This window comes from Typopeltis vanoorti, chromosome 3 (assembly GCF_054136105.1).
Source record: "Typopeltis vanoorti isolate ZY-2024b chromosome 3, IOZ_Tvanoo_1.0, whole genome shotgun sequence".
NCBI classification, from domain to species: domain Eukaryota; kingdom Metazoa; phylum Arthropoda; class Arachnida; order Uropygi; family Thelyphonidae; genus Typopeltis; species Typopeltis vanoorti.
The window spans coordinates 54,043,906-54,332,263 of record NC_143551.1 but is presented as its reverse complement, the minus strand read 5'-3'; the positions used below and the strand labels follow the sequence as shown (position 1 = coordinate 54,332,263).

The 288,358-nt window shown below is 35.1% G+C and overlaps 2 protein-coding genes across 2 annotated transcripts; both read left to right on the top strand.

Annotated features, from left to right (window-relative positions):
• Positions 1-43,995: 43,995 nt before the first annotated feature.
• LOC150108160 (uncharacterized) lies at positions 43,996-100,793 on the top strand. Its single transcript, XM_090415621.1, has 4 exons — positions 43,996-44,299; positions 50,004-50,125; positions 64,804-65,839; positions 100,068-100,793. The coding sequence occupies exons 1-4, from the start codon at positions 44,206-44,208 to the stop codon at positions 100,235-100,237; spliced, it is 1,422 nt and encodes a 473-aa protein (XP_090271747.1). The 5' UTR covers positions 43,996-44,205; the 3' UTR covers positions 100,238-100,793.
• Positions 100,794-139,503: 38,710 nt separating this feature from the next.
• Positions 139,504-270,503, top strand: LTV1 (LTV1 ribosome biogenesis factor). Its single transcript, XM_090415620.1, has 11 exons — positions 139,504-139,668; positions 169,354-169,488; positions 177,964-178,128; positions 192,637-192,724; positions 204,156-204,303; positions 207,541-207,745; positions 210,668-210,795; positions 222,246-222,430; positions 254,327-254,376; positions 266,565-266,822; positions 270,316-270,503. The coding sequence occupies exons 1-11, from the start codon at positions 139,666-139,668 to the stop codon at positions 270,427-270,429; spliced, it is 1,479 nt and encodes a 492-aa protein (XP_090271746.1). The 5' UTR covers positions 139,504-139,665; the 3' UTR covers positions 270,430-270,503.
• Positions 270,504-288,358: the final 17,855 nt, after the last annotated feature.

Here is a 288,358-nt window from a genome sequence, read left to right as displayed (position 1 = left end):
ATTTTCATAGAGATCCAAAGATCGTAACAATAACACTGTTTATTTATTCTGCTTCTATCACTCAGATTCATTCTAAATATATGGATGGAGTTTAATTTTTCCCTTATTAGGAATAACCTTCACGTGAGTCTGAAGAACTATAACACAGCAGTGCTGTGTGTAGGCAAGTGATTATTAGATAGAGGAAAAGAATCGTTTGAAGTGTTTCTTGGCGAGTTGGAGGTTGCATTCTTTGGGAAAAACAGTTCCAGAAGACGAAGGACGATACGAAGCTAGTTCAATGACTTTGCAGCTGAATGGTATATGAGTATTGACCAGTAGCTGCACGTATTTATCAACGTTTAATGTCAGTGTGTTTATTTTCAAGAAATTTCTGCTTCCTTTGAATTTATTATTATTATTATTATTATTATTATTATTATTATTATTATTATTATTATTATTCGTGACACCTCCAAGGAGTCCGAAGACTCATCGCGGAAGGACACCTACAACTGTCTCAACCACTACACCGAACCTCTACTACGAATCATCTCCATCAACGCCATCTACCGCCCACCTCCACCACTACCACAACTAGTATTTTTTGCCTGTAAATTTGTCTGTATGCGGGATGAAAAACCCGAGTTTCCGGGAGAAAAACCCGAGTTTCCGGGAGAAAAAAAACCCCTACTACCTCCGTATGAGATCGGCTAACTCACCTTCGATTGAAATCGTCCAGATAAAGATTCCTCCCGTCGCGACGAGAATCGAACTTAGGCCTATTTGATGCACTCTTTATCAGAATCGCTGCATGATTAGTAACCAGCAGCATAATTTTTTCGGGTACAAGTCTCTTTCGACTGTAATAACGTAAATTATGAAAAGAATACATAAGGGTTACACAATTATATTGTGGTCAAGAGAGTGAGAGAGAGACAGAGAGAGAGAGAGAGAGAGAGAGAGAGAGAGAGAGAGAGAGAGAGAGAGAGAGAGAATCTGTTGCGATTTAGAGAAAGGCAATCAAAGAAACTAATATGGCTCCAGCTGTCCAGATTACTAATCTCCGATTTGTGTAAATTGTTCTCATAATGCAAACCAAATATTGAAAACAGGCGGAAGCTGTAGCGTTAAGCTGTCCTTGTGGTGGTAGGGTGGAAAGGGGTGGGGGAAGGAATTCATTCAAATTTATCCTAATGGTCTCACTTCGAGTGAAATGAGGAAATAATAGGTACAACAGTGTGACTTCGTATGGCAAGCAAAGATGTCAGCCTTTATGTATAACATAGTTGATGAGCTGTGTCAGAGGTTGGGGAGCAAGAAGCAACAGTTAAATCCGAGAATGCCACCTCCTGTGCTTCTGTCAAATACTTAGCAAGGAAAATAACAGGCATAAATAATTAAAATACACGCATCACTTTAATTCTGTTACTCTGACAAACAGTGTATAATATATAATACTCTGTCAAAAGTCATAGACAGCCGTCCCACTTGTAGGAATGTAGATGAGCAACGTGCGAATATTGGGCCTATAAAAGAGAATAGCGGATCGCTCAGACGTCATTCCGATCTTGTATGCCGACCGACGATCAGTATACGGAAAGAGTTAAAGTATTGTCGAGGGAATGCTAGTCGGGTGTCATTTGGCAAAAATGTATGCACCTTCTACACATACGGGCCTCCGAATTAGAAACGTTTATGTAGATGTGCGTGAACGTCACTGCAGTGTTTATGCAAAATACTTGGTCACGTGAGTCACCACGTGCTCCAGGTAACTATTTAGGAATGCTGCTGGTCAGTAGTCGTCAATAATGGTGATCACAATGGAAAAAACACGAAGGATCTTTCAGAGTTCATTCAAGGTTTATTGAGTACGGAATGAATACGGTAGATTCCGAACATGAGAAGAAAGAACATGTGATAGTCCTATTGCACAAGGGTGGCGCTGATGTTTCCAACTATCGACCTATCAGTATCTCTGGAGTGGTGGCGAAGATTTTAGACTAGTTGGAAAAGCTCGCAACCAAGAAATGGATTGACAGAAATCTCTACTTTTGGAATGAATAGCACGGATTTACTAAAGGAAGGTCATGTTTGAGCAACTTGCTCACATTCTATAATAATGTCACCTCCTTTGGGTTAGGCAAGAGGAATCAATGACCATGATGCTTTTAGTCTTCGGTAAGAAGGATTCAGAATGGAAGACTGATGCATAATTGGAAAATATACAACTACATTATAAAACATCAGTGTGGATAAGAGGATGGATGACTAAAAGATATCAAAAAGTGATACGAGATTTGCGGTGAACCACAGTGTGTCAGTCCTTTACCCATTGTTATTCAATCTGTACATTAATGATAATGGGAAGGATTTGACATGCGACGTACAGCTATTTGCTTTGCTTGCAGAATGATTTGAATAGGCTGGAATTGTGGAGATATGAAAATGCCTATGAGTTCAATGTTAGTAAATGTAAAGTCCTGCACTTTGGTGTGATTAGATATTCAATGTCATATTATATTGGTAGGATTACGCCAGAAGAAAGTGATCAGGCTAGATATTTTAGAATTTTAGTAGATAGGAAGATGAAATTGATAGATAAATTTAGCTATTGAATTTCATCTTCCTATCTACTAAAATTCTAAAATATCTAGCCTGATCACTTTCTTCTGGCGTAATCCTACCAATATAATATGACATTGAATATCTAATCACACCAAAGTGCAGGACTTTACATTTACTAACATTGAACTCATAGGCATTTTCATATCTCCACAATTCCAGCCTATTCAAATATTGAATAGGCTGGGAAAAAAACAAAGATTGCACCTACAACTCAGAGGATAATTGCAATGCTGAAACGAATCCTAACATACAAGGAAAAAGAAGTCCTTTTGCCTCATTATAAAGCTATAATAAGCTGGTCTTCTGGATCCCGTGGTGATGCTGATACAGCGTAAAGAAGAGTGTTGATCATATTGTGGTTGTAGAATGCGGATTGAGAATTTGTGGACTGCAGACACTAACAAACAGAAGAAAGAGGAATGATTTAATTGAGACTTTCAAGCTTCTGGAAGGTCACATAGGATACAAGTAGACAGAATTTTTAATTTTATAAAAGGTGGGGAGAGGATGATAGGGCATCATCGGAAGCGAGAATGAATGCCATCAAGAAGGGCGTGAGAGCTAAATGTTTTCTTCCATAGTGTGATGTGTGATTGGAATGACACCATTGGCTGTGGTGTATGCAAGTAGTGTGAATGAATTCAAGAAAATGTGTGGTATGTGCGGTCTCCCTCAATGAGTCCCTGACTCCCTGGAGGGCTCTGTAATAATAATAATAATAATAATAATAATAATAATAACCTTTGGAGAAAGATTAGACTCATCCTATGCAAATGCAAACAAAGTATTCTGGCAGACCATCCGCCGCCTTCGAGGGAGGAAATCGTGCACATCAAGGGCAATTAAGGCCTCTGATAGTGCATGTTTAACAACAGAGAAGGATATCCTCCACAGATGGAGGGAATACCTTAACCCGGGTGGCCCAGCAGTTGTGGACATCCAAGAGGTGTAGATCGGGGCAATGACTAATCTCACAGCAGAAGAGGTCCATTTAGCAATAAAATCGCTAAAATCGGGCAAGGCTGCTGGCGATGATGAAATTCGGCCCAAAATGCTAAAAGCGTTAAATCGAGACGGTGTTCTCTGGCTGACTCGAGTGTGTCAGGCTGCTTGGATATCTGGGCGAGCACCAAAGCAATGACAGACTGGCATGATAATACTAGTCTTCAAGAAGAGAGACCAGAAGGATTGCAGTAACTATCGTGGCATCTCTCTCTCTCTCTCTCTCTGCTCTGCCTGTCTGGGAAAGTGTATGCTAAGTGCTTGGAAAGACGGTGCAGGAGCATAGTTGAGTCAAAGTTCCAGGAAGAACAATGTGGCTTTCGTCCTAGTAGAAGCACAACTGACCAAATCTTCACTTTAAGATAAGTCTTTGAGAAATCTTGGAAATATGCCAAGAATGTCTACATATGTTTTGTGCACTTGGAAAAGGCATATGACGGTTCCTCGGGATAAGCTTTGGCAAGTAATACAGCAGTATGGAGTGGATGGCCACCTATTAGCTGCCATCAAGTCCCTGTATGAATGCCCAGAGTTTTGTGTCAGGGTAAACAGCACAAAGTCTGAACCTTTTACAGTCTCCGTTGGCCACCGCTAAGGGTGTGTTCTGTCGCCCCTCCTTTTCATAATATTTATGGACTGGATTGATAGGCACAGCCGAAGCAGTGAGTGTGTCAGAATTGGAAGATGTCTGCTTTTTGCAGATGACCTAGTTCTGCTTAGCTCTTCCACAGATGACCTCCAGCAGACCCTGGATAGGTTTGTAGCTGTTTGTGCAGACGCCGGAATGAAAATCAGTGTGGCCAAAACTGAAACATTTGTGGTCTCAAGACAACCATCTCAGTGCACTCTACATGTAAGTGGAGTTCTAATGAGGCAGGTGGAGAAGTTTAAATACCTTGGGTTCATATTCACGAATGATGGAAAATGGAACGTAGAGCTAGATACTCGAATTGTCTTAGCAAGCTCAATATTGAGGGAGCTTGGCCGTTCGGTAGCATTGAAGCAGGTGTTAAGCCAGAAGGCAAAGCTGGCTGTCTTCAATACAGTCTATGACCCCATCCTCACCTATGGTCACGAGAGTCGGGTAATGACCGAAAGAATGCGGACACGAATCCAAGTGGCTGAAATGAGGTTCCTTCGAGGGAACTCAAAGGAACCTCATATCAGGCCCTCTTTGCCAAGCCAGAGGGTGGGAGGCCACGTGGAAGGCCAAGGACTCGCTGGATAGATTATATCCAAAATCTTGGGTGGACACGTTTGGGAATCCCACCAGAACACCTGAGCTTGGTGGCAGAGGATCGTGATCATTGGAAGTTCCTCTTGCAGCTGCTGCCCCCACAACCCAATTAGGAAAGGTGAGCCTTGAAGATATATATATGTATGTATAATAATAATAATAATAATAACAGCACCGTAACCTGTTGTAAAAACCTTAAAAATCATTAAAATACTCAGAAATTGAAATTATATGTAATTATTGAAGTTATATATATATATGTGGCGATCAGCTTTTACTCGGTTGTTATACATTTCAAAAAATAGATTTAATGACTCCAAGACCGAGATAACATATAAAGATTTTAATGATAAATACTACTAGTTTCGGCATATAGCAGCCTTCTTCAGGTATTTATAAAGGAAAGTAATACTAATAAACATTGAATTATTTAAACAAACTGGAAATTACAGGTACAAATTGCCTCACATAATCGATACATAAAAACGTTGTATTTTTCAAGTTGTTCCAACTGGCGTGCCATTGTTTGTTGCAATTGTGCGTGCAAGTTCACGTGAACGCCAATATTGAATAACTGCAGCATGGCTATCTGGGATGTTATAACTTAAATTATTATTTAAGTGGACCGGGTTCAGTAGGATTTCTCTTGATTCTACGATTTTCCTTTCAAACTCATCTTCACAGCGAAAAATATTTTCTGATCTATTCCAGCATACAGAGTGGCTTTGTTGGTCATCATTAGGATTATTTGAAAAAAGAACATGACTGGATAACGCAGTTGCATGAGATCTTTTGTATGAGATGTCTCTCTTATGCTCTTCTATACGATGTTCAATAGATTTGTTAGTTTGACCAAAGTATGGGATATCGCAATCACACCACAATTTATATACTCCAGGGTACTTAAGGTTGTGATGAGTAGGTTTTGGATGGCTGATTAGAGAGCGGAATTTTGGAATATATATATATATTAGTTATTAAAAAATATTTAAAAAAAATATTCAAATTGGCAAACAGGCTGTAACACAAAATACATTAAAAAGTTCAGTGCTGTTGAGGAAGGAAAAAAATTGTTTTGAAGAAATCCATCTAGCTTAGAACTCGTTCTTTTCCCCTTTTATTTCTTAAAATATAACTTAGACGAATATTTTACTTGAATAACAATGATAAATTGAAGAATTTTATACTGTTCCTATTCGAAATTTATGTATATATTCATATGAAGGCTAACAAGTGAGAATTTCTTAGAAAATTCTACATCCATTTTAAGAATTGCATATAATTTTAACTTACCCATCTCCACTCGATAAAATTAAATTATTGTTTTTATGCATCGTAAAAACAAGAAATTTCTTTTTGACATCACAATAACCGCTAAAACGTGGCTACAAATACAAGCGAAAATTCAATTTTTTTTTCATCTTTTGGTTCTGCGGTTTACTGAATATTAGCAATCAAGCTTATACATTGGCTTTGTCATTCATAATTGTACTAATTAGTAAACAGTCCTTTTTTATTTCTCGAAAATGAAAATAAATTTTTACAGACTGCCGTGTTGCCGTGTTTCACAAAAATATTTTTTAAAAAAATGCGTCATTGCTTTGATATATTTGAGAATCCCACGTTATAATAAAACTTTTGTGGTCTTAAATTCACCAAGAGAATAATGTAATTGATTAAGTGATATTGCGTCAAATAAAACAAAAGTATTTAATCTAAATACTGCGAATAAAACACATGTATTTAATTCAAACACAACTGTTACAGATAATGCAATTTAATTTATAAATTGTTAAATATCGATCAATATTTGGGCTCGTTTGTCTAATGAAAACGTTAATTAATTAAAAAATAGATTTACATAAATGTTGAAATCTTGTATCGTACTCTGCAAACGATTGTACTTCTGCTGCCATCTACAGTAAACGTGCGGAACTGTTAAAATTAATTTCAAGCATGCGCAACACATTTTTTTCCCGTCTACAACTGCTAATTTTTTGAAATAAACACAAAGTATTATTCATTAGTTGAATTTAAAAAAAAAAACGTTCACTCATAATATGTGGATATGAAATATCGGCATGTTTAAAATTTCAGATTTTACGTAATATAGCGCCTCTATGTTTTTTTTTTAATATATTCGCTATGGAAAAATATTAAAATATAAATCAAATCATTTTTGCTTGCGTAACCGAATTATATATTTATTCCTTTGATCTGAATATACACCAACGACTATTCTGTAAGGCTTTTTTTTTTTTTTATCAAAAGTAGATAACACTAAAGAAATGTGGGTTTGTGTAATCCTGTTAGGTCTCATATTTTATGTATATAAAGGAAGCTGCAATAGACTCGCCAGTGAATAAAGAAACTGCATACAATAAAGTAATCATTTTGTAAATCCTTCTGTATATCACATTTTATTTGCTGAAAATATGAAATGTTTGTTTGGTTTCCATAGTAACTGAAGATCGTATGTAGAAAAAAGAAAAAGAAAAAACCCTTCGGACTGCGATATAGCTTTTATGCAGTGAAATGGCTATTTTTCTTCGATTCTGAAATGTTTTTTTTTTTTTTTTTTCCAAAAAGGTTTATTTTAGTTTTTATAGGCAATAATATGCATTTCAGTTCAATTTTGTTTATTAGTACTTGATCGAATTTACTATCAGCTTCGAAGCGTGGATTTGATGCAGTTTTATACGAAATTAAAACAACAAACGTTCGGATACAAACCTTAAGAAATTCTTCGACGGAACATGTCTTTGTAATAATACCCTTTTCTTATGGTTATTTTCAATAAGTGGGCTCAAACTTCTAAAAGAAATTTGTCACAAATAAATTCTCTTTCGTTATACACATGAATTCATCTCAGGTAACAATTAGTTAAGAGAACGTTCCAATTAAATTAAGAAAGCCATAATGATCCACCACCTTGAACAAGACTTGATTAGCTAAAATTGTTCAGTGCAAACGTAGCCACACACACACACACGCACACGCACTGGCAGTATACATGGCTGAGTACGCTTCTAGATTATCTTCTTAATGAGAACATGCGTTTCTCTTCCAGGTTTCTACAAGAGAAACGTTGATTAAAATGACCTGTCGCGCGCCAGAACGCAAATGGTCGCTTTAATCTTGGGAACTAACATACCCTCCATTCCCTAGCCCCCCCCCCCCCCTCCCACCACAGTCGAAGTAGAGGAGAAAGAAGCTGCTGTGTGAAGAAGTGATTAAGATTTTCGAAGTTATACTAATGACTACAATACGTGAATTTAAAAAAATCTCAACGCTTACAAGTATCCAAAGAGAGAGAGAGAGAGAGAGAGAGAGAGAGAGAGAAATGCATGGTTTAATAAGATGTTTCAACCTTTTTTTATTTTATTTATTTTTTATTTTCTCTTCTTTATTTCGTCGAAATAGTAATCGGACTTGCATCTTTTGTTATGATACTAATTCCTTCTTCTTCTTCTTCTTTTTTTTTTTTTTTTTTTTTTTTTTTTTTGTAATACAAATATTAGTTCTGACTACGATGGCCATGACACCTAGCAGTGTGTTTGCCCTCCTTTTGCAGAGATAATCCTGCAGAACACCTCAAGATATCATAGAAGGCATCCTGCACCAACTAACCAAAATATCTTCCCAGTGACCGAGAAAGGCACCGGTGTTGATCGGCAGATATTGAATTCCACAGGATCTAATATGTTCAATTGGATTCAAACCAGAAGAATTAGGCTGCAAGGTGAACACAGGGAATGCTTAAATTTATTCCTCGACAGAAGAATATATCTATTCTCTGTGACAAAGGGAGTTGTCTTCCTAGGTAGTCCAGATCCATCGGGCCACGTTGTTATCATGGAAGGTAATATCTGGTTAGAAACAATCTCCATGTCGGTTATGTTGAATGGAGATGATCCAGTGATATCCATGAAGACAATCCCTACCAGAATACTACTACCACGGGCCTGTTTCCGGCCAACCGTGCAGTGTGATTGGCCAGAAGGCTGGTGATGGCCACTTTTTTAAAATTAAGGTATAGGATAAGGAGACAGTTTTGGAAATCTCTTGATCACTTCTATTGATGTAAATTATCAACCCTTGAGTTGCGATTCATTTTCAGGAACTTGTGCAAGTCGCAAAGGGAAGAATCTAAACAATGAAAAGTTACAAAGGTGCAATATTGTACTTAGACCAGTACGATAACTCCCCATAATCGTGATGCAACAGTAGTCTGACGCTGATGGAGTTGATGGCATGAACAATCTCATGTTTTAATACACAGCTGTACATTTCCCAGTCATGGTAATCTATTCTTAAACTGGTGATGGAACATTTTTAATTGAGAAATCAGTGTTATCATTTCGATACCGTCCCATGTGTGGAATCCATTCAATAATAATAATTATTATTATTGGATTATCTATCGTTTTTAATATTTTGAAACATTCGATGTGGAATTTCCTCAGTTAACACGAAACTTTACATTTTTGTCATTCTCACTGATTGCATTGCGAAGCACTTCTTCTTCTTCTGCAGCTTCTCCCATTAAGTGGGAGAAGCTTATGCATTGCGAAGCACTGCATAAGGAAAAGTGTCAAATCATAAGTGATCTATCTATCACTTATATGTATAATTCTTCTTCAATTCTTACTTGTGTCGACTAATATTCACTTAAAATTCCCAAGAAATACTCAGAAAAAAAATATATAATTTTTCAATCTTCAAATATTCGTCACACAAATCCCAAGATTTTACTATTCGAGTAAATACTTGTTTTCACCACCTCCCACTCCCAATTGTTATCCGTAAACTGCGTACGAATCCGAGATATAATGAAGCAACTTTTCCCTTACGATGTCTCGAGTGTTTCCGTAATGATCTTGTATTATTGCTCGTTATTGGAAGCATTCTGAAGAAACATCGTTAGGAATGGCAGCCTCCTGAAAAAAAAAAAAAGTAAGATCGAGCAAAAGTTCGTCTAATGACACGATCGAATTCCTACTGCCAAAATATTGTTGCTTTAACAAACAAAGGTGCCACAGTTCAGGGACCCCTAAGAGGGCTTCGTCACAGGACCCCTAACACCCATTTCTTTGAAGAAAGAATAACGTATTAGTTTAAACAATAAATATATTTCATTTATAATTATTGTATTTTAATAATTATAATTATAATGATTGCATTTTAAAATATAGATTCACTCTGATTGTAAAGGTCATGAAATTATGAACCCAACTAAACTGATGGGTTTCATACTTGGCTGAAAGATAAATTGAAGTTGTTTCCAATCTTTTTGTGAATTTCGTATATTTTAGTGTTAGGAACATTCAGAATTACAAATGAAATAAATCTTTAATTATGTTTATCATATTTTTACCAGTAAGGATGGGATACAGCGTTGCAAACATGGTGTATCCCTTATCCGATCCAGAGGAAGAACGAAGTATTAATTGTTCTTTCTTGAATGTCGTACGAAGTGACATATTGGCAGCTTATGAACATTAACACTCCTTATGAACATTACACAAGGAGTGTGATGAAGAACTCGTATCCCTAGTGGTGGAATTATATATTAATTTTTTTATCAAAATTAATATATAATTATAAACTAATATACTTATATTAATATGTAATTACATTTTAGACAAGAAACGTAAAATAAAAAATCTTCAAAAAATCTCTGGGTGCCCTAAATGCTGTAAATGGTAAAACAGTAATTGAAATACGTATTAATGCAAATGATATTGATTGTTCTTCATCGTGTATATATATATATATATATATATATATATATATATATATATATATATATATATATATATATATATATATATATATATTGCGATATATACTAAATAATGCTGCTATTTAGTTAGAAAGATAAGGTTTGAATCCCGTCTAGATGAAAGTAACCTTTATAAAGGCTTTTTTTTCTGTTTTTTGCGGATTTTTATCGTGTTACAAGTATGGAATTTACATCTTTTGTCATCTAAAGATTGGAAGCTGACTTAAATATTTTGCGAGGAAACTTTAAGAGATACCAAAACGAGTTCAGGATATAAAGAATAATCGTCCACGTCTGGGAATGGCGACTCAGATTCAGACGAAAAATCCTAGAAAAATTTGATCACATCGTTGATTAAGTTCGAATCCAACTGCGTAATGGCCACGTTTTAGTTTATGGATTTGATTTTAGTCAATGGAGATTTGTTTTAGTCTTTTCTGATACTGAACAAGGTAAGTTTTACACGGTGAAAAAACAATGTTTCTTGTAACATAATCTTCCTCCAAAGGAATTCTTTGACCTACCCGAGGAATGCTAATATGCACTGCTGATCTTTTCAACTTTTCCTGGGTAGAATTTATACTTTAAAAAATAAATAGCAATTAAATCAAATTTCTGCATATTCACCCATTAACGACAATGACTCAAAGTCAATACACAGCATCCAATGGGCATAAAAATATCAGTGTTGGAAATATGCTTGTTTCTTTTATTCTCCATTCAACTTCCTATTCTAAAACAATTCCCATTCCTCCAGCCCTGTAGGGTTTCCTCTCGTTAGAAGTTTGAGAGTAGTTTGGTAGAGAGGAATGTTTCAATCCAAACAGTAACATCGATACTCATTCTTAATGCTCGGCATTCTTTGATGTCCTTGGGCCTGTTTTTTCCAGCGGGATTCTTTCTTTGAAAACTTCAATACATACTGATGCTGTAGAATACGAATAAGGCCATCTAACTGCGCTGTGCATTTCTCACTGCCGATATGGTTTGGTTGAACAGAGAGCGAGAGAAAGAGATAGGGCCCATTTGAATATTAATATTCAAAGGTATTCATATTGGCTTTAAAGCTACAGCGTCTAGAATAGTTGAAATAATTTCCACTGTTTCCGTTGATGTGAAGAACGAAAACTTTATGCGAAACATATTGTTTTACTTTCGCCTCGAATTGAGGCTCTCTCTCTCTCTCTCTCTCTCTCTCTCTCTCTCTCTCTCTCTCTCTCTCTCTCTCTCTCTCTCTATCTCTATCTCTCTCTTCTTGACGTGAAAATTTATAAGAAATGTTTGAATAAAGATGAGCTGGCCGATGTCATAGCGAAAAAGCATAGAAAGTAGCAGCATACGAAATATACGAATGTACACAGATCTTTGAGCTTTTCTGTCGATTCAAAACAAAAGAATCTCAGAGGAATAAGCTGCAACTTTGGACGAAAAGCAGTATAGAGAAAAAAAAAAAAAAAGAAGAAGAAGGATGCACAATACGAGTACATCGAACTCATGTGATTTAATGTTTTCTCCGTGTGACTTTTTTTTTTTTTTTTGTTCGCGAAGCTCAAAAATATTTCCCAAAGCTACACATTGTTGATGAAGACATCAAATGAAATTTTGACAAAGATGAATTTGGATATTTTGTAAACGGATTTCGATTAAAAGATTTTAACAGTTTCAGAAACGATGGACACCGTATTTTTGCAGAAGGGAATTTGTTTTGAAGTAGATCGAATTCAAACTACTCTATACATTTACATCGACACTAATACTTTTTGAACAGAATTCCTGACTGAAATTGGAGAAAAATAGGGTAGCCGTTGAAACAAAGATAATCAAGAAGATTGTAAAAGATGGGACATTATGGTGTTGTCATCCCCCCCTTTTTCCTGCAACTCCTGTCACTAAATCTTATGATCCAAAGAGAGAAGACTTTCCATCGATTGCAAAAGATACTGCACAGGATCGAATCTAGCTACACGTTGCACAGCTAATCGATGCACGTGAATATGACATTAAATGAGCAGTTTTTCGAAAAGACTACATTTTGATTGCAGTGAAATTCGGTGCATTAGAGGTTATAGCGGAGGCTTTGTGGGTTAGCCTAGGTTTATTAACAACAAAATTCCTTGTAGTCCATATCGTTAGTTTCAGAATAATAATTTGGAGATCCTGTCTTCATCGTTCAAAAACTTCTATTCTGATAATACTGAACGAAACCGGAATGTCATTCATCTGTGAACAAAATTCCCATAGAGACAAACTATGCTCTGCAAATAAAGTAGTTAACTTGAGGAAGAAGTGCAGAAAATACTGAATCTATATACGAGTACGTAAAATCTTATAAGTTTGAAGGTTTATTAAAGACTCTGACGGTTATTTTCAGTTTTAAATTTTGTATTTTTCTAGATATGGTCTTCCGTATCTTGAATCAGTCAGTTCTGGGACTTATTTTTTCTCCGGAAAATTTGGGTTTTAACCCCTCGCATGTACACACAATTCATAGAACTCATACTATTTCAGACGCTAATACCAGTTATGGATTAGGATCGTAAGATGGCGGCAGCTATTTGTACTCTAGCCGCAATGTCTTCATAATCATCAGCAGCCATGAACTCAAATATCAGTGATGACTAAAGGTGGAGGCCGGTCGCTTATTTCTGAAAGTTAGAGCTAAAAGAGTTCTTCACAATCCCTTTAGGAAATAAAATGGCAGTCTGTGTATTTATTTTATTTTGTTTTCGTAGACTGGAAAATTTAATAGGAACTATAAAATCTGGTTTAAAATATCTCCAATTAATTCCCATTACTCGAGTAGTGTTCTACATCGAAAGACTGCCAATCTGTAGTTGGAGAAGCACTAGAAGTTCTTTGATGTTTACATTACAAGCGCAAGAGAGAGAGAGAGAGAGAGAGAGAGAGAGAGAGAGAGAGAGAGAGAGAGAGTAAAAGAATATTCTTTTCAAGTGCTATGTGCAGCTACCACATTTAGACATCGCTTGGCAACAACAATATTCGATGAAGATGATGGAAAAGGTATACTTAATGCATTGAGCAATTCTCTACAACACTTAATTTGATTCTTGACGCTCTTGTATCTTGTACGCCTCCTTCCTCATTAAGGTTTAATTGACGCAGTATTTTTACTCTTTAATGAGATCGCCATTTCTTTTACTTTCATCAAATTAACTTGATGAAAATAATTTCCTAACCTGTAATGAGACCTACGGTAACCTCTTCTCCTTTGCCGTGATCTCTTCAAAATTGCCCTTTTGTAGTTTTCGCAATCTTGTGTGTAGCGGATATTTCTCTGGGAGTAAACACAGGCAGTCTTAACTAAATGAAAAGAATTTGCTTGTAATATAAAAGACTGTCGGGGAGGAATTAAGTAATGCTCGACTGTGAATCCACTTGACGCATTTCGTAACAAGATAAATGCCAGTTTCATTAGTTATGATAGATAATTGGGAAAGTGCGAAATAATAGAAAATTGTAGGTGAAAGAGGACAATTATTTACAGGATTAAGACAACAATAAATTTAATACCAAAAGAATATAATATTAAAAAAAAAAGATCACAATTAAAGAACACATTTCTTCACTCAACCTCCTTGGTATGTCTATTGTTTAAAAATAACTGTATATATTAAAAAACTTATGCACGAAACAGACAAACTAACTGTGGAACACACCTAGCTGTCAAGGCTTTAACTCCTTATGTGTGTTCAGAATAAGAATAGGTTTGCATGTTCCCCAAATGTCTGCAGATATTTGCAGACCTGCTTGGCCGAGTGATAAGCGTAGCGTATCCACTCTCCAGCCATTGGCTTGGGATCCGAAAAAGTGCTAAATTTATTATCGTCTGTAGGGTAAAGATGGATTTGATCGCCTGGTGTGAAAGAGCCACCCTGTTTATTGAAGGTCTGGAGTACCAACTTTCATAGGTTGTGAGTTACATTAATAAAGATCAACTTCGTTCAAATAATTTTAATGAGCTTTAGTTTTCTTTATTTTGTCCTTTGTCAAGAAAGATGCCTGCTACAATTAAAGAAAGAACTTCTGTGGATTCAAGAAATTCCAAGGAAAAAATATCTCCCTTCTAATAACATTTGAGATCTGTACAGAGATTTCAAATCGGCAAGAACGATTTGCTTGCGTTGTACATTACTATTAGGACTGCAGGTTATGGGTAAGATAATCTGAAAGTCCTTCTCTGGAGATGGAATGTGAAACTTTTTTTTTCAGCCGCTTCAGGCCTTCCATAATCGGAGCGGTGGCCTCAGATTGCGATGAAATTCATCTCCCACTTGAAGACGACACAAACATTCATACCCGAGGCGGGATTAGAACCGCATCTTGTTGGTTACACAGCGGGTACGTTAACCACTCTGCCAACCTGGCAGGTAAAGGGCACTCCAAGCAGAATAATTCATCAGCGAAGGACAGTAACATTCGCAAGCGTGCAACCAATCTCGTTCGAAAGCTGCTTTTCCACAATTAATTGTGAAATCAGAAATTTCATCCAATGAAATTCCTCACCCAATAATGACTGACAGTACTATCGTTTTATAAAGGTCATCGACGAAAGACGTCTTCGTAGGATTTTAAAACCATACAAAAAATAAATCTAGAAAAAAAATTCAGTCTGCCTGAAGAGAAGAAAAAAAATAAATGTAGAAAATATCGCCCTTAAATGCGTGACACTTTTGGTCGAATAAATGACACCTCGACAGGAAGAGAATGGATGTATCTGAAACAATATTACTCACGTTATAAAAAACATCGAAATTGTCTTAGAATTTATTTTCCAACCATAAAATGATACGTTATCTTATTTAAAAAAAAGGCTTAACTAAATTTTAAAAAAGATTTAAATGTATATTATTATTATATTTATTATTATTTAAAAATACTATTAACTTGCAAGTATGTTATTCACAATTGTAATGTATTATAATTATTACTGTATATACAGGGTGTTCGGGATAAATTTGACAGTTTCGTAAGGAAAAAGAAAATCTTCTTTGTATCTATTAAATTTAATGAATTGACAAAAAAACATTACAGGCAGAGTTAATTACAATACTATCAACAAGATTTACTCAAAATAACCACCATTAGCATCGATCACAGCTTCAATTCTGCTTCGGAACCTCGAACAAGCTGATGCTACAGTCTCCCTGGGAAGGGCCGCAAAAACTGTTTTAATTTTATCCATTAACTGGGCTTTTGTATTACTGGAAGTGCGATTGGTGTCTTTTTCAACTGCGCCCCATACAAAATAATCCATGGGGTTAAGGTCTGCGGAGTTCGGAGGCCAAACATTTGGACTGGTGAAGTCGTAGAAATTTTCAGACAACCATTTTTGACTTTTCCCAGAGGTATGGCAAGGGGCCGAATCCTGCTGCCATACATACGGCCTACCATTGGCTACCCTTGTTATCCAGGGCTTGACTACAGTTAGCAACTCCACGAACAAAGCCCGAATTCCAATGCCAGGGTTCTTCAACACCTGTTCCTGCAGATGTGCGAGGAATTCTGCTGTACGAACGCAATCAGATCGTCTGCTAGGGATCTTTCTTCTTGCTACATCCTCGTAGTCACCATTGCAAGTCTCTAGTTCATGCCTGATTGTTTTTACTGTATTCAGGGAGCATTGGGCAGCAGTCGTAATATCCTTATTTTGATGGCGGGCACGAATCATCATGATACAAGTTATTCTCTTCCATGATTCAGGTGGGTTCCAGCTATCCATCCTTTCTGACATCTTGTATATGAATGAAGAAGGGTCCAAACTTTTAAATGAAGAGAAGTGTGTGTTAATACATGTAACTTACGGAAAAATATAATTAATTATAAATATGTCAAATTTATCCCGAACACCCTGTATGTATGTAATTTATCTGAGACATAATAAAATGTTTAAATGTGAAAAAATTTATTATTATTATTATTATTGGTACACTGTCAAAACAAGGCATCATTCAAACAGCAACAATTCAGATTCTACCCAAGAATTTAAGAATAGTCCGTCAGGTAGCGCCGTAAAATATGGACTGTTCCAAGTACTGCTGTTTATTGTAGGTCATATGGGGTCACTTCGTTGATGTTTAATTGTTGTAAATAGTTGGATAGCTTCTTTGAAGTTGCACCAAGTGCACCGATAACTATTGGGATGACTTTGGTGTGTTTAAGCCACAGCCGGCCAACTTCGATTGTCAGATCTCGATATTTAGTATTTTTTTTCTTCAATTCTTTCTTGTTGATGTTGTTATCGATGGGTACCACGATAACGATAATCGAAACCTGTCGATGTTCGATAATTGTGATGTCAGGTCTATTGTGTTCCAAATGCCGATCAGTTAATATTCGAAAGTCCAGAGAATTTTTGCTGTTTCGTTTTCCAATACTGTCTCTATTTTATTATTATTATTATTATTATTATTATTATTATTATTATTATTATTATTATTATTATTATTATTATTATTATTATTATTATAGAGAGAGGGCGCTGTGTAGGCATACGAACGGGAGTACGGTGATATCGTTGCCCCCGTTTTTTATAGTTTAAAAGTGGTTCCAACCGGTGGCGCACTCAGGATTTAATCTTGGAGGGGGCCGAGCGCTCAGGAGGGGGGGGGAGAGTTGAGTAGACGATTTGCGAATATACACTACGCATCGCATACGACCTATGACTGAGCATCTGCAATGATCGCTAATTCATAATTAGTATAGAAATAGAAGACATAACACAACATAAATAAAAAAAATGAATTTTAATTAGGAAAAGATTTTTGGAAAATTTTCTAGTGTTTTTCCCTTTTCTTTGTGGGTGCCCGGGCCCCTTGGCTCCCCCTCTGAGTGCGCCACTGGTTCCAACTCCTGTTTTTAATTTGAAAGTGTTCCCAAGTAACTCTATCAGTCACGCCGAAGACAGTGATATAAAATTCACCGAAATCGGCTAAGAAGAAACCAAATTTTGAAGCGTTGAAAAGTAAACAGAGAGGACCGCGGTCAACAACGGGCGGAGAAAAAAGGACGTCGCCATCTTTACAATCACGCCGCTATTGCTCAAGGGAAGAAAGGTGAGTCATGAAGTGTATCAAATGCCTGGAGGATTTATCGTCCGAACAAAATCAAATAACTTGTACGAAATGCAGTAGGATTCTACACTTAAAATGTGCCGGCTTTTCAGAAACAACCGGGCAACATAAATATAAATCCGATGTAACACGCGAGGAATGGAAGTGCGTACTCTGCAGGAAGAACAAAGAAACGCACCTAAAGCAGCCAACTACGACGCGGCCGATTATACTGGAGTCAAAATCAGACGACGAACTGAACAGACAAAAAAATGCAGGTGAGTCCTATAATTTCAACTCTTTAAATATATACTAATAGGAAATGCTAGAGACTATAAAAGCCAGCTTAGTAGACCTTGTGCAAGAACTCTTTAAGAAACAAAACGAACAAATAACAAAAAAATCTAGCGAATATGAAGATTTGGTAAAACATAATAATTTAGCAGTGATAGAAGTGTTGGAAAACGGTAAAAGACATTAAAATGAGTATTAACACACTAAATGACAGGCAACACAATTTGATGAAAGAAACATCCGAACTCCGTCAAGAACTTCATTCTCTAAAACGATAATACGAACGTTTTCAATCAGCAACAACATAAACAAGATCTTATCATAAACGTTCTTCCTGAAACTGCACCTGCAGAAAACCTCAGAGACATAGTTTTAAAATTAGGCCATGCAATTGACATCCCCCTACAGCTTAACGACATTCAGACCGTAAATCGGATTCCTAGGAAGAGCAAAAAGCAAGGCTTGCCACGACCTGCACCAGTCATAATTAGTCTTCCGAGCAAGTCCACAAGAGACAATCCAATAAAAGCTAGCTGGCAGAAAAAATCAGTTGCCAAGGGCTTGAGCGTACAGCCAGAAAATACACCAATGTTCCTATCCGAATAATTAACACTATTCAACCAGAATCTGTTGTACCAAGCAAGAAAAGCAAAAACAAACAAATTACCAATTTTTGTGGATCAGAGATGTCAAGATATTCTTGAGGAAGTCACAAACTTCAAAGCCCATACAAATTAAAAGATCAGAATATATAGAAAGGCTGCCACAGTGGAAAAAAAGTTCCCTAATTAGTTCAAAAAGAAGACCACAATAAAAATGAATGTGAACGACCAAGATAGATGCAATAACACCAGAACATACCGGCAATTTCACTTCGATCGGACCTTTCAGATCATTCATTTTACCTCTCAAACATCAGCCTACTTCCAACAAAAGCAATCAAATGAATAAAAAAAAAAATATCTAACCGGTGTCATCCTCAGATAAGCTCATTAAAAAGCTTCGAGGATGCAAGCTGAGATTACATCTCAACTGAGATCAACAAAAAGGAAAAAAAGAATTATTCATTACATTGAAGTGCTGTAGTTACAGCGATTAAAAGCATTAAAAAGCAAAAATTGTAAAATATATATAACCTACTGTTATACTATAAATGCTGTGGAAAAATTTAGTCTTATCCAATTGCAAACTATAAATTACAATCCACAGTAACTATTCTTAACGCATTTTAGAATACAAAAAACGGAAAATTTGTATGAAATTCATTGTAAAAAATATGTAATATGTAAATATATGTGTATATGTAAATTCTCTGTAAGATGATAAATAAAATGTTAAATGATGTTTAAAAAAATTACGTGACACCTCCAAAGAGTCCAACGAGTCATCGAGAGAGGCTATAAATCACCCAAATCAGCTGTCATGCCTTCCCTTAAAATCATTCACACTAGATGTACTCACTACCCCTAAAGGCAAATTATTCTACTCACTCACTGCTCTTACCCCTTTCTTGACTGCGAACAAACTTATCCATGGATGCCTCCCGTATTCTCTTCCCACCTTCCATATAACGAAAAATTTCCTCAGACCATATCTTATGAAACCATTCAAAAGTTTATAGACCACTATCATATCACCCTCTTTCTCCTGTTAACCAGTCAGCAATCCACATACTGGCAATCTGTCCTCATAATCTAAATCCCATAATCCGGATATAATCTTTGTAACTCTTCTTTGCACCCTTTCCACAACTTCTTTATCCCCTTGGAAACCGGGAGACTAAATCTGCGCACAGTAATCCAGGTGAGGTCTTATCAAGGCCTTATAAAGAAGTAGGATGACTTCCTTATCCTTACACGTCAAGGTTCCCTTCAATATCGCAATTATCCTCTGAGTTGTATATGCAACTTTTGCTATGTGACCTTTGAACTTTAAATTACTATCCACCATTACGCCGAGATTCCTAGCCTCATCAGTTTCTTGTATCATAACCCCGCTAATACAGTATGGCGCAAAAAAGTACTATATCAAAATAACTACAACGATATATGTTATGAAATAAACGGGTTTATTAATATGGAAATATATGTTTATACATGATGAATATGTGCATCCACAACTATCGGTGGAATCTTGGTCGTAAAGCATTAACTACGGTAGATAACGTGCTCAAAAAGGGCGCCTTGTCTTTCAAGACAGATTTCGTAGGGAATACGAAGATTCTCTGTCATCCTGGAGGACAAGGGTTGGGACGTCTGCTGGATATATCGTGTAATATTATCCCTTAGTTTGAAGTTTAAAGAAGGGTCATGGTGGAATACCTATTCCTTCAAGATATCCCAATCGAAGGCATGAAGGTTACGGGAATTCTGTGAACATCGGCGTGCTCTGATAAATAGGCTCTATAACCACGTGATATGTGACAGGTGGTTCTGTCCTGCCTGTTGGAATACCTTTGCACGAAATGAAATGTTTTTTGCACGACACATCTCCTGTGCAAATCCTGAGTGAACGGAATCAAAATATTCTCGATGTAGCGTTCGCTATTCAAGGTCACGGTTACACTACCATCCTCTTCAATGAATAGGATCAAATTACGCTACGACCGGAAACTGCACACAACGCGGTGACCTCGCTGTGAAAAGGTTTCTCTTGGACAAATTCAGGTCTATAAAAACCAAGAAATACGCTTCGTCTGAGAACCAGACATCATGAAAGAAGGACGGATCTTCATAGACAATGGCTAGTACTTGTGAGCAGTATTTCCGCACTTCATCATTTTGTAATTGCAGAGTAATTAAACTTTTCTATTAAACAAATACTGACCCACCTGAATGACGTACGAAAAGCCACCCAGCCTTAAGGATTCACTGAAATGACCACCTCGGTATCCCAAGTTTTACCACTATCGGCGTTAGTAGTAGGGGTGTCGATTTGAACAAGATCAAGATCAAGATAAGATAAGGACTCGTGACGTGTTTGGTTGACGTCATTGTGGGCGTGGCTTCATGGGTTTGGAATGTTAGGAATTTCCCTGTGGGCAAATGTGTCAATGGCTTCAGTTGTTGTGTTTTGGTTCGCGTATGGAATTGTGGGTGTTTTTTTTTGTTCGCGAATGGAATTATGGGTAATGGTAGCGATAAGGAATGGTGTCGTGATTGGTGGGACACTTTAAACAAGATCTAGATCAAGATAAGATACGGAATCGTGACGTAAATGTTTGTTGTTATGAGATGTAGATAAGTGACGTCATTTGTTATTTGTAAATAAGTGACGTTATTGTTTTGAATGGAAAAGGGAGATATATTAGAGATAAGGAATCGTGTCGTGATTGGTGGGACACTTTAAACAAGATCAAGATCAAGATAAGATAAGGAATCGTGACGTGTATGTTTGTCGTTATAGAGTTTTGAATTTCGCTGGGGCCCTCGTCTGTCAGGGATATCAGTGATGTTTTTGGTTCGTTTTTTGCCTTGTGGGTGATATTTAGAGATAGGAATCGTGACGTTATGTGTTTGGAAATTCACAGTTTCGAGGGTTTTCTGAATAATTTAATTATATGCTATGTCACTCAAACACACGGTTTTTTTTTCTATAGATGAGTGTACTAATTTCCAATATATTATGGGGTATTTCTTTCCTGTTAAAGGGTGGGAATTCTTAGAGTAAGTCGTGATGGCGGCAGTGTTTCGAGCTTTTCTGAATAATTAATTATATACTGGTGTCACTCAAACACACACACACTTTTTTTTTCCATCGCTCATCTGTATTTTCTTCTATATTCATATTCTAATCAAGTTCATATTTTATTCATAATTCATCCGAATATTTTGATTTGTCTAAATTAAGATCTTAAAGTTCCATAAATAAATAAATAAACAAATCGCGTGTGTATTCACGGTTATTTCAAAAGTGTTCTTACTTAAACATACATAACACATCAAAGACACTGTTTGTTCTTTTAAGTTCACATATTTATTTCACAGATATTATTTACAATGCAATATGCAGAAATAGGAATTTACAGATATCACCAATGCAAATTGTGTTTTTCTTGGCGTAACATTTCTTTGATGAGGCATGTTTGATTCCCTGATTTTGATTCTGCTTCCCAGATGATTATGGCAATTTCAGCGGTCACTAATATTACCAGTACTGCTATAAAAGCAAGTATCTGGCACTTTTGCGATGGTTCTTGATTTTCACCTGCAAAGAAAAAAATCATTGATAGTAATGGAAAAGTTAGCAGATTACTATAATCCTAATGCAGTAGTTAGCTTTGGAAGTATCAAAGCTTTACAGAAACACAAATTTGCCACATGAAACCGTGAAACGTTGGTTAGCAACACAACCTACTTATGTGAGACATAATCCGATGAGAAGAAAGTTTAAACGCAATCAAATCAAAGTCCCGACACTTTTACACACTTTTCAATGTGATTTGGCAGATATGTCATCCCATGCAAAAGAGAATGGGGGTGAGTGTTTCCTTGTTGTATGCATTGATTGTTTTTCCCGAATTGCGTGGGTTCGAACACTGAAGAAGAAATCAGCAGGCGATGTTTTAAATGCTTTCGAGTCTATTTTTAAAGAGGAAGTGTCATGTTACATAAACACTGATCAATACCTGAGCAATAGTGAACAATTCTCGTGTCCAGTTACCCCAATACCCTTTTCTAAATTTGTGGGTACCATCACTTAAAACCACACTATCACCTACTTGAAATTTTGGTTTCGTAGCCTCCTCTTGGGTTCCGTACAAATATTTCCAAACACGATCCTCGTTGTGAAGGTTAACTTACGAAGGAGCCATACCGATAGTGCGGTGTGGTGTGAGATTATAAGTTTGTACAAGGGTCGGCAAAACTTTCGTATAACTTTTACTTTTAGTATACGTCATCCATTTGTAGATCTTTGTTTTCAATGTTCTGATAAATCTTTCTGCAATAGGTGCTTTCATTTCCCTCCTAGTCGTGTAGAAATGAATATTATGGTTTTTAAACATTGTACGAACTTTCTTGTTGCAAAACTCTTTTCCTTGATCGGTGTTTATGTAACATGGCACTTCTTTAAAAATAGACTCGAAAGCATTTAAAACATCGCTTGCTGATTTCTTCTTCAGTGTTCGAACCCACGCAATTCGGGAAAAACAATCAATGCATACAACAAGGAAACACACACCCCCATTCTCTTTTGCATGGGATGACATATCTGCCAAATCACATTGAAAAGTGTGTAAAAGTGTCGGGACTTTGATTTGATTGCGTTTAAACTTTCTTCTCATCGGATTATGTCTCACATAAGTAGGTTGTGTTGCTAACCAACTTTTCACAGTTTCATGTGGCAAATTTGTGTTTCTGTAAAGCTTTGATACTTCCAAAACTAACTACTGCATTAGGATTATAGTAATCTGCTAACTTTTCCATTACTATCAATGATTTTTTTCTTTGCAGGTGAAAATCAAGAACCATCGCAAAAGTGCCAGATACTTGCTTTTATAGCAGTACTGGTAATATTAGTGACCGCTGAAATTGCCATAATCATCTGGGAAGCAGAATCAAAATCAGGCAATCAAACATGCCTCATCAAAAAAATGTTACGCCAAGAAAAACACCATTTGCATTGGTGATATCTGTAAATTCCTATTTCTGCATATTGCATTGTAAATAATATCTGTGAAATAAATATGTAAACTTAAAAGAACAAACAGTGTCTTTGATGTGTTATGTATGTTTAAGTAAGAACACTTTTGAAATAACCGTGAATACACACGCGATTTGTTTATTTATTTATTTATGGAACTTTAAGATCTTAATTTAGACAAATCAAAATATTCGGATGAATTATGAATAAAATATGAACTTGATTAGAATATGAATATAGAAGAAAATACAGATGAGCGATGGAAAAAAAAAGTGTGTGTGTGTTTGAGTGACACCAGTATATAATTAATTATTCAGAAAAGCTCGAAACACTGCCGCCATCAAGACTTACTCCAAGAATTAGTAAGAATTAGTTTCCCTTTAACAGGAAAGAAATGCCTTAAAATGTACAGGAAAATTAGTACAACCACATATAGAAGAAGAAGAAAAAAAGTGTGTTTGAGTGACACCAGTATATAATTAATTATTCAGAAAAGCTCGAAACACTGTCGCCATCACGACTTACTCTGAGAATTCCCACCCTTTAACAGGAAAGAAATACCCCATAATATATTGGAAATTAGTACGCCCATCTATAGAAAAAAAAACATCTGTATGTTTGAGTGACATTAGTATATAATTAATTATTCAGAAAAGCTCGAAACACTGTCGCCATCACGACTTACTCTAAGAATTCCCACCCTTTAACAGGAAAGAAATACCCCATAATATATTGGAAATTAGTACACCCATCTATAGAAAAAAAAACTGTATGTTTGAGTGACATAGCATATAATTAAATTATTCAGAAAACCTCGAAACTGTGAATTTCCAAACACATAACGTCACGATTCTTATCTCTAAATATCACCCACAAGGCAAAAAACGAACCAAAAACATCATTAATGTACCTGACAGACGAGGGCCCCAGCGAAATTTCAAACTCTATAACGACAAACATACACGTCACGATTCCTTATCTTATCTTGATCTTGATCTTGTTTAAAGTGTCCCACTAATCACGACATGATTCCTTATCTCTAATATATCTCCCTTTTCCATTCAAAACAATAACGTCACTTATTTACAAATAACAAAGACGTCACTTATCTACATCACATAACAACAAACACGTCACGATTCCTTATCTTATCTTGATCTAGATCTTGTTTAAAGTGTCCCACCAATCACGACACCATTCCTTATCGCTACCATCACCCATAATTCCATACGCGAACCAAAACACAACTGAAGCGATTGACACATTTGCCCACAGGGAAACTCCTAACATTCCAAACCCATGAAGCCACGCCTACAATGACGTCAACCAAACACGTCACGATTCCTTATCTTATCTTGATCTTGATCTGCTCAGAAGTGACTACACCACTTCTACTGGCGTTGATTACATTTCAGAGACTGTAACACTTGCTCCAGCACACGCCCGTCATTCTCATATGCGTTAACAGTTCTTGATCTCCCCGAATGCCGTTTGTATTGTTGCAGAACATTCCCCATACGTCGGAACCTCTCCATTAAGACAATGGTGACACTATTGCTTGGGGCACTCTTACCGAAACGACGAACTAACCGCTCACAAACATGTTGTAGACCATGCTCAACAACAATAACGTCTTTTCTTCCAATATCAACACAATCGCTACAGCTGAATGTAATGGCATAGACTCTACACGTGCTTTTCTATTAATGTGCATGCAGTCGAACGGTGTATCTCATAGCGCGTGTACTAAAGAGGGGGGGGGGAGTATCAAAGTTCAGTACTTTTTTTTTGCGCCATATGGTATAATACACATCAGTATATGAATTAAAACAAAACCATTATCGATTTATCTCATGATTTCAAAATATGCTACTTCAGGTATTATTATACATAATTTTTCTTCTTCGTCTTCTTCAGCCTCTTTTCATCTACTGCTGGATGTAGACTCCTCATTATCTTAGCATTTTTGTCTGTCATTAGCCAACCTAACCATCTCATGTTAAATCATTGTAGATAATTTTCCTCATCTTGTTCTTTTGCGATCTTTCCTTCTCTTGTTATCAAATCTGTGCTTAATTTTGTCCACCTTTCCTCTGGCAATCTATTAATCTGGCGAGCTCATTTCCATTTACATGCTTTGCAATACTACAATATCCTCAACTTCAATCATCTCTCTACTTCTATGATTCCAAATCTATTCCTTCTTGTTAGCATTCTTCTCTCAGGAGGAAAGGTTGCGCGTGGGCTCCACGCAACCTTTCTTCCTGTTTTTAGTCGTTGACAATAATTACTGAAGTACAAAAAAATAATATAAGTAACTGGAAGTTTTAAAGTGCAAAAATTCCCTTTGAAATTTTAACATGCTTTGTATATTGTGCTTGGTTTGTCTTTGCTGAAATTAGTTTTTGAAAATGATTTTATTTCACTCTTAGTAACTTTGTCATATATGATTAGGAAAATCATAAATGACCAGTCTTGTTTGTTTGTTTTTGCAACCGTACTTAATTTTCGAAGGTCTAGTTAGTTTTACATCTGTGCCAAAAATGAATATAGAAATCCTATAACGCGTTTTCATTGCCTAAAGAAGTCGAACGGATTATATTAACTCGTATAGTTTGAAGATCAGTCATCTTTCACATGTAATTTATTTTAAAATAAATCATACACGCTAAGAGATCACCCTCTGTCCATCAAAGAAACTGACCTTTTCGAAAATAGAAGAACATAGTGGCGCCACCTGTTGTATCTTTTTGCTGTCGAAAGCGGCAACCTTCATTAGTGTTGTGTCAACTGTTTATGACATTTGTTTCATTAGAAGCCGAGTTATAGTGCCAAGAGTGACAGTGTGTTTTGACGAACGGTCGGTCGTCACGATATTCATGCAGTACGCGACATTTCTCGCTATCAATCGCTTCAAAACTTCAAGATAAAATTCACCATTGACGCTTTAGCCAGGCGGAATGAATTCTTTGTGGATAATTCCCTTGGAATCGTAGAAACAAATCAGCATTGTCTTACTTCTAACTTCTTCAAGCGACTTTTTTTCGGATGCCCCTCTTCTGGTGGTCTCCACTCAGCACTCTGTCTCGGGCTCATACTCAAAACACCACCTTTCGTCACCAGTAACGATCGTTTCAACGAAGTTTGAGTCTTACGAGTGGTCTTAATGAGGTCCTTGTGGTGTTCAATTCGATACATTTTTTGGTCGTCGGCCAATTCGTGGGGAACAAATCGCGAATTCAATTTACGAAGGCCCAAACTCTCGGTCAAAATGTTGTGCACGGTTGATTTTGGAATCCCCAATTCGTCTTCAATCAATCTCACGGACGATTTTGGGTTTTCTTTCATGAAATCACGGACTTTTTGGATGTTAATTTCGCTCAGTTCAGTTTTTGGGCGCACCGGCTTTACGTCGTCCTCAAGCGTCTCACGACCACTTTGAAATCGCGTAAAGCACTCGAAAACTTGAGTACGGGATAAGCATTCATCACCGTATGCTTTTTGAAGCATTTGATGCATTTCGGTAAAACTTTTACCAAGTTTCACACAAAAGTCAATCGCAGCTCTCTTTTTGAAACTCATTTTCCGACCTTTCGTCAAAACACACTGTCACTCTTGGCACTATAACTCGGCTTCTAATGTAACAAATGTCATTACCAGTTGAAATAATACTGATAAAGGTTGCTGCTTTCGACAACAAAAAAGATACAGCAGGTGACGCCACTAGTTTCTTCTATTTTCGAAAAGTTCGGTTTCTTTTTGGACAAAGGGTGTATAATTAAATTTCAGAAAGGATGTATTTAATGGCTCCTGATAAACAATGGGAAAAGAGGAAAATAAAACAAACTATGGAAATTCGGATTATCAAAGGATGCTATCACAAAAGTGTATAAAAGATCCTATAGGCGACCAGAGACCATTTAAAGGAAAAATCGAAGTTAAATCCTCGTCTCATACTATCCAACAATTCGCCGATATTTATAGCAAAAAAACAAAGCATATCCATCCATATGTATATACCAAACTAAACCGAAGTTTTCCCATGAAACTGTATTCGTGAGATGCTTTGTTGTTGTTTTTTATATTGAAAACATTTGGCTTCACTACGAACTGCCTTACACTGTCTACTACAATACAAATACATTTCTTTTTCTTGGTGAACGGAAAACAATACATCCTCTACAGGGCGAGTATTTGTGATTATGGTGGATACTTAAGGTAACTGTTATCCTCTGTTCGTGTTTGTTATAGATTTGGTGAAAGTACGGATCAATCTCAATCAGAAACGTCCAGGTGATGACTGACCAGGGAACGACACGAAAAGTGAAACATTAAATATAACCGCGAAGGACAATTTTGTTCTTAGTTCAAACTGATAAAAAGAAGAAGAGATAAAGGAATGGATAGAGTCAAGGATGAAATAGTGTCAAAGGAGTTGTTAAAAAAGAAAAATATGTAGAAAGATATTTTGCGAAAGAAAAAAAAAGTGCGTTGGTGAAAATCTAAGTTCGTGGTAGAGTATGGAAGTTGTAGCAGTTTCGTATTCAATAAAAGCTTCTTAATCTCGCAGTGAATAATTGGATGAACTCTTGTGCTTTACAATACTGATTCAGTCAGTAAAAATGATACCCTTTGACACAAGAACTGGATTCGAGTTCCTCATAGACGCGAAAAAACACTTTATAAGGACTTTCAACTGAAGGTGAGTTACCCAGTCTTGTACGGTGGGAGTTAGGTTTTTTTCTCCGGAAAACTGTGTAAAATAAATAAGCGGCAAGAGCTTAGAACATGTGCAATTAACTGACAAAAATACATCATAGCCTTAGTTGCTCCGGCTGGTGGCCAAGCCAAAAATCAAAGATATTTGAGGAAGCGGATATTTTAATTACAAGAGTTTTGTGTGTTTCTAAAAAGAAGTTGCAAACCTATTTTCCACAAGTACAGTGTGCGGGATAAGGGTTAGATAAAAAGAAACTCGACTCCAGAGACTTTTTCAAGTCATTTCAGGTTCATTAACCACGGTGGGATGAATAAGAATCATCTACTACCTAAAATATATGAGATCTTAAGATCTCTCAAAATTAGAAAATATAACTGCAAGCAGAAACTGTGCTTCGACATGAATTCTACATAACTCCGATGCACCCGCGATGCGATTTTCCTTTATTTCTTTACTATTTGAAGATTAAATGCAAATATGTTTTGATATATTTGACAGCGACACCTCTACGGAACCGGTATATGCAGCATTTTTCCTCTTAGCAATCCAAAACTTGGCATGTTATGAATTTATTTTCGTTTTCGTTTTATGGATATTTTACTGTTCTTTGTATAAATATAAAGATATGTTTCCTCGAGATATGAACTGTCATGAATATTTTCTTTATATTACGTAACCTCTTCCACCAGGGATTGTGTGTGTGTGTGTGTGTGTGTGTGTGTGTGTGTGTGTGTGTGTGTGTGTGTGTGTGTGTGTGTGTGTGTGTGTGTGTGAGAGAGAGAGAGAGAGAGAGAGAGAGAGAGAGAGAATTTTGAATAGTTATATTCTGCTATAGATACATCTTGTTATATGACTGGTCATCACGTTGTTACGTGTCTGAATAATAATAATAATAATAATAATAATAATAATAATAATAATAATAATAATCAATAATAGTGATTAAAACATTATTATGCGACTGAAAGTATAGAAAATATTCTACAATGTTCAATCAATATTCTTCAATGTTAAAACGGGTCAAAATAATATTCAGTACTCTTAGAATAATGGAAATATATAAATTCACCTGTTTGATACATATATAGAACTTCTCTCTCTCGAAATCTCTCTTCAGCGAATGATAATAATAATTATTATTATTATTTGTCACCTCCAGGGAGTCCAAAGACTCATTGAGGGAGGGCATCTGCTCTACAACTCTGCTTCTACCACTCACAATCCACCAACTGACCGCAACTACACCAACGCCATCTACCGCCGACCACCACCACTAGTATTTCCGCAAATAATCACAAACATAATTCTTGTTTTAAAGTTAAAATCAAATAATACATAAGAATGGAAAAGCTTGAGTATCTTTTTATATAAGGAACTTATTTTATAAATCAGTTATGAATTACAGTTTAACCACCTTACCGGTCATTATGGGTCAAATACTCATCCTCATGCACTTCGTATCCATCATATATTTCAATGTAATATCAAGGGTATTGCAATTTTAATATGCACTTCACATCCATGATAACCTTGAGGTCCATAGACGTCTCGGCCGGTAGCGTGGTTAATTCGCCATTATAAAAGGAGCGAAGAGTGGAAAAGAAACAATGAAAATGTGAGACATGTTTTTGTTTGTTTTTGGAACATAATTAGAGTCAACATGAAGAATAATAATAATAAAAAAATCAGCTAACGCTTATTTGTTCCCGTATAGGGAGTGGGCGAGGCCGTTTACCCTATCTAACGTTTGGAGACTGAGTGGGAAGTTCAATCTCCACTGGTAGCCAATCAGAGAGATAGCTGGCCCAATGCTATCACTGATTCATTGGTACACAGTGAAGAAGGCGGCAAGCTAGTGCCGCCATCTCCTGGTCCCTAACCCTAACACAATATTTTTAATGTCTGAAAATAGTGTGGGTTCGATGGTCGATTTTCTTGAGTTTACGGGACGAAAAACTCGAGTTTCCGGGAGAAAAAACCCGCTAGCCCGTGCCAGAGATCGACTAACTCGGGAACCGGTCGAAAAAAGGCTTAAATCCTTTCTTCGTGCGGTCAAGCGCCATAGAGGGCAGACGCCACTTCTATTGAGCTACACAGGCTCCCGAATAATAATATGACACTTAAAATAATAAATTACTAATAAATAGGTCTGTGTAGCAACGGTTTTTGGTTTATACCTCTAAAAGAAAGATATTCAAACTTCTATCCTCGCTGTGAACTAGAAAATAAAAAAATTACGTCTTTCGATCATCGAATTCCAGTTAGTCGGTTTTGGACATAACCGAAAAGGTTATTTCCCTCATGTAAAACTCGGATTTTTAATCCAGAATATCAAGAAAATCGACTATAAAAAGCCCACTATTTCGGACAATAATACGAGATTTTATTATGGTTTAGGATCACAAAATGGCTGCATATTCTTGCACTTTGATGCATTTGAAAATCGTCAACGTCATGAACGTTACTACGAGTTACGTAGCCTCCTATTTTCCGATGTGAAGTTTATTAATAAGACACATAAATCAAGTTCAGTACACGGTGCGTTTTCCACACAGTCGCCATGTTCATGCATTTATCTCACAGTAGCAGGAAGGCATCTCTTCCAGTTTAAACGAAATCACAATCAGGTTGGCTTTAACCAAGAAAAATGAATAATATGTGGCATGTAGAAAGACAAAATCGAAACCTGTTTCGTGACATCATGTTTATTCAGTGCCCTTCTGCCACCTGGTGACGAATTTCTGTTGGTGAGATACCCTTGACATGCAGAAATCAGATGAGATGTGATTTTTGAAATAAAACTTATTTTTTGAAACATCATCGTGATATTTATGAATCCAGACCTTCAATCAGAACTGAAATGTGCGATATTAGTTTGCCTTTATCGCTTTCTCACAGCCTCAGACTACACAAGTGAAAGAGATTCATTGATGACGTCATCTAGTAAAATCATCAAAAATTAATATAGATATAAAAAAGGCAGTAGCCTGTGTAGCTTAGTGGATGTGGCGTTTGCCAACCACGGCGCTTGGCCGCACGAAGGAAGGCTTGGTTTCGAGTCTAGTCGGCGACTAGAGGAAATTTTTCTAAGCCTTTTTTCGACCGGTTCCCGAGTTAGTCGATCTCTGGCACGAGCAAGCAGGTTTTTCCTCCCGGAAACTCGGGTTTTTCGTCCTGTAAACTCAAGAAAATCGACCGTAGAACCCACATTATTTCAGACATTAAATATATTGTGTTAGGGTTAGGCACCACGAGATGGCGGCACATTTGAGCCGTCTCTCTTCACTGAGTACCGTTTAATTAGTGATAGCCTTGGGCCATCTATCTCTGATTGGTACCAGTGGAGATTGAACTGCCCACTCAGTCTCCAAAAGTTAGATAGGGCTAAATGGCCTCGCCTACTCCCCGTATACGGGAATAGAAAGGCGTAGCTGATTTTTTTTTTTTTTTTATAAAAAAGGCAACCAATAAAGTTAATTTCTGTGTGATAAACACGTTCGTTATGTGCAGATATAAAAATAAAACCCTAACGACATTGAAATAGACTTTGCAAATTATTTGGATTATCATCTGATAATATTTTCTTTTAGAAAACATATACTAAATCGCAAATATTTATTAGTGTTGTTTTTCAATATTTTGTATGGAAAGTAAAATTTGGTTTAGAACACTGCCGTTGGTAAACATATCTTAGCAATTCATTTATTACTGTGTTTGTTAATTTAGTAATGCGTGTTATTAAAATCCTAGAAATTTACTCATTTTATTTATTTATCTGCTTTAAAATTTCTATAACCTCCTTTAATTTCCCAAAGGAATTACATAAATGCCGCACTTCTTATTAATTATTATTATTAAGAGCGACCTCCTGGGAGTCGAGACTCATCGAGGTAGGCTACATTCTACGCACACCAGCTATCATACTTATTCTTGAATTCATTCACACTGCTTGCACTCACAACATCCAATGGCAATCCATTCCAATCACCACCACCACCCTCTGAGAGAAAAATCTAGCCCTCACACCCTTCATTCTCAGCTTCCAAGGATGCCTTCTTGTCCGTTCCCCACTCTCCATCAATTGCAAAATTCCATCAATTGAAACCCTGTACGACCTTTTCAGAAGTTTGTATGTCTCAATCATATCATCCTTCTTTCTTCTGTTTGCTAGTATCTGCAGGCTACAAATTCTCAGTCTGTCTTCATAATCGGTATTCCACAATCGTGATATCTTTTTTAACACTCTCTCCAATATATCAGAATCACAACGGAAACCAGACCTGCACACAATAGTCCAAGTGAGGTCTTATCAAGGCCTTGTAATGAGGCAAAAGAACATCCTTATCTTTACATGTGAACGTTCGTTTCAGCATTGCAATTATCTTTTGAGTTATATTTGCAATCTTTGCCACATGGCACCTACACTTCATATCTACTAACACTCCAAGATCTCAGCCTCATCAGCTTCTTCTAGCCTAATCCCACCAATATAATACGACATTGGATAGGTAATCATGCCGAAGTGAATGACTTTACATTTACTGACATTGAACTGACACCCATTTTCCCATACCTACAATTCCAGCTTATTCAAATCATTTTGAAAAGACTGCATATCATCAGCATTCCTGATTACTCTACTTATCTTTGCATCATCAGCAAATAACTGTATGTCGCTTGTCAAATCCTTCCCAATATCATTAATGAACAAATTAAATAACAGCGGACCAAGCACTGATCCTTGTGGTACACCACTTGTTACCTTGCAGACTCAGATCCCCCGTATACCGCTTTTTGATATCTGTCAGTCAGCCATCCTCTTATCCACGCTAATGTTGTATAACCCAAACCCATATTCTCCAATTTATGCAACAGTCTATACCATTCTGTATTCTGTCAAAAGCCTGAGCAAAATCCAAAAGTATCATGGCGTATCCATTCCCCTTGTCTAGTGCAATGGTAACATTCTCATAGAATATCAGCAAGTTGCTGAAACATGACCTTTCCTTAGTAAACCCATGTTGCTCATTGCAAAGTAGAGATTCACTGTCACCCATTTATGAATGCGGGCCGTGACCAATTTTTCTAAATCTTCACCACCAATTCTGAAATACTAATTACTCCATAGTTGGATACATCGGTCTTTGCACCACCCTTGTGCAATGGAATTACCATACATTCCTTCCATTTCTGTGAAATCTTCCCTGTTCTGAGACTCATATTAAACATTCTGGTCAAAAGAATGGCCAGTTCAGTTGAACACTCTTTTAGCACACGTGCTGATATTCCATCAGTCCCTATTGCTGAATTCTTATTCAGTTTATGCAGCAGCTCTAATACCTCAGTCTTACACACACCTGAGTTTCTTCATCCAGTGAAGAGGTAACAATGAGCTCAATATTGCGTTCACCAGGTTCATAGCTTTTAACGAAATGGGGCCATTAACTGAACAACCTCTTATGCATCTATAATCTTCGCGCCTTATGGATTTATAAGAATTATTCTTTCATATTCATTCTTTCTTTTACTTGCAGCATATCAATAGAAATCTTGTGGGTTGTCTTTAGCACGTAAAACCAGTTTCTTTTCATAACCAGACTTTGCTTTCGGTACAACAGTTGTGACTATTCTAGCCTGATGCTTATAACGTTCATAACGGACGTCATCCTTATGCAAACGGAATTCCTTCCACATCGTCCTTTTCTTACGAATCTCTTGCTTAATAAAATAACACATACATTTGACATACATTTCGAAGAATACTCTATGTATTCTTCGAAACTCTTGGAACACATTCTGATATCGCATCATTTAAATATTGTTTAAATGCTTCCCATGCACCGTCGATATTCTTTCCATCCAGCAACCGATCCCATTCCACTGAACTCAGTATACTCCTCCGTTGGTCATAATTTCCTGTTTTGTAGTTCAGCATGTAACCTTTTCTTAATGGAACATTCATAAACTTAGTCATTTCCCAAGTGAATACCGCGTGATCACTGTCACCACCTGGAGGCATAATAGTTACGTGTTTAACTGAAACGCCCTCTGTCACTGTAATCAAATCTAACACTCATTGACCTCAGTTCCTTCTGTCACATGCTGCTTGAGGAAGTTGTCCCTCAACAGCTCAATAAATGCATTTTCATTCTTCTCATGATATTCTACTGCTTCCCAATCAATATTTGGATAATTAAAGTCTCCCATTATGATTACTCTTTTCGCGCTCACCTTTTCTATTTGGTGATGCATTTCTTCATCACCAGCTACCAATCCGCCAGGTCTGTAACAACACCCCACTATGTAATTTGTCTTGTTAGATTCCCTCTCACACCAGATGGCTTTAAACTCACTGCTACACGAAATATTGTTAGTAGCATTACTACATTCATAGGTCTGAACTCTAACAGGATTTAAGTCATCTAATATCATTAGCAACATGCCCTCTTCTATTCTCTCTATCCTTCCTAAAAATACTATACCCATGACATTCGACACCAGTTAATAGGTCTGATTCTGATAGCCAGGTCTCACTAATTCCTACAATCTGAGGTCGCAACATATTGACTAAGGCAACAAATTCTACACCTTTGCTTCTGATACTCCTAGCATTCGTGTACAGACATAATAATCTACCTGCATGTTCTTTTGTATACCCTTGTTTGCAGTCTGCCTGACTCACTAATTGGACAACTTACAGAGCTCTATTATTCTCTAATGCTTTACACATGTAGACATCTTTACACACATATGATAGGTCCGAACCGGACGAACACAAACTCGAAATCGTTCTCGCCTCGTCAACATTTCAATGACAAAGCCCATTCCCGTCATCAGCACAGTCATATACCATTGTCGCTCTTACACTCGCATTATTCCTCCCTTTGTAATTTAGTTTCCCTGACTCTCTGTGTTAGGTCTCATACCAGTTATTAGTTTTTACAGACTCCTGATACCAAACGAATTCAGTTGTAGGCCATCCCTCTTATATAAATCCAATCTTCCCTCAAACTCACTCCACACATCCGAAAACTCCCATACGTTCCTTCTACATAGCCTAAGCATCGAATCGTTTGCCATCATAACCTTCTTTATTCATTTTTATCATAGCGAGGTAAAATACCAACGGTTTTCACTTCTCACTCTTCACTCTCGCCTCTTCCAGCAACCCTTGCATGTCCTCTCTCATACTGAACTTATCACCAGTTAAATCGTTCGTACCTACTACAACTACCATTTCATTTACTTTTCTTTTCTGTTTTCAATTACTTGAGTTATATTTTTAATTTTCGCTCCAGGAAAACTCGAAGTTATAACTCTCTCATCTATAGCATGTTTTGTTATAGAGTCATCATACCAAATAACTTCTTTTTTTCTACTAACAACGTCACCTATCTGATTTCCGTTATTTCCTGTTTCCTTGCTTTGTTGTTTCTTATTTCCTGTTCATTTTTCTTTTTCTCCCAGTGCTCACTTAAACGTCTCTCAACTTTTTGCAATTCCCGCGTTCTCTCTGATGATCTGATTCAACTTCACTATTTTGGCAGTTAATTCATTTTCGTTAACCTCCTCCATGTGCACAATAACCTCGTTGGCAGGGCTAACCTTCTTGTTCTTGCCTGCAGCGCTTTTTTTTAGCATTACCTTTCTTGCCATTTTAAACCTATACTAAATATTAAAATATCTTAATAAAAACATATGATAAAATTCTAAATACACTAAAATATACACTAGTATACTACAAAACACTAATTTTCTAAGGGAAAACGCAATAAAAACAGACAAATATCACCAACTTTACAGGAGTACTAAATTTGCCGACCAACCACTATGTGTCCTCGAACCAAAAATCTTTTAGGGCTAACTTTTTTTAAAAAATCGGTAGGCAGCCGCGTGTCTTCACCAGGAGGTGCAAGTATTTTATTTTTATTATTTCATTTCACTGGCTATATGGCAGAAGAAAGGCAGCTTCCGTAATTTACAAAACTCAGCTCACATTTATTGAGATCAGAAAATTCAGTAAAAAAACTATAGATTTATCCATAGGACTTAAGAGAATCATTAATTCGATTGTATACTAAAATATATAATAAATGAAGGCAATTTTGATCATAATAATTTATTTAAGTATAATAGTGCACAGCGACTCAACTCGTTCTGAAGGTGAAAGAAATTTTAAAGAAATGGCATATTATCTATTTAGATATTGACTTGAAGCAACGAACACCTTTTTCTTAGGTATATATTTATTATAGTGATATAGGATATAGGAAAAATATTTATTATAGTGATTATAGTGATATAGGAAACTTAACAGAAAACAATCATAATATTTTGTGTTCAATTTTAATTATTTATACTTTTATTTCTTCAATTTTAAATCTCATTGTTCGTGACCCTTAAATTGGACCTAATTTTTCGGGCCCCCAGCTAAAGCCTCGTGCGTAAGTACGACCCTGACTTCAAGTCGACAACTTAGTTTGAGAAAATACTGTTCAAACAAGCAGCTCCTATTGTTGTTGTTGGGCGGTTGGTGCTGCCATCTATTGTATAGATAAAGACTTATTTGCAATTTATGTTTATTATTTTTTCAAAATACAAATGAAAAGATAGTCTTAGTTCAATAAAAAATAAAATAAATAATAAAATAGCAGATACGGTCTTACGTATTTACGCTACAATATATCCACAATATCCTCTTGTTAATAGCACTAATATCTGAACAGCTAAAATATAATTGAATGACTATCTTAAATATAAATACACAAATATTTTAAATCACTCTTATCGTAAATCATAATGATCGAATAATTCTTTAGCAAATCAGCGCCCTCTGTGGATCGCTACAATTTCTTGGTAAACACAGACGAAATACTTTAATTATTTGTAAAATTAAATCTAGAAAGTTGCACTCAATTAACAGAATTTTGAAAGTATGTCAGTTCCTGGTACTGCATAATTTTCATTATTTATCTTCTAAATGATTTTCATTTCAACACGCACACGCATACATTGATGATTGAATCGTTCTCAGCAAAGTAGCGCCCTCTGTCGCTACAATTTCTTAGTAAACACAGACGAAGTGCTTTAATTATTTGTGAAATGTAGTCTGGGAAGTTAATATTAATTCAGTTAATAGAGTTCTGAAATTATAGTACATGGGTTATAGTGCTACATATAGTAATCATTCGTCCTTTATTTCAACACACACACAAACTTTGCAACAATTCCATATCAATGCAACTACAATCTACAATGACGTTTCTACCTTTATAGTCAGCCAAAGAAATCTGATATAAAACCACAAAGGTCGTACATAGCGTACATAATGTATACCAAATTAATTAAATCCACAAACTCGTGAAATTTTTCTTTAAAGAACTACTTATGAAATAATAAGCGTTCTCACTGCCTGGAAGAAATGAATAATTTCCGATTTTTTTTTTTTTTTTTTTTTTGCATTCCATAAATAATTGTCATTTGAGTGGCACTTTCGCGTTAGTTGTGTTCCCGATGAGTGGCAGAATGCCAACAATTGAAAAAAAAAAAATGCAAGTATTTCGCCTAGTTCTTAGTTACATCGATGGGCTGTTTTAAAGAGAAATTCCAATTAAATTATAACTGACAAGAAATTATATTCTTATTTTAATTCATTGCTTGCAAACATGTTTGCTCACCCTTGGATATAGCGTGAAAGCAGAAAGATATCCTTATCAAGTAAAATACGTTGTGATCATTCTAAAAATCTAACTATAACTCTCACTTTTACCGAGTATTTCGATAATATATTGGTATACATTTTGTCATCTGTATATTAAAAATATGACTTCTGCACTGATTTTGTATCCAGTATTTCTACGTGTTTATCTCCTATTGATGAAAGCTAAATCAACCTTGATCTGAGCAGAAAGCCCCTTCACGCTGCCTGGAAATGTATACATCCAAAACGGGTACTCTGTTGGATTTGAGGCAATTTGATATGAAGTCAACAGCCTCATATACAGGTAGCCAAGGTGAAGATAATTTACGCTCAAACTAATTTCCTCAGGTTCGCAAACAAGTAAAGATTAATATAAGAATATGGTTTCTCGTCAAGTGTTGTTTATTTTCTGACCAAATCTTTGGGGAGTGGTACTTGTTATAAAGAGTAATTCCGATGTGTTTTGACACAAACTAATAAGACAATTCATTTTTTTCAAACTGAAATGATTTTGAAAAAAAAAAAAAATCATTTTAGATTAGAACTGTTGGGTAGTACTAATAACAAACCCTACATAATGATAATTATTGTTGCAGAAAGTGCTTGATATAATTTCCAAGAGATATTTTGTTAATAATGTAATGGTATAAAAACTTGTATTCTTTACATGAATCACAATCCTGAAAGAATTTTGTGTGTGTGCGTGCGTGCGCTTTGGATTGTTTGGAATTATGAGCGAAGATACCAAGGCACAATAAATCCAGTGTTTCGTGTCAGTTAACTACGTTGTTCTTCTGACTGGTTTGCCTTTTTTTTTTGCGAGATATAAAAATCGAGTTTCTGACTGAAGAAATCCTCTACTTCTGCATGAGACCGACTAACTCACCTTTAATTGAAAACCCTTTATAAATATATTTTGCATCTTACACAGGATTTGAAACCTAAGTATTTCCACCCGAAGGACATTGTCGCTATAGCCTTAGCTATTGATACACCATCCCGAAAGGAATTAACTATATTAGACGTACATAATTTTCAATTACACTGAGGATATGGAAAATTTGACTAAGTGTTTTCCTCAGTAATGAGTTTCAGTCGGGAGATTCATTCTTCTAAACCGTATACTCTTTGTTCTTATGTAGGAATTAGCAATAGATGCCAACCCCCTTAACACTCATTGTTTTGCTTTTTCTTATATTTCTTCCTTACCAGGACTAATACTTCTTCCATAGCTAGAATGGGTTTCCAATAACAATGGTGTACCATTCTACCCTGCACGAGATTAATATTATGTAACCAGGCTGTTGCCTGGTTACATAAAATCCATCTCGTGCATAAAACCCAAGTGTGAAGTAATTTGCATTTCTAAACCTATTTTTGCCTAATAAAATAAAATTAAAATAATAATTTTAATTTTATTTTATGACGAGGTATTTCATTTAAGGAAATATTTAATTATGGCCGTTTTTTGTTAATTCCAATAACTGCTATAAAAATCAAGAATTATTAACAATTATTAATTCGGGGGAAAAATAATTTTTATTTAATTACATGCCAAGAAAATTTTACCTTTGTCATTTCAACTTTTCACATTTTGCATGTGACCGGAATAATTAAAATCTGTTTCGGATTCAACTTCATTGATCCTAAGTAATTCATCCCCATCGGATATACAATTAACATAATCACTTTTTTTAAAAAAAATTCACCTCTGCAAAACCAAACAAACCCTCTCTGCCTCAAAGCAATACATACAAGACCACACAACTGCTTACAGAAATACACCTTTCAACAAAATGTACAACCGTCCTCAGAGAAGACATTTCTGACAGAATAAACAAGGCTCTTCATAAAGAAACAACTCGCTATCTTTATTTTCCTTAACATATTTAAAACTTCTGACACACCTGAACTTGAAATACTAATGACTCAATTAAACTGTTTAGTAAAAAGTCGTCCCATGAGTAAGGACAACCCTATGGGCAAGGTGCATCGTGTCATGTAACGAGTCACGTGTTTGTAGCCGATATAAATTGGTGGAATATGATGCTCCCAAGTCAGTGCAACTGTTCTGGGTGAAATGGCTGCGAGAAGGGAACTGACGGACTTTGAAATGGGCGTTGTGATAGGGTGCCGGCCTATTGCAGGCCGACACTCTTTCACATTTTGCATGTTGCAGACCTATTTGTTCTGTAAATTGTTAAAACATTTGGCCATCCCACATCAACAATCAGTGATACCATACTGAGATGGAAGCGCAGGGAGTCAACTGCAAGTACTACCCACAGTGGACGACCCACTTCACTCACCGAACATGACCGTAAGGCGCTACGAAGGATAATATGTAAACGCCACCATTCTTCGGCCAACACGTCTAATGCGGAGTTCCGAGCATCGACTCGAACACAAATCTGCACGAAACCATTCAGAACCGAGTCTCACATCATGGATTTCCATGGCTGTAATAGGCAAGCCCTCACATTACTCGAAACAACATGCAGCGGCGTCTTGAGGGGTGCACTGTGTGATGTGGAAACTGAGAAAGTTGTGTTATCCAGCTACGAATCATGCTACATAGTCTACCGAGCAGATGGATTGATATAAATGTGACGGATGGCTAGTGAACGTCTCTTACCAGAGTGGGTAACCCCAACTATGAAATTCGTAGGTGGGGTGGATAGTCCTATGTTTGCTTGTTTGTCCTCAGACCGCTGTTTGTGGTTCCACGAACATTGAACTCCGAGAGGTGGCTAAACATTCTGGACAATGCAATGCTTCTTACTTTGTGGCGTTTCTATGTAACTGACCATTGTCTCTTTCAACAAGACAACGCACCGTGTCATAAGGTTGCTGCCGTAATTACTGATCTGTGGACATCAACGTCGTCACACTTGAATGGCCTGCACAGGCTCTCAACCCTACTGAACATCTGTGGGATGAACCGTTGCGTGGGATGAGGTCAAGGATGCTTACAAGAAGAATGGTCCAAATTTCTCATTGATCGCTATCGCACGCTTGTGGAAAGTATATCCCCTAAGATTGCTGCAGTCATCTCAGCGGAAGTAGGTCCTTCTTCTTATTAAGTTGAGCACTATGGCTGTTTGTTCCTCACACTTTGGTGTTCGTCCCTTCTTTCTAAGCAGTGTATACTTCAATGGAAAAATAGGCACCAGTGCATAGCTGATTCAAGAATTATCTGTCACACTGAACCCAAATAACAAAATAGCCACAGATCACGGTTCGTGTATACAGATATGATGCGAAGTATCTCATCGCATAGTACTACTACACTGTATTGCGTACTCTGTTCAACATATACTGACCACATACAAAATCGAATATATATCAATATGCAGATGATACTGCACTACTAACACTCCCATACAAAGAGACATCCACTATTCTCGCCAACGTAAAAGTTCCTAAAGGAACAAACCCTATGTCTACAATAATTAAGTTATGATAAACAACATTAAAATCCAAATGCTAATTATATTAAATTCGAAAATTATGCATAGCCTACACTTCTGATATCATGCATAGTCTACACGTTTACATACTAGAGCTTTAACAACCGCAGTGGTCATTTTCTTGAAAGCGCACTGATACTAAATACCCTCCAGCCCCCACCCTAAGCCATCAAAGATAGCTGGCCAGTGCTATCAGTGATTTCAATATGCATTCAGGAAGAAGAGTACAACAGATAATTGCATTTCTTGTGCCTAATGCTATTTATTATTGTCGGAGATAGTGAGAGTTCTGGGGTAGATTTTCTTGAATTACTGGATTAAAGCTCTAATTTCTCGAAGGTAAATCTTACTTACTTATCAGATCAGCTAACTCAAGAACCAGAATTCTAAGCCATTCTAACTCAGAATGGCTTAGAAAAGTTCCTCTAACTGTAAAATGTAAATACAAAATTAAAAAAATCGTCTAACGCCTTTATTCTGAAAAGAGAGTAGACGTAGCTGATTTGGCTCTCATTAGCGTTTTGAAGACTAGCTAGTTCCCACAGGAAGTCTGAACTCTCAATAAATCAAAACATTTCTTCCGAGAAAGTACTGCAGACAGCCGCCGCCATCCGTAGACCTAAATCCTAACACTCATATTATTATCTATAATAGTGGGAGTTTCTGGTCGATTTTACTGAGATCTGAGGTAAAAACCCGTGCCTCCAGGATGAAAATCCTATTTGCTCAAGTAACTATAGTTTTAAATTTACTTTTACAATTACTGTTAAGGTTAAGTTGTACTTCAAACTATTGCAAATGGTCTGACTGTACAATCAAAAAAAAAAAAGAAAGAATGAAAGAAAGAAATCAACTAACGCCTTTCATTCCCGTATAAGGAGTAGGCGAGCCCATTTTAGCACTATCTCACTTTTGGAGACTGAATGGGCAGTTCAATCTCCACTGGTAGCCAATCAGAGATAGCTGGCACAAGACTATCACTAATTTAAGCAGCAGCCCACAGCGGAGAGACGGCTCAACAAGTGCCGCCATCTCGTAGTACCTAATCATAACACAATGTTCTTAATGTCTGAAATAGTGTAGATTCTACGGTCGATTTTCTTGAGTTTATGGGACGAAAAACTGGGTTTCCGGGAGGGAAAAAAACCCACTTTCCGCTGCCAGAGATTGACTAACTCGGGAGCCGGTCGAAAAAAGTTTAGAAAAGGTTCCTCTAGTTGGCGACTAGAATTGAACTTAAGTCTATCTTCGGGCAGTTTAGCGCTGAAAAAGGCAAACCGTACAATTACAACTATAAATTATTATCTTCAATCAGTGGCACACTCAGGATTTAATCTTGGGGGGGAGGGCCGAGTTGAGTAGACGATTTGAGAATACTCACTACACTTCGCATACGACCTATGACTGAGCATCTGCAATAATCGCTAATTCATAAGTAGTAGAAATAGAAGACATGACCCAACATAAATAAAAAAAAATTAATTAAGAAAAGATTTTTGGAAAATTTTCTAATGTTTTTCCTTTTGCTTTTGGGGACCCCCTGGAACAGGGCCCCCCTGCTCCCCCTCTGGATGTGCCACTGCCTGCAATAACAACATGCAGTATTCTTTATTACATTTTTCAAAGTATGAATGTAATTCATTGGAAAGATAATAAAAGGGAAAAAAATAACTTACTACCTTTGTGAAATCCTAGGTGGATTGTGAAATACTCGTTGATGGAGGCCACTCCAAACATAATAAAGAATTAATTTCGAAATATAATGATTAATTTATTCTAGAATTGCATTTAATAATTACAGGTCAGTAGTTTTAAAAAAGAAGAAACTTGCACTGCTAATGAAAATCCTCTATTTAAATTATCTAATTTATATTTCCACTCATTCCATGTAGATCTTATATAAAAAATATAAAAAACTGTGGTCGCATTACTTCACCAGGAGAGGGCGCTCAGAATGCAAATGGTCTAGTCGTCTGTCTGCTTTGCAAGCTACTGCATTCTCGAAAAACGCTTATCGAATAGTAAAAAAGAAAAGAAATGTTTAAATAATTATCTTAAACATATAATTTTACTGCGTCACATTACAACATATTACATATATTTTTAAATGCATATGCAAAACTGACCTCCTCAATTTCTTGGTATTCTTGATGTATATGTAATTGATTCATATATAAAACCATTCGCATGTGTTTGGCTGTCTGCCTCTTGTTTTGAAGATTTATTTTGATTCGGTATTACATGATTATTACAAATATTAATGCCTTCATTAATTACATACATATATATGTTTCAAATATTCAGAATATTATCAGGGTCGTTAACCTGATGGAGCATGTTTTTTCTCGTGTCTGCCGCACAGCAAATTTTCTCCTTCTCTGTTGTATTGACAATCCATGGTTGTTTTACGTTTTGAATGTAGATGGCAGTAGTATCACTTCGCTTAAAATGCGTTACAAACAAACATTACCGGCTCAATTGTCCTTAAACGAAAGCCCTTTAATTTATTAATTCTTGGATAAGTTTTATATGCTTAAACAAGAATACTGATCTTTAAAATACAGCGAAAGTTGGAATGTTTGTTGAAATATTTTTTAGACACCATCTTTGCCGTTTCTTCTGAAAATCATCATGATGTGAAAAGAGTAGGCAGATTTTAGCTACTAAAAACAAGAAAATGGCGGTGACTGATAAAATAGAAGAAAACTTGGATTGGAACTGTGATATGGAAGTACAGTTATTTCATGCTATGAGAGGTCATAAGCCCGTAGGTAAGTTCTTAAGCAATCACCATGTCTTGCTTGGTTACAGGATTAAGATATCCATAATCTACGCGGTAAGGAAGTAGGGAAAGCAAAGAAAGTGCAAGTCTTTGTGTAATCCATGCATTTTAGTTACAAAAATATATTATGTTACCTTATTGTTTGAATGTGTCGTCATTCGAAAATACATAGATGGTTCTTAATATAAAATTAATATGAAATTATATACTTGGAAGATAATTTTTGTTGGTAAAAAAAAGCTATATATCATTATAAAAAACTTGGGCAAGTTGCTTAAATTTCAGGTATACCAGATTATAAAGTGTACAGCTTTGTTTCTTTATTTTTTCTTTTGTTTTCTGTGATTAGCACTTAACAATGTAACAAGGAGAATATTAAATAATTCTGTTCAAAATCTACTGCAATTAATATTTTTATTATAGTTTCATATGCTGTATACAATTGTATATATACAGTATACACATTCACACCATTTTACTTGAACAGTGCAGAGCTGCACTGTATTCGATGACAAAAAAGAAGAGGTGAAATGTTTTATGTTATCTGTGCAATGTTTCTACTGTAATAGCTATTATGAAAATCTTTGACAAGTTACAATGTGATGCAACTGCAAATTGTTTTCTTCATTAGTTGCAGAAAAGAAAAGTGTCATAACGTTTTTGAGGAAATACTTTCTTGATGGCATTCTCCCCCCCCCCCCCTGCATAAATCATTTCATATTTACTAACCTAGAGTTCTTTGAGTTATGGGATTATCATTCATGACTCTAAGATTATTATAAAGTGAACTGCCATTTTTCACAGGGTGCAGACAGGGATATTTTGCTGCTCCTTCCCCCTGAAAAACTCTTAAAAGCTAAAAAACTGACATCTTAAAAGCCGTGATGTCAAGCTAGGCTTCACATGTCTGATTGTAAATTCTAAATAATAGCATTAGCTAATGAAAATTCATAAGTAAAGAAAAATGATCATAAACGATATTTTTTACAGAAAGAGAGAGACAATTAACAGTGGAATTTTGTTCTGAAAATATGCACCTACATGGGTAATTAAAATCAAGTGAAGATGAGTGTACCTGTCAAACGTAGACTCTACTGACCGTGCAACACTACACGTGTTGCACAGTCAGTAGAGCCTGCCCTGGGTGCAGAGGATCTTTATGCCTGATATTCTACACAACTTGTGGGAGATTTGACTGCTTTTGTTAGATAATGTTCTTCACAATTCAAAATGGGATATTTTAAATTTCTGAAATAAGTAGATCGTTTTTTCTAAAACTGTTTACATAAGCTTCATAAATGGTCCAGGTTGCAATTCCACTCATGGATAGCCCCTCAGCTACATTAAAATAAAGATTGGTCATAATATAGAAGGGGCTTTGTTTTAGTTTCACTCTTCCTCTTCTCACCCTGATACTTCCCTGTTCATAATAAGTATTGTTAAATGATTGTCTATAAAAATATAAATAGATAAAAAATTCACTGGGAGAAAATGTAACCTGTATTATCAGACTGTATCAGCTTTACATCTAAATATACTAAATGAATGTCAGTTATTTATTTTGTCATTTTTTGCATGATTATTTTAGGAGTGGTTATAGATGGAGCATATAATATTTGATGTAATGCATTGTAAACATTATCTGAAAACTTATAATTCTGTTGTGATCCTCATCATTGCTGCTCCTACAAGGATTGCAAAGAATGGAAATTTTATACTTAAAGTTTGGTAATATGCCTATATCCACATTGATTTTTGCTGATTCTTCTGTGGTTCAAGTTACTTTGTGTGTGATTTGGCTGTTTAATTAAGTATATGTTTTAGTTTGGATGAAATTTTTTCCCTCTTGCATACTTAGGTCTTTCAATCTCCATTTTTCACACAGGCAGCTGGTTTTTCTGTTTGAATGTTTGTAATATAATGGACATAGACTAGTAAAAAAATTTTAAGCATCAAAGTCAAATGTTTTCACACTTAACTAAACCTGTGGAGTTTCTATAATCATGAAACTGCATGTTTATCACAGTAGAAAATTATTTATTGTACAAATATTTTGCCTTGTATATCATAAGATATCATTATCAGTGTAAAAAAAGGACTAGGAAGGAATTTGAACAAGATAAATAGTGGAGTACATGTGTTAAATTGGAATCCCTGTATACATGCAGTTGTATGTTAAGTTAAAATCTATTGGACTGAAATGCTGAGAATAACAATTTATTCTCAGCATTTCAGAGGGGTTGATAAGGCAGGCATTATGATTAAAGTTAGGACAGTGAAGTAGTTTTTTTTTTTCAAATTCAGAGAAATTATTCAAAAAAATGCTTAAGCATTTCTTTGAATAAATGTCCATATTTGTACATAGATCTGTATAAGTTTGGTGTGTTATCCCATTGGATCCTGTGGCTTGCATTTTCAATGGTATCCAATGTGGAAACTCCAAACTATTATATTGATTTGTATATAAATTTGAACATTTATTCAAGAAAAAAAAAGTGCTGAAGCCTTACTTTACTGATATAACCTTAATTGTAATGACTTTCTCACCATCTCCCTAACGTTTGGAAAATTGTCGTTCTGAACTGTATTAAACAGATTGTATTTTAATTATCAAATTTTCTTCTCTAGTTTTTAACTTAGCCAACATACAACTGCACATGTATAGAAGGAATTGTAATTCAATGCATGCACTCTTGTTTAAATTCCTTACCATTATTCTTTGCCTCACACTGATGATGATGATGATATCTTAAGCGCCTCTGTAGCACAATTGGAAGAATGACTGTACATTGCACCTTTTGATTGGATAAAGGCATGAGTTAAATTCTTGTCATGATGAGAAGAATCTTTCTGGGTTTTTTTTTTCAATTGAAGATGAATTAGTCAAAGGTAGCAGGGTTTTTTCTTCCTAGAAATTGAGTTTTTCATCCTTAGCATATAGGGCAAATTGGCTATTAGTTGTGAAGTAGGATAATTAAGTTCATAGGAAAAACATTCAGATATGCATAGTGGGGTGGAATGCCCTCTAGCAGTGAGCCTCTGGGACTCCTTGGAAGTGTCACATAATAAGAAAAATATGCAAGATAAAATATTTTTACAATAAATAATTTTCTACTGTGGTAGATGTGTAATTTTATAATTGTGTTATTGATTTGGTATTATCACTTGACTACTTTTCCAGAATGATCCTTTTTGGGGAACAGGGCTAATAACAATTGAAAATCAGGGAAACTTTACATAGTCATCGGGGGGGAGTGATGTAGTAGAAAATGGAAATGAATACCGCATGGAATAAACAGTATACTTTATTATGCCATTGTGAACTTAGCTGATAATTCCTATGATGGTTATGAATGAGGGCTAACCTAATTCTGTTGATATGAACAGCATCATTGCAGTTAAGATCTGGAAATTTATAAGAGAACCTATAAAGTGTCTCTTAGCTTTAAATTTTTGTTGTAAGCTAACAGCTCTTTTATGAGTTTCTGCATTTGAAAATTGCAACACATTCTACAACTCCAGAGCTCTTGTTTTAAAGGTTAAAATGAAGATACCTTAGATTTCTATAACAAGAATCTGCAATTTGTTCAGCATTGCATAGTTTTTGATTTTAAATCATTTGTAAAAAGATAACTGATATTCAAGTGGCAAAATATAAATGTTAAAGATTTTTTTGCTGAATCTTTTATGAACTTTCCAAATCATCACAAAATCATTTCATAGATTATCACATAATAAATTGATGTACAAGCTGCAGAGGATTGGAAAATAGATAGTATAACTGGTTAGATAGATTGGCTCTCTGAACGATACCAGCAAGTTGTTTATGATAGCACAGTCTCAAAAAAGGAGGGTAACCAGTGCTGTGTCCCAGGATTGTGTTCTTCGACCTTGCTGTTTAACTTGTTTGTAAATGATATATCATGTGAACTGACAGGGATCTTCAGTTGTTTGTTGTTGATGCAAAGTTGAGGAGAATTATAAGTAGCACTACTGATGTTAATTCTTTTAGGAAGATTTGAATAGCCTTTTGACTTGGACAAAGGAGTGGGGTTGTAGTTTTAATATTAATAAGTTCAAGGCATTGCATTTTGGAGTGTAGAAATATAAAGCTCTGTACTATATTTACAGTGATGTAGTGCAGGAAGTGGATGAGATTCGAGATTGATGGTTGACAGTAGATTGAAATTTAGAGGGCATATTGCAAGTGCTGCAAAAAAGACTGCACATCATAGTGCTGTTATGATAAGAAGTACTCTAACATCTAGGGATAAGGTGGTTGTGCCAGTGTATAAAGCACTGATCACCACACTTGGACTATTGTGCTCAGATTTGGTCAACTGATTTTCAATATGATGTGGAAACATTGGAGAGCATCCAGAGATGAGTGACTAAGATATGACGACTTCGGAATGCTGGCAATGGAAGCAATTTGCTCTCTCCCTAAACATTTCAGTGTTTGCCTTCCTCATTGTCATTTTCTGTTTATAGATCCCAACATGCACTAGTAGATATGCATTCACCTCATTACTCAACCCAATAGTATAGTATAGTATCCTAAAACATTGTGACACAGGGTTAAGGCTATATGATGTGATAGTGCAGAATCGAATTATCTGTGATGACTTGTGTCATCACAGATAATTTGAGCATAGAGCATAGTAAATTTATTCTTATATCATTTGTCTAGGATTCTCTAAATGAGATAGCCAATGCACTATATAATGTTCATAGTTTTGAACTAGATCAAATTATCAGTCCTTAGTCATTCACATGACTTTAGTGTGTATAAAGCACTTTGTGCTTACTTTGAATAAGCAGGAAGCATTATTAATATCTAATGTGCTACTTCTAACTTGCCTGGTATAATAGAAGAGAAACATATGCTACTCCCATTATGGCAGTGAAGAGATGTCTAAGCTATGCCTTGGACATCTCTTCACATAGTCATAGGAAAGACAAACAGTCAAAAATAACCTTTTGTTTCCACCCTAGAATCATGTTTGTATTGTGACAAGCTTAATGTTTATTCAGTACTGACTTATTGTCAAAATTTTTACCACAGTAGTTGAGATATTTTGACAGCAGCTATTTTGTTGCACATGTAATCAATGTAATTGTATTTCATTTTATATACACCAAAAATAATTTCATCATATGTAGAGACTAAAAGATGATTCATGGTGACTTTAATAAATTATTGCTAATTCATTCCTTTATAAATATAGCACTCATTTCTAGAAAAATGGTACAGAAATAATAAAATGATCTTCTCAGCAGGTATGATGGATTTGTAACAAAAAAAAAAAAAAATTCTCACTTGTTTCCTTGGTAAGTATATATATTAATGTTGGCTAGTGTGCACCATTTGTGGCACATGATCTTAACTGCTTGAAATTTTGAATTTACAATAACATGCATCTTGTCATTTGTTCAGATTATCAATTTCTATGTTAACTTTTTTTTTTTAATCTGATTCTTTGGCCTGTCTTATGTATAATAAAGAATGTGACATAGCAAGTCAGAATATAGTTAGAGTATAGGAGATTCACAAATGTAACTAAACAAAATCTTATTTCAGAATTGTGCACTCGCTGTTATATCTCTCAATGTTTTTTTAAGTGAATGACACTGATTATTATGAAAAGATGCTAATGTGAACTCTGATGGTAATTTTCTGTTTGCATTTCTAGGTGTAAATCGCTACTTTCAGATGGCTTGTATTCATGAAAAATTCAGTAATTCAATAAATAAAGAAATTTATTCCAAACAGATATGGACTCATTTGGACACTATGTATGATATGGCTGCTTTGGTAAGTGAATTAAATATATGTAATCACATTTCTAAACTGCCACACTTTATTTACAGATATACTAAAGTTACAACTTTTGTTTGCTCATTACAAAGGCAATTATTACATCCAGATTTTAATATGGAAATTTGGAAGCCTTGTAATATAGTAGTTTCATAATTTCTCTACAGTAGTTCAAATTCGAAAATTAAGCATATAATCTGTACAAAAGAGAAAGTGAAGCCAACAAACTTATGTATGAAATTGATACTGTTTGAAAAATTGAGTGATTTTTAAGTTGAGGTAAGTCTTCTTTTATTAATTCATTTTGATTATTTGTAACCTGATACTCCTGTGCAAATTAATACAAAACATGGGTAATGGACAAAAACAATGGAAATACTGAGCTATCGTGTCACATTATTGGTAGTTTCAATGCAGTGCCTATGATGCATCAAACACAGATGCATTTGATATGAAAATGTACTTGCGACATTCCTAGGGACGGAGGCCTGCTGCCATTTATCGCATGTTAGAATGGAATCCAAAGAGGACTTCAGTGACTTTGAAAGGGGCATGATTGTTGGAGCTAGGTTCATCTGTGACCAGAACAGCTGAAATTGCATGTTAGCCGAAGAACAGTCTCTAAGGTTATATCAGCATGGTTGTCGACAGGACAAACATCAGTGAAATGCAATAGCAGATGAAAGCACTTACTGCATTAGAGGGACTTTTAAGCATTAGTGCACTATACCATGAAAAATAGATGGGCTACTGCTGAGCAATTGAAAAATTCAACATCAGTCATGAGAAATTTCAACAAAAACTCTGCACCGCAAACTACACAGAGTTTGATATCGCAGTTGGGTTGCCTTGCATGAACCTTTGATCACTCCATCAAAACATGTCATTGCTTCCATAGTACAAAGATCACAGATAGTGGACTACACAATAGTGGAGGGATGTGATATTGTCTGATGAATCCACAATCCACATTCATACTATTTTCTGCAAATGGATGAATATTTGTCTGGCATCAGCTGAAGGAAATTTACCAGCCAGAGTGCTTGCTTCCAGCTGTGAAAGGTTTGATGGTTCTGTAATGGTCTGGGATGCATTCTCATGACATGGTTTGGGTCCACTTGTTGTATTGGGAGACAAAGTGAATGCTGCACGTTATCTTTTAGTCATAAGTGATCATCTTAGAGGTGATATGATTGAGGCTTACAAACTTCTGAAAGGATTGTACAGGATTTCAGTTGATGGAATTTTTCAATTTATGAAGGGGGGGGGGACAAGAGGGCATCCTTGGAAGCTGAGAACGAATGCCACTAAGAAGGGGTTGAGGGCTAGATTTTTCTCTCATAGGGTGGTGCATGATCGGAATGGATTGCCATTGGATGTTGCAAGTGCATGCAGTGTGAATGAATTCAAAAATAAGTATGATAGCTGGTGCATGTATGTGCCTCCCTCAATGAGCCCCTGATTCCCTGGAGGTCTCTCTTAATAATCATCTTCATGCCATATTGACACTTTTATGCAGCCAGCCATGTTTCAACAGGATAATGCTCCCATTGACCAAATATATCACCCAGTGATTTGCAGAACATGATGGTGAGGTGTCCTGTCTGCCATGCCCATCCCAATTGCCAGACTTCAATCCTACTGAACATTTTGGAGCAAGCTCTCGGGCAACATTTCCCACCCCCAAAGAACAAAAGCTAATTGATCCAGTTTCTATCAGACAAATAGTGTAAATTTCTTCCTGTTAGGTTCCAAACATTGACAGTCTCTCTTTCAAAGAATTCAGGCTGTACTAGATGCCCACGGCAAATTTATGCCATATTAATTGAAATGTGTCTCTGTTTCCATTTTTTTTGTCCATTCTGTATTTGTTCCTATGAACAGAAGATTCTCTTAAAGAAGAAGTGGAGAAATTTTTGAAGTCATTAGAGCAGGCAGCTGACATAAAGAAAATGGAAAAAGTGATCTTTGTTGGAATTCTAAATAGTAGAGTAGAGTAGTCTCATCAGACAGAATGTTTTTGGAAAATTTGTAGAAAAAGGCAAGAATAATAATGGTAACTGCTGGATACAGACTAGTCATTAAATACCATGTTTCAACAGAAAGATGTGCACAAGTTCATGTGGAGAGAAGAAACAAGAAATAAAAGCCTCATTGACTATGTTATTGTTGATAGTGATATCGTCATCTGAGTTCAGGATACAAGAGGATACAGAGATTTGAAATTGGAATTGATTATCACTTAGTTTTATGTAGGATAAAAATGTCACATTGAAAAGAATCATGTATAAAAAAAGTTTTTTTTTAAAAAAAAAAAGATATAAACTATAGACTCAGCTGTACAAACATTATTCAAGAACAAATGAAATGGTTTGAAAACAAGATCCAAATATTTTAATCTCATTATCAAACTCTGAAAAAATCATCAAGGTAGGCATGTAGTGAAGAATTCTGCAAGGATAGAAAAATAAGAACACCATTCTGGACACGAATTAAAGAATTAGTCCTGGAAAGGAAGAAAGGATACCGAAAGTTCCCAGCAAATAAGTCATAAATAAAATGGAATAAAGGCTATTGAAAAGCTTTGAAAGAGAAGAAAGAATACTGTAAAATGAATCAAAGATAACATGCTGACACAAAAAATGAATATAAGGATATTCTAGATGCCTGGAGTAATTACTTTGAAACACTGTTTAAACACAAGCAGTAACAGAACAATAGTAGAAAACATTCAAGGGGAATGCAATGAAATATCAATACTTCAGGTAGGAAAAAAACTGTCATAAACCTGAAATGTAGAAAGGTAACTTGAGTAGATGATATTCAACCAGAAATACTTATATAATGTTTATAAATATGGAATTATAAACATTTTGCAGTGACTACACTGCATAATTCATAGGACCTGGTTAGAAGGCTGAATTCCAGATGACCAGAGTAGAGCTCTCATAGTTCACATTTATAAAAGGAGGAATAATGCTTAACGTGGGAATTTCAGGGGAAATTCTCTCATATCTTCGAGGTAAGATTTATGCAAACTTACTTGAGAAGAGGCCAAGAAAAATTATGGAAAAGAAACTTGGAGAAGAAGTTGACTTCAAGTCAGATAGAGGCTGTTAAAATCAGATTTTCACTTGACAACAAATAGTTTAGCGATATATAACATAGAAATATAACAAGGATGTGTGTACTTAAATTTTTATAGATCTGGAAAAGGCATACAACAAGGTGCCTTGAGAAAAGACTTTTTAAAATGCCACAGTTATAATAGCTGTAATAAATTTTGGCATGAAAATCAACACCAAAAAGACCAAAATTATGAAAATAAAAAACATCATAGAAAAATTCAGCTGCATTCTCATTGGAGAACCTGTAGAACAAGTAAAATATTTCAGCTATATTGTTACTGTTGTTAGTGAAAATGAATAACAGAATAAACAAAGCTTGTATAAACAAGTAGCTATAGTGTGATTTTCTTTTATTGACTACTTGTATAATAAACTATAACACTTTTTATGAATGTTAGTCAAGTGAGTTTTAATTTTTTGTCCTACTAGTTTCACTGATTTTTGCTATCGGCATCTTCAGGGATACAATTGGTAAGCGATATGAAGGTAACAGACTAGGTTTTAACTGACAGTTCTAATTCTTACAAAATTAGTATTGTGCGAGACAATGCGCGTGTCTCGGGAACATGATATATTTGTTACGAGAAATAATGTAATTGGCGTGAAAGTTCATTTCTTTGATGTTTAGTGATCTAATTAAAGTTTTCCAAATTTCCGGTAGGATTAGGCCTTGATTCTTATTTAGGTTTCCTGTTGAACAGGCTACAATAGCAGCCTCCTTGAAGGTTCTGGAATAGTAGTTCTCTTCTGTAGAAGAGAACTACTCACTACCATTCCAGAACCTTCAAGGAGGCTGCTATGGTCGCCTGTTGAACAGGAACAGTTCTTTCCTAATATCCTTGTTTTCAATATGATATTGTCATTGATGCCATCTGTTCATGCCTCTAATCTTTCTCAGAACTCTCATATCTGCAGTCTCTAGTTTTTGGTCAAGTGTTTTAATTCTGACCCAGCTTCAGACCCAGAAGTTAAAATTGGTTTGAACACTGTCTTGTATACAGCTAATTTAGTGTTCTGACTAATTTCTCTCTTATTCCATATACATTTATTCAGTTGACTTACTACCATACTAGCTTTGTTGATTCTGTTGTCTATTTCCATATTTAATTAACCATTTTCACTAAAAATCGTTCCTAAGTAGCTGAAATGGATCACTTGTTCTATAGGTTCTCCATTCACAATGCAGTTGATATTTTCAATTCTTCTGCCTATTTTCATTGTCTTTGTATTGTTATTGCTGACTTTCATACCATATCTATTATAACAGTTATTCAGTTTAGTCAGAGAATCTTGCAGACTTGTATCGGATTTATTTAGAAGTATAACATCGTCTGCATAAAGCAAAGAGCTGAGATTAACATCTGCAATTTTGAGATCAGGTTTAATACCACTTTCCTTTATAATGTGATCCATATAAATGAATAACAGAGGGGATAATGTACATCATTGTCTTACACCAGATTTAACTTTAAACCACCTTCCTGTACTTCTTTCAATTGTAACCGCTGACTTAAAACTTAAATAAAGACTAAGTATTGCTAGATATAATGCCTCATTGACATCATATAACTGTAGCATATTGAATAGCTTCTCTCTTGGCACCTTGTGATGTGCCTTTTCCAAATTTGCAAAACTTAAATACAGATCTTGTTATATTCCCATGATTTCTCAACTATTTGTCTTAAAGTGAAGATCTGATCTTGACAACCTCTATTTGGCCTGAATCCAGCTTGTTCTTCACCAAGCTTTTCTTCCACAATCCTCCTTAACCGTTTCTCAAGTATACTTGTGTAAATCTTACCTGGAACACTCAGTAGAGAAATAGTTTGTTTTCGGTTCAGTTTTATTTCCCTTTTTATATATGGGTACTGTGAGAGCTCTACTGCAATCATCCGGAATTCATCCCTCTGCCAACCTTCTGAACTATGCAGTGCAGCCACTGTAAGACTTTTATACCTCCATACTTGAGTGCTTCTGGTCGAATATCATCTACTCCTGCTGCTTTTCCACATTTCAGGCCTTTGGCTTTTTCTGCTTCAAGTATAGATATGTATTCCTGACTGCATATGTGTTGAGTGTTTTTTTACCACTGAGCTATCACTGCTCGTTTCATTTAGTAATTTTTTGAAGTAATTACCCCATACTTCAAGGATATCTTTTTCTCCAGTTTTTATGTCACCTTTATCATCTCTAATTTCTTTTACAGCACTCTTTCCTCCATGTCTGAGCTTCAACAACCTCCAGAATATCTTTTCTATGTTTTTACTAAAGTCTTCCCATGATTTTGTTTACCTAGCTAAACACATATTCTCTAAAAGCACAAGCTGACTTATTTGCCAGGAACTTCTGATATGCTTTCTTCTTTTCCTTCACTGCCTCTTTTTGATTTTTGAATCAGAAAGAGAAAAAATTAGAATTGAAAAACCAATTCTGATTTTTCTATCCTTGGAGATAGAACTTCACCACATGCCTCTCTGGTTGAATCAATCAGTGTTTTCTTCAGGGCTTGCCACTGAATCTCCAAGGTTTGGTTCCTGTTCTCAAACTATTTCATTTGCTACTGTATATGGTGTAATGGGACATTATATTGAGCAATACATGCTCTATTTGAGCTGAAAATCAGCAACCAGAATTGAAGGAGGTAAAGGAACAGATGTTAAATTAGGTGCAGTGGTAATAATGCTAAAGGATATGCATTATTAACACTGTTATTAATTATTTATATTGATCACGTTATGATGGAAAGTAGTGTTAAATCTGATATTAAAAAGATTCCTTTACTAAATTGAATAACTGTTGTAATAAATTTGGTATGAAAATCAGCAATAAAAAGACAAAGGCAATGAAAGTGGGCAGAAACATTCAAAACATCAATTATATCCTGAATGGCAAACCTACAGAACTAGTAGGACATTTCATCTATTTAGGTACAATTTTTAGTGAAGATGGTAATTTAAATATGGAGATAGATAACAGAATTAGTAAAGCTGGAATGGCAGGTCAGCTGAATAAATTTATATGGAATAAGAGAACTTAGCCAAAACACCAAACTAGCAGTATACTAGATGGTTTCAAACCAATTTTAAGTTATGGATCTGTAAGTTGTGTTCAAAATTAAGCACTTGATCAAAGACTAGAGACCACATATGAGAGCTATGAGAAAAATTAGAGGAGTGAACAGATGGCATCAGTGGCAGAATTATATTAAAAATGAAGATATTAGAAATGAATGCAACATTGTTAGTATTCAAGAATGTGTAAGCAAAGCTAATCTAAGGTTTTATGGCCACTTAAATAGGATGGGTGAGGAAAGGTTAGCAAAACAGGTGTTTGCCAAGATGACATGGAAGAGGCCCAGAGGAGGACCAAGTCTAGTTAAGTTTACATTATTAATAATGTAAACTTAATCATGTAGTGCTGTGCCTGAACACCCATTGAGGATGCATATCTTGAAATTGACAATGATGAAGTAGTAAAATTACACGTCGCTGTATTGAAATCTCCTTTGCATTATGAGATACTGAGGCAATTGATGTGAAGTCAATGCTTTTCATATACAAGTAGACTTATGTTTGGATAAAGGATTAAAACAAGAATATAATTTTTTTGTTTTGTAGCCAAGCAGAAAAAACTTTCTTTGACTATCTATAAGCTGTTAAGTTACCTTTTTTTTTTTTTTTTCTCAGCAAGATTTTTATTCATTAAATTTGTGATAATGTTACCAGAACTTGTAAGCTTTAGAACTAGAATCATATTTTGTTTAATACTACTTGCTCCATCTGATGACTCAAAAATTTCCTTTACTCCTTTACTCTTATGAACTTTTGTGGGACACAACCAAATACATCATTGTTCCATTTAAAATTTGCTGACTTATCATCATCACATTCCTAATATATACTATCAAGGACTATACAGAATACTACATTATTACTATCAACAATTTTCCTCCAGATTAGTCTGTCATTTATCAGCATTCTAATACGTTGCCGGGTATTATATTTTGGTTGGAGCTCTTCTGACTGCATCACTCTACCAAGTTATTGGTCTTCCTTTGAGATTTTTTTTTTTTTTTTGCTGTCTTGGCATTAAATGCCTCCTTTGCTAACTTTTCCTCTCTCTTTCTCTATCTCACACATTCTGTTTAAGTGACTATGCTACCTTAGATTAGTTCTGCTCACATATTCTTGAATGCTAACAGTGTCAAGTTCCTCCCTAAAATCTTTATTTTTAATTATTCTTCTATTAATACCATTTGTTTACTGCATTATTTTGATGATAAGGCTGATATATTGGTTATCCATAATGGTATTAAGGAAATTAACAACATATGCTATATAATTGTTCGAAAAATTTTTAATTAATATTTCCAATATTTGAACAAAATCACATTGTCGTCACCAGGGAATAATGAACCAGTTGATATGTGCTTGTAGGCAAACTACATACAGTAACAATACAAAATAAATAACGGAAAAAACTCACGTAGAAAGATTATTTAATAGTATAATTTTTGCCTGTGTGTCACAGGCATGTTCAGTATACATTAAGCTCAAAATTAAACACTAACTGATAATTCCAAAAAGCGCCACCTAAGTAGCTGGTGTAAGATAACTAAAAAGGTCAATAACTTTCCTAAAAAAAAAAAAAAAAAAAAAAAAATTAAAAAATTAATACAATAAAAAGTTAGTACTTTACAAATCAGCTAATCTTTCCTATCTCCCATAAAGGGGATAGACGTAAGCAGCCAGATCTGTTTAAGTTAGGAGAATGAAGTAGAGTTTCACATGTTTCTTTATAAAGGCGTTCCATGAGAAACTGACTTTTTAGTTATCTTACACCAGCTACTTAGGTGGCGCTTTTTGGAATTGTCAGTTAGTGTTTAATTTTGAGCTTAATGTACTGAAGAAAATTATACTATTAAATAATCTTTCTACGTGAGTTTTTTCCGTTATTTATTTTGTATCGATATGTCTACTCACGGTATACCTCTTTTAAAACTTACATACAGTAAGTAAAGGTATGTTTAAAGTCCTAAAATAGTGCTCCCTAGTAGACTGGGATAAGTGTTCTTGGCTGTTCAAGTTCAAGGGGAAACAATGATTAGGTTTTGTAATTCAGATATACAATTACATAACTCTTTTGTTATTGCAAAAAAAAAAAAAAAAATCATGATTACTTCTCAAGATTTTGAGATAGGTATGTAATCACAACAATTGAGATTCAACCAGTTTCATAAGTTTCAAATCAGATTTAAATTGATTTGGGTGCAGAATCTTCCTATCCTGTCAACAAGCAAGATGACATAATCAGATTCCAGGAATTTGATGTGGTCCTGATGTTCTTTGATTCTAATCTCAGCAGAACAACCTGTAATGTCTAAAGTAACAATCACCACAAAGTATTTGATAAATGCTAGGCAAGGAGAGAGAATAATTTATCCTTGGTAGATGGTAGAAAATAAGACATTTTCCAAAATGAAGGTGGCGCATAGATTATATTGAAAATTTGTTCTACGTTCCTTGAAAGTAAGGTATGGGAACATCTAGTTGCAGTGGGGGGATGATATTTATTGATAATTTTCTTGATTGCAGTTTGGTTATACCCGTCAGTAGTTTTTATTTAATTCTTCCAACAGAAGGCAATCAGTAAAACAGAATGAAGTGAGCTCAGTATATAAGTTTTGATAATACCTGTCATCTTCTGTGATGAATGATGGTGTGAGGATGGGTGGATGTATCTACCAGTAAAAGGTCTTCAATAAAGCAGAAAATTAACTACTGCCTATAGAAGTGCAGACTACTGAAGTAATCTGATAAGAGTACATGGAGTTTATTTTATCCAATCAACAGACTGAATTCAAATCCCATTGTAGACATGGATGTTTGTGATTTTCTTTAGGTGGGAGATAAATTTCATCGTCCAGTGTCCCACCACTCCACTTATTGGAGGCCTGAAATGGCTTGAAAAGTTCCTATAGTTTTCTCTCCAGAGCAGGTTTCTGGATGACTAAATAAAAAAAAATAAATAAAAATAAAAAAAATATAAAATAAATCAAAAAAGGAAAAAAAAAATCCTTAGCCCACTCATGATACAAATGTACTATAGGTTTATTTACAGATAAACCTTTTAGGGGTGCTTAAGGGTCAAAGCTGTATAACTGAGAGGAGACCTCCACATAGCCTTTAAAGGAATGAGGAGAACCAACCAGGACTTCTCACCTAATGTCTAATCCTCACCTTCTCGTCGTGCACCCTGTTGGGTATCTACCTGGATACTGAACGAACGAGAATGGGCTGGCAATTTGGGATTTAGCCGACCAAATTGTAATTCTTATTGGCTTAAACCAAATTATAAAATAATGGTACAATATGACAAAATTTCATGCTGGCTGGGACGTCGCCTGGTTAAACAAGGTCCCCGTTGTTTTCACCAGGGAACCAGGGTGAACAGTGAAAAGTCAGCTACTGGAACAAATCTGAAAAAACACCCCAACTCAATATCACCAGAGTTAAAGATCGGTACTATCAACATAAGAAGCCTGAATGGCAAAGAAATGGAGCTAGCTGAGGAATTAGATAAGTACCAGATCGACATAATAGGGGTGACTGAAACAAAAATGACAAAAACTGGTGAGATCTTTCTGAGCAATAAATACAAAATGTTATATTCAGGCAATGACAATCAAGGAAAAGAAGAAGTAGCCATTGTATTCAACACTAAATATGAGGCTAATCTTCTTGAATAACAAGCAGTCTCAAGTAGAGTGATGTGGGCAAATATCAGAATGGGGAACTGGACAAGGAGACTTATTTGTGCCCATGGTCCCACAGAAGGTTCTACTAATGTGGAGGAATTTTTTGAGGCTCTAGAGAAAGCTACTGACACAATGAAAAAGGAAAAGTTGGTCCTTGTTGGGGATCTAAATAGCAGAGTAGGAAATGATTGTCACACATACAAAAATATTTTGGGAAAATTTGGAGAAAAGAGCAAAGCTAATAATAATGGCAAATCTTTGTTGGATTTCTGCTCAGGACACGGACTGGTTATTACTAACACCATGTTCCAACCTAAAAATGTGCACAAATTCACATGGAGAGAAGAGGCAAGAAATAAGAAAAGTCTCATTGACTATGTTATTGTTGATAGTGATGTTTTCTCCCTGGTGCAGGACACCAGAGTGTACAGAGGATTTGAAATTGGAAGTGATCACTATTTAGTCTTGAGCAGGATAAAATTAAATTTCATATTGAAAAGAATAACATGTAAGAAAGTTTTAAAGCGAATAAAAGTTGAGCAACTCTCAGATGTGAACTGTAGACTAAATTACGCAAAGATTATTGAAGAAAAAATGAAGGAGTTTGAGAACAGGAACCAAACTTCAGAGATTCAGTGGCAAGCCTTGAAGAAAACCTTGATTGATTCAGCCGGAGAGACATGTGGTGAGGTTGTTTGCAAGGATAGAAAAATTCAGAACTCCATGGTGGACACAGGAAGTTAAAGAGGCAGTGAAGGAAAAGAAGAAAGCATATTAAAAGTTCCTGGGAAATAAGTCAGCTTGTGCCCTTAGAGAATACAGAGACAAATGTAAGAAAGCTAAACACTGTGTAAAACTAGCTAAACAAAAGTCATGTAAGTACTTTGGCAAGAACATAGAAAATAAATATCAAGAAGGTGGCAAAATATTTTGGAGGTTATTGGAGAAGCTTAGAAATGGAGGAAACAGTGCTGTAAAAGAAGTTAGAGATGATAAAGGTGACATGAAAATGGGAGAAAAAGATATCCTTGAAGTATGGAGTAATTACTTCGAGAAATTGCTAAATGAAACAAGCAGTGATAGCACAGTGGTAAAAAACACTCAACAGGCATACAGTCAGGAATACATATCCATACTTGAAGTAGAAAAAGCCATCAAAGGGTTAAAATGTGGAAAGGCAGCAGGAGTAAATGATATTCGACCAGAAATACTGAAGTATGGTGGTATAAAAGTCTTGCAGTGGCTGCACTGCATAGTTCAGAAGGCCTGGACAGAGGGACGAATTCCCGATGATTGGAGTAGAGCTCTAATAGTACTCATATATAATAAGGGAAATAAAACTGAATGTGATAATTGCAGAGGTATTTCCCTACTGAGTGTTCCTGGTAAGATATATGCAAGTATACTTGAGAAACGGTTAAGAAGAATTGTAGAAGAAAAGCTTGGTGAAGAACAAGCTGGATTCAGGCCAAATAGAGGCTGTCAGGATCAGATCTTCACTTTACGACAAATAGTGGAGAAATCATGGGAATATAACAAAGATCTCTATTTGAGTTTTGTAGATCTGGAAAAGGCATATGATAAAGTTCCAAGAGAGAAGCTATGCAATACGCTGCAGTTATATGGTGTCAATGGGACATTATATCAAGCAATACTTAGTCTTTATTTAAGTTGTAAGTCAGCAGTTAGAATTGAAGGAAGTACAGGAAGATGGTTTAATGTTAAATCTGGTGTGAGACAAGGATGTACATTATCCCCTCTGTTATTCATTATCTATATGGATCACATTATGAAGGAAAGTGGTATTAAACATGATATCAAAATTGGAGATGTTAATGTCAGCTCTTTGCTTTATGCGGACGATGTTATACTTATCAATAAATCCACTACGAGTCTGCATGATTCCTTGACTAAATTGAATAACTGTTGTAATAGATATGGTATGAAAGTCAGCAATAAAAAGACAAAGACAATGAAAATAGGTAGAATCGTTGAAAATATCAACTGTGTTCTGAACAGAGAACCTGTGGAACAAGTAAAACATTTCAGCTACTTAGGCACGATTTTTAGTGAAGATGGTAAATTAAATTTGGAAATAGACAATAGAATCAACAAAGTTGGTATGGTAGGAAGTCAATTGAATAAATTTATATGGAATAATAGAAAAATTAGTCGGAACACTAAATTAGCTGTATAGAAGACTGTGTTCAAACCAGTTTTAACTTATGGATCTGAGAGCTGGTTCAGAAGTAAAACACTTGACCAAACCGCAGATATGATAGTCTTGAGAAAGATTAGAGGTGTATACAGATGGCATCAATGGCAATATCACATTAAAAATGAGGATATTAGGAAAGAACTTGACATTGTCAGCATCCAGGAATGCATTAGCATAGTTAATCTCAGGTGGTATGGTCATTTAAACAGAATGGGCGAGGAAAGATTGGCAAAACAAGTGTTCTCTGCCAGGTTGGCAGGAAAACGACCCAGAGGAAGACCAAGATATAGGTGGTTTGATAGGGTACAAAGTGCCTTAGACGACAGAAATATAAGATCTGATAATATTGGAGTCTTGACAAGTAACAGACTGATCTGGAGGAAAATTGTAGATAGGAAGTTAGTAATGATGTAAATTTTTCATATAGCACTATCATATCCTGTACACCCCTTGAGGGTACCTGACAGGAATTTGATGATGATGGTTGTCTGCAATTTTTGGTGTTTTGCATGGAAACTCATGCTGACTGTTATATCAATGCAGTGTCGCATCATCCTAGACAAAAAGTTGGGACTATGAAGGCCTTAGTACATTGTGTTCATGCCTTATGCTTTACAGAAGACTTATTCAATGATCAAATTTCATGAATCACCTTTTTTTTTTTTTTTTTTGTTTAAAAAAAAAAAAGATGATTTTTAGTTAAGTCTTATTATCCAAAGGTTTCAACAGTTTTAGGCCTCCTGCTTTTTTGACTTTAAAGAGAAATCTTTTGTATTCCTTTTTCCTTATGTTAAAGGTTTGGAGAAACTCGCATGGTCAGCCTTGATATTTCTAGAGCATTTATGTATGGGAGGAAAAGATTGGTCTGCATCTGGCTGAGAGACTTGCTTAGTGAACGTCCATCGGGTGGTGTTCCACCTTGTTCAGTAGGGTGGAACACCACACAATTTGGTGTTCTTCTCCTTATGTTTCACCATCAATGCTTGAAATACCTGAAGGTTTTGTACTTTGACCTGCTCTCTTCATTCCATATATAAATGTTCTTTCACTGTCCTCAAATTCTATCCATAGATTTGCTGAAGACAAACCTTGTGTTGCATAATTATTAGTAGCATCAAGATCTTCCATATCAAGTGCCTTAAACTCTGATCTCCTTTGCTGTTTGTCAGTAGTGTAGTACAGGGATAACTTTCTGAATTTCAGTGCTACCAAGAAATGGGCTTGTCTTATTTCTTACAAGAAAGATCTCACTTCACTTTACCTCACTTTTGATTTTTGACAATACCCAGACCTCCAAACGTGATTTCTTTTTTTTTTCTTGATACAAACTTGCTTAGGCTAGCTACTTAGGTATGCTCTTCCACTCAAGACATTTCTCACCTATACAGCTGCTGACACTGTACAAATTCTAAATTGTTCTTAGTGCATAAAAAAACTTCTATAAGAATGCTTGATTCTATTGTGAAGAGTGCAGTATAATTAACTGATAACCTTCCCTCACAGATTCACTTGAATCACTTTCTCTCATGCACACACTCTCACATAGACTTTTGTTTTCTGCTTTGTCTCTATGTGAGTATTTCTATGAATAGCATACTGTGAACATGGGCAACTGCTTATCAACATCCATTTACTGTCTATACAAACTTCTTTTCTTCCTTTCTTCTCCATTTGACTTTGTCCTTTGGAAAAGTCTCCTTTTTCCTCTTGCCCATGGAAGTTAAAGCATTTCCTTAACCTCTGACAAGAGGTTCAGAAAATATTTTAATCCCCTGTCCCATATGGAGTACTAATGTGCTATAGATTTGATATTTAAAAAAAAAAATAAGCCATTGTTTTGAATGTAATCAATTTCTTTTTGCATTGCACATATGCTGGTAATTTTTCCATGAAATCTTCTGATTCATTTATAAATGCAGAATAATTATTGCACCTGTGAAAGTTAGAAAGCAGCATCAAATGAGTATTTTTATTTTACTTTATATTTATTGGGGGAGGGGGGGGGGGAGGATTAGCAACAAATGAAATAAAAAATCTGTTTATTTTTATTATAGACCCAGTGTAGGGATATGTGAAAATTAAGCAGTTTTTGATATCTTAAGTAGTATTCAAACATCAAAATTTAGATTGCTATAATTTATAATTGCAGCATTAAAAAAAAAAGTTATTATTGCCACAGAATGAGAATTCTCAGTGATTTTAATAACAAATAAAGAAAACATTTGACAACATTTTGGATAGTTGGTACAAATATATTTTTTTTGGCTACTTTAAAGAAAATGCCAAGAAATTCTTCAATTTATAAGCTTGACATATAGCAGTTGTTCTCATTTAAAAATATATTTGGTATATTTCATGTATTTAAAGTCATTTAATTAGCCTTGCATCTGAATATTGCAAGTATAATTATGAATATATATAATTCTTTTATTTTTGGAAAGGAAATTTTTTTTTATATATCTTTACCTTTGTTTACTTAAAATAATAAAAAAAAACTATTGTTTTTGTAAATGCAAAAAGCATAATTATTTCTGTGAAATTTGTAATTCGTCTGATTCCCTTTTCATTTTAGCATGAATCGGAAATTTTACCTTTTCCCAACGGAGAGGTGGATTTTAGTCTCCCAGATCTGGATTTTGGAGATATGCTTACAAAGCGAGATGAAGGAACTGCACCATCTAATACACCTTCAAAAAGTGCCAAAGGTGATATAACTCCTGTTAAATCATCAACCCCTGGCCATCAGGTTTCCTCTAAAACTGCTAAAGATAGTACACCTGCAAAAACAGGAACTTCTCACATATCTGCATCAGGTAAAACCTCAAAAGGTGATACCCCTTCAATAAAGGGAGATGGATCATTGCCGTTCTCTGGTGTGAAAGGTATCAAATCTGAGGGTGGCAAAGGAAAGACACGAGATGGTGTATCTTCTTCAAAATCTACCAAAAATGATGTCACTGGAAATACTCCTAAAAGCATTAAAGCAGATGGTGGAACAAAAATTAAAGTGGAAGTAAACAGTGAAGGAAGCAACAAAAAGTCACCTAAAACTGATGTTGCAAATAATGAAACACCCCTGAAAAAATCTAATAAAGGAGAGAGTACCACTCCTGAAGGTGGTAATAAAAAAGCAAATAAATCTGAAAATTCAATAGATGTGAATAAAAAGTCAAACAAAAGTGAAAGCAATGGGGAAAATCCTGCTAAGAAAACTAATAAAGAGAGCTCAGCTGAAGGAACTGGTAAAAAGGCATATAAATCAGATGGTATAGATGGAATTCCTAAAAAAGTTCATAAAATGGAAAGCGGTAGTGAAGGGACAAATAAAAAAGTGAGCAAAGCTGAAAGTAGTGAAAGAATTGGTAAAAAAGCTCAAAAAACAGAGGAGACTATAGCTAAGAAACATAGTAAAAGTGAAATTTCAGAAGGAAAAAAGGCACAAAAAGTGGATGGTGAGACGGGGAACAAGAAGATAAAAGCAGAAGGTGGTAGTATTAGTTCAAAGACTCATAAGAGTGAAGGAGGGAAAATAATTTCACCTGGAGGTAGTGGTGGCAGAGGGGGAAAATCTGAAGTGCCATCAGATGATAGTTCTTCCTTACCATTAGGTAGTGTATTTAAATTTACTGTTTCTGATATAGCAATATTTCTAGCCTGATTTTTTGGTCACTTTTATAGGTTGTGAATTTTTCTTTGTTTAGTCAGTTTGTACTTGAACAGCATATTAAGGTCTTAAGGCTTATATATATACTTTTTTTTTTGAAGTCTGCCTTTAAATTCTAATAAGCAGAATGATATATAAAATCATTTTATGTTTCAGTGCATTAGTGATTTATTTATTTTATTTTATTTTTTCTGTTGAGAATGAGTGGCCAATATTCTAATTAGAGAAACTTACTTTGAGTTGGAACTTAACATTCTTCTTCACAAGCAGTTTGCTTGTGAAGAAGAATAATGCTCTATTTGACTGAGGTAAAAAAAAAAAAAAAAAAGTTTGTCAGTGATATCATATAACACTAATCTCATTTTGCACATCAATTCTCATTCCATCATTATACACCATGCTAGGTCATCTAGCAGGTGTATAAGGTAGTTAATCTAGCTACAAGCACTTGCAAGCTATAAACTCAACTCAGTGCTCCAGTGAACATTATGCAGGGTCAAACAACACTTTTTGTCTTGATAAACAATCAGTTTGAGAACAAGTTTCAGCATTTGGAATTTCAACAATCAACGTAGTTCAAGTTAAGCTGGTCGAAGAAGAGTATACCATCAATTTTGACCTCTATTCCCAACAATACAATCAGAGAGAGTAGACACTGTTTGCACTGCATAGTACTCTACCAAATTGCATACAGCAGTTTAAATATAAGGAAAAAAATGAGCCAGAGATAGAGCTTCTCCCTTGCCCAGCAAAACATCTGATTTGATGGCTCACTTTCAGTGTAGATGAATAGCATTTTGCAAGTACTGAGGAAGTTAAGATAGGATGTAAATTTTTTTTGCTTCTGAAGCCCAGTCCTAGCCAGTGAAGAGGAATAGAACAATTTGTACAGAGAGAGCTGAATCATGACCATAGAACATAATGGCTTATATTTGGTTGAATAATGTGTTTTGGTCATAATTATGTAGGTTTGTATATGTGAGTGAAAATATATATCAACTTCAAAAATTCAAATTTGTGGAGTTGATATATATTTTCATAACATGAGTTCCACATGGGAAGACATGCAAGCGACTAAAAAGAAATATGCAATCTGTTATGTTTTTTTATTGAACAACTGGAGATCATAATTTTTGGAGATAACAATGTAAGGAAGGCTATTCCAAAGAAGAGAGGGGAAAGTTCATAAGAACATTTCTTTCTTTAAGCCAGTAAGTTGAAAGTTAAACTGTGTATGGATGTTGACTAGCAGTTGTTTGGATGTTTGTATGCTTAGAAAAAAGTAGAATGAATGAATATGGCCAGTTCAATGAAGCAGTGTACATAAAAATAATCAAAGAAAGGGCTTAAAGCAGAAACTGAACATTTGTGAGAAAGTGATCGGAGTGAATCTCTCAGAGAGAGAGGAGTGGTAGGTCATCATCATATCTAACATTCCATATCAACACATGCCAAACCTAGAATCCCCTCTTATGTCATCTGTTCTGATTCAGAAATCTTCTTGCCACACTGTTGATTTCTTTTGCTGTTTCTATCTTCTTCTAAATTCTGATAACTGCTCTGACCTATTTATTTATCTCTATAGTAAACTTTCTATAGTCTAATTACCCAAACAGTGAGATCATCTTCCTTGAGAATTTATATGATGTTCATGACTTGTACTTACTTCCTTTTTCCATTTACACCGATCATAGTAGAAGACATATTGAATTGTTTGCTGTTAGGAATGATAGCAGAACTATTATAGAAATCAAAAGTGAAACTTTTTTCAAGCCTCCAGTAAGCTGGATTGGAGAATTATATTGGGCCATGAATTTATGTATAGTTTAAAGACATTCATTGAAAAACTCACAGATTTACACTCATAAGTTATTGGCTGGAAAGTAGAGATGCTGTCCACTCAGATAACCAATTTCCAAAAAAAAAAAAAAAAAAAAAAAAAAAAGAAAAAGTTGACCTGCACAGTTTATTTTTTAAAGGAAATTGGTTCAAAAGAGATCATGAATGTTGGTAAGGTAGAGTATGCCTATATTGTGATGTCAGATGAACGATTTATGAAAGATCATTAAATTCTGGATATGTACCTCCTCCCCAAGGGATGTATAGGATAGTACTACATGAAAAGTTTACATTACTGTCTACTGACAATCTTCTTGCAGGTTATTCTGTTATTGGTTAGATATTATATTTGTCTTGTAAGGCATTTCTAACTGCCTTATCAATGCACCTTGATCTTCTATGAGGTCTTTTTCCTAGCATCCTGGCTTCAAACACCTGTTTTGCTAACTTTTCCTTTCCCCCATTCTACTTAACTGTAACTTGCTGTACTACCTGAGATTAGCTCTACTCACACATTCGTGAAGCTAACCATGTCAAGTTCCTTCTTAATATTATTCTTTTCAATATGATTCTGCCACTGAACTCCATCTATTACTCCTCTAATTTTTCTTAGAACTCTATAGTTTCTAGTCTTTGAACTGTTTTATTTCTAATCCTGCTTTCTCAGATCATAAGTTAAACTTATTTGAATATTGTATTGTATAGAGCTAATTTACTTGAATTAAAGTTGCCAAGAAATTATATTGTTTAATCCTTTACCAAATGTAAGCAAACAAAGTTTGAGACCTCACTAAAGGTTGAAATGAAATTTGAAATTGGAAGTGATCACCATTTAGTATTGAGCAGGATAAAATTGATTTTCATATTGAAAAGAAAGATGTGTAAGACAGTATTGAACCAAATTAGAGGTGAACTGTAGACTCACATACACATATTATTCAGGAAAAAATGAAAGGGTTTGAAAACAAGAACCAAACCCTGAAGAAAATGATCCTTCGGCCAGTGAGGCATATGGTCATGTAATCTGCAAGGATAGAAAAATCAGAACTCCATGGCAGATTAAGGAAGCTAAAGAGGCATTCAAAGAAAAGAAGAAAGCACATGTTGAAAGTTCCTGGTAAGTAAGCTTGTGCCCTTAGAGATTACTAAGAAAAATGTAAGAAAGCAAAGCACTGTGTAAAACTAACTAAACAAAAGTCATGAAAAGATTGGTAAGAGCATAGAAAATAGATATCAGAAAGATGGTAAAATATTCTGGGGGATCCTGAAAAAGAAATCTAAAAATGGAGAGAAGAGTACTTTAAGAGAAATTAAAATGACATGAAAACTGATGATAAATATATGATAGATATCTGGAGTAATTACTTTGAAAGTTTGCTAAATGAAACAAGAAGTGACAACATGGTGGTAGAAAACACTCAACAGGATTGCAATCAGGAATATACTGCATATCTATACTTGATTTAAAAAAAGCTTCAAAAAATTGAAATGTGGAAAGGCTGCTGGAGTAGATAATGTTCAACCAGAAATGCTCAAATATGGAGGTATAAAAGTGTAACAGTGGCTACACTGTTGAGAGTTTATTTTTCACTTGGTTAGACTATAATAAGTTTAGTTTAATCCTTTATCCAAGTGTAAGCAAACAAAGTTTGCACCTGAAAATATCTTCAGGACTGGGGTAATACCCCAGCCCTGAAGATGGGTAAAGATATTACCCATACCGGTTTCGACCTTTATTGAGGTCTCGTCAGTGGGAGCCAGGCCCAGTAGTGGAGACACCAAGGCACTGGGGTATTACCCCAGTCCTGAAGATACTTTCAGGTGCAAACTTTATTTGCTCACACTTGGATAAAGGATTAAACTAAACTTATTATAGTCTAACCAAGTGAAAAATAAACTCAACATCTTTCTCTGAATCCAGAGTAATTTAATAATAAGGCTGTACACCCTTTGGCAACTCCTATAGGTTGGGATGACCTCTCACTGCTTCTGCCTTGGTGTCTCCACTACTGTGCCTCGCTCCCACTGACGAGACCTCAATAAAGGTCGAAACCAGTTTGGGTTATGGGAGATACTGAGATAGGAGTGATGAGATCTTTCTCCACCTTTGCAATGAGTTGCCCGGTGTTGTACCACCTTACCCCAGTCCTGAAGATACTTTCAGGTGCAAACTTTGTTTGCTCACACTTAGATAAAGGATTAAACTAAACTTATTATAGTGGCTACACTGCATAATTCAGAACTTCAGAGGAGCGAATTCCAGATGATTGGAGCAGAGCTCTAATAGTTCTCATTTATAAAAAAGGGAATAAAGCTGAATCTGAGAATTACAGAGGAATTTCACTCTAAGTGTTCCAAGTAAAATTTATGCAAACCATAAATCATTGAGAAACAGCTAAGAAAAATTGTGGAGAAGCTTGGGGTAGAACAAGCTGGGTTCAGGCCAAACAGAAGTTGACAAGGATCTGTACTTAAGTTTAATACATCTGGAAAAGTCATTTGACAAGGTGTGCCAAGAGAAAAGCTTTTCAATGCACTACAATTATATAGTGTAAATGGAACATTATATAGAGCAATACATAATCTATATTTAACTTGTAGGTCAGAATTCAAAGAAATGCAGGAAGATGGTTTCATGTGAAATCAGGGATAAGATAAGGATACACATTATCTAAACTTTATTCACCATCTATATGGATCACATTATTAAGGAAAGTGGTGTATTAAACCTGATATCAAAATTAGAGATGTTAATCTGGCAATGTTATACTTCAAAATAAATCCAGTAGAAGTAGGATTTATTTAATAAATCCTACAGAACTTCTTTAATAAATTTGGTATGAAAATCAGCATTAAAAAGGCAAACAGTTAAAATAGGCAGAAACATTGAAAACATTAGCTGCATCCTGAATGAAGAGCCTGTAGAACAAGTAAAACATTTCAGCTTATTTAGGCATAATTCTTATTAAAGAGGGCATATTAAATTTGGAAATAAACAGCAGAATTAGCAAAGCTGGTATGGTAGGAAGTTATCTGAATAAACTTACATGGAATAAGCGAGAAGTTAGTCGAAACACTAAACTAGCTTTATACAAGACAGCGTTCAAACCATCCAGGTTTAACTTATGGATGTGATGAGAGCTGGGTTAGAAATAAAAGTCTTGATCAAAGACTGGAGACCACTGATTTGAGAGTCCTGAGAAAGATTGGCCAAGTGAACAGATGTCATCATTAACAGTATCATATTAAAAATGAGGATATTACAAAAGAACTTGACATTTTTATCATTTAGGAATATCTTAGCAGAGCTAATCTCAGGTGGGATGGCCACTTAAACTGAATGCATGAGAAAAGATTAGCAAAACAAGTGTTCTTTGCCAGGAAAAATGCTCAGAGGAAGCCCAAGATCTGATGGACTGATATAGTAAAAAGTGCCTTAGAAGACAGAAATGTAAGATATGATATCAGAATGTTGAGAGATATGTTAGCTAGTTATTCATATGTGACATCATTTTGACACCATATGGTGACTCCTGTACCTCATTGGGTTTTGGAAGTGTAGCCTTCTATTAGAAGAAGCAGTAGGGTCGACATAGACTTGGTTGAAAGTGCAGAACAAGAGGTTGATTCAGTATGTTTGGCATGTGAATTATTATTTTCAATTATTTAGTGAGTTTATTACTTCTGGTTAGCAACTTGGCAGCAAATTACCTGGCAGACCATACTTGACAACCACAGAGCTTAGAAACAAATTACTAAAAGTATGATTTCCTTTATACACAGTCCTCAAACAACAATATAATTGTGATCATTAGGAAAAAAAAATAATAACTGCATGGTATATTATTATTTCCCCCTTCCTTAGCTTAGTATATTAGTTTTAGCCTCTAATTTCAACATTTTTCATTTAGATAAGAGCACTCAAAAAATTCTCTTCCTTGTAGAACGGATTTAATACAACACCAGCGAATATGGAATGACCAGATTTCTTAGCATACCACAGACAATAACATGATTTGAAGTAATTTCTATTACATAAAAGACTGCTGGATATCAGATTGTTGTAATAACTTCACTGAAGATTATTACTGCTGTTGTTGGTATTGTTTGTGTATTGCCAAACTAATTTTTGCATTGTGTTAGACCTGATGTCATTCAAAAGGAGCCAATTAGTGGCTGATTTGTCCTAACAATTTTGTTGAAGGTGATAGAACAGTTCCAGTGGAATTGATAAAATCTGTTATACAGTAAGGTGAAATTGCATTAAGTGGAGTCTCAGGTATGTGAAATAAGAATACAATAATCACATACCAGATCAGCAGGCAAGCAGAATACACCCTTTCTCTGATGTTGATAAAAAAATAAAAAATAAAAATGTTTGTGAAATAATTTCATACTAGTTATTATATGTGCATTCTTGTAAAGATGGACAGTTAAATTTCTTATTGGACTATCCTTTTCAAATGGACTTTGGCATCCAGATTTTTAAAAAAAAAACAAATGGACAGACAAAATCGTATTCACATCTGTAGTCCAGTCACAAAGACATTGACATTTGCTTTAGATTGGGCATATCTGATTACAAATCTCATATAGGGGGCAAAGAACTTCATAAGGGATTTTCAGTTGAAAGTGAGATAGTCTCTTATGAAAGTTGCAGTGGGGTCCTCTCCTAGAAACTTGCATTTTTCATCCAGCAGAACAAGCAAATTATCTGGAAAATTCTTTTGCCAAAATTTCAACCAATTTATACAGTATGAGCAAGAGAATATCCAAAACTGTGTGATAGAGATGGAAACCAATATTCCACCTCTGTAGAACACTTTCTAAATAGCAATAAAATGATTGTATAGTGGAGTTTCACTGACCATTTTGTTATCAGCATAAATTTCACTAAAGGCATATTTAATAACAGAACATATGCCAAGAGAGAGTTTTATGCAATGTCTTTTGAATCACATGTAGGAAAATTTGTTAATGAAATTTTATTAACAAATCTAAGATTTGTTAATAAAAGCTTTGCAGCAGTAAAATAATTGAAAGGAAATAATTTATGCTTTTCTCTGATGCTTATTATATACAGTGATGCATTTCCAGCTGTTATATATCAGTATACTTGTTGGCAAGCAGAGTACTAGCAGACATGTTGAAAGTCATGCATCAGCAAGTATATGTTTTGACTTTGTGTATTACTGTGAAGCCAGCAGGAAGGTGTGTTCTGGCATTCATTTTCTTTCAGCAGTTATGAACACAAATCAGTTAAAGTTCAGTGATTGAACTCATACTGAATTGTTTTATGTTGTACTTTGTTTAAATAGGTTTTTTTGTATTTCACTTATTATTGTGTTGATATCAATAATGAGCCTTAAAATAATACTTTCTCAACTCCTAAAAGTGAAAAAATTGCATATCTACTGAATTGGTGCACTTGAGAATTAGCAAAGATATTTTTATTTAAAAAAAAATGGAAAATTGGGTTGAGAAACTGGAATACAATTATGCCTTTCTATAAGAGGAAGTGTGGGTAATGAAAGATTTGGATTTTAGCCTTGGGTCTTTTCAAAATTCTTTACTGTTTTTTATATTGAAATATAAAAAGAATGTATAATTAAATAATTATATTTAAATGGAAATTATTTGTTTTCCTGTGCTATGGATCTATATGATTTTATCTCTGATAATTTTGACTGAATAACAGTATTACTGATAATGCTTCCCAAATTCTTGTTTCATGTAGAGCGAAATTAATTCATTGTTTCTGAAAATTATAAACTGAAAAATTATTCAGCATACATATATATACACAAAAATTTTATTCAGTGAATAAAATTTTTTCACTGAACGATTATTTTGTTTTTAGGAATAGATTGTAAATTGGTTTGGAATTTATTCCAAAATTCCAAACCAATTTACAGACCTTAACAAAAATCCTGTCTGATTTTTGTTAAGGTCTAGGACTCAACATAAATCAGAGCTCAGTAATCATGAGTTTTCCTGTGCTTTGTAGTAAATAATATATTAAATGTCAAGAGAACTTTTGATTAATATGAATTTTACTATTACCAGCTTGCTTCTAGAAGATCACGGATCATATGGCTCACCAAAATTGGCTACAAAAATTAACATTACTAAAGAAATTATCTGCATGTGCATTACAAAGTGAAAAATTCATTGTTCTCCATAGTTTACTGCAATCTGTTAGTTTCCCCCCCCCCCTCCCATACTAACTGCATTCAGTTTACTTTGAATATGTTAGACTGAACCTTTGTAGACATTCTCTTTATGTGACTCCTTAAAGTTGGGTTTTGGTTTAAACCTATTTTTGAAACATTTCAAAATGTTTCTTAGCTATCACCATATCAAATATAATATTGATAATAATTTGAAAGAGCTTAAGGATATATTAATAAGCTAAAAAAAAAAGTAGCATACAAAATGAGTTTTTATGTGAATACAACCTTGTGAACCTATTGCATGTTTCATCACTTTGGTTGGGTTAGATAATCCAGATCCCTGCTCTAGAGACCAAACATGAAACTTGTCAAGCTATTTTAGACTTCCAGTAAGTAGGTTGGTAGTTTCACACCATATAACAAATGTTGCTATCATCTCAAGACTTTCAGAAACATTTCTGCTGCCATGGGATTCCAACCCATAGCCTGTTGGTTAGAGAATGAGTATATTATCCACATGGCCAACCAGATCAGTAGATTTGGTAACCCCCCCCCCCAAAAAAAAAGTATTTATTAAAAATTTGAATAATACTAGAGTTCTTGTTGTGAAATGACAACAGAAATATTATAAATTTGGGACAGCAGAGCTGTCCCAAATTTATAATATTATTTAACTTTTCTGTTTTCTAGCATTAAATGAATATTAACTTTATCATATTTTTTATTCAGAGTACTTCTCAATAAACAACAAAGATAGTGAATTTTTTTTCCCCTCCTGTATTTTGAAATGTCACTTTCGGCCCATTTTTTATTATATAATCAATTTGGTCTTTCTTCAGTTCAGTTTGATGCTCTTGTCATTTCTTTCTCTTGCCAGATGTAATGTTCCTTCCAGCTAGTGGTATAACCCTTTGTTAAATTTTTCTCAAATTTGTGAGACCCTTATTCTTCTTGTTTACTTTTTTATTTTTTCAAAAAAAAATTTTTTTTGAAACATTAAGCAACAACCTCATACGGTAACTTAACAAAAATTAGTCTATTTGGCAGTGTATAGATTATTTGGAATTGTTGTTTCAACTCCTCTATAACAAATGTGCCCAAGTTTGAAAATAAAATAAGCACATGTGCCCTTTACCCTTTCTGCCTTCTGGTAGCCAATCAAATGTTTTATAAAAGATTTATATTTTGATAGTTAAAAAATGTTTTTCTTATGTAAGATAAATTAAAATTAACACAGTTGATTGTGTGCAAATATTTCATGTTTAGATCATGAAATATTTGTTTAAAAGTGATAGCTTTTACGGGTTGATTGTCCTCTCACACTTTTTTGATTGGAATTTGTACATGAGCTGTATTAATAAAAAAAAGTTTTGTGTGAAATACGGCTTTTTTTTTTTTTTTTTTTTTGGCTTGACAATGTGAGCCCTTTGTTAAAATTTCCATAGCTCACCACTGGGTATAACCACTATGCCACAAAACCTTAGAATGCTAGGTAAGGGAAGCTAAGAGATGTTAGCTTGATGAGACCATGTTAAGCCCTAAGAAGTTCACTGAAAGCATGTTGCACTGGGAGTGGAGGGGGAGGGGTATTTAGTAGATTCATGATGGCCAGCTAGCAATCACCTCAGAGTAATAATGAAAGCTAGAAGAAACTTATGAGATTGATGCACATGCTTGTTCCATTAATAAAGATTTTTTTTAATTATAACAAATAACTTTACATTCTTTTGCTATATTCTTGAAAAAACTTCATTGGGAAATAAACTGTTTTTTTTTTTTAATGATGCCATTCAAAGGACTTATTGGCTAATGCTGCATAGCTACCTTAATGTGAGAAGCCTTGGAAATGAAATGAATCACATCATCTTTTTCACTTCTGATTTTCAAAACAATAGCAGGGCTTCATGAAGAACAAGCTTTTTTTTTTTTTTTTTTTCCATACAAATAGGGGTTAGTGGAATCGGGTCTTTACTTGAAAAGCACCAGAGTATAACAAGGTTTTCTATTTTTTTTGGTAGTTTTCAAAAGCCATATGATTTAAAGTGCCAAGCTGCACACACAAGAAATAAAAAAAACCTATTCACATCAAAACTCAGTAGTTAAATAGAACACTATTAAAACAATATATTTATTATATTTGTGCTGGTAATCAGCATTGTTGAAAAATGCAGGGTGGCTTGATTTAAAATCATACATAAAACAACGTGCTATCTCTATTTCATATGTATTTTATATCAGTATCAATTCCACACTGAGAGGTTGCAAAAGGCATATCAGCACCAGGTGTAGTCAAGAAGAAAGAAAGAATGTGTTGATGTTTTTTGAACTAATGGAGCTTGTAATCCTGAGGAAAACTGTATGGGGAAGACTATTTCAAAGTACAGAGGTGGAATGAAATGAAACAAGAGAATGTGAAATTGATTGGTATGTTTGGAAGCTGGACAGTGAATGAGTGTTGGCCAGCAACTGCTCATGTTTTTGGACATGAGGGAAATGGTATCAGTAAAACAGTACCCATAAAAATATGTAGAAGAGGCACAAAGGTAGAAATGGTACATTCATGAGATAGTGACTGATGGATAGATGGGGTTATAGGCAATAAATCCAGCAGTCTAAGCTCAATTTGGGCTAGAGACATAAGAAGACTGGCATGAGGGAAGTAAGAAATGTTACTATTTAACTGGATTGCCCACTTCTGCCAGCACTGAGCATTTATAGAGGTGGTTGGTGGGAATATGTGAGAACGCTACATGATATTTTGGGATCTGTGATAATGTGGATCATATTATTAATAAAAGATGAAATCTCATGTCAGAATAGATAGATTAAGCTTGGTTCATTATTTTATGTAGATGAATTTATCCTTTAAATTTTTTACAAATTTTTAATACTCTTTAAGTAAATTAAATAACAAATTTTATATATATATATATATATATATATATATAGACAGGATAAAGAAGATTCTTCTCGTCATGATGAGAGGAATCTGATATATATGGGCTTTTTTCAATTGAAAGTGAGTTAGCAGAGTTTTTCATCCTGCATACAGGCAAATTGGCCAGGAGAATACATGCAATTTACAGACAAAAAAATACTGTTGTTGGTGTTGATGGGAATAGTGTTGTGTGTATTTGAAAATTTAAGTAATAGGAGAGTGGTGAGATGTGTGTAGATGATCAGAGTGGGGTGCCCTCCTGATGAGTTCTTGGAGATGTCACGTGACAATAATAATAGAAATGACCAACATCAAAATTTTATTGAAAATGGAATATTAAACATGAAAATATGCTGTAGAATAACTAAGACTATGGCTGGGTGAAGACATTTTTAAGAAATTTATACTGAACAACAAAGATATCAGCCAAACTACCAGCTTATAATATATAAGATGGCATGAAAGTTGTATTACGGATAAAAGCAGTTGATTTAAGTGTGGAAATCGGTACAGTAAGACCCAGCTTATGATGCTTCACTTTATTACAATCCACCACTTATCAGTTTTGACCAATATCCATTTATATGATGCTCCCATGAATCAGCCGATGTGCTGTTTTCATGAACCATTCGTTTACAATGTCGTTGCTCACTACATCTCTCTCTGTGTTTTGGTATTTTGCTGTGAATTATAAACTGTTCATAACCATTACTTTATTTTATTGTTAATAATGGTAGAAAAATTCAAAGTAATAATGCTATTGCTTCCAGTGAAAAGGAGACACATAAACCTATTGCCAGCCTGGTTGGCTGAGTGGTCAGCATATCCACTCTCCAGCCAAAAGACTGTGGGTTTGAGTCCTGCCATGGGCATGGATGTTTGTGATTGTCTGTGAAAATGTTGGTGGTGGTAGTGAGCAGTAGATGGCATTGTTGTAGATGATGATGATAGTTGCGGTTTGTTGTAGTTGGTGGATTGAGTGGTGGAGACAGAGAGTTGTAGAGTAGGTGTCCTCCCTTGATGAGTCTTTGGACTCCCTGGAGGTGTCACATAATAATTATATTAAGATTAAAATGATTAAATTTAGTGACGATGATGTATTGAACACCGAGATAGGCTAGGCTAAACTTACCTGTTACTACTATTATTACAGTTGTTAAAAACAAAGATTAAGTGAAAAGTGCTACACTAGCTTATATACTATAGCTATTTATAAACATGATAAGCATATTGCCAAAATAAAAATTAAAACTTTTAATGGTGCTGATTGATAACCAGAGTGGTTTGTGGTTTTAAACTTTTTTATTTGCAAAAATCATTCTAAATTTTTTATTTGCATATCTGACATAAATAAATTTTTTATTTACATCATTTATTACACATATATGAATTCTTGAAAATTTATTAATTGTGGGCGCATGTAAAAGATTACGTACACCCACAAGTGGGGATGGTGGGGAAAGAGGCAGTGATTTGCTATATGATAGCGGCCCAGAACCTAACATGTATGACTGGAGTTTGAGGAGGATTAAGGGAGTGAAACAAACAGCAGCATTTAGACAGAATTGTGTTAAAAATTATGATAAAAGCTCTTGATATTAAAGAAGGTATTTGCATAGTTGATCACTTAAAGATGGATGAGAAAAATGTTTTCACAAATTGATTGGGGGGGGGGGCAAACAAATAAAACATTAATACCAAGACATTAGGTGTGTCGATGCAGTTAGGACTGCTTTGGTCTTAGAAGAAAGAAAAGTTGATCGCAATATATATGTTTCAATAATTGCCTTCCAATTTGGAAGGCAATTATTGAAACAAAATAGTAAATTATTTTGTAGGAGTGCCAGAATCTTTCAAGGTCTGCATGGATGAAGTGATTTAAAAGGACATAGGAAAGGTTTAAAATTTCTGAGTAAATGTAAATTTGCTATTTCCATCAACTTACATTGTTCTTTTTCATTATGAAATAAGTAAGAAATTATTCTGCAAAGTTATTAAAATCACTTATCAAACAACTTAATTCATAGAAGAATAGAAAATGTTCTCAATTTGCGAACTACTGTAGTATCCTCTTATGCAAGTTATTGTGGTGTGAGTGATTATTGATAATTATTGTACCAATATAACAGGCTTCCTGTTACAATACTAGAACTTTTAATAATTTATCTGATGATAAAATTGGATCTTTAGAGCAGTTATTAAACCTTCAATTTTTTTTGGTATGTCTGTAACAATGTATAAGTCATTATACCCAACATCTTGGCTCTGGCTTGCCTTGATATCTGAGATCTTTAGCTTTTTGAGCTATTGGTTTAAAAAATCTAATTTTGTATATTATGCATGATGATGTGACTATATGCTGCAGCATTATACCAAACCTCAGAAAAACATTCATCATGCAATTTGAATGGAAAATTGTATATGTAATTTCATTGAATGTATCGAAATTAGATTTCTTTGAAACCTCAGAAAGGAGGTTTCAAAGAAATGCATAAAGAAAATTTTTTTTTTTTTTTTGTTGGTGACTGAAACAACAGAATATGAATAGGCAGCATTGATGTTTCTGAATGTCTTTGCCATATGTGTGTGTGTGACTACCAACCTGTTTATTGGAGTCATTTGAAAAAATACAGTATTTAGTTTCTAAAGTATTGGGAGTGTTGGTGGATAGGGAGTTGAAGTTTAGGGGGCACATCGCAAAAGTGGCTAAATCAGCTCATCAAATCACTTGGATGCTGAAGAATACTCTGACATGCAGAGATAAGCAAGTTATTGTTCCTCTGTATCGAGCCTTGATAAGACCCCATCTTGATTACTGTGCCCAGATCTGGTCACCTAGGTTTTTTCTTGATGGGAAGGAGGTTGAGAGGATCCAGAGGCGAGTGACTAAGATGATAGCTGGTCTATAGAATGAACCTTATGAAAACAGGTTGAAGATTTGTGGGTTGCAGAAATTGGTTGATAGGCGGAAAAGGGGAGATATGATTTGAGACAGTCAAATTGCTGAAGGGTTTCTATAGGATTAATTCAGAGGATATTTCTGAGAACAGGACTGGTGATGGGAGGACTAGGGGACATCCATGGAAGCGAGGCAAGAGTGTGGTTAGTAAGGGTGTTAGAGCTGGGTTTTTTACTTTTAGAGTGGTGAATGAATGGAATAAGCTGCCAGAGTCTATTGTTGGTGCTATGTGACAGTGAATGAATTCAAGGCAAAGTATGATAGACACTGTGTGAATGTCAAATAGTTGTGATGGACATGATGTTTAGGACCTTCCTCGATGAGTCTAAGGCCTCCTTGGAGTTGCCCATAATAATAATAATAATAAAGTAAGTTTTTCCAAATTACCAAACTCTTAATATGGATGTGGTTGTCTTTGGGGGGTGGAAACATGGATGCTAGTAATTACTAGTACAGGATTTCAGCATAAATTTTCATGAAAACAAGAACAGTGTCATTGATTGCATTATTGTTGATAGTAATATTGTCAAACTGATTACAGAATACAACTGGGTTGAAAGGAAAAACAAATACACACCATCTGAAACTCAGCATTATAAAAATTAGTATCAACAACACAGAAAGAAAAGAAAGTTTAAGAATAAGCATTGTAAACTTATTTAAATGTCACCTACTGATTCAGGCTGTTACTATGATAAATAGTGGATTTCTTTCCTGGGAAGGAAAAAATTATTAAATGTGCATTTTGACAAAACCTGTAATTATGTTAATTTTATCTTAATTTTATCTAGTAAATAGACTTGAAGTAATTTGCATTGTTCATTACACTTACATTACAAATCATACTGTAGCATAGATATTTGTGAACGTTAGGTAATTTTCAGGTAATCCTGGTGTAAAAGTACCACCAAGTTTAATGGAGGCCTGAAGAGTCTTGAAAAAAGTATCACATTGAATCTGTGGAGCAGGATTTCCAGATTATCTTAATCCACAGTACTAATGTGCTATAGGTTTTTTCACTGTGGTATTTATTTATGTTTTACTTTAGAAAGTAAATTATACAACAAATTATATTCTTCTTTTAATCGTTTATCCAAATGTTAGCAAGCAAAAGTTTGTGAAGTATCTTCACAACTAAGTTACTTATGCATAGAGACTTGTAACTTCATATCATATTGCTTCATTATCCCATAATGCACAGCACACCCATTCAGAGGTGTATATTGCCATGCATTATTGAGAAGGAGTACTACCCTAGAACCAGCTTTATTGTGGTCTCATAAACAGGAACTAAACGTATGGAGATACTGAGGACTGAATTATTGCAGAAGTCAAGTATGTTTTGTCCAGTATAATTTACTTTCTAGCCATGTGAGAAAAATTTGCTACAACTATCTCTTATGAGTGCTTTAATAATATAGTGGCAGATCATTTTGCTACTTGTATTTGGAAAATATGACTTCTGTATTGATTTAACTTTAGGTTTCCCCATAGGTCTAGCTCCCACTGATGAGACCTCAGTAAAAGTTGAAGCCAATCTAAGTATTGACCTTTTCCATAATACATAACAAGATGTATATCTGAAAGTGGTATGCTTTATATTATAGGATACTGAGGCAATTGGACATGAAGTCAACAGCCTCTCTACAAGCAGCCTAGTTGCAAAAATACTCCATGCACAAATGTTTGTTTATTCAATGTGTGGTTAGAGGATTAAAACAAGAATATAATTTCTTGTCAAGTATAGTTTTACAATTTTCCAATGGTGAGATTGTCATTAAAAAAAAAAAAAAAGTGGGGGGGGTTGTCCTCATCTATTGTAATGGCTGCTCATTCATCTAAGAATATGTTTAGATAGAATTAAGTATTCTGCCTTTTTATGTCGTTTTTTTTTTAAATAATTTTATCATTGTCAAAATATTCTTGATACTTTATTTTTTGTTGTTGTTGTTGGGCTCTGTGCATATTTTATGCTCTAAATCTCAAAAGTTGGTCAAGGTAAACAAGAATAAATTAATTCTATTTGTGATATCTGTGATCTAGAGAGAACATAGAGTCACATTTTAGAAGAGTTGTTTTATGACTAAAATAAATTAAGATTATGCAGGATTTTTTTATTAGTCTTTGCAATTTAAATACTTGTACCAACTAGTTTTGCTCACACCCAACTGGTGGCTTTTATGAAAGAAAATACATAAAGAGAGAAAAAACTCTGTAGTTACCTACTTTTATGTGCTTTTTATAAACCCTGAAGAAACTACAGGTTGGGTGTGAGCAAAACTGGTTGGTACAAGTTTTTAAATTGCAGTGATGAATAAAAAAATCCTTTATAATCCTCATAGGATCACATGGTCAATTGTACTTTTATTTAACTAAACATAAGGTGGCAAAGAAAAGATAACCAAATATCAAAACCTGTTTTTATGAAATCCGAGTGGTGAACTTCCTGTTTAAACATTGTCAACTGATCACTAAATGATGATGAAAGTGAACAAATCAGATTCAGATTTTGAACTTCAAAGATAGTTAACTTGTATTTAATCCAGTTACTATATCAGATAATCTTGTTTAAGATTTATAAACATCATGCAGAACTTATTCATATCCCATTGTTCATATTATTAACATCACAATTGGCATACATGTTCTGCACCAAGGGTCTTAGTTATTTTTCTTATTGCTCTGCATTAAGAAATAAGTAACTCTTTCTGGCCTTAACTCCATTAATAACTGCAAATTGATGAAACATCAGCATTACATTTCATTTTTAGTTTCTTTTGATTATTATTAAATAATTACAAACCATATTTAGAACTGTTTAAATTGTAATTAAGCATTGATTAATAAAAAAAAATTATAATTCTTTAATAATTTCTTCAAAATATGAATCTGAATTTGTACTAGATATTTTTGAAACACGTTTTGAATATGTTTATCAGTTAGCCGAGATCAAAACAGTTTTTTTAATGAAGTTCGTTTTCATAAATGTTGATTTAAAATATTATACATAATTGATTACTTGTTATTATATGGGGAAACTTTATCACTTCCACACATATAGCACTGATTTGTTTGCATAACAAATCAGTGCTATATGTGTGTGTGTGTGTGTGTGTGTGTGTGTGTGGATTGGGATAAAGAGAAAAGTAATATGTTAATAATTATTTTTTGAAGAGCTGGAGGTCATACATAGGAAATATTACATGGGGAAGGTTTCACAGAACTGAGGTAGATGAAATGAAAGATGAATGGGAGTAGAAGGTTGATGAGTCAGAAACTCTACATGATTGAGCATCTGTTATCCCTGTTACTGTTGGTAACATTAAGGGGGTGGCATGGAGAAGTCATCAATTAGCTGAGCTGTCCTCTTTTGAACAGCCTCAAGAATTTTTAAATTGGCTTCTGGGCTGCCACCAAAAATGTCAGCATATTCCAAAGCTGGGTGGATTTCATCAGAGATAGTAGCTGGAAATTAAAAATGTATCAAGCAAAAAAAAATAAATAAATAAATAAATAAAATAAAAAAAAGGCCAGGTTAGGTAATGTACACAAGATCTGTCATGTATCTTAGCTGATAGATTCTATATTTGACAACTAATATTTCTAGGGTTTAGCAAATGTTGATTTGACTTCTGGTATGGAGACCATGTGTTTGTTAATGAGAATTAGATTTTATTAAACTAACAAAAAAAAACTTGAACAAATTTTATGAATCATTGGACTCACATCATCAGGGGTTCAAGATTTGTATGAAACAACTAGAAAGAATAATTACGCATAAGATTTTTCCTGAATTTCAAGAGTATAATATGTACAACAAAGTCCCAAAAAACTGTTGAATTAAATAATGTGAAAGCATTTGAACAAAGCTAGTTGTTACTGTCATGTTCTGTGGCATAATGCTTGTCATATCCCAGATCTGTAGTTGTTGGATTTTTGATAAATGCAACCAAGCTTGCTATAGGATTAAACCTTGGTTTTTGTTATGCTCTGTTAGGGAGATAATGGAGTATTTCTGAGGCTTATTTAAATTTTCTTATAAAACATTTATGATCAGTATATGGCAATTCTGTTTTTATGTCATAATACTTGGTGGCCTGTATTTGTTGTGTGAATGGCTAATCCTGATCTATGCTTCTTTTTCTTTTACATGTTCTGACATGTAGATCTCTCTGGATTGTCCTCTCTGGCCTACATAACAGGATATACCCCGAAGAGCAATGAATTTTGCAAATTCTTGGTTTCTTTATTGAAAAATGTGAAGGTTTCACTGGATGTAATGTACATCTTGTAAGTTGGGATAGAAGCCACTTTAATGTTGAAATTAGGAAGCATCACTTACCCCACATTTTTATGTAGGGTAAAAAGCAGTTCTGAAATCTTTTTGTTTATTAGAAAAAATTGTCAAAAATGTGTTTAAAATCTTTTCAGAGAGTATGCATAAAGAAAGTTCTTCATCCCTTTATTTCCGTCAACCCTTGCTGTAAGCTCTTTCCCATAATAGAAAATTTAAAGAAGCCCCAGAAATGCTACCCCCCCCCCCACAGTGTAACGAGGCTTAATAATCGTAAAACAAGTTTGTGACAAATTTCTGATGAGTACTTTTTTTGCACATAAATCTTGTATCCCTGATGATGTAAGTCCAACTTATGAAACTTGTCAGTTTTGCATGTGTTAGCAGAACTAATCTCAGGCAGTATGGTCACTTAAACAGAATGGGAGAGGAAAGATTAATAAAACAAGTGTTCTGGGTCTTTTTCCTGCCAAGTTCTTGGAAGACCAAGATATAGGTGGATTGATATGATAAAAAGTGCCTTAGAAGATAGAAATATAAGATCTGACAATGCTATCTGTTATCTTGACAGGTAACAGATTGATTTAGAGGAAAATTGTAGATAGGAAGTTAGTAATGATGTAAATTTTTCATGTATTACTATCATATCTTGTAGACCCCTGGAGGGTAGATGTCAGGAATTTTATGATTGATACGATAAAAAGTGCCTTAGAAGATAGAAATATAAGATCTGTATAAGATATACATTTTTATATTTAATGATTTCAGTTACATAAATTCCATTCATTGTAAATTTTAAAATATACAATGTATACAATGTACGCTCGCAGATGCAAGACCCTTCAACACTTCTGTGCATGTCAGGAGGAGGATAATCCATTCCGATAATATTGTAATCAATCTGTCTTGTGGGATGAGTTGTTTATTATTACGCGTTGGAAAATTAACTTTTCTTTTATGAACATTTGTATTTTTGAAAGTGATAACTATTTTGCTTGTATGATAGTTGGAAAATTTTACGTATAGAGCACGTGATTTCGTGTGTTGATGACCAATTCGTACATCCTTTATTTCTTTCTCCCCTTCAGCGTGAATTGACTATTCTTGGCAATCTGCTAGCTCGGGTTCTATGAATGTGGACGTACAATATATAGTTTTATGAGTTTATTATAAATAAAGATGAATTAGAAGTCTCAGTGCAAATAATAGGCAATTTTAATTTTAATGATTTAGTTATTAAGGGGATTTTCAACCAATAACATATTAATTTAAAATACTAAAACTAATGAAATTATTTTTTTAGTTTTTTTTATTTAATAATGTTAGGACAATTGGGGGGGGGTCTCTTAGGAAGCAAAGTTGAATAACTCAGAGATGACCTCTACATAGCTTTTAATAAGTCACGTGGAGAACCAACCAAAGCTTCTGACCTAATGTCCAGTCCTTGTCATCTCATGATGCACCCTATTCGTAGGTCAGAATAACCTATATACAGAATAAATGATGATGTGACAATTTTGGATTTAGCTGACCAAATTATCTTCTTATTGGCTTAACCAAAATAAAATTATGATTTTATTTTGGTTATATTTATATATATATATAAAATTTTATATTTATATATAAATATAAAATTTATGCTCCACCTTAACATCAACAAAGTTAGTTCAAGTTAGCACCTTCATCATATACTGAAATATAGGATCTGACAATATTGGAGGCTAATAAGACTAATTTTCAGGCAAAATTGTTGATAAGAAGTTAGTAATGTTAACTTTTCCTGTGGTACTCTCATAGTATCCTATTCTGCCTTTGAGGGTACATATCAGGAATTTGATAATTTCAGTATTTTCTAGCTATGGCTGAGTTTCAGTAATGTGATATTATTAAAAATAATTTAATCTGTTGTAATTATAATTTATTTGATTATTCACTAATTATTTACAACTCATTATTAACAGGTATAATTTATTGTAACTAATTTATAAATTTAGTTATTCTTAATATTCTTTCTGTCTTGGTTATCGAAATTATTAGTAAGGCTTGACACTATAAAAGAACCCACTTTTACAAGAATTCATAACAGTATAACTCATAGAGGTGTTATCCCTCTTTGAATATTATAATATTAAATATTCCACTAAGCACTATTCATTGCACAATGCTTATTGTTATTATTCTAGACATCCACAGATCACGAGGTTCATTTTTGGAAGGTCCAACTTAAATGATGGAGTCTATTTCACTACACTACTCCTTAAACTCATTCACCATTTGTACTCCCACTATCCTCTCTGGCAATACATTCCATGCTTCTACTATTCTCCATGCTAAAAAAAACTTCTTATCTTCTTGCTACTTCCTTTGCAACCAACTGCCAGAGATTATCCCTTGACTTGTTTCATCTCTCCACTGTCAGTTTGGTAAATACCTCTCAGCAGCTAGATGTCTGTCATATCCCTCTCCCTATCTTCTATTCACTAAACTTTGTATTTTACATGCCCTCAATCTGTCCTCATAGCCTGTTGGTTATACATTGTATACTCTTGATATCATTTTCATTATCTACTTCTGCACACTCCCAAGATTACTTTGTTGTCTTTAAATCTAATAGGGCTTTACAATGGAACAACGACCATCTTTTATATCTGCTGGTCAGTGTCCTGTCCTCAGTATTGTAATAGCCTTGGAATTGTCTTCACAACTTTTGTAATGGCATCCAAACTTCAATTTTCTGTAACAATCACCTCAACATCCCTTGCTCCCTCCACTACTTCTGATTTAACTCCACCAAATAAGTACGAAGCATCCCCATTTGTGCATCAAAAATTCCAAACCTCACATTTAGCTGTCTTGAACTGATATCTGCATTCATTTTCTCACCTTTCCAACTTATTCAAATCTTCTTGAACAGCCAAAACATCGACACTACTACTAATACCCAAGCTTCGCATCATCTGCATAATTTTCAATTTCAGTGACGGGTATTATTGATAGACCAACTTCATGTGGCGCTCTCTCAAGTACCTTTTTGCAAAATCCAGAAAAATAGTGTTTGCCTTACCCACATCCACTGTTCTGGTTACTCTATTATAGAAGGCAACCAGATGACTGAAACAAGATCACCTTTATAAATCCATGCTGGCCTTTGTAAATAATACATTCCTATTTAAGTTAAGGGATATACATCCCATATTGTTTCATAGCTGAATAAGAAACTCAGAGTTTCATGCCGAATATAGAAACTATATAAAGTTCGGCGAGTCCAAGCATAAGCAAATACCTGGATAGTGCAACACATAACCCATTTGGTAGTGCAACACTGAGGCAACACATAGCAAGGGTGGAGCAAGCTCCGATCACTGTTCTTGTTATTTACTCATAATGTGAAACCCAGCTCCTAGCGAACAGAACTTACATGCCCTACTATAAGAATTGCCAAGAAGCCTTTGGCTCTTCATGTAATTAGTAATATATCCCTCTTTTTGATAGACCAACTTCATGTGGTGCTCTCTCAAGTACCTTTTGCAAAATCCAGAAAAATAGTGTTTGTCTTACCCACATCCACTGTTCTTGTTATAGAAGGCAACCAGATGACTGGAACAAGATCACCTTTATAAATCCATGCTAGCCTTTGTAAATAATATATCCCTCTTTTGCTCATTTCTTTATACGAGTTCACTTCAATTTTTCCAATATCTTGACAACCACAAAAGAAATACAAACTGCTACAGTTTAATACCTCCATTTTAACCCACCACCCTTATGCAATGGCACTATCTTACTTTCCTTCCATTCCTCAGGAACTTCCCATTGCAAGAGTTTCATTAAACAGCCAGGTTAATAGTATGGTCAGTTTCTTGGCACATTCCCTTAAAATACAGAGTAAAACCTCATCTAGTCTCATTTCCTGACAGATCTAGAGTGCCCAGTATTCAGAATACATCATCTTCGTTCACTTCCAATCCTTCATCTTCTCCTTATCCCTCTAGGAATAAAGCTTGCTTTACCAGGATGGAACCACTAATAAAATGATCATTAAATAGCTCTACTATGTTTATCTGCCTTGGTCACTCAACTGCCATCTCCATTCAGCTAGGTCAGCTGTCTATAACCATTTTATTGACCATATTATTAGTCTTTTATATTCCAACTTCTGAAATAAACAGCCAAAAGGCTTCACTTCGGCGATGCAAAATTATTAAAATTAAGTGGATAGTGAATCCAACCTTATTTCACTTAGTCACCTTTCCTAGCCTGAGCCTTATATTCCTCATACAACTGTTCTCCATTTCTTTATGTGCATTTCTTAACCTCTTTTTCATCTGCAGATCCTGTTTGTGATTTTCCTAGTCATCCATTTTTCTTGAAATCATTTTCTTTCATTCATGCAATCTGCCATTGCTATTAAAATATTTTTCTTCAGTTAGCAACCATGCATTGCAAACCTCTCTTTCTTCAAATTCTTTCATCCACTGTGCTGCTCCAAACTGGTTTCTAAGTCTATTATAGTTGCATGCTTTATTATTCCACTTAAATTCTTTCTTCCTTGATACTTCTACAGGCCTATTCATCCTCCAAGTCAGGATTGCATGGTCACTCTCATCAACTTGGTGGGAAAGTGTGACTGAGATGTCAAAATCTGATGCTATGGCCAAGTCCTAATGCTTTATCCTCGTGTTCTCTCCATCACATGTTGCCTAAGACATTTAGCCCTCAGGAAGTCCAGTAATTCAGTTCTCTTATCTTTTACTGTTTCCTCTACCCAATTTGCATCGCTATAGTAAAAGCCTCCCATAATGATCACCATTTGTATTTTCTTGTCTGTAGCAGCATCCCATAAATAGCCTGTTCTATCCACTTCGACCTTACACCATGTACTTGCAAAGCCATTAGTGTCATTTTCTCTCTCTGATTCTCAACTGTGAGAGGGCACAATTCATCTTACCATAAATAAAACCCTACCAACACATTTACCCATACTATCCTGCTGAAATATGCTAAATTTCTATGTGAGGACATCTTCCTCTGTCAAAGAAGCTGTTTCACTGATACCAACAATCTTCAGAGAGATTAAGTAAGTGCTACAATCAACCATGCATGTCTTTGAATTGATTCACCAAGAAGACACTTAAAACTGACTGTCCACTAATTCACCACTCTCCAAGCAAAAAATAATAATAAAATAAAATAGTCCTCATGCCCTTGCTAGCCATGCTCTTATTCAGCTTCCAGGGATGAACCCTTTTCCCAATTTATGCAGAAAAATTTCCTGTGTGAGAATCATATAAAACCATTTGATTAACTTTTCTCTATCATGTTTCAACCTGTCTATGCATTTCTTCTATAATCCATTCATTTGATAAAATTATGGAGACTGTTACTGTGCTAAGAATAACAACTTTAATTTCCCAATGTTTCATATTAACGTCATCTGAAGCATTCATGCACACACACAAGTTACGTTACAATTCAAACAGTATGCTAAAGTAACGCTAATTTAGTCAACTGTTATTATACTGGTCTGTCCTCTAGTGTGGAAAAAAAAAATATATATATATATATATATATCAAAGCTACATTCTCTTTCATGTGGCCAGAGAACAAATGCATGATACCTTTAATGATACAGCAATAGTGTTAACCAAATTAGTATTTAAAATGAGTGTTGTGATTTGTTATTTGCGTATTATGGCTAAAATCCTAGTATACTACAGTCCTACTTATTATATGAGGTATGCTCAAATATGTACCATCCATATTCTTGAGATTTTTAGGCTGTTGTTATTGTTGCAATTAGGGTGGTTGATTAGAATTTCAAAGGTTTGGTTGTAATGTATGAAACAGGTGCCTTTTTGGTCAGTTCTATGTAGAGCATCCAGGACATGATCAGAGAGGCCAGATGTTCCAATATTATTAAAGGATAACCATCCCATATACAGGAAAATTGGCCATGAGAACACACACACAAAATAAAAACTTGGTGATAGTGGGTGGTAGTAGTGTAGTTGGAGGATTAAGTAGGAGGTGGTGGGGTGGTGTGCTCTCACAGTGAGTTTTTGGACTCCTTGGAGGTGTCACGTAATAATAACTAGGGTAAATTTGGCCTTTCTGATCATGTCCTGGATACTCTATATAGGATTGACTGGAAAGCCACCTGTTCCTTACATCACACTAAAACCTGGTATAAGCAAAAATTTAAGAAGCCCGTGAAATTCCAATACCACCCTAATCTCAGCAATTAACAGTGGTCCAAAAATCTCAAGAATATGGCATATATTTGATCCACATAATCTTTTGTTCTAACAGGTCATGATAATTAGGATTGTATTACTCCATGATCTTAGTCATGATAATTAGGATTGTATTACTCCGTGATCTTAGCCATAAATATGATAATAACAAATCGTACCACTTATTTAAAGTACTGATTAGGCCACCACTATTGCTGTAACATTAAAGGTTAATATGAGTTTGATCTCTGACCATATAAATCAAAATATAGCTGTGATGTAGGTTTTATTTTTTTTTCCACACTAGAGTAAAAAAGTAACACTAATTTGGTCGGCAACAGTTGACCAAATTAGTGTTATTTTGGCATACTGTTTGAACTGTAATGTAACTTGTTTTGTTGTGTGTACACTCAATTGATGATGTTGATATGAAGGTTTGAAACTTTGGGGAAATTAAAGTTATTATTCTAAAGTAGTTTTTATTTATTTAGCATATAGGGAAAAATACAAGAAATGAATGGTAGTAGTGTATAATTTTATCAAAGTAAATGCTGGTCACCATACTGTATAACATTAAAAGAAAGGATTCTGTAATCCATATATTTTCACTCTCATAAAGAGCATTCACAGACCTCACCATTTTGGTCATAGCTTCTAGATTTCCTCTACCTCTTTATCATCTCCCCAGAAATCTGTGTGACTAGATCTGTGCACAGTAATTTAGATGTAGCCATGTCAAAACCTTATAAAGAGATACAATCTCCTTATCTGTTTTTTTTCTGTGTTTTTCAATAATCAGGTAATCCTGTGAGCCATTGCACCTCTGCAATATGCCTCCTGCACCTTAACTCCATATCTACCAGCAGCCCCCAAATCTCTATCCTGATTAATTTTTTGCAGTTCAGTTTCATCAGTACATTAAGTACGATTGGTCTTGTTTTCATCCCGAACTGCTAAACCTTACACTTTCCACTTTAAACAGACAGCTATTCTCCTTTGACCATACTGTCAATCTATTATCCTGCAAGATCTCTACATAACCTTTATTTTAAGTATTGCTTTATCCAGTTTGACATCATCAGCAAACAACTGAATATTTCCCCTTCAGATCATTTCCTATATCATTAAAATACAAATTAAATAGCAACAGCCTGAGTGAAGAGTCCTGTGGCACACTATTAGAAGACTATGAGAGGAAATCAGATGAGAGGGCTGAAGGAAATCTTAAAGTACTTTACTATGTACTAAATAAAAAGGACAATTATGGAAAAATAATTGAATGCGCTGTTAGGAAGATATTAGCAGCAGAAGAGTAGATTGAATTATTAGGCAGTCACTTTACAACTTTTGTCAACTAGGTGCAGAGAATCCAATGACTGATGTGGTAGAAACCAATCCGAAAATAAAGGTAAATTAACTAATGATGATGCTCTGTTAAAAGAAAATGAGAGAAAATTGTTTGTTCCTATGACCAAGTTGTTTATAAGTCTCATTACTGTTAATATTTCAAAAGAGCAAACAGAAGATTTGGTAATTCCATTAGATAATTCCATGAAGGCACCTAACAAATTATAGCTCAGTTAATGTCTTGTGAGTGGTTTTTAAGGTATTGAAAAAGTTGGTTAAGGCCTGAATTCAAGATACAGGAGGTTAGCAATATGATACTCTGGGGATGGGGAACAATTTTGTGGAGAGTCCTGTCTTCATAATTTACTTACCGTTACTTTCTGTGGTAAGGTAACGTTTGAGTTGGAAGAGGGAAATGGCTGCAATCATGATATTGTTGACTTTGTGAAGGCATTTGACAGGATGCTGTGTATAAATTATGTAGATTTAAGTAAAAGGGGATAGATATGAAGCCGATGATATGGATAAGAGGATAGCTGATTGATAAATATCAAACAATTACCTTCTTATGAGAACAGAATCTTGAAAAAGGCAGGTTATAAGTGGTATGTTACAGGGCTCTGTGCTTAAGTATGGTGTGAAGGGGAATATCTGATTAATCATATCATACCTAGTCAATTAGAAGGGGAATATTTAGTTATCTTGCTAATGATGCTAAACTGGGAAGGACAATAGCAAATGAAGCTGATTTAAAGATCCTATAGGAGGATTTGAATGGACTGTGACATTGTTTGGTAGAAGATAATAGTTGCTAGTTCACTGCTGCAAAAGGTAAAATTAAGCCTTTTGAACTGAAGAGATTACAAGTTGTGTATTGCATTGTTTGGAGTGGAAGTTCAGATAAAGTATTATAGAAGCGAAGATAAGCAAGTCCTGAAGAGGATTGGAAAGTTGGTGACGAAGATTGTGACAGGACTGTGGAATGCTTGGATGAAAATAGATTGAAGGTTTGTGGGTTATGTACTTTGGTTAATATGTGAGAAAAGAGGGGAAAGAGGTTAATATGTGAGTGAAAAAAAAAACAAGTCAATAAGTTAATATGTGAGTGAAAAAAAAAACAAGTCAATTCGTCAAATATAGGTAGATGTAGAAAAGTTTTTCATTATATAGCAGAAGGGTAAAGAATAAGGGGATTACTCTTGGAAATTGAATAAGAGTATGATTAACAAGCAGTGAGGACTAGATTTTTTTGCTCAAAGAGTAGTGAACAAGTGTAGTTTTCTAGGCGTATAATAAGCATTATGTGAATAACAGTAAATATATGTGTCGAATGAGAGTCCTAAGAATCCATACAGTTGCTGAGATGATAATCATCACTTTATTCTATAGTAAAACATGTTCTTACCATATTAATCATCAAACAGTACATCAGAAAGTTTAGGCCTGCTTTTTTATGAAGGCTATATAGGGATATTCTGTCTCACATACAGATGGCAGAGTTTTAGGCAAACTGGCCAGGAGAACACATGCTATTTACAGGCACAGGACTAACTACCTTACCCTAGAATTATGATTATGAAATCCAAGGACACTTGGATGGTCATGGGCAACTTAAATACCTGTTAGAATCACTGATTGATGATACATAGGAGTAGTTGTTATTTTAAATAAGTTTCATATTGGTTAATAATATAGATTTTAAAGTTCATGTTGTAATTGAAAATGTAGGGAAATAAAGCTTTAAAAATATGTTTTGAATAAAGTTTCTGTATGACAGGAAAAAAAAAGTATAAAAGTTCATTTTTTATAAACAAAAATGAATGTTCATTGGCAAATTTAACTAGAATAAAAAAATAAAGGCTATCAATGAATCAGTTACATCCAGTGTTTCTATTTTTTGTAGTTATCACTTTTACAGAAGTTTAATTGGGGGGGGGGGATCAGAAAACCCATCCCCACCACATGCAATTTTATGCAATTTTTTTCCTTTTCCAGCTTATAAGATCTGTTATTCTCCTTTATCCTTTTCATAGGTGATTATATATCCTCCCATTAATATTAACTCAGTGATGGATTAGGCTTTTGCCTATTGCATCATATATTCCATTGTCTCCTTTGTAGCTAGTATAATTTCTTAAGCATGATAAGTCCATCAACCTATCTTCCTTACCCATGCTTGTAATTGCTGTAGTAACTCCCTTAAAATTAAGAGTGTGTTAACATACAGCCATGATTCAGCTATCTTCATTCAAGTCCAGTTGGCAGTTCTTCAAAGGTAATTTAGTTTAAAGCTTCTTTTTTTTTATCACATGTTAAATATATGAAATTTCCTTGTATAACTGATATTTTTTAATAATTAGGTTTTGTTTAGTTGCTGAAATGCATTCACTTTCTAAGTTATAATTCCTTTCATAATTCACTGTTATTGTATAATTCAGATGTTTTCAACAACTTTCTTGTCTCCAAGATGGTGACAATTTATATATAACATTAACAATTATAAATAACAATTTATAATTGTTAATGTTTTTTCATGCTGCTCTTACATACATATTAACAATAGTTATCATGAAATAAGTGATAAACTTGCAAATAATTTTTGCAAGTTTATCAGGTGGTATTTAGGAGGTCTGAAAAGTTCTCAGCTTCGACCATAGATGGCAAGAGATTTTTTTTTTTCTAAGTTGGTACATCTGTCATAAGCATCCATGTGAAATTGCCAGTCATTCTCTCAAGTAGTTTGTTTTATACAGCTGTCTGAAGCAAAAATATTGTCTGTATTCCTTGAAATGGTTAAAATTGAGTATCATGTGGTTATAAAATTCTTTGTGAAAGAAGGTTTAACGGCAAAAGAAATTCATTCGAAGTTCATAAATATAGGCACTACTCTTCTTCGTTTTCGACAATTAACAAATGGACTGCCGAGTTTAAATGTGACCATACCAGCCTTGAAGATGATCCATGTGAAGGACGTCCAAAAAGTGTAACAACACCTGAAATCATTGATCAAGTGCACGATATGGTATTGGACAACCGGCGAGTCAAAGTGCATGAAATTGCTGAGACTATAAGCATTTCAAAAGAATGTGTAGGATATATTTTACTTGAAGAATTGCATATGAAAAAAGCTTTGCACAAGATGAGTGCCGTGCTTGCTCACAGCAGATCAAAAATGCACTCACATGAAAATTTCTGAATAGTGCTTGAAGCATTTAAAAAAAAAATAAAACTGATTTTGTGTGTCGATTTATTACTATGGATGAGACTTGGATTCACCATTACACACCAGAATCCAAACAGCAGTCAAAACAGTGGACAGAAGCCGGTTGTTCAGTGCCAAACAAGACAAAGTCGATTCCATCAGCAGGAAAGGTCATAGCATCGGTGTTTTGGGATGCTAAAGCCATTTTGTTTATTAATTATCTTGAAGAGGACAAAACAATAACTGGGGAATATTATTCCGATCTTTTATCCAGACTAGATGAAAAAATTCATGAGAAAAGACCCAGTTTGCAGAAGGAAAAAAACCGTCTTTCATCAAGACAGTGCACCTGCCCACAAAGGTGTTTTGGCAATGGGAAAATTAAGGGATCTGCACTATGAATTCTTGGAACATCTGCCCTATTCCCCAGACTTGGCTCTCTCTGACTTCTATCTCTTCCTAAAACTCTTCCTCGCTGGTAATGTTTTCTTCAAATCAAGAGGTGATTGCAGCTGTAGATGGGTATTTTGCAGATCTTGCTGAGAACCACTACAGGGACGCGATAATGGCACTAGAGCATCGATTGCTGGAATAAATGTATTAGTCTTAAGGGATATTATGTTGAAAAATAAAAATAATTTTCAAATTATAAATTCCTGTTTTCATTGTTAGACTGAGAACTTTTCAGACCACCCTCGTATAGCAAATTAGTGGATTGGCGAGTCAATTTTCTATACTTCAGTATATTTCAGGAAAACCTATATATTTCAATACAAAGTTTATTATTCTCATCACACACACATAATATTTATAAATATCCAATTCAAGTATTAATATCATATTTTCTGGTAGTTTTACATTTATGTTTGGCTGATTGTTTTGGTATAGACAAAAATATTTTCCTTATATATACAAATAGTGTAAAATATATTATCAGATAGTTTTTGTAGTTTATAAAAATTTTTAAAATAAGTTAGTTTTTACAATTTTTTTTTTATATGTGTAACCATATTCATGCTGGTTACTGGAAAATTAAATTTGCTTGATACAGTCACTGCAAAATCCAGTGACTGTATTTATGAGGGCTCACAGAACATGGTATATACTTGTTAATGTATTAAAATCATAATTGGACATAATAGATAGCTGCAGACTAAACAAAATGGAATATTTCTTATTTAATTAAAAACAAAACTAACTTTCTAAACAATACATTTTTAAGAAAATACAAATGCAGCACCATTAATCACTTGATAGTATTGTTGACTTATTAGGATATATTATTAAAAAAAAAAAAAATTAAATTTGCTGGGGAATTCTTGGACAAGTGCATCTTTTGCATGACGAGTGGGTTTTGCATAATTTGTCAAGACCATATCTAGGATATGCTAAGCACAGGGCTCCAGAAATCCACTTGCCCACTCGCCATAGGGGAGTTATCAAAGACAAGTGGTGAGTGAATTTTCAGCCTGGTTCTAAATGCATTCAAAGTTATTTTCTTCACATTTTTTTTTTACATTGTAAAACATCTCATTCACTGTCAAGTTATTTTATCATGGACAGTTGTTAACAAATTTAATTAAGGAAGTTTTATTTCCAACTATGATAGCATCTTATGTAATTACGAAGGATTTAATTTATTAAATTAATTTAGGCAGCACCAAAATGACACGTCAGTTATTAAACAAGAATTAGTTGAGGAAATCAAAGACTCCAATAGAGTGAAGCTTCTACAGATATTTCAAATGAGGAGGAACTTGTCCATAATATGAGATAAGTTGATAAAAATCAGAAACTGAAAGAAGCATTTGCAAAAAGCATGGTTCATACATTAGAGAGTGAAACATATAGGTTATTCCTCTCATAAAAGAACTTTGTAATTGGTTAGAGGCATTGGAATAGATGGAGCAGATAACATGCTGGAGAAAAAATAACAGGCTAGTGGCAAAATTAAAAGAGATGTGCCAGATCTTAAATCAACACATTGTATTGCATATAATTTGAAGCTGTTTTAAACTTTATTAAAGAAGTTCCATTTTTCACCGAAATTGAAACAGTAGTAAAAAAAAAAAAAAAGAAAATTACATACCTTTTTACCAGAATTCATCAAAAAGACTGAAAGAATTGGGGAAAAAAAATAGCATCCATGTTACAAACAGAAATTCTAAAGTTCAAGTACCTGCATTCAGTAAGGTTGGTATCTAATAAAGTGGTGCAGTGGCTGCACTTGTTAACTACTACTCTGCAGTGTAGTGCATTTCGAGGAAATAGCATAACATTTGTTGCTGCTGCAGCCAAGAAGTCTTGTTTAAGAAAATGAAGACATACAGTGGTATTTAGATAAATCACGCAGAAAACTATTTTGAATGTTGAACAAAAAAAAAAATAAGGAATGATCTAAAGAAAGATCGGGAAGATTTGAGGAAAGAAGAAATCAAGATTTTCGGTAAATATTTTAGTAAACGTTTTGATAATTTAGAAACAATTTCAGCAAATTTGGGAAATGATTATAATGAGTTCAGAATTGTTAGGAAATATTTAAACATGAGACCTTTTTTTGAAAGAACAATGAATAATAAAAACAGGTTTCCATTTCTCTCAAAATGCTTGAAATTGTAGCTAATATACCTATTTCCTCGAAATGCAGAGTAGTTGTTAATAAGTGCAGTCAAATCTAATAAAATGGAACTTGATGTCATCAATGAATCCCCTCCACCTTGAATGATTTATTGATTTTATATATATATATATATATATATATATATATATATATATATATGAATGATCCCCCTTTCTGCAGGACTTTATTAAAGAAAAGAGCTGGACATATGAAATATGTCCTCCAGTGACATGCTGGAGGACATATGAAACCTCTTATATGAATGAACAGTGAGTGGCAGTGGTGTACATCTTAAACCTACATTGAAAAGAAAAAGGATAAAAGAAATGTGCATGTAATGAAATATATCCATGTAATGTATAGTAAGAATTAAATAACTTATTACTTTGTCAACATAGCATTTAGCTTTCTTAAACATCACTTATAACAATATTTATATAAAGTAGACCGATATCTTGGGCAAGTAAATTTTTTTGTGTGTGTAGTAGATTTAAAAGAAAAAGAGAGAGATAAGCCAAAAAATGTAAATCACATTGTGATGAAAAAACATACATGACCACAAAAGTTCTCCTTTGTTAAGTTGGACAATAACTTTTCCGAGATTAAATTCAAGATGGACAAAAAATCTAGCTATGTTCTTCCCTTTTTTGACACTTCAGGCTGCCAAGAACCAGAGATTTTTGTTTCTCAGCATAGTAGAAACCTGAAGTCACTAGATGCTGCATTCATAAAGACTCTCTTCACCACCCTTTTTAAAAATATAGGATCATCCAAATCTTCATGTGACATTCTGTTCAATTGTTGCATCTCTTCAAAATAAATTGCACTTCATAAAAGACATAAAAGACACTGTGATAAATAATAGATTCAATTCTAGTAGCAAGGCTTATACGTTGGTCAGACATAACTGGTAATTAGTTTACGGAATTAACAATGCATATAAAGTATATTAATTAAAGGTAACTTTAATGAATAACTTCTATATTTCGGCAACGTCACATTGCCATCTTCAGGAACATAAAGATATGGTATATGCACGCAGGCACTAACACAAAGCAAATGAGCGCGTTTGCTTTGTGTTAGTGCCTGCGTGCATATACCATATCTTTATGTTCCTGAAGATGGCAATGTGACGTTGCCGAAATATAGAAGTTATTCATTAAAGTTACCTTTAATTAATGTACTTTATATGCGTTGTTAATTCCGTAAACTAATTACCAATAGATTCAATCCTGAAGTACAGAAGGAGAAAGTATAACACTGTTGACAGCTTTTCTCCTTCTGTCAAATCATTTTCGGAAGTAACACAAGTATCCATTCCTTCTATACGATGTTCCTGTAATCAGGTTACCAGGATCCTCAGGAAATTTGACTTTAAAACTGTCTTCAAGCTAGTAAAAAAAAAAAAAAAAAAAAAAACTCTATTGTTTCATTCGGGTGTTTATTTACCAGTTTGATTCTGTATTCATGTGGATATTATGCATAATTGTTTCTACGGCCCAACAAATAAATCTCATCTTGTCTCCATAAGTCATTATACTAAAACAAAGGGATTCTCTGTAGAGAATCTTGATTAAGCCTGAAAAAGCCTCTTCAACAAAAGTTTTGAAGTACTCAGAAACTATTCCAACCTTAATCAGAATCACTCCTTTAAAAAAAATAATCTCATCTGCTATTTAATTCCTGTTTGCTTTTTTCATTGCATTATTCCTTTGTATTCTAATAGTTATTCATATGACATCAAGTACAGCCAGAATAATTAACTTTTTATCTTGTATGCTTCATTCCATCTGTTTCACATGCAACTAACTAGTTTTTCACTTGTGGAAAAACTAGTTGGCTACATGTGCAGCAGCTGGGGAAGGTGCACTGGGATATCTGAATGAAGTACAGTATACTCATATATTAAGTATTAAACTTAAATTTTAAAATTGTACATATTTATTTCTTCATATTGCATAAGCTATATTTAAAATTTTTTATCAAGCAAATATCTTATATAGATAATTTTTAGAATGTTTTAATTGCCCAAACATGCTTTGGTTGCAGTAATCAATAGAGTATCTGGCTGTTCAATAAACATTTGGTATTTAGCATTCACGTTACAAATGAGTCAGTTGTAGTTGGTCGCATAGTCCATCACTGTGATCAGCTAATTTCATAGTTCACTTGAACAGTTTATAGTTCACTAAATGGGCTATTAAAGTCATATTGTTACAATTCATACAAATTTTTCAGTGTTTGTGCAGTTCTCATTAAGAATTATGATAATTATTATTTGTTTATATTTTTTTCGCAAATATTTTCTGTTCACTGTTTGCGGGTAAATGGATATGGTTATAGCATAAATCCCTAGTTGTGCTGTTTTCGTAGACATTTAAAAGGGTGTGACTTCTAATTTCATGATAAGCTAAGTTATTTACCTTTTTCTTATTATATAGTGTAATTTACATTTTATATTCAATATATAAAATATTTTCAGTGTACATTTATTTGTCCAGAGTATATGTATTCAGTGAATTTTTTATTTTACAATCAGTTATACTGAATTTTTTTTCCCTTCTCAGCATCTACGCCAAAATCTTCTAAGAATCAATCCAAAGAAGAAACATCTGAAAACTTTTTGAAAAGAAAAAGACAAGGAAGAGGATCTGATGATGGTAGTAGTAGCGGTAGTAGTAAAAAGCTTCCTAATGTGGCAACAGGTTCACAGCCAGCCAAAAGAAGAAGAACATGATAAAGCATACTCCTTGTTTCCTCCTCCTCCTACATGATGCTAAAGCAAACGTTTTGTTAATGGAGGCTAATCCTGATTTTAGAAAGGTGAAAACGACTATGACAGTATCCGCTCTTAAAGTAGCATTGTTCTGTCGCTCATTACCATTTCTTCGTGACTGCATTCATTTGGGTTAATACCTAACAAACTGTTTCATTGTCCATGCGAAAACAAGTTTCATTTTATCTGTTATAAATTTTTTTATGCAAATCTCAAATATGATTGTTGCATAGACTTCTTGTTATACCTCCCATTTTCCCACCTGTTCATTCATTAGATCATTGTCACAAATCATTTGATGCAATTGTGCCACAGTATTATGAGAGGGCAATAAAGATGATCATCTATAAAAATGTGTCATCTGTTTTTCTTATTTCATTTGTTTTCTTATTATTCCTATTTTAAAAGGGATATACTGTAATATCACGACATAAGATGGTACTGAATGACTGTTGTTTTGAATGTCTCTTCTTAATCATCATGGCATTCAACTTTGTATTATTCAGAATAGTCTAATATATAAATATCTTTCATGAAATAAAATATTTAAGGATTATATCAACATTTCTATTTTTGACAGTATTTTACTTAATTATAGTATATTTGAGTTTTTTGAATTTTTCTGTTTATATTAATTAGTATTCTTTGTTTTGAAATATTTAAAAATGCATTTGTTTAAAAGTTTTGTAACTAGTTTTTTTATTTATTTATTTATTTTTGTATTTTTTTTTTTTATTAATACTGAAATGCAATTTTTTTGTGAACTTTTATCCTAGAATATAGTAAAAACCATTTTTTTAGGTATTTTACAGACCTGATGTCTGAACATTAAAAAAACCTCAACCTGTAATTAAATTTTTTTTTTTAATGATTGCACTAAGACAAGTGATTTCTGTTATACTCAATATCCAGTGAATCATTCTCTTGTAACAAACCCAAGTAATGTGTAAACTTTTATTCTTAAGTATTTATACAAATTCTCTCTTCCCCCTTTCTTAAGAACTCCAGTGTAAAAGGAGTGACAAAGTAACTTTGTTATGCTCCTTAACGCATCAGTACTATTAGAAAATGTATTTTTTGGCAATAATGTATCCAGGTTGCAGTGGTCTGATTAACAGTTCCATCAGGCATTTTGATTTCCATTGTTTAGCTTGACTAAGAAATTATCTTTTCAAAAAGAGTATCCACATTCCTTTTTAATCCTATCCTTTTAAGAATAGGAATTCTCAAACAGTAGACCACAGTCTGGAACTTTCATTCTTTCCTTCACTTATTCAGTTTCTTTTTTCAAATGCATTTTCTGATTTTGTATAATATCCACACATATTACCAACTATAAACCATATGAATCATTTTACATTTTCATGATCATCAGTGTTCCTCTACTCTGAGGGCTAATGAGAGTAGTTGTCATGTATGAATATAAGATGATTATCAATAAGATTCTTCTAAGGAAGAAGTGGACGAGTTTTTTGAGTCATTAAAATAGGCAACTGACATAAATGGAAAAAGTAGTCCTTGTTGGAGACCTGAACTGCAGAGTAGGAAATGAATTTCACCAGGCATATAGGAACATTTGGGGAAAATTTGGAGAAAAGGGAAAAACTAATAATGATGATAGGTATTTGCTGGACTTCTGCTCAGGACACGGACTAATCATTACTAACACCATGTTTCAACACAAAGATGTGCACAAGTTCATAGGAGAGAAGACACCTGAAATAAGAAAGGCCTCATTGACTACATCATCATTGATAGTGATATCATAAAGCTGGTTCAGGTTACAAGAGTGTACAGAGGATTCGAAATTGGAACTGACCATTACTTAGTACTAAGCAGGATAAAAATGGATATCACATTGAAAAGCATGGTATATATCATCAGGGCCCCTCCAGGCCAAGATTTTTGGTACCCCCCCCCCCCACACACACACACACCTGTCGCTCAGGTTAAGGACAGCACATTGCTCTACAGGGTTTAGGATCAGTTAGTTTAAATTATAACACAAAAACTTAGCCAAATCATTTTTGATGCACAAAATTGCTAGGGGATTATATCGTTCCTAGCTATATCTAATGTACCTAAGAAATTCCCATTATGAACATCTCCAATCTTCGTGTTCTATCCTTGAAATGCTAAACCTCTGGATGATAAAAATAATGTTACATCTACAATCCATTGCAGAAGTGCTCTCTCCACTTATTTGTTTCATATTGAATTTGTAGTTATAAGTCTTTATTGATTCCATGTCCTTTCATGGAATCAATAAAGTCAGAAAAGATGGATAATGGGTTGGAAACGATTGCAAAAAGCTAGTTGTCCTTCTCAGCACATATTCATTCTTATTTTATAAAGTTTCTTTTTGTCTTTTGTTAGTCTCACTTAACTGGCCAACCCAACAAGACCACCAGGCTAGAGCCCTGTCAGCCCTACCCTTGTGGGGGACCATGGTGTATATATATATTATATATAAGAAAGTTTTAAAAAGAATTCAAGTTCAGTAGCTTTTACCAGTAAACTGTAGACTCAATTGTATAAACATTATTGAATTAAAAATGAAACAGTTTGTAAGCAAGAACCAAAGCGGAGTCTCAGTGGCGAACTCTGACAAAAACATTGATCATTCAGCTATGGAAGCATGTGGTGAAGTTGTCTGCAAGGATAGAAAAATAACACCATTGTGAACAAGAAGATAAAGAAGCAGTCTGGGAAAAGAAAGCATACCAAGTGTTTCTAGCAAATAAGTCAACAGATGGCCTAAAAGAATACAGAGAAAAATATAGGCGAGCTAAGCTATGTGTAAAAGTAGCTAAACAAAAGTCATGGGAAGACTTGGTAAGAGTATGGAAAATAAATATCAGAAAGGTGGCAAAATGTTCTGGAGGCTATTGAACAAACTTAGAAATGAAGAAAGAGTACTATAAAAGAAATTAAAGATGACATGAAAACTGAAGATAAGGATCTGGGGGTAATTACTTTGAAAGACTGGTTAAACGAACCATGCAGTGACAGAACTGTACTACAAAATTTTCAAGAGAAATGCAAAGAGGAGTGCATATCAGTATTTGAGGTAGAAAAAACTGTCAAAAACTTGAAATATGGAAAGGCAGCTGGAATAGATATTTGACCAGAAATGCTTAAGTATTGAGATATGAAAGCTTTGCAGTGGCTACACTTCAGAGGGCCTGGACAGAAGGTCACATTCCTAATGATTGAAGTAGAGCTCTCATAGTACCAATCTATAAAAAATAATTTCTTTTTTAAAATGGAATAAAGCTGAATGTGAGAATTACAGAGGAATTTCTCTACTGAGTGTTTCAGGTAAGTATGCAAGCATACTGGAAAAGAGGTTGAGAAAGATTGTGGAAGGTTCAGGCCAAATAGAGGTTTTCGAGATCAGATTTTCACCTTTAAGACAAATAGTTGAGAAATCATGGGAATATAAGGATTTGTAATTAAGTTTTATTGATCTGGAAAAGGCATATAAAGTGCCCAGAGAAAAGCTTTTCGAAACACTACAATTATATGGGGTGAATGGAACATTATACAGAGCAATCCATAGTCTATATTTAAGTTGTCAGTCAGCAGTTAGAATTGAAATAAATACAGGAAGATGGTTTGATATAAAATCACAGGTAAGACAAGGATGCACATTATCTCCACTCTTATTCATCATCTATATAGATGATCACACTATGAAAGAAAGTGGTGGCATTAGACCTGATATTAAAATCGGAGATGTCAAACTTAGCTCTTTGCTTTATGCAAGTGATGTACCCCTAAACACATCTAGTGAAGTCTCCAGGATTCTCTAAATTGAATAACAGATTTCACATTAAAATCAGCAACAAAAAAATCGAAACTATGAAAATAGGTAGGAACATAGGAAACTTCAGTTGCATTCTGAATGGTGATCCTATAGAACAAGTAAAATATTTCAGCTACTTAGCACAGTTTTTAGTAAAGATAATAGGTTAAATCTGAAAATAGACAACAGAATAAGAAAAGCTGGTATGGTGCATAGCCAGCTTTGAAATAAGAGAGAAATTAGCCAAAACTCCAAACTAGCAGTATACAAGATCTTGTTTAAACCAGTTTTAAGTTAGGGGTCAGAGAGTTAGGTTAGAAATAAAGTACTTGATCAGAAACTAGAGACCACAGATATGAGGGTTCTGAGAAAAATTAGTGGAGCGAATCGATGGCATCAATGACAGAATCATATTAAAAATGAAGATATTAGAAAGGAAGGTGACATTCAAGAATGCTAATCTAAGGTGGTTTGGCCACTTAAATTGAATGTGTGAGGAAATGTTACAAAACACATGTTTGATGCGAAGATTGCAGGAAAGAGATTCAAAGGAAGACCAAGGTCTAGGTGGATCGATTCACTAAGAACTGCCTTAGAATAACGAAATGTTAGATATGACAATATAGGAGCGCTTACAATTAATAGACTAATTTGGAGGAAAATTGTGGATAAGAGATTAATAATAATGTAAACTTAATCATGTAGTGCTGTCTTAGTAACCTTAAAGATATATATATATCAGGAAACTGATGATGAGATAGTTACAGTACAAATAGTGACGTGATATCCTGGCATTTCAACAATAATGCTGATACTATAGAACAACTTGATACTGCCAGTGACCTTGCCAACTTTGCACTAAATCCTGATCTTAAATGAAAGGGGATCCTTGACTTGTGACTTCAATCATTTAGTACTTATGATAGCCATTCCATTAAAAAAAACAGTTGCTGAATATCACCTCACTCCTGCAACCCGTGGACTAGGTTCATTGCTTAAACTGCTGAAGGTGAGAGAAAACCCTCTGACTTTGGAAATAATATATCTTGCAGATGCAGCATGGAGTGAGGTTGCAGCAAAGTGTATGAATGGTGTTCGGAAGAAGCTGTTGAAAATATGAGTTCATACTTGCGCAGGATTTGAAAAAAACAAATATTTACCACTGGTTGGTGGCAAGATAGTGCTGCTAGTTAGAGTTGGAAGTTAACAATGAAGATGTGGAACATTTGTTGAAAGCTGTGAAATAAGAGCTTTAAAACTAAAACAGTTCAGCCTTTTGAGAAAATGGATCCGCATGGAGAGATTCAGCAAAGTAGAAGAATCATGCAAGCTGCAGTTGGTTCTTACAGAGAGATTTCTGTGGATAAAGGAAGGGCAAACTGAAGACTAAATTGTAACATACAAATTTTTTTAAGAAGCCCTTCTCCTGCTTGCACCTTATTCCTTGAAGATGAGCCTAGATCTTCCACAAGAACCAGCAGAATGCTTTATTGCAATTCTGGAATTTGAAGAATTGTTGTTGATTACCTAGCTTACCCTGCTCCTTTTGATGACTTGTCTAATTAATAAAACAACAGCTTTGAAAAATTACTCTTGCTCCAGTTTCCCATTTGTTTATTTTACTGGGTAAGTTACACAGAAGAACTGTACAATTAATGTTTCATTATTTGTTCTAGTACAGTACTGTATACAGAATTTTTTTATAATTTGTACATTTTACTTATAAACAAAGAATAAAATCAGTTAAAATATAACAAAACAGATTACACATTTTAGCATTAAGGCTTGTTAGCTGTTAACATATCCTTGCGGTTCATATAGCGATTTCTGACTTAAGACCTTTTATGGGATCATTGGAATGGAATGTCATGAGTCAAGGGCTAAATGCATATAGGAAATTATGTCTACGAAAGGCTGCAAATCCATAGCAATCCTCTAAATCTGACTATTCACAGTACTAAACTGAGATCCATGTATGGAAGCCAATAATTCCTCAGAGTCCTGAGGAAGACTACAACCCTGTAAGCAGGACTGTGGTCTTAAACTAGTCGATAAAAATCATCTAAAGATATTCACACCAATAAGATAAAGATAGACCTATTAAAGTAAGTTTCACGGCTTACACATGTGACAAAAATTATATAGAATTTATTCAAAAACTCCAATATATTTTATCCGGTGTTATGTGAACATCATCAGGGAGATAGACTGTTAACTACAATCAAAAGATGAATCAAAATAATGAGTCATAAATCATGCATATATTAGCTTGTGTCTCAGTCATAGCTTAAGTATATGATATTACGCTATTAAAGTTCAAAGGAACAATCACAGTAAGTTGCGTAGATTTAAAAAAAAAAAAGAAAAGGAATTATGAACAGTTAATAGTAATCACTTCCCAAAGCTTGGATAGTGGTATGCAGTCTGATAAGTTTAGGTTCGAATCATTTCTTAACGTTTCAAGGTAGAGACAATCGAACTTGAACTTGCTGGAGTGAAGAAGTTTTGTCTGGTTCCAAAGAACTGTACCTAGTATCAGTAGCATGACAAGACTATATTACATTACATGTAATATAGTCTTGATGTTCTTCAGTTCTGATCAATCTAAAATGGCCAGTATGTCCAAAATAGGAAAGATGACATGAACAGGGTACTTGATAGACAACTGGTAAGACTACAATCCAATGTGGAAAGAATTTTAATATGCTACCTTGAAGGAACCTCAGAACAAATAGCAAGGATTCTTCATAAATTCAATCTATATGCTTCCTTCAAATCAGCTTGGTTCTTTACCAGGTGTCTATCAAGTACCCTACTGATGTCATCTTTCCCATTTTGAATATAGACTGGCCATTCTGCCTTGATTAGAATTGAAGAACATCAAGACTATATTTTACATTTTTGAAATCTGACAAATCTATCAAGGATAGATTTGTCAGATTTCAAAAATGTAATATTAGAGTATTTTTTTTTTAACTTCAAGTTCAAATTTGATCATCTCTTCCTTGAAACGTGTGAAACATTAAGAAATCGCCTGAACCTGTATCAATCAGACTGTGTGCTAATATCCAAGTTTTGAAAAGTGATCACTATTTGTTGTTCATAAGTTTTTTTAATTATTTTATTTTATTATTTTTTTAAATTTACACAACTTACAATTGTTTCTTTAAATTCTAATATTGTAAAATCATACTTTAGCTGCAACTAAGATATGAGGTAATATATGCATGATTTATGATTCCTCTTTCAATGTAGTTAACGGTGTATCTCCCTGATGATGTCCACGTAATAACATTGGATGAAATATATTGGAGTTTTTGAATAAATTCCATATAATTTTTATTATAGGTGTAAGTCAGGAAATTGGAAGTAAGAATTTTTTTTCTCTCTACTAGATGAGGCCAGATTTTAATTCTGCATGTCAGTAAAATTGAATCAGAGAACACACACATATTGTGCATTTACAAATATATAGTTAGGATTTTTTTTTTTTAATCAACGAAGGGTAGGCAAGAATTAGGAAGGAGGGAACATGTTCTCAAAAGCAACCAAAGAAAGATTAGAGATAAAATGTAAGAGGAAAAGCAGGTTTGATGCATTTGCACTTGGACCATAAAAGAATGTTAAATAGCTGCTGCTTGTGTTTTAACAGGCACAATGGGAAGTTAAGAGATGATGGATGCCAATTTGGTGGAACAGCATCAATGCAAGTACATGTAGTGGTTTAGGTGTGTTCAATTAGAGAGAGAACATGTCAGTTGAATCACTCTTCTGGACATGAAGAATTTTTAAGGAGGTTTTTGTACAGTGCACTACCCTAAATGTGAACAGTATCCTAAGGATGGGTGGATTTGGGATTTACAGAGAGTAGATGGATGGGTGAAAATTAGCGTCTTGAGTAGAAAAGGATGCCTAGATTTTTAGTGGATGCTATTAACTTATCGGTAGAAGTTTCATAACATTACATAAATAGTTCTTTTAATAGAATTTGATTTATACTCACAATTTTTTCTAGGTTTGATTTGTTTCAGTAGGGTTCGAGTAAAGAATACAAGATTTTCAATTCTATAATATTTCAGGCTGAACTTATTATATTATATATAATCAAGTAGTTATTTAACATTTTAAGGTATTTATTATCACCAGAAACTACCAGGGTCAGGGACTCAATTAAGGCACATACCAGCAGCAGTCATACCTTTTCTTGAATTTATTCACACTGCTTGCTTTTGTAACCTTCAAGGGCAATCCTCTCCAGTCATGCACCATTGTATGAGAGAAAAATCAAGCTCTCACCTCCCACCCTTTCTTGAATGCATTCATTCTCAATTTCCATAAATACCATCTTGTCCTCTATCCCCTCTCTATAAAATTAAAAATTCCATCCCTTAGTGTATCATATGATCCTTTTAAAAGTAGCACGTAGAAGAAACAGGGGTAATATGTTAGAAACTGGTCTACAAATTCTCAATCTACATTCCACATTCTCAATATTGTTTTCAAAACTTTTACACTCTCTCCACTGTATCACCTCTGAGACCAGATTTATGCATGCCTATAGGAGTGGAGATACCAGGCCGAAGCATTAGCAAGGTCATCTCTACCTATAGGAGTTGCCAAACGCATACCGTTTGTTAACTCCTATAGGTAGAGATGACCTTGCTAATGCTTCTGCCTGGTATCTCCACTTGGGCCTGGCTCCCATTGAAGAGACCTCAATAAAGGTCGAAACTAGTCTGGGTAGTGGCCCTTCCCTTAATGCATAACATTAGGCATATCCGCAAGGAGATGTGTTTTGCATTATGGAAGATACTGAGATAGGAGTGATGTCAGCTTGCTCCACCTTTGCAACAAGTTGCCCGGTGTTGTACTACCTTATCCCAGTCCTGGAGATGCTTTCAGGCGCAAACTGTGTTTGCTCACACTTGGATAAAGGATTAAACTAAATTTATTATAGTCTAACCAAGTGAAAAATAAACTTTCAAAAGTATTATTAACAATCACTGCACAGCTGTATTTATGTATTTTGATTCTATTTCATTAATTGGTTTACTCAACTAATTATCTCATTATGATCGTTTGGTCTCAGTAAATGTTAACTTGATGTCAAGGTCATCTCCTGGCCAACAATGGAATCGGAAATAAATGCAAGATAGGTGTTCTACAATTGTCACGTTGTCTGATATTAACACTGACAGTTCGATAAAAAATGCAACATGATACTACATTATTTTAAATGATTATGATTTTTTAAAAATATACAGTACAATGAAGTTTTATTATGTAAAAGTTTAACTAACGACATCCTGAAGTCTGGTTTCAACAAAGAAGGAATAAATGCCTTTTGTATGATTTATTTTTTTGTATAGTTTAGGCTAATTTTGCCTCCCCAAAAACCTTGTCGCCCCATGCAAATGCATGTGTTGCACCCTCGGTAGAGTCGGCCCTGGATATGTTAGAGACTAATGGAGGTGGAGAATTGTTGAGTAGTGTGTCAACATGTAATGTGATAATAATAAATGCAGCCCATGCTCTGCCAGTATCCTTCCCATCCAGCAACTGATACCATGGAACCCAACCCAGCATACTCCTCATTTGGTTATAGTTTCTTGCTTTGTAGTTCAGCATGCAACCTTTTCTAAATGGAACATCTCATACTTAGCCACTTCCCATGTCAGTACAGTATGATCACTATTACCAACTGGAGGAATATTTGTCAGCTTTCTATAATTATTTTCATAATTACGATACTATGAAATAGTGCAATGAAGGTGAATAAGTAGCATTCTGGTTTCCTGCATAAAATCATAGTTATGTGATGAGTTTATTTTCTGGTCCCCAACGTCTCAGGTCAGGTAAATCTGTAGCTGGCTGGAAGTAACATGTACAACTATAGATGCAGCCTGAAGAGCCAATTTTAGATTTAATTCTAGTTGCCGACTAGGGAAACTTTTTTCCTAAGCCTTACTTTGTTGGTTGGTTAGTTGATCTGCATGCGCAATTAGGACTATTTTTTCTCAGAAACTAAGGTTTATAACATCGCATACCCAAAATTCGGCTGTAGAACTCATGGAAAATAACAAGAGTTGTGATTTAGGGCAGTGTTTCTCAAACTTCAGATATTTGCGTACCCCTTAACATACAAAGACGTCTTTTGTTCATTGCACCAAAATTGATTTTGAATTTTGGTTTCACATATAAATAAACCAAATATAGATGCTAGACAATCTTGTGCCAACTTCCTTTCAGCCGAGAAAAGTTGCCAACGGCTCTTTCATTTGCGGTTGCACAAATTCATCATTATTTTTCAAATAATGATGCATTTGATCCAGCAAATCACACTCGCCCATAAAATTGGCAGAAAAACGACCAAGTACCCCTAATTAATTAAAATAATTAAAATAACTTCATTAATTAATTTAAAAATGATTAAATTAATTTAATTATTAATTAAAATTAAATATCTATTTTATTTGAATTTATATGTTCATGTAAGCAAAAAATATGATTTATTTTTAATTTTGGTTCTCTAGAGATGTCAGACAACACACTCATCAATTTCATTTGATTCAGATGCAATATCAATGTTTTCTTGTTGCTTACAGCTACTTATATTTGCTATATTGCTCTCTTTTGAGGGTTTTATAAATCCAATCTTTAACCAATGATCCATACCTAAGAATTTGAAAGCTAAAAAAAAATACTGTATTTACTCGAATATAACTCTTAACTTTTTTTCCCAAAATTAAAGCTAAAAAATCGTGTTGCGAGATACGTGCGGGAATTTTCGAAAACTAAAGTTTTCAGAAAAAAACTGAAAATGATGCGACTTACCAAGAAGCTCCTACTCGCTATCACTGCTTTTAGCATCGTCAAAGTCATCAATAAAAAATAGCGTCATCATCTTTCCCATTATTTCAAGCAAAAATTACCAGTAATTTATAAGACTTGAGATATGTAGTGCAGCGAAGAACTGCATATGATTGGTGCCGTATTAACAAAAGATCGCGCGAACCAAAGACAAATTAGCATTTCAACAGTTGAATTGAAATGCTAATTCCCTTCCACCGAATTCCATAATATCAGAAACACATGCACTATATATTTCTTAGTTTTAACACGTCAACGACGCGGGTGGTGTCAAGCAAAACCATATGTTCCACCGGCAACATATGGTTTTGCTTGGTCTATACAACCGTTTCTGTTGGAGAGAGGGGATGTGATTCATTAGTTAGTGCCGTTTTATCCCGGTTGTTTCTAATTGTACTGTTTGTTGAAAAATATAATGACTCCTTTAATATGCATAGCCGAAAATTGCCACGTACCCCCTAATGACCTTTCGCGTACCACACTTTGAGAAACACTGATTTAGGGCACGAGATGTTGGGAGTGATGTCTGTCAACTCCCCTCTCCCTCCAAAAACCTTGGTTCATTGATAGCTTGACTTACTTTCAATAAAGGCTTAAAGGATGGATATTGACTGTTAACCTTACTTCAAAAGTTAGTTGGGAATAATGAGGCTTTGTCTACTCCGTTTGGAGATTAAAATGCGTTGTAAAATATTTTAGGCATTCTGGAGATTATAGGGTCTTGTTGGCAAGAAGAATCAATTCATGTTGAAGGGGAATTCATCACCATCAGGCTACATCAGTAACTGGATTCTTTCCAAAGCTGTTTACAACCAATTTTTGACTGTCATTTTTTACACAGATATTCGATGCTGATAACAGCTAATAAAAATATTGAAAAGTAATAATATTGTTTATTATTATTATTATTCTTGACACCTCCAAGGAGTCCAAAGGCTCATCGCGGAAGGATACCTACAACTGTCTCAACCACTACATCGAACTTCTATTACGAATGAATGCCATCTATCGCCCACCACAACTTATTATTCTTCCATATTATTATTAATATGGAAGAAATTGTTTCTTTAACATAAATTGTTTCTTTCATGAAGTAAGAGGATGTGTTGATGGTAGTATTGCGTTTGAAGAGCTCTGAAAGATAAGTTATTTAGTTGTTGTTTTTTTTAAATTGCGTTATTAGTTTAAAAATTGTGCTAAAATTAGAATATATTGTGGAGTTAATTAGTTTAGCTTAAAAGGGTTGTTTTAAATAAAGTTAATTTAGTATTTTGATAAGATACACAGCGTAGCACATGTCACCAAAGCGAAGAAAGGCAATGGCGTCCAAATCGACGTATCTGATTGAAGAATTTAATCAAATGGAATTCATCCAGTGTAAGGTCTGTGGAATGTATGCTTTGCCGAGAGCGGCTGGAGTTTGGTTTGAGAGCGATAGTAGTGGGAAAGTGTCATGAAAGCGATGATCTGAAATGTGTCTCGGGTCGCGAGATTGACGTATTGGATGAAAGTCACAATGCGATAGAAAATTGTGATATAGCTAGATAGCATGAAGAGTGAGTTTAAAAGTGATACAGTTGATGGTGAAAGTAAAAGTACAGAGTGACAGAATGGTTTGACTGATAAAAAAAACATGAAGTTAGCTGTAATGGGGGAGATAGCTCGATCGCGTGGAGTGATACATAGGGCGAAGTGGCAGATGGAGCGATTACAAAAATTATTCAAATTAAGTGGATATTGAATCCAACATTATTTCAAAGCCGAATAGAGATACTACAAGAGTTTCAGAGAAACTGCAAGAGTTTCATGCCGAATATAGATAGAAACTATAAAAGGTTCGGTGGATCCAAGCATAAGCAAACCTTTCATGACAGGGGCAACTCGTAGTAAAGGTGGGTTAAAGCTTATCACTATCCTTAGCATTTTCCCATAATGTAAAACACATCTCCTAGGAGGTGTATGATGTTTACATAATGGGGGGGGGTCACTACCCAGACCGGTTTCGACCTTTGTTGAGGTCTCATCAGTGGGTAGGAAGATCTAAAATTGTAAATACTGAGGTTGTAGTGATGCAGAGGTTATACTTTACCATACGAATTGCCAAGAGGGGTCACATTACAAAAGACAAAATGTCTACCGAGTGGATCAGCTAACAAAAAGAAGCAAGTGCGTCATCAGATAAATGAGAACATGATCGGGAGTGAAAGAAAAATTAAGGAACGAATGTTATATGGTGATTCAGTAGTAAAAGGTGTAATAGATGAGAGTTTGACAAAATCGTGCTTTCCGGGAGCGAAAATTAATAATGTAAGTGAGGCTATTAGAGTACAGAAGCATAAAGTGAAAGAAATGATAGTTGTGGCCGGAACGAATGATTTAAAGGTGAAAAATTTGCTATGAGAGAGGACTCGAAAGAATTACTAGCGGTAGCAAAAGAAAAGAGTGAGATAGTTAAGTAAGTTAGTCTGTTGCCGAGGTATGAAAAAGTAGAGTTGAGAAGGAGGGCCATATTTGCGAATGACACTATGCGTAGGTTATGCAGGAGAAGTGGTGTGAGTTTGACGGGCGAGAGGACTTATACAAGAAAGATAGTTTGCATCTGAATGGATTTGGTGTTTGGAGACTGGAAAAATTGTTGCTGAATGAAGTGAAAGTGGATGTGCAGAATCAAAGAAACTAGAGCTTTTAGGGAGGGTGGGGATTCTGTTAAATGGACACGCAGACATCAGTGAGACAGTTGAGTGTAAGAATGTGTATGATATTTCTGAGTAAGGACGAAGGATAACAAACCAAAATGGGACAGTTAGTATAAGGCGTCAAAATAGAGGTGGGACTAGGGGACGTCTGCACTTTATGTACTAATGCCAGGAGTATTCAGAATAAGGAGGAATTTTTGGCTTTGGTTATTTCTTCCTGGCCACAGGTTATTGGCATTAGTGAGACACGGCCAACAGAAGATGACGTAGTTAATGGGATAGAATGTGATGGGTATAGTGTGTTCAGGAAAGACAGAGAGAAAAGAATGGGGGAAGAAGTGTTATCGATGACAGCTGATGAACTGCAGCCAAAGAGAATAGAAGTTCAATTTCAGGATAGTGAAAATGGCAAATTTGAGGCTATCTGCTGTGATGTTGAGGTCAGCAGAACAAAATTTACAGTTTGGTGCTGCTATAAATCAAGCGATGGAATAGATGATGGAGACAATATGCATAGGAAAATAGACTCAATGAGTGGAGGACAGGTAATTATTATGGAGGATTTCCACTATGGTAACACTGATTGGAGAGAGGAGAGGACAAATGCGAGAAAGGAAATGAATTTTATGCGGTTACTAAGGGATAACTACCTGAGACAGCATGTAATGGACTATACTAGGGATTCGAGAGTGCTTGACCTAGTAATTGCATCTGAGAAATTTAATTATGAATATACCTGGGAAGCGGCTAAATGTGTGGAATTTTCAATTAAGACAGGGTATATGTACCAGGCCAAGCAAGCTTAGGAGATTGCTTGGATCAGTGCCATGACATGTTAATCTGCAAGGGCTGGATGTTGATAGTGCATGGGAAGTAGTTAACGAGCGTTTGAGGGAGGATATAGCTGACTGCATACCTACAGTCCAGAGAGTAAATCAAGTGGGAGTGAAATGGATGAATAACACCATTAAGCTTGAGTTGCAAAAAAATAAACAATTGTGGATGAAATTTAAAGAGAAAGGTGACTTTCAGGCACACGATCAGTACAAAGCACAGTCCAGAAGGATAACTAGTGTGGTAAGAAAAGCTAAAGCAGATTATGAAAGTAAATTAGCAATGCAAGCTAAAGTGAATCCTAAACAGTTCTTTCGATATGCTGCAAGTAAAAGAAAAAATGTACATGGCGAAATGATTCTAAGGAATGCCGATGGTGGGAAGGTAACTTAATCAGATGAAATAGTAGAATTGCTAAGCGAACATTTTGTAAGAGTCTATCATTTAGGCTGTAATATAGCTAGAATGAGAGAACGAATGGCTGATGCAGGAATTGAAGTGGATGAAATGGAGGCGAATAATATATTCCAGAACCTTAATGTGGCATCTGTGGGATTAGATGGTATACCAGCTCGAGTCTTACGTGAAGCGGCAAAGGAATTGCCAGTTCCCTTGACCATATTATTTAATTTAAGTTTCACATGTGGGTTATTCACAAGGGGTGGAGAGAGGGGAAAATAATTCCATTGCATAAAAAAGACTGATGATGTAAATTACCGACCGATCAGCATATCAGGAATCGTTGTCAATGTTTTGGAGATATTAATCAAGAGCAAAATACAGGAATGGATGAATGAAAATGGGATACTGTATGGAGGACAGCATGAATTTTGTGAAGGGTACATCATGCCTCAGTAACTTGATCACGTTTTATAATACAGTGACGGCTGAACTGGATAAGGGTAATAGATTTACAGTGTTACTGCTCGACTTTTCATTTGACAGGATACCACGTGGAATTCTAATCAGTAAACTGTGGCACATGGGGATGGATATATGGTTGGTGAGATGCATAGGAGGGTGGTTGATGGAGAGATATCAGAGAGTAGTTTATTCAGGAGTGGAGTCCAAAAGAAGGCCTGTTACTAGTGGTGTGCTGCAGGGTTCTGTTCTTGGACCACTGCTATTTAATTTTTCATTAATGATATGGGAAAGGATCTGAGAGGAACTGTTCATTTATTTGCTGATGATGCAAAGTTGGGTAGAGCAATAGTGAATGCACATGATATCAAAATTTTGCAGGATGATTTGGATAGATTGGCAGTCTGGGCTAATGAGAATGGGTGTCAATTTAATGTAGCAATGTGTAAGGTTATGCATTTTGAGGTGAAAAAATTAGCAGCAGTATATCACATTGATGGAACTGTACTCCAGGATGTTGACGAAGCCAGAGATTTTGAGTGTTGGTGGATAGGGAGTTGAAGTTTAGAGAGCACATAACAAAAGTGCTAAATCAACTCATCAGATCACTTGGTTACTGAAGAATACTTTCACGAGGCAGAGATAAGCATGTTATTGTTTCTGTTTATCGAGCCTTGATAAGACCCCATCTTGACTACTGTGCCCAGATCTGGGACCCTGGATTTCTTCTTGATGGGGAGAAAGTAGAGAGGATCCAGCGAGTGACCAAGATGATAGCTGGTCTATGGAATAAACCTTATGAGAACAGGTTGGAGATCTGTGGGTTACAGAAATTGGTTGATAGGCGGAAAAGGGGTGATATGATTGAGACATTCAAATTACTGAAGAGTTTTTACGAGATTAATTCAGAGGAAATTTTTCAGAACAGGTCTGGTGATGGGAGGACTAGGAGCCATCCATGGAAACTGAGCAAGAGTGTAGTTAGCAAGGGGGGTTAGAACCAAGTTTTTTACTCGGAGAGTGGTGAATGAGTGGAATAAACTGTCAGTTTGTTGTGGGTGCCATGACTGTAAATCAGTTCAAAGCAAAGTATGATAGCTACTGTGCGAATTCCGAATAGTTGTTCTTGATATGATGTTTAGGGCCTCCCTCGATGAGTCTAAGGACTCCTTGGAGTTGCCCGTATTAATAGTAATAATATTAAATTTTTTTATTGTTCTTTCAAATATTTACTTATTTACAATGATCATCTATTCAGTATATTATTTTACGAGGTTCAGCACTTTGTGCTACATATAATGAGATTTAAATAGTAATGATGATAACAGTTTTTTATATATATATAACCATCATAATAATAATTTACAATTATATTGTTCAGAGTTACATAAGTTGTATAATATTACATGTTGTGGTTTACTATTTTTTTTTCAAGTTTGAAAAGGTGTGATTATACAACAGTATTTACACATATGCAATCTAAATATTATGTTTCCTTATTCTCACAAACAATTGTGTAAACTCATGATTTACTTTTAAAGAATTTTTTTTACATTGCATACATTTGTTACAGTTATTATATACATTACATACATTTGTTACAATTATTATATAGATTACATACATTTGTTTATATATGATACATTACTTACATTTGTTTACATGTGATATTTACATTACGTACATTGGTTTACATATAATACATACATTACATACATTGGTTTTCATGTGATACGTACATTACTTGCATTTGGTTACATATGATACATCTTGGATGAGAACTAATTTCTTTGTTTTCATCATCCTCAAAGCTTATATGTAAGCTTATCTGAGGATGACACTAGTTGGTTATTATGTATTGATTTTTTTTTGCTGTGTTGAGAAGCTACGAAATCTATGATTGAGAAATTCGCGCGCACGCACGCACTCACACACGCACACACACAATAACTTGGAATGTATTGATGCGTCGCTGAACTAGAAGCCTGAGCAAATACATTGTATTTTATTAAGCTGTATGGTATTTTGGGTGCGTGTTTCTTGTTCGTAGTATGATGTCCTTAGAGCTCTTTTCAGGCTACGGTAGTTTGTAAGGTTTCTGTATTCAAAAGGTAATTTGTTTATCATGTCTGGGATGTAGAAGTTTCGCGTTGCCTTTCCGTAGTGATTATTGTATTTATATGTGATATAATTAGTAGTCTCTGAGGTCTTGTTATACGGTATGTATTTCTAACTGTCCTGTAGTTGGCATCGAAATAATGTTTTAGCATGGCTCCATAGTGATATAAATGTTTTGCTGTCAGTATTTTGTGTTCTGACATTGCAATGTTTATAAGGTCGTGATTTTCTCTTTGTTCCCAAAAGATCAGTTTTGTCATTTTGTACTGTAGCGACATTAATCTATTTAATTTGTAGGGTGCGCAGAAAGCATACGTTGTTATAGCGTATCTTAGTATATTTTGGCATAGTGCTTTGTATATTAGTGTTTTTAGGCGTATGGGAACTATGTCTTTTAACTTGTAGAGTTTGCCACTTATTGTTCGGAGTTTGTTGTGTAGATGGTTTATGTGGCTATTCCAGTTCATATCTGCATCGAAGTAAATTCCAAGGTATCGTATTATTTCAACCTGAGTGATTGTAGTGGTTTTGCTGTTTTGTGTGTTTTTTATGTTGGAAAGTGGATGTTGGATGGTTATATATTTGTTATCAACTGGTCGAGTCAGTGGATTTCTGAATATCATTAATTTTGTCTTTTCTGAGTTTAGGTGTATGGAGGTTTTTCGTGAGCCAGTCTATGATCAGATTTATATCATGTTGCATATTTGTATGGGCTATGCTTTCGTTATTATGGATGGATATTATTGCTGTATCGTCTGCGTATTGGAATATCTTACCTTTGAGTGGTAACTGATTAATATCATGCGTGTAAATGTTGAATAGAGTTGGGGAGAGTACAGCTCTCTGTGGCACTCCACAGGTTACTGGAGCTCTCTGCTTCGGTTTGATCCGATACGCGTGATACGCTTTCTATTTTGGAGGTAGTTTGTAAACGACCTGTGAAGAGGCCTGTCTATTCCAACATGCCTCAGCTTTTCTAACAAGGTTTGATGTGTAAATGTATCGAATGCTTTAGTTAGATCTATAAAGACTACCATGGCAATTTTGTTTTTGTCTAAGGCGGTATTAATTACGTCTGTAAAGTCTTCCAAGAGAGATGTTGTTCCCTTATTTTTCTGAAAACCATATTGCGTTTTGGGGATAATATGAAAGATCTCAGTGTATGCTGTGAGTTTCTTCAGTATGATCCACTCCATAATTTGATGATAATTGGTAATGTTGCTATGGGTCCGTAATTGCTGATTAAATTTCTTTTTCCTTGTTTGTATATGGGTGTGATTATGGCGGTTTTTAGCATACTTGATATCTGTCCTGTTTTAAATATTTTATTTATTAGTTTTAGTAGGATAGGACTTAAACCAGTTGCATGTTGCTTTATATCTTTAGGTCTGATACCATCTATTCCTGGGCCTTTGTTTGGTTTAATTTGATGTATTGCTGACAGAAGTTCTGCTTCTTTTATGGTTGGGAACCATAATGTCTGTTTTGATTGCGGTCCAAGTGGAGGGTCTGGTTTTGTGATTGGGGGAATATTTCTGTGCAGTTCTTGAATGGGGTCTGCAAAGTATTGGTTAAAGTCATTTGCTAGTTGTTGTTTTGCGTCTTTCATGAAGCTGTGTTTTATGGTTTCGGAGGTGGTGGTGTTGGGAATAAAATCTAGCATCTCATTAATCAGATGCCAGGTAATAATAATAATAATAATTTTTTTTTTTTTTTTTTTTTAATCTCTCAAATAATTACATGAATATACTAACATTTGGCAACAATGCATCTTTTTCTTGCAAAATGGTTCAATAAGAATTATAATTACTCTTAATATCATTATCATTTGCAGAATTTCTCATTGACACAAGAGTAAAAAGTGTGTATTATTACATTAATAATAATCATAGTAATCGTGTTTATTGTTAATGACTCACAAGTTAAACAATATTACTTATGTTGCAGTTTATATAATAATAATTTTTTTTTAAATTTAAATTGTAAATTAAATATATAATTTTAAACTTAAATATGTAACTGAAGTATTACTATCACATTTTCTGTTTACTACTAGAATTCATTACAGAATGTTAAGTGAATAATGTTAGATAAATACTACTACTGGGATGTAACTCAACTGCACCCTCGAAGCTTTGTAATTAGCTTATCTGAGGGTGATACTGTTTATATATACGTATATTTGTTATTGATTTGGTTGCTGTGTTGGAAGTAGGCAGATCTTTGGGAGGTCAAATGAATGATCTGAAAGGTCGGATCAAAGTGAAATTGCCGATATATCCGGTGTTATTGCATCTGTCTTGATGGTTCACGTTCCTTTTTTTATTGTGGGCTTCTTTTTGAACTATTTAGGAGGCTTTTTTCTTCACAGTGGCAGCCTTTCTATGTCTTCTGTGCTTTTAATTTGTATCGGCTTTGAAGTTTGTGACTTCCTTATGAATATCTTGGCATCTCTGGTCCACAAAAATTGGTAATTTTTTTCCATTTTTGCTTTTCTTGCTTGGTACAACAGATTCTGGTTAAATGGTGTTAAATATTCGGATAGGAAGATTGGTGTATTGTCTTGCTGTGCGTTCAAGTCCTTGGCAACTGGTTTTTTCTGCCTGCTGGCTTTTATGAGATTGTCTCTTGTGGACTTGCTTTTAAGACGAATTATGACTGGTGCAGGTCGTGGGAAGCCTTGGTTTTTGCTCTTCCTAGGAATCCGATTTACGGTCTGAATGTCGTTAAGCTGTAGGGGTATATCAATTACATGGCCTAATTTTAAAACCACGTCTCTGAGGTTTTCTGTAGGTGCAGTTTCAGGAAGACCGTTTATGACAAGATCTTTTTTATGTTGTTGCTGATTTAAACGTTCGTATTGTAGTTTTATAGAATGAAGTTCTTGACGGAGTTCGGATGTCTCTTTCATCAAATTGTGTTGCCTGTCTTTTAGTGCGTTAATGCTCATTTTAATGTCTTTTACCGTTTGCAACACTTCTATAACTGCTAAATTATTATGTTTTACCAAATCTTCATATTCGCTAGATTTTTTTGTTATTTGTTCGTTCTGTTTCTTATAGAGTTCTTGCACAAGATCTACTAAGCTGGCTTTTATAGCCACTAGACCGTTTTCTATTAGTACACTTAAAGAGTTTAAATTATAGGACTCACCTGCGTTTTTTTGTCTGTTCAGTTCGTCATCTGATTTTGCCTCCGGTATAATCAGCTGCATCGTAGGTGGCTGCCTTACGTGCGTTTCTTTGTTCCTCAAGCAGATTACACACTTCCATTCCTCACGTGTTACATCGGGTTCATATTTATGTTGCCTGGTTGTTTCTGAAAAGCCGGCACATTTTAAGTGTAGAATCCTACTGCATTTCGTACAAGTTATATTATTTCCGTTGGACGATAACTCCTCCAGGCATTTGATACACTTCATGACTCACCTTTCTTCCCTTTGGCAGTGAGGCGTGATTATAAAGATGGCGACGTCCTTTGTTCTTCGCTGGTTGTTGACCACGGTCCTCTCTGTTCCCTTTTCAACACTTCAAAACTTGGTTTCTTCTTAGCCGATCTCGTTGAATTTTACATCACTGTCGTCGGCGTCATAAGAAGGGTTACTTCGGAGCACTATCAACTTAAAACAGGAGTTGAAACCACTTTAAAACTATAAAAAACTGGAGTAGCGATATCACCGTGCGACCGTTCGTATGCCTACACAGCGCCCTCTAGTTTTATGGTTTCGGAGGTGGTGGTGTTGGGAACAAAATCTAGCATCTCATTAATCAGATGCCAGGTAATAATAATAATAATAATAATAATAATAATTTTTTTTTATTACCATTATTATAATATTATTATAATATTATAATATAATATTATAATATATATAATATATAATATAATATAATATAATATTATAATATTATATATTAAAATATTATAATAATAATAATAATTTTTTTTTTTTTTTTTGTGTATTATTACCATTAATAATAATCATGGTAATTGTGTTTATTATTAATGACTCACAAGTTAAACAATATTACTTATGTTGCAGTTAACATAATAATAATTTTTTTAAATTTAAATTGTAAGTTAAATATATAATTTTAAACTTAAATATATAACTGAAGTATTACTATCACATTTTCTGTTTACTACTAGAATTCATTACAGAATGTTAAGTGAATAATGTTAGATAAATACTACTACTGGGATGTAACTCAACTGCACCCTCGAAAAAAAAAAAAAAAAAAATCAGCTAACGCCTTTTGTATTCCCGTATACGGGAGTAGGCGAGGCCATTTAGCCCTATCTAACTTTTGGAGACTGAGTGGGCAGTTCAATCTCCACTGGTACCCAATCAGAGACAGATGGCCCAAGGCTATCACTAATTAAGCGGTACGCAGTGAAGAGAGACGGCTCAAATGTGCCGCCATCTCGTGGTCCCTAACCCTACCACAATATTTTTTTAATGTCTGAAATAATGTGGGTTCTACGGTCGATTTTCTTGAGTTTACAGGACGAAAAACCCGAGTTTCCGGGAGGAAAAACCTGCTTGCCCGTGCCAGAGATCGACTAACTCGGGAACCGGTCGTAAAAAGGCTTAGAAAAATTTCCTCTAGTCGCCGACTAGACTCGAAACCAAGCCTTCCTTCGTGCGGCCAAGCGCGGTGGTGTGCAAACGCCACATCCACTGAGCTACACAGGCTAGCTTTGTAATTAACTTATCTGAGGGTGATACTGGTTATATATACATATATTTGTTATTGATTTGGTTGCTGTGTTGGAAGTAGGCAGATCTTTGGGAGGTCAAATGAATGATCTGAAAGGTCGGATCAAAGTGAAATTGCCGATATATCCTGTGTTATTGCATCAGTCTTGATGGTTCACGTTCCTTTTTTATTGCGGGCTTCTTTTTGAACTATTTAGGAGGCTTTTTTCTTCACAGTGGCAGCCTTACTATGTCTTCTGCGCTTTTAATTTGTATCGGCTTTGAAGTTTGTGATTTCCTTATGAATATTTTGGCATCTCTGGTCCACAAAAATTGGTAATTTTTTTCCATTTTTGCTTTTCGTGTTTGGTACAACAGATTCTGGTTGAATGGTGTTAAATATTCGGATAGGAAGATTGGTGTATTGTCTTGCTGTGCGTTCAAGTCCTTGGCAACTGGTTTTTTCTGCCTGCTGGCTTTTATGAGATTGTCTCTTGTGGACTTGCTTTTAAGACGAATTATGACTGGTGCAGGTCGTGGGAAGCCTTGGTTTTTGCTCTTCCTAGGAATCCGATTTACGGTCTGAATGTCGTTAAGCTGTAGGGGGATATCAATTACATGGCCTAATTTTAAAATCACGTTTCTGAGGTTTTCTGTAGGTGCAGTTTCAGGAAGACCGTTTATGACAAGATCTTTTTTATGTTGTTGCTGATTTAAACGTTCGTATTGTAGTTTTAGAGAATGAAGTTCTTGACGGAGTTCGGATGTCTCTTTCATCAAATTGTGTTGCCTGTCTTTTAGTGCGTTAATGCTCATTTTAATGTCTTTTACCGTTTGCAACACTTCTATAACTGCTAAATTATTATGTTTTACCAAATCTTCATATTCGCTAGATTTTTTTGTTATTTGTTCGTTCTGTTTCTTAAAGAGTTCTTGCACAAGATCTACTAAGCTGGCTTTTATAGTCACTAGACCGTTTTCTATTAGTATACTTAAAGAGTTTAAATTATAGGACTCACCTGCGTTTTTTTGTCTGTTCAGTTCGTCATCTGATTTCGCCTCCGGTATAATCGGCTGCATCGTAGGTGGTTGCCTTACGTGCGTTTCTTTGTTCCTCTTGCAGATTACACACTTCCATTCTTCACGTGTTACATCGGGTTCATATTTATGTTGCCCGGTTGTTTCTGAAAAGCCGGCACATTTTAAGTGTAGAATCCTACTGCATTTCGTACAAGTTATATTATTTCCGTTGGACGATAGCTCCTCCAGGCATTTGATACACTTCATGACTCACCTTTCTTCCCTTAGACGGTGAGGCGTGATTATAAAGATGGCGACGTCCTTTGTTCTTCGCTGGTTGTTGACCACGGTCCTCTCTGTTCCCTTTTCAACACTTCAAAATTTGGTTTCTTCTTTGACGATCTCGTTGAATTTTATGTCACTGTCTTCGGCGTGATGAGTAGGGTTACTTGGGAGCACTTTCAACTTAAAACAGGAGTTGGAACCACTTTAAAACTATAAAAAACTGGAGCAGCGATATCACCGTGCGACCGTTCGTATGCCTACACAGCGCCCTCTCTATAATAATAATAATAATAATAATAATAATAATAATAATAATAATAATAATAATAATATCCCAACAGCCTCGCCATGTAGTCCTGTTGTATGCTCTTCTAGAGGCTTCAACTCTCTGACGGTCTGCCTCTTCTTCTTTTTCCAGGAACTTTATCTTCTATTTCTGTTCTGAGAAGTCCTCCTTCCATCCTTTCAATGTGTCCAAAATATTTTAACTTTCTTCTGTCAATATCCTTAAGGAGCCTTAAAGTTCTATTCATTTGTACATTGTACACCTTTCAGGCGACGATATTCTGAACAGCCTTCTCTAACACCACATATCAAAAGCAGCTATCCTTTTCTTATCTGACTTCTTTAGGTTTTAAGTCTCACATCCATAAGTCGCTGTAGGAAAAACAACTGCATCCAAAATCCTCAACTTTGTTCCCATGGAGATAGATTCATTCTTCCAGATTTTAAACATGCCTAGTCTTCTTCTGACGTTTCTCAACAACAATTCTTCACATTAATAATGGATCCCAGGTATTCAAGCTTGCTGATTTCCTCAATGTTTTCTCCATTATGATACATTTGTTTCTCAAGAGCTTCCTTGTTTGTGTTTCCCTTGAGAACCATATTCTTTGTCTTGCTAGGATCTAGTTGTAATCCTCTGTTATTACTGATCTTGGTAACTTTATCAGAATTTGTCTTAGTTCTTCCTTTTCATTACAGAGAAGTACCAGTGGCCCACCCAGAGAGGGGGCCAATGGGCCTTGGCGCCTCTCAAAGAAAAAGGAAAAAACACTAGAAAATTTTCCAAAAACCTTTCCCTAATTAAAATTCATATTTTTTATTTATGTTGTGTCCTGTCTTCTATTTCTACACTACTTATGAATTAGCGATCATTGCAGATGCTCAGTCATAGGTCGTATGCGATGCGTAGTGTGTATTCTCAAATCATCTACTCAAATCGGGCACCCCCGAAGATTAAATCCTGAGTGCGCTACTGAGAAGTACAGTATCATCAGTATACCTGAGATTACTGATCAATCTACCACCTATCCTAATTCCTGTCTTGAGCTTATCCAATGCTTCACGAATGGTGTCCTCTGCATATATACTAAATAACTGAGGCAAACATAAACATTCTTGCCTAACTCTTTTTCGAACCTGAAGCCAATCAGTCAGTCCAAAACCTGTTCTTACTCTGGCTTCTTGCTCCCTGTATAAGTTGGCTATCAACCTGATTGTGTGTTCAGGAAAACACATTTTTTGTATCACTTCCCAAAGTTTCACATGCTGAACACAATGAAAAGCTTTAGAGAAGTCTAAGAAACACATTACGAGAGGGAGTCTAAATTCTTTATATTTTTCTATAATCTATCTAAGTCAAGATATCTATCTCTGGTGCCCTTACCTTTCCTAAAACCTTCTTGTTCCTCTGCCATCTCTGCCTCAACTTCGGCCTCAATCCTATTTAGCATGATATTCAATAAAATTTTGCTTGCATGAGATATTAAATTAATAGTTCTCTAGTTCTTGCAAGCCTTCATATCTCCCTTCTTATATAGTGGTGTGAAAACTGACTTCTTCCAGCATCTAGGCCACAATCCTCTCTCCCATATTCTTGTAATCAACCTATGAAACACTTATCCTTTCATTCCCTACGGCCTTAATTAACTCTGCTGGGATTCCATCTGCACCTGGGACCTCATTCCTGTTAAGCTGCTTAACTGCTCGTTCGACCTCATGCCTAAGTGGAGGAGGTTCCAAATCGGAATTTTCCTGGTGATAGGACTCCTCTAAATTTTCTTTATTCATTCCATTGTACAATTCCTCACAGTATTCTTTCCATCTGTTTCTGATTTCAAATTCTTCTGTTAGTAATGTTCCATTCTCATCTTTGATAACATTCAACTTGGGCTTAAACTTGTGCTTTAGGTCATGAATTAAATAAAACATCCTTTTATAATTGTGCCTCCACATCTGGAACTATATCTTTTCACATTTATTAGTATCAAACTTTTCATTGTCCTGTTTGATGGCTCTTTTGACTTCTATATGCAATCCCTTATATTCTTCAGTCCCTGTGTCTCTTTGTTTTTACAACCACCTTCTTTTGATTAATTCCATGTTGAATCTGATAACCATGGAGCCCTTGCATTTTTGGGCAGAGATACATCTTGGTTGTATCCTGTATTATCACTTTGACTCCTTTTTAAATCATCCAACTGAGTTCATGTTTCTTCTGTGATTACACCAGGAATTATTCTAACATCCAGTCTAGTGAGATGTGCCTGACTTGGAAGTTTTCGGAGTCTTAGCTCTTACTAGCCGATGGTCAGTACCACAATATGCTCCATGACAAGTATGCACCTCAGAGATGATATTGACCCAAAACTATCACTAATTTTAAATGGCATCTAGTGAAGAGAGGACAGGGGGGCCTGGCTATATGTGCAATGTGTGCAACGCACACAGGCGCCAGGACAGTGAAGGCGCCAAATAGGAGGAAATACTTAAAAAAATGTTTTTTTAAAGTGATTTTTTTATTGGGGGATAGGGACGCCAACTAAAGTTTTGCACACAGGTGCCAGACACTACTGGTGTGCCCTGAGAGAGGAGGAAAAATCTCCCATCTTATGGTTTCAAAAAAAAAAGGGGGGGGGGGAGCCTAATTATATGGTCGATTTTGTTGAGTTTACTGTTTAAAATCTCGAATTTCCAGGAGAGAGAGAAAATCCGTTTGCCCCTGCCAGAGAGTGAATAAATAACCAGTCGATGAAAGGCTTAGTAGGCCGTTAGAATCAAACATAGAACAATCTTTCTTCAGGTGGAGTAGCACTATGGATGCAAACGCTATTTTCACAGAGCTTCACATGACTCACAACATTATGAGTATCTACAAAATGTTTAGAAATTTTCTGTACTCTGAACTCTATCTAATTTATAATATCCCACCTCAGAAGATGTGCTTCGAACAGTGTGGTATAAAATTGAAACTAACAGAAGAAATGGATGTACAGGAAAACCTGAGGTACCAGAATAAAGAACTATGAAATGAAGAAAACCTTAACTCTCAAAGACAACATGTATCACCAAAAATGGGAAAAGAAAAAAATGCAAATAGCTGACATACCGAAGAAACGGACAAAAGATCTAAATATATTTGACTTACACAATCACGGTAGTGTCACTCATCAATCAATTACTGACATTACATCTATTAATCGAGCATCAACCACAACGAAATGTAGTAAGACCAGTAACAATCATCGCACATTTCACCAAAAATCTTGAAATCCAATATTTTAGGCCAAGCCGGAAAGTGAAGTAAATTTAACTTTGACAGCAGTCGGTAGAAAGCTGTACTTCAAAAATATCTACTGCGCATGCGAAGAAGAAACAAAAGACAAAAAAATTAAGCTATATTTTAAGGACTCATAATTTTTATAAGAAAGGATAATAATAAAAGCATCAATACAATTTAGTGTGAAGCTCATTTTATAATATTCTCGCTATAGTTCTTTTGATAATTTGATAACAATGATAATTTCTAAATAATTTGAAATAAACAAAATATAACAAAAGAAGTTGTTTTCCCTTTCAAAAACATATTAATTAATATTTTATCTTTAATACCTAAATAATTTTAAATTAATTTTTAAAATCATTATTTAGAAAATGTTTGTAATCTTTTATTTTCTAGCATTTACTGCTATTCCATTCCAATTGTTGGATTCTGATCATGTAGAGATTAGAGTAATTATTATTTGTTTCAGAATCCAACATGATCTTTCATCACAAAGGCTAGACTTGTAAATATTATTTAATGTAAACAACTCATTTTACAATTTAATATTCATATAACTACTTTAATTTTATCTAATATTTAATTAATTAATGAAAGATATATGTATTAATAATGAAAAGACTATTAAATATTATTAAGCTATTTTATTTATTACTATATTAATATTATAAGAACTTGTATTTGATAATTTAACTGCGCATTAATTGAAATGTAAATATTCTCTATTTATTCCTGCTTGTAGAAGTTTAACATTATGCAATAGCGCAATTTTATTATGCTTTGTTTTGTTGTCATGGAGACGTATGTAAGTAAGCGAGCGAGAGTTTGGAACAGTGAGTGAGGAGAGTGTTAAAGGTTTATTGAAAAGAGTTTTAGTTAAAGAGACACGAGAATAATTTAGGCAGGAAGAACGGATATATAAGCGAGAAACGCTGAAAATATTTTAAAAAGAAGGTAAAAGGGAAGGTGAGAGAGAAGGAGATAGATAGGAAACATAGAGAGAGAGAGAATTGGCATTCGGTTGGAATCGGAGTATTCAGCATTCGTGCAATCAGAGTGCAATATTAGAGAGTCGGCAAGTCACTCAAGCAGCTAATTTAAGTCTACTAGTCGAGAATCAGTTATCTAATAAGTTGTAGAATAACAATTATAGTTACGGAAAACAGCTGAGAGACTATTAAATAGACTAGTGATACTTGAGTTGAGATTTAATCTCAGCACCGACCTTTCAAGGACATACGGAACCTTGAAGCAAAGCACGAAGTTACTAGAGAATAGTAGAGGCTGTGAAGTTGAAGTTTACCGTTAGCTGTAGAATTATAGTGTCTAAAGAATTAATTGAATGCAAGAAGAATGAACAACTGTGCATATAAAACCTCAAGTTAAGAATAATTGTGTGTTGCCTTAATTCATGCGTGATCAGTAGTACTTCATGCAAGAACGTTTGTTTATGTGTATAGTGACCGATGATTAATTCAGTTATTGCTTAGAAAATTTATTTAATGAGTGCCATATACTGTTTAAGTGTTTACAGTTATAAAAAGTGTTTACGTATAAGTAGATGAAGAAAAAAGATTATCGGTAAGATTGTTCCAACCTTTAATATTTCTATACAGAGAAGTGTGTGAGTTTCATCCTAGAATTTCCTTATACTAACAGTAACTATTGTGGAGAATTAGCTGAAGTGTAAAATTAAAAGTGTTTGTTTGTGAAGAGGTGTTACTGCAATTTTTAGTGTATTTGGAACTTAAGGAACTGTGAGAAGACTGTATTATAGAGATAACAGATTTACCATTGTCTGTTTTATATGATTGTACTTATCAGAGAAGCTAAAATGTTTGTGATATCTTAATTACTGATTTGAAGTTAAGTGTAAAATTTGTGATTTTAAAATTAAATGTTTGTTTTTGTTAATCAAAAGTTGTATTTTGCCTGAATCTCTTTTACTGCACCATTCATAAAATATTCAAACCAAAGCGGGTAAATTAAGTAAGTTAAATATACTCGGTCAGTATATATAATGACAACATGTAAAGAAAAGGTAGTTGAGAGTTGGTTTATCTTCAATTCTTGAACCAATTCAGATATAAAGTGGTGCAGTCTTTAAATATAAATTTTCTTTATATTTGAATTAGAAATCAACTTACAACTTATCAATTAGTTAAGAACATCGTAATAGTAATCATGTCGGATCCAAAGTATAGATTGAGAAGAAATGGGATCCAACACAACCATACAATGAAGTGAACATTTGTAAGCGGATACCAGAAAAGAAAAAGAAAGCAGCAGCTTGAAGACGAATTCAAAAAAGCAACAAAACTTGATATATATTTCACTGCAGCAACGAAAGATGATCCACAGACACCCAGGGAGAGCCGCCAATTCTAAAACAACAGCATGTTTTCTCTGAGATCATAGAGTATGGAATCTCAGCTGATGGAAATATTGTAACTGTTCCCAGTTGCTGCTGTTGGAGAACCGACATCTACAGTTGAAACAAAAAATTCACAAAACTTAGTGATATTGGTCAATGGGGTGTCCTCACACAGGATGAACTCTCATACTGGATCTTAAAAGGTCCATCAGAGTGTCAGCACTGGAACGGTCCATTTGAAAACTCTAAGCGCTCATTCAAAAATCAGGTTAGATATTGTTCAAAAGGTCTTTTTCAGAATATGAAGGTTAATGGTGAAGTATACGATCGGGAATGGCTTATGTATTCGCCAACAACAGGTTGTATTTATTGCTTTGTCTGCAAACTGTTTTCAACATCAACTGCAGCACTAGCTTCTGATGGATTTTCTGACTGGCGAAATACCATTGCAATTCAAAGTCATGAACACTCTTAAGATCATAGAAGAGCTTTGCTTCCATACTTGACAAGAAATTTTGATCGAACCTTAGACTCGGGACTAGCAAAACAAATAAAAGAAGAACAGCTTTATTGGAGGAATGTGTTTGAGCGTGTTGTTGCAGTGATATGCACATTAGCAGAACGTGGTCTGGCTTTTAGGGGAGACAATGAAACTTTTGAATCGCGAAATAATGGCAACTACATTGGTTTGTTAGAATTGATTGCTAAGTTTGATCCATTTCTTTCCAATTACATAAAACAACATGGAAACAGAGGATCTTTTTCAACAATATTTAATAGAAATATAATTATTTCTATTAAATATTGTTGTATTATAACAATTTATCCACTTCATATTTTCAATATTAATTTATTATATATATATGTACCTGTATTATTTGGAATTTTGGGTACCCAGTTTTATGTGATGTCTACTGTCAAATTTTCACCTGAATAAAATATTAATTTTTTATATACTATCAATTATGTTGTTATATTAATTTAATTTTTGCTTTTATTTTCCTATTTTAATTTAAACTTTTCTGTTCTATAAGCCTTATTTGTCGTTTTTAAAACCCTTTAATTATATAATTATTTCTGTGATTTTGTAAACGCATACTTTATTATTTTTTTAATGAAAATTAAAAGACAATATATTTTCATATATTAAAAAGGCATATACATTTTAAATATTTCTGAGACCAGCTGATATAATTTAAAACACTAGCGGGCCTCTGGGTTTGTATAGCTTAGGGCCTCAGCAAGTCTAAATCCGATCCTGCATCTCATCTTCCTTTTACCATTTTTACCTTGCGGTGTCGAAGGTTAATTAATCATCGGACCTCAAACCGTTCACAGGATAAAGTGGTCAGCCCTACACCCCGCTGGATCCTATGTCCTGTAGTGTTGAGTTCTCAAGGCTTGCCTGCTTTGTGGGATGAAAAATCCCTACTGTCCACGCCCCATACCAGCTAACCTGGCTATGGCTGAGGAAGATCCTTCAGCTCCTCACGTCTCCGACGGAAACTGAACCTAGGACACTCCTCCCCCAGGCATATGGTTGTGAAGCGCAGAGCCACTAGGCTAACCACGCAGATTGTGGGGGTGTGCTGTATATACAATATTTAAAAAAATATTTTTTTTCTTAATCAGTAACCAATTTATTAATAAATAAAGTTACATATTAAAAAATTGCTTCATTAAAAATATTTCACCCTCACCACGAACACACACACCAATAATAAAAGTTTTGTATTTCACAGAAATAACGCGCGCATGCATACAATTTATCTGTAGCGACACTGCTCAAACGAGCAGTGTCGGATTCACTTGTTACGTGCAATGACAAGGCAACCGAATATCGGCGAGTCGAGCTGCAGTTGGCAGAACGTGATAATTCCGACACTGCGTTAGATCGTAGTGCATTTGTTTCGTAATCTAAAGCGTTAATCGAACAATTCCAATTATTACCTATTCAATCAATGTAGAAACATAAGCTGTAGCCTTTAACATGTTGTATTGCATTTATATAATGTTGTCAGCATTGTTATTATTTATAAACACAAATAAAATTTAATTTATTAATTTTTTCCTTGGGGGTGCTGCAGTGTCTTGGTGCTTATATACAAGCCGCCATCTTTTCAATAACTTCCTCCTCTTATATCACCGGTTATCTTAAACATGGCTGAACATATTAAATCTACACATACCGACCACTGAATTAGAAACTTTTCGTATACGCATGCGACTGCCAATACAGATCCTCTTGAATTCCTGGCGCATAGTTCTGGGATATATTTGTTGGGAACAGCCTTCATTAAATTATTCAGTCACTTGCTGCACACAGGAAGTTCCATATAGAACTTCCCAAACAAGCCTTCTCAGACGACAATGATCTCGTTCCTGAATAGCCTGCCAAGCCCACAGTTACGCCTCTTAGACAAGTAATATGGGTTATTTTTCTACTGATTAGACACGTGGGATATCTCAAATTCTGAGTAACCAGTCAGCTTTGCTGTTTTCAAAATAGTGGCTACAGCCCAAACGGCACCCCCAACACGTCCTTTGTTTTTCCCATTGTGATCAACACTGCTTACCTGCAGCATTCCTATGAACACGTGTGACGCAATTCCTAAATTGTCTAGAACGTGTGTGACGCATGTGAGTAAGTATGTGCATGAATGATACGTAAGTTATGTTTACGTATATCTGCATAAATGTTTATAATTCAATGGACGGCATATGCAGATAAATTTCATTGCTTGGTGCAAAATCAACACTATTTAATAAACTCCTAAATTGCTTTGAAAAAAATTTCTATGCTTGGTCTCCAGAGTAGAATTTCCCAATTATTTAACTTTTAAGTCGAGACTGTATGATAGGTTTATAGTTTTGGATGGAATTTACATCTAAAACATTTGTCAATTTATAAGCGTGTTACATGGATTCTCTTAAGGTTTAGTGTTCTCATCTAGATGTTTCAACATTTACAACCTGACCACACACACACACACACACACACACACACACACACACACACACACACACACACACACACACACACACACACACACACACACACACACACACACACACACACACACACACACACACACACACACACACACACATTCTGATTTGGTAATACTAAGGTTTCAATAAGATGAAACTAGTATTACCAATCCACACACAGATATCATCTCTTAAGGATTCATAATTTCCAAAACACATAAATGAAGTGACAACTTACTTTTGCAACAAGTCATTTATCATAATCAACATTAAAGCAAATTCTAATTATAAAATGAACACAACACCAAATAGAGCGCCCTACATATACTACTGCATTAACAAACACACTTACTAAATCTAAATATCTGAGCCATTATATAGTTGCAACCTTAAATAAATTAAACATATCTTCTGCTTCTTATGGTGCTATCTTCTACCAAAGGTCAGCGACCATCTTGGCGAACAAACTACATTCCTATGTTAATCTAAGCAGTTGTACGCTGCTATTTTATGTCCACGTCTTGATGTTGTCAAACCAATATATTCTTTTTTTTTTGCTATCAATTCTTTCTACCATAATAGTTTGTAGACATTATAATTATTTCAGACATTAAAACTATTGTGTTAGGGTTAGGGACCACAAGATGGTGAAAATGGACCCTGGAACCCCACTATTTCAGATATTAAAACTATTGTGTTAGGGTTAGGGAGCACAAGACGGTGGCACCTGTTGAGCCGCCTCTCTTGACTGCATGCCACTTAATTAGTGATAGTCGTGGGCCAACTATCTCTGATTGAGTACCAGTTGAGATTGAACTACCCACTGGTTTCCTAAAGTTAGATAGGGCTAAAACCGCCTAACCTACTCCCTATATGGGAATAAAAAGGCGTTAGCTGATTTTTGTTATTGCCGTGAAACTTCAATCCTTGTGTGTATAATTATTTCAGGATCCCACCTTTCATGAAGCCAGCAACCAAGATAGTTAAACTTTGACACGTAATTGATATTTTTCCCATTGAATGTCAATTTCATCGATGACGTTGGATATTTGCTGATGACCATGCGTTTTGTCTTGTTGCTGTTCATACTTATTCCTTTTTTTGGCTTTCTAAGTATACTCTGTCAATGAGTTTTTGGAGTTCCGTGATACTATCAGTAAATAGCATGGTGTCTGCATATCGTAGGTTGTTAACAATCTTTCCATTTACTGTGATTCCCTCTGGACATTCTTCTAATGCACATTTTTAAAGATTACCTCTGGGTATATGTTGAACAAGAGTGGTGAGAGCATGCTTCCTTCTCTCACTCCTCTTTTGATGTTAATATCACTGGTGGTAATGTTGTCTAATTGAACGGTAGCTAATTGATTCCAGTACAGCTTTCTATTAGTCTTATGATATATTACTCTTATGTATTTTTCGTCTGGCCTTATTTGTTGAAGGACTTCTATTAAGTTAGTGTGTCTGACTTTGTCGAACGCTTTCCGAAATCTATGAAACACATAAAGACAGATTTCTGTTTTTCTATACATTTTTGAATCAATATTTGGGCACAGAAAAGTGCCTCTCTAGTACCAAAACCATTCCAAAAGCCAAACTACCTTTCACTCAGAGTTTCTTCACTTATTATATAGATGCGATTCTGAATTATTTTCAAAAATATTTTTAATGTTTGGCTTATTAGACTAATATGTCAGAAGTCACCTCAGGAATTCGCTTTGGGTTTCTTTGGGAGAGTGATAAACGTAGATTTAAGCTAATCTGCTGGAAATTCGCCACTTTCATATATTTTATTGAACGGTTTTTCAAGACGTTTGATGTCTGGTTCTATTAATTTTAAAAGTTATGTTTGCACTCCATCTGGTCCACTGGCTTTTTCTATTTTACTTGATCTTATGGCATTCTCTCATTCACATTTCAGAATTGCTAGTCCTTGTATGTGTTCTTTAAATTTATTGGTTTCTATCTATTATCATTGAAGAACTCTGTTACATAATTTATCCAAATCTGTGCTTTGTTCTCATCTTCTAGAACTAATTTTCCACTTTCGTCTCTTAGAGACACTGTTTCCTTTTTTCTGAGTTTTATTATGTGTTATTTTGTTAACATTAGATATTTTGTTAACAATGTAATGGTATAAAAACGGGGAGCCTGTGTAGCTCAGTGGATGTGGCTAAATAGCCACCAATACCTGTTTGAAACACTAGACCGAATAGGAGTTAGAGTAAACTGGAAAGAAACGATTAAGATTTTGTACAGAAACGCGGAAAGTAGGCTGATCATTAATAAAAATCTCTCAGCCTCTTTCCCAATAAAATGTTCTATCCGGCAAGGAGACCCACTATTCATGGCTTTATTTGTTCTAGCCCTAGAACCACTCATTATAACCATTAACACAAACAACAATATCAAAGGAACACATATACACGGAGAAAGGACGCCAAAATTTTGGCATATGCTGATGACGTCGCTTTAACACTAGGAACACAAAAATCTTTGGACACAACACTCAAAATAATAAAAGACTTCAGCAAAGCCTCATCACTGAATGTGAATCTGGCAAAATCCCACTGCAAAATAATTGGAAAGTGGGAAAACCAACCAAGGATTCCTTCAGGAATACATGTGAATAATTACATACCGGTTCTGGGCATCAACATTGGAAGCTCAGAATCACACGTAGAACAGTGAAAAGAACTCCATGACGGCATAAAGAAGAAAATTAATGCAATGCACCCTAGACAACTGTCCGTCAGAGGAAGCGCCCGGGTTTGCAACATCTACCTAACATCTCGCCTGTGGCACCAGATACAGAACACCCCGTATCACGGAAGGTGGGCCGAAAAAATACACAGGCTCTGCGCTACATACATCTGGGGCTCTCAGTATGAACCCATGCGCAGATCAACACTCTTCCATGAAGTTGAAGCTGGAGGTTTAGCATTGCTAAACATCCATCTGAAAACTCTCATCGGCAGGGCAATAACAGCAGCCCGAGCACACACAAAAACCTATCATGCCTATGCGGCAACATTCTTACAAAAGTGTTTGCCGCATAGGTTTATAAGCTCACTTCCAGATATAAAAAAACCAAGCCCGAGAATGTTCAAAGAAATAGCCGAAGGGTGCACATATATAATGAAACACTCAGATGCTGAAAACTTACTGACAATCAAACCAGGAAAACTATACAAAACATTAAGTCAAGTGACATTCCCGCCTCCCCAACACAGGGAAATAAGAAAAGGAGAAATTAGGCTAAGTCCGGTGCTTAACAAAGTTTTCCGACTTCCAATATCACCAAAATACAAAACATTCTTCTATAAAGTACATCATGCCTGTCTCCCCACAAAAATGTGGTGTGTAGCAAAAAAAATCCCATTGCAAGGCCCAGCGAAGTGTCATTTCTGTCCCAACCCAGAAACAATATATCATATTATGATGTTCTGTAGCAAAACGTCCACAGTATGGAACACCATACAGAAATTCCTACATACGAACACAACCATTCTCTGAAAACACATTATTTTGGTTGGAAGACCAAAAAATGAAAAAAAACCAGAACTAATAATCATAATAATAACAATGTATGCAATATGGTCCCACAGATGTGACAAAATACACGGAAGAGACACCAGATCAAACATATTAGCAAAAATTAACAATTATTTAAAGGAAATTATCATAAACACTACACAAACCAAGAGCATAACAACACAGCAATGGAAGAAACTCGTCCTAATTAAAGAAGGAGAAGAAGAAGGAAAAATAAAACTTATACCGATAATCGAACCCCCGTAGTTAGTGGTAAACAATAATGATAACCCACTATCTGAACAAAAAGCATAATCCCAGACAAAGGTGCTGTTAACGTAGGCCCATTCGCCACAATGAGAGGAATAATGACAACAAGATATCAAATCTAATAAAAAAATATAATAAAAATAAATAAATTTAAAAAAAGTATATATATATATAAAATAATAATTAAAATAAATAAATAAATAAAAGTTTAAAAAATAATAAAAATATTAATAATAATATATAGGTACGCCTATATATAAGGAATAAGAATGTTATATATATGTACAGGGTGTTCGGGATAAATTTGACATATTTATAATTAATTATATTTTTCCGTAAGTTACATGTATTAACACCACTTCTCTTCATTTAAAAGTTTGGACCCTTCTTCATTCATATACAAGATGTCAGAAAGGATGGATAGCTGGAACCCACCTGAATCATGGAAGAGAATAACTTGTATCATGATGATTCGTGCCCGCCATCAAAATAAGGATATTACGACTGCTGCCCAATGCTCCCTGAATACAGTAAAAACAATCAGGCATGAACTAGAGACTTGCAATGGTGACTACGAGGATGTAGCAAGAAGAAAGATCCCTAGCAGACGATCTGATTGCGTTCGTACAGCAGAATTCCTCGCAAATCTGCAGGAACAGGTGTTGAAGAACCCTGGCATTGGAATTCGGGCTTTGTTCGTGGAGTTGCTAACTGTAGTCAAGCCCTGGATAACAAGGGTAGCCAATGGTAGGCCGTATGTATGGCAGCAGGATTCGGCCCCTTGCCACACCTCTGGGAAAAGTCAAAAATGGTTGTCTGAAAATTTCTACGACTTCACCAGTCCAAATGTTTGGCCTCCAAACTCCCCAGACCTTAACCCCATGGATTATTTTGTATGGGGCGCAGTTGAAAAAGACACCAATCGCACTTCCAGTAATACAAAAGCCCAGTTAATGGATAAAATTAAAACAGTTTTTGCGGCCCTTCCCAGGGAGACTGTAGCATCAGCTTGTTCGAGGTTCCGAAGCAGAATTGAAGCTGTGATCGATGCTAATGGTGGTTATTTTGAGTAAATCTTGTTGATAGTATTGTAATTAACTCTGCCTGTAATGTTTTTTTGTCAATTCATTAAATTTAATAGATACAAAGAAGATTTTCTTTTTCCTTACGAAACTGTCAAATTTATCCCGAACACCCTGTATATCTAATTGTATAAGGGGAAAAAAATGGATATGTAAATAGCAAATTACTCCTTAAGATAAGTCAATACTACGGGGGTTCGATTATCGGTATAAGTTTTATTTTTCCTTCTTCTTCTCCTTCTTTATGGAATTCTTTTTGTAAAAATAAGAGTGCCTACAAAAAAATAAAATCTGCATGAGATATAGAGATACTACCAAAATATATGCATATATAAATGTAAATAAAAACATAAGCAACGTATGTATTTTAAGAATAAGATGTGCATTTAAATTAAGTTAGTAAAATAATCATCCAAAATATGTGAACAAAGATATAAAATGAAGATATATGTAAAACGAATTGTACATATGGAAAATGTCAATGCTAACATATATATGTATGTATATTTATGTATATGTACGTGTATGTGGGTGTATGTGTATATATGTATGTATATGTATGTGTATGTGGGTGTATTATGTATGTATATATATATGTATATATATATATATATATATATATATATATATATATATATATATATATATATATATATATATATATATATATATATATATATATATATATATATATATATATATATATATATATATATATTTCCTCTAGTCTATATATATATATAGACTAGAGGAAATTTTTCTAAGCCTTTTTTCGACCGGTTCCCGAGTTAGTCGATCTCTGGCACGGGCAAGCGGGTTTTTCCTCCCGGAAACTCGGGTTTTTCGTCCCGTAAACTCAAGAAAATCGACCGTAGAACCTACATTATTTCAGACATTAAATATATTGTGTTAGGGACCACGAGATGGCGGGACATTTGAGCGTCTCTCTTCACTGTGTACTGCTTAATTAGTGATAGCCTTTGGCCGTCTATCTCTGATTGGTGCCAGTGGAGATTGAACTGCCCACTCAGTCTCCAAAAGTTAGATCGGGCTAAATGGCCTCGCCTACTCCCGTATACAGGAATAAAAAGCCGTTTGCTGATTTTTTTAAAATAATATTAATAATAATTAATATTATTACGTAATTGTTTTGCATTAATGCGTCACTTGTAATAAAAACAAAATAGCAATTGGAGCTTTTCTTATATTTTTGTCTTATAATACATCAGGGCCGATATTTAATTGTTTCCCGTATCATTCACGTACAAATTAAACAGCAATGGTCCCAGCACACCACTACTCACCTGTTTTCGCTCGATTCAGCCCGCTTCATATATATCACTTTTTGATATCTGTCCAGCAGCCACTCTGTGATCGACTTAACCACCATCACATCCATCCCCATTTATTCTAATTTGCGTAACAGAGAATTCTGTGGTATTCTATCAAATGCCTTTGCAAAATTCCTGAAAATCATCATGTAGCCGTTTCGTTTAACGGACTCAGTTCTCACCCTATTATGAAAAGTTGGTAAATTACTAAGACACAGATTAAATGACTTAACAAAGTCATTTAATCCTTATCCACGCCTGTGACACTTAACACCAAAACCATTTAGATGCAACCCATCAGCATTGTACAGATCCTTCTTTCCGTCAAATACAGATCACAGATATACAAATCCTACATAATTCCCTCTGCACAATCTACGTATAGACTCATTGGATTTGAACGCCCTCCTCCTGAGTTCGCCTCTATCATAGCGTGGGAGAAGACTTATAATCTTCACCTTCTCGCTTTTGAGTTTTGGCTCTTCTAAAACTCCTTTGCATCCTCCCTTACAGAATACTTTTCGCCTCTCAAATCATTTGTACCGACCAAGACAATTATTTCCTTCGACTTACCTTTTTGCATATGTGGTACAAATATTACTATCATTTTAACATGACAGTTTGGAAAGATCCCAACCTAAGCATTCTAACAATAGAGCATAAAATAATTCTTTTACAGCTTTCTAAATTTAATTTTTTAAATTTCACTTTTTGATTTCAGGATCAGCTTTTACAATTAACGCTTTAAATCTAAAGTGCTTAGGTCGGCTGCTCTAAATCTGTTACTTATCTGAAATTATATGATGTATAGTCTAGTGTATATAGCAAGCAGATGGCGTTAATGTTCATGGCTTAATGTTTTTGATACTGCGAAAATCAAGAGTTATTTGCTATTGTTATTTTTGAGAATTGTTTTTCTTTTATACTATATGTTTTTTATTTTCTTTATATAGATAAAATTTTAATTACAGTTGTGGTAAAGAATGTTAGTTTGATCTTGTTGGATAAAATCTGTTGATACTAGTATTCTTTGAAAACAAACGACTACAACATGGTAATATGAATAGTTTTAAATTATGTATTTAAATGTAATGTCCTGATATTCCTGTGTAAGCAGTATAATCTGAATTTAGTTTTTACAGAGAACATCAAAATGTTATTCTATTTTTGTAGATTTAAACTTATGTGTTGAATGGAAGAAAATCACACGCAAGCGTTTTTTTCGCACATATTAAGATTGCATTGAAGTGATTAAAAAAGTAAAAATAGAAAAATTAGCATATCCTGACTGTTTTAATATTTCCAAGTCTCCATACAGACGCATAATTCACTGTTGGAAGCCTTTGTCTACAGATGTGTAACACATAAGTTACTCTGAAGACATTTAGCGCTGTTGCCATTTCTTTTCTAGTCATAAAGAAAAGAAAAAAGCTTCTCACTTCCTTACTCGGATGATCCTTAAGTATCATCCAGAGATGAACTGTGATCATCTTACTGCCTAATTATCATATGCAATTATCCTGAGCCCAATCTGAAAGAATGGTTCGATAATTTTTCCACCTGTCTGCTGAGCTCTATAGAGAGTAATTCCCTGCTTTATCCTCTTATTCAGCAGTCCTAAGAGAGAGTTACCTGCCTCTAGACCATCTGTAATGTTTTTTATCATCCAGATATTCATTGATCATATGCACAGAAATGAAGGTGTGGTCTGATCAGTGCATATTATATAGAGGAACTTTGGGTAATACCATTTTACACACAAAATGATATTTCATATTACCCAAATTTCCTCCAGTACTTAGCTTGTAGGTACTTGAACTAAAAAAAAAATAAATAAATGGGTAATTTTTTTTTTTTTTTTTTTTTTTTTTTTTTTGTACAGGTTGGGGAGCACTTTAAGAAAATTCTGACCCTCTGTTTTCCCCTTTCCCCAAGTTCTATTGTGTTTGCTGATTTAAAAGTTTATTGCCATGAAAAATTGCGTATATCATATAAACAAGTTGTAATTAAGTTATTAGTTGTATTTGAATTTAAAATAGTTAATTGATGACAGGTAAGCCCCCCCTCAGTAGGGGAGACTCATCCCGTCCTAGGATGGATGAGTAGGATAAGATAAGGATAGCTCATAGAACTTTTAATTTAATGGAACCTGTCACATAGTAATTGAGAGAGAAAACAAGTTATATACTTTATGAAGCAGGACTCTGCTTCTGTTACTACACACAGGAGAGAAAGCTGGTGACCCATGTTTCAGGACAGATCTAAGAACCTACTAAAAGGCCTTTATACACATCCCTTTGAGTTTTTCTAAACTGTTTCATGGCATTAGTAAAATGCTACTTATGATCATTTATTATCGAAACATTTCCATGTATTGTAGTGGTTGACAGTTAATGGATTTCTTCATTACTTTAGAAAGAACTGAAGTGAGAACAATGGGATGTTAAAAATTGTTGCCCTTTCTACAAATGGATTTGGTATGAGATAAAGCTGCAAGACAAACACTAAACACCAGTGGAATAGATGAGTAAAATGTCAGTAATACGAAATGTATCTTCACAGCATTGAGCCACACAGGTGGTGTGTGTATTATTATTATCTCGAGCAACTCCAAGGAGTCAACAGACTCATCGAAGGAGGCCCTTATATCATGTCAAGTGCAACTATTCGACATTCACATAGTATCTATCATACCTCGTCTTGAACTCATTCACGGTCATAGCACCCACAACAGACTCTGGCAGCTTATTCCACTCATTCACCACTCTCCAAGTAAAAAACCTAGTTCTAACACCCCTGCTAGCCACACTCTTGCCCAGCTTCCATGTATGGCCCCTAGTCCTTCCACCACCAATCCTATTCTCAAAAATATCTTCTGGATTAATCCTATAGAAACCCTTCAGTAATTTGAATGTCTCAATCATATCACCCCTTCTCCACCTATCAACCAATTTTTGCAACCCACAAATCTTCAACTTGTTCTCATAAGATTCATTCTACAGACCTGCTATCATTTTGGTCACTCGTCGCTGGATCCTCTCCACCTTCTCCCCATCAAGAAGAAACCCTGGCACCCATATCTGGGCACAGTAGACAAACTTGTTTGTCTCTGCATGTTAAAGTATTTTTCAGCAACCAAGTGATTTGATGAGCTGTTTTGGCCACTTTTGCAATGTGCCCCCTAAACTTCAACTCCCTATCCATCAACACTCCCAAATCCCTGGCCTCATCAATCTCCTGGAGTATGGTTCCACCAATGTGATATACTGCTGCTAATCTTTTCACTCCAAAATGCATAACCTTACACTTTGCCACATTAAATTGATATCCATTTTCCCTAGCCCAGTCCTCCAAACTATCCAAATCATCCTGCAAAATTTTGACATCCTGTGCACTCACAATTGCTCTACCCAACTTTGCATCATCAGCAAACAAGTGAACACTTCCTCTCAGATCCTTTCCTATATCGTTAATGAACAAATTGAAAAGTAGTGGTCCAAGAACAGAACCAAGAACAAGAATATGTACACACACAGTAGATGCTGCTTATTGTGATCACTTTGGGACAGTCACTTTTCAGTAACAATAACCAGCTGATAACATTAAGCAAAGGATATAAAAAATTGCATCATTTATTTCGATTTATTGTTATGAACATAATTTAATTTATTGTTATAAACTACTTTTTAATAAGCGACAACATAAAATTTATTTCAAAAACTTATCTAGTGTTGTCTGCTGTGTGTTTGAATATAGTAGTTCATGAATGAATTGCTCATAATGCCTTTCGAAGTTTGTTGTTCTATGTTGGACACTGCGACGAAGTATTCGCAGAACTTCTTGCATCTGGAACTTACTTGCTTCTGCCATAATGCTAAGGGCTGTTTTAACTAGCACTTAAATTCAAATTCACTTACTGAAAGAGAGCACGAAAATAAATTCAAAAAATCACAATTCGACTGTATTTATACCCACCTGCATTTGCCTGGAAGATTAAACTTAAAACAACTTAAGATTAAAGAAAAGATTAAGATTACCTGCCTGCATTTGCCTGGAAGATATAAGATTTACAGAAGAATAAGATTAAAAGAAGATTAACATAAAAGTCAGATTTCGACAAATGTTCTTTGTCAAATTTTCTCCTGATTAATCCTTAAAGTTCTTAATTCTGAGATGCGAAATGCTAAACATTTGAGGATCTTAATAACAATAACTGGAACTTTGATTATAATAGATGGATTATTTTTAATTCATTTTAAATGGTGTGTTTTGGAATGTATCGATTTTGATAACAATAGCCAGTTGATTGAAAAAAACATTGGTGAAGGAAAAGAGGGGAGAAAGTATGGACTTGGATGCCAAAATGAAAGAGGAGATAGACTTTTGGAGTTCTGCCACCATTTCAATCTATCATTACTAATATCTGGTATGAGGTACCTTCTTCTTTTTGGTACCTCATACCTCATGCTTAGAAAATGCCAGGGGATATTGGAAGGTACCAAATAGATTATATTATGACAAGAAATAGATTTAAAAATCAAGTAAAATCATATAAAAGTTACGTGGGAGCTGATGTTGACAGTGATCACAATTTGGTTTTATCGAAATGCAGTCTGAAATTTAAAAGCTGTCACAACCAAAGAAAAGGCCCAAATGGAACATAGATAACCTGAAACCCATAGAAACTATGAACAGAAAAATCTGTGAAAGCATTAAAACTGGAGAAAGTGAAAAGAAAAACATAGAGAAAAAACGGACTCACTTAAGGGATACATTCATCAAGGCTGCCAATGACTGCATAAGATTAAGGAACAAGCAAATAAAAAAGCATTGGATTACCCAGGACATTCTAGACCTAATAGATGAAAGAAGAAAACATAAAGCCTACCTAAATGAAGAAAGCAAAGACAAATATAAACATATAAAAAATATGAGAAAGTGTAAAGAAGCAGGTATATAGAGAAATGTAAAGAAATAGAAGCTTTAACAAAGACTGGGAGAATTAATAAGGCTTATAACATTATAAAAGGAATAAGCCAGCAAAACAAGACAGGAAGCACAATTATCAAAAATAAACAGGGGAACATACTTATAAATAAGGAAGAAATTTTGGAAAGATGGAAGGAGTACTTAGAAGATCTGTGTAGTGGAAAAGATCTAGATGCCAAGGCTATAGAAGATGAAACAGAACTTGATGTGTGAAGAAATTGGTCCAACTCTATTAAAATATGAATTGGAATGGGCACTAAGTGGATTGTCGGCTAACAAGGCACCAGGTGTAGATAACATCTTTAGAATTAATAAAATATTTAAGAAACATAACTAACTCATACTTTTTCAAGATTATAAAGGATATATATGAAGCGGGGATCATTCCCAAAGAAGAGCTTTATGCAATGCTCTATCATACCCATTCCTAAAGTAAATAATGCAAACATGTGAAAATCATCAAACAATAAGCTTAATATCACATGCTTTGACAATACTACAAAAAAGACTAACAAAGAAGGCTGAAGAGTATATTGGCAATGACCATTTTGGATTGACCATTTTGCAATTGTTTTCCTTACTTTTTTATTTTAAAGTATCTTCCCAACCTTTCATCATGAGTAAAAGAATTAGTGAGCAAAAAAGTGGAAGTGTGAAAATGATTCGAAAAGTAATCTCATCGGGAAAAAAAACTTGAAATAATAAAGAAAAATGAACAAGGTGAGCCCAGAGCAAAGATAGGACAAGAACACAAAAATGGGTGAATCAACTATAAGAGCAATTTTAAGCAAATATGCTGAATACAAAGAGGAAGATGAAAAGAAGATGAACTGCTTCAAGTTCATCATGCATGCACTCGAAATCAAAGTATTATAATGATTTAATTAGACTTCTTTCTACATGGATTGAAGATTTGAACAAAATGGATCCCGTTAAGCACTGACCTTATTAAATCAAAAGCATTAAGTTTCTTTGCAACCTTGAAAGGGTTATCAACGATGGAAAAGAAGAATTCCACGCTAGTGCTGGGTGGTTTGAGTGTTTCAAAAAGAGAAATAGCCTACATAATGTTCTAATCACAGGTAAAGCAGCAAGTGCAGATAAGGAGGTGGCCACAAATTATCCAGAGATTTTGAAGAAAATTGTGGAAGAAGGGGGGGGGGCTATTGTGACCAACAAATATTTAATGTTGATGAAACCGGCCTTTTTTGGAAGCGAATGCCTTCTAAGACTTTTCTAACCAAATCAGAGAAATCTCAGCCTGGTTATAAAGTCACAAAGTCGAATGAAATTACTGCTAACAATATGCGAACCATTTGGAAGTACATTCTTCCACGTTGTGCAAATGATTTTAGAGGCTTTTCAAATGAATCTAAGTTAATTAAATCTCATTCTGAGAAATTGAGTGATTCCAATCTGCTAAATTTAGATGCATAGAGGAAAGATCCTGAAGAATATGAAGAAAATTTAATTACTAACAAGCCTGAAGTGCTTTGACAGAAACAGTTTGAAAATATTTTTCGTACAATCGAAGTTTTTAAGTAGCAATGCTTAGAGCAGCGTTTTCCAAACTTTTCCTACGATGGAATACTTCACAAATCATGAAATTTTAATGGAACAAAATAACTTTGGTTATTTTGTAATGTATTAATTAACAATTAATTATTAATTCATTATTAACATATTACAATATTAATAATTAATTATGGCATAATCATAAAGAGTATTAGAACACTTATGTATACTGTGTGACATGTTGACAAATATAAAATTACATTTAAATCAGTTACCAATCACTGGACTAATGAAATCTTGTAGCATATTGTCATTTCCCAGGCCAACATCATTAAATTAATTTGTGCTGATTTTCATTGACATATCTCATTCTGATCACCAAAAATTTATAATATTATAATTCCGAGTGAATGCAGACTTTTTCTCCTGTGTGCTGATAGTTTTCCCCTCCTTTTGTACGTCCTGGAGATTGCTTTGTAGGCTGGTGGTAGATGTTGCATCACAAACACCTTCCATAAGAGATTTCTTAATACCAAAATTAAACAAAGTCCCTTGTCTCTTATTCATATTAAAATTTAAATCTGCAGGCCTATTACTTTTAAAAAATCACGGAACCACGGTTTCGAAACTTTCACCCTACAATACGAACTTGTGAAGAAATTATTCAGTATTACTAGATTTGAGAACCGGATACAGACTACCTTGATCATTTGAAGTTATTTCTTTCAGTTTTGAGAACAGAGGATATGCTGCCCGTTGTTATAATCCACTTGCAGGCAATTTTTATGACCGGTCATAAACAGCGATATTCCCTTTCCCAAATGTTGAAAGGTTTCGATGTGTGAAAATTAACAATACACAGATGTTATTAGGCGTTCTGGGTCTTTGCTTTTTTGACATATTCATGAATATTATTCTCCTCAGAATATTTCCACTCTTCTTCTTCTTCTTGAACATTCTGCAATTCAGCAGGTTCTTCTTTTAGTAGTAGAAACTTTCCTTCCACTCTCTTCTGTTCTGGGCCTTCTGTTTCAAGGTCGTGTACCTGTCTCCATTCAGCATGTCATCTAGCATTGTTTTCCTTACTCTTCCTCTGGGTCTTTTTCCATCTATTTTTCCTTCAATGGCATCTCTGATGATTCCATTCCCCTCTCAGAATATGTCCAATCCAGTTTCCCTTGCTGCTTTTTATCCTCCTTAACAGACTTCTTTCTTCTTCTACTCTTTCTAAGACCTCTTCATTAGTTATTTTATCTGTCCATTTCATTTTTTCCATCCTTCTCCAAATCCACATTTCAAAGCTTTCCAAAATCTTATTTCTGCTATAAAATATTTATTCATGAAAAATGTTTAGAAAATTAAAATGACAAATTCCAGGAGAACTTCTCGTGGAACACAGTTTGGGAAATCCTGGCTTAGTGACTGACCCTGATGAAGAGAGAAGCAGTAAAATTTGCAGAAGTAGTAGAAGGGGGCAATTGGACCATATTTTCAGTTGTGTGAAAAAAAAGAACAGAATGCTTGCCAAACTACGTTAGCTGAAACTTTGTTAAGAGTAGAATAATAAATTTATATTCTGAATAAGTTTGTCTTTCAGCTTCATGGTTTTCCTTTAACTAGGTCCTGAGACATACTGTAATTCTTTTATAAAAAAAAATATAAAAAAGAAATTTGAGGGACAAATTATACTTTTCCCCATAGGTTATTATGTTCGATTAATGCACCCATTTTAAAGAATGTATTAGGTGCATCAATCGAGGAATTGTTGTATAAATAACATAATGATGCTAACCGCTGCTAAGGATTATGAAGAGATAAAAAAAGGAGGTCACAAGACAGGATGTTATGACATGCTGCTATAACTAACCAATCTTCAGATTGATGCACCAGAGAAGAGAAGAAGCCAATTGATAATATTATCCATGATCACAATAAGCAGATTCTACTATATATATATATACATATATACCATTAAGACAAACTATCTGTGTAATGTAATTTTAATCTTTGATGACAATGCAATTTGAATAATGTGGACATCCATTGAAAGTTGTGTCTGGAAACCAGCATAATCTCACTCATAGAATGTTATTCTTTCTTGACAATCTTGGAATATAATGTTTTGTGAGATATGCAGTGAAACTGAGTATTCTGGAAACTAATCAGATTTATTACATATATAGTAGGGCACTCTCCTTATTTTCAAAGTTTGTTTTTTTCTATGATGCACTCTTTCATTCTGTTTTATATATTAAGTAAAAAAAAAATCAGTAAAAATTGTAACAAATTTACTGAATGTTTAGGGGCTACAAATGCATATCAAAGTTTGTGTATTGAAACAGCATTAGCAAACTACAACTTTAATAATTGCAACTTGAAAATGTTCCAATAGGTCTATTTTTGAAATTTTCAAGCCGCTTTTCTCTATGAGTATTATTCACATAATTATAACAGCGTATTGTGGAAGTCTTTAGTTATGTTATAAAAATGGCAAGCACCACATCAGCAAGCAGCATTGCTGTCCAGAAGACAACAGAAATGGGAGTTTATTGGACATACGTCAGTCATATTGTTTTTTTATTACAAAAAGGCAATTAAACAACAAGGGAGGCTACTCCACAGTCCAGATGTTTTGATGATCTGGGAAAAAGCAAGAATACCTACAAAGTTGAAAAACCATGTCATGGACAAAGTCATATTTTGAGAATGGGATTCTCTAACAAGGGATTCCTGTTGGTACAGAGAGAGAGAAAAGGTCACAGTGGTGGTAGGAATGGGAAGCTTAGACAAGGCACGTGCAAAGAAAGAAAGAAGCTGCAACAGAGAAGCGAGAGGAAAATTTTAGAAAGAGAAGAAAATGAGAAAATGAAAAGAAGGTTAACCACTTTCAACAGGCCACTTTGATTTTTTTATCATCTGAAAGTGAGAAAAACAATTTTTGTAATGAACAAGTCAAGTCATCAACTTCAGGATCACAGCCAAAATGCTGAAGAAAAATTATTGTTTTATGGTAGTTTGGCAACAGTGAACCTAGGCCACAATCTTGCAGAATAATGCATCAGTCCTTCCTCCATTATCAACAGCATATAAAAAGTACACTGCTCAAAACAATTAGAGGATATTTTAGTTTCTTTTGGATAATCATAAATTTCTGCAAATAACTATAACTGTTGGGTATTTTATTTATGAATAAATATTTCTTACTTATGGATAGGGTGTAATTGATGAGATATTGTTTAAATAATCAATATTTATTTTAAATTGTGTTACATTTGTAAACTATTTTTATAACTTATTTAAAGCAAGGGATATTACATCCTGTAATGTTTCACAGCCGAAAAAGAAACTCAAAGAGTTTCATGCCTAATATAGATATAAAGTTCGGTGAGTCCAAGCCTAGGCAAATACCTGGATAGTCTAACACATAACCCATTTGGTAGTGCAACACTGAGGCAAACTCATAGTAAGGGTGGATCAAGCTCCAAAATAATGTGAAACCCAGTTCCTAGGAGCTGTATTACTGTTCTACATTATGGGAGAAGGTCACTACCCAGACCGATTTCAACCTTTATTGAGGTCTCATCAGTGAGTAGCTAGACCTAGATGTTAAATAATTTTACATCGCCGAATTGAAGCCTTTGGTTCTTCATATATTTAGTATTTTTATAACTTTATAATTTGCGAGAAAATCAAAATATCTCCTAATTGTTTTGAGCAGTATAGAAAGAAAATTGCTAAAAGTGGAATTTAAAGCAGTGCTAAAGGATATTTCAGGGAAAGAAATCATTGACCACTTTCTAGTTCTCATTTCAGGTGAAGGGAAATGACTAGGTTAAATGCATGTGCTTCAACACTACCTCCACCAATACTGGGTCGATAAATGGAGTCTGCATCCACTTCAAACAAAATATGGACAAATTATTTATTTAGCGTATGGCATAAGAAAGACACATCACATCAGAATATATAAATAGATATTTGTGCATACAATAAAAATGAAACAAGTAATGCACATATAAAAATATCAGGTAAAAAAGTCTAAAATTTTAAGTCTAGTTAGATAGCCAATCAAGAGCTGAAGGATCTGCCTCAAAAAGTCTCTCAGGTAACCAGGGTAGGCTCTTATGCTGCAGTTCTCCATAATGTGCTGGATGGTTTGATTTATGGCCCCACAGTCACATTGGAGGTGTAGGTGATCTTCCCCCACTTTTATAAGTTGTCTGCACAGATACCATGTGCTGTGCATATCCTATTTAGGCTTTTCCATAGGTGATGTGGAAGCTCAATCCCTTTTGGATTTTGGTTGGGAAGGATATACTTGTTTAAGTCTGGTGGCAATTTTTCTTTCAAAGTTTTTAGCCATTTTAAATTAACATTGAAATTGCTATTGACTAGTTCTTCAGCCAGTATTAATAGAGACCATCGGGATTTAAGGCGATTCATGTTTATATATGGGAGGTCTTCATGTATCAGCAACAGGGGATTACCGTTTATTTTTTTGTATTCTTTTACTAGAGCATTTTGTCTGCGTAAGTTCGGTGGTGCAATATTGCTCAAAGTTGGAAGCCAGTAGGGGGGGGGGATTTGGCACAACCTGTTATTGTCCTCATCGCTGCATTTATTTGTGTGTCGATTTTCTTGATATGAGGACTGTTTAGCCATACTGGTGAACAATATTCTGCCACAGAGTAGACTAAGGCCAACGTGGAGTATCGCAGTGTAATAGCAGAAGAACCCTATGTAGAACCACACAGTTTTTATATGATGTTATTACAGGTTCTGATCTTTAAAGAGAGATTTCTCCAGAACACTATCTTTTGAAAGATAGTGTTCTGTCCAGGATAACACCCTCATATTTAGGGAAATCTTGGTGCTGCAGCATTGTGTTGTTAAAGCTGACCTGAAGTTTCCTATTTGCCAATTTGGTGTTTAGGTGAAAAGAGCTAGCCTCGGTCTTATTGAGGTTTGGTGTTAGTCTCCATTTATAAAAGTATTCCCCAATGGTTCTAAGATCATTTGTGAGAATATCTTCTGTTACTTCAATGCTCTTGTGTTGGATGGTGAAGGCTATGTTATCAGCATAAGCAAATTTTTTTGACCTAGTTGTCAGTAGATCAGATGTATATAAGTTGAATAAAATTGGTGCTAATACTGATCCCTGTGGGCGCCCATTGTTCAGCTTTCTCAGTTTGCTCATTTTGTTTCCCAGTACCACATGGAAGAACCTGTCAGAAAGTTTGTTACCAATAAGTCTTATGATGGATTGGCATGGTATGACTTGTATCAGCTTGTATAGCATCCTCTCTTTCCATACCGTGTTGTATGCAGCAATAAGGTCAAGAAACACAACAGAGGTTTTCAAACATCTCTGGAAGCCTGCTTTGATATGGGTAGTATGGCTTAGTACTTGGTCCGTACAACTACGTTGAGTCCTAAAGCCTGCTTACTCAACAGCAGGCTTTAGGATAACTTCAGATATTTTTGGCCCAATTCTGTCAAGGAGGAATCTCTCGAGGAGCTTATAACAGCAACTGAGGAGCGCAATTGGGCGATAGCTCTCTACTTGATTTTGAGGCTTGTTGGGTTTTAATATGGCTATTATTTTGGTTCTTAAAGGCTGTTGGAAGGTTTCCGGTCCTTAAAATGTGAGAAAAGAATCTTGATAGCCATTGATGAGCATTTTTCCCACAGTTTACCAAGAATTCAGGGTGAATACCATCAAAGCCTGGTGCTTTGCCAGTTTTCACCTCTTTCAAGGCCTCAGTTATTTCGTCTGTGTGGAAAATTCTCTTGAAAATTGGGAACTGCTATCTGTTCTTTGTCGTAAGTTTTTGAGTGTTTGTTTAACTTCCATTGTGTATGTATGTGGACAAAGACCTTTATGGTTGCCTTTGCCGTCACCATATTCTTGAAATAGTTCCGGAATCTGTAGTACTGCTCTCACTTGAACCTTCCACAGGCCAGAAATACTTCTGTTCAAAAGTTTTCAAACAGCATGGGCAGACTTGGACCTTTAACACTTCCAAACTAGTGTAACAGATGAAAAAACAACAACAGCTCTTGCTGTTATTGACAGTGAAATGATTGCTTTTGTTGCGAATGAAATTTTATTGGGAGCGATATTGAAAAGTAACTGTGGTGATCCCCTAAATGCAATCTCAATCATTTCAGATTTTCACAGAGGTTTATTCTTATTATTGTGAAAACAGTGAGCAAGTGTCTCATACAAAATTCAAAACATTTAATTAACATTTTCTATTTTTAAGAAGCATCCTAAGTATTGTATATCAGAGTTAAGTTCAGATAATTGGGTGCTGTAGTTTCTGTAATTTCATTCTCTCTATTATTAGTTTATAGATTTAATGCTTTTGATTATTATATGAGCATCTTCCTGGAGTTATCACAAGAGGCTCAAATATTCACACAATGCTTCTTATGTATTTCCTTAAACTCATAAACTAGCAAAAGCAGCCAGAAGTCCATCCCGCTCATTCACAGTTTTAAAAATTTTGTCCTCATGCTCTTGCTAACCACATTATGATAACTTTCAGAAAGATGTCTTGCTTTCTCCTTACCTGTTATATTGAAAATTTTCTTTTGTATCCATCTGATAAAACACTTCATCAACATTTTGTATGCTACTAGAGTGTTTTATAGGACTGTATAAACTTTATTTTGGTAACATTGTATGTTATTAAAGTGTTTCACATATAAAACACATTTTATATGTTTTCCACTGGATAACTGGACATTTCTAAAAATTTCTGTATGGTATGTTAGTGTGCTAGTTCATATAGTTCCATTACAGTAAATATGGATTATTCTATAATAGTAGATTATGCTATAATTTTTGGTGCTGTTCCAGTTTGTAATTTTAAATTAAGATACCAAGAAATTATATACTTAGTTTAATCCTTTATCCAAGTGTAAACAAATAAAGTTTGTGCCTGAAGTATTTTCAGAATTGGGGCAACTTGTGGTAAAGGTGATATGACTTCACATCACTTGCCTTAGTATCCCATAATGCAAAGCACATCTCCTTGCAGACACGTATGCAAATATACTAAGGCAAGTGATGTGAAGTCATACCACCTTTACCATGAGTTGCCCAGTCCTGAAAATACTTCAGGCACAAACTTTGTTTGCTTACGCTTGGATAAAGGATTAAACCAAGTATATAATTTCTTGGTCTCTTTAATTTATATTATAATTAAGAGGAAAAACTTCCAACAACTTTCTGTAATCCAGAGTATTTTAATAATAAGGTGTGACACCTTCTGGCAACTCGTATAAGATAAAAATATGACTTTTGCATTACTTCAACCTGTGTATCACTTCTGGATCTGACTCCCACTGATGTGATCTCAATAAAGGTCAAAACCAGTCTAGGTAGTGACTCATCCCATAATGTATTATACATGTCTCCAAGGAGATGTGCTTTACATAATGGGATACTAAGGCAAGTGATGTGAAGTCATACCACCCTTACCACGAGTTGCCCCATTCCTGAGAATACTTGAGGTGCAAACTTTGTTTGCTTACACTTGGATAAAGGATTAAACCAAGTATATAATTTCTTGGTATCTTTAATTTATAGTATAACCAAGTGGGGAAAACTTTCAACAAGTTTGTAATTTTGCTTTTTGTGCTTAAATAAATGTGTTAATGAAATCTGTTTTGTCTCAGTTCATTATATTACAATAATTTTGATACTTGTATTATCAAATGCACTTAAAATTTTCTATGTGTAAAAGAAACAAAATGATATTGGAGCACAGAAATGTAAAAGGGGAAAAAAAATTAATTGAATCACAAGAAGAAATTCTTTTAAACCATATAAAAGTCCAGAAGCTACAAGCGTGGTCTGAAAAGTTCTCGGCCTAACAATGAAGAAACGAATTTATAATTTCAAAATTATTTTTATTTTTCAACATAATCTCCCTTAAGACTAATACATTTATTCCAGCGATGCTCCAGTGCCATTATCCTGGCCCTGTAGTGGTTCTCAGTAAGATCTGCAAAACACCCCTCTACAGCTGTAATTATCTCTTGATTCGAAGAAAAACACTGACCAGTGAGGAAGAGTTTTAGTTTTGGGAGGAGCTAGAAGTCAGAGGGAGCCAAATCTGGTGAATAAGGTGGATGTTCCAACAATTCATAGTTCAGATCCTTTAATTTTCCCATTGCCAAAACACCTTTTGTAGGCAGGTACATTGTCCTGATGAAAGATTATTTTTTATTTCTGCAAACCAGGTCTTTTCTCACGAATTTTTTCATCTAGTCTGGTTAAAAGATCGGAATAATATTCTCCGGTTATTGTTTTACCCTTTTCAAGATAATTAATAAACATAATGCCTTTAGCATCCCAAAACACTGATGCCATGGCCTTTCTTGCTGATGGAACTGATTTGTCTTCTTTGGCACTGTACAACCGGCTTCTGTCCACTGTTTTGACTGCTGTTTGGATTCTGGTGTGTAATGGTGAATCCAATTCTCATCCATAGTAATAAATCAATGCACAAAATGAGTTTTATTCTTGTTAAAATGCTCCAAGCACTGTTCAGAGATTTTCATGCGAGTTCGTTTTTGATCTGCTGTGAGCAAGCGCGGCACCCATCTTGCACAAAGCTGTTTCATATGCAATTCTTCATGCAAAATATATATCCCACAGGTTCTCTTGAAATGCCTATAGTCTCAGCAATTTCACGCACTTTGACTTGCCAGTCATCCAATACCATATCGTGCACTTGATCAATGATTTCTGGTGTTGTTATACTTTTCGGACGTCTTTCACGTGGATCATCTTCAAGGCTGGTACGGCCACGTTTAAACTCGGCAGCCCATTTCTGAATTGTCAAAAATGAAGGAGAAGAGCCCGTTAAATTTTATGAACTTCTATTCTTTTGGTGTTAAACCTTCTTTTACAAAGAATTTTATAACCACACGATACTCAATTTTATCCGTTTCAAAGGATACAGACAACATGACTTGCAATTTCACATGAATGCTTATGACAGATGTACCAACTTAGAAATTAAATTTTGCTGATAGTGTTGCCATCTATGGTCAAGGCTGAGAACTTTTCAACCCACCCTCATGTCATAGTCAGTTTTTTCCATTCATTTGAGAAATTTTCCAAAAGCCTGTTGATTTGCTGGATACATCTCTTACAAATAGAATATTTATTATTTTTCATTGATTACACTTAAAAAAATCTTACATTTGTTTGATGCTCAGCATAAATGGATTGAACCTAAAAGTGATATAGTGACACTTAATCATGCTTCCCATTGCCTCAATCTCATGCATATATGCATATTCCCATTTCTTATGTGCCACTTCAATTTATGGAAAACATACATGCTACAAGCATAGCATGATGCAAAATCCTCTACTGTGCTAGATCAAAAACATCCTAGTTAACTGAGCTTTGGCGATTATAATAAGTTGTAGAAGAGTGTTGTTAGTTGTGTGAATAATGATTAGTGTTGTCCTCCCATAATGAATCTGTTTTTGAATGAAAGAATTGAGTATCGTATCATAGTTATTTTTGGTAAACAACTATCATCTTATTTCTTTTAATGTGAACCTCACTCATAAAAAACCTTGAGACCAAACATGGAACTTTTTCAAGCCACTTCACAACCCTATTAAGCAGGTTGGTAGGTTGACAGTCTTACTGGGACATTCAAATTTATCTTCTAAAAATATTCACAAACGTTAATGCTATGGTAGGATTCAAACCCACATTCTGTTAGTAGGAGAGTACATATGCTATTTACTCTGCCATTCAAGCCAATAACAGATTGTTGTGGTCGTGTATGATAATGGGTTGATTTGCCTGGTCTTAAAAAAATGTGTATAAGAACATATTTTGCAAGTTCCTTTATGCCTTGTAGATGCTATAGTCTTAATTTGATATCTTGTTGACATAGCAAAATCTGCTACTTAAAAATTGTTTTTCTTTCAGTTGTTACAGGTGAAGCAATCCACTATCAATCAGGATATATGTATTTATATATATATGGATCTATAGTCTGCCCAAAGTTGAGAGAACTGTAGCTGGCAGAGTGCCAAGAAGAGACTTCGTGTTGACAGGGAGAAAAAAATAAGGGATGTATGAATTCATCCCCAACATGCAAAATCACATGCTTTATATTGCATAAAATTTTCCAACTATTATACAAGCAAAATAGTTATCACCTTGAAAACTAGAATGTTCATAAAAGAAATGCTAATTTTTTGACGTGTAATAATAAACACTCATCCCATGAAACGGACTGATTACCCTATTATCGGAATAGATTCGCCTTCTGCCATGCACAGAAGTGTTGAGGATTCTCTCATCTGTGGCCACCTTAATAAGATGTAGTTTCCATATACTTTCCACAAGCATACAGTAGCGATTGGTGGGAATTTTGGACTGTTCTGTAGTCATGTAATGAGGTCCTGGACCGATGGGGGGCCAATGTCCATTGACTTTACCCGATGCTCCAGTTCATTACAAAATGTTCAATAGAATTGAGATTAGGGCTCAGTGGAGGCCAGTCAAGTGTGGTGATATTTATGTCCACAAACCACACAACAATAACAACAGTCTTATACCATGGCACATTGTCTTGCTGAAAGAGACGATGGTCATTTCTGCAGTAACTCAACAAAGAAGGTGTTACTACTACTACTACAGAAACTGTTGACAAATTAGGATTGCCTAATTTGTCAACGATTTGCTGAACAGATAGGCCTGCAACATGGCATCCTGTCACAATGCCTCTTTCAAACTCTGTCATTTCCCTTCTCACAGCAATTTCACCTCAACACAGTTGTTGCACTGACTTGGGAGCATCATATTCCTCCAATTTATACCGTCTACAAACACTTGACTCATTACATGGCATGATATGCCTTGCCTGTGGGGGGTGTGTCCGTTGACTTCTTTCCAAGCAGTTTTTTTTTTTTTGTTTTTTTTTTCCAGAGAAAACTAAGATATGAATTACTGCACTGTTTTTAGCAAAGCAATTTGTAAATGAAAATTGCAGAAGATAAATTGACATTAAGTATTTCAATATTTACTCAATCAAGTAGTCATATCAGTTGATGAACTGTTAGAACAACACATCATTTTGGATTTTGTTTGGCCTTTCATAATTATATGCAGATATTGCAGGCATCATGGTAAGCTGTGAATGAGTCTGGATTTTTTATTTCTAGCCAATTACAATATGCTGTTTTTCTAGGATTACATTGATGTCCTTTCATTCATTCATTCTAATATGGAAAATTTGTGTAATATGATCATGAAAGTATCTGGATGCAGAAAAAAGCAGTGGTCTGATCAAGGAAAGGAAGAGTAAAAGACTTTGGAACTCCTTCCACTATATGTTGTGTGTGCCAAAAGATACAAGTTTGTGAATGTCATTCTACTAGAGACGAGATATATGAGATTATGATCTGGGTTACCAAGAGAAGAGGTCGGTCCATCAATAAACCTGGAAGGAGAACTGGTTAAGAAAACATCTGGAGTGTTGGGTGATTAAAGAGGGTTCAGGTATTCTAGTTGGCTGACTGATGATTTGCTTTAGATAATTGCTGACAGCAGATACTCTAGCTTCTTTTCTAGCTTGGTCAGTAGAATTCATCATACGAACAGAGTGGGTTTATTTCAATGTTGGAATGATGGCATTCATTCCAGCATGAAAAATTTATGTAACATTATCACAAAAGTATCTGGTTCTGGAGAAAAACAATAGTCTGATCAAGGAAAAGAGAGGTAAAAGGAGATCTTTCTGCTTTATGCTCTGTGTGCTATTCACATTTTTGTTAATGGCACACAGAAGTGAAGTTTAGAAAAAGGAAATCCATTAGAGTTGTGGACATTAAAAATCGCAAAGGAAGTGGATTTTAATATTAGTAACTTCACTGTTGGCATAGTTGTATTGCTGGAAATGAAGCCTTCAGGATAAGAAGTCAGTTAGAATAATTTTCATAAGTGGGTGGGAGCAGTAAAGAAAGACAGCAGATGAATATACATAATGAGGCAAGGAAATCTTAAGCCATAGGTCAATGTCAAAAATATTAGTTTCAGCATTAGGCATCCTTTGGCAAGCTTATCAGATTGCACAAAATTGTGGCTGAAGGAGTTATGCAAATTGTAATTTGGACAGTGGTTGTTATTGCAACAACTTGACAGAATACTGCATGGAACTCTGTCACACAAATTAGAACATGACACTGGTTAAGTGGAAAAGAGGGTGGCTGCTGGACAGATATCAAAAAGTGGTATATGAAGGGGCAGAATCAAAATGAAAACAGGTGACTAGTGGTGTGCCACAAGGTTTAGTGCTGGGACCATTGCTGTTTAATTTGTACATAAATGATATAGGAAATAACCTGAAAGGAAATATTCAGTTGTTTGCTGATGATGTGAAATTAGGTATAGTAATAATTAATCAAGGTGATGTGGAGAGCTTACAGGACGATTTAAATAGGCTATCAATATGGGCAAAAGATAATGGGTGTTAGTTTAATGTCGAGAAATGTAAAGTTATGCATTTGGGCAAAAATAGATTATAAGCCATGTATCATATTGATATCACTGTACTGCAGGAAATAGATGAAGCTAGAAATTCAAGGGTGGTGGTAGAGAGTTCATGTTTAGAGGACATACTGCTAAGGTAGCCCATAAGATTACTTGGCTATTGAAGAACACATTAAAATGTAGAGATAAGGAAGTTATTATTCCTCTTTATAAGGCCTTGATACCTTCTCATCTGGATTACTGTGCTCAGGTTTGGTCACGTAGGTTTCTTGGTGATGAGGGAGCAGTGGAGAGAATTCAGAGGCAAGTGACCAAGATGGTGAGTGGTCTGTGGAAGGTCCCCTATGAGGATAGATTTAGAGTGTGTAGATTGCAGCAGTTGGTTGATAGGAGAAAAAGAGGGGATATGATAGAAACATTTAAGTGAAAGGTTTTATAGGATTGTTTCAGGGGAAATGTTTCAGCACTTGGCTAGAGGGGGACCAGAACAAGGGGTCATAGGTGTGGTTGGTAGGGATGTGAGAACTAGATTTTTTGCTTCGAGAGTTGTGAATGAGTGGAATGGGTTGCCAGAGTCAATTGTGAGTGCTTTGTCGGTTCAAGGAGATGTATGATAGATTGGGTCTCCCATGATGAGTCTTCAAACTCCATGGAGGTGCCCGTATAGTAATAACTTATTCATGTAAAAGAACTCTGAAACTGCATTAGTTGCTGTTAGATGTATTTTTGAAAATTGCATATATAATATATTACCAAACATGTCAGTTGACTCCAGAAATTTTACTTGCTATACTTGTAACATCAAATATATATTTAAGCATAAGACTTAATCCTGCTACCTTGGGCTAAAGTCATGGTTATGAAAGTCAAGTATACTTGCAGATCATGGGCCTTGAGGGCCTTTAAGTTCCATGTATTATTATTTATACCTGTAAGATTAGCAAAACAAATGTTTTTAAACAGATTGAAACTTACTTGTGACCAACAATGACACTGACCTTTCATTGATTTCAGTTATGGATGATATTTCATCCATACTAAATTACACCTTTAATTTAAACGATGCATTTGCAAATTATAAAAGTAGGAAAGAAATATTTGATTTAATCATTTAATTTTAATAACATTAAATACTCAATCGAATTATTCCGGTTTTGTGACCACATTTTTATTAAAAATGTGGTCAATTTAAAACTAAACAAGTACTAAAAAACAAACCCGACAAGTTTCGTTAGTCGTCAGACTAACATCTTCAGGGTAACTAACAGTTTAAAGCACAAACTATAAGAAATTACAAAAAAAAAAACCCAAGTTCATTTGTTGGTATTATGAGCATCAAAAAAGTTCATTAAAAAACCGAATAACAGATATATACAACCGTTAATACATGTTAGCTGGAAACAATGCTATTTGATGTCGCATTCTGTGGTTCACTTTCACTCTGTCCGAGGTCTGAACTGGGTAAATTTTTGATAAATGCTGACCAAACTTGATTTAAAATCGAACCTTGATTTTTGTTGCATTGCGTAGGAATTTTGTTCATATTTGCTGCCTCTTTGAATTTTCTTGTGAAAGTTTTTATCAATGTAGGACAAGCTTGTTCTGTCCCAGAGTACATCATGACCAGTAGAAGCTGTGTGAAATGCCAAGCCAGACTTATTTTCTCTCTTTTTTTGCATGTCCTTTTGATGTTCGCTCATTCGGATTTCTCCTGATCTCTCCATCTGGCCTACGTAGCAGATGCCACAGGAACAGTGAATATTGTAAACTCCTGGTTTTTTTCATTTAATAAAAATGTGGTCACAAAACCGAAAGAATTCGATGGAACTTCTTAACCATAACTTCCGCATGATTAGCATTAAATACTGTTCATAAGCATGCCTCACAAGAAAGTAATGTTATTATGTAATTTTTGTTGTTGCTGTTTGGAAAATGCATAAGCAATTATAAGTTGTTTTGTCTTTTTCTATGCAAATTATTTTGGGACTTATATACTCTCCACAACATTTTCTTCTTTTTGGCAGTTGTGCTTAACAGTACTACTCATCCATCTCCTACTTGTTTTATCCTTCTGACCTTATACAGTCTGATGTTGCTTCCTTCATTACCACTTTCTTCCATTGATTGCTAACTCTTAACAATCAATGGGAGAAATTTTGAAGCAGTGCCACAGCATAAGAATCTTCAATTCCTTGAAGATTTTTATGCTGTGGCACTGCTTCAAGTTGTCACCTAATCCATAATCACCTACCCTGTAGTTCCACATATACTTCTTAATTGAAAATCCCACATTTTGCAACCACCTTAGTCGAGATTACTCTCCCCAGTTGGAGGCACTGTGGCCACCATGATTATGGATAGATCTTATGACTCGATCCAACTTTCTCAAATCTCAATTTCCCTTCATCGCATACCATTTCAATAAATTAGCTCTTAGTTGGTAAATAAATTCCATTTCTTTGTTTTAGTCTGTCTTTGTAGTAATAATAATTACCTGACCTGCACTCGTTGTGCTTGCATCCCCTGGTCTATAGCAGCAAACACCTGTATATTTTATATTGTCACCAGATTTCAAATGAGACACCCTTCATATGACCATTTTCCTGATCTCTTTTTAGCTGTAGATCATCTGTTGTCATCAGCTGTACTTCCTCCTAGCCTATTTTTCTCTTTCCTCTCCAAAAATACGATATTCCTTGTATTCTGTCCCTGTAACTACATCTTCTGTTAGCCAAGTCTCTCACTAATGCCTTTCACTTTTGGAGCAGTTGAACTCAGCAAATGCCAAAAATCATTCTGATACTCTTAGTATTAGTATGATACGTAAAGTGTAGAACCCCCTTAAGCCCCAACCACTATTATACCTTGTGCTTACCACTCCATTCGATTTTGTCACTTGAGGCTAGAATCTGCATTTCTTGGTCATTCTCATAGTCACTTATCTCATGGGTGGCGGTGCACACATTCACCTACATCCATTCTAATATCTTTAGTCTTCCTGACTTTTCACTTCCACACTCTGAAAAGCTTTCTTTAAACACATTCCAAATCCATTTAAGTGCAGACCCTCGGCACTCGTATAAGTTTTTCCAGCCATCAAATTGAGTCCATAGGTCTATTAACTTCCCACCATTCCTTCTACATAACCTGCATATTATTTATTTTTTATTTTATTTTAAAATAGTAATATTAATAATACATTGCATATTATTATTACGTGACACATCCAGGGAGTCCAAAGATGAGGGAGGACACCTACTCTACAGCTGTCTCCACCACTCAATCCACCAACTACAACGAATAGCAACTACACCAATGCCATCTACTGCCTACCACCACCACTAGTATTTTCACTGACAACTACAAACATTCATGCTTGCGGTGGGATTCGACCCCACGGCCTTTTGGTTGGATTTTGGCTATTAGTTATAACTTACACAGACATAAGTGAACTGTTTTTATTGGCAAAACAATTTAAAATGAAATTTATATTCTCTCCTCCTCCCCCTTTTTTTCTGTATAATTGAATTATTTGAAAAGAAAAAAAAATCACTGATAATAATTCCTTCCTGGCTTAATGAAATCGATGTTTATGAACAGCAATTTTTTTTTCGGTCTCACCATTTTAATAGCAATATTAGGAAAACAAATGTAACATTTATGTCTATGATATGGCCCTAAATTCAACTGCTGTATAATGAATGGTGTAATTACTCAAGAATGTGATTGGATTCTGTACTTTTTGATGAATTTCTGTGATAATTTCCTTACTTGTTAATATTAAGGCCATAATTCTAAAATCCAGAATTACTATCTGGCTTAAACATGCCCTTTCAACTTGTCTGCTCTTATTCATGGCTCTTTTGCAGATGCTTTGATTTTGGGATTCCTCTGCTGCAACAAAATAGGTATTATTTTTCTCTAGCTTACTGACCTTCTAATGTTCTTTGCTGCAAGTACTGACTTCTTTCACTCTTTTCTGTTTTGAGTTTCCAGTCCAGTCCAGGATTCCAATCTCTGTTAAGACTTTTGGATGTTATCCTCCCAAAGTTGCAATGGTCTTTCTTTAGATCATTTACTTTCCTCTGGCTTAATCTTGAATGTTTGTTTAGTCATTTCTCCTCACTCACTCTTTTCACATGTCCAGTCCATCTCATTCTGCAAACTCATTTCATCAGTTAGTAGTGGAGATCTGTGGCGTTCGCATAATTCTTAATTTTGTTTTCTTCTCCATTCACATGTTCTGTTATTTCTTAGAGGTCCAAAGACTTTAAGGATTTTATTTTCAAAGATCTGTAAAGCTTTTTGAACTTAGTATGTTATGTCCCAGGTTTCTGCTCCATATAAAACAATAGATCTAATGATTGTCTTGTATAAACTCTACTTGAGACACTTTTGGAAGATAACGATGTAGTGAATGATAAGATCTGTTGGAGGCATGTGTTATAGTTTGTATTTCTGTACTAATTTTTATTATATCAAGATATTTGAAGGAAGTGGCATTTTTAAGTTTCAGGTCATTGATGGTAAACTGTCATTTTTTCCACTTGAGTGCTGTTTCTACATGCTTTTAACTATTCAGTTTTATCTTGGTTGATTTGTATTCCTAGTTTTTCAGCAGAAATGTTTAGCTTCTGAATATCATTCTAATATCTTCAGCATTTTCTCCAGCTAAGCAGATGTCATCTGCATCTCCTAATTTTACTCTTCTGATTAGGTTATTGTTTTCAGTTTCTCCGATACCATTTTCTAAAGCTAAATTAAAGTTCACATCATACTCTCCAAAGACCTTCTCTATGAATGCTGTTATGTGCTTTTCTAAAATCTGTAAATAAAACGTGGATGTGCTGATTATATTTGCATTTTTTCCCCCCTCTAATATTTATCTTGGTGTAGAAATCTGATCAACTGTGAACCTATTTCTTCAGAATTCTGCACGACAATCACATATTTTCTTCAGCATATGGCATGTGATATCGTTTTTAGTATAGTGGATAAAATTTTATAGCTTGTGAACAGGAACAATACCCCCCTCTGTAATTTTCATATTCATTTTTTTATTTTTTTTTATTTTATTTTATTTTATTTTATTTTTTTTTTACATATTGATGTGATTAGTGATTATTTCCAATCTGAGGATATTTCTTCCTTTTCCCATATTAAATTTGCCTGTTTATGTATTTATCTAGTTCATTCTCTACCATCATATTTGATGAGTTTAGCTACTGTTCTATCAGTACAGATGCTTTGTTGTTTCTGAGTTGCTTTATACTTTTTTCCTACTTCAGCTAGTTAAGGTTTAGGTATTTCTAGGTCACAGGTTTGATAAGTTTTCTGTTCAGAAGTGACAGCAGGTTTATTGTAGTTCTGTTTCTTATTTCATCTAATAGCTATTGTTGATTATTGCTCTTTTCATACATGGACCTCTTTACACACACACACACACACACACACACACACACACACACACACACACACACACACACAGTAACCCCCCCCCCCCCCGAGTTACGTAAGTAATGCGTTCCGTAAACCTTTACGTAACTTGAGTTTTACGTAAGTCGAATTTGTAAATTGCCTAAGTGTAACTTTGTAAGAAACTGCAATATTTATTATAATTATATGTATGTATATATACAGATATGTACAGTATATTATTTACACAGTATTATTTTATAAATGAAACATCATGCAGCAGTATTTACTCGGATATAAACTATAAAAGTATGAAAAATATATAAAAGAATATAAAAACAAACTGAAATAACACTTTTCAAATAAAAAAATGTCATGCATACATACGAATTATTTTTAACTTTTCTTCTAAAGTAATTGCAGACGTATGTTTTTTAGATTTATTACCAGTGCATTTGGTTTGCATTTTGAATCCATTTTAAGGGTAAATAAACAACGAGCACTAACAGTGATAAACAAGTGACTAAATTAACTGCACGAGGCAAGGACTACTGATGGGTCATGGAAAGGAGGAATTGTTTACGGAGTCCTTATTTCTAATTGGTAGGTTTCAGTTTGAATGTTACGGCTTTTGCTCACTTGCTCTCTGCTGCTCTTGGCATTTACCGGTAACTTGTCACTGCCAGTTACTATTCGTTACATTTGCTGTGAATGCTGAGTCTAGTTAGCATTATGTCATTGCATACTGCAATGGATGTCAAAGATGCAAAAGCCACAAACATGTTCATACGTGCTAGTAGTTGTAATTTTCGAGATTTATTACGTAACTGCGAATTTACGTAAGTCGGGGGGATTACTGTATATATGTCATCATGTCATCTTCCTTATACCCTCTTTTACCTTGCGGTGTCGAGGGTCCATTGATCATTGGACCTCACTCCGTTTTTACAGGATAAGGTGGTCAGCCTTATGCCCCGGTGTATCCTATGGCCTGTAGTGATGAGTTCTCAAGGCCAGCTTGCCTGCTTTGCGGGATGAAAAACCCCAGAATAAACTGTGGATAAAACCCTGCTGTCCACGCCCAAGACTGGCTAACTTGGCTATGGCTGAGGAAGATCCTTCAGCTCCTCACGTCACCGACGTGAATCAAACCTAGGACACTCCTTCCCCAGGTATATGGTTGCGAAGCGCATAGCCACTAGGCTAACGGTGTGGACTCTGTATATATATATCTGTATATATATATATACACACATAGAATTTTCTTTGATTATTTAACTTTTTCTTTTCTGGATTTCTTCAATAAAACGTTAATAGAATGGACCTAAAAAGAATAGTTAAACTAGCAAGAGACTGGAAACTAAATGCAGAAAGATAAAAAAAAAAAATGGACAGACTGCCAGTATTAGAGACATAACTATCTGAAGCTTAAAGCAAGAAGAGAAGTTATTTGATTATTTTATTGGCTTCCTTGCTGCTCTGTCTCTTGAGTAGCATGAATATCAGATGGATTATCAAAATCAATTGTCTTTTTTTTTTTCTTTTTTTTTTTTTAATGTCAGTTCACATTCTTTATTAAACTTTTTTTTTGAATTCCAGTTGAGTTTGTTGCTGCTACTTTTATGTTATCCTTAATAAACTTCCAGATGTTTTCATTCTCTTCTCTTTCAGCTGCTCATTTTTCAATTTTTGTTTTAATTCAATCTCATATTTTTTATCTCTCTTCTGTTTTATCTAATTTGTTAATGTTGTATCTTAGTTGATTCACGTGTGCATATTTACTTTTATTTTGACCCTAAAAATAACACCGGTTAGAAAATGGTTGTTGCCACACTTAACCTCTCTGTGATCACTAATATTCTAGATGATTGATTTATTGATTATGATATGCTCTGTTTAGTTGCATGTGCATCCCATCAGGAAATTTCCATGTTTGTGTATATTTTTTCATAAACATAGCGCTTCTTATTATTGAATTGTTAGATGCTGCCAAATTAATTTTTCTCCTTGATATGTTTCTTCAGGAGGTGGTAACAACAGCTCACAAATTGACTACATTTTGACTAGAAGAAAACATCTTAAGGTTGTGACAAATTGTAAAGTAATTCCAACAGAACAAGTAGCACAACAACACCGACTGCTGTGTGCAGACTTTAAAATAAGATCGAAGATAAGAACTTCTGGTTGCCATGGGATGAAGACAATTAAGTTGTTTCGCTTAAAAGAGGAGAGTGTGAGGAATCGTTTTAGGGAGAGAGTGTTAGAGAGGATTTCGGATGGACTGGAAAGTGTACAAGATTGGTGGAAACATAATTCAAAAGTAATCCTGAGCTGTGCAATCGAGGTGCTTGGTGAGACATCTGGAAAGATTAGAGAGCAGAAGGAGGGTTGGTGGTGGAATAATGATGTACAAGTGGCAGTGACAGCTAAGAGGAAGGCAAAGCAGAAGTGGGATGAGTCAAGAGTGGAAGAGGACAGAGAGGTGTACAAAGAGAGAAAGCAAGAAGCCAAGAGAGTTGTGGCACAGGCGAAGGCCATGGCATATCAAGATCTGTATGATCAATTAGAAACAAAGGAAGGACAGAGAAAAATTTACCAACTAGCGAAATGTAGAAATAAAGCAGCTAAGGACATCCTACATGTGAGGCAGATCAAAGATGCTGAAGGAAGAGTATTATGGAGGGATGTGGATATAAGAAACAGATGGAAAATATACTTTGAGGGACTTTTGAATGAGGAAAATGCAAGGACTCACAGAGAAGATGGGCAGCCTTCTGAGGGGATGGTGCAGAACATCAGTAGAATGGAAGTGACGGAGGCCATGAAGAGGATGAGGAATGGAAAAGCGGTGGGCCCCAAAAATATACCCGAGGAATGGAGGGAGAGTACTCTTGTTCCCATCTACTAGGGTAAAGGGGATGCACAAGGCTGTAAAAATTACAGAGGAATAAAGTTGATGTCCCACACAATGAAGATCCTAGAAAGGGTTCTGATGGTAGATTGAGGGAGGAGGTGGAGATTGCAAAGGAACAATTTGGCTTCATGCCTGGTAGATCAACAACAGATGCTATCTTTGGGTTACGACAGATGATGGAAAAATATCGAGAGAAACAAAGGGAGCTACATCTGGTATTTATTGATCTGGAGAAAGCATACGATAGAGTGCCAAGGCAAGAAGTCTGGAGGTGTCTGGGGGAGAAGAAGGTGCCGGAGAAATATGTCAGGTTGGTGTGGGAAATGTACAGAAATGTGAAGACAAGTGTTCGGACATGTTTGGGACAGACAGAAAGTTTTCAAGTAACAGTTGGCTTGCATCAAGGGTCAGCATTAAGTCCGTTTCTGTTTAATATTGTGATGGAGGTGGTAACAGAGGAGGTGAGAGAAGATGCACCTTGGACAATGTTGTATGCAGATGACATCTTGCTGTGTGTAGATTCAAGAGAAGAAGCGGAAACTAAACTGGAAAGATGGAGAAAAGTACTGGAAGAGAGAGGTATGAGACTGAGCAGAAGTAAGACAGAGTATATGTGTTGCGCAGTGGACGGTGGCCAGAAGACAGATCTGGAGCTGGAAGGAAATGTCATCAGGAAGGTGAGAGACTTTAGATACTTAGGTTCAACAGTGGAAGAAGATGGAGGAGCTGAGAAGGAAGTGGGATGCAGGATACGAGCAGGTTGGAGGAACTGGAGGGAGATGGCTGGGGTGTTATGCGATAAGAGGGTGCCGATCAATCTGAAAGGCAAAATTTATAGGACAGTAGTGAGGCCAGCTATGACATATGCTATAGAAACTGTGGCCCTGAGGAAAAATAACATCAGCAGGATGGAAGTAGCAGAGATGAGAATGCTTAGGTGGATGTGCGGTGTGACCAAAAAGGATCATCTGAGAAATGACTATGTCAGGGGAACAGTGAAAGTTACGAACTTAGGAGCGAAAATACAGGAGGCAAGGTTGAGATGGTTTGGTCATGTGATGAGGAGGGAGGACGAATATGTGGGAAGAAGGGTCATGCAGATGGATGTGCAAGGAAGGCGGAAGCGTGGGCGGCCAAAAAAGAGATGGAGGGAGCTGGTAGAAGAGGACTTGAAGATGAAGAACTTGGATGTGGTGACAGCCCAAGACAGGAAGGTGTGGAGGAGACTCATAACAAACAGTGACCCCACTTAAGTGGGAGAAGCTGTAGAAGAAGAAGATATGTTTCTTCATGAAGGCTTTGGCTTCCAATAATTTTTTTTTATTTCCAGTTTTTGCATTGAAATCTAATAAGATAATTATATCCTTTTGTGGAATTTTTTAAGGATTATTTCCAGTTTTTCATAGAATTCGTTTTTATTTCCTTTTCTGCAGCTTCTGTGAATGCATGTACATTTATAAAAGTTATCTTGAATCATATTGCTTGTAATCTTAGCTTGCTTATTTCTTCATTGAAAGCTTCATATTCAATCACAGATGACCATAATTTTTTCCTGATAATGAAACCTGTTCCTAGTTCATGTTTTTCAGAGTTTTCATCATAAAGTAGTAAGAGATCATGCTTTTTCAAATTACTTTCCCCTATCCATCTTGCCTCTTGTACCACTACTATATCTAATTCATGGGTAAGTTTCTGGAATGCCCTACTGTTGGTATAGCTTCTAGGATCACAGAATATGCAAGTCTCCCACCCCTCCTCCTCAACACCACAACAAGGTAGAGACATCATCATAAAATAGGTTTTCAGCCACTAAAAACATCACCTTAATATTGTTCACCCATCGAAACTTTCCCTCCAGAAAAATAGCCTAAAACAAAATTATTAGTCAGCATAAATAACACTAATGGTGTTTGCTTATTAAAGATAGTTTAAAATAGATAAACATATTGAGTACCAAAATACTGCTCATCCTTTTTTCTTCATCACAGACTGCCTAATCATATCAGTCCTTAAGGAAAAAATTAGTCAAAATAGTAATTGATGACCAAGTTTTCTCTCTACATATTTCTTCTTCTGGATAAAGTAATCAGTGTGCATGCTAAATTTAAATAAGTAGACATTATCAGGAGAAAAACATCTTGACAAGATTTGATATGCGTTTTATGGCTATATTGGTAAATAGTTAATATCAAAACAGCCATGACTTCAGAATTTTTAAAGTAACATTTGCAGTGGTTAATGTGATAAGAGGAGGAGACCTGCTTGTCAACTATGTAATTTTTTAAAAAGTTTATAAGCATGAAATACACAAAGGGGAAAAGCACACCTTACCTCCTGTTGGAGAGATTTGTTGGAAGGTTATTATTATGTGACACCTCCAGGGAGTCCAAAGACTCATTGAGGGAAAGAGTGCCAACAGCATCGAATGATTGACTCCTTCCAACTACTAACTGTGCCCAAACTTGCTTAACGTTTTGTGAGTCATTAGTAGCAGAGGCTCTACCATTCGACCAGCGTTTTGTTTGATTAACAATTATAGCTGACACAAGTTAACTTGAGCAACCACAATGTTTTTGCTAATCATGTGTTTTCTGAAAGGGTCACCCATTTCAGTTGTGTTAGAAGACCGAATTTCAAGGTGAACATTTAACCATGGATTTAGCATTCAACACGGGCATTGCCAATCACGCGATATTGCGTGATGCGAGTTCTTGCCTGGCGGCGATCACACATTATCGCGTGGACGTCACTATCGAGTTTCTAAACTAAATAAAAAAAAAAAAAAAATTGTCCCCCACATGAAATTCCAATTTTTAGCTTGGCAATGAACGTGTTAACCCTTCATACTTTTTTGCCACAGATCTAAGACTTGACAATGTACCTCATATCATTACATAAATGTTTGTATGTGTAGGATTTCAAATAGGTTAACCTTATTCAACTCATCCTGTCAGACCTGTCAAAAGAAATATTTTGTATTAGGAGTGGCAGAACTCCTGAACTATACTTAATCATGGAACATTCTTATAACGCTTATATTAAAATAATTTGTGTATTCTTTATATTGCCATAACCATTTGTATCCTTAAATGGGGAAGAGGAGATAAGAATCATTAAACTTTTATAAATTTAAAACTAAATCACATGGAATCAAATGCAAACTTACCAGTTGTTTGTATTTATTGAATTTACAAACAAAAAACTTACTTTTTGACTTGCATAATATTTCTTAAGACAATTTTGCTTAGCATAGACGTGTTAAGATTTATTCTTTTTTTTGTGTGTGTGTGTGTGTGTGTGTGTGTGTGTGTGTGTGTGTGTGTGTGTGTGTGTGTGTATTAATTTTGTTCATTTTTTTTTTTTTTTAGCCAACTAAAAAGAAGTTTATCGATAAGAAAAAGGCTGTAACATTTAGATTAGTACACAGAAGTCAAAGGGATCCTTTAGAAGCAGATGAAAGAGCTCCAAGACATGTTTTAGTTGAATGCCCCTCAAAAGAACAGGTGAGTTTGTAGGTTAAAACGTTTTATTTGATTGCTTCGTGTGTGAGGAACATGGACATCCATGTTATAATACCTGGCTTCGTATATAGGCAGCAGTGCACAGACACACACACTCACTCACTCAGATTTGTCTGTGCAGACAAATCATAATGTATGTGAGGAAATCAAACATTTTGTGCAGACTAAAACATGTAGACATTGAGTAAAATCTGGATTGTGAGCAAAGATCTCTGCACAAGAAAATTTTTTTTTTATTATTATTACAGGCAACTCCAAGAGTCCTTAGACTCATCGAGGGAGGCCCTAAATATCATGTCAAGAACAACTATTCAGCTTCCACACAGTATCTATCATACTTTGCCTTGAACTCATTTACAGTCATGGCACCCACAACAGATTCCGGTAACTTATTCCACTCATTCATTACTCTCCAAATAAAAAACCTACTTCTAACACCTTTGCTAAACACACTCTTGCCTAGCTTCCATGGATGGCCCCTAGGTCCTCCCACCACCAGACCTGTTCTGAAAAATATCCTCTGAATTAATCTTATAGAAACCCTTCAGTAATTTGAATGTCTCAATCATATCACCCCTTTTCCACCCATCAACCAATTTCTGCAACCCACAAATCTTCAACCTGTTCTCATAATGTTCATTCCATAGACCTGCTATCATCTTGGTCACTCGTCTCTGGATCCTCTCTACCTCCTCCCCATCAAGAAGAAACCCTGGCGCTCAGATCTGGGCAGGGGCGGCTCGTGCATAGGCACTGCTGAACTGCAGCATCCCCAATTTTTCTCGATATATAAATATATTTATTAATTTATTTATATTTGCTTGTAATATGTAATTTTATCATCAACAATCCTATACACTTCTCTTATTTTGTATAAAAAATAATAAAAATCCATCTTGTAGCACTTAGGAGGGCGAAGGACGCTAGCAGCACTGTGTTTACCAAAGTGTTATATTGCTATGCGTGCAAGCATATGCACGTCATAGTGAGATGCAAGCTATTAGCATAATGCAGCACTGTCCGTCACACAGTTCAACTGTTGCTTATATGCAGTTTGTGCCAGTAGTAGAGTGTTTGTAGTGCTTATCATGTTTACTCTGTCTCTTTAAATATTTGGACATTACGATAAAAGATATAACATTTGTTATAGATTTTATTTTAGAACATTATTGGGGTTATGAGAATGGATTTTATTTTTAAGTAATTTTGAATTATACTAAATTGTATAATTTTATCGATAATAAACAATATTTTTTTAAAAATTTTTTACCATAATTTTGATATTTTATCTAAACATGTATACACTGTACTTACAGTGTGTATGTATATTTCGAAAGTTGCAGCATCTCCACGATTTCAAGCCAAGAGCCATCACTGGATCTGGGCACAGTAGTCAAGATGGGGTCTTATCAAGGCTCGATACAGAGGAACAATAACTTGCTTGTCTCTGCTCGTCAAGGTATTCTTCAGTAACCAAGTGATTTGATGAGCTGATTTAGCCACTTTTGCAATGTGTCCCCTAAACTTCAACTCCCTGTCCACCAGCACTCCCAAATTCCTGGCCTGGTCAATCTCCTGGAGTACAGTTCCACCACTGTGGTATACTGCTGCTAATCTTTTCGTCCCAAAATGCATAACCTTACACTTTGCTACATAATTTCTTTGACTTTGTGTAATTTTCCCATGTTCTTCAAAGTGTTCATAATTGTCAGTTTACTATTACTTGTAGAAATTATTGAATCGTACCATACCCAAGAAGGTTTATAGAAAGTCTTAGCAGTCATTGCACCATGAAGGGTGATGCATATGATTCAGAAAATGAAGAAGTGGATAAACATGCTGATCATGCTGCCATTGTAAATAATAGCATAATATCATCAAAGAAATCACAGATGTGCTAGTGATGTATATGCTTTGAAATTAATACCTAAACAAATTACTTCATGAATTGTTATTCCCTTTCATCAAGATGTGTTCCTTCAAGTATACATAATCGAATTGCAAAAAAAAAAAGCTACATAAGGATAATTAATAATTCGGGAACAAATTAACATGTAAACAAACCTGCACTTTGCCATATTATTAAAGCAGCTCTTCCTGTTATTTAGAAATCAAATTTAAGGGCCTGGGTCATACCGCATTTGAAGATTGGTTTAACCGTTTTATTCCTGCTGTGGAATGTTAGTTCATAAAAGAAAATTCCCTTTAAAATTCTGGTTGTGCTGGACATCTAACATCTTTATATGACTTTCATTTTCGTGGCTTCACAGAAGACATCTCTGAAGTCAGAAAAGCTGGGTTGGACAGTGGCAATGCAATGCAATTGGACATCAATGAAAATGATGTCATTGACTTACTAGAGTCCCATTCACAAGAATTAACCAATGAAGATCTTATGGAGATAAAGAAGCAGCTGATAGAAACACAAGAACACGAAGAATCAGAAGATCCAGAGCCAAGAAAGTTTACAACAAAAGAATTAGCTGAAGCCTTTCGTCTCATTGAAGCAGGATTTGCTAAGCTTGATGAGCAAGATCCTAACATTCAGCAGTTTACAAAGGTTTACCGTGCAGTTAGTGAGAACATCAGCTGCTACAAGGCCATTTATGATGAAAAAAAAGAAAAAGGCTGTATAAACAACTCTAGATACCTTTTTCAAGAAACCGACTTCAGTGGTAAGCTCCCCTCCTCCAGAAACAGAATCAAATCCTGATTCTCCAGCACCAGGTCCATCCTCCCTAGCATCATCTTCATTATTTTCCAATTAATGTTAGCCTACCTTCTTGCCTCAGAAATGTTTCTTCCAGTATGCAAGACATTGATGCAACCTTTAATATTCTTTTTTGGAAATTTCTCCTATCTTTTATCTAAACTTTTTGTATGAGATTGTTTTTATGTTCTGTTTGTTTGAATTGAAAGAAAGAGCAGAATAGTTTCTGTAATTTATTATTACAGTAGTACTGTATTATTATTGCCACATATGAGCCATTAGTATTGTTATTATTATTATTACTGCATATGCGCTGTTCATCAGGGATATGAGTTACATACACATGCGACTTAAAGATGTTCTCAGGAACATATCTAGTTCATAACCCGGGGACTACCTGTATAATAAAACGGATTAAAGAATAAATTAGGATATAAATACTTGGAATTTTTAATGCATATATTGTAGATTGCATACAAATAAGAGGGATCATTCCATCAGAAATCATCAGAAGGCTAAAACTGCATTAATGTTGATTGTAATGGAAGCAAGTCATTTTATCACCCTATTCATTAGATAGAAGAAAATATTTTTTTTTTTTAAGATTTTCTGCATCCTGTTAATTGTGGCTGCCATTTTTATTCATCAACTCTACAGAATTTTCAGTTTTGTAGGGTTTTAAAATTAAACACAGCCTATTTCCAGATTGCTGAATTTCTGATTTTTTCTTACTGCTATTTTAATGCTCAAAGTAGGTACTTTTAGATTTCTTATTGTCAGACAGGCTAATCTCCCCCCCCCCCCCAAAATGGCAGCTTCCTGCTTTAGGTGTTCTAAGTTCTCTTTCCTCATTCTGTATTCTACTCTGTAGGCCCTAGGTTGATTTTTCCCACAAGTCTGGTTTTTTATATGTTTTATGTATACATGCAGTGAAATATGTCTACTGAAAATCACCTTGATCAACTTGCTTCTATGAAAAAATTACCTTAAAGTAATTTTTTCATATAAAAAATAATAATTATTTACAACTTCAAAGTTTTCTTAGATCATCTAAATAACTTTCATTACATCAAATTCACCTCTGAGCTAGAAGTTAACAATTGTCTTCCTTTTTTAGACATAAAGCTAACCAGGAGTTCTGATAACATTAAAATTTCAATTTTTAGGAAACCAACTTATACAGAGAGATACCTTCATGCATCCTCTCACCACTGCCGTCCACAGAAATATGGCATTATATCTATTCTTGCACATCGAGCCAGATCCTTATTATCAGATGACAAAGAGTTTCAAAATGAACTTAATCAAAAAAATTAAAAATGACTGACTTTGAAGCCCAATAAAGCTATGTAGGAGACCAAATAAAAAGTTGAAATTTTTATGAGATAATCTTGACAGTTGGCTATAAAGCAAAATTAGTCCCATTCTGTTATTTCCATTCCTTTGGTCTTTTGACAATGAAGAAAACAAAAAAATTAGGCATGCTTATCTACTTAATTTCTCTTATGTCTATTTGATTTTCTAATTGAAATACACCTAAACCTCTTTTTATGCAAATTTTTTTTACATGCATTCGGAGTTACGCGAATTGGGATATCAAAAAGAATTTTTTTTAAAGCGATTTTTATTCACTTTTATGTGACCAACCTAAAGTCTAAGTTAGGAAAAAATCCGTAATTCAAGAAAATTCTGAGAATTTTGTAGAATTGCATTCTCGTTTCAATTAATAAAATTCTAAATTCTAGAAAATTCTGAGATTTTTTTTTTTTTTTTTGCATTCTCGTTTCAATTAAGAAAATTCTAAATTCTTACGAATTTAATTTATTGGGAATTCCCCGAATTATATAACTGACTGCGCATAAAAAAGCAGTTCTTAGCAGTTTGAATTTGGTGTTTGAGTAGACAACACAGTTACTGCATTTTTTGCATTTGCAGTTTTTAAGTGAAATCAAAATAAAAATCGCGTTATAAAATTAATAATTTTGCCAAGAAATAACAAATGGTAAGCTATATGTAATTTTCAAACTTTCATTTCATTAACCGCAGATTTTAATCCAGCCCTCACATGATGTTGCCGATAACCAAAAAAAAAAAAAAAAGGAAAGCCGTTTCCTTGGATATAAAACTTCAAATTTTAGATCGTCTTCAAACTGTGAAAGGTGAGACAGTTATGGGTGAGCTTTTTGGAGTCCGTGAATCAACTGTCAGATCTATAAAGAAAAATGAAGAGGCTATTAGAAAAGCGGTATGTTCTGGTACAAAATTGAGTGCGAAATTATCATCATACACAAGAGATGTTGTTCTAGAAATGGCCGAAAAAGCTTTAGTGATGTGGATAAAAGATAATGTACAAAAAAAGAATGCCAGTTGACGGAAATTCCATCAAGCAATCAGTATTGAGATTTTATGAACAGATTAAAAAACTGCAGCCAGATAGTTCATCACAATCGAGGACAAAATATGAATTTCATGCAAGCAATGGTTGGCTGGCTAAGTTTATTAAAAGACATGCTCTTCATAATATAAAAATTAAAGGTGAAATGGCTTCTGCTGATGAAATAGCTGCTAAAGCATTTCCACAAAAACTTGCTAAAATAATTGAGGATAGAGGTTACACTCGTAAGCAAGTTCGGAATATGGATGAAACCGGCCTTTTCTGGAAAAAAATGCCAAACGGAACTTACGTATCAAAAATGCGAAAAAATTTTGGTGTGTTCAAAGCAGCAAAGAATCGCATAACACTCCTATTTTGTTTGAACGCGTTAGGAGATCGGATGTTAAAACCACTGCTCATAAATCGATCGTTAAGACCACAGCCAATGAAAGGTGTAGATTTTCAAAAATTGCCAGTTCATTGGATGGCCAACAAAAAAGCCTGGGTGACCATTGATATTTTCACTGAGTGGTTCCACAAACATTTTGTGCCAGAAATTAGATGCTATTTGAATGAAAAGGGTCTTGAATTTAAAGTGCTTTCGATTCTTGATAATGCACCCGGTCATCCTGCCATAGAACACCGAAATGTGCATTTTTTTTTTTCTGCCGCCCAATACCACATCATTGCTACAACCTCTAGATCAGGGTATAATTGTGACTTTTAAAACATATTATGTCAGACGAACATTTCAGTACGTTTTGAACAAGCTAAATGATGATGAAACACTGTCAGTTATGGATGTGTGGAAAAAATTTCAATTATGGATTGTATTGATCAGGTTCTGTTATCATTATCTGAATTGAGACCAGAAACTATGAATGTATGCTGGAAAGCTATTTGGCCCACATGTGTTAAAAAGAATGCTCCTGTTCCCCAATATAATAAATGTGGCATGTGAAATTGGCTGAGAAGGATTCAATGATCTTACGTCGGCAGATATCGAAGAATTGTTAATCGATAAACTTCTTAGCGAAGACGAAATAGTGGAGATTGTTTCTGAGACTCTTGAAAGCGAAGAAGATAATGATCAAGATAATCATACTTTTACTGCTGATATTATTAAAGAAGGTCTTAAACTGGCCAGTAATTTAGGCAATTATTTTGCCTGACATGATACAAATGAAGAATGTGCTGGAAAGTTTTCACGTGAGCTTAAGTTGTTAATGTTTTCATACAGAGAATTATATCCCGACTTATCTGAAGCATCAGCACAGCGATTAATAACTGAGTTCATGCCTAAAACTACTGAAACAACCAGTGGTAATTTTGTTCAAGACATGACAAGAAGATTCCACAAGTTGAGGCAGAGGTTGATGACAATAATACCATATCTAGTAGTTCTAGTGATATTACAGTCTCACGAAAACGAAAGCTTTCGTGTTTATTGTCAGAAACTGATAGCGAATAACATAATTTTTTTATAGAATCCTTAGCAAACAACTAAAATGGATGTTTTTTTAAGTTATTAAAATTCATTATATGTATGTGTTCTCCATGAAATGTAAATAAAAATCTTATGATCCTAACGAATTTAATGTTTGTTTTGTTCATTATTTTGCTTATATTTCAGGTTTGGAACCAATCTTCATTTTTTCTATGGAGTCAGTAGTTCTTTTTACGCGTAATTTTTAGGAACGTATCTATCGCGTAAAAAGAGGTTTAGGTGTATGTCAATTTTTGCCTTTGCAGACATTTGGTAATTAATATTACAGACTTAACCCAATATTTTAAGATTTTGAGAGAGAGAGAGAGTTTGGAGCAAAAAAACTGGTGGTGGCATTTGCTTTTGTTAATAACGCAGTTTGATCATTTGAGGAAATGGACCCTCAGTGTACAGAGATTTAATAGATAATCTTGCAAGTTGAAATTGCTTGTTATAGAGAAATTTATGCAGAAAAGAAAAAGCAAGCTGTGCAGACTAAAGTGGATGTAATGTACAAATTTTTACAACACTGCTGTTGTCACCTCACCTCACTCCTGAACTTAAAATGTTATATATCTGGGAAACCATCCTTAGAATGCTTTGTTTCAGCTCCTGAATCTGAAGAATTTATTGTTGATGAACTAGTCTACCCTGTTCTACGGCTGCAGGCGCCCGAGGTGGTGGGGTGGAACCCCCCCTTTTGAGTTTCAAAATTCAAGTCATCAGAATTCAAGGAAAATTGACCTACCAGTCCAGAATTCAGGGGGGATTGGGCGCCAGGAGGATGGACCCTCCCCTCGAGTTTTCAAAATTTGATGGGCAGCGGGGGGAGACCCCTTTCGAGTTGTCAAAATTCGAGCCATCAGACATCAGAATTCAAGGAGAACCGGCCTACCAGTCAGGAACTCGGTGATGGGCGCTGGGGGGGGGGGGACATCCTTTCGAGTCATCAGAATTTAAAGAGAACCAGCCTACCAGTCCAGAACTCGGGGGGGTTGGGCGGCGGGGCAGGTGGAACACCCATTTGAGTCTTCAAAATTCGAGTCATCAGAATTCAAAGAGAACCAGCCTACCAGTCCGGAACTCTGGGGGGGGGTGCCACAGGCGACAGGGGCGAGCCCCCCTAGTATGTGTATATATATGTTTGTGTATATATATTTGTGTGTGTATGTGTGAAAATTCATTTTCTACATACTCCAGAAACCTTTTTCAAGCCACGCCTCCAATAAGCAGGGCAATGAAATTCATCTCCCACCTAAAGACAATCACAAACATCCATGCCCATGGCAGGATTCAAATCTGCAACCTATTGGCAGGCAGATATGCTAACCACTTGTCCAACCTGGCCAGCAATCTTCACTCAAGGACTGACCGTATTATTGATTTTTTTTGGGATGGGGGAGGGGGAGTTAGTTGGATTTTTATTTATATTATTTTTTTTAATGTTTCTTGGGATTATTTTTTGTGGATGATTTTTTATGATCTGTTAAGAACAGTGTTTCATTATCTTGTCTAGCACACTGTTGAATTTTATGTCCATCTTGGAGCTCTTCATATTATACCTTTTTTAAATCTATTAAAGCAATTAAAGAAACTATTAACATTAAAATGTAGAAATCTGATAAGAGTAAGGTAAGAAATACTTAATATAAGTTAAGGAGTATTCAAAAGTATCTCAAGTACTTATTTTGTCCTGCTTTGAATTCCTAACTGATAATTATTTTATATATGAAGATTAAGTTACATATTTATTTAATTTAATCTGTATTATACTTTGATATTATGCTTCCATGCATGTCTTTTTTTAAATTTAAATCACATAAAGAAAAATATTTCAAAGAAATATCTAAATTATGTATGTATATATATTAATTTTTTATGAAAAAGGATAATGAAGAAAAAAGAAAATCTGAACAGAGGAAATATGGTATCTACTTCGATGATGATTATGATTATCTTCAACATTTAAAAGATGTTAGTGTTGTTGATTGGGAACCTGTTAGCCAGAAGAATTCAGCAACATGTGAGAAGTTGGACGAACAAAAGTCAGAGGTATAGTCTGTTTTTAATGTCTGTTTTTAAAAATATTATTTCTTGTACAATCCATTCTGAACGACTAGGAACACTAATATTAAAAATTGGAGAATCCATAACAATTAAAATAATAGTAGCCTACACATCCACCTCAACAGCTGACAAAGAAGAAATAGAAAATTTCTATGAACACCTATGAGAAACATTACTGAAAAAAACAACATACACAATAGTGTGTGGAGATTTCAATGCAAAGATTCAATGCATGGTACAGGATTTATTGAAGAAAAATACATTGGCCCATGGGGGAAAGGGGAAAGAAATGAATGAGGTGAGCTCCTGGCAGAATTTGTAGAAGCAGAAAGGCTGTACATTATGAATAGTTTCTTTAAAAAGAGAACTGGAAAAAGATGGACTTTGGCAATCTCCAAATGGAGAGACAAGAAATGAAATTGATTTCATCCTAACAGATTGCAAAAGAATAATAAAAAATGTCGAAGTCATTGGAAAAACTTACTGCGACATTCATTCAGACCACCATCCAATAAGAGCCACTCTCAAAATACATTAAAAAAATGAAGAACGCATACGAGCACAGTCCAACCATAAAAAATGCTCAAAACAGATAAACCCAGAAGAATTTAGAAAAAAGGTGGAAGAAACCGACTGAAAATTAAAAAATGACATCGACGAAGATTTAACAAACTTGAACAATAAATTAATGAACTGCAAAGAAAGAACCTCGTATGAACTTCCTCCTAAGACCAGGAAATGCCTATCATCAAGAACAATAGCACTATTGAAGAAAAGAAGAATACTGAAAGATACAGGAAAAGATCGTCTAGAATATAAAATTATTTGTAAACAACTGAGGCAGAATATCAAAGAGGACTATAACATATATAAACAACAAAATTGGCAGAAGCAGCTAGTCTCTGCAGTAGCCTAAAAAAAGTAGAAAAAGAAATAAATCTAAAGCAACCACTACCATCAGCCTTCATAGACAATCAAGGAAACAGACACACAAACAGAGGTGAAATGAAAAAATAGTAAAATCGTTTTATGAGAACCTTTACTCAGCTAAACAAGTAATCACAGCTCCAGTACCAGATGAAAATTTGGAAAATCTGGAAATACCATCTGTCCTACCTGAAGAAATAAAAATGACTATCCACCATATGAAAAATGACCGATCACCAGGAATTGACGATATAAAATCTGATGAATTAAAAATGGGTGGACAAATACTCTTTAAAGCTCTAGCAGAAAGGTTTACCCTATATATACAATTAAGGAAAGTACCTACTGAATGGAAAACATCAAAGACCATAATTCTGCATAAAAAAGGTAATAAAGAAGACATCAGTAACTACAGACCTATCTGTCTATTAGCACACACACACACATAAAATATTCGCCAGAATCATCCTAAACCGAATACAAACCTCCATCAATGAAAATAGCTGCAAAGAACAGGCTGGTTTCAAAAAAGGCTTTTCAACAATAGATCACATTCAAACTATTACTCAGCTAACGGAAAGATGCAGAGAATACCAGATCCCACTTTGTCTTCTTTTTATATATTTTAAAAAAGGCATTTGACACTGTTGAGCATAACGCAGTATTCCAAGCTTTAATAGAACAAGGCGTAGAAAAAGCATACATCCAACTCATAAAAGATATCTACAAAGAAAGCACAACAAATATCACCCTTTTCAATCACCCGATTAAAATTAACTTAAGTAGAGGAGTACATCAGGGTGATGTCTTATCACCTAATCTCTTCACATCTACTCTGGACAGCATCATTCGAAAAATTGACATGAAAGATGGAATAAACATTGATGGTGAAATATCATCATCATCATCAAATTCCTGCCATGTACCCTCAAGGGGTGTACAGGATATGACAGTACTACATGAAAAAATTACATCATTACTAACTTCCTATCTACAATTTTCCTCCAAATCAGTCTGTTACTTGTCAAGACTCCAACATTATCAGATCTTATATTTCTATTGTCTAAGGCACTTTGAACCGTATCAATCCACCTATATCTTGGTCTTCCTCTGGGTCGTTTTCCTGCCAACCTGGCAGAGAACACTTGTTTTGCTAATCTTTCCTCTCCCATTCTATTTAAGTGACCATACCATCTGAGATTAGCTCTGCTAACGCATTCCTGGATGCTGACAATGTCAAGTTCTTTCCTAATATCCTCATTTTTAATATGATATTGCCATTGATGCCATCTGTTCACGCCTCTAATCTTTCTCAGGACTCTCATATCTGCGGTCTCTAGTCTTTGGTCAAGTGTTTTACTTCTGACCCAGCTCTCAGATCCATAAGTTAAAATTGGTTTGAACACAGTCTTGTATACAGCTAATTTAGTGTTCCGACTAATTTCTTTCTTATTCCATATGAATTTATTCAATTGACTTCCCACAATACCAGCTTTGCTGATTCTGTTGTCTATTTCTATATTTAGTTTACCATCTTCAGTAAAAATTGTGCCTAAGTAGCTGAAATGTTTTACTTGTTCCACAGGTTCTCCATTCACAACACAGTTGACATTTTCAATGATTCTGCCTATTTTCATTGTCTTTGTCTTTTTATTGCTGACCTTCATACCATATCTATTACAACAGCTATTCAATTTAGTTAGAGAATCTTGCAGACTTGTAGCGGATTTATTTAGAAGTATAACATCATCCGCATAAAGCAAAGAGCTGACATTAACATCTCCAATTTTGATATCAGGTTTAATACCACATTCCTTCATAATGTGATCCATATAGATAATGAATAACAGAGGGGATAATGTACATCCTTGTCTCACACCAGATTTAACATTAAACCATCTTCCTGTACTTCCTTCAATTCTAACTGCTGACTCACAACTCAAATAAAGACTAAGTATTGCTTGATATAATGCCCCATTGACACCATATAACTGCAGCGTATTGAATAGCTTCTCTCTTGGCACCTTGTCATATGCCTTTTCCAAATCGACAAAACTTAAATACAGATCTTTGTTATATTCCCATGCTTTCTCGACTATTTGTCGTAAAGTGAAGATCTGATCCTGACAGCCTCTATTTGGCCTGAATCCCGCTTGTTCTTCACCAAGCTTTTCTTCCACAATTCTTCTCAACTGTTTCTCAAGTATACTTGCATAGATCTTGCCAGGAACACTCAGTAGGGAAATACCTCTGTAATTCTCACATTCAGTTTTATTTCCCTTTTTATATATGGGTACTATGAGAGCTCTACTCCAATCATCGGGAATTCGTCCCTCTGTCCAGGCTTTCTGAACTATGCAGTGCAGCCACTGTAAGACTCTTATACCACCATACTTCAGCATTTCTGGTAGAATATCATCTACTCCTGCTGCCTTTCCACATTTCAAGCCTTTGATGGCTTTTTCTACTTCAAGTATGGATATGTATTCCTGACTGCATGCCTGGTCAGTGTTTTTTATCACTGTGCTGTCATCACTGCTTGTTTCATTTAGCAGTTTTTCAAAGTAATTACTCCATACTTCAAGGATATCCTTTACTCCCATTTTCATGTCACCTTTATCATCTCTAACTCCTTTTACAGCATTCTTTCCCCCATTCTTAAGCTTCTTCAACAACCTCCAGAATATTTTGCCACCTTCTTGATATTTATTTTCTATATTCTTGCCAAAGTTCTCCCATGACTTTTGTTTAGCTAGTTTTACACACTGTTTAGCTTTCTTACATTTGTCTCTGTATTCGGTAAGAGTAAAAGCTGACTTATTTGCCAGGAACTTTTGATATGCTTTCTTCTTTTCCTTCACTGCCTCTTTAACTTCCTGTGTCCACCAGGGAGTTCTGATTTTTTTATCTTTGCACACAACCTCACCACATGCCTCTCTGGCAGAATCAATCAACGTTTCCTTCAGAGTTTGCCACTGAATCTCCAAGGTTTGATTCCTGTTCTCAAACTCTTTCATTTTCTTTTCAATAATATTTCTGTATTTTAGTCTACAGTTCACATCTGAGAGCTGCTCAACTTTTATTCGCTTTAAAACTTTCTTACATGTTATTCTTTTCAATATGAAATTCAATTTTATCCTGCTCAAGACTAAATAGTGATCACTTCCAATTTCAAATCCTCTGTACACTCTGGTGTCCTGCACCAGGGAGAAAACATCACTATCAACAATAACATAGTCAATGAGACTTTTCTTATTCCTAGCCTCTTCTCTCCATGTGAATTTGTGCACATTTTTATGTTGGAACATGGTGTTAGTAATAACCAGTCCATGTCCTGAGCAGAAATCCAACAGATATTTGCCATTATTATTAGCTTTGCTCTTTTCTCCAAATTTTCCCAAAATATTTTTGTATGTCTCACAATCATTTCCTACTCTACTATTTAGATCCCCAACAAGGACCAACTTTTCCTTTTTCATTGTGTCAGTTGCTTTTTCTAAAGCCTCAAAAAATTCCTCCACTTCTACCTTAGTAGAACCTTCTGTGGGACCATAGGCACAAATAAGTCTCATTGTCCAGTTCCCCATTCTCATATTTGCCCACATTACTCTACTTGAGACTGACTGGCATTCAAGAAGATTAGCCTCGTATTTTGTGTTGAATACTATGGCTACTCCTTCTTTTCCTTGATTGTTATTGTCTGAATATAACATTTTGTATTTATTGCTCAGAAAGATCTCACCAGTTTTGGTCTTTTTTGTTTCAGTCACCCCTATTATGTCGATCTGGTACTTATCTAATTCCTCAGCTAGCTCCATTTCTTTGCCATTCAGGCTTCTTACGTTGATAGTACCGATCTTTAACTCTGGTGATGTTGAGTTGGGGTTTGTTTTCAGATTTGTTCCAGTAGCTGACTTTTCGCTGTTCGCCCTGGTTCCCTGGCGAAAACAACGGGGGCCTTGTTTAACCGGGCGACGCCCCAGCCGGCATGAAATTTTGTCATGTTGTACCATCATTTTTTTATTTTGGTTTAACCAATAAGAATACAATTTGGTCGGCTAAATCCCAAATTGCCAGCCCATCCTCGTTCGTTCAGTATCAAAGTAGATACCCAACAGGGTGCACCACGAGAAGGTGAGGATTGGACATTAGGTCAGAAGCCCTGGTCGGTTCTCCGCATTCCTTTAAAGGCTATGTGGAGGTCTCCTCTCAGTTATACAGCTTTGACCCTTAAGCACCCCTGGTGAAATATTTAATATCCTATTATTCGCTGATGATGTGGTAATAATATCTCACTCACCCAAACTCCTAGAATCAATGCTGAATAACATAAGCCAAAACTGCCAAAAAATTGGATTGGAAATACACCCTGACAAAACAAGATGGATGAAAAACAAAGATCATACAATCACTCTAGAATCCCACACCATCGAAAAAGTTGAAGAATACATCTACCTCGGCCAATTGATAAAAATGAATAATGATATATCAAATGAAATAGCAAGAAGAAAAAGAGCTGCTTGGATAGCCTTCAACAAAATAAAATCAACAATTACCAACCAAAACATAGATATAAACATAAGAGCCCATCTTTTCAATAGTCACATCTTATCATCATTAACTTATGGCAGTGAAACATGGAACACAACTTTAAAAGAAGAACAAAGCTTAATAACAACTCAGCGTGCAATAGAAAGAAGAATATGCAATATAAACAAAATAGACCACGTAAGACACACAGAAATCAGGAAGAAGTGTGGACTCACAGATATAATAAAAACAATCTACAACAGCAAAAGAAGATGGGCAGGACATCTTGCCAGAATGAGAGACAACAGATGGACAGTCAGAGTTACAAACTGGTATCTGAGAGATACCAAAAGGAAACTTGTAAGACCAGCCTTAAGGTGGGAAGACCAAATGATTAAGAAAGTTGGAAGAAAATGGAGAAGAAAAGCCCAAGACAGGAATAGCTGGACTCTTTATGACCTGCAGTCATGGAGAAATCCTGACTGAAACCACAGGTCCATCAAGGTAATAGTCTGTTTTTAATTACTCTGTATAAAAAAAAAAAAAATTCTCTCCTTCCTATTAGTGGTTATTTCTGCCTGTTACATAGAATTACATTTCATTACATTTTGTTACGTTTCTGCTTGTCATTGATAGGATTAGATTAAAATGGGAACGGTAAGGCGACATTTCTATGGAATTACTATTAAATGAATTTAGTTACTGCATAATAATTTGTCCTTAATAATTGAACAATACCAAGAGGAAAACATTGTTCATTGTTAACAGTGTGAATAATTTACCAGAATATGCTCAGTGATATCATGATCTTATATTGACTCAACAAATAGGAGGGCAACATGACTTCTAACACAACAGTGCTGTGTGTGTGGCCGCCAAAAAGATTGTGATATCACCTACACAGGTTCTATTATCAGATCTTTATGGGCAAGACTACAAGAACACTTGCATGACTGCAACATCCTTATTCCAGAACACTTAAACAATAAAAAAATGCTACAACCAAAAGAAAAACAGAATATAAAGTACAGGGAAACAGAAATAGCAGTCCACACCCTTGAACAGAAACATACCCCCAAATCGACAATGCCATAATGATAGATATACAAGAAAACGAAACAATGCTTAGAATATCAGAAACGATAACCATAAAATGTGACAAAAACTCAAACGTCCACCAGCCCTACATATTCTCCAAGAGTTGGAAGCTCCATAACATAAAAATTAGGTCATGACTCTGACCAATAGGAAATAACACAGATACACCAAAGACAGAAACACCAAGCTGACATGACATAGCCTCCACTTCCCCAACGAACTGTGAAGATGATGCACTGTCGAAACGGCTCACACCTCGTTACTCCCACCCCTAATCCTATCCTTCCCTTCCCCAAAATATTTCCGTTTTCACCCCCCTTCCCAAAGTATTCTCTGCCCACCTTTAATAAAAAAAAAAAAAACCCTGGGTTTTTCAAGAAGTTTACATACCAATAATTCTCCCACATCTCTCTACTCCACTCCCCCCCCCTTTCCATTCACTCATACTTCCTTCCTTTAACAGCAAATTAATGTATATCGCCACACGCCAGGATGCTGCTAAATAAGAAGACAGCCAGCAACATCCTACAAAGGTATGTCTGAATTTTTCTTCATATGTATATCTGTCTATATACAACATCAGTAATGCCCTAAAATTTGAGTAAAAAGCCAATGACACTATAAAAGGGGCACTCCTAAACAAAAATAGGCTAATTACCCATAAAAATAATATTTCTTATTTATGTTTGCTCCACATCACTACTTGATATTGCCTGCCATTCAAGAATATTATCCTTGTGTATAGTTTTGAATACTGTGTTGAATACATTACAACTTAAATCATAAATTAATTAATAATATAACTAGTAAACAAATTGTACCATCATATGCATTTGTGATTTAAGCCATTAGAGAAGTTTTGGTTAGCTAAGTCCCTTATTTCCAGCCCATCCTCGTTCATTCAGTATGTAGTAGATACCTATTAATGGGAACACCACGTGAAGGTGAGAATTGGATATTAGGGCAGAAGCCCCAGTCAGTTCTCTGCATTCCTGAAAGGTGATGTGGAGGTTTCCTCCCAATTATTTGGCTTTCACCCTTAAGTAGTGAATGACCATTTGACCTTTCAGTTATGAATCTGAGAGTTGCGTTAGAAAAAGCACTTGATAAAAGACTAGAGACCACAGATATGAAGGTTCTGAGAAAAATTAGGAGAGTGAACAGATAGCATCAATGGCAGAATCATATTAAAAATGAAGATATTAAAAAGGAACTTGACATTATTAGCATTTAAGAATGTCATCAGCAGAGCTAATCTAAGGTGATGTGGCCACTTAAATAAAATGGATGAGGAAAGGTTAGCAAAACAGATGTTGAATGCCAAGATGGCAGGAAGGAGACCCAGAGGTAGACCAAGTCTAGGTGGATCAATTCAGTCAGAAGTATCTTTGAAGTACAAAGTGTTAGATATTGGAGCTGATAAATGATAGACTGATTTGGAGGAAAATTGTTGATAGGAGATCAATAATAATGTAATCATGTAGTGCTGTCATAGTAACTTAACAGCCTCTCCCCTTCCTTGAGGGTACATATCAGTAAATTGATGAAGGTGATGTAAACAAATTGAGCAACAATCCCAAGAATATGACCTAATGAAAACATCAGACAATGAGAGCTGTGTTTATTACACATGTTGTATATATGAATAACTGTATGTTTATATTCCTCTTTCCACGTAGTCATTTTGGGTTATAAATTACACGTCTTCTCTAGTCGGTTTTTTTTTTTTTTTTTAGGATGAAAGACTCAAATTTCTGGGTTTAAAAAACCCTGCCCTCTCCATATGAGATACACTATATATGAATAAAAATATGCAATTAAGGAAGTATGTTAATAACCAGATATATGCATATGCACAAGAAAAATGTTTAATGATAATTATCTTAAAATGTGTCACATAGCTTGGTTTAAGACTTTGAGAGAAACAAAGCTGATTTAAGATAGTACATACAATGAATTTCACTTTCATGGCATAGGCAATTAGCATCTCACAAACTGACATAATTAATGAGATATATTACATTGAGAGTGGTCGGTTTATTTAGAGCTCATAAAATTATTGATTTTTGTCTTTTTTTTGTTGTAAAATCGAACCGAAAACAAACAAGAAATGGAACACTAACAAGAATAGTGAAGTTGAGAACAAGAAGACTTTCCCTGCTAAGGAGTAACTTGAGAATATTACACAGGAATTAATCATTGAAATCACAAAATTAAAGCAGATTATTAGACAAGACAATACAGGAATTATAGAAATTCAAGAGGCATTTAAAGGAATATAGGGAGGACAAAAAAATTAACTAGCAAATGGAGAAACAATAAAGCACTGAATCAAGTAAGATAATGCATAATAATGAAAATCAGGTATGTAAAGTCAGTTATAAAAAGGAGGATATTAAATTAAAGATGCCAAGAAATCATATTCTTCATTTAATCCTTTATTATTATTATTACGGGCAACTCCAGGGAGTCATTAGACTCATCGAGGGAGGCCCCAAATCATATTCATCACAACTATTCGACATTCATACAGTATCTATCATACCTCGCCTTAAACTCATTCACTGTCACAGCATCCACCACAGACTCTGGCAGCCCATTCCACTCATTCACCACTCTAAAAGTAAAGAACTCAGCTCTAACACCTTTACTAACCACACTTTTGCCCAGTTTCCATGGATGTCCCCTAGTCCTCCCACAACCAGCCCTGTTCTCAAAAATATCTTCTGAATTCATTTTATAGAAACCCTTCAGTAATTTGAATGTCTCAATCATATCTCCCCTCCTCCATCTATCAACCAGTTTTTGCAACCCACAAATCCTCAACCTGTTCTCATAAGATTCATTTCACAGACCTGCTATCATCTTGGTCACTCGTCTCTGGATCCTCTCAACCACCTCCCCATCAAGAAGAAACCTAGGTGACCAAATCTGGGCACAGTAGTCGAGATGGGGTCTTATCAAGGCTCGATACAGAGGAACAATAACCTGCTTGTCTCTGCTTGTCAACGTATTCTTCAGCAACCAAGTGATTTGATGAGCTGATTTGGCCACTTTTGCAATGTGCCCCCTAAACTTCAACTCTTTATCCACCAACACTCCTAAATCTCGTGCTTCATCAATTTCCTGGAGTACAGTTCCACCAATGTAGTAAACTGCTGCTAATCTTTTCACCCCAAAATGTATAACCTTACATTTTGCCACATTAAATTGACATCCATTCTCCTTAGCCCAGACCTCCAATCTATACAAATCATCTTGCAAAATTTTGACGTCATCCACATTCACTATTGCCCTACCCAACTTTGCATCATCTGCAAACAAATGAACTGTTCCTCTCAGCTCCTTTCCTATATCATTAACACGTTCGCTGCCAACTACGAGTATACTCGTAGTGGGTAAACCTGCTTCACAAGCCAGCTACGAGTATACTCGTATGACGCTTACCGTCGGGAACGAGATTATTGTAGTGACCTTGAAGAAGTGAAAATGCTTGGCTTGTGGGGCTAGCATCAAAACTGTGTATTCTCATATACCGTATATGCTCTGTACAAGCCAACTACGAGTATACTCGTAGGACGTTTAACTCCGGTAACGAGATTATCATACTGACCTTGAAGAAGTAAAACTGCTCGGCGTAGGGGAACAGACCATGCCAAAGTAGCGTGGCAGCGAACGTGTTAATGAACAAATTAAACAGCAGTGGTCCAAGAACAGATCCTTGTGGCATACCACTAGTCACAGGCTGTCTTGTGGACTCTACTCCTGAATAAACCACTCTCTGATATCTCTCCATCAACCACCCTCCTATCCATCTCACTAACCCTATATCCATCCCCATATGCTGCAATTTACTGATTAGAATTCCATGTGGTATCCATCCTGTCAAAGGCCTTAGCAAGGTCCAGTAGAATCACTGTAAACCCATTACCTTTATCCAGTTCAGCCATCACTGTGTTATAATACCTGAGCAAGTTACTGAGGCATGACCTACCCTTCACAAAACCATGATGTCCCCGATACAGTATCCCATTTTCATCTATCCAATCTTGTATTTTCCTCTTGACTATTTTCTCCAAGACCTTGATAATGATTCCTGTTATGCTGATTGGCCGGTAATTTTCAACAGCAGCCTTGGAACCACCTTTATGCAGCGGAACTATTTTCCCCTCTTTCCACCCCCTTGGGACTGACCCTGACCCGAGGCTCAAATTAAACAAAATGGTCAAGGGCACTGACAATTCTTTAGCCGCTTCACGTACAATACGAGCTGGTATACCATCCAATCCCACAGATGTATTGACATTGAGGTTCTGTAATAGACTAGTTACCTCTACTTCATTCATCACAATTCCAGTATAAGCTGTTGGTTCTTCCATTCCTGCAATGTCACCACCTGGATGATATACTCTTGCAAAGTGCTCGCTCAGTAATTCCACTATATCGACTGATTCGGTTACCTCCCTACCCTCAGCATTTTTTAAAATTATTCTGCCATGAACATTTTTCCTTTTACTTGCAACATATCGAAAAAACTGTTTGGGATTCTCTTTAGCCTGCATGGCCAATTTTCTTTCGTAATCCGCTTTTGCTTTTCTTACCACCCTTGTTACCATCCTGGCCTGAGCTTTATACTGTTCCTGCGCCTGCTGGTCACCTTTCTCCTTAAATTTCCTCCGCAATTGTTTCTTTTTTTGCAGCGCAAGCTTAATAGTGTTATTCCTCCATTTAACCCCTACTTAATTTATTATTTGGACTCTTGGTATATAGTCAACCATTGCCTCCTGCAAACAGTTCTTAACCACCTCCCATGCACTAACAACATCCAGCCCTTGCAGTTTTACATGCCATGGCACTGAGCCAAGCACACTCCTAAGCTTGTCATACGAGTGTAAGCAAACAAACTTTGCTCGCAAAGTATCTTCACTACTGGGCTACTTGTATACAGATTGGGTGTATATAACGCTAAGCATTATGAGAAGGGCTACTACTCAGACTGGTTTTAATCTTTATTGAAGTCTCATCAGTGGGAACACCAAGGTTGAAGTAATGCAGAAGTCATATATCTTCCGTATATGTAAAGTAATGTAAAGATGTATCACATTATTATTAAATTACTCTGGATTAGAGATAGATGGAAGTTTTTTTTCACTTGGTTACAACATAAATTAAAGATACCAAGAAATTATATTCCTGGTTTAATCCTTTATCCAAGTGTAAGCAAACAAAGCTTGCACATGAAGTATCTTCATGGCTGGGCTACTTGTATATACAGGCTAATGGCCTAACATCATTTGCCTTAGTATCCCATAATGCAAAGCCCACATCCTTTCAGGTTTGTATAATGCTGAACATTATGGAAAAGGCTACTACCCAGACAGTTTTAGGGTAGTAGGGGATACCTCTCCAAAAACTCTGAGTGATCTACAAGATCACTCAGATTAATAAACATCATCAGTGGGAGCCAGGCACAGAAAGGTTACCAAGGGTGAAGTAATGCAGAGTCATATTTCCCATATAGAAATAGTGAAAAGGTGTATCACCTTATTATTAAATTACTCTGGATTTAAAGAAAGATGTTGGAAGTTTTTTCCCACTTGGTTAGACTATCATCAGATGTTGAATAAAGGATTTAGTTTAATCCTTTATCCAAGTGTAAGCAAACAAAGTTTGCACCTGAAGTATCTCAGGACTGAGGCAACTCGTGGTAAAGGTAGACCAAGCTTACACTTGGATAAAGGATTAAACTAAATTTATAAGTTTTTCTCCTCATGAAAAACCTATTTCTAAATTAGAAAGTTCATCATTGGCTGATCATTTTGACAATTCAAAAGGTGAGACACCTTTTGGCAACTCGTATAGGTAAATATGACTTCTCCATTGCTTCAGCCTTAGTATCACCACCTCTGGGTCTGGCTCCCACTGATGAGATCTCAATAAAGGTCGAAACCAGTTGGAAGCTTGGGCGATGAATGGCAATGCTGTAGCAAAAATAACAATTTTAACAGTTGTGTGGGACAAAATTTTACAACGAATGAATGCTACTAGTAAATCTCTACAAGATCCCGATATGGATTTGTTTTTGGCTAATAATTTGTTTCGGTCTTTAGTTGGTTTTATTTTAGATTTAAGAAATAGTTTTGCTGCTTTAAATGAAGAAGTGAATTTATTAACAGATTAGAGTAAATTTGAAGATGAGAAGGAAAGAGTGAAAAAATGAGAAAAAAAAAGTGTGACGAAATTTCACAATCTAACAATGAGATTACTCGTATACTACATGGGAAAGAAACTTTCATTGTTAATACTTTTAATGTCATTTGCAATAAGATAATTTTGGAAATTAATGAAAGAGCAAAAGGTAATTTAGACATATTAGATATGTTGGACATTTTTTGAAGAAAGATATAGCTCAAGACAAGTACAAGACTAGTATTAACAAAATTTTACAATCTTATGAGACTGATATTGACTCAGAAAAATTTATTGATGAAGTTAAGCAATTTTTAATAATGATAAAGGAAGAAAATTTTTCGATTAAAATATGTACAACTTTATGAACGATGGGTTAAGGTCTACTTTTCCGAAGGTAGAAACAATTCTAAAAATATTTTTGACGATGCCTATTTCAAATGCAAGTGCCGAACGCTCATTTTCAGTGTTGAAATGAATAAAAAATTATTTAAGAAGCAACTTGCACCAAAAACAAACAAGTAACCTGTTGTTATTATGCATTGAATCAGATGTAATGAACTCAATTAATTATGATGACATTATAGATATATTTGCTAAAACCAAAGTGAGAAAAAAAACTTTTAGTTATTATATTTTTTTAATTTAAATTTGAACTGATTTATTTTTATACTTTTTAAATGCAAATATGTGTATACCAATGTTGTGTTATTTTTATTTTATTAAAATGAATTATTATAGAAATCTTGTTGAAAGTTTATTTTTCACTTGGTTAGAATATAATAAATTTAGTTTAATCCTTTATCCAAGTGTAAGCAAACAAAGTTTGCATCTGAAAGTATCTTCAGGACTGGGGTAAGGTGGTACAACACTAGGCCAACTCCTTGCAAAGGTGGAGCTAGCTAATATCACTCCTATCTCAGTATCTTCCATAATGCAAAACACATCTCCTTGCGGATATGTCTAATGTTATGCATTAAGGGAAGGGCCACTACCCAGCCTAGTTTCAACCTTTATCGAGGTCTCTTCAGTGGGAGCCAGGCCCAAGTGGAGATACCAGCCAGAAGCATTAGATTTACATTTTTAAATTTAAATTTAAATTTTTAAATGGTGTGCCACCTTTTTAAAAGGTGGCACACCATTTGGCAACTCCTATAGGTAGAGATGACCTTGCTAATGCTGCTGCCTGGTATCTCCACTTGGCCCTGGCTCCCAGTGAAGAGACCTCAATAAAGGTTGAAACTAGTCTGGGTAGTAGCCCTTCCCTTAATGCATAACATTAGACATATCCGCAAGGAGATGTGTTTTGCATTATGGGAGATACTGAGATAGGAGTGATGTTAGCTTGCTTCAAGTTGTCCTGGTGTTGTACCACCTTACCCCAGTCCTGAAGATACTTTCAGGTGCAAACTTTGTTTGCTCACACTTGAATAAGGGATTAAACTAAATTTATTATAGAAATCTTGACTTTTATTTTCAATAAAAAAGAAAAAAAAAATGCATATGAATTTGATTAACTGAAATAGACTTGCTCTTTTGAGGCCTCATAATGATGCTGCGCCTAGGGTCCTCCAAAAGTATAAATGTGGCCCTGCTGGCTGCATATATAAATCACACACATGAGAAACCACAAAGCCTATAGTAAACGAATGTTGTATGGGCTGAATGTTCTTCTAAGTTAATATTTTAATGAAAAATATAAATATTAAAACTGAATTGAAATAATTATGTAATTACTTTTCTTTACAGGACCTTAAAATGAATCTTCCTTCTTCCGTTTTTCCTTCTGCTGTTGAAGAATCAGAGGGATTGTTAAATAAGGCAGCTCCTATAACAGGTACCATTTCTAAATTGTTGTTTTTAATAAATTATAATATAGCTTGGATTTATCATGACTCTTTTCTTTTAGAGGTCCATGCCATGAGATTAATGGTTAAGCTTAATTTGAATAGGAATGTATGTAATTGTGATGTAAGATATCTGTTAAATTTGTCTCTTGCTGTAGCAAACTTGTAAGACTATGGGAATAGTTTTATAGTTTTATTGGAACACCAGAAATTTTTACATATTTTAAAGAAAAAAAATTAGTACAGTTGTATACAGAAATATTAATTTTAAACAATCTCTCACTTTTTTCAAGTTTACATTTTAGTAGTGCCCATATTGATTCCAAAATCTTTATATATAAGTAGTAACTATGGTTTGCTTAGTTAATTTGATTAGGTCATTTGTTGATATAAAAACAACTAACCATCAGGGGCGAATTCTCCATGCTTGCTATGCTTACTTCACAAGCTCATTACTTGAGAAAGAAGTAATATTTATATGTTAATAAATGCATGCATTTATAAGCATTCCATTTAGGCTTTTATTTTTGTAGACAGAAGACGTCTTAAGCTTAGGCAATAATTGAGCTTTGCATTGTGTATCGAAGGCCGATGCTTGCTCGTCTAGTCAAAGCTACCTTGGCTTGCTCGGTTGTGGGAGCTTCCAGGTCCTTGCAGCAGCACTGTGATTTCATGCACGCGCATAGCCATTTCCCGCTCCCTTCACATCATCTCACTCTGTTGCTTAAAAACGGGCCACACGCAGTCAACGTAGCTCTAGCCAGCCTTTACAAGTGTGCGTGTTGCTTGGGAAAATTAAGTTACAACCAACTTTTTATGACGATGTTATTGACCAGTTCATAAAGAACCGTAGGGTAGAATTTGTATTCAAGTAGGTCAACTAAATTGAATAAAATAGAATATCATTTGTAAAATAAATGCTGTATTTGTATGATTAAATGTACATAAATTTCTAAATATATATATATATATAGTTTTAAATGGTCAGTAAAACCATTTAAAACCCAGTTTTAAATGGATTTAAAATTGGGTTTTAAATTTTAAAAATTGGGTTTTTTAAATTTGGTTTAAACTAAATTAAAAACTGATTTAAATCGCCCCAGCTAATCATCCAGTTTTTTTTTTTTTTTTACCGCCTGGAACTTAAAAATTCGCAAGAGAATGAATATTTAAATTCCATCTAAGCTTTTAAAAGATAATGTTACATTTTTCATATGTGATTATGCCTTAAAAGATCAGGGAATCTCTAATTGGTCTCTCAAGACATCCTATATTTTTTTCTAAGACTTGGTGTTTTGTATAGAGGGAAGAACAAAAGAATAATAATAAAAAAAAAAACAGTGACAAACTATTTACTTAGTTATTGATCTTCCATTGTGAGTTGAGAGCCATGACAACTAATTTTGAAATATTAATTGCAATTCTTACAAATATTTTAGCTTTTATCTTATCTACAAATGACAAAAAAAAACAATGAAATGTTATTACTTGTGGGTTGTGTTGCAGTGCTTATGCATTTTTTTTTTGGGGTGGGTGGGTGGGGGGAGGAATGTTTAAATATGATCTTTTTCCATGAAAAATTTCTAATTATAAAAGAGTGTTACTGTTGGCTCACTGGATAGGATTGTTATATTTTAATCTGTAATTGTATATGGTGCTTGCAAAATGTGTATACACATGCACAAAAGGAAACTTGTTCACACTTATATTTATGCATACAGTATTACAATTTCATCATTGATTTTTCTGCACACAAAAATGTTGAAGTTTGAATTTTTTTTCTTTTTTCCATTAAGCAGTGTTCATCAGAGAAACTTCTAAACAAAAATAAAATAATTAAATGCTATGGAATATAAATGCTGTAATCAAAGAGAGTTTATTTGATCATAAAGAAGCGTGATATTAAATTATTTAATATCTAATATCATCAGTATGCCATGCATCACTGGTTCCTTGTTTTAATTGGTTTCTGTTCAAATGGTTAATCTGAATTTTTCCAATATTTTAATCCTTTTTTCTATCACTGTGAAGAAGAAGAAACTGGTCCTTAGTGTGCAAACCTATTCAGTGTATTATCTACTTGTACATAATAATAATAATGACTAATAAACCAATTTTTTAAAACATAAATCTTTCTCATATTCTATTACTGAAAAATGTAGATTCATATTTATGAAAGTCATAAAGGTATAATGCAATCAAAAGGTCATATAATTGGCTGTAGTGCCTAGTTAAAAAAGGCTTCCTGCTTTACTGTTTTCATTGAGAAGCTATTTCAAGCAGAAAACAGGTGTCATTAACTATAAATAACCTCAACTCCAACTCTGAATGAAAATGAAATTTGGCTATGTCCATCTGTGAAGCATTAGCAGGAAAAGTATCATTTTTATTATTATGTAAGGATCTCCATGAAGTTAGAAGACTCATCACAGGAGACTTGTTATTCACAGATTAAAGATAATTCATACTTATCATACCAGTATTTAAACTCATTTACTGATGTCCTCACAAATAATTCTGGCAACCCATTCCACTCATTGTTCAATCCCAAGAAGGAAAAAAAATCTCTGGTCCTAATACTCTTGCTGACATGTGACTATTTGTTCTCTCCCTTCTGCTATGTAATGGAAAAAAATCTTCAATGTCAATCCTATAAAAACCCCTTTAATAACTTATATGTTCTATCATATTCCCCCCCCCCCCCCCCTTGCTTTTTTTTTAAAATTTTTTTATTAGCTAGTTTTTGAAGTCCCACAGACCTTCAGTATATTCTCATAGGGAGAATTTCATAGACCCACCACAGTTTTTGTCACTTGCTTCTGGATCTTCTCCACTGGTTCTTTCTCACAGGAGATTTCAGGTGATATAATCTGTGCACAGCGGTCCAGATATGGCTTTATAAAGGAAAATAATAACCTCTCTATCTCTGCCATGAAACAACCATGAAATCTGATGTGCTGTTTTGGCCACTTTTGCAGTATGTCCTCTAAACTTCAATTCCCTGTCCACAATCACTCCCATATCCTTGGGAATAAAAGTTAACCCCCTCGGCCAGCCTGGTTGGCCGAGGGTTAGCTTATCTGCTCTCCAACCAACAGGCTGTGGATTTGAATGCTGAGGGCGATATTCATGATTGACTTTGGTGAGAGATGAATTTTATTGCCGGGCACTGCCTTGTTTATTGGAGGACTGAAGTGGCTTGAAAAAGTTCCATATTTGGTCTCTTAGAGCAGTTTATGGACTATTTAAAAAAAAAAAAATACAAATAGAAAAAAATTATAAAAATTAAAAAAAAAATCCATAGTCTACCATTATCCAAATGTACTATTGGTTTGTAAATAACCTTTTGTAGGTGAGAGCCACATATTTAAAAAAGAAAAAAATTCTGCAGTAAATCATCATCAAATTCCTGATATATACCCTCAATTGGGCATATTGGATATGATATTACTACATGAACAATTACATCATTACTAACTTCCTATCAACAATTTTCCTCCAAATCAGTCTGTTGTTACCTGTCAAGCCTCCAACATTATCAGATCTTATATTTCTATCTTCTAAGGCACTTTTTTACTGTATCAGTCCACCTACATCTTGCTCTGGGTCTTTTTCCTGGCAACCTGGCAGAGAACCCTTGTTTTGCTAATCTTTCATCTCCCATTCTGTTTAAGTGATCATACCACCTGAGATTAGCTCTGTGAACACATTCCTGGATGCTGACAATGTCAAGTTCTTTCCTAATATCCTCATTTTTAATATGATATTGCCAGTGATGCCATCTGTTCATGCACCTAATCTTTCTCAGGACTCTCATATCTGCATTCTCTAGTCTTTGGTCAAGTGTTTTACTTCTGACCCAGCTCTCAGATCCAAAAGTTAAAATTGGCTTCAATACTGTCTTTTACACATCTAATTCAGTGTTTTGGTTAATTTCTCTCTTATTCTATATAAATTTATTCAGTTGACTTCCTACCATACCAGCTTTGTTCATTCTGTTGTCTATTTCCATATTTAATTTACCATCTTCACAAAAATCGTGCCTAAGTAGCTGAAATGTTTTACTCGTTCTATAGGTTCTCCATTCATAATGCAGTTGATATTTTCAATGTTTCTGTCTATTTTCATTGTCTTTGTCTTGTTATAGCTGACTTCATACCATATCTATTACAACAGTTATTCAGTATACTCAGGGAATCTTGCAGACATGTAGTGGATTTATTTATAAGTATAACATCATCCACATAAAGCAGAGAGCTGAGATTAGCATTCCAGTTTTGATGTCAGGTTTAATACCACTTCCCTTAATAATGTGATCCATATAGATAATGAATAACAGAGGGGATAATATACATCCTTGTCTGACACCAGATTTACATCTTCCTGTACTTCCTTCAATTCTAACTGCTGACTTACAACTCTCAGGGTGCTTAAGGATCAAAGATGTATAACTGAGAGGAGACCTCCACATAGCCTTTAAAGGAATGCGGAGAACCGACCAGGGTTTCTGTCCTAATGTCCAATCCTCACCTTCTCATGGTGCACCCTGCGTATCTACCTGGATACTGAACGAACGAGGATGGGCTGGCAATTTGGGATTTAGCTGACCAAATTGTATTGTTATTGGCTTAAACCAATATACAAAATGATGGCACAACATGACAAAATTTCATGCCTGCTGGGACATCGCCCCGTTGTTTTTGCCAGGGAACCAGGGCGAACAGCGAAAAGTCATCTACTGGAACAAATCTAAAAGCACACTCCAACTTAATATCACCAGAGTTAAAGATCGGTACTATCGACATAAGAAGCCTGAATGGCAAAGAAATGGAGCTAGCAGGAATTAGCTAAGTACCAGATCGACATAATTGGGTTACTGAAACAAAAAAGACAAAACTGGTGAGATCTTTCTGCACAATAAATGCAAAATGTTATATTCAGGCAATGACAATCAAGGAAAAGAAGGAGTAGCCATAGTATTCAACACAAAATACGAGGCTAATCTTCTTGAATGGCAGTCAGTCTCAAGTAGAGCAATGTGAGCAAATATCGGAATGGGGAATTGGACAATGAGACTTATTTGTGCCTATGGTCCCACAGAAGGGTCTCCTAAGGTAGAAGTGGAGGAATTTTTTGATACTTTAGAGAAAGCAACTGACACAATGAAAAAGGAAAAGTTGGTCCTTGTTAGGGATCTAAATAGCAGAGTAGGAAATGATTGTCAGACATACAAAAATATTTTGGGAAAATTTGGACAAAAGAGCAAAGCTAATAATAATGGCAAATACCTGTTGAATTTCTGCTCAGGACATGGACTGGTTATTACTAATACCATGTTCCAACATAAAAATGTGCACAAATTCACATGGAGGGAAGAGGCAAGGAATAAGAAAAGCCTCATTGACTATGTTATTGTTGATAGTGATGTTTTCTCCTGGTGCAGCACACCAGAGTGTACAGAGGATTTGAAATTGGAAGTGATCACTATTTAGTCTTGAGCAGGATAAAATTGAATTTCATGTTGAAAAGAATAACATGTAAGAAAATTTTAAAGTGAATAAAAGTTGAGCAACTCTCAGATGTGAACTGTAGACTAAAATACACAAAGATTATTGAAAAAAAAATGAAAGAGTTTGAGAACAGGAATCAAACCTTGGAGATTCAGTGGCAAACTCTGAAGAAAACCCTGATTGATTCAGCTAGAGAGGCATGTGGTGAAGCAGTCTGCAAGGATAGAAAAATTAGAAATCCATGGTGGACACAGGAAGTTAAACAGGTAGTAAAGGAAAAGAAGAAAGCATATCAAAATTTCCTGTCAAATAAGTCAGCTTGTGCTCTTAGAGAATACAGAAACAAATGTAAGAAAGCTAAATACTGTGTAAAACTAGCTAAACAAAAGTCATGGATGGACTTTGGCAAGAACATAGAAAATAAATATCAAGAAGGTAGCAAAATATTTTGGAGGTTAATGAAGAAGCTTCCAAATGGAGGAAAGAGTGCTAAAAGGAGTTAGAGGTGATAAAGGTGACATGAAAACGGGAGAAAAAGATATCCTTGAAGTATGGAGTAATTACTTCGAGAAATTGCTAAATGAAACAAGCAGTGATGACAGCACAGTGATAAAAAACACTGACCAGACATGCAGTCAGGAATACATATCCATACTTGAAGTAGAAAAAGCCATCAAAGGTTTGAAATGTGGAAAGGCAGCAGAAGTAGATGATATTCGACCAGAAAAGCTGAAGTATGGAGATATAAAAGTCTTCCAGTGGCTGCACTGCATAGTTCAGAAGGCCTGGTCAGAGGGACGAATTCCTGATGATTGGAGTAGAGCTCTAATAGTACCCATATATAAAAAGTGAAATAAAACTGAATGTGAGAATTACAGAGGTATATCCCTATTGAGTGTTCCTGGTAAGATATATGCAAGTATACTTGCGAAACGGTTGAAAAGAATTGTGGAAGAAAAGCTTGGTGAAGAACAAGCTGGATTCAGGCAAAATAGAGGCTGTCAGGATCAGATCTTCACTTTACGACAAATAGTTGAAAAAGCATGGGAATATAACAAAGATCTATATTTAAGTTTTGTCGAACTGGAAAAGGCATATGACAAGGTGCCAAGACCGAGAAGCTATTCAATACGCTGCAGTTATGTAGTGTCAATGGGGCATTATATCAAGCAATACTTAGTCTTTATTTGAGTTGTAAGTTGGCAGTTAGAATTGAAGGAAGTACAGGAAGATGGTTTAATGTTAAATCTGGTGTAAGACAAGGATGTACATTATCCCCTCTGTTATTCATTATCTATATGGATCACATTATGAAGGAAAGTGGTATTAAACATGATATCAGAATTGGAGATGTTAATGTCATCTCTTTGCTTTATGCGGATGATGTTATACTTCTAAATAAATCCCTTACAAGTTTGCAAGATTCCCTGACTAAATTGAATAACTGTTGTAATAGATATGGTATGAAGTTCAGCAATAAAAAGACAAAGACAATGAAAATGGGTAGAATCATTGAAAATGTCAACTGTGTTGTGAATGGAGAACCTGTGGAACAAGTGAAACATTTCAGCTACTTAGGCACGATTTTTACTGAAGATGGTAAATTAAATATAGAAATAGACAACAGAATCAACAAAGCTGGTATGGTTGGAAGTCAATTTAATAAATTCATATGGAATAAGACAGAAATTAGTCATCATTATCATCAAATTCCTGCCATGTACCCTCAAGGGTGTACAGGATATGATAGTACTACATGAAAAAAATTTACATCATTAGTAACTTCCTATCTGCAATTTTCCTCCAAATCAGTCTGTTACTTGTCAAGACTCCAACATTATCAGATCTTATATTTCTATCGTCTAAGGCACTTTGTACCGTATCAATCTACCTATATCTTGGTCTTCCTCTGGGTCGTTTTCCTGCCAACCTGGCAGAGAACACTTGTTTTCCTAATCTTTCTTCGCCATTCAGTTTAAGTAACCATCCCACTTGAGATAAGCTCTGCTAACGCATTCTTGGATGTTGACAATGTCAAGTTCTTTCCTAATATCCTCGTTTTTAATATGATATTGCCATTGATGCCATCTGCTCATGCCTATAATCTTTCTCAGGACTCTCATATCTGCGGTCTCTAGTCTTTGGTCAAGTATTTTACTTCTGACCCAGCTCTCAGATCCATAAGTTAAAACTGGTTTGAACACTGTCTTGTATATAGCTAATTTAGTGTTCCGACTAATTTTTCTCTTATTCCATATGAATTTATTCAATTGACTTCCTACCATACCAGCTTTGCTAATTCTGTTGTCTATTTCTATATTTAATTTACCATCTTCAGTAAAAATCGTCCTAAGTAGCTGAAATGTTTCACTTGTTCCACAGGTTCTCCATTCACAACACAGTTGATATTTTCAATGATTCTGCCTATTTTTATTGTCTTTGTCTTTTTATTGCTGACCTTCATATCATATCTATTACAACAGTTATTCAATTTAGTTAGGGAATCTTGCAGACTTGTAGCGGATTTATTTAGAAGTATAACATCATCTGCATAAAGCAAAGAGCTGACATTAACATCTCAAATTTGATATCATGTTTAATACCACTTTCCTTCATAACGTGATCCATATAGATAATGAATAACAGAGGGGATAATGTACATCCTTGTCTCACACCAGATTTAACATTAAACCATCTTCCTATACTTCCTTCAATTCTAATTGCTGACTTACAACTCAAATAAAGACTAAGTATTGCTTGATATAATGCCACATTGACACCATATAACTGTAGCGTATTGAATAGCATCTATCTTGGCACCTTATCATATGCCTTTTCCAAATCGACAAAACTTAAATACAGATCTCTGTTATGTTCCATGCTTTCTCGACTATTTGTCATAAAGTGAAGATCTGATCCTGATAGCCTCTATTTGACCTGAATCCAGCTTGTTCTTCACCAAGCTTTTCTTCTACAATTCTTCTCAACCGTTTCTCAAGTATACTTGCATAGATCTTGCCAGGAACACTCAGTAGGGAAATATCCCTGTAATTCTCACATTCAGTTTTATTTCCCTTTTTATATATGGGTACTATGAGAGCTCTACTCCAATCATCGGGAATTCATCCCTCTGTCCAGGCTTTCTGAACTATGCGGTGCAGCCACTGTAAGACTCTTATACCACCATACTTCAGCATTTCTGGTAGAATATCATCTACTCCTGCTGCCTTTCCACATTTCAAGCCTTTGATGGCTTTTTCTGCTTGAAGTATGGATATGTATTCCTGACTGCATTCCTGGTGAGTGTTTTTTACCACTGTGCTGTCATCACTGCTTGTTTCATTTAGCAGTTTTTCAAAGTAATTACTCCATACTCAAGGATATCTTTTTCTCCCATTTTCATGTCACCTTTATCATTCATCTCTAACTCCTTTTACAGCACTCTTTTCTCCATTGCTAAGCTTCTTCAACAACCTCCAGAATATTTTGCCACCTTCTTGATATTTATTTTCTATATTCTTACCAAAGTCCTCCCATGACTTTTGTTTAGCTAGTTTTACAGTGTTTAGCATTCCTGCATGTGTCTCTGTATTCTCCAACAGCACAAGCTGACTTATTTGACAGGAACTTCTGATATGCTTTCTTCTTTTCCTTCACTGCCTCTTTAACTTCCTGTGTCCACCAAGGAGTTCTGATTTTTTTATCCTTGCAGACAACCTCACCACATGCCTCTCTGGCAGAATCAGTCAGTGTTTTCTTCAGAGTTTGCCACTGAATCTCCAAGGTTTGATTCCTGTTCTCAAACTCTTTCATTTTTTCTTCAATAATCTTTGTGTATTTTAGTCTACAGTTCACATCTGAGAGCTGCACAACTTTTATTCGCTTTAAAACTTTCTTACATGTTGTTCTTTTCAATATGAAATTCAGTTTTTTCCTGCTCAAGAGTAAATAGTGATCACTTCCAATTTCAAATCCTCTGTACACTCTGGTGTCCTGCACCAGGGAGAAAACATCACTATCAACGATAACATAGTCAATGAGACTTTTCTTATTCCTTGCCTCTTCTCTCCATGTATATTTGTGTACATTTTTATGTTGGAACATGGTGTTAGTAATAACCAGTCCATGTCCTGAGCAGAAATCCAACAGATATTTGCCATTATTATTAGTTTTGCTCTTTTCTCCAAATTTTCCCAAAATATTTTTGTATGTCTCACAATCATTTCCTACTCTGCTATTTAGATCCCCAACAAGGACCAACTTTTCCTTTTCATTGTGTCAGTTGCTTTTTCTAAAGCCTCAAAAAATTCCTCCACTTCTACCTTAGTAGAACCTTCTGTGGGACCATAGGCACAATTAAGTCTCATTGTCCAGTTCCCCATTCTCATATTTGCCCACATTACTCTACTTGAGACTGCCTGCCATTCAAGAAGATTAGCCTCGTATTTTGTGTTGAATACTATGGCTACTCCTTCTTTTCCTTGATTGTCATTTCCTGAATATAACATTTTGTATTTATTGCTCAGAAAGATCTCACCAGTTTTTGTCTTTTTTGTTTCAGTCACCCCTATTATGTCGATCTGGTACTTATCTAATTCCTCAGCTAGCTCCATTTCTTTGCCATTCAGGCTTCTTATGTTGATAGTACCGATCTTCAATTCTGGTGATATTGAATTGGGGTTTGTTTTCAGATTTGTTCCAGTGGCTGACTTTTTGCTGTTCGCCCTGGTTCCCTGGCGAAAACAATGGGAGCCTTGTTTAACCGGGCGATGTCCCATCCGGCATGAAATTTTGTCATGTCGTACCATCATTTTTTTATTTTGGTTTGACCAATAAGAATACAATTTGGTCGCCTAAATCCCAAATTGCCAGCCCATCCTCGTTCATTCAGTAGCCAAGTAGATAGTCAACAGGGTGCACCACGAGAAGGTGTTCAAACCAGTTTTAACTTATGGATCTGAGAGCTGGGTCAGAAGTAAAACACTTGACCAAAGACTAGAGACTGCAGATATGAGAGTCCTGAGAAAGATTAGAGGTGTGAACAGATGTCATCAATGGCAATATCATATTAAAAACGAGAATATTAGGAAAGAACTTGACATTGTCGGAATCCAGGAATGAGTTAGCAGAACTAATCTCAGGTGGTATGGTCACTTAAACAGAATGGGAGAGGAAAGATTAGCAAAACAAGTGTTCTCTCCCTGGTTGGCAGGAAAATGACCCAGAAGAAGACCAAGATATAGCTGGATTGATACGATACAATGTGCCTTAGATGATAGAAATATAAGATCTTATAATGTTGTAGTCTTGTCAAGTAACAGACTGGTTTGGTGGAAAATTGTAGATAGGAAGTTAGTAATGATGTAAATATTTCATGTAGTATTATCATATCCTGTATACCCCTTGAAGGTATATGTCAGGAATTGATGATGATGATGGTTAATCCTATCTGTTGGTTGCATATATCCTCAGGTTGTTTTTTAAATAACGAAACCTGTGGTGAGATCATAATTAAAAGAAACACACGTATTAACCATAGTGAAAATTATTTAATTGTAAATATTGTATGCTATTCCTATTATGTTTTTACAGTTGAATAATTTTCACTGTGGTTAATACGTGTGTTTCTTTTAATTATTCTCAGGTTGGTTTGTTAAATTTTGCAGCGAAAAACTCAAGTTCTCTCCTACAGCTTTTAAATTTAGCATTCTTGAAGTGATTAGCTTTTAAATATTCAAGATCAAAATACATAATAACTGTCTACATATTCTGAGGCCATAAATGGTAGATAAAAGGTGCATATTTTCATCATCATCAATTTCTGATATGTGCCTTTAGAGAGAACTGTTAAATGTTTTAGAACACACCATCTCTATTTCATTTTTAATATTTTATCCATACATTTTTATAGGACCATTAGTAGATTGGGATCCAGATGTTGTAGCAGCTCTAGATGATGACTTTAATTTTAGTGATCCAGACAATTGTTTAGATGAAGATTTTGTAATCAAAGCTAATGCAGCACTTAGTGATGAAGATATAACTGAGGGTAGAGAAGGGTAGGTAACATTTAAATTTATAGCTATTGAAATTACACTTTCTGTTAGAGGAGGGAAAAATAATTAAAGAATAGATTCTTAACCTTTTATATATATATAAATATATATTATACACACATATACTAGTTTCTAGGAGGAAAGTGAACTTTCTTTTCTTGTTGGTCTTTGCCTAGCTCTTAGTATTGCCATTGTATGTTGAGGATTCCTTTCATGTCCTATGGTTAATTTTTTCTGATCACTCCTCCACCATCTGTGGTGCTGTGGCACATTCCATAAGAGTGTGACATGGAGAGTATTCTGGATGTTTATTGAAGCTTACATTTTGTGATCCTTGAACTGTAGTTTACACCTGTGTTAGTATGTTTGATATCATTGATCTTAACAGTAAATATATGTTATCTAGTTTAATCTCCCCCACAAGTAATGATATCCTGGAAAATTTCTCATTTTCTGCAAGTTGTATTATGACCATCACCCTTTGTAGCTATGTCAATTTTGACAATGAAGAACCTAGGTTCCAATCCCATGTAGGATCCATAGAACCTTTATCAGGGCTTTTCATGTGAAGGCAAGTAAGGTAAGGTCTCATAGAGGTGTCAGGGATTTTCCTCCTGGAAACTTCTTTTTTTCATCCCACAAAGCAGGCAGATTGGCTGAAAAACTGCACAAAACATTTAATAGATTTTCAAAAAAGCCAAGTTACATAGTGTGACAGACCATTGAGCCTAACATGCTAGGGCAAATGGGAATAGGAAATACAATAGGATTCCTTTGTTCTTTAATTTTTTTCAGATGGGAGAGCAGACAATAAAGCCATACTCATGCTTTATTTAGTAGAGAATACTTTTCTTTCTGTGTACAGAATATCATATATTATCTCTCTCTCAGTCCTTAATTTTATTTAATACATTTGACTGAGATTGTCTAATTTGAAATATCATGATAATTCTAATCAGAGAAAAGACACGTGAAAAAATTAATAACTTAACACTTCTAATATTTCTACAGTAATTTCTGTTGCAACTTCAAAGTAGAAACAATGATCAAGTGGTCATTTGTCTGAACCCTCTTTAGTCTGAACCCTCCAGTAATCCGAACTGCGGTTTGAAAGAAAAAAGTTTTATTTATTACATATTATTATTTATTTTATTATTATTACACTACAGTATTTTTTTTCATACTGTCGATTGTACGGTTATACTGGTTATCTTGTACAACCAGTACTGATGTATTGTGTGTTCATGTTTCCTTTTTTATACTGTACAGTACATACCGTATCGTCAGCATGAATCTCAAATATACACAAAAAGAGGAAATTCAAAACGTCATAATTTGGTTAAAAATATAAATCCAAATGTTGAAATTTCACAAACAGATGTTACAGAATGGGTTACAGGTAGAACCAAAAGTGAATTCGAAATCAAATCAGATGCTGAAATTATAAATATGACGATACAGAATGAATTAGATGATGATAAAGAACTTAAAGAAAAAAAAGTGAAACATGAAGCGATAGTTGACAGTTTTAATATGTGTATAGAATGGTCTAAGCAGAACGATACGCCATTCCACAAAAATTTTATTGCTAATGCAGCTCCGAGAAGAAGCATTCGAATAAAGTTTAGCTTCCAAGAAGCAAAAGAAAACCAATGATTTTTTTACGGAGAAACAAAAAACTTTTTTTTGTCATCTTGTGAAACTTTTTTTGTGTTGTGTACAAGAAAGTGATATTTTTTACGCAAATTAAGGTAATTCTGATTTACTAAAATAAACTTGTGTACTGTATTTTTTTGTTTTACATTACAGTACAGTAGCTTTTTTCTATCAGTTACTTCATTTATTTACAGCATCAAACTGATGTACCATTAGAATCTGATTATTTTTGTCTTAAACGCTAGTTATTGTTATCTCTTGGGGGGAAATTCGCTAATCCGAACTTTTCACTAATCCGAACTAGCACGGTTTTTATTAGTTCGGATTAGCGAGATACCACTATATTAGAGAAAAATGCATGTGTAATGGGGTAGTCACAGCTGTATGTGCGAGCAACATAACATGCCTTACAGTATTAATTTTAAAAAAATATATTAAATGTCCTTTTTTTTTTTGGTTAACAACCCACATTTGGGAGTTGGATATACAGTCATTGCTGTTAAAATTAGGCTGTCACAGGATTCTTTGACATACCTGTCATATTTAAAGAGAAAGTGATGAGTCATGTTGTCTCACTTGATTCTGTTATCATTTAATAAGGTTTTGTCCCTAAAACTGACTTGTTCTGGAAAAGAAGCGAAATCTGGTTGATGTTTATGTATGTATACCTCTCTTTTTGATGCCTTAGTAATTAAGGTTGCACTAACACTAAATCCACTTAACTTCTGTAAGTGATTAAGGATAAGAAGCTGTTTTTTATAGAGAGAGAGAGTATGGATATTTTTATAAGGATAAAAATGTGTGGAAGTTATATATCTTGAGAAGAGTCACTGTTTTCTTAGGTATTCTTGCTGTAGAGAATGGAAATGTGGCAGATGCATTCAAAATGAAGAGTGGAAGAAAGATAATATCTGGATGTATAATTGCAAAGTACTGACTTTATATGCTCATTCTTATGATGAGAACTTCAGAAAAGCAAGTCAGTAACTTATTTGATTTCAAATTTATTCATGTTCACCAGAAATCATATTTCCTGATGGTTGTTATTTTCTCCACAATGTCAGTTTGAGGAAAGGACCATCCCTTTCACTTATTCAGAAGCATTAGGTTGATACCATATCATCTTAAGAAATGGTTTAAAATTTAATTAATTTTGGAACATTTCAAACATTTCCAGGAGGAAATGTTTGAAATCATATAAAATTTATAGGAAGATATTCGGAATGTTATCGTGGATCAGTTTATGCGATTGCAGAGTGGTGGAGAGATTGGTTAGAACCTTAATCCAAAGATGGGTAGTAGTGTTTTGGTTCTTTATGGAGGACAACATGTGGGGAATAGATGGACCTTGTATTTGATTTGATGGTGTGCAGTCTGTTTTATTTTATCAGGTTATCTCCATCTGCTCACTAAACTATATTATTGGGTGCGAATTATTGTGAAGAATATAGAATATACTGTGTTTGTATTATTTTTAGTATAAGTAACAAATAATAATTAACTTTTGCTTCAATAATTACTCTTTACCTGCATGCTTCCAGTAACTGAATTTCCCAATATTTAGCTTTTAAATTTTAATTGCAGAGATGATGAAATGGATGACACAGAGGGATTAGGAAATGACTCAGATTTTTGTCCCTCCGGTGATGAAGATGTTGAAAGCTTAAATGGTACACAATTTTCATTTACTGAAGAAGAAACAAAATCAAGGTTTACAAATTACTCACTCACATCATCTGTTTTAAGAAGAACTGATGGCCAGAAATTGCTGGATGAACGATTTGAGAAGGTATGTTCCTCTGGAAATGTTTTTATTTAAAAAGACAACTTTATGCTCAGTCGCAAACTTTGTTTAATTATAGTACTAAATGAATCATAATGAATAAATCAGGAATAAATTGAAAAATTTCATTTGAATCAGTATTTTATTTTAGCAAAAAAAAAAAGAAAAAGAAAGAAAAGTTCACTATTATCATCAATTTACTGATATGTGCCCTCAGTGGGCATACAGGATACATTTACTTGATTAAGTTTATATTATTATTACAAGAAACATTGTCAAGTTTCTTCTTAATATCTTCATTAATAATATGATCCTGTGAAAGATGATATCTGCTCAACCCCGTAATTTTTTTCAGAACTCTTGTACGGTATGGTGCAAAAAAAAAAAAAAAAAAAAAAAAAAAAAAAAAAAAAAAACCATTACTGAACTTAACACCCTCCTTCAGTATGTCAACACTCCTTCAGTGCTAAGAGATATGCTGTTCAACTACATGCACATTAATAGAAGAGCACGTGTAGAGTCTACACCATTACATTTAGTTGTAGCAACGGTTTGACGTTGGAAGAAAAGATGTTTATTGTTGAGCATTATTTTTGTTCATACGGAGTTGGTAGAGCAAATGGTTCAAGTCTGCTATCCTACAATAGTGTATTTCACCATGACCTGCCTTCAAATCTTGATGAACTAAGGGATTAAATTACACGATATGTCCAGCTGATGCCCCAACCCTTGTTCTCCAAGATGACAGAGAACCTTCACTATGAAATCTGTCTTGAAAGATAAGGTGCCCATTTTGACCATGTAATCAACAGTCGTTAATGCTTTATTCGACCAAGATTCCACTGATAGTTGTGGATGTATGTATCATCATTTGTAAACATATATTTGTTTGTTTATAAACCTGTTTACTCCACAACATATATCGTAGTAGTTATTCAGTACTTTTTTTTGCACCACACTGTATTTGTTGTCTCTAGTCTTTGATCAAGTGCTTTATTTTTAATGTAATTCTCAGATCCATAACTTAAAACTGGTGTGAATACTACTGTCTTGCATACTGCAATTTCAGTGTTTTGGCTGATTTCTCTCTTATTCCATATAAATATATTAACTGGTTCTCCACCATACCAGCTTTGCTTATTCTGCTGTCTATTTCCACATTTACTTGCCATCTTCTGAAGATTGTGCCTAAATAGCTAAAATGTTTTACTCTTTCTGTAGGCTTTTTTTTATTGAGAATGCAGTTGAATTTTTCATGTTCCTGACTGTTTTCATAGTTTGTCTTTTTATTGCTAATTTTCATGCCAAATTTATTACAGCTTTTATTTAGTTTAGTTAAAGGTTTAATGCCACTTTCTTTCATAATATGATCCATATAGATGATGAATAAGAGTAGTGGAGATAGCGTGCACCTGATTTTACATCAAAACAATTCTGTTTCACTTTCAACTTAAGTATAGGCTGGCTCTAGATGCATGCGTGTGTACAGTGTCTCATTAAAGCCATATCATTGTACCATTTTAAATAGTTCTTTCTATTGGCACCCTCGTTGTATGCATTTCCAGATCTGCAAAACATAAATATGGATTCTTGTTATATTCCCATGATTTCTCAACTATCTTTTAAAGTGAAATCTGATTCTGACAACTCTTTTTTGGCTCAACTTGAAATATCCAGCTTTATTTTTCTCCAAGTTTTCTTAACTTCTTCTTAAGTATGCTTACATCAATGTTATTTGGGGCACCCACTAGCAGATGTTTTTCTGTAATTCTCATTCTGTTTTCAGGTTGAATTCAGATGACTAGAGTACCATCGGTGCCATGAGCTCTAGAATAGAGCTCATGGCACTATTCTATTTTGTGAGCATAGAAGACAATGTGGGTTGAATGTAATGTATTCCAGCTTCTTTTCCACACTTAAGGTTTTTAATGACTTTTCTGCTCAAATACTGATATATACTCCTGATTTTTCTGTTTTCTTGAATATTTCCTATTACTATTCTGTCTCTTCTTGTTTAATTTAGCAGTCTTTCAAAGTAATTACTCCAGACATCTAAATATACTGTTTTTTATGTGACCTTTATAATTTCTGATTTCTTTTACATTTCTTTATCATTTCGGATTTCTTTTACATTTCTTTATCATTTCGGATTTCTTTTTGGCATCATGCTGATATTTATCTTCTGTGTTTTTACTGAAATCTTTTCATGGTTTTTTGTTTAGCTACTTTTATACTTAGCTTTCTTCTGTTTTTTCTGTTGACTTGCTTATCAGGAACTTTCAGTATGATTACTTTTCAAAACAGGTACAAGAGAAAGAAGTTTGATACTCCCTATTATTATTAGCTTAGCTTCTTCATTCCTATTTTCCCAAACTGCTTCTCTTAATGTTTGTTCATTGCTACCATACTTTATTTATTTATAAATGAACAAAGAATATATTTTGCTATCAAAATCAGTTTCATTCATTATAACCACTGACTGTAAATGGTATACTTTTAAGAGATTTATGTAATTTTATAAATTTGACTGATGCTGTGATTTGCACTGAATTATTATTAATTATCCCACAATCTTAAGGATAAAGACTTGTCCAAATGGATTACTAAAAAGTTTTTAAAATATTCTATTTATTTTTGTTTCCAGTAAATAGTTTGTAAACCTGAATTTTTATTTATTAAATTTTGTTTTGACATTCAGCACATAAATTCCCACTGTTTACGTACATATATGTCATCATCCTATGTGAGGCTTCAGAGTGCTATGTATGACATAATTTATTCAGAATTATGAAGTACTGTGTGTGTGAGAGAGAAAAATTTCTTGACTATCTTTTTTTTAGAGTGCCAAGTAGCATTCATTAAAATTTTTCCACAGTTGTATGTTGTCTATATGGAGAATGAATACCTAACTAGATATTGTATTTTCAGCTGTACGAGCAGTATGATTATGACCAAATCGGTGGTCTTAAAGGGGAAGATGTTCAGGGATGTCTTACAATGGATAGTCCTCTTGTACAGCAAATCCTGGAAGAATATGAGAAGGAGCAACAGCTACCGTATGTAGTTTTTAGTTTCTGGAATGTTTTATATTTAATAACCTTGGAGAAGGTAGAAATAAAATAAAATGAGACTGACCTAGGGTGGATAGGTGGGAAAAATATTTGCCTTAGTCATCAAATTAGAAAAGGTGCCAGTTTACAAAAATTTAATTGAAATAGATGTCAAATAATTATCATCTTCTGGTGTATACCCTTAAGGGATGTCCTAGGTACTACGACACTAACAAAATTTAGATTTCATAACTAATTATCAACAGTGTTCTTCCAAATTGGTCTGTTATTATGATCAGCTTCTCAATTTTGTCAACTAAAGCAGTGCTTCCCAAACTTCTAGATGCCAGGGCCCCCCTTTGGAAAAATTAAAATATTTCATGGCCCACTCGAAAAATAATTGCAATATAGACATATATTATTATTGCATTAGGAAAAAGAAAACCAGGACGTCCTCTTAAACGATTCAACGATGACTTCTAAGGCTGGAACAGGCCATGCTAGGTGCAATAATAATCATGATGATGATTATTATTGCAAAAATGAAATGCAAATATTACATTTTTAGCATCTTACATACACATTTGACATGGCACATTATCTCATATTTTTATATAGATAGATATATTGTTATTGTGCATTTGCCATACAAGCACATAAAACGTAAAACGATTAGTAATAAAGAAAGAATTAAAAACATAAAAGAAGTTTGTTTATTAACAATTGAATGTAATGGATGTGTTTCAATACTGCTACACAAAAAGTCAATATCAGGTGAAATATTTGAAACTGCAATTTTCTTAGATTTCTGCTTTGAAATGAAACTTATATGAATAAGCATATATTTACTAATATTCATTAAGTGCCAAAATACACAGGAAGTAAAATTTGTGAACCTGCACCAATGATGTGTGATTTTTTTCCCATTAAAATATAAAAAATAACAAAAAAGAAATAATCAATAAAAATTAAATATGTTTCTTTTAAGACAAAAAAAAATTAACTTAGTCTTAAAACATTTTAAATTTGTTTTCATTATTTCACTGCCCACAGTTTGGGAAGCGCTGATCTAAAGCACTCCTAATTACATCAACCCACCTACATATTGACCATCCTTTGGGTCTTTTTCCTGCTATCATTTGTTTCAAATACTTAGTTTGATAATCTTTCATTTTCATTCTGTTTAAGTAACCATACCATTTTACACTTCCTTAAATATTAATATTGCAAGTTCTTTACTGGCATCTTCATTTTTAATGGTTTTTTTTTTTTTTTTTGGTGCTACTGCTGCTCCTAATTTTCCTCACTTGTGCTTTTCAAGTATTACTATCATTTTCTGTTGGTAATTACACTTATTTTTGGCTATTATTTTGTTACAGTTAATGTTTCCTTATATATATATATATATAAAGGCAAATATATTTATTTACGCAAATAGAGTAAAATACATTTCGGATAGTTTTCGTAGTTTATAATAAGTTACTGGTTTTAGTGATAAAGTAAGTTAGTTTGTGTATTTATATGTAACCAAGGGCCGTAGCCATACTGGTTACTAGAGAATTAAGTTAGTTCTTGTTTGAAACAGTCACTGTGAGTCCAATGACAGTATCTATGAGGGCTCACCTTACTTACATGGTTTGATTTGATGTACATGTTAATATAGTACTCTCCTAAGTGAATGAACTAGTTAGTATATTGGTACCTTAATTGGATATGATATGTGAGTTTTAATGATCCCTTATACTATACGTTTAAAGTAATTATCAACATTGTAATAGTCTCATGAGGTAGTCTCTCCATCTTTTTCTAAATGCATAAGCTGAGGTTATAGATTTGACTTCATTTGGGAGTTTGTTGTAGCTGCTTGTCGCTAGGTATTCGAAGCTTTTCAGTAGGTTGTTATAAAAATTGGTTTTAACATTGTCTTACCGCTTGCTTTTTTTGACTGATTTCTCTCTTTTTCCATGTAAAATTTATTCAAGTCACTTCCTATCAAACAACCAGCCTTAATTCTATTCATCATAATGAAATTCCTCATATGTACCCTTGGGGGGAGGGGGGGTATACAGGATATAATGATAGTACTACATGAAAAAGTTAGACAGTTACAAACTTCTGTTCAACAATTTTCCTCCAAATTAATCTGTTATCTGTCAAGACTCCAACATTATCATATCTTATATTTCTGTCTTCTAAGTCAATGGGGCATTATATCAAGCAATATTTAGTCTTTATTTGAGTTGTAAGTCAGCAGTTAGAATTGAAGGAAGTACAGGAAGATGGTTTAATGTTAAATCTGGTGTTGGACAAGGATGTACATTATCCGCCCCCCGTTATTCATTATTATCTATATGGATCACATTACGAAGGAAAGTGGTATTAAACCTGATATGGTTTAATACCACTTTCCTGTGAGATTAACATCTTCAAAATTGGAGATGTTAATCTCGGCTCTTTACTTTATGCAGATTTAAATCCAGTACAAATCTGCAAGATTCTCTCACTAAATTGAATAACTGTTGTAATAAATTTGGTGTGAAAATCAACAATAACAAGACAATGAAAATGGGCAGAAATATTGAAAATATGAACTGCATTGTGAATAGAGAAGCTATAGAACAAGTAAAACATTTCAGCTACTTAGGCACAATTTTTAGTGAAGATGGTAAATTAAATATGGAAATAAATAACAGAATCAACAAAGCTGGTATGGTAGGAAGTCAGCTGAATAAATTTATCTAGAATAAGAGAGAAATTAGTCAAAACAATAAACTAGCAGTATTATGCATGATAGTGTTCAAACCAATTTTAACTTCTGGATCTGAGAGCTGGGTTGGAAATAAAACACTTAACAAAGACTAGAGACCACAGATATGTGAGTCCTGAGAAAGCTTGGGAGTGTGAACAGATGGCATCAATGGCAATATCATATTAAAAAAACGAGGATATTAGGAAAAAACTTGCTATTGTTAGCATTCAGGAATGTGTTATCAGAGCTAATCTCAGGTGTTATGTCACTTAAACAGAATGGGGAATTCTGTTTAAGGGTACATATCAGGAATTTGGTGATAATGATGAAAGCACTTTTTACTGTATCAATCCACCTATATCTTGGCCTTTCTCTGGATCTTTTTTCCTGCCAATCTGGCACAGAATACTTGCTTGTTAATCTTTCCCCTCCCATTCTGTTTAAGTGACCAAACCACCTCAGATTAGCTGCACTAATACATTCCTGAATGCTAACAGTGGCAATTTCTTTCCACCTTTTTAATGTGATACTGCCATTGATGACATCTGTTCACTTCACTAGTCTTTTTCAGAACTCTCATATCAGAGGTCTCCAGTGTTTGATCAAGTGTTTTATTTCTAACCTAGCTCTCAGATCCATGAGTTAAAATTGATTTGAATACGATCTTGTATACAGCTAAGTAAGTGTTTTGACTAATTTCTTTATTATTCCATATTAATTTATTCATTTGGCTTCCTACCATACCAGCTTTGTTCATTCTGTTGTCTATTTCCATATTTAATTTGCCATTTTCATTAAAAATTGTGCCTAAATAGCTGAGATGTTTTACTTGTTCTGTAGGTTTATTATTCAGGATACAATTAATGTTTTCAATGTTTCTACCTACTTATCTAGTACTTTCTGCATATCTACCATTAGTCAGGTAGATATGCAGACTTGTATTGGATTTATTCCGAAGTATAACATCATTTGCATAAAGTAAAGAGCTAAGATTGCCAGTTTTGATATCAGATTTAATACCACTTTCCTTCATAATTTGATCCATATAGATAATGTGCATTCTTGTCACATACCTGATTTTACTGCAAACTGTCTTTCTATACCTCCATCAAGTCTAACTGCTGACTTACGGCTTAAATAGAGACTATGTATTACTTGATTGAATGTCTCATTTACACCACATAACTGTTAGCATTTTGAAGAGCTTTCCTCTTGGCACCTTGTCATATGCCTGAACAAAAAATACAAATCCCTGTTATATTCCCAGGATTTCTCCACTATGTGTCTTAAAGTGAAAATCTGATCCTGACAACCCCAGTTTGACCTGAATCGATCTTGTTCTTCACCAAGCTTCTCTTTCACAATATTTCTAATCCTTTCTCAAGTATACTGGCATAAATCTTACCAGGAACACTCAATAATTCTTGCATTCAGTTTTATTTCCCTTTTTATAGATGGGTACTGTGAAAGCTCTGTTCCAATCATCTGGAATTTGACCCTCTGACAGGCCTTCTGAAATGCAATGGAGCCACTGTAAAACTTTAATACCTTCATATTTGAACATTTCTTGTCAAATATCATCTACTTCAACTACCTTTCCACATTTCAGGTTTTTGATTACTTTTTCTACTTCAAGTAAGGATGTGTGTTTCTGACTGTATTCCTGTTGGGAGTTTTCTACAATCATGCTGACACTGTTTATTTCATTTAGTAGTCTTTCAAAGTAATTACTCCAAACATCTACAATGTCTTTATCTTTAGTTTTCATGTGATCTTTGTCATCTCTGATTCCATTTACAATACTTTTTCCTCCATTTCTAAGCTTTTTTTAATAGCCTCCAGAATATTTTGCTACCTTTCTGAAATTTATTTTCTATGTTCTTACCAAAGTTTTCCATTACTTTTGTTTAGCTAGTTTTACACAGTGCTTTGCTTTCTTACATTTTTCTCTATATTCTCTAAGAGCACAAACTGACTTACTTTCCAGGAACTTTTACTATGCTTTCTTCTTTTCCTTCACTGCCTCTTTAACTTTCTGAGTCCACCATGGAGTTCTGATTTTTTTATCCTTACAGACAACCTCACGACATGCCTCTCTGGCTGAATCCATCAATGTTTTCTTCAGGATTTGCCATTGAACCTCCAAGGTTTGGTTCTTGTTTTCAAACTCTTTCATTTTTTTCTTCAATGATGTTTGTGTTTGAGTGTATACAGTTCACGTCTGTAACCTGCTCAACCTTGATTCATTTTAAAACTTTCTCACACTCTTCTTTTTGATATGGAATTCAGTTTTATCTTGCTCAAAACTGAATAGTTATCACTTCCTATTTCACATCCTCTGTATACTCTTGTGTCCTGAAGCAGTGAGCAAACATCGCTATCAACAATAACATAGTCAATGAGACATTTCTTATTTCTTGCATCTTCTCTCCATGTGAATTTCTGCACATTTTTATATTGGAACATAGTGTTAGTAATAACTAATCCATATCCTGAACAGAAAGCCAGCAGGCATTTACCATTAATATTAGCTTTGTGCTTTCCTTCAGATTTTCTGAAAACATTTCTGTTTGTCTGGTCATTTCCTACTCTGCTGTTTAGATCTTTAACAAGAAGCAATTTTTCATTCAGTCAGCTGCCTTCTCTAATGCCTTAAAAAATTCTTCCATTTCTTCTTTGGTAGAACCTTGTTTGGGAGCATAAGCACAAACACGTCTTATTATCCAGTTCTTTATTCTGATATTTGCCCACATTACGCTACTTGATGTTGCCTGCCATTTGAGAAGATTATCCTAATATTTAATGTTGTGAATGCTATGGCTACTCTCTTTTTTCCCTGATTGTTATTGCCAGAATATAACATTTTTTTTTTGTCATTTAGAAAGATCTGACCTGTTTTTGTCTTCTTTGTTTATTATGTTGATCTGGTACTTATCCAATTCTTTTCCATTGATGCTTCTTATTGATAGTATCAATCTTGAACTTTGTTGATGTTGAGGTTGAGAATTTTCTGGGACATTGTCTCAACTAGCATAAAATTCTGTCATGTTGTACCATCATTTTACATTGTGGTTTAAGCCAATAAGAATACAATTGGTTGGCTTAATCCCAAATTGCCATCCCATCCTCATTCGTCCAATATCCAGGTATGAGGGTGGTTCCATAAGTTTCCGGCCTGACTAAATTTTAGAGTTGATAAAAAGAAAACAACTGTGTCACTTTTCAACATAATCTCCCTTTATTTCAGCATACTTTTTTTACATCTTTGAATTAACATTTCTATGTACTTGAAGAAATAGTCTGTACTTTTGTCTACAAAATGGCCTAAAACTGTCATCTGTTTTAGGCCATTTTGTCACCTCATTGTCATCTGCAAATTTTCTTCCTTGAAGGACTTTCTTCAGTTTTGAGGAAAGGTAGTAGTCACTGGGTGCTAGATCCAGGCTGTAGGGGTGGGTGTTCAATCTCCTGGAAGCCACATTTCTTCACTACAGCCTTGACAACAATAGCCATATGGACTGGAGTATGATCGTGAAGCAGACGAACGCCATGACTCAGTATTCCTCATATCTTCTCCTTTATGGCGGCACGCAGTTTGTGCAGGAGTGAAGCATGATATTCTGCATTCACAGTGGTATTCTTTTTTTTGAAGTCAATCAAGAGAATTTCCCAGCAATCCCAAAAGATTGTTGCCATGATCTTCTTAGTGGACTGAATGACCTTGACTTTTCTTGGCAGTGCTTCGCCTGGTTTGTGCAACTCCATGGATTCACTTTTGGAAAGAGAATCATAATAAAGGACTGTGGCTTCATCCTCAGTGACAATGGATTCCAGCACTTCTCTCTCTGATTCCCTTGCCAAAGTTCTAAAAACTTGCAGGAACAAGTCAAACGATTCTCCTTCTGAATTGAAGAGAGAAATCAAGACACCCACATTGTACTGTCCTTCGTCATGTGAAGCTTCTCATGAATGATGCGAAAGACGGTTCTTATAGAAAGCCCCAACCTTGCTGAGATTTCTTTGACCTTCAGCCATCTATCATTGAGCAGGTCCTTCAACAAGAGAAATTTTCCTCATTCATTACCTCCACAGGCCGACCATGTTGAGGATCATCTTCGATGCTCTCTCTCTTCCTAGGCGAAACTGTTTAGCCCATTCTTTTACGGTGGAATACGAAGGAGAAACTTCCCCACGAACACCATCCAATCAGTTTGATATCACTTGGGGGTAAAGCCCTTCTTTGGTGAAAAACGTTATCACAGCATGGTACTTAATTTTTAACATTACAGCCACTTAGCATGCCACGGGTTAGTCAAACGAGTGCCTCCAAACTGAATAACGCAGGTAGAGATTTGAAACTGGTACACTAACCTCCCCATAGATGGTGCTATCTGTCAAGCATGGCATTTTAAAATTGGTGCAAATTTTGTATGTCAGGCCAGAAACTTTTGGAGCCTACCTTGTAGATACTGAACAGAGTGCACCACAAGAAGGTGAGGATCAGACTTTAGGTTAGACACCTCAGTTGGTTCTCTACATTCCTTTAAAAGCTGCGTGGAGGTCTTCCCCCAGTTATACAGCTTTGACCCCTAAGCACCCCCTAAACATTAGTTAACTGTTCAAAGTGTTTTTGTCAGATCTGCTGGGATTTCTCATTTCCCCCTTCCACACTTAATTTGTGTTAGACTGTGGTTTTGGGATTCGTTTCCCTTCAGGTTGTCCCCTCCAGATCATGAAATGATCACAGATGTGTCTGTTGTGTAATGCTTTCTTTAATGTGCCATATGAATTCTGTAATTTGTAGAGTTCAAACGTGTAGCAAGGCTTATGTGTTCATCGTACATGTTGTTTAATTTTGACAGTATATATCAGAACACAGAATTATAAGTAAATAATTATTTATTGACTTATTGCTGATATTTCGCTGGTGTTATAACCAGCATCTTCAGAGCACAAAAACATAGTTTGTCACAGTATGTGAGACTACAAGAACATGGTGTAACAAAGGGACTAGTTTAACAAAATTGTAGAAACAACACAAAGACTAAAGTCCTAATTAGGCACCCTCTATCTAAAAAAAAAAAAAAAAAGCAGAGAGAGAAAGCAGGTACTAGTTGTCTTAAGATGATTGTCTCCCAAATCTTAGGATATTTATACAGCTATATTTGTTTAGATTTGGAGTATGTTTCAAGGCTTCTGTTGCTTCTAAGAACAATCTCTCTGACTTGTAAAAGCTTCTGTGCAGTACTTTTGTTTTTGTTTTCTTCCAGTTGATCCTGTGTGCAGGGCATCCAAACAATGATCTTCTAGGCCTGACTTGCCATAGTGATAGTGCCAGATGTATCTTTTATGTTCACTGATGCAGATGTCCACAGTTCTTCCTGTTTGACCGTAGTAAGCTTGATCACACGAGCAGGGTACTTCGTAGACTCCTGGATGTGATAAAGGAGGGATGCTGTTCTTGGGTGAACGGATGAGAGTTGCTAATTTGACACACGGTCTGAATACAGTGCGTAGTCGATGTTTATTGAGAATTCTAGATATCTTTTCCGATGTACCTTTAATGTATGGGATGGTGACTGTTTTGTTATAGTTCTCTGTGGTGGATAGTGGGAGGAGTTTCTTAAGAGCATTTAGTATTCTGTTTATCTTATGGGGATTATAGCCATTGGCCAAGAATGTGTGGCATAAGTGAGCCAGTTCAGCACCAAGAGCATTGTCATTGGAACAGATTGCTCTCGCTCTGTGGGTTAGCGTTTTTAAGATACCATACTGTTGAGAAGGGTGATGTTGGATTGTTTGTGTAAATATCTCCCTGTATCTGTGGGTTTTCTAAAAACTGAGAATGATAAGGAACCATCTGGAAGACGTGATTAGTGTATCCAGGAAGGGCAGACAGTTATTAGCTTCCAGTTTCATTGTAAAGTGGATTTTTGGATGTTAGCTATTTAAATGCGCTAAGAATGTATCCAGTGCCTTGGCCATGTGGCCAAATAGCAAGCATATCATCAATATAGCGTAGCCAAAGTGTTGGTTTGAGAGTGACTGTATTGATAGCTAGTTTTTCCAGGTGTTCTATGTAGAAATTGGCTAAGGGGAGCCCATGGCTGTCCCATCTAATTGTTTGTATATTTTCCCTTTCCATGTGAAATATCCTGCATGTATTGTGGATTTAAATAGTTCAAATATATCAGGGGGAAAGTGTGACTTTAGCAGATTAAGGGTACATTTGTGAATAGTGAGGTGATATCAAAGCTCACCATTAAGTCTGAGCTTTTTAAGGTATGGTGTTCTAAAATCTTTTTAGGTGGGCAGAATTTTTGACAAAGGGAGGGAGAATTGTTTGTGAGAGTGGCTAGTAGCTTAGCTAAATGTCTAGTCATTTTGTATGTGGGACTATTTATACTATCTACAATTGGTCGTAAGGGTGTACCTTGTTTGTGAATTTTTGGTGCTCCATGTCCTGTGTGTTTTAACATGGAAGGGCTTGAGTTTGTTTACTGTTTCTTTAGGCCAGGAGGTGACTTTTTTCAGTAATTTACGCACCTTATTCTTTTGTGTGTTGGTGGGATTGCAATCTATAATTTTGTATGTTGACTAGTCGTGTAATAAAAAAAATATATATATAAAAAAAATAAAATTAAAAATTAAAAAATATAAACATAAATGGATGGAACACGTTCAAAGAATGAAAACAGAAAGATTACCAAAACAAGCCTTAAAGTACATTATTTTCCTAATGGCTTGTAAAAGTACAAGCCATTAGGAAAAAGAAAACCAGGACGTCCTCTTAAACGATTCAACGATGACTTCTAAGGCCAGAACAGGCATGCTAGGCCTAAATCCTTGAAACGCATGTGATGATGACTAGTCTTGTAACAGTGTGTGCATTTTGTTTTCATATTCTGTTGTGTCCATCACCACAGTTGTGTTCCCTTTGTCTGCTTTTGTTATGATAATCTGGTTATTATTATGTAACTCTTTAAGAGCAATGATTTCCTTATGAGGGATATTATTTCTGGGAGGCTTAGACTGGATTAGGATGTTGGCCACATCTAAACGTATGTTATTGGCTATTGCTAGAGGCAGGTCGTATATTCCCCGTTTGACGGACTCCATTATTTCAGCTTTTGGAAAACTTGTTTGGGAGTAATGATAAAATTGTACCCCCGACTTAAAGCACTAATGGCTTCTTCGTTAAGGTGAGCGATGATAAATTCACAATGACGTAATCTTGTTGTAATTGCAGTCGTTGTGTAGCACTGCATTGTTAGAGATTTTTAAACTTTTTCTGGTGCTGGTTTTTGATCATGATGAATTCTTTTCTAGCTGTTGCGTCAGCTAGAAAAGAATATGGCTGTATAAATTTGCCTAAGATTTGGGAGACAGTCATCTTAAGACATAACTAGTACCTGCTTTCTCTCTCTGTTTTTTTTTTTTAGATAGAGAGTGCCTAATTAGGACTTTAGTCTTTGTGTTGTTGCTACAATTTTGTTAAACTAGTCCCTTTGTTACACCATGTTCTTGTAGTCTCATGTACTGTGACAAACTATGTTTTTGTGCTCTGAAGATGCTGGTTATAACACTAGCGAAATATCAGCAGTGAGTCAATAAATAATTATTTACTTATAATTCTGTGTTCTGATATATACTGTGAAAATTAAACAACTTGTAGAGTTCAGACTGTTGCTTCCATAGAATATTGAAATAATAATAATTTTAAGGATAAATATGCCTTAACAGTTAATAATTCGAATGTGTAGCTAGTGCTTTAGATTCTATGTTATAAATTGCTACCATACTCTAAAAATTAGTGTCTTTAAAATATTCTATACTTAGTTATGAATTGGTGAGGCTGTTTAGCTCTAACTAATTTTTTGAAGAGACTAGTGGGTAGCCACTTCTATCCTTAGCTCTCACTGATAGTGACCCAAGGCTATCAGTGAGAGCTGATAGCCTTGGGTCATATCATATGCTCCTTCCCAGATGCCTAAGAAATGGCATACCTGTTGCCATAAAAAATAAGAAACATTCATTTAGCACTGCATTAATACTTTGAGGCTAGAACGGTTTGGTGTTTTGTTACAGTGAGTGAATTCACTATAGAAGTATTTGCTATATTGGGAGTCAGCTATTTCAAAATCTGAATGGCGTTGTTAACACCAGCTCCTGATGAGCAATGAAATTTTCTTTAAAACTGTAATAGTTCTATTGACATGGTCTTAAAAGATTCATGTAAAAGTGCTGCATCATGCTCTTTTGAACTGGCATTCAACATTGAGTTTATGATAACATTCTAAAGCAGTGATATGAGATTACATATTTACCATATGCAGTGAAACAATGAAATATTAGACTCATTGTTATAAAAACTTTCTCATTATAACACACTACTGAAATGCCTTAGCTAAAGGCCACAAGAACAACTGTTTAAAGTAAACCTTTCCACTATAACAAACTTCCTTTAGTTCCTTCAGGTTGGCTTTTTTGGATATTGAATTATGAGATTAGGCTTGGATATTAGATCAAATAATTTTAATTAAAGAAGCTGATCTAGATAGAATTATAGAATGAAATCAGAATTTCTGAAGTATGCCAGATTAGTTTGTTTATATAGTTGCCCAATTTGCAATATTTAAATCATAAAATTTCACTTCTAAAAAAAAGAATTTTTTTTTAAATTAATTATTTGTATTGCATTTTTAAGATCTTTCAAAGATGTAATCCAGCCAAAATTAAAACATACCAGTGAAGATACAGATGCAGAAGGTGATACAGAAGAAGAGGAAGAAAGTAGTAGTGAGGAAGAAGAAGAGGAAAAAGAGAAATTAGTGCCTACAACATGTGCAGTGGCTTCCAAGGATGATAGATGGGACTGCGAGTCCATTCTGAGTAAGCTTTACTTTACAAGCATTCTGGTTTTAGAAAGAAGTCTTATTTAGAAAAAAAAAAAAAAAAAATCTGTGTAGTTTCAAGGTACACTTCTCTAGAAGTGTTGAAAACAGTGATCATCTTCTTCCTGGCTTCACGTGTTAGGCAATTGTTTGCCTGTAACGTTTTCAAGGATTTAAAAGTCTTCTTCCCATCTCCTGGGTCTTCCTCTTGAATAGTGTCCCTTTGGTTTGTATTTCTAGGCAATATTTGACCATCTGTCATCATTTATTCTTTCTGCTTGAAGTTTTTTTTCAGTTCTTTCAATAGTTTGTGATGTCTTCTGTTATGTTAATTATGGATAATTGTTTTCTTATTTCTTCATTTATTATTTTGTCTATTCTTTTATAGCCTACAAGCGGTCTTAGGAACGTCATTTCTGCAGCTCCCACTTGTCTTTTATCTCATTCTCCCCAAGTCCATGTTTCACTGCCATATTTCAGAATTGATTTGGCTATTATTTTTTATGGTTTTATTTGGATTGTTCTAGACATCTGTTTATTGAAGTGTCTGTTCAAAGTTCCAATGACTGCTAAGAATTTTTGCTTTTTATATGCAATGTCGATTTCTCCGTTGGTGCTTATGTAATTTCCTAGATATTTAAATTTGTTCACTTGTTCTATTACTTTGTTGTGGATTACTAGTTTGCATCTTTTAATTTCTTTGCCTTGAAATGTTCTATTACTTTGTTGTGGATTACTAGTTTGCATCTTTTAATTTCTTTACCTTGATTTCATTTTATTTATTAAGATTTTCATACTGTTCTATTGATTTGTTCAATACGTCTAGATTTTTCTGTAATTGGATTTTATTTTCAGCAAACAGTGAAAATGATACAGGTAATAATAACTATAAAAATAGAGAAAAACTCATGTAAAAAACTTAATGTAAAATTTTTACTTAAGTGTCATAGGCATCTTCAGTACAGGATTATAGAACAGCAATTAAACAGTAAGAGACAATTCTGGAAAAGCACCACCTTAGTAGCTAATGTAAAATATTAAAAATGGTCAATTTCCTAACTAAAAAAAAAAAAAAAATATACACAAATACATAAATAAAGTTAAGAAATATTAGTGTCTTTAAAAAAAGTACGTAGACCAATGCATCTGTTTATATTAGGACAATGAAGTAGTTTCTTTATGAAGGCATTCTATGAGGAAACAACTTTATGAAAGACACTTAGTTTTGCTCCAGTCATGCTCAGCAAGTCTAGACTAATCATGCTCATTGTGTTTAATATAAGACTTGTGTTCTTTTAGATGAATAAAAGCAGATCTTCCAGTGTGTCTAAAATAAGATAATCCACAAGAGCAAGGAATCTAGTAGACACTTGGAAAACCTAGAGGTGGAAGCTTGTCCTCAGGAAAAGTGAGAAAGTTGGGGATTTTTCTGATGGGGTGCAAGTCAACAAAAACGTCCATTAGTTTTAAAACTGTTGCTGTGCATTCAGAAATGCCTTTGCACATAAGGAATAGGAATGCAAGTTATTTCTTCTGCATTGGAGGAGGCAGAGATACTATAACTGTTAAAAGCTTTTTTGAGGAAGGAATCCTTAAAACCATTTGATAAAAAGGTGAATTTAATATTATGCTGTGATTCTTTCTGTAAACGTTTGTCTGAAGAACATAAAGCATGAGCACAATGTAATAAGGTCTTAATAGTTCCAGCCTTTTGACTAGGATGGTGGTGAGATTCAGTGTGGATATAATAGCCTGTATGAAAAACTAAAAATTGTAAGGTTCCATCCAGTTGGCATAGAATTAGAAGATCTAAAAAGGCAATTTGATTATTTATTTCCTTTCTAAGATGAATTGAATTCTGGGATGAAGTGCATTTCATTTAGAAAAACCTACTTTTCAGAGGAAAATCCATTCCAAATTGCAAAAATATCATCCATATATCTGTACCACTGTGTAGGTCTAGATGAAATGTTATCAAACATACATTGTTCAAAGTGTTCCATGAACAAGTTATCAATGGTAGGAGAAATAGGAATACCCATAGCTGTTCCATCAATTGTTGATATAATTTGTTTTTAAAGGAGAAATAACCTGAATGTATAACAAAATCAAATAGTTTTGATTTTGTTAGTTTGAAAACAATATATGAAAGAAATTCTTCCTGAAGTAATTCAGTGGTATCAGATAAAGGAATATTAGTAAAGAAGGATACACTAAGCTGATCATAACACTGGAAGCATCCAGATGAAGATCACAAATTTTATTTTTAAAATTCAAAGTGTTTTTATATAAGTAAATTGGATATATCTAAATAGTAAAGAAGTAAATTGGATGTATTTAAGTATCTTATTATTATTATTATTGTTCCGGGCAACTCCAAGGAGTCTACAGACTCATCGAGGGAGGCCTAACATCATGTCAAGAACAACTATTCGACATTGACACAGTATCTATCATACCTTGCCTTGAACTCATTCACGGTCATAGCACCCACAACAGACTCTGGAAGCTTATTCCACTCATTCACCACTCTCCAAGTAAAAAACCTAGCTCTAACACCCTTGTCAACCATGCTCTTGCCCAGCTTCCATGCATGGCCCCTAGTCCTCCAACCACCAGTCATATTTTTAAAAATATCTTCTGGATCAATCTTATAGAAACCCTTCAGTAATTTGAATGTCTCAATCATATCACCCCTCCTTCGCCTATCGTCCAATCTCTGCAACCCACAAACCTGCTATCATCTTGGTCACTTGTCTCTGGATCCTCTCCACTTCCTCCCCATCATGAAGAAACCCTGGTGCCCGTAACTGGGCGCAGTAGTCCAGATGGGGTCTTATCAAGGCTCGATACAGAGGAACAACAACTTGTTTGTCTCTGCATGTTAAAGTATTTTTCAGAAGCCAAGTGATTTGATGAGCTGATTTAGTCGCTTTTGCAATGTGCCCCACAAACTTCAATTCCCTATCCACCAACCCTCCCAAATCCCTGGCCTCATCAATCTCCTGGAGTACGGTTCCACCAGTGCAATATACTGCTGCTATTCTTTTCACCCCAAAGTGCATAACCTTACACTTTGCCACATTAAATTGACATCCATTTTTCCTAGCCCAGTCCTCCAAACTATCCAAATCATCCTGTAAAATTTTGACATCCTGTGCACTCACAATTGCTCTACCCAACTTTGCATCATCAGCAAACAAGTGAACACTTCCTCTCAAATCCTTTCCAAGAACCCTGCGGCACACCACTAGTCACAAGCTGTCTTTTAGACTCGACTCCTGCATAAACCACTCTCTGGTATCTCTCCTTTGACCACTCTCCTATCCATCTCACCAACCCTATATCTATCCCCATCTGCTCCAGTTTACTGATTAGGGTTCCATGTGGTATCCTGTCAAAGGCCTTGGCAAGGTCCAGTAGTATCACTGTAAACCCATTACCCCTATCCAGTTCAGCCGTCACTGTGTTATAAAACGTGAGCAAGTTACTGAGGCATGATCTACCCTTCACAAAACCATGTTGTCCCCCATACAATATCCCATTTTCATCTATCCAATCCTGTATTCTTTTCTTGACTAATTTCTATAAGACCTTGGCAATGATTCTTGATATGCTAATCGGTCGGTAATTTACAACAGCAGTCTTGGAACCACCTTTATGCAGTGGAACTATTTTCCCCTCTTTCCACCCCCTCGGGACTAACCCAGACCCGAGACTCAAATTAAACAAAATGGTCAAGGGTACTGACAATTCTTTAGCTGCTTCTCGTACGACACGAGCTGGTATACCATCCAATCCCACGGATGTATTGACACCGAGGTTATGCAATAGACTACTCACTTCCACTTCATTCACCACAATTCCCGTATAATCTACTGGTTTATTCGTTTCTTAAATGTCACCATGTGGATGATATATACTTGCAAAGTGCTCACTCAGTAACTCAACTATATCAACTGATTCAGTTATCTCCCTACCATCGGCATTCTTTAAAATCATTCTGCCATGTACATTTTTCCTTTTACTTGCTACATATCTAAAAAACTGTTTAGGATTCTCTTTAGCCTGCATGGCCAAAGTTCTTTCATAATCATTTTTTGCTTTTCTTACCACACTCGTTGCCCTTCTGGCCTGCGCTTTATACCGTTCATGTGCCTGCCGGTCACCTTTCTCCTTAAATTTCCTCCATAGTTGTTTCTTTTTTTGCAGCTCAAGCTTAATGGTGTTATTCATCCATTTAACCCCTACTTGATTTATTATTTGGACTCTAGGTATACAGTCAGCCATTGCTTCATGCAAACACTTCTTAACTGCCTCCCATGCACTATCAACTTCTAGTCCTTGCAGTTGTACTTGCCATGGCACTGAACCAATCAAACTCCTAAGCTTGTCATACTTTCCAGCCCGATAATTCCACATGTACCCTGTCTTAATTGAAAATTCCACACCTTTAGCCACCTCCCAAGTCGAAACCCTATGATCACTCTCACCAAATGGTGGCAATGTGGTCATATTTGTTACAGCCAAATCCTCAGATGTAATTACTAGGTCAAGCACCCTCTGACCCCTAGTATTTTCCATTACATGCTTTCGCAGATAGTTATCCCTTAATAACCGCATAAAATCCAATTCCTTTCTCCCATGTGTCCTCTCCTCACTCCAATCAATGCGACCATAGTTGAAATCTCCCATAATAATTACCCTCCTTCCACTCATTTCTTCTATTTGCTTGTGCATACTGTCACCACCATCTTTTCCATCACCTGGTCTATAGCAGCACCCAATTGTATATTTAGTTCTGCTAGTGTTACACCTGATATCTTAGGAATATAGTATTCTCAGCTATCATGGTGTAACATGAAGAATAAATATCATAAATTAGAACCCCTGCATAAAAAAAAAAATGAATTAGTTAATGGAAAATTTCTTGCATCCAGTAATATGTATAAAACGTAAGGGTTGCTGTTAAAGTAGCTGATAAAGGAAGGAATGTATTAATATTGTAATATGACTTAAAATATGGAATTCTAACTAAATAAGTAGCTAACAAAGGAAAGTATAGATTAATATTGTAATACGATTAAAAATGAGAGAGTTAAGTAAGTAAGTAGAAAAGGGTGAGTCATAAAATACGTTATGTGAGAGATTAAGTTATTAAGTAGAATTCATAGAAAAAGTTTGAAAGGCTAGCACAAGAAAAGCAAAGCTATTGCTTCGGGCCGATCCCCGGATGGAAACATTGAGAACGGGCTTGCCGATCAAATGACGTTTGGCAAGAAAAGGCCACCCTAATTGGTCGATGATTAAAAAACAAGTAGAAGGAGGAGAAAGGAAGTAAGAAAAGGTGCCGTTAGGGGAGCAGCTATAAAAGGGTTGGTAACCCCCTGGAGGAGGCCTTTTTTTTGGATAGTCGCTTTTGGCCTTGGAGTTTGGTTTTGGTTCCGGTGGAGTTCACGGGGGTTTCCTGAGTGGCGACAGGGGTGATATCTCCTCGTCACAACACGGAAACAAAAGTGAGTGGGATTTCGATTCCTGTTTTCCCGAGTAGGAAGCAAAGAAAAAATTGCCATAGAGTCCTAGAGAAGGGGGGATCTTCTTCGTTTCGACGCAAGTGATAACTACGCAAAGCAGAAAGCTGTAAAGAGATCGATGTGCTCATTGCTGATAGTAGAGCAAATATATGTGTGTTAAAGAAATTATAATTAAATTTCTTTAACTCCAACTTAGAACTGTTGAAGTTATACTAGGACTTTAGTATGTGATAGAATGTGTTATGTGTAGATTGACTAGTGTTAAAGATTTGTGAATGATTAAGAGTCCTAAGGTATTTTTGCATGTCTAATATATTGCACAAGATATTTAAATGACATAATTGTGTGTTAGTGCATATAACGGAATAGTGTGAATTAAGTAATTACGTATCCTAAGGATTGAATGCCTAATGTAATATATAAAATAATTGAAATGTCACAAGTATGTGTTAGCAGTGAATAACTTGTTAATCTACTTCAGTATGAAAAATCAGATAGTGTGAATTGATCTAATTTGTTCACACCAGGTGAATTTATGAATTAATGTGTATGGCGGCATAATCACAAATAGCCATATTGCTTATAATGATTTAATGTTAGTCTATAAGTATTTTAGTTTAGTATTTGAATTGTACCACGTTTAGAAACTTAATAAACCTTTTGTTCAATGATAAATGAGTTGTCTGATATTGCTAATCCAATGCACCGCTTAAAATCATCGTACCTAATCACGCGGGAAATTTAATGTTGAAGAAAGAGATTAAGAGTCACGACTGCAATAATATTTAAATACTAAGAGATATATTCGAGATTGACTTTCTCCCTATTTATGACAACATAAATGGTGCAGTTGATAACCACTTGAAAATGTTGTACTTAGTCACGCGGAAAATTTAAGTTGAGAATCGAGTTAAGTGTCACGACTGCAATAGTTACACTTTCAGATATATTTGAGTTCTTTCTCCTTGTTTATGTATGTATTATCCTAAACTAAATATCCCAAAAGGCACAGTATAAATACAAATATTAGGGGTACTAAGGGGAGCAATAACTTAGATATTGGTATAAGTTTTGGTAAAAACTCGGGCATAGAAGTTAGAAGAATATAGATAAAAGGAATTTGTAAGATTAGAGTAGAAATCATAAATTGGGACACAACACTAGCCACAATCTCACACCAAATGGCCTCAAACGTGCTCTTTTCTCTATCCTGCAATTCAACTTCTATTCTCCTTGGCTGTAGCTCATCAGCTATCATCAACAATACTCCTCCCCCCATTTTATTCTCCCTGTCATTCCTGAACACACTATACCCATCACATTCAATCCCACTAGCTATATCATCTACAGTCAGCCATGATTCACTAATACCAATAACCTGTGGTCTGGAAGTGCCAACCATGGCCAAAAACTCTTCCTTCTTGTTCCTAATACGCCTAGCATTAGTGTACATGAATTTAAGACCCCCATTAGCCCCAACCCTACCTTGATGTCTTATATTAACTATCCCACTCTGATTTGTTGTCCTTATTCGCTCGGGCATATTATATTCGTTCATACATTCAACTGCCTCCCTAAGGACCGTATATCTACCCCCCCCCCCCCTTAATAAATCTAGTTTCCCTGAATTTGCACATCCATTACATTCAGCAACACTTTCTCAAGTCTCCTTACACCGTAACCATTCAAATGCAAGCCATCCATCTTATATAGATCCTTTCGCCATCGAACTCACTCCACACATCCACAAATTCCACACCACTCGTCATACATAACCCACGCATAAAGTCATTCGCAATTATGGCCCTCCTTTTAAACATTTCACTGTCATACCGTGGCAAAAGACTAATCATTCTAACTCTCACTCTTTTCTTTTGCTACCTCAAAAAATTCATTCAGGTCTTCTATCATTTCCATTTTATCTCCTTTCAAATCATTCGTACCTGCCACAACAATCATTTCCTTCACCCTTTCCTTTTGCTCTCTAATAGACTCAGTTACATCCTTTATGGTCGCACAAGGTTGGTACGATTTTGTCAAATCCTCTACTAACACACCTCGTACTAACGAGTCTCCATACAGCACTCTATCCTTCATTTTGTTCATGTTCACACTCATACGCCTATTTTTCCTGTCATACTTTTTATTATTGGTTGGTTCATTCAGTCGACTTTTGCTCATACGCTCTAGCTGCTGTTTTGCCCTTTGTATCGCACCATTCAATAACGCGATCTCACTCATTGCATCTATCTCATCTTTTTTATTCTCTGTAAAACCATTAATACTATCATTCACACTTTCTACATTCACACTCTCACAATTCTCTGGTTCGCCGTTTCTTGTCATATCCCTATTTTCTTCATTCTGAAGTTTGACAAAAATATCACACTCACGATCCGAAATACACTTCAATTCCTCATTCTCCCTACATTTTCTGCACACATTCACTCCTTTATTATCATCTAACCACACTCTGACCGCACTCTGCAAAGCGTACATTTCGCAGATAGTACACTGAATCATCTCCTTTACATTACCGTTCTTGAAAGAAGATGGCCATCATTACTGGCCGCCATTTTCCTTCATACTGGAGCCATACTTACTAGTAACGTATTTTATCAAATTATAAATTATAAACACCAAAAACACACAAACAGATGCACTAAGATACGCAAGGCAAACAAAACTAAGCAATATTAAAGTAAATTTATCAACGATAACTGAAAATAACGCTTATCTTATCAGGAGCTTTCACGAACATTACACACTACGAATCCCTCTAGCGGCGACTTCCTGACATAGATTATGTTATAAACACTTTAGTACACTAATAAAACTACAATAATATACTAAAATTACACAATTAAATCTAACAAAATATTAATAAATCAACAAAAATCACAAATCTTTCAGGAGCTTTCCGACAGTACATCCTTTCACCAGCTAGCCTCGACACCAGTCCATCTTATAAGTTGGACATTCTATAAAGTCAACAACTGGTCTTGATGGAGTACTGGTTTATGAACTTTCAGAAGACCATATGGTCTATGTGGATGACCAAAGAAGGTTTTAAGCTTTTTCTTTTGTTCTTCATCCCAATTAGAAACATTATCAATAAGAGAATTAAGTCTGTTTATCTGACAACAAGTAGAATTAGATGAGGAACCCATAAGTAGAATAGTCTCAAAGTAATAGAGACATTTTTCTATCATATTATTTTTATCTCGAACTTCATGATGCTTCTGATGTTATGATCAGCTTACATATTGTATCTTTGTTTACTAATATACTTGTTAGCCATACTAATAATTAAATTGTTGTTATTCTTCAGGGACTTCAGCACTTTAAATTCAGAAAAAAGAATGATTAGGAAAAGGAGGCTTAGCACTAAAAATAATTTTTGCACATTCAAAACAAATCAACTGTTTTAAGAGATAAGGATCAAAGCTTCTATCTATCAATTAAAGATGCCAAGAAATTATATTCTTGGTTTCATCCTTCATCCAAGCGTAAGCAAACAAGGTTGCACTTGAAGTAACTTCACGACTAAGCTACTTGTATATAGAGGCTCATGATTTTATATCAATTGCCTTAGTATCCCATAATGCAATGCACATATCCTTATGTGCTCATAAGGATATGTGCATTACATTATGGATACTAAGGTAATCAATGTGAAGTCATGAACCCAGTCGGGAAGTTACTTCACATGCAACCTTGTTTGCTTACACTTAAAGATGCCAAGAATATAATTTCTTGGCATCATGATTAAAATTAATTTGATTTCAAATAATAAAATTTAAACAATCAAATTAATACAAACATATGTTATCTGCTATAGATACTTACACAGTTATTGCTCATGTTAATGTTTAATGGAGAAAACACACATCTAAAAATAATAATTAACTAAATTTATTTAGATAGATTATAAGTCAACATTAAATATAAGCAGTCTTTGAGACTGTCTATAAGATTCCATCACCACAATTCATAGAGGATACCAGTTAAGACTGCTGGTGCTAGGTTTTGAAATGTGCCTGTGAAGATGTCTTGGAGACAAGGTGAAATGTTGGCTTATAATATGATTACCTAAATAAAATTAGTCAGTTGATGTTATTTTTAGATGCATACAAACACATGCAAAATGCATGAAACAGAAAATATTTACAAATACAAATGGATAGCAATGTGTCTTTGTAAAAGGAATTAAAGCTAATGTACCGTGGATTACAATTCAGAGCAAACATAAAAAATATAATTTGAAAAAAATGTACACTTAAATACTTATTTTCTATATACTAATTGCAATCTGTAAGATCAGAGGAGCAAAATTAAAAACAAAAAAAAAATTAGCCATAACCTGCTTGACTTGACTAGTAGAAAGAGAATAGAGAAAGAGAGTATGGAGCGACTTGCCTTTCTTTGCCAAAAATGGTCAAGCATAAATGCCAAATAGCTACGCCTACAGTTTTTTTTCAGCATCTTGTACCAAATCAGGATGTTATATTCAGGCAGTAATGATCAATAGCAATAGCATTCAACACCAAGCATGTAGATAAATGTCTTGATTGAAAGGCAACTTTAAGTAGAGTGATGTGGGCACACCTCAAAATGAGAAACTGGACAATGAAACTTATTTGTGCCACTGGTCCCATAGAAGGTGGGATAGGCACAAGGAAGAAGTGGGAGAATTTTTCACATCATTAGAACAGGCAGCTAACATAAAGAAAATGGAAAAAGTGGTCCTTGTTGGAGATTTAAACAGAGTGGGAAATCCACTAAACATATAAGAATGTTTTGGGAAATTTTGGAGAGAAGAGCAAGCTGGTTCAAGATACAACAGTGAACAGAGGATCTGAAATTGAAAGTTAAATGAAAATTACTTAGTGCTAAGCAGGATAAAAATTGATATTACATTGTATGAAACAGTATGTAAGAAAGTTTTAAAAACTGATGTCTGGAGTAATTACTTTGAAAGACTTAAACAAAGCAAGCAGTGACAGAATCAAAGGAATTCAAAGAGGAGTGCATATCAATATTTGAGGTAGAAAAAGCCATCAAGAACTTGAAATGCATAAAAGCTGCTGGAATAGATGATATTCGACCAGAAATACTCAAGTATGGAGCATAAAAATTTTACAGTGGCTACACTGCATAATTCAGAGGGCCTGGTCAGGAGGTCACCTTCCCAATGATTGGAGTAAAGCTCTCCTAGTACCATCTATAAAAAAAGGGAATAAAACTGAATGTGAAAATTGTAGATGAGTTTCTCTATTAAGTGTTCCTGGTAGGATTTATTCAAGCATACTTGAAAAAGATGTTGAGAAAGATTGTGGAAGAGTGAAAATCTTGGAGAAGAACAAGGCTGGGTTCAGGCCAAATAGAGGATCATCATCATCATCAAATTCCTGCCATGTACCTTCAAAGGGTGTACAGGATATGATAGTACTACATGAAAAAAATTACATCATTACTAACTTCCTATCTACAATTTTCCTCCAAATCAGTCTATTACTTGTCAAGACTCCAACAATATCGGATCTTATATTTCTATCATCTAAGGCACTTTGTACCGTATCAATAAACCTATATCTTGGTCTTCCTCTGGGTCGTTTTGCTGCCAACCTGGCAGAGAACACTTGTTTTGCTAATCTTTCTTCGCCCATTCTGTTTAAGTAACCATACCACCTGAGATTAGCTCTGCTAACGCATTCCTGGATGTTGACAATGTCAAGTTCTTTCCTAACATCCTCATTTTTAATATGATACTGCCATTGATGCCATCTATTCATGCCTATAATCTTTCTCAGGACTCTCATATCTGCGGTCTCTAGTCTTTGGATCTGAGAGCTGGGTCAGAAGTAAAACACTTCTGACCCAGCTCTCAGATCCATAAGTTAAGACTGGTTTGAACACTGTCTTGTATACAGCTAATTTAGTGTTCTGACTAATTTCTCTCTTATTCCATATGAATTTATTCAATTGACTTCCTACCATACCAGCTTTGTTGATTCTGTTGTCTATTTCCATATTTAATTTACCATCTTCACTAAAAATCGTGCCTAAGTAGCTGAAATGTTTTACTTGTTCCACAGGTTCTCCATTCACAACACAGTTGATATTTTCAATGATTCTGCCTTTTTCATTTACAAGTCTGCAGGATTCTCTGACTAAATTGAGTAGCTGTTGTAATAGATATTCAATTTAGTCAGAGAATCTTGCAGACTTGTAGTGGATTTATTTAGAAGTATAACATCATCCGCATAAAGCAAAGAGCTGACATTAACATCTCCAATTTTGATATCATGTTTAATACCACTTTCCTTCATAATGTGATCCATATAGATAATGAATGAGAGAGGGGATAATGTACATCCTTGTCTCACACCAGATTGAACGTTAAACCATCTTCCTGTACTTCCTTCAATTCTAACTGCTGACTTACAACTCAAATAAAGACTAAGTATTGCTTGATATAATGCCCCATTGACACCATATAACTGCAGCGTGTTGAATAGCTTCTCTCTTGGCACCTTATCATATGCCTTTTCCAATCGACAAAACTTAAATACAGATCTCTGTTATATTCCCGTGCTTTCTCGACTATTTGTCGTAAAGTGAAGATCTGATCCTGACAGCCTCTATTTGGCCTGAATCCAGCTTGTTCTTCACCAAGCTTTTCTTCCACAATTCTTCTCAATCATTTCTCAAGTATACTTGCATAGATCTTGCCAGGAACACTCAGTAGGGAAATACCTCTGTAATTCTCACATTCAGTTTTATTTCCCTTTTTATATATGGGTACTATGAGAGCTCTACTCCAATCATCAGGAATTCGTCCCTCTGTCCAGGCTTTCTGAACTATGCAGTGCAGCCATTGGAAGACTAATACCAACATATTTCAGCATTTCTGGTCAAATATCATCTACTCCTGCTGCCTTTCCACATTTCAAGCCTTTGATGGCTTTTTCTACTTCAAATATGGATATGTATTCCTGACTGCATGCCTGGTCAGTGTTTTTTACCACCGTGCTGTCATCACTGCTTGTTTCATTTAGCAGTTTTTCAAAGTAATTACTCCATACTTCAAGGATATCTTTTTCTTCTGTTTTCATGTCACCTTTATCATTTCTAAGTCCTTTTACAGCACTCTTTCCTCCATTCCTAAGCTTCTTCAACAACCTCCAGAATATTTTGCCACCTTCATGATATTTATTTTCTATGTTCTAGCCAAAGTCCTCCCATGACTTTTGTTTAGCTAGTTTTACACAGTCTTTAGCATTCTTGCATTTGTCTCAGTATTCTCTAAGAGCACAAGCTGACTTATTTGACAGGAACTTTTGATATGCTTTCTTCTTTTCCTTCACTGCCTCTTTAACTTCCTGTGTCCACCAGGCAGTTCTGATTTTTTTTATCCTTGCAGACAACCTCACCACATGCCTCTCTGGCAGAATCAATCAATGTTTTCTTCAGAGTTTGCCACTGAATCTTCAAGGTTTGATTCCTGTTCTCAAACTCTTTCATTTTTCCATCAGTAATCTTTGTGTATTTTAGTCTACAGTTCACATCTGAGAGCTGCTCAACTTTTATTCGTTTTAAAACTTTCTTACATGTCATTCTTTTCAATATGAAATTCAATTTTATCCTGCTCAAGACTAAATAGTGATAGCTTCCAATTTCAAATCCTCTGTACACTCTGTGTCCTGCAGTAGGGAGAAAACATCACTATCAACAATAACATAGTCAATGAGACTTTTCTTATTCCTTGCCTCTTCTCTCCATGTGAATTTGTGCACATTTTTATGTTGGAACATGGTGTTAGGAATAACCAGTCCATGTCCTGAGCAGAAATTCAACAGATATTTGCCATTATTATTACTTTGCTCTTTTCTCCAAATTTTCCCAAAATATTTTTATATGTCTCACAATCATTTCCTACTCTGCTATTTAGATCCTCAATGAGGACCAACTTTTCCTTTTTCATTGTGTCAGTTGCTTTTTCTAAAGCCTCAAAAAATTCCTCCACTTCTACCTTAGTAGAACCTTCTGTGGGACCATAGGCACAAATAAGTCTCATTGTCCAGTTCCCCATTCTCATATTTGCCCACATTACTCTACTTGAGACTGACTGCCATTCAAGAAGATTAGCCTTGTGTTTTGTGTTGAATACTATGGCTACTCCTTCTTTCCCTTGATTGTCATTGCCTGAATATAACATTTTGTATTTATTGCTCAGAAAGATCTCACCAGTTTTTGTCTTTTTTGTTTCAGTCACCCCTATTATGTCGATCTGGTACTTGTCTAATTCCTCAGCTAGCTCCATTTCTTTGCCATTCAGGCTTCTTATGTTGATAGTACCGATCTTTAACTCTGGTGATGTGGAGTTGGGGTTTGTTTTCAGATTTGTTCCAGTAGCTGACTTTTCGCTGTTCGCCCTGGTTCCCTGGCGAAAACAACGGGGGCCTTGTTTAACAGGGTGACGCCCCAGCTGGCATGAAATTTTGTCATGTCGTACCATCATTTTTCATTTTGGTTTAACCAATAAGAATACAATTTGGTCGGCTAAATCCCAAATTGCCAGCCCATCCTCGTTCGTTCAGTATCCAAGTAGATACCCAACAGGGTGCACCACGAGAAGGTGAGGATTGGACATTAGGTCAGAAGCCCTGGTTGGTTTTCCACATTCCTTTAAAGGCTATGTGGAGGTCTCCTCTCAGTTATACAGCTTTGGCCCTTAAGCACCCCAAGGTAGGTCCGAGGTAGGTCAAATAGAGGATGACAAGATTAAATTTTCACTTTACGACAAATAGTTGAGAAATCATGGGAATATAACAAGGATCTGTACGTAAGTTTTGTAGAACTGGAAAAAGAAAGTGGCATTAGGCCTGATTTATTTATTTAGCGTATGGCTCACACATAAAAAGTTACATTACATTAATCCTTAATATATATGGACATAATAATAGACATATGTACAATAATAAGACATAAAAGAGATACTCAAGAATCAAGAATAGGCTACAACTGAATGTCTAGGTTGATTATCCAGTCGACTGCACTTGGTGTAGCATCGATGAAGTCTGGCAGGTTTCCACTGTATGCACGTAGGACACATTCTGGTATAATATGATTAATTGTCTGGCGGGGTGATCCACAGTCGCACCTGAGTGAGGCAGTCATGCCCCATTTAAGGTGGTCTGCACATCTGCCATGGTTGATGCGGATTCGGTTAAGGGCAGACCAAGTTTTCCAAGGTAGGTCAAAACCCGAAGGTACCTGTGTTGGGTCCACTAATTCATGGAAGATCCCTGTTGAAGTATTACGCCAGGACTCTTTCCACTTCTCCTTCATGTTGAAACTTGTCTCTGCAAGATTTTTTGCTGTTAAGATTGGAGGGTGCCTTGACTTTAGCCTGTTTATTTCTAGGGGATGTCTTCTTGGATTGGAAGATTTTGGATTTCCATGATTTTACTGTATTCATGTAGAATTAAGTTGGATCTGCGGATGTATGGAGCTGGGATGTTGCTTAGCACTGGGAGCCAGTAGGGAAAAATAAGGCATATAGTGGTGTTAAGCTGGGCATCAACTAAATACACATGGGCGCTGTTCAGCCATACAGGTGAGCAGTATTCAGCTGTAGAGTAAACGAGGCCAAGAGCAGTGCAGCGAAGCGTTGGTGCTGAGTCACCCCAAGTTGTTCCACATAGTTTTTGCAGTATATTGTTTCTTGTTTTTAGCTTGGATGCTGTGTTAATGAGATGTGGTTTAAAAGATAGTGTTCTATCTAGAGTGATGCCCAGATATTTTGGGAATCTGTTGTAGTATAGCAGTTTGTTATTAGCAGTCTGATATTAGAATTGGAGATGTCAATCTTAACTTTTTGCTTTATGCAGATGATGTACTCCTTAACTCATCTCACACAACTAAATTTAATAACTACGCTGTGACAGATTTGGCATGAAAATCGGCAATAAAAATGCTAAAACTATGAAAATAGCAGAAACATTGAACACGTCAGCTGCATTCAGAATGAAGAACCTATATAAGTAAAATATTTCAGCTACTTAGGCACAGTTTTTTTTGTAAAGATTGCAAGTTAAATCTGGAAACTGACAACAGAATAAGCAAAGCTTGTATGGTGGTAGCCAGCCGAATAAATTTATATGAAATAAGAGAGAAATTGGCAAACACACAAAACTAGTATATAAGACAGTGTTCAAACCAGTTTTAAGTTATGGATTTGAGAGTTCGGTTGGAAATTGTTAGATCCTGAATGCAGAGCTTTACAAGTAAATTCTTTATTCGGGATTTAACATGACAAACTACTATTTATTAAGGAGATATCTGCACATCGGCCAATAATTATAAAGTGTTGTTTTATGTTTTGTAATAATTGTAGTCCATGTGTGCCATATAGTGAGAGTTATTGTTAGGTTATTTGTAATTCCCAAGTAAGCTGTCTAGTACTTAGCGAAATTCTGAGAAAAGTTTATAATAGTAATCCGGAATAATCGCGTATAATCGGTACGAGTCGAGCATAGCGATGCAGGCTATACCTACGCGGAAATATGACGTCAGAGCGCCTACCCAGAATAATGTAACCGGACAGGTTAGCGAGAGTGTAGGATCACCCAAGGGGCATGGACGATGGGGTTCATGGGTGAAAACTGCATTGAATAGAGGGCGCCCGAATAGGGCGAATAAAAGACGAAGCATGCCGTTTTGAGGGGCCTTTTGATCTTGGAGTGCCGGATTCGAGTTTTAGGGGGAGTTGGTCGGAGGATTCGTGAGAGAGCGGTGGGTCTTCTACAGTAATGACGGACGGCAGGTTCGTTTCTTGAGAATGCTTGAAGATTTTCAAGCAGAGCTGATCGCGATATGACGGCCCATGCAGAATCGAGCCTCAGCAGAATGTCCCATTGGAGAAAGTTTCCTGTGGAGCGGTAGACAGCATGCAACAGTCGGAAACGATTAGAAGAAAAGTGTAATACATCGCCAGGCGCAAAGACAGCCGAAGAATATGCAGTACGGTAATCCAGACCTACATGAGATGGTGGCATGAAATCTGAAAGGATCCGGCAATGTAAGAGTTTTCATTCTATGTTAAAAATTTGTTTAGAAGAAAAAGAAATTTGTGTGTGTTGTAACTAAAGAACACTAGTAGAGAACTTTTAGTGAGAATTTGACTGAATTAATTAAGCCCTTGTGGAACAAAGAAGAGTTGTTAAGTAGGCAGTGATTTGTGAATGGCTAGACTTGCTTAAATGAAATTTAGAATTAAGGTAATCATTGATAGAGTATTAATGAAAGTGTTCAATAAGTATTCTGTGAGAAATTTGTGAAAGGAGTTATATAGTAGTAGTAGTATTATGCTTAAACCTAATCCTTTCATAATTGAAGGATTTAATTTGCTCTGATTCATTGTGATTTAGTATAACCCTTAACTTAGAGTGAATTTTGATCCATTGAGTATTTAAACTTAAATAATTGTAAAATGTTTTTCCAATAAACATGCTTTGTACCTTATACCTGAGTTATGCCTGATTACGAATTCAAACCACCACTTATGAATTGAACCTTTTTGGTGGGAAGGAGTTTAGATATAATTGTTTAAGTGAGTTTCGGTCTACGACTGCTAACTGAATCTGCACAGCGCTAGCGTGAGATAAATTATTGTGTGTATTCTTTTAGATTTTGAATAATTTCCCTGAACAAGAGTCTCTTCTGTTATAGGATATTGGCTGGCGCAGCAAAATATAAATTTTGCCAATATCCGAAGAGGAAATAAATCTGAATTAGTATTTTAGGAGCACGACAATAGATTAGAAGGAGAGTTATTATAGAGGTAGAATAAGATAAAATATAGAGAAAGTACAGATATAACAATAACACAGACGACGAATTACACTTTTTTAACAAAATAAAGTGCTCAATCAAAGACTAGAGACCACAGATATGAGAGTTCTGAGAAAAATTAGGAGAGTGATCAAATGGCAGAATCATATTAAAAATGAAGATATTGGAAAGTAACTTGACATTGTGAGTATGCAGGAGTATGTAAGCAGAGCTAATGTAAGGTGGTATGTCCATGTAAATAGAAAGGATGAGAAAAGGTTAGCAAAATGGTGTTTGATGCCAAGATGGCAGGAAAGAGTCCCAGAGGATTGATTCATTAGAAATGCCTTAGAAACATGAAATGTTAAAGATGACAATATTGGAATGCTGACAAGTAATAGACTGATTTGGAGGGAAATTATGGGTAGGAGGTTAATGATAATGTAAACTTAATCCTGTAGTACTGTCATAGTAGCCTGAAAACCCTTTGGGGATATATATCAGAAAATTGGTGATGATGATTATGTACCAAATCACTTTGAGTCAGTTTCATTTTGCTAGCACCTGCTTTTAATGAGAAAGCAGTAAAAATAGCAATAGAAATAAAAAGATATACAAGAATAATAATTCATGTCATGTATATATATATATATATAAATAAATCAGTGGCGTTGCGTGCCCATTTTGGTTGGATGTGCTGTTGTGGCTTATGCAACCAGCACTAAATTTCGATGCATGAAAGTTTTAAGAGTGTATAGCACATCAGTGCTCATCTTAATTGGTCCAATGCAATTAATTGTAGGATAACTTCGAATACTTTAATTTATCAATTAATTGTAACCAAATCTGCACAAGGTGGGATACAGTGTGTTCGTTTTAAGATATTGTTTATTAGAAAACAATAATGAAAGAGAATGTTATATTTGGTTGGTATATTTGAATTATTCAAAGTTGTAAAATTTGGAAGAGGAGGAGGACGAGGCTAACCTAGTTTGGCTATAATACTGTTTCCCATTGTAAATATGGGCAAAAAAAGTTATATATTTATCATAAATTATATATTAAAAACTTGTCTATATTATATATAAAAACTTATCTACCACATCAGTTCACACTTCCTTGCAAAACAGATGAAACTCAGAAATCAAAAACACCAACTTATGACTAATGACAACGTTCAGTTGGATTGGTTGACACAATAATCACTCACAACCTCTAGGTACTATTGTCTCAGAGCTCACCCAGCCTCGCTTTCTGAGTGATTTAAAACTACTAGAAAGCCAAGAATTTGACTCACTGCGCCATCTGTACATCTTTTTCAAAGGGCTCAAAGGTGTATGTATTTTGAAAGCACACCTGGACTATCAACGTGAATGTGATGCAATGTTTATGCATCGAAAAGTGTCTTTTTCATGAAGCATTAGCCTATTGTGTTTATTTTTAGGAAAGTCTGGAAACAGTTAGGGGAGTCTTTAATGGAAATAAATGCAAAAATATAATATTTGTGATATTTCTGTTCAGTGGATGAGCACCACACACCTGGAATATTCGCCCCTGATATATATATACTTGAAAAGAATTGAATGACTTAAACCAAGAGAAATGGAAAAAAAACAGTTTATTAGAACTACACAACTACTTTCAGCTTTTTTAAAGCCTTCGTCAGGTGCACAACATATTATAAAAAAAATATGTAGGAGAGTCATTACCTTCAACGATAGGACGAAGTGGGGTATTTTCCTTGTGGATGTTGGGGACTCCATATAAATGTGGAATCAATGGATGGAGAGAGCGAAGAGAGAGGCAAATGTTTCTTGACAGTTCAGAAGTTGGTCTGGTTTTGGAGTTCATGAGTGGGATCTCTCTTGAGGATTTAGTAAGTGTCATTCTGTAACAATTCAAACATCTTATTTTTATAATCTTCAAAGTTAAGAACAACTGTGTCAATACCTTCGTACTATCAAGGTATTGACTCTCCTACATATTTCTTTTATAATATGTTGTGCACCTGACGAAGGCTTTAAAAAAGCTGAAACTAGTTGTGTAGTTCTAATAAACTATTTTTTTCCATTTCTCTCTGTTTAAGTCATTCAATTCTTTTTAAAAATATGTATAACAACCAAGTAAATCGATCTTCATACATCTATAACCCTAATGATGAGGCTTCTCTTAATAATATAAGAAACTTCCAGAAAACACTGAAGAAGATAAGCCTGAATGTCAACAGGTTAGTTTTCCTAAAATGCTGTAAATTCCATGCTGTATTTCCTAAGTTTATATCCTTTAAAGAAAACATTACAACGGAATGGGCTAAAAGGATTTATTACAAAATAGAGTTAGATCTTCTGGCTGAGAGGATATTCGACACAAAAACGCACTCTCCCTCTTTTATTTAACAAGAAAAGTGCATTATCTCAAAAAATTGAAGAATCTCTAAATAGTGACAGTTGGTATCTCATTAGAATAATAGTGAATCTCAAGCAGCCAAAATTCAAAATGACAACTAATTGAAACTTATTAAAAAATTTGAAGCCCTAAAAAAAGTACAAAATAATTTGAATTTCTCAAAACCTCAACATAGAAATAGAAGTGGAAAGGCAGAAACAAGTAGAAGAAAGAAATTTTAAAATAAGAATACAGCAACACTTAGCAGATAGGCCTTTAGCTGCATTCTTCAATAGATAGTTCATTAAATTCTGCAAAGAAAGGACTATTACTCAAATCTGTGTTGATGTCCACCAATCAAGACATCTTTGACTCCTTTCAAAAACTACAAAAATCTGTTTGAACATAATACTGTGGGAAATTATAACTCTTGGAGCATTAATGGCTTTCCTGTTCATATCTAAGATATTATTATTATTACATAACAGCTCCAGGGAGTCCAAAGACTCATCGAGGGAGGACACCTACTCTACAACTCTCTGTCTCCACCACTCAATCCACCAACTGCAACGAATCGCAACTACCATCATCTACACCAACAGCATCTACCACCCATCATCACCACTGGTATTTTCAAAACAATCACAAACATCCATGCCCATGGCGGGATTCGAACCCACAGCTTTTTGGCTAGAGAGCGGATACGCTGACCACTCGGCCAACCAATCCGGCATGACAAGATGGGCTTGGCAAACTCATTACAGCATCTGAAGTTACCACAGCCTATAAAGAATGCCAGACAAGAAAATCCACAGGACCTGATGGTCTAGGGATAGAAGCAAGGCCTGAGATTTTATTCTTCCCATTCTAGTTATACTCTTTAATTATTTTCTCTTGTCAGGACTCACACCAAGTGAATTTGTAGCAAGCCATACTGTTCTCATTCCAAAACCTAATAGGGATCACACCTTAATCAGCAGCTGGAGACTTATTTCTCTATCTAATACTGACTACAAGATATTTTTCTGCATTATCAATAACAGGCTCAAAGTGGGAATGAGATACATAATTAAAAGCACACAGGTATATGAAGTTCCAGACCAAGCAGTAGAATTTAATCTGTTTCTGCTATGTGATCTACTCCGATTAGTTAATATGAAAAAGCAGTCGATGACAGTGCTATCAGTATACCTTACTCAAGCATTTGATAATGCCTGGCATCCCTTTCTGTTCCACATCCTCCAGCAAATTTGTGTGGGTGAAAAGCTGCTGTCCATTATCAATCAAAGGAGCCTTATGCCAATTCAACTACCCACCTCCTCGTTGATGGGTTCCTGTCATACCCAGTCAAAATTTAAAAAAAAAAAAAAAGGACTTAAGCAAGGTTGCCCTCTTAGTCCATTGCTCTTTGCATTGGTTCTTGAACCTTTCTTACAGTAAATTGACAGTGCATGTGCTGTGTGAGGAATAACAGTTCCACTATGAAGGAAAATAAGGTATAATCATGTGCTGATGATTTGAAGGATAATGATTCCATATACATCTTTTTTGGTATTCTGGAAAAATTCAGCAAGATCAGCGGATTAACTATTAATACAGACAAGACAAAAAGTTTTTGGAAAGTGGGATCTTGGAGGCATTCCTTTTGGACTTATATACAAAACATTGATACCTTAGAAGACTGGAAAATAGGGCCACTTTCCTTTTCTTCTCAAGCCACAGTACTCAAAACCATAATCTTCCATGCTCAGTTGTACATAATAAATATTACAGACATCACAGAAGCTGAAGAAAAGCACTTATATAGTAAACCTGTGCAATTTTTTTGGTCCAGCAGATACCAAGAAGTTTAAAAAGGGATTTCTTCAACTATCAAATAAGTATGGAGGATTTGGGCTTCCAGTCTTAAAATTCTGCTATTTAAGCAATACAGCTTCAAAAACCCATAAAATATTGCAGACCAATCACACATGTGCAGACCTTCTCCTTTAATACTTGGGTTTTCATCTTCCCCTGTTTGGAGTAAATGATTATAATGGTCCAAAAGCTGAGATTGTTTCTGAATACTGTAACATTCTGTGATTAACTCTAACACTGCTACAACACTCTGGTATCGACATTCTTTCCATTAAAAAAAAGAGTAAAATTTGGTGTAAAGAAATCTTGAATCTATTTCACCACGAACTTCCACAGTTGGGTACTGATGACAACGCTTTGTTTCATAACTTATTGAAGTTCCAAGGATACCCTAACAGGAGGGATCTTGGAAAATTGCATATGGTTGCCTTCGATTCAATATCATCAAATGGAGATACTTTAACATCAGAGATCCAATCTGTGACATCTCTTACCGATTGGAAACAGTAGAACATGCATTGTACCTGCCCTCTTGCCCTGCATATTTGGAACAGATTATGTAATGTGTTGGGCATTCCCTTACTTACAACAGAACAAGTTATTTTTTTGCAGTACCCACCACCAACACTTGTCAGCAATGGGAAGAGAATTTTGATTTTTATAATTAACAAATTAAAATACCATTTATGGAAGATTAAAAAGAAACAAGGATTTGAAAACCAGCAATATGACATCCTAATGCTTTATAATATTGTATTGTGGAAATTTTATTGTTCAGTAAAACGATTTTTGTATTTAGAAAGGAGCATTCTAGGAGATATAAAATTTTTCACTTGATAATCACCAAGTGGGAGATAAAATTCTGTCTATTTTTGCTATGAGAGGTTTTTTAAATGGTTCTATCCTATTAATTCAATGTGCTCTTATGGTCAATTGCAAGGATGACTGGAGAGCAATCCCAGGCAGAGAAGCCAACTCAAAGCACTTAACTCAGATAAGGCTAATCACCTAGTTTTCAGTCATCTTTGCATTTAGTTTCAATTGGTCTGTTGGTTGTTTATCTATATGAGATTGGAGAAAAAGGAAAACTCATATAGCTTTTGGCTATAAGATGACATAAAAGAGCTGAGGCCTTTTCTCTATATCTCATGCTATCTATATCTCTTAAGTATACTTGAGAAACGGTTGAGAAGAATTGTGGAAGAAAAGCTTGGTGAAGAACAAGCTGGATTCAGGCCAAATAGAGGCTGTCAGGATCAGATCTTCACTTTACGACAAATAGTTGAGAAATCATGGAAATATGACAAAGATATTTTTTTAAGTTTTGTCGATCTGGAAAAGGCATATGACAAGGTGCCAAGAGAGAAGCTATTCAACACGCTGCAGTTATATGGTGTCAATGGGGCATTATATCAAGCAATACTTAGTCTTTATTTGAGTTGTAAGTCAGCAGTTAGAATTGAAGGAAGTACAGGAAGATGGTTTAATGTTAAATCTGGTGTGAGACAGGGATGTACATTATCCCCTCTGTTATTCATTATCTATATGGATCACATTATGAAGGAAAGTGGTATTAAACATGATATCAGAATTGGAGATGTTAATGTCAGCTCTTTGCTTTATGCGGACGATGTTATACTTCTAAATAAATCCGCTACAAGTTTGCAAGATTCCCTGACTAAATTGAATAACTGTTGTAATAGATATGGTACGAAGGTTAGCATTAAAAAGACAAAGACAATGAAAATAGGTAGAATTGTTGAAAATGTCAACTGCATTGTGAACGGGGAACCTGTGGAACAAGTAAAACATTTCAGCTACTTAGGCACGATTTTTAGTGAAGATGGTAAATTAAATATGGAAATAGACAACAGAATCAACAAAGCTGGTATGGTAGGAAGTCAATTGAATAAATTCATATGGAATAAGAGAGAAATTACCATACCACCTGAGATTAGCAAAGCTAATCTCAGGTGGTATGGTCACTTGAACAGAATGTGCAAGGAAAGATTAGCAAAACCAGTGTTCTCTGCCAGATTGGCAGGAAAACGACCCAGAGGAAGACCAAGACATAGGTAGATTGATACAGTACAAAGTGCCTTAGACGATAGAAATATAAGATCTGATAATGTTGTAGTCTTGACAAGTAACAGACTCATTTGGAGGAAAATTGTAGATAGGAAGTTAGTAATGATGTAAATTTTTCATGTAGTACTATCATATCCTGTACACCCCTTGAGGGTGCATGTCAGGAAATTGATGTTGTTGAATTATGTGTGATTGAGAAAGAGAGTAGGCAATAGAACAGAGCCCTCAGGTACTCTGCATTAGTGGAGATGTAAGAGAGGAAACCGTCTACCATGAACGCCATGTAATGTATGACCAAAGAAAAAAGAAATTGACTATCCAATTACAGAGAGTAAGGAAGCCTGAAGAGTGGCAATTTACTGAGCAGGCATTGATGCCAGATGTTATAGTCCTCTACGTCAGGGTTCTGAAACTTTTCGAGACTATGGAATGGTATGTAAAAATATTTCTTTTTCATGGAACCTCTATAAAATGTTCATAAAAAATTATTGGGAAGGAATTATGACAAGGAAGCATGTTATCTGCAGATAGAACCCTAAGATTTTGTAGACTATATTTTTAACACAGTGTGGAGGAATTTGCATGTCATGCATATTGTCGAACGTGTTACATGTTATAAGGTTAAGCAAACTACTACCAGATGCATAACATATGAATCATTCAAGAAATAAGGGAATTTAATAAAATTAGTATTTCCACAATTCAGAGTTTTTTTTTATATTTTTTTTTATTTTTCCCCCTTCAGAAACTACATCTAATACAAGTGAAGTCTGTATGCTCTGGATCCTCCCTACAAGTTTTCACAGATCTCTAGGGTTCTGTAGACCACAGTTTTAACACATTAACACCAGGCACAACACATTGTGTCATTTGGTTCTTGCCTGTGGGGTGGGTTTGGCTCAAATCATATCACTTCCGAGACGCTTTGTCCCAAAGGTATGCACTTTCTGGAGAAACCAGTTATGTTAGAAGGGAAAGAATTTTTGCTTTCCAGTTGGTATAATTCACTGATAATTAAGAAAAATTCTATAATTGTTTGTATTTTTAAATTTCTAATAAAAAGTGTAGATATATCTTAAAAAAGTTTGGAAATATTAGTTTTACACAAACATTTTACCAAAAAAAAAACGTGAAAGTGGTGTGTCATGCATATTGTTGAGTGTGTTGCACATGTTACAAGGTTAAGCAAGCTACTGTCAGATGCATAACATGTTAAGAAACACTGCTGTAAGTAGGAGAAGTTGACCATTGATGACTTTCTCCAGTATTTCATAGAGGATTTGAGATGGTTGTGATTAACTGCTAGTTGGACAGCAGATTTTTATTTCTGTGTTTTGGAATAGGTTGGATATATGTTTGGTTCATTGTACTGGGATAAAATAAATGCCAGCTGAGTGCAAGAAATTGTAGAGACAGTATAGGACAGGTGTTAGTTCAGAGCAAAATTCTATTATTAGAACAGTTTCTGTTACTGTATTTATTACTGTTTCATATTAAAAACAGAGACCAACACAAATGAAACTAAGAATTTTGAAGCAGACTATTCCCAAAACTATAAGCATAGTAAAATAACTATTTTCCAAAGAAAACAAGCTCATTCATATAGCAGAGATTGTGTCTTTTCAGAACACAATTCACAGCTGATTTGTAAAGACTAAATCAAAGTGATAATACTGTATAATATAGTATGAAAATATGTAGCCATATAGATTTATTGAAAATTAATAACAGATATTTCATGCAGAAAATAATAGTACATAATGGATGTAGAATGAATAAGTAATTTCACCGAAGCAGTACGATGAACTACACACACACTGGCCACTGAATTAAAAACTTTTGTTTACGTTACCAATCTCTTCAATTCCCTGTGCATAGTTCAGTGATATATATGAGTTGGGGGCAGCATTCATTAAATGCTTTAGTCAATCGCTGCACACACATTAAGCTCTGTTTGTCCATACCCGCCTTCTCAAACAATGCCGATTTTGTTCCTGACAGACTGTCTTAGGATCACATGCCTCTTAGACAAGCAATGTGGATTGTTTTTCCTCTGATTAAACACCTAGGATATCTCACCTTTTGAGAAACTTGTCAGCTCTGCTGTTTTCAAAATCGTGGCTCCGCCAGATGGGCACTCACATTAAGTCCTTTATTGAACTCTGAAAGATCCTTTGTTTTTCCATTTTGATCAACACTATTGATGATTACTGACCAGCAGCATTCTTAAAGTGTTGCCTACAACACGTAGTGATGCACATGACCAAGTATTTTGCATATACTCTGAGCTACTGCCAGATGCAAAACATAAGTAAGTGAAGTTTATGTACATGTGCAGAAAGGTTTCTAATTCAGTGGTTGGTACATATAGAAGGGTAATATCATGCAGTTATTCTTTTTGATATTTGCTAAATATGTGTATTTCTTGTACTTTCATTTTAAATTAGTATCATGTAATTATGCCTTTGAACTCTCCTTGAAGAGATTCATATTTGAAACCTTCTGTGAATTAGGCTAGTATCATTCTAAAGGGGTTTCTGTTCAGTCTGATGTTCATTCTGTGTTCATAGAATGTGACACCAAACTTATATTTACAGTGCTGAATGTAGTATTGTTATTCACATTCTTTTTTTTCCACTGAACAAAAGTTTGTTCAAAATATGATGAATTGCAGTCACTAGGAATACAATCAAAATAAATTTTGTTGTTGGGGAAAATACATAGGTAATCAGATGAAACTAAAAATAATCATAATTTAAATTTCTGAATATTTTTACGTATTGTTTATTTTAGAATGTTTATTGGTTTTAGTTTCATAACATGCATTGTCAGCACTTGCGATGTGCCCATTATTGAAATTGTTTTGTCAAAAATTTATGTACTCACCTGATTTGAATAGTTGTGTTACTTTAAACAATTTATTGTAATTTAAAATATTAAGTTTTGTGTTTTTATGAAGACATTCTATTGTCGCTAACGGAGACAACGTGTCAGCCATTATTTATACCTAATTTCTTGCTTACCAGTTTCATGGAGTGTGCATGCTCACCGAGAAGTTTGATGTGTGATTGACAGCTGACGAGTTTGGTATTGAAGCTACGGGAGAGTAAACAAGATAGCGTTCAAGAAGAAATAAGAACACAGGCCGGCAGACATATAGATTCAGAGGAAATTGTTTTTTTTATGTGACAGTCGGAAGAAAATTAATAGTATATTCCGAAAAGGGAATCGTGGAACTATTAAGTTTCAAAGTGGAATAAGTATTTATAAATAAAAGAAAATATTGCTATAGGCGTTTTAAAAGGAATATTGGAGGAAACGCTAATTGAAAGATTTATAGTAGGTTTTGAAAAGGGAATCGTAGAACTGTGAGTTTTTTTAAAGTGGAAGAGTTAAGACTGTCAATAAACATTAGTGAATAAAAGAAGAAGTTGCTATTTATGTTCTAAAGAAATGTTCGAAAAAACTCGGATTAGAAAGTTTCATCTGTATTAAGAATGCCGAATCTAACTATTATTTCTACTGAAGAGAAGACAGAATCGAGTCAGGAAGAATTAATGTGTCCTACATGAGTGATGAAAAAGGATCCTGTGAAAATGAAGAATAATAATCTTCGGAAAAGGACCTTGACAGAGAGAGAAATTGGCTATGAACATTTTGTCATTGTGAAAACAAAAGTGTTTAGTCTAGTCTTAAGTGTAAGTTTATTTTTAAAAAGCCTTGGATCCAATTAATTCTGTACTTAGTTATAATTATGTAAAGTTGTTTGAAATGTATATATATATATATTGTTTGTGTTTTATTAAATGCATTTATTTTGTATTTTGGTCTTGAGTCAGTGATTATTTGGATTCTGAAAGAAATAGTAAAAAAAGAGGTCATTGCACCAATCGGAGTGAACCCTTGTGCAATAAATAAATATATAGGTACACTTGGAATTAAAAAAATAATTGTTGAACAGAGATCATTTCTATATACAGGATTAAATTAATAAAAGTCCTATATTTAAATAATGGCTCAGCCGGTAAGATTATTATCATCATCATCATCATCAAATTCCTACCATGTACCCTCAAGGGGTTTACAGGATATGATAGTACTACATGAAAATTTGACTTCATTACTAACTTCCTTTCTACAATTTTCCTCCAAATCAGTCTGGTACTTGTCAAGACTCCAAAATTACCAGATCTTATATTTCTTTCATCTAAGGCACTTTGTACCGTATCAATCCACTTATATCTTGGTCTTCCATTTTCCTGCCAACTTGGCAGAGAACACTTGTTTTGCTAATCTTTCAAGCCCATTCTGTTTAAATGACCATATACCACCTGAGATTAGCTCTGCTAACGCATTCCTGGATGCTGACAATGTCAAGTTCTTTCCTAATATTCTCATTTTTAATATGATATTGCCATTGATGCCATCTGTTCATGCCCTTAATCTTTCTCAGGACTCTCATATCTGCAGTCTCTAGTCTTTGGTCAAGTGTTTTACTTCTGACTCACCTCTCAGATCCGTAAGTTAAAACTGGTTTGAACACTGTCTTGTATACAGCTAATTTAGTGTTCTGACTAATTTCTCTCTCATTCCATATGAATTTATTCAATTGACTTCCTACCATACCAGCTTTGTTGATTCTGTTGTCATATTTAATTTACCATCTTCACTAAAAATCATGCCTAAGTAGCTGAAATGTTTTACTTGTTCCACAGGTTCCCCGTTCACAACACAGTTGACATTTTTAACAATTCTACCTATTTTCATTGTCTTTGTCTTTTTAATGCTGACCTTCATACCATATCTATTACAACAGTTATTCAATTTAGTCAAGGAATCTTGCAGACTAGTAGTGGATTTATTGATAAGTATAACATCATCTGCATAAAGCAAAGAGCTGAAATTAACATCTCCAATTTTGATATCATGTTTAATACCACTTTCCTTCATAATGTGATCCATATAGATAATGAATAACAGAGGGAATAATGTACATCCTTGTCTCACACCAGATTTAACATTAAACCATCTTCCTGTACTTCCTTCAATTCTAACTGCTGACTTACAACTCAAATAAAGATTAAGTATTGCTTGATATAATGCCCCATTGACACCATATAACTGTATCGTATTGAATAGCATCTGTCTTGGCACCTTATCATATGCCTTTTCCAGATCGACAAAACTTAAATACAGATCTTTGTTATATTCCCATGCTTTCTCAATTATTTGTCGTAAAGTGAAGATCTGATCCTAACATCCTATGTTTGACCTGAATCCAGCTTGTTCTTCATCAAGCTTTTCTTCCACAATTCTTTTCAACCGTTTCGCAAGTATACTTGCATATATCTTACCAGGAACACTTAATAGGGATATACCTCTGTAATTCTCACATTCAGTTTTATTTCCCTTTTTTATATATAGATACTATGAGAGCTCTACTCCAATCATTTGGAATTCGTCCCTCTGTCAAGGCATTCTGAACTATGCAGTGCAGCCACTGTTAGACTTTTATACCACCATACTTCAGCATTTCTGGTCGAATATCATCTACTCCTGCTGCCTTTCCACATTTCTTTGATGGCTTTTTCTACTTCAAGTATGGATATGTATTCCTGACTGCATGCCTGGTCAGTGTTTTTTATCACTGTGCTCTCATCAATGCTTGTTTCATTTAGCAAATTTTCAAAGTAATTACTCCATACTTCAAGGATATCTTTTACTCCTGTTTTCATTTCACCTTTATCCTCTCCAACTCCTTTTACAGTACTCTTTCCTCCATTTCTAAGCTTCTTCAACAACCTCCTGAATATTTTGCCACCTTCTTGATATTTATTTTCTATGTTCTTGCCAAAGTCCTCCTATGACTTTTGTTTAGCTAGTTTTACACCTTGTTTAGCTTTCTTACATTTGTCTCTGTATTCTCTAAGAGCACAAGCTGACTTATTTGTCAGGAACTTTTGATATGCTTTCTTCTTTTCCTTCACTTCCTCTTTAACTTCCTGTGTCCACCGTGGAGTTCTAATTTTTCTATCCTTGCAGACAACTTCACCACATGCCTCTCTAGCTGAATCAATCAGGGTTTTCTTCAAGGCTTGCCACCGAATTTCCAAGGTTTGGTTCCTGTTCTCAAACTCTTTCATTTTTCCTTCAATAATCTTTGTGTATTTTTGTCTACAATTCACATCTGAGAGCTGCTCAACTTTTGTTCGCTTTAAAACTTTCTTACATGCCATTCTTTAGAATATCAAATTCAGTTTTATCCTGCTCAAGACTAAATAGTGATCACTTCCAATTTTAAATCTTCTGTACACTCTGGTGTCCTGCACCAGGGAGAAAACATCACTATCAACAATAACATAGTCAATGAGACTTTTCTTATTCCTTGCCTCTTCTTTCCATGTGAATTTTTGCACATTTTTATGTTGGAACATGGTGTCAGTAATAACCAGTCCATGTCCTGAGCAGAAATCCAACAGGTATTTGCCATTATTATTAGCTTTGCTCTTTTCTCCAAATTTTCCCAAAATATTTTTGTATGTCTCACAATCATTTCCTACTCTGCTATTTAGATCCCCAACAAGGACCAACTTTTCCTTTTTCATTGTGTCAGTTGCTTTCTCTAGAGCCTTAAAAAAATTCCTCCACTTCTACCTTAGTAGAACCTTCTGTGGGACCATAGGCACAAATAAGTCTCATTGTCCAATTCCCCATTCCGATATTTGCTCACATTGCTCTACTTGAGACTGACTGCCATTCAAGAAGATTAGCCTCGTATTTTGTGTTGAATACTATGGCAACGCCTTCTTTTCCTTGATTGTCATTGCCTGAATATAACATTTTGTATTTATTGCTCAGAAAGATCTCACCAGTTTTTGTCTTTTTTGTTTCAGTCACCCCTATTATGTCGATCTGGTACTTGTCTAATTCCTCAGCTAGCTCCATTTCTTTGCCATTCAGGCTTCTTATGTTGATAGCACCGATCTCTAACTCTGGTGATGTTGAGTTGGGGTGTGTTTTCAGATTTTCCTCTATATAAACATCTAAAAAAAAATTCAAAAAATCACTATTTATTAACACAACTTCTTCAAAATTCTCTTGATAAGTTCAGATATCTCAGAAATATATGTAATAGGAACTCTGTTTCTGTGTTGGTTGTAACATTAGAAGAGTCCAAAATCTACTGAATATGTTTGAGGGATTATAACTGTTTGCGTTATGGATTTGATTGATAAAAATGAGAAACAAACATTGTGAATTGATTTAAGAACTCTGATCGTGGACAAATGAGGAGTGGAACTTTGGAGCATATATCTTTCATTGAAAGCAGTTTTATAATTAACTCAGGTGGATGAAGTACTAGAAGATGTATGGGTAAGCTAGATGTCTAAAAATGATAAGCTTCCTGAACTTGCCTTTTTCATAGTGAATTGAATTTGTGAATAAAGGTGTTGATTTATTGTAAGAAAGTAAAGCCAGTTAGCAAATAAATTGTCTATATAGTCAACCCCAAGGAAAGCCAAGGATGAATGGTGTAAAACAGTGTATCCTCCAAAGGTTTGGATGATAATTAGCTAAAGGGAATAGGGGACTTCTGTGGCCATGCCTTATTGCCTTTATCGAACTTAATTTTTCAGCTGGAGTAACCCAACTGTCTAACAAAATAAGGAAAATATCCCAGATGTTATGAAGATATTTGAATTTGTTATACACAATACAGGCTCCCACTCTAATTCCTGCCTTTCCGTTAAGTGGTAATAGTAGTAACATCTCAACTGCTACAAATCACTCTTTAAAAATTTTAAACTGAATATAAGGACTATTTTTCACAACCCAAAAAATAAATAATAAAAATTAACCGTTTAAAAGGCCATTAAAAAAAAAAATTGTCAGTAGCAATTTTTGTTTAAACAGCCAGAAACTATACATAAGTTATGATCAGTCATCACAAACATTAAGCTAAATATCAGAGGCAGAAAATCCCAGCTGAAGATCAAAGGCAGAGCTAAATCCACTTAAAAGGATGAAAGACTGGAAGTTTTTTGTTAGGATGTTGTGTAACTTCTTACAGTTAAAAAAAAAAATAAAATAAAAAAAAGCCAATGCATACAAATTTTCATTTTCAGATTTTGTATTTTAGCATTGATATAAAAATGTTAATGTGTATTTTTTTTTCTCCTATTATTCTATAGGCACATACTCAAATCACAAGAATATGCCAAAAATGATTTATGTAGAAAATGTAAGTATTCTTGTTCTTAGTTACAGAATCAAAGTATTCTTAATCTATACTGTGTTCAAGATATGTTTCAGTTGAATTTCTAAAGCTAAACCAAATCACACACACACTCTTTTTTTATTCTAAATAACCTTAAAATATGGAATGAGTACCTGAGTGCTCAGGCAGGCCAACAAAGGAGAAAGAACAAAAATTCCTGAAGCTTGAAGTTGTTGATAAAAGGCCTAAAAGTTCAGTGATATCTATATTCAATTCACCTATTAATATCTATATATTAATGGGTGGACCGGAAACTTCCATTCTCCTGTAATTTCCAAGTTTATATCTAGGACTATAAATTAGAGATATGTTTTATATTTTCCGAGGAAAATATAAGCATAGTGTGAAATTGGCATAGTGATTGTAGCTTATTAAGGATACTCACCTGATAGCATTGGCCTGCCATGAGCCTTCAGACACCCTCGAAGCATTGGCTCCATAAAGTTCCTGAAACTCTCCATAGTATCTCATCCAGTCTTAACATGATGAATTCCTGCAGTACCATCAGACTCACTGGCATTGAGTTTATGTCACCAACATCTCTACTCCCATATCCCATAGATGCACATCTATGGGATATGTAGGATTAAGGTTCATTGACTAAAAGGACTGATCCATTAAGGTAAACTGCACCATTCAATTCTTGCTCTGCTAATATCAAGTAACCTATGATCTATGAACAGAGTATGCCACAGACCATTACCTTGCTGCCATACCTTTTCATTTGTTACTAAACACAAGAGGTCCATGGCTTTGCATTATTTTTATTTTGCTGCCATATGCTTATCCTTCTTCCAGCCACATATAATGGCAGCAGCCATAATCCATAATCATCCACTGCTTATGTTCCTTTACCCACCTTAACTGTAAGCACTTATTATTATTTTTGTTAGCATGATGTGATTTATTATGATAATCCCATCCCCAAAAGGTTATAAACCTATCATACATTAGTACTATTGGTAAGCTAAGGATTAGCCTAGAAACCTCTACTCTAGAAAGCAAACATGTATGCTTTTTCATGTTATTTTGTCTCCATTAAGTGCAGAGTGGGGGGGGGTGTCTAGTTACACCAGGTGGTGAAATTCAGAGCCTCCATAGCTCATTTGGTATAGACAAAGCACTTTGGTCAGAAAGTGGGTTCAATTCCTGTCAATGACAGATGGACCTTTATTTTTAAAGGTGAGTTAGCCAGTCTCATACAAAGGTGGGGGTTTTTGCACCTGGAAACTGTTTTTTTTTTTTTTTTTTTTTGTCCAGAACAGGCACAGCTTTTACAGCCATGAATACCTACTACAATATGTGGAAGAGATGGAGTCCTCACCACATGTCATACTCGTAATTAGCCATGAGTCACATCATGATAGTCAACCTACTAGAATGGAGGATGAAATTCATCTCCAATCTATTCACAAAAGATGCATGTTGCAGAAGGATTTGAGCACACAGCTGGTTGGTTGACAAGTAGAGACTTCCCACTCAATATAAGAAAATTTAATAACTTTTCAACTTGCTGAAAAACACCGTTTGATTAAAAACACCATTAAAAGCTTATCTTGTCTCTTAGTCTGTAATGCTAAATGAAACTTGCCTAGAAATTATATCCTTGTTTAATCCATACATACACATATATGTATTTGCTTACAATCATTAATGGTAATTAATGAATTCAAGGAGAGGTATGATAGATTGGGTGTCCCATGATGAGTCTTTAGACTCCATGGAGTTGCCTGTATAATAATAATAATATTGGAAGTCTGTGATATGAAACAATAAATCATTATATAGCTTTTCTGATCAGATGAGTAAATGTGGGTGACGTCTGGGGAATGCCCTATGCTAAGTTGCATCATCCTGATTGTGAAGATGGGTGATGCAAGTACATGGTGGTCATAAAATAACTTTCCCTCTTTGGAGGCATCTGTAGCTAAAACCAATAAACGGAATGAGACCAAATTTTATATTGAGACTTTCGAAGGCATGGGGAGATGAATTTCATGAAAAAAAGATTTAGTATCAAAAGTCGCCCATAGGGAAAATTTTGTCGCAGGCCGAAACAAAAGCAGTCAAATATTTGCAGTAAACGCAGTTAAAAAGGTTTATGCAAATTTTAATGTGCGTACGTGACAGCAGCAGCACCAATTCCACTTAAAAGGGGATTGGGAACATTCAGGCAGTTATTGGAATGACTGACGAATTGTGCTCAATTCACGTCCTACCTTGCCTCGCCATGCTTTACTTGTTAAGTTGTTTTACCTTAAACAGTGCAATGCCATAGCAGCCATTCAGGAATTTCATGTTGGAGGCTTAATGGATTTTTTACAACACTCAAAAAGAATTAAAATAGAATTTAATACTTCCTATATTTCGTCCTAGTCACTAGGACATCTACGGGGATTACAAAAACAATTAATGTAACATATACACAAATAACAAACAATACTAAGCCCAACCACGTGGGTGACACTAAAGTCCTATCTAGATAGAGCGCCCTCTAAGGGCAGTAGTAGGTGGCCTGGAATGTAAGGTGGGAACTCTGGTGATGAGTGTTTCCCAAATCTTCGGAAGCTTAATGCAACTGTATTTATTGAGATTTGGTTGGTTTTTGAGAGCTGCTGCTGCTGCTTCTAAGAAAAGTCTCTCTTTCTTGAATTTGCTGTGGTGGAATGGTGGTTTTCTTCCATGATACCCTGTGGGTGGTGTCCAAAACATGGTCAGCCAAGCCTGAATGGCCATAGTTGTGTTTGAAGATGTAAGACTTGTGTTCCTCTAGACGGATGGATGCTGATCTGCCTGTCTGTCCAAAGTACGCCAGCTTACAGGAACAGGGTACTTTGTAAACTCCAGGCAGAGAGAGAGGAGGGAGCTGATCTTTCGTAGAACGGATAAGGGTAGCAAGTTTGCGGTAGGGCTTATATGCTGTGTGTAGGTTGTACTGTTTTAGTATCTTGGCTATTTTTTCGGATGTGCCATGGATGTAGGGTATGGTGATGGCATTTTTAAAATCTTGTTGATGAGAAGGACGGGGCATGGGGGAGGAGTTGATTATTTTTTTGATACTGTGATCGCTGTAGCCATTGGAGAGGAAAGTGCTGTGTATGTGGTTAAGCTCAGTAGTGAGGGCGGGTCCACTGGAACAAAGATTGTGGGCTCTCTTGGTAAGAGTTTTAATAATGCCATATTGTTGAGAGGGGTGGTGGTGGGAGAGTTTGTGAATGTGTCTGCCTGTGTGTGTGGGTTTTGTTTGTATACGGTGAAGGTAAGTGTATCATTAGGCAGGTGTGTGACTAAGGTGTCTAGGAAGGGTAAACAATTGTTCTTTTCCTTTTCCATAGTGAACTGAATTCTTGGATGTAGACTATTGAGATGACTGAGGAAGGAGTCTAACGTGTCTGGGCCATGAGGCCAAATAGAGAACACATTATCTACATATCTTAGCCAGATAGAAGGTTTGAGTGGGGCTGAGTCTATGGCTCGTTTTTCAAAATCTTCCATATAGAAATTGGCAAGGGGGGGGGGGGTGAGACGGGGGAACCCATTTTTATTTAGAAGTATTAAATTATATTTTAATTCTTTTTGAGTGTTGTAAAAAATCCATTAAGCCTCCAACATGATGTCCTCACAGCACTTAAGCCTCTACACACTTATTCTAATCATCCATGGAGAAGAATTAGCACACAAATCCAAGCAATACGGTAAGTCAAAACTACGACTATCTAGGCAACTAAATAGGCTGGCCTTTTTAAAACGATGTCGGGACACAAGAGTGATACCAAACTGCATTAAAATGAAGATAAATTTCCATTCCAAAAAAGCACTTCGTATATATAACCGTGCCAGCAGGGCATTACTCCACGAGCAAATCGCCTCTACACGTTTTACCCTCGCAGTGACGAATGCCGCCATTGGCTCCTTACATTCAGAGCTCTCCACCGTTCTTAACCCTGAACTTTGGTCGATTCTCTCTGGCATTTCGGAAACTTCCGCACAGAGAGAATTCCAAAAAATAAAAAATAAACACATTGAGAAATATAGCAACCTTGTGAAAAACAAACCACAGCCACAAATTCAACCGCTCCAGACAGTAATAAACCTCTCTTCCAAAAGGCTCACCGACGATGCCGTCAGCTCCCTTTGCCTCAGCCGTAATTTTGCCATCGCTTCGAAGGAAGTGCTGGTGCTTGACGTAATGGTGAACATCGAACGTGGAATCGGTCGCTTACCGTCGGAGATAGCTAACAACATCAGACTTGACGTAGCCAACATCCTCGCGCATTCTTCACCGCCAAAAAGTAATTTATCATATGCTCAATGCACAGCTCTCCTGAAACTACGTAAAGAAAAAAGTATCGTCATCACCAGAGCGGATAAGGGTAATGCCACAGTCGTTCTTAATACCAGTGAATACAATCGTAAAATGAACATTATCCTCCGCGATCGCGCTACCTACATCCCGCTAGAACACGACCCCACAAAAACACAAGTTAAGAAACTAAAAATCTTACTCTAAAAAGTATCTTCCTGGCCCCCTGACGTCACGAAAAAACTTAAACCTTTCCGCTCCCGTCCCCCCCCCGAATATACGGTTTACCATAAATCCACAAACCCAATTCCCCACTCAGGCCTATAGTAGATGCCACCAATGCACCTTGCTATAGACTGTCTAAACAGCTGGCCAACTCTCTGATCCCCCTCACCGGAAGGTCCCCTTCCTATATAAAAAACTCGACCCACTTTAAAGCTCTCACAGAAAAGTTAACCTTGAATAAGACAGACATATTGGTAAGCTTTGATATCTCCTCTTTGTTTACCAATATTCCCTTAATTGACACCTTATCTCTCTCTCTTAGAGAACGTTTTTCCCTCTGACATCTTAGATCTCTTTTCCTTTGCCATTAACTGTGGGTATTTCTCTTGGAACAAAAAAATCTACAAGCAGATAGAGGGAACTGCCATGGGTTCCCCCCTCTTACCTCCCCCTTGCCAATTTCTATATGGAAGATTTTGAAAAACGAGCCATAGACTAAGCCCCACTCAAACCTTCTATCTGGCTAAGATATGTAGATGATGTGTTCTCTATTTGGCCTCATGGCCCAGACACGTTAGACTCCTTCCTCAGTCATCTCAATAGTCTACATCCAAGAATTCAGTTCACTATGGAAAAGAACAATTGTTTACCCTTCCTAGACACCATAGTCACACGTCTGCCTAATGATGCACTTACCTTCACCGTATACAGAAAACCCACACACACAGGCAGATACATTCACAAACTCTCCCACCACCACCCCTCTCAACAATATGGCATTATTAAAACTCTTACCAAGAGGGCCCACAATACAGCGATCACAGTATCAAAAAAATAATCAACTCCTCCCCCATGCTCCGTCCTTCTCGTCAACAAAATTTTAAAAATGCCATCACCATACCCTACATCCGTAGCACATCCGAAAAAATAGCCAAGATACTAAAACAGTACAACCTACACACAGCATATAAGCCCCGCCGCAAACTTGCTACCCTTATCCATTCTACGAAAGATCAGCTCCCTCCTCTCTCTCTCTCTCTGCCTGGAGTTTACAAAGTACCCTGTTCCTGTAAGCTGACGTACTTTGGACAGACAGGCAGATCAGCATCCATCCGTCTAGAAGAACACAAGTCTTACATCTTCAAACACAACTATGGCCATTCAGGCTTGGCTGACCATGTTTTGGACACCACCCACAGAGTATCATGGAAGAAAACCACCATGCTCCACCACAGCAAATTCAAGAAAGAGAGACTTTTCTTAGAAGCAGCAGCAGCTCTCAAAAACCAACCAAATCTTAAAAAATACGGTTGCATTAAGCTTCCGAAGATTTGGGAAACACTCATCACCAGTTTCTACCTAGATAGGACTTTAGTGTCACCCACGTGGTTGGGCTTAGTATTGTTTGTTATTTGTGTATATGTTACATTAATTGTTTTTGTAATCCCCGTAGATGTCCTAGTGACTAGGACGAAATATAGGAAGTATTAAATTCTATTTTAATTCTTTTTGAGTGTTGTAAAAAATCCATTAAGCCTCCAACATGATGTCCTCACAGCACTTAAGCCTCTACACACGCATTCAGGAATTTAGAAGGCTTCATAACCTGAGTACAGGTCCTATGTCAGCTGTAGCACTGAGAACTATGATTAAGAAATTTGAAGAAACTGGATCACTAGGATTTAGACCTGGCAGAGGATCGAAAGCAGTGCAAGAAGAGACAGTAACAGACATTGCTACTTCCTGTGTTCGACGGCACAGATCCAAGTGCTCGTGCCATAGTTCGCAAACTTGATATGGCTTATGGTACAGTCTGGAAAATCTTATGAAAATGCTTCACTTCTATCCGTATAAATTCAATCGTGTGCAAACACTAACTACTGCAGATTATGATAAGCGCATGACCTTCGAGCTAATGTTTCTTGCTGGAATGGAGGTCGACAATGACTGGCCTTAGAGAATATTGTTGGGGTGATGAGGGCTTATTTTTATCTGGATGGGTTGGTCAACACTCACAACTGCAGGATTTGGGCATCTGAACATCCCCAAGTGATCTAGCAAGTACCACTACATTCTACAAAAGTAACCTTGTGGTGTGGCTTCACAGCCAATTTCATAATAGGACCATACTTTTTTGAGTGTATTACCCCTACAGGTCCTGTAACCTGCTCCATTATTGGAGAGATTTATCGACGAATACTGGAAAATTTTGTCATTCCTGCATTGTAGCTTTTCATTATTAAAACACTTAAGGAATAGAACAATGTAGTTAAGGATATAAATTAAATTAAACTTTAATAAATATTTTCCGATATTTCGGCAAAAGCCTTAGCCTCTGCCCCACAAAAACCAACCATATGGCTTCGCTACGTTGATGATGTGTTCGCTATTTGGCCACATGGCTCTGAAACACTTCTCTCCTTCTTAACACGCTTAAACAACCAACACCCCAGAATCAAATTCACTCTGGAAAAAGAGGAAAACAACAGCCTCCCTTTCCTAGACGCACTAGTCACCCACCAGTCTAATGGATCCTTAGTTTTCTCAGTTTACAGAAAACCCACCCATACAGGCAGATACATTCACCAACAATCCCCCTCACAACAACATGGAGTAGTGAAAACACTATACAACAGGGCTAAACTAATCTGTTCAAACGACTTGGCCCTAAACACTGAACTAAATCACATCCTCAACACTTTCTCAGCCAATGGCTACCCCTCCAAAAAAATCCAAAAAATGTTAGAACCTACAAACCACAGATCCCCCCCCCCACACACACACAACAAGGATTACTCTAAATCCATCACCATTCCCTACATCCGAGGCACCTTGGAAAAGATTACCAAAATCTTAAAAAAACATGACCTGACCTCCTGTTACAAACCTTACAGAAAATTGGCATCCCTTATCCACTCCACTAAAGACCAACCACTTCCCCTAGACCTACCTGGTGTTTACCAGGTCCCTTGCAGTTGTAAACTGTCTTACTTTGGCCAAACAGGCAGGACTGCGAATATCAGAATTTCGGAACACAAGGACTACATCCGTTTTCACAAATACAGTCATTCTGGGCTTGTGGACCATGCTCTGGATACACGCCACAGAATACGGTGGAAGAAAGCTACAGTGATACACCGTAGCAAATACAAATTTGAAAGACTCTTTATGGAATCAGCCTCAGCCCTAAGAAATTCTCCAAACCTCAACAAATTTGGTTGTATGCGACTGTCCCAAATTTGGGAGGCCTACATCTGCAGACCTTCAGCCCAACGGCCAAGAACACCTACTTAGCCCGCTAGATGGCCATCAGGACTGTTAGGAGAACAATAGCTTCATCTCTTCATTCCCAGTTTCTGTGTTGTAGTGCCTACGTGCACGTAACTTTTTTGTAAGTTCCTTTAGAAAATGGCAACGTGACGTTGCCGAAATATCGGAAAATATTTATTAAAGTTTAATTTAATTTATATCCTTAACTACGTTGTTCTATTCCTTAAGTGTTTTAATAATGCATAACCAACATATAAGCCTGTCTATGAGAATGTAGCTTTTCATGTTTTCAAACAATGTTTGGACTCCATAATTTTTATGCAGGATGGAGCACGGCCACACATTGAACATTTAGTAGTACAGCGCCTTTTACGCCAGCATTTCAGTAATGAGAGGGTTATCAGTCAGTTCTTTCTGATGGCATGGCCGCCTCGATCCCCAGACATCACTCCATGTGACTTTTGGCTGTCGGGGGGGGGGGGTATTTGAAATCCATCGTGTAGTTCCTGCCATTCCCAACTTGCACGTCTTGAAAGAGAACATAAAACGTGCTGTTATGAACATCCAATCCGACTCCTTACACTCAGCTGTAGAGCATGTCGCACACCGGATGCAATTTGTTGTACACAAGAAAGATCAGCACATTGAAAATCGTGTATGTGGTCCAGGGGACCCTGATTCTGATGAATAAAACATTATTTCCTGTGAGTTCAATCACTACATTAATTTCTGTCTCTCTCTCTCGCAAGTTGTTATTTTAGTTTAATTATTATTATTATTATTATCATTGTGACGTGCCACATTGATAATAATATCCAGCTGGAATGAGTGATGCGGCTGTTGCTTACACCATCGAAATGTTATTATTCCATTTTATCTGCCTTTAATGTAATTATCCGCTTATTTTCGACTCAACTCCGCCTGCGCCAAAATTTCCCCTATTGGCGACTTTTGGTACTAAATCTTTTTTTCTTTGCAGAAATCATTTCCCCATGCCTTCAAAAGTCTCAGTATATAATTTGTCTCATTCCATTTATTGGTTTTAGCTACAGATGCCTCCAAAGAGGGAAAGTTATTTTATGGCCACCCTGTATAATGTTCAGGAGTTACTCAGCTGTACTTTTGTTATACTGCCCAATAATGGCTTTCATACAGCTAATTTATGTTATACATGTCTGTCATCTGCATGTGTCCTGGCTAATATGTAGGTATTTCATCCAGTGGCGGATTACCCATTAAGGCAATCAATCACGTGTGTCTAGGTGCCTCAAGCTTTGGGGTCCCCCAAACCAAGACATTTTCCTGTAGTGTTTTAAAATATATTAATGTTTTCAGTAAACATCATAAAAATCTTGATTATTTTAAGCGGAAATTTTTTCAAAACAATTATTACCTTTTAATATGTATTTTGAACAGCGCACACTATCTATGCTTTAAATAATGCTGCAATACCAATGTCTGCGCTAGTTGACAAGCTTCATATTTTGTATTTTGAACAGCGCGTGCTATTTGCGCTTTAAATTAAACCACATTACCAATGTTGGCTCACGGCGCTGTTGACAACTTCGAGGTCACGAAAACTGATTGCATTGCCAAGATAGGAAGTTTCGCCTGGTTGCTCCTTAACTTCAGGTGTAATTGAATCGTGTAAGAGTCAGGTGTTTGTTTCAAAAATAACTTTTTAGTGTGACGTTTCATGTTTTCATTATTTGAGTGTAGTGCAAGTAAAAAAAAAACTTTGTAAAATTGTAAGAAAAACTGATAAAAAAATAAATAAAAAGTTTTATTATTTATCATCCTTTAACCCTTTAACAAGCAGAAAAATCCAGAAGTTCAAAAAATTCAAAAGCAAAATTTCATTTATTTGCCACCTAACTTTTATTTAAAATTTTTTTTTTATTATTATTTTTTTGGGGGGGGGGGGGCTAAATATAATTTGCCTAGGGGCCACAACTATCCTTAATTCACCACTTATTTCATCATCTAATTCCTGATATATACCCTCAAGGGGTGTATGTAATATTATAATAGTACTATTATAATATTATATAATATATTATAAAAGTTAGATCATTACTAACTTCTTGTAAACAATTTTCTTCCAAATTAGTCTGTTTTCTGTTAAGAGTTCTATATTATCAGATCTTATATTTCTCTCTTCTAATGTACTTATTAAATTATCAATCCACTTAAATCTTGGTCTTCTTTTCAGTCCTTTTCCTGCTATCCTAACAAAAAAAATACTTGCTTTGCTAATGTTTCCTCTCTCTCTCATTCTATTACAGCAACCATACCTCCTGAAATTAGATTTGCTCACATTCCTGACTGCTAAAACATCAAGTTCTTTCCTAATAGCTTCGATTTTAATATGATGCTGCCATTGATACCATCTGTTCAGACTTCCCTAATCTTTCTCGGAACTCTCATGGTTATGATATCCTGTTTTTGATCAAGTGTTTTATTTCTAACCCAGCTCTCAGATCCATTATTAAAATTAGTTTGAGCACCATCTGTATACAGATGGTTTAGTGTATTGACTAATTTCTTTCTTATAAATAGGAATTTATTCAGTTAAGTTCCTACCATACCAACTTTGCAAATTATGTTGTCTATTTCTAAATTTAATTTGCTATCTTCACTGAAAATTGTGCCTAAATAGCTGAGTTTACTTGTTCTGTAGGTTCTTCATTCAGGATGCAGTTGATGTTTTCATTGTTTCTGCCTGTTTTTTATGTCTTAGGGAGTAGAGCACCTACAACTTCTCTAAAATTCCTGATGCTGTTCAGAAGAAAGCAATTAGACTTATAAATAATCCCTCTCTTACAGATAAGTTCAACCTATATCTCACAGATGCAGTGTTTTGGCTCTGTGTCTGTTCTATAGGTACTTCAATGGTCCTTCCTCCATTTTCTGTTGCACCTGTTAATACTAGAACAGCAACTGCCCAGCACTCCTTTACTGTTCAACTGCAAAACACATCAAACCTGCTTTACTTCTTCTTCTGTTTCATCTACCTCTGTAACAGCCTACTACTTATCAAACTACATAAGATCCTTTGTTTTTCCCATTGTGATCAACACTATTGACGATTACTGACAGCAGCATTCTTAAATAGTTGCCTAGAACACATGGCGATGCACATGACCAAGTATGCATATATGCGGTGTAAGTGATATTTACAAACTTTGTTTGCTTACATGTAGGTAAAGGGTTAAACAAGAATATAATTTCTTGACAACTTCAATTTAATCTTCAGTTTTAATATGGTTTCTTCATTGAATGCCATCTTTTCACCCTGTCCTAATTTTTGTCAGAACCTTATATCTGTGGTCTTTAGTCTCTCACCTAGAAATAACAGTGATCTGCTGTTGTTTCATACATATTTTTAATTTTAATATTAATATTTTGCTATAAACTAGATGGATCATTTCCTATTTCAAATTCTCTGTACACTCTTGTATCCTTGTTTCTATAATTCTTGGTCATATTTATGATTACTGTTTATATTCTTTCAGCTTTAATTATGTGCTCATTTTTTCTGCCCTTTTGCCGCAGGTCACTAGTAAAAAAGCAGGCAAGTAACACATGCAGATGCAGTGTTTTAGTCATTAAAAAAATTCTAACATTAGCTTATTTGTCCATAGAAATCTTAAAAGAAAAACTGTTGATACTTTGAGCAGTATACAGAATTTGTACTAAGCATTTTCACTCTGATTTTGATTCTGCCTTTATACAAACTAATTTTTGAAGAAGAATATTGCTATAGCAGCCATCACTGGAAGTGGAAAAGTGTAATTAAAATAATTATCAAAATAATAATTATTTACTATTTTGTAATTTGTTTTTTTATAATAAAAATGGAATTTTTGCTTCTACTGTTACTAAAACAATGGTAGAAATTTAGTAAGTCATAACTGGAGTACTAAAATTAAAAATGGAAAAAAAAAATCGACAATGTTTTGAGAAAATGTATGTAAATATATGAGATTTACTATTAAGTGGCAGCATAACTTTTCTTCTCATCCAAACTTTAACTCACTTATGCTACAAACACTGTAGAAAATAGATGCCGAGTTTTTGTGTAACCACTGATTAGAGGAGACAAAAAAATCTTTTTGATTACAAAGAATTTTTTATAATTGCAATCCTATCTGCTTTTAAGGTTAAAACATAGTTTTTAATATAATTGCAATCCTATCTGCTTTTAAGGTTAAAACCATGGTTTTTAATATTTTTTCCCTTCATTGCCACCTATTTCCATAACATTGAGCATAAATGGGTGAAAAATAGATGCATATATCATATTAAGGTATTTTTCTTTATTTTAACAATAATAATTTTTAAAAAATTTTAGGGCAAAGCTGTCAAAGTGTCATCGAAGACCGGAATACCTATTAATACACTTACTCCAAAGGGTTTAACAAAGCAACATTTGAAGAAATTAGACAAAGAGACTGAAGTTGGTTATCAGAGTAGTGATGAAGATGAAGCAGCAGGTACTGAGAGGAAGAGTTTAGCAAGTCGACGATCTGTTGCAAGTACTGTTAGGCCAAAAAATGAAACTCCAGAGGAGAGGCGTGCAAGGAAAGCTACAGTAAAAGAGTATAGAAAGGTGGGTTCTAATTTTGTCATAATCATTTCCTAAACCTGTAATTGTAATGTTGCATATGTAGTTTTTGCTAGATCTATACCAGTACTGTATCTCTGTTATTTGATTGAGGATTAGCAAAATGAGATATTTATTATTATTGGATTTCACCATATGGCATTTAATTTTCAAGAAATCAATAGAATTCCATACATTAGAAGTAAACAGTAACATATGGCATAAGACATCTCTTAGTAAATTAAACAGTCATTAACAGCATAATGAGGTTTAGTGTTGAAGCCTCATTATGTTGTTAATACCATAGCTAAGCATACAATATTCAAATAGATTTACCTGATACCATAAAGTGATAGTAAATCTCAACATCATGCGCATAAGCAAAGTTTTGCATAATTCATAATTAATCTTGTCTACGTAAACATGATTTTTACAGGTAATTATAAGATAAAGCAGTAAAAACCAATATTTCAGCACTTTTGGACTCTTTTTGAAATTTCGTATGTAGTAGATCTTGGTTAATTCCATACCCAAGGAATCAGCTTTGAATTAAACAAGTGTCGAATTATGTGTTTCCATAAGCTTACTCACATAATCCCTGTGAAAAGAACCAACTGAAAAAAAACAACTAGTATTTATGAAAAAGATGTAGGACTCTTTGAGCCAATGTTTTGTTATCTGCCAAAAAATTACAGACAATAAATAATTAATCCTTTTGATAGAAAATAGTGCTTTAAAATGTTCAGTCTGTTTCTCTTTTTCTTGTAATCATTAATTGGAGATCTGAACAGCAGAGTAGTAAATGAGTCCCACTAAGCATATAGAGATGTTTTGGAAAAAATTTAGAGAAAAGAGCAAGGCTAATAATAATGGTAAATATCAGCTGAATTGCTGCTCAGGATACAGACTAGTCATTACTAACACCATGTTCAAACATAAAAATGTGCACAAGTTCACATGGAGAGAAGACACAAGAAATAAGAAAAGCCTCATTGACTATGTCATTGTTGATAGTGACATCTTCAGTATACAAGAGTGTACAAACAATTTGAAATTGGAAGTGACATCACTTAGTTTTAAGTAGATAAAACTGAATATCACATTGAAAAGAATGGTATGTAAAACGTTATAAAAAGAATTAAAGTTGAGCAGCTTTTACAGATAAATTGTAGACTCACCTATATAAACATTATTGAAGAAAGAATGAAACAGTTTGAAAACAAGAGTCAAACCTTGGAGTCTCAGTGGCAAACTCCAAAGAAGATATTGACTGATTCAGCTAAGGAGGCATGTGGTGAAGTTGTCCTCAAGGATAGAAAATTAAGAACACCATTGTGGACACAAAAAACTAAAAAAAAATTTTAAAAAAATAGTAGTCCTGGAAAAGAAGAAAACGTATAGACATTTCCTAGCAAATAAGTCAGTAGATGCCTTAAAAGAATAAAAGAAAAATACAAATGAGCTAAGCTGTGTTTGCAAGTAGCTAAACAAAAGTGATGGGAAGATGTCTGGAATGATTACTTTGTGAGACTGTTAAACGAAACAGACAGCAACAGAACCATACCAGAACATCTTCAGGAGGAACAAAAAGAGGACTATATATCAATACTTGAGGTAGAAAACACCATCAAAAACTTGATGGTGTTTTCTAGATGATATTCGACCAGAAATGCTTAAATATGGAGGTATAAAAGTTTTACAGTGGCTACACTGCATAATTCAGAGGGCCTTGTCAGAAATTTGAATTCCAGGTGATTGAAGCTCTAATAGCTTGCATCTATAAAAAAGGGAATAAAAATGAATGTGAGAATTACAGAGGAATTTCTCTACTAAGTATTCCAGGTAAGATTTATGCAACCATACTTGAAAAGAGGTTGAGAAAGATTGTGGAAGAGAAACTTCTCTAAGTTGTCTGTAAGGATAGAAAAATAAGAACACCATTGTGGACACAAGAAACTAAAAAAGTAGTTGGAAAAGAAGAAAGCATATGGACATTTCCTAGCAAATAAGTCAGTAAATACCTTAAAAGAATACAGAGAAAAATGCAAGAGAGCTAAGCTATGTTTAGAAGTAGCTAAACAATAGTTATGCTAAAATGTCTGGAGTAATTGCTTTCAAAGTCTGTTAAACGAAACAAGGCGATTTGTTTCCAAAAAGAAGTTTCTCTTCCACAATATCAGATTTTCACTTTACAACAAATAGTGAGAAATCATGAAAATCATTTCTATAATAATTATTATTCCATTATTCATTACCATTATTATGGCAAGTCAAGACTGGCAGACCATGCTTTGGTCTGGTTTGGACATCTCCCTTCACACAGGATTAGATAGAAGCAAACCAATGTGCTATATATATGTTTTGCATGTCTGAAAGACTATTTTTAGAGTCACAATAGCTATGAAGCATTCTCCTAACCTTAACAAGTATGGCTGCATTAATCTGCCAAAAATTTGTTATCCAGTCATCTTAGGATCAATTTCTCTGCAACTGTAATATCTTTTATACCTCATTAGAGGGCACCAAATTAGGACTTGAGATCTTTGGATGTTACAGTTTGAATGTTTTACTTGCTCATCGTCACATGTAAGCAGTGTTGTTTTGCATCTGAGGATGCTGGTTTGAAACCCAGTGAAATATAAGCCAGTCAATAAATATCCTTTTATAATTTTGTTTTATTTAGTGTTGTAATACCATTAAAATAAGTTATGAATTAATCAAGTACTACTGGCATAGTATCCTGTACCACTCCTTGAGAGTATATATTAGGAAACTGATGATGGTGGTGAATTTCAAAGACTAATGTAACATGCATCAAGTTGTGTTTCATTCAAGCAATGAGATGTGCAACAAATTTCTGGAGTACTTAAAATGACAATTCTATGTGCAGTGTTTCATAATACTACTTAGCTGGGAGGTTACAAGTACTCCACACATCACATTAAATCATGAAAACTTCAGTGGTACTGCTATTTCTTGCTCACCTTTTTACAGAAGAAATAAATCTGCCATGAATTGCCTTCTCACAAAGCTCAGGTGTTGCTAAAAGTTGCCACTTGTTTACTCCCAATTATACTTATTAGATTCTCACATAAGACACGTTTGATATAGCCCATCTGGAAAATCTTGTATACTTCTTGAGTAAAGCTTTCATAAAGAAAGGGGGAGGGAGGGGGGTGACATATCAAGTTGCTTAAAAGCCATAAATTTACATATCTGAATTTCATCATTAGAGCAGTTCTGGACAGACTTCAGTTCATTAGGGGAGTGGGGGGGAAATTTTCATTAATCTATTTCTACTTATAAGTTATGTTGTCCATTTAGAAAGTGTAACATTCTTGTTTTTAATTTTGTTTCGAACAGTATTGTGTTTTATGCTATTTCGGAGGAAATCTGTAAAATATGTGTGGTATAAGTAGAGTTTTTATAGCAGTATCCTCTTAAAACAGAAATGTGTTCTGTAGTATTTTTAAGCTGTGTTTATTATTTTATATTTCAGCAACGACGGATAGAAAAAAAAGCAAACAAGGTTGCTTTTAAATTGGAGGAGCAGAGGCAGAAGCAAGTTCTGCAAAATTTAAGACAAAATCTTCAGGGAATTAAACTTCTGTGAGAAAAAGCAAGTACTGTATTTGTATAAAATTGTATACATATATTCCTAAATAAAGCTAAAGGGGAAACATGGTAGTCTGATAGCCTCATTTTGGATAATTGCACTATATAATTCATTATAAAGGTACTACATCTGCTTTACTTCACATTTAACTTTGCTGCACTGTTAGTTTGTTTCAGTTTTCAAATAGAACATTATCCTGTTTTGAAATAGTCTGTTCAAGGTGACCAAGTTGAAGTGGATACACCTACTGTCCAACTAATAGGTCATAGGTTCTAATCCATTGCTGGCATGGATGTTTGTGAATGTTTGTCTGTGAAGGTAGTAGATGAATTCCATTGTCTAATGCAGGGATTCTTAACCTATGGTACGCATACCACTGGTAGTACGTGAGCCACTGCCTTACTGGTACATCTAACATTGAATTAAATATAGTGGTATGCCACTGGAAAAGGTTGAGAACCTCTGGTCTAATGCATGAGAGAAAGATCAACCATCACCATGCATATTGGAGGGCCCAGGCTGCTTGAAAAGTTCCATGGTCTCTAGAGCAGAGTTTTTCAATTAGGTAACTCTTATATATTGTATACTAATGTATAATAATGCTTTTTTGTATGGGAATCTCACTTATAAAAGATTTACATTTTTATGGGGGTGATTTGTGGACAAAAAAAAATAAATTTATTATTATGCAGTTTTTTTTAAGCATAACTTGATAGTTTTCTTATTGGTTGTGCTGTACATCATCATCAAATTCCTGCCATGTACCCTCAAGGGATGTACAGGATATGATAGTACTACATGAAAAATTTACATCATTACTAACTTCCAATCTACAGTTTTCCTCCAAATCAGTCTGTTACTTATCAAAACTCCAACATTATCAGATCTTATATTTCTATCGTCTAAGGCACTTTGTACCATATCAATCCACCTATATCTTAGTCTATCTCTGGGTCGTTTTCCTGGGAACCTGGCAGAGAACACTTGTTTTGCTAATCTTTCCATGCCCATTCTGTTTAAATGACCATACCACCTCAGATTAGTTCTGCTAACACATTCCTGGATGCTGACAATGTCAAGTTCTTTCCTAATATAATCGTTTTTAATATGATATTGCAATTGATGCCATCTGTTCACACCTCTAATCTTTCTCAGGACTCTCCTATCGGCAGTCTCTAGTTTTTGGTCAAGTGTTTTACTTCTGACCCAGCTCTCAGATCCATAAGTCAAAACTGGTATGAACACTGTCTTTTATACAACTAATTTAGTGTTCTGACTAATTTCTCGCTTATTCCATAAATTTATTCAATTGACTTCCTATTGTACCAGCTTTCTTGATTCTGTTGTCTATTTCCATATTTAATTCACCATCTTCACTAAAAATCGTGCCTAAGTAGTTGAAATGTTTTACTTCTTCCACAGGTTCTCCGTTCACAGCACAGTTGACATTTTCAATGATTCTACCTATTTTCATTGTCTTTGTCTTTTTATTGCTGACCGTCATACCATATCTATTACAACAGTTATTCAGTTTAGTCAAGGAATCTTGCAAACTTGTAGCGGATTTATTTAGAAGTATAACATCATTCGCATAAAGCAAAGAGCTGACATTAACATCTCCAATTCTGATATCATGTTTAATACCACTTTCCTTCATAATGTGATCCATATAGATAATGAATAACAGAGGGGATAATGTACATCCTTGTCTCACACCAGATTTAACATTAAACCATCTTCCTGTACTTCCTTCAATTCTAACTGCCGACTTACAACTCAAATACAGACTAATTATTGCTTGATATAATGCCCCATTGACACCATATAACTGTAGCGTATTGAATAGCTTCTCTCTTGGCACCTTGTCATATGCCTTTTCCAAATCGACAAAACTTAAATACAGATCTTTGTTATATTCCCATGCTTTCTCAACTATTTGTCGTAAACTGAAGATCTGATCCTGACATCTTCTATTTGGCTTGAATTTAGTTTGTTCTTCACCAAGCTTTTCTTCCACAATTCTTCTCAACCCTTTCTCAAGTATACTGGCATAAATCTTACCAGGAACACTCAGTAGGGAAATACCTCTGTAATTCTCACATTCAGTTTTATTTCCCTTTTTATATATGGGTACTATGAGAGCTCTACTCCAATCATCGGGAAGTCGTCCCTCTGTCCAGGCTTTCTGAACTATGCAGTGCAGCCACTGTAAGACTCATATACCACCATACTTCAGCATTTCTGGTCGAATATCATCTACTCCTGTTGCCTCTCCACATTTCAAGCCTTTGATGGCTTTTTCTACTTCAAGTATGGATATGTATTCCTGACTGCATGCCTGGTCAGTGTTTTTTATCACTGTGCTGTCATCACTGCTTGTTTCATTTAGCAGTTTTTCAAAGTAATTACTCCATACTTCAAGGATATCTTTTTTGTAAAGTTTTCATGTCACCTTTATCATCTCTAATTCCTTTTACAGCACTCTTTCTTCCATTTCTAAGCTTCTTCAACAACCTCTAGAATATCTTACCACCTTCTTGATATTTATTTTCTATGTTCTTGCCAAAGTCCTCCCATGACTTTTGTTTAGCCAGTTTTACACAGTGTTGTTACGTTCCCCCTTTCTATTGTTATGGCTAATTTATGGTCAAATTATGCCACTTCCTTTCCTTATCTCACTTCTTTTATATGCTCTAATCTTTACTCTTAACTTGTTGCCATATTTTACTATAAAGATATGGTTCGTGGGTTGAAAGCAAAGAGATTCCCACCAGACAATGGCAATTCCTTTGTTTCTGAGCTAATGCTGGTTCTTTCTTCTGACTTAGGTTAAATTTCTATTTTTGCTGCCCCACCCTAAGTTCTAGATTTTCAAACAGTGAGGAATCAAAGAACCAGTACCGAGCTCTAACTGTATCCTTAATATCTGATTCTTATATAAAATAACTGACGTCTCAAAATTATCCCTATCTCAGTCTACAGTCGTGACCTCCCTTCCAAAATGTCTCCTGCTGTGGTTCGATTTTTATGGGGGATGCAGTAGAAAATGATCTTAGGCAAGGCAATTGTTAAATCAAAAGAAAACATTTAATTATGCACTAAACAAATTACAAGTCATGGATAACTCAGACATACGTTTACTTCAATATCGATTTCAGATAAATCATAAGCACTCAATCTCTCTAATTCTATCTTAATAAGCTTAGGTATCAGTTCCACATGACACTCGAACAAAGGTGAAACAAAGGCTAATGACTCAACACTAATAAGGTTAACTCTGTCATGCACTAACTTCAATGTCGATTTCAGATAAAATATATGCACTCAATTCTCTAATTCTATCTTAACAAGCACAGGTATCAAATCCACATAACACTCAAACAAAGGTAATACAAAGATTAATGACACAATTCTACTAAGGTTATGCACTTCACAGACGTTCAGGTCATGCTCAAATTTCTACATTCATGTCTTGGAATTTAGTCTCTCTTTCTAAACTAGGTTTCTAGAGACCTTATGTGAAATCACAATATTCTAGACTGAAATGTTCTATTAAAAGTTACAATCACTCTTTCTGCACACTTTCATTGAACAAAGAAAAGGTTTCTGCGTTACCACCCAGTTGGGAACTGCTGGAAAACCATATACATCTTGATACAGCTTCACCTTCAGATTTGTTCCTGGTTCTGTTCGACCTGCTGTTTCCTTCTCATCAGATTCGGGCTAGATGAATCTTGGACACTGAGGACACATGCTTGGCATTCACTGGTTGCCAGGTTTAAGCAAAGCTCGGCTGTCTATACTTTATACCGGACCTCAGCTCTGCTGGACGAACTTTCTATCGGCAGATTCTCAAGGACTGCTCTGCATTCTTTTTTCACTTGTGGCTCAACGCTTCGCCCAAGAAACCGGGACGAACATCGGGGCACAGAGAGTATGACTCCCACAAGAGCAGACGACTGACCGGCAAGGGACTCTGGCAGAGGATCCGATGAACAAGAGAAAAAGCCCTGGTCCGGCGCTGCGATGCTTTTTTAAATTACGTGCCCTTCACTTCCGTACTACGTCATATCCTTTTCCTTCCTTGTTCACTTCAAAGTACAACTCCCTTCACTAGCACCACATTCTCCCCTAGTAATCTCTTTGGTGGTGGTGGTGGTGGGGGGGAGTTTAGTCGCGTGCCTTCCCTTCACGGTCATCACGTACTCTGGCACACGTGCATTGCCTCTGGCAATCAATCTTTGATCCACAAACACTGATACTATTTTTAGCAAAGCTTAGGCAGTGGATTTAATCACAACAAAATATATTATAATATTAAGGGATAAATAACAGAATTCTAAAATTACTAATTTGTCTGGCACCTTTACATTTAATTTTACCTGCTTGACATATCAGTATGTGCAAAGTTTTAAGATGCATGTTAAGCTCTGAAGAAATTATAAGTTAACCACTTTTAGTTTCATTCAGAACTTAACGGTGTTTAGCTTTCTTACATTTGTCTCTGTATTCTCTAAGAGCACAAGCAGACTTATTTGCCAGGAACTTTTGATATTCTTTCTTCTTTTCCTTCACTGCCTCTTTAATTTCCTGTGTCCACCATGGAGTTCTGATTTTTCTATCCTTACACACAACCTCACCACATGCCTCTCTGGCTGAATCAATCAGAGTTTTCTTCAAGACTTGCCACTGAATCTCCAAGGTTTGGTTCCTGTTCTCAAACTCTTTCATTTTTTCTTCAATAATCTTTGTGTATTTTAGTCTACAGTTCACATCTGAGAGCTGCTCAACTTTTATTCGCTTTAAAACTTTTTTACATGTTCTTTTTTCAATATGAAATTCAATTTTATCCTGCTCAAGACTAAATTTTAAGTGATCACTTCCAATTTCAAATCCTCTGTACACTCTGGTGTCCTGCACCAGGGAGAAAACATCACTATCAACAATAACATATTCAATGAGACTGTACATTTGGTGTATTAAGTAAATGATATGTATAGTGTACATCCTCTCTCAAAAAGATTGGACAGTATACTGGCCTGGTTGGCTGAGTGGTCAGCATATCTGCTCTCCAGCCAAAAGGCTGCGTGTTCGAATCCCTTCGTGTGTACAGATGTTTGTGATTGTCTATGAAAATATTAGTGGTGATTATGGGCAGTAGATGGCGTTGGTGTAGATGATTATGATAGTTGCGGTTCGTTGTAGTTGGTGGAGATAGAGAGTTGTAGAGTAGGTGCCCTCCCTCAATAAGTCTTTGGACTCCCTGGAGGTGTTACGTAATAATAATACAGCTCTCGTTGTGACAGACTTGTGGATTCATCTGTCATCTGGAGAATAAAAATTTATTAATGATAATAAAACTCACTGTTTCAGCTTCTGTGTTGAGGCTGTCATATGTACTTACAAGTTTAAATACTGTGAACTGTAAGAATTCTTTTAACTACCTATAAGACATGCCTGTCTCCTAGCAAGAGTTAAAAACTTCAAACTCCTGGATTCATTTGAAGAATCATTCTTCTGTGTTATTGGTCTGATCACATTCTTCATTGATGTTGTAAATTAATGGCTAGAATTTGTAGATTGGTAACACTATTACCAATTTATTTTCAAGAGAGAAACTTTTGTAAATCTGAAATTGTGAACTGTCTGGAAGAAAATTAATACCAAATAATCTGTTCAGTAATGGAGTATACGGTTGAAGGTGTTATTGAGCTTAACAAACCTTTGATGCATATTCTAGGTACTTCCTTTGTTGTTATTATGGCTGACTGGAGATTTGTGGAGTAGTGGCAGAGGATGAGGTCTGAGAATAGCAGACCAAATTCTTGAATCATAAAACCATGTTTATTTAGGTTGGGAGAGTTTATCATGATAGAACTTTGCACGATGTAATAATTGGGCACCTTGCCAGTGATTTCTGTGCTTGGTATCAATGACATGGCTAAATAGACCTGATTTCCATAATATAGATATTCTGACAATGCTGTAGATACCAACCACAGAATTGGCAAGGAACCCATCTTTGACACTGTACCAAGCTATGAAATGATAGGAAGTTTAAAGAAGCTTGTGAGCTATCATCAACTCTTCCAACCTAAATTAACATGCCTTCAAAATTTCAAAAATTTGGTCTGCTATTATCAGATTTTTTCCTTCACGTTTCAATAGCAACTAAAAATGCTCAGATACTTAATAGATACTTAAGCCAGATAAAATACCTTGAACTATATACTTCACCATTGAACAAATTATTTACTAATAACTTTCTTTCAGACAGCTCAGGACTTCAGGTTTACAAAAGTGTCCTCTCTACCAACCTGCCAACACTCTAGCCATTAATTTCTAACATTGTAACATTGATAAGGAATGTGGTCAGGCTCTCAACCAAAGAAGTGTTATTATTCAAGTTAACTCAGGATTTGAGATGATTTAAGTTACATATTTGTTATCTCACTGGGAGGGAAGTATTACGGTTTACAATGTTTTGATCTTGTATGTCTGTACATATTGTGTGTATGTGTATATACCGTATTTTTCGATAGATAATGCGCGCGTTATCTACACAAAAAAGTCTAAATTTGTTAAAAATGAACATGTGCTGTATACATTTGAAAGGTAAATCAAATGTAATAACAAAACTAAGGTAGAAGTATTACTTAATATTTATTGAACATTACACTATTCAAATCCAAAAAAAATTTTTTTTTGATTTGAATATCGAGAATTTTTATCAAAAATTCTCGATATTGAAAGAATCAATTGCGTTAAAAATTTCGTGTTTAACTCAATTTAATAGTATTTCTTTAGCTTCATAATCATTGTCATCGGAAACCACTGCATTCCCTTGTGCTTTAATGAAACCATTTCTAACACAGTTTTCACTTACAGCAGGCCAACTTTCTACTATCCACATAACCATATCTTTATATGACGTTCTTTTCATCTGCCCTGTTTTGTTATATTCATGGATGCCATTCATCATCCAGTCTTCCCGTTTAGCCTGCAAATTGTCTTTGAATGGTTTATTTACTGCAAGATCAAGGGATTTGGAGTCTTTTTGTTAAACCACCTGGAATGACGGCCAATTTGGAATACTTACAATTGTTTTAACTTCTGCTGTCGTGTGTGCCCTACACGAATCCAACACTAACAAAGATTTTGGGTTGAAAAATGCCATTTTTCGCCTTTCGCCACACATTCTCCAACCAAAATTTCATAACCTCGGAATTTATCCAATGCAGTAACAATAATATCTTTGGAATCACAACCTTTTGGAACAGTCTTTCTTTTGAAAATCACCATCGCTGGCAGTTTGGAACCATCTGCAGTTACGCAGAGAACCACAGTAAAGTTAGACCTTTCGTGCCTTGTTGTAGCAACTGAAACTTCTTTTGCTCTCTTCAGATTCACAGTCCTAGAACTAGGCATGTCAAAACTTATGGGAACCTCATCCATATTCCCAAACTGACAAGTTTTCTCTCAAAAACAAACGAAATTTAGCTACTTTCGCTTCCCAGTCGCACGGCAAATTTTGTCCAACACTAGTTGAGGAGCGCATACTTAAATTGTTTCTCTTCATAAATCCAAAAACTCAAGATGGATAGGCCTTGAAATCCTTTATATTCGTTTTGTGCAATTCTTTTCGATTCCTGCAACACACGGACAATAGATATTCTCATACCTTTAGCTCTTTTACTAAGAACTCAATCAAACAGTTTTTTTTTTCTATGATTTGCCACAAGCACCTTCTAAACCTCGTAGCATGTTTCCTCGTATGTACACATTTCAGGACTGTTTCAGCCTTTCGCCATTCACAAACACTACTTTCTCCAACACTGAACAATCTACCAGCTTCACGATTCCTTTTTTCCTTTGCTATTCATGTCACCTTTATTATCTCTAATTCCTTTTACAGTACTCTTTCCTCCATTTCTATGCTTTTTCAGTATCTTGCAGAATATTTTACCACCTTTCTGATATTTCTTTTCTATGTTCTTACCAAGGTCTTCCTATCACTTTTGTTTAGCTAGATTTACACAATGCTTCACTTTGCTCTGTGTTCCTCATAGCATATGCTGACTTGCCAGGAACTTTTGAGATGCTTTCTTTTCCTTGACTTCCTGTTTACCTTCCTGAGTCCACCATGGAGCTTTGATTTTTCTATCCTAGCAGACAACTGCACCACATACCTCTCTAGCTGAATCAATGTTTTTTTTTTTTTTTTCAGGGTCTACCACTGAATCTCCAAGGTTTAGTTCTCATTTTCCAACCCTTTCATTTACTGCTGAATAATATTTGTGTATTTTGAGCATATAGTTTACCTCTGAAAGCTGCTCAACTTTGATTCTTTTTAAAACTTACTCACACACCTTTCTTTTTAGTATAATATTTAATTTTATCCTGCTCAAAACCAAATGGTGATCGCTTCCTATTTCAAATTCTCTGCATACTTTCCTTATTTCTTGTATCTTCTTTTGATATGAATTTTTGCACATCAGGACTAATCCATATCCTTAGAAATCCAGATAGTTCTTACCATTATTATTAGCTTTGCTCTTTTTTGTGAATTTTTGCAAAGTATTTGTGTATGTCCAGTATTAATTTAGGTGGAGGACAAATGGAATAAGACCACCACCATGTATATTGGAGGCTTGAAGGGACTTGAAAAAGTTCTACGTTGGTTTTTGCACTATTAAAAAAACAAATAAAAATACAAAAATATATCTATGATATTAATAAAAATAGAGGGAAAATCCTTAACCTTAACTAATGTCCTATGGACTTACAACTTTTGAGTGGGAGTCACATTAAAAAATATTTCTTACTCTGCTTGCTGTTTAGATCTTCAACAAGTACCAACTTTTTCTTTGTGTCAGCTACCTTACTATTTCATCAAAAAATTCCTCCTCTTCATCCTGCTTAGAACTTTCTGTGAGATCATAGCCACAAATAAGTCTGTCTAGTTCCCCTTTTCATATTTTCCCACATCACTCTACTTGACATTGTCTGCCATTCAAGAAGATTATTCTCATATTTAGTGTTGAATACTATAACTTTTCTTCATTTCCCCTGGCGGTGATTGCCTGAATATAACATCTTGTATTTCTTACTTAGTTAGAATTGTCGAAATAATGGTATTTCCAGTAGTGATGTATAGATGTGAAAGCTGGATTATTAAGAAGAAAGATAGAAAGCAAATTGATTCATTTGAATTATGGGTGTGGATGAGACTATTAAGAATCTCATGGACTGCAAGAATGATCAGTAGAATGTTTTAGAGAATATAAAGACAGAATGCTCCTTGGTGGTGATGATTGCTAAACAGAAGTTGATGTACTTTGTACATATTATGTGAACTGATGAATCACTGGAAAAGGCAGTTATGTTGGGGAAGATTGAGGGAATGAGAAGTGGAAGACACAAAAGAGTCGGATGGACAACATAAAAGAACTTACCAACTTGAACTTACAATTACTGAAAGAAAAAACAAGAGGTTGAGTGAAATGGAGAGCCTTTGTTCACAGGATCATCAAGAGTTGAAAATGACTGGATGGCACGTAACAACATTTGTTGCTTAAAAAACTCGCATTTTTGTTTTCTTTGTCTCAGCAACCCATGTTGATCTGATAGTGATCTAATTCTTCTGTTCTTTTTATGCTTTTTATGTTGATGCTGCTAGTCTTGAACTCTGATGAAGTGTTTGGGTTTGTCTCGGTAGCTGACTTTTCACTGATTCCCTGACGAAAATACAGGGATACTGTTTAACCAGGCAACATCCTAGCTGGCATGAAATTCTGTTATGTTGTACCATCATTTTATTTCAGTTTAAGCCAGTAAGAATATGATTTAGTGGGCTAAATCCCAAACTGCTGACTTATCCTCATTTGTTCAGCATCCAGCTAGATATCACAGGCCACACTATGAAAATGTGAGCATTCTACATTTTGGGAAGTCCTAGTTGATTTTCAGCATTCCTTAAAAGGTTACATGGAGCGCTCACCCAGTTACCCTTAAGCACTGCAATTAATTAATTTTCTGTACTGTGATTTTATGAATAAAATTTAATTTGAATTGTTTTTAACTTATTTATGGAAAATAGGTGGGTATGCATATAAAGTTAGGAAGGAATGAAAAGATTGACTTTTTAATAATGTGATCTTAACACTTGTAATTGTGTAATGTGCTTTAACCTCCTTATCAACCATGATGTGTTTCATGTACAGTAAAACATGGATTAGAAGTGCAAGCAATCAATTACCTCTGTTAAGAGGTGATAATCTATCATGTTTAACACATGCATCCGTATTAATTCACGTTCATAACTGTGTCTCAAACTAAAAGTAAGAAACCTGTAGCTCCTTGCATTATGCAGGGTGACCCTAATTTTAAATATGTATTAGATAGTTTAAATGCACACATAATTATGTATAATTACATATGTACATAATTATAGCTTGTTGTTAGCATTAGGACAAAATATAAGAGAAACTTCCATGCTGTATTAGGATCAAAAATTATGCAGAATCCTACTTATCTTTAAAAAAAAAAAAAAAGTAGTTGGCCAAACCCTCCCCCAATCCATTTTTTTTTTAATGGTATGCCCAAATAAGTGAATAGGAGTTGCATAAATGATTAGCAATGCTGTATCATTGTTTGAAGAATGATACAGCATTGCTAATCATTCTTTATATGATTCTCATATAAATATTCTTTATATGAGAATCATTTGAAGAAGGAGAAATCAGTAGTAAGTAATAAGAACATAAAACCAACATTGATTTTTTGGAAAATATAATTCTAAATATAAATATAAAATATAATAATTTATTTCATTCCTAGAATAATCCTTTATATTATACATGTTCTTCTGTGTTTCTTGAAAAAATATTTTGTTTAGAAATTTATTTAATAAATAAAATAACAAAATTATTTAATGAAAAAATGATTTTAAAAAAGTATTATATGCTGACCTGGTTGGCCGAGTGGTTAGCATATCCGCTCTCCAGCGATAAGGCTTGGGATTTGAATCCCACCATGGGCATGGATGTTTGTGATTGTCTAATCATGTGAAAATACTAGTGGTGGTAGGTGTAGATGGCATTGGTGTAGATGATGAAGGTAGTTGCAGTTGGTGGAGATGGAGAGTTATAGGGTAGGTGCCCTCCCTATATGAGTCTTTGGACTCCCTGGAGGTGTTACATAATAATAATAATAATTTTGTCCAGCCTGCAGCTTCTTGCCAGCTGTCAGAATCTACTTACTCAGCACAGATGAGTAGGTGAGCACATTTGTCAAGCCCTGTTTATGGGAAATTGTTCTAATCATTTAGTGCATGTCAATATTGTTTTTTGCATGGAAATAGCAATGAACATCAGGAGTTCAGCTAATATACTGTGTTTTGTCGACTCTCTTATGTTTTGGGCCCTCTTTTATCTCTTAGAAGTATATATATCACTCTATTCTATCTTTCTCTCAATAATTCCTATTTATTCTTTTTTCTTATTCCTTATTTAATACCATTTACTTTAAACTTCTATCTCACTTAACTTAACTCAGGCCGAATCCCTGACAAGAATGAAGCTGTTGGTTTGTGAGACAAAGAAAATGCAAATGGTGGATGCCTATTTCTTTGTCTCAGCACTGGTTCTAACTCCTTATTCAAATTCAAAGAAATTTATTTATTTTCGCTGTGCCACCCTGAATCCTAGATTATACTAAACTTGTATGACCAAGGAGTTAGAATACAGTCAGCATTCACTCTTATCAACTATATTTTTCCAACTTGCTGTCATGACCCAATATTATCTATTCTCCCACCTTTTGAGGTTCGCTAAATTTTATGAGCAAGTGCAATAGGTTCTAAGTTCAGGCAATACAACATTTATATTTAAACAAAACATTTAATTTCAAGAAAAATACATATAATACACGTTATAACACTGAGTCAATCAAAGCTAGGTAGAGAATTAGCACTCATATATACAATTACTTTATCCTTTCTATAAATCTCAATCTGAGAAACATTTAATACACTTAGTCTCTTTGTGCTACTCTAGTTAATCAATTCCATTCTCAATATGAATTAAGTTCTATTCTCAATTTTCTCTGACAATCCTATCCAATATATATATAACAAACTCAATTATGAACTTTAGTAAATCTCTCTCTCAAGGTTAATTCATGAAACAACTTTCTGTATCTCTTTCAATTTTAGCAGTGATTTCTATATTCTATCTTCCACTTAAACTTTACGTACAATATTCTGTTTCATTCTCAATCTATCAATTTACTGTCCTAAGAGTCTCTCGTAGCACATTACAATAAAATCTTCCTAATCGTTTCCACTAGATAGAAGATATAAAATTTTGCACCTTACCAATTGCTGGTATGTTACGTTGGCTGCTTCCTTATCTCGTCGGATATCTGCCTTCTACGACTACTTTACGTCACGCATTCTCAGGATGTTCACTATGGATTCCCTCTGTACTTCATAGTTAGATATTTCTGTAGTCTTCCACAAATATAGTCTGCTGGGCTAGTTTCCGACTGGCAGGCTTCCTGGTCATTCTTCCGATATCCCCTTGAACAAAGGAAAACCACGTGGAGGCCCCACACCGGCCGTACCTACGAGGGCACAGGACCACAGCAGCAGGAAAATGTCTAAAAGCCCTGTCTCCAGCGTTACATGCACTTTTAAACACCGCGCCACTCCTTTCTCTTTTGTCATCGACATCTACGTCATCTTTCTTCACGTCACACGGCACTTAGCGCCGCACGCAGAATCCTCTCGTAACTTACAGAGTGTAGTGGTGGAGGTGGGGGGGGGGGGGGGGAGGCACCATGCTTACTAACGGATATGCCTGTACACAGTATTACGTGTTTCTGAAGTCGGCCATTTCGCATTTTTGAATATTATTTCTCTCCCAGAAATTGTCAGCATAGCTGACAATTGCTGGGAGAGAAAGTATATCTTAAGCATAGCTTAATCATAAAGTATCTTTATGATTAAGCTATGCTTAAGATATACTTCATGTTCAAACTGGGTTTGTTTATGCTTGCATAAAAGATACAAACAAGAATATAATTTCTTGTCCAGAATAATTTACTTTGTAACCAAGTGGAATTAATTTTGAACAAAAATATTGTGTCAGCCTATAAAAGAAATAGCAGAAAATTTTATTTAGAATTAATCAGAAGCATGAAAACTAAACAAATTTATGATATATACTAGGCTATTGCTTAGCACTCTTTAGGGTGTGTGTTTTCTGTGGAGCATTAAATAATCACATTGGTAAGTAATCTCAGTTAGCTTTCAACCTAGCAGTTCATAGAGCATAAAGGATTATTACTAGTATATCTAAGATATAAAAATGATATCAGAAATGGCAACCATTAGCAGTTGTAATAATATTTAAGACCAGTTTTTAAGATTAAAAAAAAGTAATTTTATGGCACAAAAATAAATGATTTTTTATATTGGGAAATATAACATGAAATCTAACATTTCGTGAAAATTAGAATTAATAAGTATAATTTTTATAATTACACGTCGTCTCACTGTTGCTTAAACACAGGCCATATGCAGTCAACATAGCTCTAGCCAGTGAGCTTCGGCCAGCCTTTACAAGTGTGCGTGTTGCTTGGGAAAATTAAGTTACAACCAACTTTTTATGACAATGTTATTTACAGTTCATAAAGAAGAACCATAAGGTAGAATTTGTATTCATGTAGCTAAATTGAAAAAAGATAGAATATCATTTGTAAAATAAATGTTGTATTTGTATGATTAAATGTACATAAATTTCTAAATATATAGTTTTAAATGGTCAGTAATTCATTATTCCGTTAATCAGACTTCAATCACACCTCTCATTCCCTGAATGATAACAAGAGCAAGCTTGAATTTCAAGACCAGCATTCGCCCCTGGATAGTACCTTGCAGGCAGTAAGGTATTGTCAGAGCTATATAGCTTATTTATTAAAGTACATTATGTAATTTAAACTGAAGTTATTTAATCACTTCAGTGAGTACCTTCTTTAATTTCACTTCACACTTAAAACATGTTTTGTAAGTTGGGTAGATGCATATTGCTAAATTAATATAGCCATCTATATTAATTTAGATGGCTATATTAATGTAGGACAAATAATGGCTATATATTTGTCAAATTTTCACCATATATATATATGATGAAATCCCTTACGGTTAAAATTTGACCTTATAGTAATATGAAGATTGTGATTAAGAAACTTTCTGCAACAATGATTTTGTATATATCATTGTTATAGCGTTGCTTTAATTTCTTTAATCACTCAAAATGAGATTGGCATTTGGTGTAAGGAAAAAATATCACATACCTTATTGTTGCTCTCTAAGATAAACATAATTAATATTTAAGAATTAGGTCATTGTGTGTGTATTTTTAATGCTTGGTGTATTTTTAATAAAGCAATGCTAACAATAGCATTGCTTTATTGTCATAAAAAAATATGCTGAAATAAACTGCACATACCATAGGCTAACCATTTATTCATACACCTTCATCAACATATACATTCAGTGACAAATCTGTTAACTGAAAATATTACTTTGGATTGAACCAACTCTTCAAAATTGTCTTGACTACTCAGTTATAAAACAACAAAACATTTATATAAAACATTAAAACTTATGTGACCATGATAATGTTATGCTTTTATTCAACAATATAATGTAAAAACAACTTAGTTTATTCAATCAGTTAGCTGCATAAACTAAACTTGTTAATTCAAATGAATTCACGACTTTTTGTCATCATTTCAGTTTTCATTAATTTCAGCACAAATTATTCATGAAGAATCATGACAAAATTTCCACAATGCATAGAATGCCATGTAATTCATTCAGAACACAGTAATATATATGTATATATAAAAGTCTTGTATATCACATATATATATACAGGGTGTTCGGGATAAATTTGACATATTTATAATTAATTATATTTTTCCGTAAGTTACATGTATTAACACACACTTCTCTTCATTTAAAAGTTTGGACCCTTCTTCATTCATATACAAGATGTCAGAAAGGATGGATAGCTGGAACCCACCTGAATCATGGAAGAGAATAACTTGTATCATGATGATTCGTGCCCGCCATCAAAATAAGGATATTACGACTGCTGCCCAATGCTCCCTGAATACAGTAAAAACAATCAGGCATGAACTAGAGACTTGCAATGGTGACTACGAGGATGTAGCAAGAAGAAAGATCCCTAGCAGACGATCTGATTGCGTTCGTACAGCAGAATTCCTCGCAAATCTGCAGGAACAGGTGTTGAAGAACCCTGGCATTGGAATTCGGGCTTTGTTCGTGGAGTTGCTAACTGTAGTCAAGCCCTGGATAACAAGGGTAGCCAATGGTAGGCCGTATGTATGGCAGCAGGATTCGGCCCCTTGCCACACCTCTGGGAAAAGTCAAAAATGGTTGTCTGAAAATTTCTACGACTTCACCAGTCCAAATGTTTGGCCTCCAAACTCCCCAGACCTTAACCCCATGGATTATTTTGTATGGGGCGCAGTTGAAAAAGACACCAATCGCACTTCCAGTAATACAAAAGCCCAGTTAATGGATAAAATTAAAACAGTTTTTGCGGCCCTTCCCAGGGAGACTGTAGCATCAGCTTGTTCGAGGTTCCGAAGCAGAATTGAAGCTGTGATCGATGCTAATGGTGGTTATTTTGAGTAAATCTTGTTGATAGTATTGTAATTAACTCTGCCTGTAATGTTTTTTTGTCAATTCATTAAATTTAATAGATACAAAGAAGATTTTCTTTTTCCTTACGAAACTGTCAAATTTATCCCGAACACCCTGTATATATATAAAATGCAGTGTGTGTGAAAAAAATGTGTCCATTTATAGGCCAGTGCAATCTGTGCATATACTGATTATCACCGTAATGTTTATGCCACAAACAGTTTTTCCACGTGATGGAAAAGCTGTTTTTTTTTTTTTTTTTTTTTACATTGTACTGTAGACCAGGGGTCTCAAACTCAAAAAAAATGCTGTGTCAATTAGATGTATATCAGATGCAGGCCATATTTAATATTATTCTGTGAACCAAAACATAAATTAAAAAAAGAAAGGCTCTAACAAATGCCCTTTTGTTGCCGGGCCTTTACGACTTACGTACGCCACCATTTAAATTTTAAAAATATAACAAGTTTAGAAAATATAAGTTCAATTACATTTTATTCATACTTTAAGAAAATTATTTAAATAATTTTGACTTACAAAAATAAAGATTATTATCTACGAGTCCTTTTTTTTAAAATTTGATTTTGATCCTGAAACCTCTGACATCTTTTCCTCTGTATTAGCATGTCAATATCTGCTTTTTCGTTTCGTGTTGCAATATGAAGTATTGCATTTAATCTAGAATCTTTTATCCGTGAGTGGACCTTTGACTTATTAAGTTTCATAATTGAAAATAATTCCTCACATACATAGGTGCTTCCAAAGATTAACAACATTTTTGCACAATAAATTTTATATTTGGGATATTTACTGCCGAGGTATTTATAAAAATTTGGTATGCCAACTTCGTTATATTTATTTTTTAGTTCAGTATTGCACTGGAGTTCAATTACTGCCATTTGTAATTCTTTGTCAACATTTTCAATATTAATTAAAAAAGTGAACTGAATAATAATAATTCATTTTCAAACTGGTTGAAATTATTATTATTATTATTATTACCACCCCAAGACCTCATGGAGTCAAAGACTCACCTGGGAGGTCTTTTTATCACACACACACACACACAGCTCATCATACCGTGTTTTAAACACATTCAAACTCTCTGCAGACACCACATTCTCAGGCAAGGCATTCTAATCATTCACAACTCTGCACGAAAAAAAAAACCCTGCCTCTCACTCCCCTACTCACACCTTCTTTTATACAGTTTCCAGGGATGACCTCTGGTTCCAATTCATCCAACAAAGCATTGAATTGTCGATGATTTAAGGTGTGAGAGCATATCCAGTTTACTGTTTTAATTACCACACTCGTGACGTGTTCCATCTTTAGTTTCTTAGCACAAAGTGACCCCTGATGTATTATGCAATGAAACGATTTAAGTTTGTCCTTGAACAACATTTCCTTTTTCATTTGAAGTTTTGTAACAAGTCCGAACGTTGACACCAACCATAGCAAGAGCCCACCTGTTGTCACACTTACTAATTTTGACCAGTCCATGTGAGCATTTTCAAGACTTTTCTCAATACACAAACATAAGTCATTTCCTGTCGTTTCGTTGTTCCTGGCATAGGCACTATATCCAATAGTTCTTCAGTCACATTCATATCATCATCAACGCCACGAATAAATATTGCTAATGGGAAGTATTAATAATGTCTGTACATTCGTCAACTGCAATGGAAAACGCTACAAAACTTTATTTTTTCATGCAATATATCTTGGAAGTTCTCTGCTATATCTTCAACATGCTCTGTAACTGTATTTCCTGATAGACTTATACCTAGAAATGCTTGCTTTTTTTCCAGACATATGATTTCGACTGCACTTAAAATACAACTTTTAATAAATTCTCCATCAGTAAAAGGTTTCAAAGCTAGAGCAGTTTTTTCACTTATGACGTAACTACATTTAACAGCAGCATCACTTGTTGTGATAACATTCAAAAATATCCTCTGTTGAAACTTCAGTTCATTTTTTAAATCTTTAAGTTTGTCATCATGCGTCTTTTCTGTATATTTATCACAGTTCTTATGGTTTGTTTCATAATGGCGTTTTAGGTTATATTCTTTCACCACGGCGACACTTTGTCTACATATTGGAATATTTTTTACTTCCACAAAAAAATATGCCTTCTCCCATTTTTCTTGACAAGTTCTGCCTTCTTGATCTATTTTTTTTAAA

Excerpts from the sequence above, each read along its gene's own strand:
- LOC150108160 (XM_090415621.1), top strand. The coding sequence starts at position 44,206 with ATGGCGGTGACTGATAAAATAGAAGAAAACTTGGATTGGAACTGTGAT. Across the intron at positions 44,300-50,003 it reads GAGAGGTCATAAGCCCGTAG|GTGTAAATCGCTACTTTCAG; the intron begins GTAAGTTCTTAA and ends TTGCATTTCTAG. Across the intron at positions 65,840-100,067 it reads TAGTTCTTCCTTACCATTAG|CATCTACGCCAAAATCTTCT; the intron begins GTAGTGTATTTA and ends TTCCCTTCTCAG.
- LTV1 (XM_090415620.1), top strand. Across the intron at positions 169,489-177,963 it reads AATGCCCCTCAAAAGAACAG|GATAATGAAGAAAAAAGAAA; the intron begins GTGAGTTTGTAG and ends TTTATGAAAAAG. Across the intron at positions 204,304-207,540 it reads ATAACTGAGGGTAGAGAAGG|AGATGATGAAATGGATGACA; the intron begins GTAGGTAACATT and ends TTTTAATTGCAG.